The 243,793-nt window shown below is 38.5% G+C and overlaps 5 protein-coding genes across 14 annotated transcripts in view; 2 read left to right on the forward strand and 3 right to left on the reverse strand.

The window, feature by feature from the left end:
- The window catches only part of cacnb4a (calcium voltage-gated channel auxiliary subunit beta 4a), a 48,201-nt gene extending 7,958 nt beyond the window's left edge, over nt 1-40,243 (reverse strand). The window contains exons 1-8 of one of the 5 annotated variants that reach the window (XM_088083647.1): nt 39,981-40,243; nt 37,059-37,142; nt 7,293-7,412; nt 6,759-6,881; nt 5,447-5,574; nt 3,931-3,977; nt 3,731-3,750; nt 2,796-2,876 (exon numbers count right to left, since the gene is read on the reverse strand). In XM_088083647.1, the coding sequence (XP_087939773.1) occupies nt 2,796-2,876; nt 3,731-3,750; nt 3,931-3,977; nt 5,447-5,574; nt 6,759-6,881; nt 7,293-7,412; nt 37,059-37,142; nt 39,981-40,043 (666 nt within the window). In that variant the 5' untranslated portion in view covers nt 40,044-40,243. Of the gene's footprint in view, nt 1-2,795; nt 2,877-3,730; nt 3,751-3,900; nt 3,981-5,446; nt 5,575-6,758; nt 6,882-7,292; nt 7,413-24,363; nt 24,782-37,058; nt 37,143-39,980 lie in introns of those variants that run through there. The other 4 variants (XM_088083646.1, XM_088083645.1, XM_042494874.2 and 1 more) reach the window with 4 other exon arrangements.
- Nucleotides 40,244-42,291: 2,048 nt separating this feature from the next.
- On the reverse strand, nt 42,292-64,788 carry stam2 (signal transducing adaptor molecule (SH3 domain and ITAM motif) 2). 3 transcript variants are annotated; one of them, XM_088083649.1, is made up of 14 exons: nt 64,607-64,788; nt 62,306-62,390; nt 62,003-62,078; nt 60,748-60,843; nt 60,120-60,266; nt 55,797-55,863; nt 54,930-55,128; nt 53,580-53,674; nt 52,971-53,053; nt 52,790-52,877; nt 52,625-52,679; nt 52,213-52,360; nt 49,398-49,564; nt 42,292-47,332 (listed from the first exon to the last, which is right to left on the reverse strand). In XM_088083649.1, exons 1-14 carry the CDS (start codon nt 64,644-64,646, stop codon nt 47,146-47,148), a joined length of 1,533 nt encoding a protein of 510 aa, XP_087939775.1. In that variant the 5' UTR covers nt 64,647-64,788; the 3' UTR covers nt 42,292-47,145. The 3 variants fall into 3 exon arrangements, with proteins under 3 accessions (XP_087939775.1, XP_042350745.2, XP_087939776.1); XM_042494811.2 differs by having other exon boundaries at nt 42,292-47,335; nt 64,607-64,787; XM_088083650.1 differs by lacking the exon at nt 42,292-47,332 and adding an exon at nt 48,482-48,559 and having other exon boundaries at nt 64,607-64,787.
- A 1,394-nt stretch (nt 64,789-66,182) lies between these two features.
- hacd2 (3-hydroxyacyl-CoA dehydratase 2) lies at nt 66,183-79,488 on the forward strand. The gene is made up of 7 exons (XM_042494599.2): nt 66,183-66,400; nt 69,349-69,466; nt 71,239-71,257; nt 72,781-72,869; nt 73,379-73,500; nt 77,249-77,427; nt 78,745-79,488. The coding sequence occupies exons 1-7, from the start codon at nt 66,276-66,278 to the stop codon at nt 78,825-78,827; spliced, it is 735 nt and encodes a 244-aa protein (XP_042350533.1). The 5' UTR covers nt 66,183-66,275; the 3' UTR covers nt 78,828-79,488.
- Nucleotides 79,489-90,843: 11,355 nt separating this feature from the next.
- On the forward strand, nt 90,844-221,780 carry adcy5 (adenylate cyclase 5). Of its 2 annotated transcripts, none has more exons than XM_042494316.2 (21): nt 90,844-92,735; nt 130,776-130,925; nt 132,266-132,387; nt 145,947-146,058; nt 148,938-149,065; nt 150,242-150,400; nt 150,487-150,628; nt 152,388-152,525; nt 156,907-156,929; nt 161,211-161,370; nt 163,678-163,775; nt 165,623-165,710; nt 167,231-167,347; nt 167,472-167,630; nt 169,303-169,487; nt 169,584-169,604; nt 169,900-170,032; nt 171,031-171,294; nt 212,014-212,218; nt 212,603-212,727; nt 213,909-221,780. In XM_042494316.2, exons 1-21 carry the CDS (start codon nt 91,806-91,808, stop codon nt 214,035-214,037), a joined length of 3,588 nt encoding a protein of 1,195 aa, XP_042350250.1. In that variant the 5' UTR covers nt 90,844-91,805; the 3' UTR covers nt 214,038-221,780. The 2 variants fall into 2 exon arrangements, with proteins under 2 accessions (XP_042350250.1, XP_087939777.1); XM_088083651.1 differs by having other exon boundaries at nt 161,226-161,370.
- On the reverse strand, nt 206,506-241,967 carry sec22a (SEC22 homolog A, vesicle trafficking protein). 3 transcript variants are annotated; one of them, XM_088083652.1, is made up of 9 exons: nt 241,839-241,967; nt 239,324-239,534; nt 236,132-236,295; nt 233,542-233,721; nt 231,502-231,620; nt 229,700-229,765; nt 215,332-215,440; nt 211,213-211,269; nt 206,506-206,873 (listed from the first exon to the last, which is right to left on the reverse strand). In XM_088083652.1, exons 2-9 carry the CDS (start codon nt 239,503-239,505, stop codon nt 206,857-206,859), a joined length of 894 nt encoding a protein of 297 aa, XP_087939778.1. In that variant the 5' UTR covers nt 239,506-239,534; nt 241,839-241,967; the 3' UTR covers nt 206,506-206,856. The 3 variants fall into 3 exon arrangements, with proteins under 3 accessions (XP_087939778.1, XP_087939781.1, XP_042350855.2); XM_088083655.1 differs by having other exon boundaries at nt 206,507-206,876; nt 211,249-211,269; XM_042494921.2 differs by lacking the exons at nt 206,506-206,873; nt 211,213-211,269; nt 215,332-215,440 and adding an exon at nt 222,432-229,337.
- Between the last annotated feature and the right edge of the window lie 1,826 nt (nt 241,968-243,793).

Consider the following 243,793-nt stretch of genomic DNA (forward strand, 5'->3'; position numbering starts at 1 on the left):
GATCTATGTGTAAAGCAGCACAGACTGGACTCTTATTCTTCATTCTGATGCCGTCCATACGGACTGCTGCTGAGCTGAGGTCTGTGAATTACACACTTGACCGAGCGATTCGTTTATAGCGTGCACAGTTTCTTTTTTTCCTGGCTCTCTGCAGAACGAATATTGGCCACATTAAATAAAGTGATTAAGAGCTACAATGAGAAGTGTCGCAAAGACCAATGCACAGGTGATGAATTGGGGCAATCACAAAGTGCAGTCTCCAATATAACTTATCCTTTGAATGCCAGTCCGAGGCCTCGAATAGAAACAGAAATTCAAGATGAAGTAGCAGCCTCTTTTTAGAAAGTTAAAGGCAGTCAGTCTTCCTGTTGGTCTGAGGCAGTGAATACATGAATGGATACATGAATATAATCAGGCTGTGCCAGCTGTCACTCTGATTTGTTCAAATGAGTTTGACACTGACGGAGGGGCTGACAGGGGCGGCATGTCCTCCGAGCTAAAACACAGAGCAGTCGTCAGATGGAAATTAGCACTAATAACATGTGACTCATTTCCAACTGTACAGTGGTAAAAAAAGTTGCAGAGTATATTTACTTAAGTAATGTTTCTAAATTCAAAAGAGGTATGTTATGTTTCTTTTATATCTGATTGTATACTTCTACTTATATATTTGTTTTTATTAAATCTATTGCTATCATATGTTATACATCCTTTTAGCCCACTGAATCCAGGGCATTGCTGTAAAAGAGCTTAATGCTCAATCATTTTTTCCTGAACAGACAGTGATTTTAAACTAAATTACGTGTACACTTTGCTGATAATACATCTGTAGTTTTACTTAGGTGACATTTTGAATTCACAGCTTGACTTGTATTTGAGCATTTGTGGTATTGCGCCTTCTGCTTTAACAAAGGATCAGAAAACGTCTTCCGCCGCCGTAACCGTACCTCCACACAACCCTGACACAATGCACTCTCTTATTAAGCGCACAGTAATGAATAAAAGTCCTCCTTCTGTGCCATCGGCAGAAAGAACGGCACTGCTGACACATAATCTTGTACGTCATGAGCTTCATTCTTTGTAAAAATTGATTCGTGTCTGATATTGATTCATCAGACAGCAACAATAAACAGTAAAGGTGTCTGATACGATCAATATCTCTGTTTCTTACAGAAACATTAAACGCCGTTCAGTCCCTCGTCTCCTTCCAAAACCTGCAGTCAGTGCACATTATTCTCTGTTTCTAATTTCAAACCATGCTCCACTTTTTCAGACTGATGCAGTTTACCCAGAAGGTTGTTACCACGGCAACACCAGAATGGGAGGCGAAGACTGTGGTTCCATGACAACTGACTCCCGCCTCCCACCACATCCTTTATTGTTTGCCCTGAGGTTCCAGTGGTAACTGATAATCAATGAGCAGTTTCCGTTTTCATGATACATCTCTGGGAACTTTAGAAGGAAGTAACCTTGGTGGAAATCAAAGACCCTGCCGCATGATGCAACATTAGTCAGCTTGGCCCGCATAAGATACATAGTCACGCCGAAAACATGATGTCAAAGAAGGAACATGGTTGTTTTTTTAACCTAAATCAGTGCTGCAACAATCTTTGTTTTTAGATTTAACAGTAAAAGTGTAATTCTTGGCCTCACAGAGCAATGAAGAAACTGCTTTTATGAATTATATAAGTGCCTAGAATAATAGGCATTGTGGCAACCTCCAAGGCTAAAAAATGAAGCCAAGAGCCAAAAACTGCAGTTCATCGAATTGCCACTTCAGACTGGACCCCAAGAGCAAGTCAACTCCCATAGAGTTGACTATAAAAAAGTATTAATAAATGTTCAAAAGTGATGGATGAATGGTCAAAATTATATGAAAAACTGTTGAAAATATTTGGTGAAAAGTGAAAATTGTGGACAAGAGATTTTACCATGTTACACAACTCTCAGGTCTTAATCTGTGACACTATTTCTTTTAAAATTACGAGTTTAATCTCATAATGTTACATTTTTTTTCTAATAAATGCACAATTTTAATATATTAATACTTTATTTTTTTCTAGTAAATTTATGAGTTTAATCTAGTAATATTATTTCTTTATTCTCGTAATATAACTTTTTTTTTCTTTAACATGGCCCTAAACCTCAGTCATATTATTGAGACTCAAAGTTAGGCATATTTAAGAGCAGATCGCTTTAAATGATATCTGCCGACAGTGTCGGCCGCACAAGAGTCTGGGTTTTCTTCAGAGTGTATCTAATCCACCAACCATCATGAATTTCAGAGGGAAATCCTGAGTTTTGAAACCGTTCACCTGTCAACCCCACAGTGTCCCCTCACTAAAATAGTGCAGCAGCTAACAGAGGCTGAAATGTAAAACTTGTGCGCGAATACAGTTTATATTTATGGATCATTTTGATGCTGAATTGACAAAAATACTTTCAATATATGGTGCCTTTTATCTTGTGTTTTTGCAGACATTTAAGGAATTGTTAATATGTCATATTTCTTAAAGGAAGTTTGGCGTAATATTTTCCACCAGGAGCAGGATGGGAAATAATCTCATTTAGTTGTAGCCTTGAAAACGGTGATGCTGCAAGATCCCCAGTCTTTGCAAAATCTTGAAGTGTGTGACTAAAAGCTCACATAGTCTTTAGATGTGAGAGGGTGTCAGACTTTAGTCTTTTCAAAGTCTTGCAGTGTGTCTTAAGTCATGTAAGGATGAAGACATTTCAGTCTTGGCTGTGAGAAACAGGCTGAGTCAGACGGCTCGAGGAGCAGCAGCGCGTCCTACCTCGTAACCTTTCAGGGACGGTCCCACCAGGACAACCGGCCTCATGGAGGGAACCACGTCATAGGGAGGGATATGCTCAGCCTGGAGGGGTGCACACACACACACACAGTCAAGATTTAACATTGGCAAGCGTCTCTCTAAAGAAAGCATGGACCAAATGGAGTGATGCGTTAAAATAATGTTCCATTTTTGAATATATAAATATGTTCATTATTCGCAATTAATGTAAAACAGGGATGATTTAAACTATACAAAAGTAATTAGGGAACATGATGCTCAGGTGCAAGAGAATTATCTATTTTTGCAACAACAAAAGAATCATGACTCAAATACAGCAACCAGTTAATCTGATGTAACCTGCTGACTTTGGCTGGACAAAAACAAATAGCTCTAAATGATATAACACACTGCATCTATGTCTACAGAGGACTCACATGAAGATAGTCTGATACATTTAAGAAAACTTTTTTTTCATTTAAAGTTTATTAATTGTTTGAAAACAGGTGGTTTTCAAACAATATTAAGATTTATTCTCACAGAAATAGTCGCGATAAGCAGTCCATTTTAGTTTGTTGAGAATTTAATTTTGGTAATATTTAACGGCCACAAGACAAACAAACAATAAAACATGTTTATTAAAGGCACAATCTGTGGTGTAAATATTAAAAAGGTGTAGCCCCTCTAACTTAAAACACTCTTATCACTGTTAATGTAATGGACCTAATAGACCTCTTAAAAAAGTAAATGTTTAACATTAGTAAGGTAAATAATTATCTCAAGAAATAAAGCTCTTTACTTATATATATATCTTTTAGCTCTTTTTTAACCTGTGTTTTATATACTTATTTCATATACTTACTTTTACTTATTTTTACTTATTTTTTCAGCATAGAATGAGCAAACAAATAAATAAAGGTATAACTGGCCACACTCACCACTTTCTGTTTCTGCTTTCCTGAAAAAAGAAAGGAAAGATCCCATGAGGACTTTGATCACACAGTATTAAACATCACAATATGACAGGAACAGAATAAAATACTGTTATATGGAGACAAATTCAAAGCAGCCACCAAAACAAACAGAGACTCGTATCTGTGGGACCAACCTGCAGAGTTTGGGTTTGGCTTGAATGTACCTGACACCATTTCTCCCAGACTGGAGGAGGAATTCCCGCTGGATTTACTGCTACAGCGATGGCAGTGAAAAGAAAAAGAGAAAAGTGTTAATCCAGCAAGATGTCTTCAGTGAAAAAGCACTGACCCCTGGAAAACAGGTGACCACAGAGTGTCTTCAGGGTGACGTGTTATAAAATAACTAACTAAAGATAAGAAACGATGTTCAGAAGTGTGTATTGTTTCTTTGATGTGAATATCATAACATGGAACATAACAATCCTGAGTTATGATGTTGAAGAATGGGCAAAAAAGTGTTTTTGCAGAACATTACGATATCATACAATATTTAAAATGTCATCACTTCATCATTACACCCTATTAGTCATTAATATGTGAAATTTGTCATTATGTGCATGAATTCTTGAGCTGTGACCAAATCCATGTGCTGTGAGGTCAGTATGATCTTCGAACACCAAATTCTGATCAGTTAATTTTTGAGTACAAGACGACATTTGTGCCAAATTTGAGGAAATTCAATAAGAAATGAAACAGATAAAAAGTCACATCGACCTTGACCTCTGGACAACAAATTCTAATCAACTTATCATTGACTGAAAGTAGATGTAGATGCCAAATTCGAAAAAACATCCCCCCAAGGCCACAGTGACCTTTGACCACCAAAATCTAATCAGTTCATTGTTGAGTTCAAATGGATGTTTGTGCCAAATTTGAAGAAATTGCCTCAGGGTGTTCTTGAGATATTGCAATCATGAGAATGACAAAGATGCATGGTTACAGTGACCTTGACCTTTGACCACTAAAAAAACTAATCACTTCATCATCAAATCCAAATGGACATTTGTGCCAAATTTGAAGAAATTACCTAAAAGCAGTCTTGGGATATCGTGTTCACAAAAATGAGACGGACAAGGTTACAGAGACACTGACCTTCCTTATTAGTTCATTCTAAAGCCCAACTGGATGTTTATGTCAAATTTGAAAAAATTACCTTAAGGCATCCTTGAGATACTGTATTTACAAAAAGGGGACAGAAGGAGAGACGGATAACCCAAAACATACCAAAAACAGGCTCCACTGAGCTCCGATTAATCATATGTGTAAACCGACTTCATTGTGCTGAAACATCACCCCCTAAAAATGAAGTTTTCTTCCTCTCACTGTTGTAACTGAGCGAAAATAATGGCACTCAATATCTCTAATCGCCCTCCTGGTGGCTGACACACTTCCCCCCCATCTGATGGAAAATTCTGCTGTGGCTGCGATCCAGGCACACCTCCGAGAGGTTGGACCACACAACACAACTTGGCTTTCATCCACCTCACTTCCTCCCTATCTGCCGGCTCAACTGCCAAGCTTCTACTCATCCCTGCAGTGGCTCTCTCCTCCAACACGTCCCCAAACCCTCCAACTCTCTTTATCCCTTTTGATCCGCGGATCTTCGCTACAATTTCTGCTTTTGCCGATTCCTCCGCCTCCTGAACTCTCACGTCCCGCTCCTCTTCCGCCTCCACTCACCCATGGAAGCGTCCTCTCTTCTGCTCCTGCTGGAGTCGGATGTTTTCCAGCTTCAGAGGGCTCGGGATGAAGCCGATGTCGCAGCCCTCTTTCACCAAACGCCCGATCCACCAGTCATTGTTGTACTTCTGCAGATGTAAAGACAAAACAAAAAACAAAAAAAAAACTCGGGGTTTCACATAACTCTGGGGGATTGATGGTTATATTTATGAAGATGAATTAGTTTGTCATTATTTTGTAGAATGTCGTATCAAAAATGTGTTGAAACAGTGCTGAGCGAGTTATTTGATGAGTGCTGACATGGAGAACAACATCACTGGGACTTTTAACGATGCATGTATTCTCCCATGACAGTTGGCACAGACTATTTGCTGTTCAATCTTATAAACAAGGCTCATTATACACATAAATGCGCCCCAAAAATAAGCAGTACCTACTCAGAACACTGTCCTAGATGTAAAGTTGAGTCTCTTATACAAATGTTTTAAATGTTTTAAACTGTTCATTACATTAACCATTAATTGACCTACATTGATGGTCATTGTAAAAAAAAAATGCAGCACAAAGATGAACATATTTTCAAAAATGATGTTTGGGTTGCATTATTAATTATTTGGGAAGGAAAGAAGCCCAAATACTTCACTGCAAACCTCCAGGTGTGCTAACATAATACTACCAGTACTACTTCTGCTAGAATATAATAGAATATGTCTTTATTGGCATTGCACAAGTACAACGAAACTGAAAAACTACTACTACCACTGATAATAATAATCACACGAAAGACCTCTCATGTCTGAAAAACAACTCAGCAACTCGGAGATAGTTTTATAACAAGAGCTGCCGACTTGACGTCATAAATGCATAATCATGACGGGAAAAGGTTAAAGTTTGGTGAATGGTAAGAAACTTTGAAATTAATTCACATGTGGAAACATATCAGCCTCCTGTTAAAATGCTCTGAGCGTTAAAATGCAACACATCTCCTTTATAGCTTCCATTTCGGTCCCACTTTACGACCTCAAACCACAAGATCACAACGAAATCTGAGGAACAACTTCCCAGCTCGGAAACTACAACCCTCTGACATCACATGAAGGCAGCTTAAAACCCAGCAGAAGAAGTATTGATCATGTTAACTCCGGAGTAAAGTGGGTCCTAGAGGGGACATACACTGCGATGGAGACGCAGAAGCTGATGACAGATAACAAAGTCTGTTGAACTCATGTGATTTATAAACCAACATGGAGTGAATCGGGTCCTCCATGCAGCACCACAGGTCTAACATCTCTGGATAAAGTCTGAATTGTACCTCTTTGATGTGGAGGAAGTCCTTGGCATCAAAGGAGACGGCAGTGCCGGCCACAGGAACGTCCTCATCCAGGGCACCGCAGTAGCTGACATTAGTCCTCACAGCAAATGCCACCGCTTTCGTCTGAAAGACAGCGGAGAGAAAAGAGTCTTCACAGCAGTGAGGTGGCAACATGAATACCGTAAAACTTTAATTAATAGCCCGGGATATTTGCTTAAATCACTGAACTCAACAGGCTTATATTTGGGACAGGTGTGTGTTTTACTGTGGTGTATTGCATCGGTTTTGGATCTGCCTGGCTTTTTTTTTTGTCTCTGTCTTGGGCCCTCGTCGGCCTCACATGGTTTTGGTTCCATAGACCCTATTTCTGACCCTAAATCCACTTGTGGACATTTCGATCACATGAATCGACGTGCATATGTACGTTTTTTCTGTGAGCTGGAAGTTTGTTTTATTTTTCTATACTCTGTCAAGTGTGTTTGTTTTTTCTGTTGTGAAAAAGGGAAAATTTTAGAAAGAAAAAACAACACACACCTTTGCCCTCTCGAGCTGGACAGTGGCCTGTTGCTCCCTCTCCTGCCGGCCGCCCTCCTTCTCCTCCTCCAGGGACACATCCGAGTCAGACGGTCGGCTTGTGTAGGAATCAGCTGAGCCCTAAAGAACAACAGGACACACAAGAAGCAAATAACGTGTCAGCAGGGAGGACAGAAAGTCTCAGTAATGGTGAAACAACCACCATTTTACCACATTACTGGGACTTTAGGACATTTCTAGATTTTAGGACGTTTCTATGATTTCTTGGAAGTGTCTACGATTTTAGGCATTTCTTGGATTTTAGGAGGTTTCCAGGCTTTTAGTACATTTCTAGGATTTTATGACATTTCTAGAATTTTAGGATGTTTTTAAGATTGGAGGAAATTTGGGAGATTTCTAGGATTTTGGGATGTTTCTAGGATGTTAGGACATTTCTGGGATTTCAGGACATTTCCAGAATTTTAGATTATTTCTAGGATTTTAGGAATCACCTGAGCCCTGCAGAACAACAGGACACACCTGATGCAAAAGATATCTCAGCAGGAGGGATGAAAAGTACCAGTAATACTGAAACCCTTGGTAACGACTTTCTTTATGTGATGCAGATTTAATTCGACAATGGAGGAGAAAAACACAACAAAAAACACTGTAATTTAATATGTCCTGTTAAAAACTAAACACACATTCAGATGCAAAACAGTGCAAATATATTCAGGACATAAGAAGAGCCTGTTTCTTAAAACCACAGAGACTGAGCAAATGAATGAGTGGGAGGTTACAGAGACCCAGGTGTGTGTGTGTGTGTGTGTGTGTGCGTGCGTGCGTGTGTGTATGTCACATGACTCGTTGTATCCCCCTCCACACAGGATCAAAGGCTGACTGATTAAAGATGATGAACCGGCTCAGAGAGAAGAGACAGCGACAGAAAGATGCCATTTTTATTTTTAGCGATAAAATTAGAGACATAAAGCTTAGGAAACCCTGCCTCAGTTGTTACCATGGTGACTAGAGTCAACATGAATTTGAATGACATAGAGGGGTATCCCCTTTAGTCTGCAACCTCATGGAAAAAGTCCACCAGCCCTCAAATAAAGGGAACACACTGACCTCTACGGGGTAACAGTCTGACAACACACCTGTCATCTCCCAAAAAGAGCTTCTGACTGTTTTAGTTTATTTTCTCTAGTAGGAACACTCAAACTGTGCATGGCGGGGATTTTTTAAGACATTTCTTGGATTTTAGGACATTTCTCAGATTTTCAGATGTTTCTAGGATTTCTCTGACATGTCTTGGATTTTAGGATGTGACTCATATTTTAGGATGTTTCTAGGATTTTAGGAAATCTCTAGAATTTTCCATCGTTTCTTTTTCCATCGGATTCTTGGACATTTCTAGTATTTTAGGACGTTTCTAGGATTACAGGACTTTCCAGGATTTTAAGACTTTTAAAAAGATTGTATGACATTTCTAGGATTTCAGGACATTTCAAGAATTTCTTAGAGGTTTCTCGGATTTTAGGACGTTTCTAGGAATTTAGGACGTGTCTCAGGTTGCTCGGTGACATATGGGGGCAGCTTCCAGCCCCCCCTGCTGGTCTGGCCCATAATCTTGTCACATGCAAAATGTGTATCCTTCCTGCCTTCCCCTTTCTAATTTGCAAAGTTAGTCATTTTAATTCTGACAACGGTGTGCACCTTGCCTTTTGTTTCCATTCATAATTGCATTATGTTGGATCACTGTCTTCCCCTACCTCTTGATTAATATTATCTGCATACTCCTGATCACTGCTTTGGTTTACTGTATAAAAGGGCTTGCATTTCATTTGTTCGGGGTCAGCTCAGCGACTCAGACCGGCTCTGTGTCTGTAAGTTCACCAGTATGCCGCATAATTCAATAAACGCACACCAACACAGAAAACTCCTGGACTGATTTCGTAAACAGTGTTTTAGTGAGTTGCTGTTTAACCTGCAGCCTCCAGAACAGCTTCAGTGCTGCATGGCATAAAGTATGTAACTTTACTGAAGAGATGAACACCATTCCTCTTTTTGCTGATTTATCAATGAAGGCAAAACGTTACATTTTTTTCAAAATCTCCCACAGGTGTACAGCAGGGTTAAGATCTGGACATACAGTACTGTGTGTACTGTATGTATTCCCCTGGGACTCAGTGGGTGGCTTGACCCCCCACCAGTCTGCCTCAAGCTGAAAATCAGTCTCATACCATCACTATCACCCACTCTCTCACCCCTCGCCCTTATTAGCTACAAGTCACTGACTGCTGCATTAGAGGAGCAGTGAAAACACCCGCCCGCTTATTCAAGTCAGAGAGAGCGAGAGCTAAAGAGACAGAGAGATCATGACCGACTAGCTGAGGAAAATGTGCAACATAAACAGAAGCAACAGAGAGTTTCCCCTCAGCAGAGAGAGTTATTACAGCACCAATGTGCTCATCTAACTCCAGCATCACACGCAGCGAAGCCTGCAGGGAGGGGCGGGCGCCGCTGAGGAGACGGAGACAACATCGGTGATGATCACTTCACATAACAAAGCACGTAGCAGGTGCACGTCTCAGTCTGAGGCCACCACACCTAAAATGATCCTGGACACTGACCTTTTGTAAAGATTTTTGTATTCTGACATAAATCTCTTCCTTATTCTGTATTCTTCTGTGTGTGTGTGTGTGTGTGTGTGTGTGTCTGTGTGCGCATCTGTCTTTCTGGACCAGCAGCCTAATATTGTGTGCACATTTCTAATTGTACACTCAAGCACCTTTCTTGGTTGTGATTTGAAACTGTTGAAAAACCTAACACTGACTGCTGACTCCTCACACCTCTTAACCCTTTGAAAGTTGAAAATTGGCATGATTCCTTCCAAAAACATGGGAGAAAGAGAATGAGCAACTAAACAAGAAAAACAAGATCCTAAAAATTAGCCAGAAATTAGTAAAAAGTTACAAGAAAATTACCTAAAAATCTGTAAGACAAGTAAAGCATGAAAGAAAAGGACAAGAAAATTATGATTATTAGAACTTCCCCTCCAAATATAGGGAAAAATGTCCCCAAAACTATATATATCATCATACTTTTGGGGGGAATTATGTTACAGAAAAAAATATAATAAAAAAATGTCAAATAAACACATTTCAGTACTTTTAAGGATAATGTTTATGTTTAGTTCTGCGGTTTTTTTTTATAAATTAATTTATCATCAGGTGATTTCCTTGTGATGTTTTTAGTAATTTTTTGCAAATTTTTGGGCCATGTCCTTTTAAGTTGCTTGTTGCCTTTTTTTGACAGAAATTAAACCAATTAGCTTCAGTTTTAAAGGGTTAAGAGGAGATCCACACACTGTATTAAAAGCTTCCATTAATTTTAACTGTGCAACTTTTTGATTTAACAGAGATCTTTGTCAGATAAGAATCAGACATTGGCTTAGTTTGATTTTTTTTTTTTTTTTATCCAGCACTTATAAAAGATTTTTGGATGTGCGTACACTCCACCCTGATTGTACTGAAGTTAAAATCTCAATATCGTAAACACTAAATAAATTGGAAGGATCACTAAAGAAACGACAATTGTTTCTGTGTTTCTGAGCTCAGAGGAAACAGTGCTGCACCAGCACAACCACTTCTTTAACTGTACACTATTTTTGACAAATTACAGAAAAACAAATAAGTCACACATATGTGCAGCCATTCACCTGCATATACAGCGACGCTCAGAGCCGTTATTACACGGTGCAGCTGTTAAATTGGACCTAAAGCCAGATCTCCCACATGGGAGCACAAACAGCAGCGGTCAGCCAAAGGTGAAGTCCTCAGAGCCAAGACGGCCTCGTTTAAACATGCATCATCGCTGTGTGTCGACAATACGAGCAAACTGTGAGTTAGCACTGTTTGAAAATGGTAGTAAGTACACACTGGTGGATTTGCAGCACGTTCCAGTCACAGGGCTCGACTCAGGTGTGTGAGGTGAGTATTTTTCATTTCACGCTCAGGAGCAGAACATTACACTTCACCTTGCTTCTGTGTTAGCAGGATGTTGGCAAAAACAAATTTGAAACGAAATGTTTGAAAAATATACAAAAAATACATAATGGTACAATAATTTGAGGATGACGGTTGGTGCTGCTAAAATAAATTTACAAATATACTTTAGTTACTTAAGCTGTAAGTATATGTTTTTCTACTTTCATTGAGTTTTTTTTAACCAACATCAGTCCTAATCATAGATATCAAATATTCATTAATTTTCAGAATTTCAATCCTTTAAATGCCAGTTTGTTTGTTTATTTTTTGTCATGGTGCCACTATGTTTTTAGATGAAAAAAAACACAGAAAATGAAGTTTGAATGGGTTTCAATAGCACATTTTTTTGCACTTAACAGTATAAATGTAACAGTTTTGTTTACACTGTGTATTTTAGACTCATTGTAGGAGCTGAGCTGGAAATTCTAAGATTAAACAAGAATGTATGCCGTATGCATGAACATAGCCAAAATTATCAAACAAAAAAAAGAAAAACAGGAATGGAAAGCACATGAAATGCTGCAAACAGTCCCAAAGATTACTGCTCATCAGTGCTTTCTAGTACAGGTACAGTGGCCGCTGTGTGTACAGTCGCCTGCAGGCTGCCGTACACACCGGCCTCTCCAGGGTCACCGGCCCGTTGTTCCTCCTGTCAACAGCATTAAATGAGAGAAAGACGGAAAGATTCTGCACTTTTCTGCACATTTTCATCCAGGATCAATACACAAAACTGGGGGAAAAAATCTGAAATTTCCTTTTGGTTTGAGACCAAACTGACATCTGTGGATGTCAGTGTTTTGAGCCACAGCGAAGCCCAAAATGTGGATGAACATGGACTACAAACATGTATCATTACTGTTTTGTTGTTATATAATTCAACCAGTGCACAGACTGTCTGGGGTCCACCGGCTAATTACTGCTCATCAGTGCTTTCTAGTACAGGTACAGTGGCCGCTGTGTGTACAGTCGCCTGCAGGCTGCCGTACACACCGGCCTCTCCAGGGTCACCGGCCCGTTGTTCCTCCTGTCAACAGCATTAAATGAGAGAAAGACGGAAAGATTCTGCACTTTTCTGCACATTTTCATCCAGGATCAATACACAAAACTGGGGGAAAAAATCTGAAATTTCCTTTTGGTTTGAGACCAAACTGACATCTGTGGATGTCAGTTTTTTGAGCCACAGCGAAGCCCAAAATGTGGATGAACATGGACTACAAACATGTATCATTACTGTTTTGTTGTTATATAATTCAACGAGTGAAATGAATTCACATCACAGCGGCGTTTTTCACTCTCTCTTTCTGGTCCAGTTAGCTGTTATTCTCCATCTCTGTGATGGAGTGAGATGTTGCAGCTCTGTAACACAGAATCTGTACTTCACGCTACACTACAGCTGAGTAATCACTACATTAGCATAAACACTGGATGCCTGCCCCAGAGGCGAGCAGCAACAAGCTCAGTGCACAGACTGTCTGGGGTCCACCGGCTAATTACTGCTCATCAGTGCTTTCTAGTACAGGTACAGTGGCCGCTGTGTGTACAGTCGCCTGCAGGCTGCCGTACACACCGGCCTCTCCAGGGTCACCAGCCCGTTGTTCCTCCTGTCAACAGCATTAAATGAGAGAAAGACGGAAAGATGAGACAGAGTATGGCTGCTGCTCCTACAGTTACAAACACTGACATCAATATCCCATAAGATCCACTCATCCAACAGTGTCTGTGACCCACCTGTCTGCAGTCATCTGTAACCGGCCTGTCTGTCTTTATTTAGTCCAAACACATCTTTGTGTGTTAGTAACTTTCTATTTATAGAGAGAAAATTACGCTGCCTAAAAGGCTAACACAATACACTGGCCGAAAACATTTCCATTAGGGAAAACTGCTGTAGTTTCAGAAACAATGCCAATAAAAAAAACACACACAAACCCCAAAATACAAATGCAACAAAAAATCTGCATATTCAGTTGTCCAAGCCTCAAGGGTGGAGCTCTAAGTGGAACAGCATCAACCTTTACTATTACCACTTGGTAGGTTTTTCATTAACCCTCAAACTGTGCAAATTGAAATTGCGAATATAAAAATACACCTAATGGAAACATGTCAGTTTAGAAAAAACTTGTAAAAAGCTTTTAGGCTCACATGAGGTTGTAATTTCAGGTGATTTTTAAAAGTATTTCCTTTGTAAAACTGCAAAGGAAACACTTTTTAGGCTTTTATAGGTCACATGATGCTATGTTATGTGCTTGTTGGTAGGAAATGTCTTTTCAAACTTTTTGACCTTATGAAGATCCCAGAAGGATCAAAATGTTGTCTTGAATAAACTTGTTTGGCGTGGAGTAAGTGTGCAGGCATTACCTTTTTCATTATGTGCACGTTTTTTTGATAGCCTTGCAACTCCGTGATGTACGTTTAACTACCCTCTTTCAATGTTTTGAGCTGTGGCACATTAGTTTGGTTGGCGACCGTAGAAAACGGTACCACAATGCAGTAACATGATGTTGTTCTATTAGAGCACTACAGTGCACTGACATGATGTTGTTGTAGTTCACATCAAAGCGTATTTATTGGCTCGAACAGGCAGCTCCTGCATGCAACAATCTGTGCCGTGTTACGTAACGTGTACAAACCTTCTATGATATGGAACCATGTTGCATGATGTAATGCTGTGCACCGTGTAGTGCAACGGCCATGACATGCACCATGACATAATGCATAAATGAGTTCATGAATTTCAATGACTGCTTCACTTTCATGTGCTACAATCAAAGCGGTTCATCCCTCATCGGGTGACACACAGTAAGGACAGACTTCCTGCACTCAGTATTCACCTTCCAACCACTAAAAAACAAACGAGCACACAAATCACTGCATGGCACAAGCTCATATATAACAAGGAAATCTAATTTTTCTGTCCAACTTCAACAGAAAAGGACAGGCAGTCTAGGTCAGTGGTTCCCAACTGGTCCTGTCATGGGATCCAGATTTCTCTTCAGTCATTAGCTCGAGGTCCACACAATAAAAATGACCACATATTCTTTTTTTTCACGAAAAAGAAACAACACATTGGCCTAGATAACAAAGAAATAAAACATAATGCAAGAGTAAACAGAAACTGCACTTAAAAATAAAAAGTGCTGTGCCGAAAATCCACTGTTAAGAGAAAAAAGCGTTTTTTTTTTGGGGTTTTTTTTACAAATTTGACAAGTTCACGAGTCAATTGCTATCCATTCAGAATGGAATCGCGACCCACTTTTAGACCGCAACCCACCAATTGGGAACCCTTTATAAATTTTCCTTCTAAGGGAATTCTGTCATCTTCCAGAAAATAAACAAATAAATAATTAAATAACCACATTCTCAGATTAACAGTGTAAAATAAAGTACAAACACACACATGTACATATATAAATATATATATATTTTTTTACAAGCTCACAAAAAATAGCAGTTGATAGAAAAATGCCTAACCAGTGACTTAAAAATTTAAATTTAAGTTTTAATTTAATTTTGTTTTTGACCACACCTGTCACCACAAAGCCTTATTAGTAAATATGTAGTGACCATTTTTTAACATTTTGATTTGATCAGGATGCGACTGAGATAAAAACTTTCCCTCTATAAACAAATTTATGGTAAAGTTGAGCTTTTCCTGCAGAAAAGACTAAATTTCACATTCATTATTAGTCAAACTATATGATCTAAAGCCTGCCATTTTCCTTTGCACAACAATATTTATACTACTCTCATGATATGAACTCCCCTCACTAATCCATTACACAGTCTGTTATTACAGAGCAGCCCGATGTGCTTAACAAGCTCTCCGCCTCACGCATCACATCATAATAACGTGATGTTGACAGTGGAGCAGGTGATGCAGCATCTCCTCCGTGTCTGACCTCCTGATCGGTGCAGTTCACTGGAGATCACGTTATTGTGTGTTCAACAGATACATTTCTGTGTAAACACTCATACGGGTCTCACACACCCATCTCACATTCGATAATATCATGATAAAGCTCTTTTCTGTCAGACTTTATCTCCATAAAGGCTCTGTGTGACTCCATGAAGGGTAAAACTGACCGCATGACAGCTTAAATTCATTGTGACCATTAAAGAAAGATTTGTGTGTGAGTTTTTTGTGTGTGAGTAGGGCTAAAATAAAAGAGAGATTAAAATGCTATTATCCTTTAAAGTTACACATGCAATGCCAAATGTAAGTTTGGATTTTAATCAGGAAACTGGAATCAGGCTTAAAAAAAAACATATACTGCATGAAGTGGCCACGTTACTGCAGCAATTTATTTTACCAAAATAATATTTTCTTATAATATGGACTAATAATTAAATATTCTCTCTCTCTCTCTCTCTCTCTCTCTCTATATATATATATATATATATATATATATATATATATATATATATATATATATATATATTTCGGATTAAACTGTTACCAGCTAATTTCATTCAAACCGTGTTGCACCGTACTTGAGACTTGCAGGAAAACCAAGTCACACAGAAATGTGTGAACTGGACACGAAATCTCAACAATGGATTCTAGACGACCGGCTGTAGATTAAGAGAGTGTGCCACATATAAGATGAGTCCTGTGCAGGTTTGAATCCGACCTGTGACTTTTTGCTGCATGATTCCCTCTCTTTCCTTTCCTGTCAATACTGGAAAAAATGCCCAAAAATAATCTAAAAAAAACAACTTGAAATAAAACAATGCATTATATGTTGGTGGGCTTGAAATGTGCTAAAATTCACACGCTGGCAACAATGTCAGTGCAAATATACTGCAGATGGTTGCAGTTTTTTTGTGAAATGATCACAGTTAGTTTAGTTTCAGATAAAGAGAAACATTTGAATTGGTTTTTAGAAGAAAAAGTACTTTGTTAAATTTAAAATAAGCAACTACAAATACTGTAACTAGTCTGATGGAGGCACGCAGGCTCAGCATTCAACGCAGGTTTTTTAAAAAAATTTTGTAACCTTATTGTTTGCAGGATGGTCGTGCAGCACAAACCCAGTGATGCTGCTGGTCCTTTGTTCTCATCTACAGTGAAACAGACACTGGAGCAACAGACAGACTGCTTATGCACCTACATTAATCAAAACTTGTGAAATTATTTCACTGTGCAAGTTTTCTTATAAGATATATATTAAGATATAAATAAGGCTAGCAGAATCAGTGATTTTTTTTAAAATCACTTCTTAAAACTTTTATGCGATGTTGTCATTTTCATCTCTTTTAGATTTGCTTTTATTTTCTTTTTTAATTTATACTTTTATTCTGTCTTGATCATGTTTAATTCTATTATTAGCACTATTATTTCCATGTTTACTGTTTATATTCTTTGAATTGTATTTACCTTTATTGGTAAAGGGGTTTTTATTGTCATTATTGTGTTATTGTTTCTCTCTTTTGTCTGGCCTTAATTCAGCATTTTTGTTTTATATATCTAGATCTATATATCTATAAATACACAGGTAGATAGACAGATAGATAAATGCCATTAGAAAGTGTAATGAAACTCTAATGGTTAAATTTAGTCTCTTACAGGACGATTCGTGCGGCTGGTAGCTTCAGACAGACAGCAGTGAGCGTGGAGCTGATGGCTGCTTCTAATCGTTGATGTTCTTTTTGGATTTTCGGAGCAAAGAATCTTTAGCTCCAGACTATTTTTTTATTTTATTCAGTTTTGATTTCCACCAGCCAAAGACTCAAATTTTTTTCCTGAAGTCTTAAATGTTTTGTGCGCCTCCAGCTCGTCGGGTCGGATGGACCAGCTCTCCGCTTTGCCGGACAGCCAGCTGGTGGACGTTTGGCTCCCTGCAGACTCAGCCGAATGGGGTGAAAAAACTTGGCCTCAGCACAAATGTTTACCTAACAGATGACGGCACAGTCTGCTGCCCCCATGGATGCTGCCACTGTTCAACACAAACCATTGACAGCATCCATCCACAGAGCGTCTTGAGGGGGGCTTCAGCACACACTGACAGGACGTGTTAGAGCCTTTTTGATGTTGTCTCAACATTTCATTCATTCCGCTGAAAATGTGAGATGCTGCAAACGTGAGTCTTTATAAAGCCGACAGAATCTTATAAGGACCTGTGAACATTTCTCACATAAATATAAAGGATAAATAAATATTTAAAAACAGATTTTTGAGCAAGAGAGGAGAGACGTTGAAGATGGGGGGGGGGGTGACTGAAATTAAAGAAATACAGCTCCAGATACATTACCTTTTAACTTAGCGCGTGCATCAGAGTTTTTCAAACATGAGTAAACCTGCTCAAAATAGGCTATAGACTGCGTTCCCATTGACCAGTGTACATGGCTCTGCAGTAAACGAGTATCTGTGTGTGGATCATTTTGGTGTGTATGTTTGACATCACAGATGGGCAGAGGAACAGGTAAACATTAGAAAGCACCATGGACAGAGGTCTGTGAAAACTTAGCGGTGGTTACTTCTGTTTATATATTTCTTACTCATTCAGTCTCTCTATCAAACTCTGTGCAACGAATTTGGATCAACGTTTTAGTGCAGCTTAGGAGGAGATGGACAGTAATTAGTGGTGACATGTCACTGCATCTCACCAGATGTCATAAGATGTTGTGGGGAAAAAAAGAAGAAGAAAGTAATAATTAAACAAGGAAATGACCTGAAAATTTGCTTTAAAATTATAATAATTTTAATAATAGTAACATTTTTCTTTTTCCCTATTTTTTTTTTTTTTTTTTGATAAACTAATTTCTTTCCATTTTTGGAACTTTTCTTACCAAGTTGCTCATTGCCTTTTTTTCCCAAAGAAATCACTTAGAGTTCAAATGTTCAAATACCTGTGAAAAGCATCGGAAAGCAGCACAAGAGTGATGTCGCTCCAGGTTTCAAAGGGTTAAAGTAAAAACGAGTATAATCTCAAAACATGTGGATGCAGCTGTAAAAACTGTACATGTGCAAAACTCACACACACACACACACACACACACGCACACACACGTACACACACAATGTGATAAAGCTCATGGGAGCAGGAAACATGCTTACAAAGGGTTGGCTGACATCAGGACTAAGGCATGATGTATTGCTCTGAATTGTGCCCTGTTCATCATTTTTTTCTCCTGCGATAGCGCCTTCTTCTTCCACAACCGTCCCGTCCAATTACTGTCCACAGCCACTCTCACAGCACAACACATGTTTTGCATGATTGCATTCTCTGTTGCGATCAGCCGTTGACATGCCACAGTGAAGGAGACGGAGGTTCAGTATGTTTGTTATAAACTCTGGATTGTCATTATGACGTGCTGAACGGCGGCCTCAGTGTGTAGTCGTGTCCTGTGGGCACGCCAAAATAGTGAGTAAATGACATGTTTGACTAGTGGCAGCGACATACAGTTCATTTTTTATTGTTGGAGTTATCACAGCTGTGTCCATCAAGTGAATAAAGGGAACTATTATCTGTTTGTAGCCCTGAATGTGGGTACACTGTTGAAGATTACTACAAAAAAAATACAATTGCATATCAATAATTTAATGAAAATAAATGGCAAAAAGTGCAACAGAGGATTTGTACCGCAGTACATCGGTAAATCAACCTGTCACGCTGGACGGAAAGGATTAATGCCTTTGTCCTGAGCTTCCAGGCGCCGCTGCTAATGATCCATTCAGAGCCACGGGAGTCGTTCCTTGATACAAATAACAGTTATTTACTGCCTCATTACAAATGAAATCTATAACTGGAGGACTGGAGAGAAAGGACAATAAAAGCCCCACACCACTGTCCACGATGGACAAGCACCTGCATTAAATTTCACTATTTAACCCTTAAACACCTGCATTAATATCACTTTTCTTGTGCTGGGTTCAGATGTCTTTTACAAGTATTTTAGCCATTGGATCCTGAACATATAGTTGATTTTTGATTTGTTGATTTCTTTCAAGAAATAAAAATAAATTTAATTTTTTGGTGACAAAAATGCAATGAGCAACTTGGCAAGAAATGTAGGACAGTGTACTTAAAAAAATAATTCATATTAAAAAACATATTCTAAAAAATGGGAAAACTATATTTATAATTATAGAATTTTATTGTTAAAGAAATCTAATTATTTTTAAAGCACTTTTTTTGAGGCCATTACCTTTGTTTTCCCCTTTTTTGTGCTATTTTTCAGGTAATTTTCTTTTACTAATGTCTTGCTAATTTTTGGGTCATTTCATCTTAAACTATCTATTGCCGTCTTTCCAAATTTTTAGGAGAAATTAAGCCAGTTCGCGCAGAAATGGGTAGAGTAATAACTTAGCTCTCAGGAGACAAAAGATATATTTTTTCATTCTTTTCGACCAATAGTCCAAAACACAAATAAATGGAGTTCACAATGAATATAAAAAGAAAAAAACTGTTAGTAGTAGTAGTTAAATAGTTACTTAGGTAGGAAAATAAAATAAAATAATACTTTAAAAATTTTTAACAGGGTAACCAGGAATCTCTACATTTTTACCGACACATCACTGTTTTCCAGCAGCTTTTTTGGTCACCACATATGTTTTTTTATCGATCCATGGCTGTGTTTTTATCGGGGAACGTGCCACCAAAAAGGGACTTTAAGCAAACATAAAAAGATCTTTTCCTCAATATAACCAAGTGCGTTTTGTGGCTAAACCACATGTTAATGACAGCACTGTTGAAACATAAAGTTTCAACAAATCTTCCACATATCAATTTTCTTTTAGGTGTGGCCTATTTGACATTAACTGCCATTACTCTAAAACAAATAGTGCACACTCAACCAAATTCTCATGACAGGTGCAGATGTACATGTACAAAAAATGTAAACGCATTGTAGTTTCTGTATAATATCGTGGATCGCTTTGCTTTTTCTTGTGCTACAAAAAGACTGAATCTGATTCAGTTGACTTCTCTAAAACCATGCAGTGAAAAGGCGAAAAAAAGTGCAGTTTTGATGTTTGTCACATTATATTCTCTGAAACTGTGAAGGCACGAGTGACAAAGATGATGTCATTCGGCTCATTTCACTGGAAAGGACAGAAAGTATTCGGAGCACGAGGCTCTTTGAAGCATTCCCAAAATTACTATCATGTGCACAGACACAAGCAACAGCTCTGCCAACAAACCTCCCCACCTCCTCTCTGTCTGTCTCTACCCACACACACACACACACACACACACACGCACACACGCACACACGCACACACGCACACACACACACACAGACAATGGGCTGTTTGTGAGGTTATTATCTCAGTGTGTCAAGTGGCCAGTCTCGAGTCCATCGTGCCACACTCAAGCCTTATCTGCTCGGACGCCAAAAGCTCGCTCTGTTCTCCCATCTCCATCCTTCCTCCTCCCCTGACCTCCGCACCTATCAGCCGCGGGCTAAAAGGCTAAAAGCATTCTTCATTATATCCACCGTCAACAAGCACGGAGAAGTGGAAACATACCTCCAGGCTCCTTTAAAACAACCGAGACCTCATAAGAGCCTGCGGCTTGTAATTCACTTACATTAGTTTTGATGTACACGGCGATGACTCACACAAGTCTCCTTCCAGCTTCCTTCAATGGTACAATTACAAATCAGCAAGTGCAGCAGGTTTGCTAAGCATTTTGTTTTGCATAATAGCTTTTATAAAGGTGAGTCATGCATTAAATAATACTGTATATGTGCCGAGCTGGATTAACTGGGTTACATGATTCCTGTAGGGAGGGGAGGCTGTTTCATTAAATGGAAGAATTTAGACTTTTACCTTCATTTTAGCTTCCACATCAATGTTTAATTTCAATGGTCAAGGATCATGTTCTTAAATAATATTGATTAATCAATAAACTGGAAATGAGATTAGCACAAGATGTCACTTAAATTTTGCTGGGCAATATTGGGAAATAAATAAATAAGTCATAACATAGATAAATAAGAAAAATAATAAAAAATATGTAAACGTAATGACTGGTTTGAAGAAAAGTTTCACAGAGAGAGTATCACAGAGAAACTATATTTACATTTATCAACTCTGAGACACTAATACTGTTTAGAGGAATCAGTCCACTCATCTCTACCCTGAACAAGGCTTCACTTCCGAAAACATCCAGACACCCACGAGCTAATGACATGAGCTGATAGCAAACCACAAGGACAGTAAGAGCCCCAAAGATGTCTTCTGTAGTGCTGCCAGTACCGCCCTAAATATGGGACAGAGACGAGCACAGCGGCTCCGACTGTGTACGAACAAACCATTCAGTTTAAACTGAAGTCGTGACAGTGAAACAAAGATGAGCCAAACAAATTAGTGATAGCAGATTAATCCAGTTATTGAGTACCTTAACCCAATGAAGCCTGCATTGACATCGATTTCGATTTCTCTCTCTCAAAATATATATATATATATATATATATATATATATATATATATATATATATGGAAAAGAATATAAGCAACTTGGTAAGAAATATCTTGAAAATTTGGAAGAAATTAATAGATTTAATTTTAAAAAAAAAGCTACGTGAAAATTTCCAGAGAACTATATATATAATTATCGGAATTATATATTCATTATTATTTTCCAGAACTATTACGAATTTAAGCAGTTTTCAGGTAATTTATTTATTTATGTATACTTTCCTCTTTTTTGTGTGCTAGTTTTCAGGTAATATTGTAATTTTTGTGACATACTTTCTTTGCTTGTTCTTTTTTTTAATTTTCAGGTAAATTCCTTGTTGGTTTTTTTCACTCAACGATTTTCAGGATACGTCCTTGTGATTTTCTGACTTTCTTATTATTGTTTATGTTTTGTTTTTATTTTTTTGCTTATTTTAATTAAGTTTTCTTGTTCTTTTTACTAATTTCTGGGTTATTTCTTGAGCAAGTAAAAAGTTGCTCACTGCGATCTTTATATGTTTCTGAAATAAATACAGCCAATAAGCCCATTTCAAAAGGGTTAATAGGCTGGATGAGACAGTCTCTTTGTGATTTTGTGGCTCTACAGAGAATCTATATCCTGCTGAAGGCTCTGCGGTGGAAATAAATAACCTCATCAGTTATTCAGACCCACAATAGCGGGACGCACATGATAACAGCAGCTGAAACAACAGGAAACCAACTGTATTTCTGGGTTGGGCTGAACTATGAGGGACACACACAGAAACAAATGTGCGTTATTTTGGGCGTCCACGGTTCTGTCAGTAAAAGTCCTGTTAACTTCTGTCAGACTGTTCGACTGACAGCACTTTTATATTGTTTTGATGTCTTGCAAAAACATGGGGAGAAGGCAAGACATAGCCCAAAAATGAGCAAGAAATTGGTAAAAATAAAAGAAAAGGAAACAAAACAAAACAAAAAAACCTGCAAATATAAGCAAAAAAGAAAACTAAAATAACAAAGAGTCAAACCAAAAAACTGACCCATGTTACATGTTAATTTTAAGAAAAGCTTTCTGGAAAGTTTTCCCCTTTTTTCCCCCTTTTTTTCTGAACGTATTGTCATGTAATTTTCTTGTCATCTTTTACTAATTTCATGCAATGTGAGAGACATTTAATGCCAAGTTGCTCATTCCCTTTTTCACCATGTTTTTGAAAGAAATCAAACCAATTTGCCCAGGTTTCAAAGGGTTAAAAAGCTTGTAAGAGGCGTCTGAACGCAGCACAGGAAAGCTGATGTTGATCCCAGTTTCAAAGGGTTAAACCTTTAAACCCTGATGGTTTGATATCTTGGAAAAGAGGCAATGAGCAACTTTGTAAGAAATATTCCACAAACTGAAATAGATTATAAGATTTAGAAAATTATTTTATAGCTAGGGAAACATGTCTTGAGAAAAACGTAAAAAAAATTTTATGGAAAAACTATATTTATAATATCATAATTACTATCATCATAATTAGTAATTTCTTTTCTTTTGAGGTTTTACTAATGCCTTGCTATTTGTGGGATATTTATTGGTTGGTTGTCATTGTTGGTCTTCTTTTTTGAAAGAAATCATACCAATATGCTTAATATGCTAATTTTCTTATAACTTTTTTTTGCATTTTTTGGCCAATTTTTGTGCCATGTTTTGTCAAGTTGTTAATTTTCTCCTCCCCATGTTTTTGAAGGTAATCAAACCAATGTGCTCAGGTTTAAAATTGTTAAATACTTGTAAAGAGCATTTAAAAGCAGCACAAGCAAAGTGATTAAAGTTTCAAAGAGTTAAAAATGCATTTTTTATTTATTCTTTTTTTAGGCTAACACATACCGTACACTCCCTTGCTAAAAATGTGGACATCACAGGATGTGTGAAAAAAAAATCCCTCCACCTTTAATCTTCCAGAGGCGGCGAGGACGTCAGGTGGAGTTACAGAGAGCTCTGACAGATTCTGGCTCAGTGGGATTCCCTCCTCCCCTCCACCCAGCAGCACCTCATACATTTATTGCCTTTGTAAGCATTTTCCAACACATTTCTATCCCACAGATGCCCGCTCTGCCTGCCAATAACAACGCCGGCCTCTCTGTATCAATGATCTATCTGAGCGTGCGGTTAAGATGAGAATCTGTACTTAATGACATGGGAATATCATGCGTGCGTCCTTGTCTTGTGTGGAAGGCGTCGCAGTTGGATGCAGCGGCACATCAGTATGATACAGATGGCCACAGTGTGTGATTGTTGCATATCTGTTGGTCTTTGCAGAAAACCTTGATGATGCATAGTGGGATGTGATGAAGGGAGACACGTATAAATACCCACAATGCTCATAAACAGAGCCTCACGGCATGCACGCTCATCCATATGGAGAGGCTGTAAAGAAATCCAGACAGGAGGAGAACCGTCCTCCGGCTGGCAGCTAGAAAACTGGTTGATTGAGAAGACACACGCTCTCTAAAACACGCACACTCCTGCACACCCTTCCCCCAGCCTCTCCTAACTCCCCCGAGAAGAGTGCAGCCCACTCAAGTCTCAGCGCATTCTGTGGGTGTTTATGAAGCAATCAACCAGCCACGACACACACACAAAAAAGCATGGTTTACAAGTGTCAGACGCCCCTCCACTCACCGCCTCCGAGTCTTCAAATCCATGCAGGTACAAGTTATCGTACATGGAGGTGTGAGATTCCAAAAAGCAGTGCCTCGGCGCAAATTAGAAACAAGCGGTGAACCTGCTCCAGAGAGGATGGATGGTGAGGACGGGGGAGTGATAGAGCCCACCAGCAGAGTCTTTCTCCACATGAAGGTAGACCACAGACAAACCCAACCACACCAGAGCAGCAGAAAAAAAAATAAGGTGGAGCCCTGTGGGTTTTTTTTTCCCGGATGCTGAATTGGATATTATTGCCCCCGAGCCGAGCGAGTGTTGGTTCCCATTATCGTAAGGCAGCCTGGTTGTCCCCAGAGGCAGAGCAGACCTGGCATTTCATCTCGCTTCCAAGATCACACAAGCCAATCCCTTCCTCCAGCACTGGCTGATGACAGAGGTGGGATGCAGCTCGCCGATTGGCCGGTGGAGGCTCCAGTCGGCCGGGCCGGCTGTGAATAAGGAAGAGAGGAGGAAGGTGGGGGTCTGCAGCCCGAGAGCAGCAGCAAGCGGTGTGTGTGCTCGCTGCATGGGAGGTGATCTCTTAACCCACACGCTAATCTGCAAAGGCTGACATGTAATTTACACGCGCAGAATCACAGCAAACGTCTGACACTTTAACCCTTTAAACCTGCACCAACATGATGCCTCAGATGCTTCTCACAAGTATTAAAACCTTTGAAACCTTAGAAAAATGGTTTGATGTCTTTCAAAAATATTGGGGGAAAAAGCAATGAGCAACTTGTAAAAAAAAAAAAAAAAGACATGGAAATTAGCTTAAAAAGAGAGAAAGACAATAATTAGAAAGTTTAAACATAACTGGGGAAACATATCAAGAAAACTTTAATAACACCATTATATATCTAAAATAAGAGTTTACTATTAAGTATAATAGGTATTATTTTAGCTATTCTTTATTGTTTTTATTTCATCACTTTGGTCTGGTTATTTCCTGTTTTGGTTCTTTTTTGTGCTAATTTCGGGTAGTTTTCATTTTCTGCTACTTTTGGGGTCATTTCTTGTTAAATTACTCATTGCTTTTTTCCCATGTTTTTGTGAGAAATCAAGCTAGTTTGTTCAGGTATCGAAGGGTTAAACAGGTGGCAGACCTGATGCTGCTGCTCTGTTTTAAGTGTTCATGTCTTTACAGCTTCAGGAACGCACCGGGCCATAAAATCATACATAAATGTCCGTTACAGGCAAAGTGATCATAAAGGAAATCAAAAAGAGAAACGGAGATTAAGTCTGAGTTCCTTTCTCTTTTAACCCTTTGAAACCTGAACAAATTGACTTGATTTCTTTCAAAAACATGGTGAAAAGGCAATGAGCAACTTGAGAAAAAAATACCCAAAAATTAGCAGGAAATTAGTGAAAAAGTTACATGAAATAAGTTTTCAACCTATTTCTTTAAAACAGAAAGTTTTATATTTCTGCATTTCCACAATGTACCGTGTAATACTTGCAGCACAGACACCAGCCACTATGATATTGCTACGTTTTCTGTCGGTATAGTGCCAGAAGAAGCGGCTGTGTTGACCAAAACGTTGCTGCATTTCCTGCCGAAATAACTGCATGCACGGTTGTGCTGCTTGCTCATATACTACAACGAAAGCTTTACAGCTATTGTACTGGGAATACAGGAAGAAATGTCCCTGTTAAATATAACTGAATTAACTGCTAAAGAAACAAAACAATTATGATAATTAGCTTTTTTTTATTTTTATTATCCGGTTTAACCCTAAAACCTATTTAGACATCAGTTTTCTGCTTTTAGACGCCTCTCACAAGCTATTTAACTCTTTAAAATCAAAGCAAATTGGTTTGATGTCTGTCAAAACATTTTTTTAAAAAGGTAACAAACAATTTGGAAAGAAAGTACCTAAATACTGCAAGAAATTAGCAAAAGGTTGAGCAGAAAATTACCTGCAAAACAAATTATATTTATTTATTCATATTTGGTTTATTTGCTCATGTCAATGTATGATTTCTAACAATATAAAAACCCATTATACGCTTTTTTTCTCATTACACTTAAACAAATTCAATGAACAAACAGTGGTCTTATAATACCTGCCCCTTTCTTACTAATCACAGACGCTGCTGTAAATATGGCAACAAATGGCCATCCTTTCTGTATGTACCGTTCATTTTCACAAATCATATTCAGTTTAGCATTAACAACAGAAACAATCAATTAGAGTCCTCTTAACATTACTGTTGCTCAAAAAGATCATAATTATATTCATAATTATTATTATCAGGCACTGAAATTATGTCATAGAAAAAATTATACATTTATATTTTCAATTTTCTGCACTTTTTTCGGGTCCTTCTCTTTTTGTTTTTTTACTTCTCTTTTTTGCCTATTTTTCCAGGTAATTTTCCTGTAACTTTTTACTGATTTTTTTGCTATTTTTTGGGCCATGTGTTGTTAAGTTGCTCATTGCCTTCTCCCCATGTTTTTAAAATTTGAAGGTTTCAAAGGGTTAAGTGAAACTGCGTGAAAAAAGCTTTTTGCAGTTTGAGTCTCAGCGGCTTCTTTGACAAAGTGGAGTAGCGGCGCCCTCTCCTGACTGACTGTGTTACAGCAGATACACCTGCTCCCATCAGACGACACATCTCCATCAGACCTTCACTTCTCTTCTTTCCCACTTCACTTCACCTCTTAAAACACCTGCTGGCCTCATAATCATCTCTCAGAGATTCTAGTGGAGGAACAGAGGCGACACACTGCGTCTGCAGACCTCGACAGCTCTAATCCTCTCCGGCCTGATGAAGCAATCTACAGCAGCTGAAGCAGAAGCTTTTAGGAGCATTTTCATGTTACACCTGATGCAAGAGCCACAGGGCTGCAGGGGCTGAACTCACAAACACCTGTCATCGGGAGAAGCTGATTAACTGAAAAGAAACTAAATTCAATCAAATAATGTACAACTTTTTGCTCAGCCTGCATAATGCAGGTGTTTATGTGTCACCATGGGTTTTGCATGTTAAGCAGATACTGGATGACTGCGGTTTGTTGTACGTCTGAATCACGCAAAAGTGTTGATACAACAGCTGGCTGAAATTAACTTTTGAAAAGAGGCTGAAAGATCAATTCATGTAAAAGGGGCAAAGCGAGCTCGGAAGTACGACATCATGTGATATACTTTATGTCAAATTTAAAAGTAAATAGCTTCGACTTAAAAAACAAAAAAAGTATCTAAGTGCAGACAGACTATTTATGTCCGAATAAACAACAGCAGAATTCACTGAATCACTGGACCAGAGCATCTGAAACCTCTGCAATGACAATCGTGTGGGAGATGAGTATCATATTTTGTTTGAATGTCAGAATTTAAGCTTAATGAACTACAGAGAAAGATATTTGCCAAAATATTACTCAAACCGCCCATCTATATTTAATTCAATTCTATTAGTATCATAGTCAAATAAACCAAAAGTTGTCTGCATATTTTGTATAAAAAGTGCTCTATAAATAGTGTATTATTATTATGATTAGTATTAGTTTATTTATTTAAATGAAGAGGTCCTCCTATGAGGCTTTGGCGACCCCTAGTGGGGGCTGAGACCCACAGGTTGAGAACCAGTGCCATATAGACATACTTCATCCTCCAGTTAATCAAAAAGGCTAATAAATGCAGTCTGACTGTTATATGATTGTTTTTACTTTTTATTTTTCTCAATGAAGCCTAATATTGACAAATTTTAAAAAAATCAATTAATTTATCATGAAAATAATCATTAGTTGCAGCCCAGTTTATATAATGATGAAAATACTACTACTATTATTACTGCTACTGCTATAATAATAATAATAATAATAATAATAATAATAATAATAATAATAATAATAATAATAATAATAATAACAATAATAATAATAATAATAATAATAATAATTTTTATTTATAGAAAACTTTTCATGGTACTCAAAGACACTACATAGGTTATAAAAAATAAAAATTCCAGTATCTTTCTGTTGTTGAATCCCAACACGCGAACACGTAACAGATAGATACATATTTGGATTTGGGACGCAGTGATGATCAACACAGCTGAACATTATAAAAACCCAAATGTGCTGTTTTCTCCTGTAGCGTACTATTCATGAGTAATCTTGTTACGGGGTCTCCGGAGGTTACAGATTTACTCAAGAGGCGGCGGGATGCTGCCAGCCTGAGCTATGAGAGCGGCGGCCGGGCCCCATCAAGTAATTCATGAATTAAAGGCTGCCGAGCTGAGCCATGTGACCTACATAAAAGGGATTAGCCGTGCGAAGAAGCCCCCTCCTTCCTTATCACTTTGCAGGCAGCAAGCTGGAAATTTTGGTTAAAGGGACGTCTGTGTTTCATGTATTGTGATTCAGAAACGAAATTTAATTTCTGGGAGAAACCCGGGGCATCGCTGGCTTTGTCACACCCAAAATGAGACTTCATTAAAATCTGCAGGCCTTTCATTCATACTCTGCATTTCAGACAGAAGGGAATTAAACTTGGTGACCCCGGATGTGAATATGGGCTAAGACTTCAATTCAGACTTTTTAAAAGAGGCGGTGATGAGGTCTTTAGTTCACAGCTGCATTACCGCTACGACCAAAAAGTCATTTTCTGGTCAGACTCAGCCCATTAAAAACATTACAGCTGCAGCAGAATCCATTACTGTACATTTAGTTTTCAATTTACATGGCAAAAAAAAGATGGTTTCTCATGAGAACAGGCAATATTTTGTAGCTCAACCAAAACATACTGAGTGCATTTTCCTCCCTATTATTCAGACCTGGATCATGAACCTTGTTGGGTAAATAAAGGGTCTCAAAATAAAAGCTTTTAAAGTCTGACACCTCCCCTCTCTCCAAACTGTTTGATGTCAACATGAAGGGCTGCATGTGATTGTTGTAACTCTGTTGAACTAGTTCGGACATATATATGCACACGCTTCAAACGGTAACCCAGTGTTTCCATATATTGATCTGTTTAAGCTTATGTCATTGTAGAGTCGCCCGCAGCGCATTCACTTAACCTCTCTTTGTCCTGCTCTCTCTCTGTTTATCAGATCACAAATGAGACAAGAATTAGCGAGCTAGCTACATACAGTAGTCCCTCCGCCTCACGCCCTGCAGTGGTGGACTGATTCCCAGGAAGCACAGTAGCTCGGGCAACAGCTGTGGCTGCCCAAATTCAACCAACGCAAATGTCCCAGTGCCGGTGTAACAGCGGGCTGGTACCCGGCAGCAGTGATGGGTCTAACTTGTATAGAGGCAGCAACAGAAAGTCTCTCAAATCTTCTGTCACATTCAAGTCAGGCAGTCATTTTTTAAATTTTTTTTGCTAGTCAGTGTGCTGTGCAGGGTACTTTTAGGGACGTTTTGTTTCCAAGACTTTGCTGTCGAGTGAGCGCTCTTAACGTCTATGACACTCTTTGATACAAGCTGCAGCTGATGTGATGCAGCAGCACTGAGAGGAAGAGAGACTCTGCATCATAAGACGCTGAGGCAACATTATCCTCTCTCTTCTGCTCAGTAGTGAATTTAAAGCATGCTATTTACAGTCTCTGGCTTTTGAAACAACTGTTTCCAAAAATTTCATCATGCACTTGTGACCCATCGTGAGTGCAGTTAGTTTGTTTACAATTTTAAGTGATGCCCCTTTAGCCCTGTTCAAACTTTACATGGAAAAACATCCTGATTTGTCAATTATTCGTATTGAACAACCACATCTGATTCAACTTGCAAAATTCTGAGTTGCATTCAGAGAAAACTGAGCCGAGAGGAGGTGCAGGAGTCTTACTTTAATATGGCATTTTTGTCCAATGATGCCAAAAATAAACTGCCGGCTCCAGCTTCAAGAGTGAACTAACATACATTTGCACACATAAAACTTGTGTCCATCCATGATTGTAGAAGACTTCCATTTTACATTATTGTAAATATCACTAACCTAAATGTAGCTTTTTTTTCTTTCAAACCAGAAATTTTCCTTGTGTTGCTTTTTGGTCCAACAACAGACAGAAAAACAATAAATGGGCCAGTTTTAACAGATAACGTCCGTTATAGGAATTGTTATGTTTATTCATTTTCTCTTCATGGTATCAGCTGAGATGGCTGTCAACAAGTTCCTGCCAAGCTTCCCCACCTGCCTCTTCTTCTGCTTCAGTACACATTGATTTCATTTTATTATATTTCATCAAATTTTGTGTCAAGTCCAATTTTGTGTCAAGTTGTTTATACGCACATGCTGTCTTTGTTTTCTCTTCTCGATGTGGCTCTTTGCCCATTACCACAAACTGTTACAGCCCTCTGCAGTAGAAATATATGTAAAATCCAGAGACTCATCAAAAATACTATATTGATTTTATATATTTCCTTTGGCTGTATAATTTTGTGGTGTTGTATATTACTGTTTTCATGGCTTTTTAAATGTATGCATGGCTGTATTTTAGCATTTGATTTATGGTGTGTATCGGTACAAAAATATAGGTGTACAGTTTCATATTTGATTTTATATATAGTCTTTTTATTGTGTAAATTTCACATATATAGTTTTACTTATTTTACTGTAACTTCTGCATCTGTCCACGAATATAAATAAATTCAAACTTAAACTATACATTTATATATTATATATGGCATAGTGACTTGAAAATAACTAATTTCAATAACTAATAAGTAATGAATTAAAGCACTAAAATAGGTACTCATTAAAAATGGGAACTGAGGAAACGCTACCATAAGTGAGGAAACATGAAAAGCAGGCTAAAACTTATAGATAAATAAAATAAACTAAAATATTATAAAATAATTAATAATAACAACAACAATAATAATAATACTTTAAATAGTAGATTTAAAAAAATGAAAGGATAACAGCATAAAGTGAAATAATTTATAAAAATGATTAAAACAATAAAATGATATTTTATAAAACTGCAAAACAGACTAAAATGTATAAATAAATAGTCAATATATTGTAAAGTTCACTTAAAAGCCAGAGTAAAAAGGCAGGTCTTGAGTTTGGTTTTAGAAACATCAGTAGTTACTCTTGAAAAACATTCCTCCATTGTGTCTGCTGCTGACCTAGCTTCACATACTGATGGGATTAATTGCATTTTGCTGACACTTAAATCCTGAGAAGACGCACAACCGGCGCTCTGACGCAGGATGTATGAGGAGGCCATCACGTGCACGCAAACGCTGCATATTAGCTCTCAACAAACACGAATATCAAAGACTGTGGAAACAGAGCAAACGTCCTCTGTGCCACTTCAACGCTGCAGCTCTGGATTATTCCTGAGAGCAAACATCTGCCGAGCTTTGGCATCCTCTTATCGTGGAGCTCAGAGGTCGGCCCCCGGAAAGCGTTCAGGCGTCCGCTCACCGGCCGCACAGGCAAACATCTGTGCACGTAGATGTTCGGCACAGACATCATCTGGGAGAATCAGCTACACACCAGCATCTCTCTGATACACAGTGATCAGCGGTGACTCATACTGGTCAAACATATCTGCTCGAATACATTCTGTCCTTCGAAATCAACAGAACATTTCATAACAATCACTCAAAGTCATTTTTTCTTTTAACATTTCTCTCCTCTTCACTTCCTTTCGCCTTATATGGACTGACGTGTATGAGGTCATCGCTCAGACTCAGTTCATCCTCCCTTAACCCTAATACTTAAAGTCAATAGTGCGGTGGATTCAGACTCCACTTAAAGGCCTTGAAAACATATTTCGCCCATCACCTTGTTTCCTGAGTGATGGGCTCCGTTATCTGCCAAAGTAAACAGAGTTTTTTGTATCTGTGCTTTCTGTCCGCGCTGCTTTCAAGTGGGTGCAATGAAATTAGCAATATTTGAGTCACAGTCTGATGACAGTTGCAGGGTTGTTTGCTCATGTTGCCAACACAGTCAATCAAATATCATCAAACCACACCCACACAGTCGTCGTGAAGCCGAGGTCTGGAGTGTTTGACTGTTTCCAAACTCCAACTTTGTTTTTTGTTCATTTAGTCACGAGAAATACTTCGGATCTGAAAAGTTTTCACGGCTTTTGAGTGCAACATATCAGCATGTTTCGCTCTTAAACGGACAGTTCACCCCAAAATCAAAAACACATAGTTTATCTCTAACGTGTAATGTTATTTATCATCATAGATTGTTTTGTGAGTTGCTGAGTGTTGGAGATATTGGTTGAAGAGATGGCACTCAGCTTATAGTGTTCAAAGCACCAACAATGGGTCATTTACACAGCAACCATTCTTGCATGAAACGTTAAACTTCTACTACAGTTTGAGGTTTTGTTCACATGACAAGGGCGTTTAGGGGCCCTAAAAATGAACTTTTTAAACCAGGCTCCAGAGCGCTCAAAAAAACGCAACCCCTTCTGTGCCGTGTGCAAATAGGAGGAAAACAATAACAACAATGGCGGACTACCGAGCTGTGTTTGTGCAAAGTGTAGATTTGTTGCACCACTAGTTATCAGCTGTCGTTCTCGTGTGTGTGATCACCATCGTCTTCTTGTTTGTTTATCCTCACTGCTCTGTAGAAGAACGTCTTTATGAGCAGGCGCATGGTGTTTTTCTACGGTATTATTACAAAGTTACACTGCCAACTACTAACCTGGCATGCATACTAATGTAATCACAGTCTTTAAAAAACAAAGTGATCTTAGCTGATTATAGTTACTTATTTTTGCAGCCTGATTACAAAATCCTGATTACGAAAGTAACTACCCAACCATAAAACTTACACCAAAACATTTAAAATGGAAAAATATCAAAACAGATAAAAGGAAAAGTCTGTATTTTTGATTGTGGGTCAAACTGACCCTTATAAGTCAAATCCTCAGTTCAATGACCATTCCAGGCTTTTCCTCTATGTCATAAAAGCAGGATTTCAAAGCACAGAATTGAGATTAGGATTAAGATAAACTTCCTTTAAATTGCTTTATTTAATCTAAAATGAAGCCGCAGGATATCAAAATCTGATAAGAGGCTGCCTTCTCTCCGCTTTATCTCCTTTCATGTGAGCATTTACTGTAAAAAATGTGCACTTACTCCTCAAAAGGAGGAGGAGGAGGAGGTGCAGCTTCCTGCTAATCAACCTGCTGGGCTTGACCCCTGTTGTTGAAGGGCGGATGTTACTATGGATACACGAGGGAATCAAAGAGAGCCCGCTGCTCCTCTTCTCACCTGATGACGATCACACCGGTGATGACACAAATCACAGCGGGGGTGTTGAAGAAATCTGTGAGCGTGTAATAAGGAGTGAGTAAGATTCTTCATGTGTACATTTCTCTGTACTTACTTATCTTTTGGTTATTTGTATTTGTCTTTTTAATTTTTTTGTGAGTTTGTTTCATTTTCTTCCCCTCATCCATTGCGTCTTGATTTTCCTCCTCCCTGGGAGCAGCATAATTGCTCTGTGCCGATTTCATGCAGTGACTGTTCAATAATTAACGGGGGATGTCAACAGGTAGAACATACAGTACTTTCACTCTTGTGTAATTAAAACACAAAGCTATGAAGAACTCTGAAGGACTGTACTATTCACGAGAATTCGTCATCATCTGGTGTTGGCACCGAACAGGTTTATTTGATATGCAATTAAAAAACTAAAATTATCATCTCCCCACTATGCCTCCGGGCACCGGTCACGTCACACTTACAGTTTACATATATGTGGATGAAAACATGGATGTTTCACACGCGTCTTCCCTCCGACAGCACAGAAGATCTATACAACCAGCACAGTTTCATGGTGGACACCCAAGATTGGTGTCACCAATTCTGTATCCGACCAAACGTTTCTGCTTCTTTTCCTGAGTTATGACGTTAAGTAACGGCCAGAACGGTGTTTTCGCATAACATTACGATGTAGCAGTGACTTTGACCTTTGACCTTTTGGATCTATATTGTCATCATCATTTTTCCCTGTTAGACTTTTTTGTAAAACTAGCCAACGAATTCTTGAGTTATGGATAATAACATGTTTCATGAGGTCACAGTGACCTTGACCTTTAACCTTTCACCATGAAATTCCAAACAGTTCATACTTGAGTCTAAATGGACATTTGTGCCAAATTCAAGGAAATTGCTTAAAGGCCTATTTGAGATAATGCGTTTATGAGAATGAGACAAACGCAGTCACAGTGACCCTTAACCATGACTTTATAATCAATGCATCATTGAGTCCAAGTGGACGTTGGAGCAAAATTTAAAAAATTTGCCCCAAGGTGTCCTTGAGACATCACGTTCATGAGAATGAGACAAACTACATCTCAGTGATACATATCTTTGACCTATGACCACAAAAGTCAAATCAGGTCAGCACTGAGTCCAAGTGGACATTTGTGCCAAATTTGAAAAACATCTCTCAAGCAGTATTAGGATATTGCAATCACAAGAATGAGAAAGATGAGGTCACAGTGACCTTGACCTTTGACCTATCACCACCAAATGCTAATCACTTCATCCTTGAGTCCAGGTGAACATTTGTGACAAATTAGAGTAAGTGAAATGAGTTCATCACCGAGTTCAAGTGGATGCTTTTGCCAAATTTGAAAAATATCCCAAAAGGTGAGATTTCACGCTTATGAGAACGAGACAGACAATATCACGGTGACCTTAACCTTTGAGCACCAAAATCAAAACAGTTCATTGTTAAGTCCTTTGTGGACCTTTTTGCCAAATTTGAATAAATACCCACAAGGGGTTCTTGAGATATCACAAGAGTGAGACGCACCAACGGTTAGACAACCTGAAAAACATAATGCCTTCGGCTTCAACTATCACCAGCTCAGAGGCATAATTAGACTGCATATCGAAAATCAAAAATAATATGTGTGACCTTCAATTCCTCACAAGCTACTCACACAGTACATATGAAGAAAACTGGCCTACATGTGATACAGAATGAAGCAGCCATAGATCTGGGAATGTGAGACTATCATAAATCACATCTGGCTTTTAGATTTGACAAGTTGTCAGGTGCTTTTGTTAGCATGCCCACGAGAAAAAGCCTCCGACCTGATTCATTTTGATTTCAAGTCACTGCATCTCCGGTGCAGATGATGGAGGAGTTGGAGGTCAGGTATAGAGAAGTGTAAGAGGCATTGAAAAAAAAGTGAGAGGGTGTTCGGGACACAAAGGTAGCCAATGACTCACTGTCCTTGAGACGCTGAATGGCCTCTGCAGCCTCAGTTCCCTTGGTAACTTGTTAGCAGGATGTCAAAGTCCAGGGGAACTCCCCTATGTACCATGAACAACAGAAGGGACTCGATACAGGTAACCAATTTGAATTTGTTTTACAGTGGCACATATAAAGGAGGCGGCAGCAAATGCATTCAAACAGCCCTGCCTAACCCGACCTCATCAATTATACAAAGACGCCTCCTATGCAGCTGAGCAGGCTGAATTCCCAGGCTGATACAAATCAAGGTCATCGATTCCTTAAAGAGGCCAAAAGCTCCAGCTTTGGCAACGTGTATATTGATGTCATTGTCCTTTTGTTCACTTTTCACTTGAACCAGACTTGTATGAGTGAAACCAAAACATTTTCAAGTTCCTCATAAAAAGGAAGTTCCCAAAACTGGTAACCAGTCACTAGTACTGGAGTACTTGGATTTGGTATAATGCATTAGACTACCAGATAATTTGCACACACTCACAGACTTTCACGGTAAAAATACACTTTTTAAAAAAGCTACTTCAAATCAAATTTTATGCTCAAATGCATGAAAAAGCTGTGTTGCTCCCAAGCGACAACCTCTGAAGCTGCAAAAGAAAGCCAGCGCATCAAACATCAGATTTCAGCTTATTCTTTCTGCATAACCGAGCTGGAAACTGGCTACACCTGAACTCAAACCGCATCCAGCGTGTCCTCTCATCATGTCCCCGTCACACACACGGAGCAGAAGGAGGGTGGGGGGAGACAGCTGCCACTTATACCAGTCTTCAGTGGGTACTGTCGAAGACACCGTCTGAGACACCAGCGGAGACACCGGTGGAGACACCAGTGGAGACACTGGCAGAGACACCAGCGGAGAATGACAGTGGAGCTGACATTCAGATACACCGACAGAGACACCGATGGAGACACCGACGGAGACACCGGCGGAGACACCGACGGAGAATGAGAGCGGAGCGGACATTCGGAGATACCGGCAGACACCAGCGGAGACACCGATGTACAACGAGAGCGGAGCGAACATGGCTGGAATGCGTTCTATCGACATTCTATGGACTACATCTCATATTTAAATCGAGGAAAAGTTATATCGCGATTGATATTGTTATCGTTTTAAGCCCAGCCCTACTTTCTTTATCATGTTACAAAAGAGTTAGTGGTTTTCAGGTGGGTGGGCTCTGTTTATATGAGATGTAGGTAACGGGAATGGCTCATGGCGTTCGAGGGCGGGGCTTAGCAAAAAGTCAACTGGAGTTGCAAACAGTAAATCTGATTTTTAAAATCCGATCTTCTCAGACTGGCTTTTTCATTATTTCTAAGATGTTTACTATAAAAAAGGATATATCTCAGACAGGTAACGAGCCCTGCTGATGTAGTATGACAATAATAATAATAATAATAATAATAATAATAATAATAACAATAACAGATTAGGTTATATAAAAGGTTATATAGAGCTTTTCTAGGCACTCAAAGACGTGTAAAGAGTCCCACCTGTCGGAGGATGAAGCTGGTGGAGGTGGTGCTGCCGTCGGACCTCTTCAACCGGCTGCGTCTGGAGTAAGTCCCTCGGTTCGCCTGGTGAGGACAAAACACACAAATATCACAGGGCTGGACGAGGGGGGTTGAAAATTATTTTGCGATTTTTTTAGGCTATATCTCGATACTTAAAACTCCTCAAAAGCACTTCATTAATGCAAAAACTGGGTGAGAGAATGCCATTTTGAACCAAATACCCTCTTTGACGTGACAATATTGTACGAATGACTACTGGTACTTTGAAAAAATAAAAATAACACAATTCCATTTTTGATCAATAATCATTCATAATGTAGCTATAATAACTAAGTGGGTAAAGTATTACAGTATTAAAGTATTAAAACAAGTAGAGATGTCTGATAAGTTGATATATCAGTTTACTGTAATGCAACCTTTAAAATCAGGAAAAAACACAATTTACTCCATATCACGATATAACAATATCCAATATCTAAGACGATATATAGTCTCATATCTCGATACGAGAAAATATCTTTATATTGCTAACCCCTAAAACAATATTTTTATTTTCTGCAAATGTGATTCTGTCATTGTTCGACTCTATCTATATCTCTTACTCTCCTCCCCAGTAACTCAAGGTCACCTTCCCTCCAGCAGTCCCATCACAACCAGCATTTCAGCCCCCGGGTGCTGACAGGACTCTGGCTCTTTGCAGCTTCTCCTCTGACAGCTCGAGTCAGCCTTTTACCGATCCTTATATTTAACCAAATCCATAATGCATCTCTTTTGCATGAACGTTGCTAAGCTGCACAGATGCACTCTGTGTGACCCATTTTCACGCTGTAGTCAATGTGTAAAAAATGAGGTAACACTTCACCTGAGATGCATGAGCGTGAATATGATAAACAACTTCTAAGCTTTTCTAGCGCTGCATGGGAGACATCATGTCCTCCTGTGACTTTGGAGAGCGTCGGGGGGGAACGGATGCTTCAAACTTCCAGAAACAAAATGTGCACACAGCTGCTCTTATTTCTGACATTCATCCGTGAAACTAACCGTTATTTTCTTGTTGATTAATCTGCTGATAATTTCTTGTAAAACTGAGACGTGGTTTGCTTGTTTAATCCGATCAAGAGTCCAAAATCTCAAGATATTTAGTCAAAAAACTGCTTATGTTCCACATACTCAGTTTTTCTGGAGCTTTTTTAATTGTATCACAGTCGTCATCAGCAGATTAAATAAACCCAGTTACCATAGAGATGTATGTTCAAAGTTTCTGTGATTTTACCACATTAGATAATAAAACACATGACAAAATCTACAATGTCCTCCGTGTTTATCTCTGTAGTGAGAATGATAGCAATTGATCGATGTTGTTAAGATTTTAATCAAACATGTGAAATTAAAATCGATAGGCTGTGAAATGCTGTCAGAATATATGAAATATGTTGCTGTGAGCTTTGACTCAGGATACAATGAATTTGGTGTTTGAAATGGGCAAAGTTTTTTTTTTCAAATAATTAATCGACTGTTATTTTAACATTTAATTGATTAAAGAAAGAGCTTACGCTTTGCATCCCTACTCTGTAGTATTTCTTAGCTCATGTCTTTTCATTAACACATATGGCTTTTTATTGTATTGTGTTTCTTACCTCATTTGTTTCATGATTTATTGCACGCTGCTGCTTTCAAGCTGTTATCTCCCTTTGGGACTGAAAAATCAATCTGCTCTATCTGCTAGGATTGGGATTAGAGTTGAAACAAGTAGTCAATTAATCAATAAACCGATTAAAATAAAATTATTCTGCAACAATTCTGATTGTAATTGAAACAAAAATGCCAGAAATTGTAAGAATTTGTCATGTGAAATAAATGAAACAGCTTTAGAGAACACTGAAGCTGCAACAAACAATTATTTTCATTATTGATTAATCTGCAGATTATTTTACAGACTAATCGATTAATCGTTGGGTCTAAAATAATTTTTAAAAATTGTGAAAAATGTTTACCACAATTTCCCAAAACCCAAAGCGAAATCTTCACTTTGCTTCTTTTGTCCAGGGCAGGGGATCCTCCACACACACTTTTTTTGATAACCAAGCTTTATTTTGTATTTTCTACATTGTTTTATGCGCTGTACAAAAACAATAGTTGGGGGTCCAGATTTGGCCTGCAGGCCATGAGTTGATATCAATCGATTTATTCACTAATTGCTGCATTTCTACGTTTGTCACTTTTTTCAATCTTTTGACATTACAGAGACTAAACAATTAAGATTAATTGAGAAAATAACAGATAAATAATGAAAATAATGGTTAGCGGCTGCCTTTTATGGTAAAACTGAATAGTCTGTGGGATGATATAAACTTGCAGACCATAAGAGATTTCTTGTTATATCATCCGTCTCTCTATGGAGCAAAAGGGGATTCGTCTGCATTTAACAGCAGAAGTACTGATGCAGTAAATTGTTCAGTATCAGCTCCTAAATTCTGCCACAGTGCTAAAAATCTATTTTCTGCTGTGGAAAAAAAAGTGACTCGGACCTCGTGCATCATGAGTGGAGTCCCATCAGAAAATGCTTAATAATTAACAACCCAATTTCATTTCTTTTTGAATAAATCACATCCTCATCATACTGCAGGAGCCGTGTGATTAATGCCACCTCGGGGGCTCATTAGGACTGATGAAACATGCAGCTTCAGTTTAACACACAGCAGTGATCACTTCAGTGTGTCTGTGGGATCAGTGTTCATTTTTTAAAAATCTATTTTCAATGTTGCTGTTTCAGCAGGAGCGTAGGTATTGATCTATAATATTTCTCTATCAATATTAGTATTTATATTTGTGTTTCTGCTTAAAATTCAGAAACTATAAGAGATGAGAGAGACTCGGTGGTTTCACTTGTTCTCTTCCTACCTGAAACACGGGCTTCTGCGTCCCGTCTCCTATCCCGTGTCGGGTGTAGATGTGTCGGGACATTTCGGCCAGTTCGTCGGTCCAGGGCGGAGGCTGCCGCTCGGTGCCGCTCCACTGGAACTGCTGCGGCTCCGGTGGCGGACAGTGCACCGCCGGCTCCAGCTTGGCTCCGGTTCGGCTTCACGACAACAGAGGAGAGAAAGAGGCAGAGACGCGTCCCGGTCTGCAGCAGGTCGGTGTGCACGGAAGCCCCGTGCACTAGCGCGAGCGCAGATATGAACCCTCCCTCCTCCACTCCCATCACACCGGGCTGCACACGTGATGCGTTCATGGACAACCAGGAGACTCAGAATTTTAGCATTTAAACTTGACGTGAACAAAAATAGAAAAATTAAAGTATTTTCTTTATTTAAAAAATAGCCAGTAATAATCCACCACTTTGTTTAAGTGAATTGCTTTATTTATCTAAACTAATTGTGCAAGTGCTAATATAGCCTATATATATATTGCATATAGAAATTAGACTGAGGAGTCCATGAAGGCAGCGTAAACCCTTATTGTACTAGCATGACCTGGCGTTTGGCTGGAGAGACCAGACAAATCCATGTTCTTCATTGTATTATAGAAAAAACCACACACACACACACTCAGGAAAAAAGATACTGTCCAGGGATATTTATTAATTTATTATTATTATTATTATTATTATTATTATTATTATTATTATTATTATTATTATTATTATTATTATTAATGACAATTGTTGTCAGTATCGACTATGTCACCAAATTGTGAAAAATACTCTTCCAGAACCCAAAGTGACATCCTCAGTTTACTTCTTTTGTCTGACCAACCACCCAATTTACTACTGTAATCACTAAGGATAGCAACATTTCTCACATTTAAGAAGCTCGCACTAAATTTTTGCACATGCATGAAAATGCATTAAAAACTAAGATCTTTGACCTAAACCTGTGAAAATGGGAGCAAAAACAAAAAAGATGTATCTGAACTTTGCTCAGTCTCTACAGAATGTATTTGCAGTGTTTCTCGTGAATTTGTGGCCCAACACAACCACTTTCAATTGATTTTGTGCTGTATTCTTCACTTTAAAATAAAACAGACCAGTTTTATCTCAGCACATGAACAAGACAAACAACAGATGATAAAACATCCTCAGGCATCCTCAGCAGACAGCGCTACCAGCTGTGCTGTTTTCAGTTTCTCTGCAGGTCTGTGCAGAGTCTGTGTTCTGTCCTGGTGTCATGCTGGACAGAAACAGCCTGCAGTGTCCAGCTTAAAACATTTAATTAAAGAGAACAGTTTTTACCTGCACAACAGAATAAAATGGGCATTTACAGGATCCCTTCTGCATCATTTTTGATAAGCAATGAGCAGAAACTATAAAAAGGCAAAAATCAATGAATAAATCATAACTTCTAAAGCAATGGTTCCCAATTGAACCAGTAATGGGGTCCAGATTTCTATTAGTTCGAGGTCCAAATGTTAGAAATGACCATATATTCAATTTTATTTCACAAAATGTGAACACAAAGAATTAAACATAAGGCAAGAATAAACAAAAAACAGCACTTCAAAATCAAAGCTCTGGGTCGGAAATTCACAGTACTTCTGAAAATAATGTGCGTTTTTTACAAACTTGTCACATTTACGAATCACCCACGGTCCATTCAGAACAGACTCATGACCAACTTTTGGACCATGACCCACCAGTTGGGAAACACTGTTTTAAAGGGTAACTGAGTCAGTGGTAGACCAGCAGCTTCTGTGCTCACGGAGCTTAAATTACTGTTTTTTTCAATAGAGTTTGGTGGCTTTAGTGCAGGAAAGGGCTGCCTACACCATGGAAAAGTGGTAAAAATGTATTAAATATATAGTGTACACCCAAACTGATATTTTTAGGTAGCGAAAATATATTTTGTTGTTGCCCCATCCACAGCAGTAAATTAAAAAAATAAAACATAATGCAAGAATAAACATGAACCTGCACTTAAAAGTAATAGTGTGCTTCAAAATAAAGTGTGTTTTTCAAACTCTGCATGTTCAAAGTCATGTGAGATCCTTTCAAAATGGACCTGAGACCCACTTTTGAGTCGCAACCCACCAATGGGAAACCACTGCTCTAAAGAATAATCATATTATGAGCTTCTTCATCAGCTAATGATGTGTGCAGGGAATAGCAGAGGCTAATGAGTTACTATTTTAATCATGTTCCTCTTAATTGTATAAATGTAATTACTTAAAGGCATCCAAAGGGACATATTGTGGGTAAAAAAAAGACCACTTTAAACACAGGTAAATTTCTTTTTATTTCAAAGAATATTATAAGTTTGCTCTGTTAAAAAAGCTGTTTTAAAATCCTGGATAAAGGAACTTTTCTTGGAATATTTTAAATATACAGAATTATACATATCCAGCGGATTCTGAGACTGAAGTTACTCGCCCAAGTCGTGTCACCCTTTGATTTCTACAGAAAAACAAGGCATCCAGTGGTAAATAAATGTTTACAAAGCTAAGGTGCAATGTCACCAACAGAACCAGGTATCTTACATCTAATATACAAAGCCTTTAATACGAGGCGCGTAAAGAAAATATAGACAGATCTGGCTAGAATTAGAAGCTACTGCGACAGGACTGTAGTTTCTAAGCTCCTTAATTTTAACCCCAAAACCTAATAAAAAAAACAGAGGGTTTAAAACATGATCACACTTTTCTTTCTTCATATGCACTGTTTTCAAACTTTCTTATTTTTAAATTTGTTTACATTTTGAAGCAACAGAATAATAATTACACATTCTCCAGCCATGTAAATTATACATGTATAATGTCTCCATATATATAAATCAAAAGCACAGGCAATGTCATTGACGTGTTTGAAATTTAAGTACATAAGACATGAAAAAAAAGTCTTGTGCATTTGCATAAAACATGGACTCCTGACAGCTTTTGCTAAATGGAAGAAACTCAAAATCTAACGAGTTGATTTTACTTAGAAAAATAAAACTTGCCTTAAAAAATGTATGAAAATAGAAAAAAATCGTAATTCATGTTTACTTAACATATAGGTTTTAAGTTTACCTAAAATTTAGAAATATTTACTTAATTTTGTTGTTGCAACTTAAAAATGACAAGTTTAATCAAATCAGTCTTTCTAAGTTTTAGCAACTTCAGTAAACCACTGAGCTATACATCTGTATTCTGCTGGCTGCAAATTAGTCCATCATATTTGTATTTTCTTTAACATGTATTAAAACAAACAAACAAACAAACTTGCAGATCTCCAAATGTCATCATTGGCAAAATCCTCTTTGTGATGATCAAGTTAAGTCAGACGAATTTAGGAATAACAAAGTAATTCCACTTGTCATTTTCAAGTTACAAATTCACAAAATTAAGTAAATAATTTTAAGCAAACTAAACATTTAGTTTTAAAACAAACATGAATTAAGATTTATAATTATATTTAATTCCTGTTTTTCAAGGCTATCAGTTTCCAAGATTATTTTAAGTAAGATCAACTTGTCAGATTTTACAGAGAACGAATGTGTGGATGTAATAATCAAGAACAGATGCAGCATTTTCATCAGATTAATAAACACACAAAGAGATCCGACTAACTATTTCTCAGTTCACCCTAAAATCTGATGATGAAACTCAGTTTTTTTTACAATGATGAAGAACCTCTAAGCCCTCAAACACATACAGACATGTAAAAAACAAATATGTGCATATACACACACACACACACACACACACACACACACACACACACACACACAGACACACAAAATGTCATCTTAAATATTTCAAATGCAACCACAGAATGCATTACAAGGCAGTGACTTTAAGGGAAAGTATTTTCGTTTTAACCGTTTACATAAATATCATGTTAACATAAATGTGATGTGAAAATATAGTTCTGCTGAAAACACACATCAGAGGAGGTGATGGATGCTGGTGAGGAATTAAAGAACGGGGCTCCTGCCTTTTAAAACGACTGCACACTTTGTCCTGACGCGAGCACGAGCGCACCAGTCCAGAGTGTTTCGATCATTCAGTGCGAACGGCACAAAAAGGCAAAGAGACGGTCAGGATGATCTGAACCGGCCTTCTGATGAATTCACTTACAGACTTAAAATCAACAAGACTATTAAAAACTAAAAGAAAAAACTAAATAAGTATGTTATGTTCACATCAAAGGAATGCTTCACCTCCCAAATGACCATTTGTATATCATTTATTCACCTCCTGTTGTGTTGAATTCTTTAAGAAAACTTTTTTTTCTCCAAAGAAAACAAAGAATCCAAAAATATTGGGTGCTTAACCCTTTGAAACCTGGATCAACATCACATTTCTTGTGCTGCATTTGCCTTTTACAAGTATTTAAACCTTTGAACTTGGAGCACGTAGCTTTGATTTCTTACAAAAACATGAGCAACTTGGCAGGAAATGTGCTGTAAATTGCAAGAAATTAGATTTTTTTGTTTTAAATCTAGGGCAAGATTCCCTGACTACTTTATTTAAAATTACCATAAGCATATATTTTAAATTATTTCCTTGTTTTTTGGGTTGTTTTTTTTATGTTCCTTTACTTCTTTTTGTTTGATGGGTTGTTTTGTTTTTTCTTTTTGCCAATTTTGTTTTAGGTTGTCTCTAAACGTATTTTTGGCAACTTAAAAAATTGATTTCAGTTTAAGTGTACACTACATTTAGAATATTTTCACCCCTTTACATTGCCATCAGACATCCTTTTCCAAAGAGGAACCGAAGCCGTTATATCGCTCCCTTCAAAGCCAATTTTACCTCTCTGAACACAGGAGCTGCTGGTCTACCACTGCCTCTATCAGTTACTTTATTGATGGTTTTGTGTGATTTTGGTTTTTAAAACAGTTTGTTTAGATTTACCAAAGTCACACAATAACACAAAAAAATCTTCTCTGATTGAGGCAGTGGTCGACCAGCAGCTCCTGTGTTCAGCGACGTAAAATGACTGTTTCTGTCAATAAAGTCTGGCTTTAAGAGAGCACACGTATGTTTCACTTTTAGTTCAGGTCCCGTCCTAAAGGGCTGTCTGATTGGGAATTCCTGAACATGCAACTGAATAAATAAGAGTTGATTATACTGCATACTATACTTCAATTAATTAAGAAATTTCTCCATTTTTGGATTTTTTTGTTCACTGTGGAGGCATGCCAGAAAAGCTTTCTCTTCACGAATTCAAGGCAACACAGGTGAGAAACCGATATAAAAATGATCATTTGAGAGTTGAACTATTAGTTTAATGCAAACACATTTGAAAATGCCAAGTAGGTGTCGAATGGGGTTCGATCCACATCAACTAGCGCACATTCAAGAGCAATTTGGTTTCCCTGTACTATGCGAGACTGGTGTGTGTAATTTTATGGACTCTGCAGAACGGGCTTTTGATTCCTGCATCTGACTTTTATTCATGTTTTTCAATCATCCATCTCACAAGCGTCTGACAGAACAGATATGCTTCAGTTTTGATCAAAACAGCTGTCTAAACCAGTCGTGCAAAGGCTTACGCTTCACTTGCTTTTTTTCCATGCAAAGCACATGTTTCAGTTTCCCAAGTTTTGCAAGAATTGTCAACTCATTACACTCTGGCCACTTTTACGCTGCCAGTTCAAGGTGGGAATAAAGCTGTTTTGCCGCCTCGCCATTCTGTATATAAGGTGCGATCGCAGAGAGGGGGAGCAGAGTCTGAACAGGATGTAACAGCCCTGAAATGAGGACTGTGTAAAACACAAAGCCGGAAGACGTGACCATAGCGAGGCCAAGTGTGAAGTTTTGACGACGTGTTACACGTGCGACTCACTGAGGGAGATTTAAAATGTATCTGTTAGGGGTTAGCGGCTAATAAAGGAGAACAGCTGCTGAAAATGTCCACATTACCCTCTGAGCAGAGCATGAGATGAGCCGCAGTATAACAGAGGTGGTAAATGATTGTTATTGACACGTTTAGGCTGTTATTAATGTTTAGAAAGAGCTGCGGATGTGTAACATGTCACTGCCAACAAGCCACAACGCAACATGTAATCAAACACCGGAGTGCAATGATGCCAGCGTTGTTTGGTTCAGCTAAGCCATGGATCAGCTCTTTTACGAGGATTTAAGAATGGAGCGGAGATAAGTAAAAACTGCAATACAATATTTAGACGACCATTTGGAGCAGCTTCGATAGCAGCGTCTATCTTGCCTGTAGTGCTTTCTGTTTGTTACTACTCTTCATTGGTTCCGGCACAAACAGCGTTAGTCCTCCCCACGATGCTCACTGGACTCTTCTCTACTTCAACCAAGAATCCGCAGTTTCATGTCACGATGCCAAACGAATCAGTCAACTCCGTGGAGTGGGCGGATTCAAGAATCTGGACCCAGCAACTATTTTAGTCTATTCTACTCTGACTTGTATCCGCACTGCTCCTGTGTTGAGCTATACGGCCTGCCAAAACACTTGGTGCACAACAGATCTGTGCCTGAACACGTCCAGTGTCGACGCTGACAGGAGACAGCAGCTGCTGCGGACAGACAAGGTGGAAAAAGAAGCATTTTTTCTTGTTTATGTACATTAGTGTGGAAACGGCCCGACACGATGTAACCAGCTGAGGAGAGGACACTGGGAATTCTTTGACATGGAGGCAAATCAGAAATAGCATTTTTTGGGGGGGATTGTGTTGAGCTATGAATTGTAAAATGCTAATTTCGCCAGAATCAGGCAACGACTGATCATTATATGGTCCTGTATTTTTTGGGCAAACCCGACTCTTCTTCTGTGTTGACCTGTGACTGAAGACCAGCGTTCACTGTCAGCCGGGAAAAAGCAGTGAAGGACAAAAGAAAAAGTCCTGACGCCGTGTTTGCCTCACGTACAGTAGCTGAGGACATGCGCACAGAGGGTCCAGATAGACCACAGACCCGCCTCACACACACACACACCTCAGTTATTTCAGCTTTTGCAGGGTGTGTTCAATTCAGCTTATCAGGCACAAAAAAGGCTAAAGGAAAGTTCCTCGAGCGATTCACACACACTCACACACCCACACAGGGAACACTGAATGAACAGCTCTGAGAAGTGAAATATCTGAAGTGTGTGTTGATTTCAGGTCTGCGGTCAGTCTGCGTTTTACAGCAGCGGCTGCTGATAATACGCCGCCTGCTGCTGCTGGGGAGCCTGGTGAGCGGGAGCAGCCACGGGATACGACACCGGAGGCATGTTGGAGTTGTGATAGGCTGACATGTCCATGGCCACGCCCGCCTGGTGTGGGTACGGAGCTCCAGCTGCTTGGGTCATGTACTGAGCGTTCATACCGCTGCTGTGAAGAGAATACAGATGTGACACTTTTAGTACAAACAGCAAATAAGGAAACGCAGTTCTCAACATGTTGAGATTATCATCTCTTATTTGCACGTCGCGGATAAAATATCTCTGAATATACACGCTCCCCACACATTTTTAAAAATAAATTCTCAAAACTTTGCCATAATATTTTCCCCCGTTTGCATACATTAATTAAAGCAGTTTGAACTGTGTGGGACTATATAATGATACAGCCATATGGCACAGGTCACGTCCATATTTGGGGGATGGAAAATCAAAGATAATACTGATGTAATGACTAATAATTAGGGGTCGACAAATCATTGGTCTGGCTGATTATCAGGGCCGATATTTGGCATTTTGCTGATTATCGGTATTTTAATGATCCCTGATAAAAATTAATTAATTAAAAATTGCAAATGAAAGTGCCAGAATGGGAGGAACTTTGACTTTGCAAAACATCAGGGAGCTATTTTTATTCATGCATTTTTTATTTAAATTTTCACTAAACTTTATAAGAAAAGTTGCTGTAAATGATGTTAAAAGTCTCATCTTTGATTAGACATTTGCTGAAGGCATTTAGTTTTGTGTCGGAGTTTGTTAATTTCAGACTGTAAACACCAAATTGTAAACACCACTTTTGGGACGTTGCCTAAACCCGAGCGTACACGACGCCTTAATACATTTTTATGAACATATTTTAAGTAGTAGTAAAAAACAACGTAAATCAAAAACTTTTCTGAAACATTCTACAAATTTCCAAAGATTTCCAGGCCTAAAAAACGTTTTTAAAAGTCTATAATTTTTTTCTGGAATGTCATGACTGTGGGAGCCCTGTCTGTATCTCATGTTAAACTAAAGCCCAATCCCATTTTTTATTTTTACCTCTTCCCCTCTTTTTTCAGTGTGAAGTGAAGTTGAAGTTGTTTGGATGAGCAGTTCTTGAGAAAGCTACAAGCAGCAAAGCCACAGAACAAACACTCGGCTCGTTCCCAACAGACACGTTTTGAACGAGCTCTGTACTAGTTGGATTTAAAGCTACATTCAGCTAAAGGATGCAGCGACTTTCTCTGGGACACACTCCAGGGACAAATATGAGGAGGATCAGCCAAAATTATCTGTGTTGACAAGCCAAGGTACTTACACCTTACATCACTCATCCATCCATTTTTCGCTGCTTATACCTTTTTTGGACAAGTGACAGAAAAGCTACTGTTCACTGTGATGGAAAAAAAAGGCAGAGAAGTGGAGAAAACAACAGAACATAAAAAGGCAATCTGTGTTTAGTTTTTGTAGCACTAAAACTATATACTTTACACACACACACACACACACACACACACACACACACACACACACACACACACACACACACACACACACACACAGACAGACACGCACACACACACACACAGCCCCTGGAGCCAAATCTGGTCAGGTGGCCCCCAACCTTTTTCTAATCCACAATAAAAATACAGTGATTCACACTGGGAATTGGTTTTGTACTTATACACGAGGTGCCAGAGATTACAAAATAGCATCAAAATAGAGCTTGTTTATCAAAAAATTGCCAGTGAAGGATCCCCTGCACCCTCTGACAGAGGTCCTAGCTCAGACCTTAACATCCAAAAAATCCTAGAAATGTCTTAAAATCCTATAAAACTACATTAATGAGAAATGTCTGAAATCCTAGATGTGTCCTAAAATCCTAGAAACATCCAAAAATCTCAGAAACAATCTAAAACCCTAGAAAAGTCCCACAATCTGAGAAACAAGCTTAAGTCCTACAAATGTCCTAAAATCCTACAAACATGTATGGGGCTGCTGCGACTGGCCCCTGACCTTCTGCTATTTTGGCCCCCAGGCAAAGCAAGCTGAGTATCTCTGCCATGTAACGTATTACCTGGTGGTGACAGCTGTATTGGCTGCAAACCTCTACCTGTCCTGTTAAGTACCCAACATTCAAAACTAGTATCTTGTTAATGCCAAAGCTCTGAGGCGTTGAGCTGCTGGTATCAGTCACATGACGTGACACCTGACATTGTTTGTTTTCTTACCTCATGTATGGAGGCTGTGCGGCTTGGCTGTTGGGTGGGGCTGAGACGTTGGGGGGCAGGGAGTGCAGCGGCCCGGGCTGGTCACTCGGCATAGAGTAGGCCTGCGCAGGAGGAACCTGTGGCATCACTGGAGGCATGTAGGGATTGCCGGCCGGGCCGAGGTAGCCCTGAGGGGAGCAGAGGGGGGAGAGCAGGTCGGCTAATGCTTAGAGCTTGATTATTATCACGACTCTTCTCCATTAAAAAGACAGAAGAAAGTACAGAAAGACTGTACTGTTACTATTTTACCAGTCCTCTACGCATTTACACCCCTTTTCCAACAATATGGAAAAGATTCTCTTCCAATTAACGCACCCTATTTCAACCATTAAGAGAATTTTTGACTGTATTTACTGACGTACTTTTGGATCTTACTGATATTTAAAATAAAGATTTCTGCAGTGAGAGAGGAAAAAGAGCATTTTAAGATCTTGAATTAGGATCAGGCTGAGATAAGAATATAGAATAGTCAAAAACTCATATAGACATGAACTGAACTCAGTTGTCTCTAGGAGAAATGGGATGTATAAAGAAGAGATGTTATTTTTAATTTTCCTTTCCTTTGGGTACACACATAACGAAAAAAAACAGGCAACATGCACTGCAATTTTTGAGAGAAGCTGCAGTGAAATCAGGCATTTTGGGCTGCATCAGTCCCAAAAAAAGCCCAGTAAATCCTGGAGGAACTAATTAAACTTTTGCAAAAACTCTTATGCCTTAACTCTTATTTATATTCTGAACGTATAAATACAGAGATTTTCTTTCCGTCTTCTCAGAAAATCACTATCATCTGTCTCTGTCCCTGGTTGACCTGAACAACAGTAATAAAAGAAGTCCATCATCGAGTGCTTGGCCTCTCGAAAATGTCTCACGACTGAGAGTTAGATACAGAATGTGGGATATAAAAACAGCTATTGTTGGATAAATAGAGTGCAGACTATTTCAGTAAGTCAGGTCGTGCTGCCGCCTTATTTTTCACACTTTATTCCAACGATTACAAAGAGCACCGGCAACAAAGATGTAACGCAGCTGCCACAGAAGATTATGCAAAATATGAATAGTATAAACAGATTTTTCCATTTTTAATTCAAAGTGCTTATGTAAAACAAAATGCTTGTCACTGCAGGTGCAACAACAAACCTGGTAGGGACTTTCACAGTACGCTGCACAAAAAAGAAGTGATGAAGGGAGAAGACCAGAAGAAAAAAATAGAGCAGCTCTCAAGTGTGGGCCTGCCCAGTGAAGTGGACATTTTTCTAAATCTCGGAGGAGAGACAGTGACATCAATCATTACAGAGAAAACAGCCGCTGCCAAGAAATCGCAGGCAGCCTCCGACTCTCCGGGGAGGAGAAAAGGCAGACTGAATGTCAAGCCATCAGGACGAGTATAGCAGAAAAGTCAACTGCTTTGCTGGCTCAATATAACACGCGAGCGTAGGAAGCGAGAAATAAAATATAATGGCAAGATATAATCATGTAACTGCTATGGATGATTTTGCTCTCTATTAGTCATCTGTTGTATCCATGAAATTAAAAAGCAAACATCTAGAGATCAAAAGAATCCACAGACAGAGGTGACAGTTTGCTGCAGCGTGCTCGTGGGTGGGCACACTGGTAGTTAGCATATAGTTTGTCAGATAAATCTCTTCTTTAACGGAGAAAAATCACCAGCCGTTAGCGTTCTCAACTGTAAGCCAACCTGAACCAACCCGTGAATAATGAATGATTTGGCTTTTCATCGATTTGGCAGCACACATCACAAGAAAAGAGACATGACAGCAACTACAATCTGAAATGATTTGATCTGATCTTGAGCATACATGAACTCAATGTATTCATGTCATAGAAAAAAGAAATCTTCTCATTATTCCAACTTAAATTCACGATCATCTGCGTGAGAGGATTGTCATTTAGCCTGGAGACGTGCTTTATTAACTACAGTTTCCTCGGTTCACTTAAAACTAAAGACACAATACTATTGAAACTGGTGCTACGTGACCGCAGAAAACAAAGAAAAAGGACTGTGGCTTTTGCTCAAAAGGTAAAAAAAACACAACTACCAGAAAGCACTGGATCAATGCACGCTCTCACTGGTGGTTGATGTAATGCAACCTCCTGCGTTTGACTCAATGGCGGCCGGCTGACACACGTGTAAGAGTCAGACAGTAAACAAAAACATGTTTCTGAAAACATTCAGTAGTACACTGCTAAGCTTTAATGCCTGTAGATTTGGTGGCACCACAGTGTTAAGTTATTTATCTTTAAATGTTACTGCTACGACTGAAAATGACAAGAGAAATAAACAAATTTGCCAATTTTACATATCTCCAAAATTCAAATCAATTGCCAGTTTGTCTAGCTGTGAAGACAAACTGGCAATAATGCGTGCTGTTGTTATGGTGATGTCGCAGTGATTTGGCCAGTTTTTTAATTGATGGACTTATTGATTTAAATACACTTGTAGTTTTCAACGTCCCATAATGCAAAGCTACATGAATTAAATGTGCAAGTGTTAATGTTATAGACCTTTTTCTTATAAAATAATTTTTGGGCTTTTTATGCCTTTATTGCATAGGACAGGTGAATGCAGCAAAGAGCCGAGGCAGGAATCAAACCCATGGCCGCTACAGTGAGCTTGGCCTCCATACATGGAGCACCCACTCTATCAACTGTGACACCGGGTGCTCCCAAAATGACCATTTTGACCAAACACAACATTACACAGCCATCAGTAAGGAGAGACTTTGAGCAGCACGAAGGAAAGCTTGTTTCTGACCTGCATGGCTACAGCTGAGCCGGCCGGCGCGTACTGCGTCTGCATCTTGGAGTACGCTGAGTAGAACGGGGCCTCGTTCATGAGCTTGTTGTAAAGCTCCAGGGCCTCCAGAACTTTCACATTGAGTTCAGACAACTCTGAGTGTTTCCTGCAACATAAAAAGAGACATTGACTTTGTGAGAAGTCTCGACCGTTAATCTTTATCCTGAACTTCATAGCAGCTGAAACGGATGTTAAAAAATCTCAGGCACCTAGCTGGATCGGTAATACTAATTAAACGAACAAATAAATAATAATAAATATAATGACATAATAATAAAAAATAATAATAATAAATAAAACAACAAAAAAAAACTAATTAAAGTAATAATAATTCTGATAAATATAGGACCTTCACATTGTAACACACTACCTGTCAATCTCCTGCAGCTTCTCATCAATCAGGGGGTTCATCTGTTCACATGCACCTGTTCAGATATTGACAGTTCGGGAGGGAAATAGAAATAGAGTTAAAACAACACTGTCGCTCAGACAGTCTGCAGAGCGACTAGATTTACACCAGTATTAAGGTTTATACCCTCCAGCTGGATCAGCTCGGGAGCGTCAGGAGCCGGATCTGCAGGATCTGCATTCTGCAGAAGTGCCAGCGTTCTGTCCATCTTCCCCTGCAGAAAGAAGGGAACAATGTTTCGGGTTGGCAGTTTGATTGAGAGGTGATTTAGGTTTGTAAATGCATGTGCACTGATGAAATGTAGGACCTCGTCAATGAAGACAGGCTCAGGCTCGACTTTGGTTTCCAGGCTGGTCTCCTCAGGACTGGATGTCTTTTCAACAAAAGTCACTGCAGAGGGAAAATTCAATTAACAGAACTGAAACTAATTTGCTCCAGTTTAAATTCTTAAAAAAAGAGAGAGAATAGAGGCTGGCGTGCTTTCTAAAAGCACAAAACTTAAGCCAGTGTGCAGCTGAAGCGGCAATAATGTTCAATAGAGAGGCCAGACTTTACATCTTAAACAGTGCAATTATACCCTAAAAAATAAGTTATTTTTATTATTATTTTTATGTTATTTCTGAAAATATGGGAACCTTTTATGGACTTGTGACCACAACCTAGCCAGCTAGACTTTATCCGACTCTATAGAAAACATGTTTTGGGACCATAGCTGATCTATTGATGTATTTTTATTCTATTTATTTTATTTTTTTACTCACTTAATTTGAAATAGTTTACCTATTTAATTGTCCTTATAATCATTTTGTCTAATTATACTCCTATTTTTTCTATATTATCTTTCAAATATCTGTTGATAAATGATGAAAATAATAAAGGCATAATTGGAAATAAAAACGTTCAGTAGAAAACCAACCTATCTCAGGCTCAGCATTCAGATTGGTTGTGACAAAGTTGGAGGGAAAAAGCCCCATTCCTCTGTGGTTCTCTCCTTTCCACCAGTTTGGATCGCTGTAAACAAAATCATGAAACAGGACAGACATCAATGCATGAGCTTCTGACAGTGAGTCATACTGAGCGTTTGACTGAGCTTTCACAACATAAAAAAAAGTTGGCTTGAATACAAATTCATTCTCCCCTTATGGTGTCTGCTGCTGCTGCTGATTTGCAAAAAAACATCTTCAGGTGACTTCATTTGTGGAACAGACTTTGCCTCGATATTCCCAAAATCTACATTATATGGAGCACATTTACAATATAAATCAGAATTGCTTAAAAAGATGCAGCCCCCCTAAACAAACAAAACTATAAATTATTACTTTATATTGTATAAATGAATGGATGTGGGCATACTGATGATCAGTGAGTGGAAATCAGAATTGATGCACCTGTTTTTGCAAGTTATTTTACACAAAAAAGCCTTCACTCTGTGCTCACTATATACAAGTGTCATTTAACTGAATCTCTCAACATTCATGCTCGAATACCAGAAAAAATTAAAGCAAGCATACAGATCAATCCTATATCAAAGAGTGTGTTGCATTTTATTGCGCAGAACTTTGAGATGCATCTCTTACATTAAAAGAGCTCTATAAATAAAGTTGTTTATTATAATAATAATAACAATAATTAATTATTCTTATTATCATTATTATTATTATTATTATTACTACTACTACATCTACTACCACTACTACTATTGTGGATGGGGTAAGCAACAAAATGTATTTTTTCAGCCTAAGAAAACCAATATCAGTTTAAGTAGTATAGTACAGTACAGTACAGTACAGTACAGTATAGTATAGTATAGTATAGTATCGTATGGGACCAAGTTATAAAGTCTGATTTTTAACGGTATTCCTTTACTTAAATTTCCAAATTGCACCAAATTCTTTTTTTTTTTTTTTATTTCTTTTATTTGTGACTTTCGGAACCACAACAAAATAAAAAAAAAATTAAAAAGTTTCAAATTCAGTAACTTTAAAAACTTCAAATAACTTGGATGTAAGAGATCCAAGCTATCCCTTTAAATATTTTGAAGCATCATTCTGGGAGCATCTTCGACACACAGTCAACAATCGTATTTATTGCTTTGGTGCTGTTTGAGCGCATGCAGCTGAAAAACGTGTAATTTCTTATGATGTTTATCTGTATTTTATATCACGGCCCATTAGGACTCCTGCAGCACAGACGGTGGTAACACTAAAACTGGTTTCTGAGGATAAAGCAGAGCTGCTTCATGACTGGACGTGATTTGAAACGTTACCTGTCATCTAGAACCAGAATGAGCTCTCCAGCTTTGAAGGTCAGCTCGTTATCTTCAGCCGCTTCGAAGTCGTACAGCGCTCGCACCTTCCGGGCTTCCTGCCCTCCACCGCCGTTGGTGTAGGTTGGGGGGTCAGAGATGGCGGTCAGGGGTCGTGTTTCTGCCTGCTGCTTCTGCTCCTGCAAGGACAGCTCAATGGCTGAGGGGAGGAGGAGGTTCGGATGGAAAGAAGAGAGAACAGGAGTGAATCAAAAAGGAGAAGAGGATGTTTGTCAGACGTCCAACTCGTGGGTTCGGAGCAGATTCACGATTAAACTTTATTTTATTTTCAGAGTACAAAAAGCTCTCAGAAGGCTGCAAAATGTGAGATGAAAAACATCAAAAACACAGGCAACAAAACAACCTATTGATGCATTGTTACATAAAATCAATTTAATCAATTTAAGCTGCTCTACTTCTCATACAAATAAGGATTTCTTTTGGAGAATATTGGTTCAAATTGGGCATGTTTATGTATGGATCACAATATATCATTAATGATCAAAATAAAAATGCCTCATGTAACCATCAGTAGAGGAGACATAATAATAATATATATATTTTTATATAGGATTTAAATTGTGCCTTTCTAAGTACTCAAAGATGCTTTAACATGAAATGCAAAAAAAAAAAAAAAAAAACAAAATAAAGAATACAAAACACTGAAAGACACATAAAAGAACAAATACAAAGAGCAGAACACAAATAAAAAATACTGAGGTTATGTTAGTTATTATAAGCTTTAATCATACAGCACAGTAGTTATGAATGATGCATCTGCTGATGATAAATGTGTGTGTAGAGCTGAATGACGGCGCCTCACTTTACCTTTCGCCAGGTTGTCATCATCGGAGGCTTTACTCACAGCGGGAGTGCTGCCCTTTGAGTTGGACCCCTGTGGTTGATATAGAAAGATAAGGTCACATCTGTGTGTCTGTCTGTGTGTGTGTGTGTGTGTGTGTGTGTGTGTATATGTGTGTACATATTTGTGTAGCACAACAGAATAGATTAAAAAAATGTATTTGTAGTGACTATAATGCCCCCTGCAGTTCGTTTTGGGTACTACACGCTGGTCAGTGACGATGCTCAGCCTTCAGACAGACACCCTCCACACAGCTGTCTCATTATCTTTTGTCTGCGGTGACCTGAGGCAGCGCTCCGACATGGCAATGAGGTCAGAGCGAGCAAAACAGGTCAACTGGATGCTGTCAGTGCTAAACAACAAATCTTCACACCCATATTCACAGTGGGTGAGCAAACACTTAAAGAAACAGTTCACCTAAAATTAAAAACACAGATTTTTGCTCTTACATGTATTGCTATTTATTCATCTTGATTGTTTGATTGTGAGTTGCTGAGTGTTGTCTCTCTATGTCTCTCTAAAATAATGGAACTATATGGTACTCGAGCTCAAAGTGCCAAAAAACAATACATTTGAAAGACTCGTGAGCAATGTCCAGCCACGTGCTTTCGTTACATTACTGGGGGGGGGGTCTAATTATTTTAAGCTCTAAAATGAAACTTGTGAAAAAAACAATAAACAAAATCCTATTAACCCATGTGTGAGCAATTTTAAGACTTCTAAAAGACAGATTTAAAACATTTTAATTCTAGTGGCCTTATTTTGTGACAAATAAATTCAATGCCTTTTAAGACTTTTTTTAATTTCGGGACCTCTGGTTAGAGAGAAAATAGTTCCTACGTGAAACTGATCAAAACAAGGTCTGTGGATTATCTTGAGTAACCGAGTCATGATTTCTGGAAAGAGATGTTGATGTTTAATTTTTTAAATGTATTTTTAACACCATCTACTTCCATTTTATTGGAGAGAAGGCGGACATCTCTACGGCTGATATCTCCAACACTCGACAATTCACACTAAAACAATCAAGACTGATAAAAGCACTACAGGTAAGAGTATTGTTGACTTTAGGGTGATTTGTCCCTTTCACACTGGCTGCTGGACAAACACAAAGTATTACAGAGGCAGGTCCAGCGTCTCTTTTCTCACCGACAGTGGAGGAGCAGACAAGCTGTTATTAACTGAGAATTCCCTCCACATATTTCATCTCCTAAAATGTGATATACTATGATACAATATGACACAGAAATCAATGTTAGATCAAATATTTATGGTATTGCAGCTGGAAGATAACCAAGGGAACAAAAGAGTGTTATTCAGATTAATAACGTACATAATAATGGAAACAACAGATGTAAGTTTAATAAATGTGGAACTTTTCATTCACTTGTTTATCCTTGGAGACAGATGGCTATTTTTATTTCCAAACAGATCTCAGTGTGTAAACTTTCTGAACTACTCAAAAAGGAAAAGAGAAGCTAACTACAAAGCACCGGCGCCTGATGGGAGTTCTCATTTAATCCAGAACTGGCACATAAAACTGTTCATGCTGTTTGTGCCGACCTTAACAGGCTGCACAGCGAGAAAACAAAAATGTGACCAACAGAGCGGGAAAACGACAGGGACTGGACAGCTCGTTTGTTTTACACGGCTCGATAGTGTGCGGCTCAACACCCAAATAAAACATACCTGCATGCTGTCTGGAAGTGACAGCTGAAGGTAAATACTGGGAAGCGGAGCCTCATCTTGAGTCACACTACCTGCTGCTGTTTGCTCGTCAGCTGATCGAGACTGAATGTCATAGAGTGGCCTCATGTGCCACCTGCGCACCATTAAAACAGGTTTTCCCACCCGTCACACAACATTATCACAGCACATGACGGACAGCGAGTGGAAACAAACAAAATCCACGATATTTATTAATCCACATTCATCCACATTTTATACAATTAACAGATGAAAATGAATAGAATTGGTACTTCGTAAAGTGCAGCCGTAAATTCTCCCTTCATAAACATAATGTTCGGTTTTCAGCCACACTGTCAGAGAGATATAATCTGTCTGTTTTCTAACCACCTAAAGCGCTTTTGTTCTTCTTAACACATTCAGGCTTCTGTACAAAGTGCCTTCTTTCCAAACAACAGTTCGACACGCGAACTGGATCGAGCTGTGAATCTTCCAGTTATTGGACAACCTGCTCGTCCTCCTGAGCTACAGCCACCGCTGTATCTGTCTGTCCACAGCTAATCTCCCAAAAAGTAAAATGACAAATTAGCCTAATATTTTGTTTGCACATTTATGACTGTATGCTCAAGGATCTCCTGTGTTTATGGTGATTCACAATTGTTGACAAACCTGCCTAATTGACAGTGTTGTATCGTCACTGACAGCTGACTCCTCATTCCTTCTAACAGGCTGGTAGGAAAATAAGGAGTGTCAGTGGTCATTTCAGAGAACAGCCCTGAAAATTTGTCACAAAGTCATGGAAATTCAGTGGTAAGAGTGAGTATGGACTCCAAAATTTGTTTCCCGCTGCCATGGCCCTGACACAGTTTTGTTTAATTGTGTTTGATGTTATTTCCTGTTTTGTTGTACTGTAACCTACAGACAAAGTCACAAATGGATCAGAGATTTGCGGCTGTCTTTTAGTTGATAAAGATACATTCATTATCATAATTACATGTTAACTGTATTTCACATACAGTAGCACTGCTTTCAGGAGAAATTGCAATATGCTGCAGCTGCATCAAAAATAGATGAGGCGCGTGTTTTTCTTGAGTTTTTAAACACTTCTGCTGAAATTGTCTGTGGCCATAATCAGGTGGAGCGGCGCCCGGCGGAGATCTGCACGCTACTGATGGCACTTTTCTAGTCTCTTTAACTTAAAATGTCTTAAAATGTAATTATACACCATTCAACATTTAACTAAGTTAAGCCCTCAACACACAACAAACCTGTCAGCTGCAGAGAGACTCTGACCACAGATGATGTATTTGTAGGTCAGCTGCTTCACGACAACCTGAGTGCAAAGTCCACTTCAACCCCTGACACACATATAAGGTCGTTTCATAACAAAACCTACAGTTGACCTAAGGACAGAGCAGAAACCAGGAAAAAAGCTCCGTCCACAACAATCATAAACACCGTCCTGATCCTTGGACAGACACACACACACACACACACACACACACACACACACACACACACACACACACGCACACAAATATCCACAGAATTATGGGAAATATGTGAAGAGGAAATACCACTGTAATCACTTGCCATACAAACACAGACGGCTCCACCCAACCTGAACCTTCCCGCTGGCAACACGCTGGTCTGCAGTGAAACCACAGCAGTAACTACAGCCTCAGGCTGGACGAGAAGCATCTGCACTCACTCATGTTGTTATTGTGTTCTACAGACTGAAACTGTCATTCAGGAAAGAAAACCAGCAAAAATGATAAGTGTGAAGGAGAACTGCTAACACATTACATCTACTGAATGACACTCAGCGTGAAATGAGCACTTTGCAACATATGACAAAGTGTTAGGATGCAACTGAGTGCAGCTGAATGCTGCTAAATTTGGTCATGGCTATAAAGTTTGCCAACAGACACTGTGGAAAGTTTCTTTTTGTACAAACAAACGCCAGCTGGTATCGCAGTGAGAGAGACAGAATAAGTTTTCCTCCTTCGACGAGAGCGTGGACTCATCCTGATGAAGACAGCATTAACATTGTACCTTGCTTTGCGTGTTAGAGATCTACAGATTATCGGCCTTTCCGATTATCAGGGCCGATACTTGGCATTTTGCCGTCTGTATCTGCATTATATTTTAATTTGCACAGATACATATTAATAAAATAGTGTCTGTTTTACACTCAACTAGCACCAGGGAAGGCAGTCTGCAATAAGTGCAAAGAAAGTGTCAGCATGGGAGGAACTTTTACTTAGTAAAACCTCAGGGGCCTTTTTTATTTGTCAAATTTTTTTTTTCATTTTCACAGAATTACAATGTTGAAAGTTTCTATTTTGATTAAACAATTACTAAAGGCATTTAAACAAAGTTTTGTGTTGGAGTTTGTTATATTCCAAATTCTAAATTTTGAATATCATATATAATATGAAAAATTTTCACTTTTATTGTAAATGCATATTGGTTCCAGATATCACTTATTGCTCTCATTAGTACTAATAATCGGTATCTCCACTCAAAAACCCATATCGGCTGACCCCTATTGTGTACGCTCTCAAAACCAGAGATTCACATACTGTATGATGGAAACAAACCTGTGAGGATGCAGAGGGGAAGCTGATGCCCTCCTCTTTCAGAGACTTGATGGTGGCGCCGATGAGGCTGAGCTGTGGATCCTTCTGGAATTCTTCTGCCCACTCGACCATCAGAGCCTTCAGCTTTTCACACACTTTAGGATGAGCCTACAGAGGACATGTAAACACACAGCTGTGTTACCGTAAGAAAATTAACTAAAAAGTCATGAATATGACCAATACACATACACTATAAATTCTATATATACATATATATAGTTTTATGGATACTTTTCTTTTCTCAAAATATTTTCTAATAATTGTCCCATTTTTTAAACTTTTTTTTTATTTTCTTGTCACATTTCACTAAATTCTTGCAATTTGAGGGACATTTCTTGCCAAGTTGGTCACTGCCTCTCCCCCCAATGTTTTTGAAACCAATGTGCTCAGGTTTGAAAGCGTCAAATACTTGTGAAAGGCAAAGACAAAAACATAGTCATCAATCCATTTGTGAAATTTCGGTTTGCCCTCTTCAGGGTGTGAGGGAGTACATGTGTGAGAATGACGCTGATCATGAGTGTGCAAAGAGATGACAGACAAATAAAAAATAAGAATATAGTCGTGATAAAAAACAAACAAGCCTACATACCCTGCTCAGCACACTCCGCACCTCACTGGCAAACTCCCGTGAGCAGATTTCCAGGTGGAATATTTTGCCGCAATTCGACACACAAGCACCCAGCAACTGCAAGACAAGAAGCCAAAACCATAAAAAATGAGATCAAACTGCTGTTTTTTATTGTATTTTAGGGGGGAAAGGAGGATTTTTCAAACAAGGTAGATGAATTCTTTCTTCCGCTCATATGGCTGAATTATTTAAAGTAAGTATTAATAGCAGGTGAAGCGTTTGTAGTTATAAATGATTTTAATGACAATAGGGCTTTAATTATCTGAATGAGTGAACACAGAGGGCTAAATATAGAGCAGGCCATGTGACAGTATTTGCTCATGATGACTCAGACAGAGACAGAGACGCAGCTCTCATATTTCTCAGCCTCCCAGAACGAAATCATCCACTTTCCTGTATGGCTTAAACAACGGGAACACTGGATCAGTTACAGCTCAACTGCAGCTGATTTATGATGGTGATAATTAATATCTCACTGTGGGAGCCATGAATTAATTTGGAAAGAAGAGAATTTTTTAACATTATTATGGGTTGGGGATGGTTTATATTTTGGTATTGTTACTTTTTGGGATATTTTTACATATTAGTTTCATGATAACATTTAGTTGTATTTTTGTATTATCATTAATATTCTTTAAATTTGCTTAGTCATTTATTTATTTTATAGATTACTACTATTATTAATAATCATTTTTATTACTGTTTCTATTGTAATGTGATGTTATGTTGTCATTGACCCCAGGAAGACCCCCTCGGTGTCAGCTAATGGAGATCCTTATAATAAACAGTTATTGGGAGAGCTGGGTCACACGGATATGGGCAGTGACCTATATGACTGTATCTGCCTTTCACCAGTGTTGATAGGCGAGAGGGTGAAGTGAACACCATATTTTTTTGTTGACCACACCTTTGACCCAACTCTCCCAATAACTGTAATCATGAAACAAATAACAAACAAATAATAATAATAATAACAAACATTATCATAAAAAAAGATTAAAACAACCAAAATAAAAGCAGATTTAAAAGTCGTAAGTTCTGCTAAAAAAGGAATGTTTTAAGTCCTTTTTTTAAAACAAAAAATATGTAACAATACCAATTTATATTTCATTTTTTTTGCTTTGAAAGGAAATGTTTTCTCATTTAGTTACTTTTAAATGAATAAGTAAAAGATGTGTGTAAACTTGGTGGTATGTAAGTGTAGTAACAAACTCACATTGAGGGCCTGCATGGCGACATGAGGCACTTTGTGGTTAACTCTCTTCATGATGGATCTCAAGCTGTCCTTTGGTCTGAAACACGAGAACAGAAGTCAGTGCGATCATTTACAAACAAACACAGTGTCCTTACACTGGAGATGCTCTTGTTCACATCCTGATGATACTCAAAATATTTCAAATTTAGTCATGCACAAACATAGTGCACTTAAATAAGGTGCTAGATGGACCACAGTGCTGCTCAAATGTCATATGTCAATAAGCTCCTTTTATTCAAAGCAACATGCCTTTTTTAAGCTTACCCATTGGCTGTCGTTCCAATCTTGTCGCAGATGTCCATAATGAGCCCCCAGTCATCTGTTGTGTTGTTTTCGTTGGTTGATTTCTCTGGAAACATGGCAAAAAAAAGGGACACAGTGCATATGGTCCAGTGAGAAAATATCCTCACTGGCATCTCAATTGCTTGTCTACAGCCATAATGTATTCATTGGCAGACAGTCGCAGTGGGCAAGTTTTATAGTGATAAATAGCAAGTGTTGAGCTGCGGTTAATGTTGTGCTAAAACCTGTAAGGTCAGCCTCAAGTCGAAATAAATCCCCTTTAAGAGTTTCACTGTGTGAACTGCTCAGTGCAGATGGCAATCAGCACCAGTCTTGAAGCATCTTTACTTGTTAGAAGGTGACAGTTTAAACAAAAGTCACACTCATTCAACTCAAGTGACACAAGTATGTGTGTATGCATGTATAAGGCACATTATGAGCAGCTATATGAATATGAAAAATGACTATTTATTTGTTTATTAATGATTTAAAGTCTATCAAAAAATTCATAGTGTAAATATTTTGTGAAAGCATCAATATCAACCCTATAATATTGTTGCCATACTGATGTTGAGGTATTTGTTAAAAAATATTGAGATAATTGATTTTTTTTTTTTAAATCGCCCTGCCCTTATGAATGATTGACTGTGTGTGCTTTCAAAAATTATTTACACAATGAGATTTTTGACAAATAATCTTTGTTAATGTGAGTATAATGACAAAGTAGGTGAATGCAAATAGAAAAAGCAACTAAAACAGTCTAGTAAGTTCATAAAAACCACATCACTTCCCTGTAATACAGCCCTTAAAACCAGAGGGAAAAACCAACACTTTCAGTATGTGGTGGTGACACACTGTTGCTTTGCAACACAGCAGCAGCAGGAAATCACACAAATGCACATTTCTTACCCACAACCCTAACCCCCGACATGACACTCATCATCCTGACTATATAACACTGTGAGACCCAGTTACGTGTAACAGTGCACCATTGTGTGGTCATACAAGAACGGTGGTGTTGCAGGGGCAGATAAGGGTGATGGCCTTGGACGTTTGCATGAAATTTTTACATAATAAAATTAAAAGAGTGACATACCTACGACACAAATAACCAAGACATTATAATAAAACTGATTCAAAGTAGTAAAGAGTCTTTACAAGAGCTGAAGAGATTAACTGACTGAAAATTAATAGCCAAAATTTCTGATCAGGCCAGCAGACTGAAGATTATAACAATCATCCATTGATATTCAGATTATTTTCTCAAGAAAATACTAGAAAAATGCTCATTTACAAATACTTAAAGCCAAAGAAGACATTTTCAAATTACCTGTTTTGATCGACTAATAGCTCAAAAACTGAAAATATTCACACAGCTATGACATAGGAAAGAAATTAGCTGCTGGTTGATGTTGCATCACCTGCCAAATCCATATATTAACAAGAAATGTCATCTTTCTCACATATGAGAATTAGATATTATGGTAAACTGAAAATCTTTGGATCCTGAACTGATCAAAGAGACCACAATGACAATTTTTCACTATTTACATTGGTTGTCCGAGGGGAGGGACACAATAAATAATTTTGTGTGTGTGTGTGTGTGTGTGTGTGTGTGTGTGTGTGTTATCACAATTCTCAGCATTTAAAAAAAAACTAAAATCGCATTAATTTTGCAAGTGTCATTAAAAAATTGTAACATGGAGCTTCTGATGATTCTCTGGTGAGTCTTTATCAGCACAAATAAATAAATAAAAATAAACACAATAAAGAGAAAAAAGAAAAAAATAAAGAAAGAAAGAAAACATTAAAAAAGAAAAAAACGAAGGAAAACTACAGTAAATAAATAAACAAAAATGTACGGATAAATTGAGATGTAAAGTATCGTTACTCGTTACCCGTATTCTATTGGTATATGACACATGTATAAATAATAAGTCTTTTTAACCAAAATCACCTGATTTGGGATCAGATGATGATGACAGACGCTGCTCAGTTTACATGACTCAGACTATAAGTTAGTTATCAATCGTTCGCTTATCAAAGCAAATTCATTGATCGATAGACCTCATTTAAGCTGTTGACAACCTGTCGAATACACACTGATAAAATGTGTGAGACTTAGGGAAGTTGTTTTCACAAAAACTGTCTTTAAAGAATAAACTTAGGGCGAAGTAAAGAAGTGAAGCTAAGCTAACGTTAGCCTCGAGTGTTGTTGGCCCAACCGTTAGCCCGTTAGCTCGGACACACTGAAAACACCGACAAAAACAGCGTTTCACTCACCGACATCTTGGTCAAAGGGATTTTGGGCGAACAAAGGCATGCTGACGATTTATAAAGAGCCAGAATATGAGACGAAAAACAAAGTAAACGCGGTCTCCAGACTAAACCTAAACAAATATCTCTTCCTTGTCCATTAAGCACCAGTTGCTCTTCCGGAAACTTGGCTGCCCTCAGTAATGCCTGAACAAAAGTAATTAAACGCCGGAGCGCAGTGGGTAAAATGTGTGTTTTAATGCATTAATTGCGTTTGATTAGTGTTTCTTTGAATTTTTGAAGATGCAGCACTTTGGCTTTAAATTCTATTTTTTTTCCCACACAATACCTGGCATTTAACGCTTTGAAATTATTTTGATTTCTTGCATAAACATGAGGGAAGGCACAGACAAAGTTAATGAGACAAGGCCCCCCAAAACGCAAAAAAAATATCTGAAAATAAGACAAAAATGGAAAAAAAAAAAAAAAAAAGAAAAAAAAAAAAAAAAAAAAAACAAGAAATTACCCCCCAAAGTGCTGGGGAACACACACACATATATATATATACATATATATATCTTGCCAAATTGCTCCCCATGTTTTTTGGAAGAAGTCAAACCAGTTTAAAGGCGTCTGAATGCAGCACAAGAAAACTGACGTCGACCCAGGTTTCAAAGGGTTAATTTAACACCTCTATTCACACACTGGGGAGACTGGCGTCAAACCATCAATATATTATGTGTCAAACACTGACATCTAGTGGGGAAAAGAGGAACGTGAGCGCATAAAGACATCTAAATGTCTTTACATTAAATGTAATGTTCAATTAGAAAAAAGGCATAATATTTTTGTATGACAAAGATGTACGCCATAGTCGGAAAAACAAATTGAATTAATTATTTTTTTATGGGAAATATTGCATTCACAAATGTAAAAGGACTCACCAGAAACCCAAAATACAAGCATTCAAAATAAAATTAGAATATTACATCCAAACATTACACAGACTGAAAGATGACTGGGCCAAAAAAAAAAAAAAACTGTAGACATTTGAAAAACCTTTTAAAAAATTGTCTGATAATTTAGTACGATACCCCTTATGTAAACATGTTTAATAGTTGTATATGGTTTACCCTGCATTGTTTTTGTCTTTTTTGTTTTTCTTATGCCTTTTTTTCAATGCTATGTATCTGGTTTGTTTGTTTTATTACCCGATTGAATTTTCAAATATGCTTGAGCTATGTATGAAATTACTGAATAAAACCGAAAAAAAGAAACTAAAAAACATGTATGTAGTCAGGTACGCGCAGTAGGGGGCGCGCCTATGAAAGAGCGTCTCATACAATCTGATGATCCGACAAAGAGTCTAACGTTAGCTCAAGATAATTAATCTTCTATTATAGCTCTAGTCAAGTCTGCGGAAGCCCAAGAAAACGATTAGCTGAATAAAATTCACACGAAAACATTTTTTTCTAAATTAAAACTTTATTAAAACAATTAAAAGGAAGGAGGGATCGATTTTTAAGGTGATTTTCGTTTCAGAGCGTCTCGAAGCGAAGACGGAAATGAAGAGAAGTGAATTCTCTCGCTCCAGGACGACACTTCCGGGTCTCCTCCGTTGGTCCGTTGGTTTCCCGACTCCGTGAACCCGACAGTCGCCGTCGTCCAGGACCAAAGACCGCTGAGGGTTGCAGTCATGTCGGCAGCTGCTCCGGGGACCAGCAAGGCGGCACACAGCGATGTGGCCGCCAAGAAAAAGAAGGGACCCGGCGCCCTGGCCACGGCCTACCTGGTCATTTACAACGTTGTTATGACAGCGGGGTATGTAGCGTGTTTCCTCGTGCTAACGCTGCTGTTGTGGTGGTGTGTGAATGTGTGTGTGCTGCAGAGCAAGACAATAAATAATGGGAGCATTGTAATGTTATCGGGCTATTTTTTGGGATTTTAAATCTGCAAATTGTGTGGGTTTATTGTTAAAAATATGCTAGCCTGCTGTTTGGTGAAATAACTTTGAGTTTGCCTCCTTAACGGCTAATACAGATTAACGTGCAACAGACAAACCACCTGGCGTGTACAGTAATTGTGACTGACGGGACGCCACTGCACACAATACAGAAATATTAGGACAGATGGTTCATTGTCTGCAGCCATTGCTTTTTTTAACACCGAAAAGTGTGGGTTTTCTTCCTGGATTGTCATATTTTTGCTACAATGCTGCAGTATTTAACAAAACATTTAATTTAATTTAATTAAAACAGAAAAATATAAGGAGAGATTTTTTAAATAAATATGTACAAATATGTGCACAAGAGATCTATGAAACATATACAAATATGTATATCAAACTACAATTGTGCAAAATATAAATGCAAATAAAAAGTAAATAGATTATTTAGTATTTAAAATGACTTATTCAAACTCAACAGGGAGTGTCTTGATTTCTTTCAAAAACATGGGAAGGAGATGAGTCAAGAAAGATGGAAAGACCCTTAAAATTAGCATAAAGTAGTGAACAGTTCAAAAAATGCAAGAAGATGAGTAAAAATAAATATATAAAAGGTTTAAAAAGGATCTGAAGACGTTTCCATCTTGAATTGTCATATTGTTTTAGCAGTTTAACAACTGAATTAGACTTTTAATCATCACAAAAGTTAAAATAAATCAAATCAAACCAAAAAAACAACGAAAAATAATATGTAGAAGGAAGAAAAGAGAGGTACATGTTTAAGCCATTTAAAAAAAAAAACAACCCAGGAAGGGTAGAGGAAAAATCTATATAGCATGGTATTGAGATATTTTTGTGCAGCAATATATTATGGATACACAAAAGCCAAATATCTATTTTTTAATTATATAAATGATTAATATTACAAATACATATTGAACTTTTGGTGGCCTAATAGAATAATAATAAAAACATTTACTTTTTTGTGGGTCGTGATGCAAGAGGACTTAGGCATGTCATCAATATGGAAAGATGTTGGCTTTACAATGAAATGTCAGAGTCGACGAACATGCAGATTTTTGCAGATATCACAATATATCATCATAATACATACATATCTTGCCTCCATCTGCTGGTGTGTCATCTTAATAAGAATATGCATAATATGTCAATTCCACTACATAAAAAACTTAATCACTAAAACTAGGTGAGGAAAAAAAAGTGAATATATCTATATTGGTGTCAGTTATCGGTCAACTGAGTAGTTAAAAGTCGGCATATCGGTAACAGCAAAAAATCCAATATTGTGGACCCCTATTATTTACCAATTATTTCATAAATTACGAAGAAAAGCCGGGACTTCTTACATTTAAAAAGCTGGAACCAGCAAATATTTGACATTTCCACTTTAAAAATGATGAAAATGATTCAGCAAATATCAAAATGTTCTTTCAATCAACTAATTCAGTAATCGACTAATTGTTGCAGTATACAGAGATTTTTTATGATGGATTTTTTGCATTGTGTCTTGTGTTTCGAATGATTACAATCAGATTTCAATCAAACCAGACTTGATAAACATTAGTAGACGCCTATTTTGTAACCTCTGTCGCTCTGCCCAGATTTATGCTGTACAGTTAAAAAGTCATTACCTTGAACCCTGGATTGACAATCTCTGTGCTTGACTTTTATTGCACTTTTTTCAGACTGTTGCACAATTGAATAGTGGGAGTTGTGTGCTCACTGTTCCAACCAGTTTGGTCACATTGTGGACGCCTCAGTATTGACGGGCCACACAGTGCCTGCTTTGTATTGAGCGCATGTTAGGGTACAAGCTCGTCTTTGCTGTTCAAATGCAGCGTCTGCATTCAGACGCAGGCGTGCTCAGTTTCTGCCCAACTGGCTCTGATATTGATATTCATCATCACTGCTGCAGACTGAGATTAGGACAAGATACAAATCACATTCTTCACTCTGTGAAACCAAAATGTGAAATGAAACTTTCACCCTGCTCAGGTTTTCTCCAGCAACTCTGTGACACCTCCTACCTCCACGTGCTCTGCAGCTCAGCTACTTTTGAATGATCTAATGCATTACATCACATTTTTGTAATAAATTTTGGATTGTATGGGCTGAAACTGGTATCAGTTAACAGCTGTCCCTACGTTAAAAAACTACACAGCAGGCGCAGTATGAACTTTACACAAACTTTTTAATTTTTACACAAAAGTATAACGATATTCTTCTTAATTATATGACTTCAAGTCTAGTTAGTAGATTAATGTTTAGAGAAATTAAATCAAGATATATCAGAACAGCAGAAAACATTTTCCTTCATTTTTCTAAACCCTTAGGGCCCACTTATTACTCACACTCATACCACTCTGTGCACAAAATGCGCTTTTCAGAATAAGGCTATAAAAAATATTATACATTAATAGGATTTTCTACTTTTATTGACTTATTTTTTAACCAACAAACCATCAGTACTAATCACAAATACCAACTAATTTTCAAAATTTTAAATGCCATTTTTTTGTCATGATGCCACTATGATTTTAGATGAAAAAAAGGCATAAAAAATGTACTATTTTCAATATACGACATGCAAATTAGATTTTTTTTTTGACTGTCACTGTCTGGAATACTTCAGTGATTTGCAGCCGCATTGACTGTGACAGTACACCTCGTGGAAATATCACATCACATCAACAGAAATTGCACAAGTCTAACACAGATTTGTGGCCATGATAAGATCATCTGGTAATTCTTGTTTTAAATGCTTGTAATAACTAAAACTGTGATGTGTTTTTCTGCTCTCCAGGTGGCTGGTGATCGCTGTGGGTCTGGTCAGAGCTTACCTGGCCAGAGGAAGCTACCACGGGCTGTACTACTCCATAGAGAAGCCTCTCAAGTTCTTTCAGACTGGAGCTATTCTGGAGGTGAGAGGAGCACGAAGCTCTGGGCAGTGATGACAACATCAAATATGTACAAACAGTGTGGCAACATTTCAAATGCGAGTCTATTATTACTCTTATCAGCACTCAAAATCCAGTTTGTATATGCGGATATTAGGCATGCAACATTTATTTTCATTAAGATAAAACCACCAATAATGTTTTTAGCATCCAAATAACCCTTGAAGTGATTTTAAGGAACTCTGTTGATGTTACTCAACCCCTCCAGGATTTCTTAGGTTTTTTCCCCTTTGAAATGGCTTATTTCACAGCAGTTTTTCTAAAATATTGCAATGCATGTTGCAATGTTTTTAGGCGTTTTTTTTTTTTGCAATGAATATGCAGGGACAAGTAAAAATTGTGAAAGCAGTTGTAATGCTGTTCCAAACTTGTAACCTATTTCTATGAGCATTTGTTGTTTCACACAGAATGACAAATGTAGCTGCTCCCCTCCTGATGTTTCTGTTCGGTTAGCTCGAGCTAACACAGCAGCATCTCTAAGATCTGATTCTGAGCCTTTAAATAGTCCCAAATGGCTCAGCTCATTTAACCTGACAAGAACGGTTTTGTTAAATTAGCAGTGTGATATTCTGATGTCACTCTGTGTGTGTGTGTGTGTGTGTGTGTGTGTGTGTGTGTGTGTGTGTGTGTGTGTGGGGGGGGGGGGTGTGTGAGATGGCCCCAGGTGCTGAAGCTCACACTCCCACAGCAGTGGTCTCATGATGATCAGTGGAGAGAGGAGGTCCTGAGCAACTCAATGTGTGCTAAAGCTCTAATAGGAAATGAGATTTCACCAGTTTTTAAATAGTCAAATTTGCAGAAAGTTCTGGTAATTTGACAAAATTGCAAGATCATGCAGGATTCTCCGGGACTGGCTGAATTTGCATTAATTGCTGCGATAGCAACATCCTGGAGGGTTAGGTAACAGACATAAATCTGTTGTTGAAGCAGTACGCTGGAGTGAATTAAATGCTTTGTGGAGAATCAGAGGATTTTAGTCGCTAAATGGATAAATAATTTGCAAATGTCTTTCTGTTAATCCCAGCCTGTTTAAACTAACAAAAATCATCACGTCAGTAAAAGCTGTTGGATTCAGGTCTGAATGTCTCACAGGCCTGTTATCTGCAGTGTGTGGTATGTCCTCTATAACATACCCGCATGGTAACCTTTCTGGCTGAGCTGTTAAAGGCACAGTACCAAAGTATTTTATGACTTTTTGTTAGATTTCAGACTTTCAGACAGAAAAAAATTTAGTGGCTGAAAATGACGGAGATAAATGAAATCCACTTCTGTTTTTAAAAAAGGAGTTTCAAAAACAGTTCAGAAGATTGTCTGATTCCCTCACATGTCAAAGAGTGATCATACACACATACGGACACAGTGCAGGGGCGAAGCACGAGGTGTTTCAGCGATCCTGTCCAGACTCGCTGGAGCTCAGTGAACTTATCTTCCATTCATGAAATAATCTGCGCAGACTGAACGCTAACGCCTGAAGATTTTTGTTGCTCTTAGGAGTTTCAGTCGTTATGTTGAAATACTTAAACAGGTTTTACATCCTGAAGTTTTGCATGTTACAAAAACATTTTACACAATGCAAAAGAAAACAACATTTTCAAGTATGCAAGGAAAAAAAGGTCACAATAAACGGCACTCAAGCCGTACAAACAGGGAATGTGCTGTATACGAGTTAAAATAAGCGTTTGTGTTTTGCTCCCAGGAGCATGTTGAGTAATTTTCTGTTATCTCCTCCTTTACAGATACTGCACTGTGCTGTAGGTGAGTCTCTCTCCACCCTCACCTCCACTGCTCCCTGTTATCAGTCAAACTTCGGTCCTGCACAAGTCACCGTTTTACCATTTATTAGTCCACCATTTTATCGCTTATCACAGCTTGACTTTTCAATGTGATTTAAAAGAATACTTTAAGTGCAAGATGACCTTTTTTATTTTTATCAATGACTCACTGTGTTTCACCTTGAATTTGTAAAGAAAACCTTTTTCTCGCACACCTTCATGGTGAAAGGAGAATCCAAAAAGGCGAATATTCTTCATGAATTGAAGTAATAAATATAATAAACTTTATTTGTATAGCACTTATCTAAACAAAGTTACAAAGTGCTTCACAAAGTGGTACGTTTGGGGAGTTCAGTGAAACCATCGCTTCTGGTTGAAATGTGTTCACAGATAGCTGAGCTCACTGTGTTAAATCGGATAGCAGCGGCTTATATCCTGAACTCTGATTTACGACTGGTCTCATTGTAATAATCGTAGCTCGTCAGATTGCATGTGTGTCTCAGGTGTAAATGTGTGCGGACAAACAGAAGCTTTTCATATCTGAAGTGTTTGCCAAAGAGAGAGAGAGAGAGCGGAGAAGCTGCTGGCTCTCGTGGTGTTAATGTGTGAGGAGAGAGCGGGCCCCAGCCTGGCGGCCTCGCCGCCGTCCACAGTCCACTCTCTTCATTATCTCAGATTAATCTCGGATTATCCAGACTCCCTGCAGCTGCTGTCCACTCAGCAAACACACACACAGCTCTAGGTCCCTCTCTGCTGGTCAGTTTAAAGCACTGCGTCAACGTTCACTTCTAGCTCGGGTAGAAATTAAACCTTTGATATCAATATTTTTTTTTTTTTTTACATTTTCTTTCCCCAGTCAAGCACCTCTGTTTTATTTTTTTCTGTTGACTATTTTGTAACATTTGATTGCAGAGGTCCATGCGGGATTTTTTCATAATGCAATAGAAAAACAACAAAACAGCAACCAAAAAAAAAAGAAAGGAAATTGTGCCCAGAATATCAACACCTCTAAAAAATGGCAACATCATAAACCTAAATAGGCAGAGATGTGGAAAAGGCAAAAAAGCTGCAGCTCTGTCCTCTAAGCCCCTCCCAATAGACGACCACAGGTACATGCCCATGCTTCATATAATAACCAAGTGATTTCCGGTCTTAATCTTATTTTATTGTACAGTTGCATTCAGTGATTCACGTCTGTCCTTTCCAGACTTTTTTTTTTTATAGGATTTAAGAACGGCTTCCTCCTCTTGCACTGTTTTGTTTTTTTTTTTTTTTTTTTTTTTTTTTAAAAAGCTCTATTTTGATGCTTTTTTTAATGCACTCAGACTCCATATTTACCTTTAAAGTACAAAAAAAAAACCCAGTGTAAATCAGTTTATTTTCGCTGTGAATTAGAAAATGGTTTGAGGCCCGCACGCTGAAATTGAGTATCGCTGGTTTAGCGTGTGCAGCAGCCAACAGTGCTCCGGCATCCTTAATATCTTTGTATTTTGTCTCATATCTCAGGAATCGTACCGTCCTCTGTGGTCCTGACCGGGTTCCAGGTCATGTCCCGGGTCTTCCTTACCTGGGCTGTCACACACAGCGTCAGGGAGGTACAATGGGTTTATTTTCTAACTTACACACATAAATCAGTCTTTAAAAACAGTCTGTGTGACCTGCTGATGTACTGTTTGCCCTGTTAATAGATCGGACAGCAGTGAATGTGTAAGTAACGTCAGACGGTCGTGCTGTAGGGTTGAAGGATTGAATTTGCTGAATTTTATTGTAGTGAATAACGTATGTATGTCATGTTTTCTTTGTGTGTCTATTGTCTGATGCTGTACTGACATGTATCTGAGGCTGTTTACTCTCTCTCTTTGACATCAGTGTGCGTAGATATTATATTTATTTTGTGAAGGTGTGAAAAGATGTTTTTGCATTTGTTTTAACCTAATTTCTGAAGACCGTCTGCCTGCGGTGTGATCTGATATTTGAGCATCTGAAACAAACAGCATGGTTCTGCAATATAAAGTCGAGATTATTCTACAGCAGAGTGACTCCTGCAGCATGACGCGAGCCCGCCTGTTCCTCCTCCCATCATGCTTTGTGTGCATTTGTGCAGGTGCAGAGTGAGGACAGCGTGCTGCTGTTTGTCACAGCGTGGACCATCACAGAGATCATCCGCTACTCTTTCTACACATTCAGCCTACTCAATCACCTGCCATACCTCATCAAATGGGCAAGGTAGGAAAATAAACCTGAAAGTCAGAAAAAAAGACATTTATAATTATAGAATATAATAACAAGGGTCATCATATAAAACTAGGACGTCTCTGCAGGAGAAAGACACAAATGCTTTTTTATTTATTTAATATTTAAAAAAGGTTGTTTTTATCATTTTTTAACAGATAGCATATACATCTCGTATCACACTGAAACAGTAAGCTTTGACAAAATTCTGAAACCATTTTAGGCGAGAAATAAGTAACTCAGTATCAGAATCTTGGTTTATATTTTATCAGTAGACAGTAGACATTATGGTGCCCGCTTCCTGTTGACAAACTCTCGCTAAACAGGTCATTAAAATATGTTTCTAAAAACATTGTTAGTAGAGAAATAGGCAGTGCAGCAACACAGTCTTGATTTATATTTAATCAGCACTGCCGAGTTTTACAGTTTGATCGGATTTCAGTCCGAGGTTTGAGAGAGAGAGGGGAACAGCTAAGTTTCTGTCCACGGTGGCAGCATGGGGTGGCGGACAATACGAAAATGCTGAAGTACCACCTGTAGTTCGAGCAACAGCCAGCGATACTCCGCCAGATGACGTTTTTATTTTTTAGTTTTGCCATGGGGGATATCTAGGCACTGGTTAAATTAAGGGGGGTTGACCCACAGTTCATCTACACAAACTACCCACATTGTTTTGATCCAAAGCTGGTTGAAAATCAGCAAAGTACCCCTCTAAGCCTAAAAAACATGGATGGGCAATCATCGCAAAAAGAGATGATTAGAGCCTCAATAGCTGTTACCAGCCTTGATAGCAAAGCTGTTATTGTTTTCTCCAAGTGAGGCTGTGTGTGTCATCATGGCAGAATGTGGCCCTAGAGACACGTACTGTAGCTGGAACTACCACAGAAACCATTTTGAATACTTTGCCAAGTGTTTATATGTCCGTCTGTGGACAAATTTTGTCAACATGAAGGCGTCACGACCGTGCAAGATGCAGTCAGGAAACTTTACAGATGTGTAATAGAGATCAGAATAAACACCGGGTTTGAAGATGGGTGTGGTTCATGCAATCCTCATGGTGGAAAACATGAAATAAAACACAGAAAATAATAGTAAAAAGGAATATTATTGTGGATTTTTAATAATTTCTTTCTAAAAATTACGAAATCCCTCTATGAATCCGTTTTTGCAAAATGTTTTTTATTCTACTTTTTGTATTTCCTCATTCAAAAAATAAAGATATGTGATTTTTTTAGGTAGATACTAGAGAAATGAAAAGGCTCAAGAGGTTTATGACAGGGTTACATGAAAACGTAACATATCACTCTAAAAATGCATAACTCCCAACACTGATTACTTATTTAAAAATCATCTTTTTACAGAACACTGTGCTATTTCCACCATAAACATCGACATCTTTCTATCTGCCTAATGAGATTCATTTGCATCTTCAACCAAGGCAACAGTTGTTAAGTGGCTCCCTCCCCGTGGCTTTTGTTGCTAGGTAGCAAATGAATGGTATTGGTATTCGACTTTCAGTTTGCACCCTGAGAGGCAGAAAAATTGGTTGTGCATCCATGAAAAAATCCAATGAAGGATCTGAAAAGACCGTCTGTGGGTTTTGAGTCGAGGAAGAGACTGAACATTTTTATTTTCTCTCTTTGATTTTTTTTTTTCTGCAGAAGAAAAGGAGTTCAGTGCATCTCTCATATTGAATTGCGAGCTTTCTCTTCTTTCTCCTCAAAAGGCCTGATGCCTCAACAGTTCTGTGATTAAAAATTTAGAAGTATGCAGAGGCAGTGGTATTACTTTTTTATTTGTGTGTGAACATTTCTTATAAAGCAGCACATGAGATGACCTGATGTTAATGTTACAGTATATTATGAGGATTTTATTGTGGTTTGGGATTTGATGCTGTGATTGCAGCCTTATAACTTTAAAGCATAACTTTGGTATTTTTCAATATGGACCCTGTTTTCACATGTTTTTGTGTCTAAATGATTAGTGGGAATGACACTTTCCAGCCAGTAGCAGCAAAACAGGCTGCAGCGTAATCACGTGGGGCAATTATGCACCATCAATTTGCATCCCCTGAAAGTGCTTATTTTTGTCACCAGGAGGTTTAGTCTGTTATTATAAGTGTCTGACAACATTATTAAAAGGATCCCTACAGATAGACCTTTTTGTAAAGGAGTTGATCCTGGACCACGCCGTCTATGTGAGCAGCTGCTGCTCTGTTGCTGCTTAAATGCAGCACATAGAGAAACAGAGTCTTGCTAGTTTTTTTCTGTGTGACATGCAAGGTTTTCAGCAAAAATAGACAATGAAAATGGTCCTTTGATAATTATATTGACATTATTCAAGCTTTTACTACAGTGTTTAAGATTTCATCTGTCACCGACATGAAGAAATGTAAGTATATCTGTTTTTTTCCTGTTTCTGTTTCAAAATAAAAGCCCTTTGTCAATGTTCCTGTAGACATTCCTTGTTAACTGCAGACCTTTTATTTTGAAATACTTGCAGGACCATTTTGTTGACAAGGCAGTGGCTACACAGCTTTATTGAGTGGAGAATCTGTTTTTTAATTGTGAAAATACAGTAGTTATAGCAGCCGGCAGCTCTGCAGCAAGAGCGCTGTCAGTGTGAACACCACAAGCGTTTTTTTGGCGAGGTTGCCGTCATGAGCTGCTCATGCTTGTAGCATGGCCCGGTGCATGAAATCCTTTTTGTTAAACCAGAAACAGTCCAGAAATCGCTGTTGCCAGAACAGGAATCAAGTTGACAGAATTGAAATAAACTCTTTAAAAAGAAAACGTGCATGCTAAAATGACTAATAATAATAAAGGTTCTGGTTGGTTCGGCATTAGTAATTTTGGGTCTGTTTCTAGTTGAAATGTCTTTTAGTGGACTTACATTGAAGATGCATAGTAGCCCCAGGTGTTTATATTGCAGCCTGTTTCACCGCTGCAGCGCTCTCCCACAACACTGTAAAATTTTTAAAAATTGTTGTTCCCTTTAGTCACTCAGATAAAAAAATCATGGGAAAAAAGGATCTGGGTTGAAAAATACCAAAGTTACCCTTTAAATCTATTAACTAGTATCTCTGCTAGTTGGACAGAAACTCTGTAAGAGTCTCAACAGTTAGAACAGGCACCCTGTTTTTACTTAAATGCATAGTGATAATGCATAGCTCTCTTTTCGCCAGCCATTTGTCAGGGTTATAGTTAATGATTTACTTGGATCGTTGCCTGCTTGAATTACTTGTGTCGGAGCCTGAGCACATTCTCAAACATTCCTCATACTCCTCCACATTTATTTATATATTTTTAAAAAAGATAAAAAGTGTCTCAGGTATTGCTGCCTTTGGCAACTGTTTGTTATTATCTTGTGCTCCACGTACATTTTTTAAAAAAGAAAACTTAGCCATGCCCAAACTGTGGACTTTTATAGACCCCTTTCTTGTTTGGTTGAGCCTCTGCAGCACCGTGTTCTCCACCCACACCTTCTTATCAGAAAAATGTGTTTGTTTTGGTGAAAAGCAGAAGTGTGTGTTCAAGTTTTTATGATGTTCTCTAAGTTTCGAGCTGGACTGGTTAACATGCAGTAAGCTGCACCGATGCTTGTGGTGCACAAAGTAAAAAGATAAATCCACATCATGCACCTCTCGCTCAGTGTTTATATCAGCTATACCGCCCACCCTTAACATTGCAGAAACAGCAAATAATGTTATATTATGACTCTCTCATAAACCCCTCTGCTGCAGGTACACCTTTTTCATTGTGCTGTATCCCATGGGTGTGACTGGGGAACTGCTGACCATCTATGCAGCGCTGCCGTACGTGCAGAAGACAGGCCTGTACTCCGTCACTCTCCCCAACAAGTACAACTTCTCGTTCGACTACTACACCTTTCTTATCCTCGTCATGATCTCTTACATTCCCCGTAAGTCAACAAGCAGATTTTTCCTCTTTTGTAGTGAGAATAAGTTAATTGCATTTACCTAAGAAAATAAATATTGTAGATTTTTTTTCTTGTAATTTCTTGAAACCTCCCAGAGTGATAGTTTTTGTTTTTCTTTATTACACATGCAATTTACCATTTATGACATAAATGTTACGTTATGAATCCCTTTGATGAGGGCGGCTTCAAACAGGTGCTTTAAACGTGCATATTCATTTTCTGTCTCTATCACAAGCAGCCATGACTGTTTCTTGTTGTTTGATTAGACAACAGAACTTAGCCTGAGGAAACCAAGTCAAGCTGCTGCATCTCAGGTTCCCGTGAGGCAAAGTATCATGGAAGTAAAGCAAAAGAAAAAATATAATTACCATAGTTTTAAAATGTTTTTCCATGCGTTTTCACATGTTGTTGTTGTATAAAAAGCCCCAAAATGAGCACTGTAAGCTGACTACTTGGTTATTACAAACAAATTATTTTAAACTGCTTACAAACAGCAAGCAGTTGATCATTGTATCTGTGATCAGTATAAGAGCTTTTCTTTGGAGTGTTTTAAGGGTCGAAACTAAACATATAAATGCATAAGACATTATATTATTAATTTCTCAAATAATTACATATGTTTTTTATAATATTAATAAGAATGATATATTTTTAAGATAACATTTTTAAACCAATGAATTATCATTTATTAATTTATTATTAATAAATAAGACAATTATATTCATGTTCAATGTATTTGTATTTTAATATTTCTATATAGAAATGTATAAATATATACATTTTTAAAAATGTATTTTATCTATTTAACATTTGATTTCATAATATTTTTCTTCATTTGTCGTTTTTTATTTTTATTTTCATTTTCATTTAATTAACCTTTTTTTTAATAAAATAATCATTTTAAGCATGAAATGATATAACTATTACGTTTTCCATTTATTTAAGCATTATGTTATATATTTAGTTATCCATCTATATAAACATAAGCATTTTATTTTATAACTCTATATTAACCATTCAATTATATAGTAATTTATTTAGCAATTTATTTAAGCCTTTAATTGCATAATTATTCCTATTTATATATTTAGTTTAGTCCCTAAAAACCTCTATAATTTCCACTATATAACTTGTAATCATGACTTTGTATCATTTGCTTTTTAATATTTCCAAGAGGCAATAATTGCAAGTATTGTCTTGTACAGGTGTACCTGATTAGTGACCACTGGGTTAAAAAAATGATGTTAAATAACTCCATCTGTAGATAACATACTGATGTCCCTCTGCCTCTCCTCGCAGTCTTCCCCCAGCTTTACTTCCACATGATCCGGCAGAGGAAGAAGGTGCTGGGCCACGCAGAGGACTACAGCAAAGTGGAGTGAGCTGAGCAGCTCTCAGACAGATCTGATGAAAAGAAACCAAAACAAACAGAAGAGGAACAAAATCATGTCTGCTTAAAGAAACCAGTTTTCAAACTGCCAGAGCTGACCTGGCAGGAGATCCAAATTATCAAGCAACTTTATTTTTTCCAGCTGTTGTCCGGGTTGTGTAGACGCTCACAAATCATGAACGAACTGTTTTTTGTTTTTTTTTTGTTATTTTTCTGTTTTCGTTTTTATTTATGAACAAACTGCAGTTACTTTTGTTTAGTCAGGGAGCTTTTGCAGCTGTAAAGAAACTGTATCTCGACTCTGATAGAGTTGAGCTGCCGTCTGAGCACTGAGCAGAACTCGGTCACAGCGTTGAACTGAAAGATGCACTGATAGAATCGATAACCTCCTTTTAAATGTCACCGTAGAAAAATCCCGAGTAGATTTTTTCACCTCCCGACCTTTTGGTCTCTTTTAAAAAGCAGTCCTGCTTCACTACGATGTAGAAAGAATAATGTGAAGACTAGTGCTGAAACTAGGTTGTAGGTTTTGCATCCACAGTGTTTGTTGGTGCAAACTGTGGTCCAGACTTGTATTCTGTTTTCTTTCATTTATTTCAGTCAAAAATTTTATTACATTCCTAATTAAGTTCAATAAACCTTTTTTCATTCTTTGCTTGCATGGTTTTCTATCTGTTTTTCTCTTGTTTGGTGTTTGCTTGGATGTAGTTTTGACTTGGGTTGCGTTCTCAGTGGTCTGATTATGTTGACTCTTTAAAAGCTTACGTTTCCCCACTTTTATCAGTGATGACTGTAAGTTGTGTCCTTTTTTTTCCCTCATTGTTTTATGTTTAGGTGGTCGATACGTTAATAACCTGAAAAACTATGTGTTTTTCCACCGTGCATTCATCAGAGTGAGCAAACATCCCTCTTTGCTTCATGTGATTGTGTTTTCTTTTAATCTATTGAAAGTAACTAATTTTAGCTCCTTTAAATTAGACTTTTTATACAATTTAAATTAGGATTATCACTTTAATTTATACTTTATTAATAGACAACTCCAATTTTTTATCCTGGACTCTAAGTTCAAATTAGAATGACCACCACAGCCAGGAGCAGCAAAACAGGCTGCACAACCACTTGGGCCAATTGAGCATTGTCGATGTATGTCCGCTAAAAATGCTTTTTTGCCACTAACAGGCTCAGACTGTAATTCTAAGCGTCTGACAAAATTATTGAAAGGATCCCTACAGAGATGGACCTTTTTGTTAAAGAGTAAGATCCTTTTTGTTTAACCAGAAGCAGTCCCTGAAATCTTTATAGCCAAACCCACCAGACTCCATTTAAACAAATGGTAATTTTATCATCCTCAAACACGTTTCATTCAAAGTCAACAGATACAAAATGAAACTCATAAAACATGTCTTGGTTTGTCTTTCCATTGTTCAACAATGTCCAACTCTGCTTTTGTGGAAATAAGCCCTTGATTCCACCAGTTAGATGTGAAAATATGCTGGCTCTGTACACGCTTAAATCACTGTTTATTTAAATGGACTTTGGGGAGTTTACAATGGTGATTTTAGGGCTGTTTCTGGTTTTTAAAAAGGTATCTTAACAATCTGAGCCTGTCAGTGGCAAAAACAAACACTTTTAACTTTTAAAAAGGCTTTGCTGAGATTGCAGTTTAAATTATCATGCTATATAGCTACAGCATTCATGCTTTTTGCAGAAGAAAGCTATGTCATCTGTCTTTCCTTTCATCATTACGTTACCTTATCTTACGTGCAAACATATTATTTTGCCTTAATTACACTGGCATTTCACGGTTTGATCTCTGGGAGATAACTGTTTGCATAAACCCTGATAAATCAATCTAAAATAGAAACCTTAATAGCTAGAACATTCATTCTTTTTGCAGCAGAAAGTTAAGGCTTCTATCATCCATGTCATCACGTGTTACACATGTAACGTGGTGCAAACAATTAGAAAACGTGCGATGGTGCCAGAGGAATGGTTATCATAGAGCATAATATTAAAAAATGAGCATATCTCAAAAACTAAATCATTTTCATAGTTCAAATAATTAATTAAGTGTTAAGAAATTTATGTTTATACATTTAAAAATCTTTTGCATAATTTTTGCATAATTTTTTATGACACAATTTCAATACTTTAATAAGTTATTACACTTAATTGACTCACAGAACCATTTAGCTCACATTGTACAGATTTTATGGATATGAAGCATGTTAAGATACTCCAAGAAATCACACTAAACAAAAATACCAATTTAGGTACTGACAGACCATCTGTATTGCAGAGGTCGAAGGGTTAATGGACATAAAAGGTGCACAGTTGCCTGAAGGGCTTACATTGCAGCCTGTTTTTCCACTGCGGCTGCAGCGGTGGTTACTTATTGCCTACAGGACCAATTTAAAAAAACTGTTCCTGAGATTCATTTGGACACAAAAACACAGAGAAACAGGTTGAAAATAAGGAAGATTCCCTTTAAGCTCTCAGTCTTTAGTTTTTAATCTTTAATAACTTAAAGAGGTCAGTGCGTCTTAAAAATGGGAACTTAAAAACCTTTTATTACAAAAGCACGATTAAGACATAATGACATAAGTTATGGGACACTTAATAAAACTAGAACAGATAGCACAACATACAGTAGCAACTGTTTTCTGATTAAATAGAATTTGATACATAATGTAAAGAGGTTGCAGCCCAAATATACAATAGATGTTCAACTTTAAAGACTTTTATTTTGAAATACAGAGTGCTGTTGCTATATGTTGGTAGGTATAAATGGTGGTCATGTATTTAAATAGCTAAAGTGTCCCTGTCAGTGTGGGAATATTGCTGAAGAAGGAAGCAAATAGACTGACTTTGATTGGAAAGCTTGTAGTCATGCCTTTTTTAATGAAGTGAACAAAATAAAGTACGAGGAGTGAAATGTGAATAAAACTAGTTCCACCATAGAAGTAAAGTTAAGAATTATTTACTTTCTATTATTCCCACCTTGTTTTGTTTGTAATGGCCAGATTTGATGCACATTTCATAATGTTAGCTCATTGTTTTGGATGGTGTTGAGTTGTAATCCTGAATGCTCGATATTCTGTATTTTCTTGGGCTCAGCTGTTCTGTCAGAGGGTTACTTCACTCCAGGCTGAAAACTTTCTTTTATTGACCTCTTGTGGTTGAAACTTTAACTCTGCTGCTCCTCTGAGTACATTTCACTGCAGCAGAGTGAGAGCTTCAACCACTTGAAGCCAGCAAAAATAAGATTTTCAGCTAAAGTCTCTCTTTAAAGGGTCTGTTCACCCAAATTACGTTTTGCACACCTCTTCCCATGCAGGAAGTTTATTTTATTTGACCTGATTTTGAGATATCTAATCTGATCTCTGAGATTGCTGCCTCTATTATAGTATACTGAAGGTGAATGAAATTTAGTTATGGTGTTCACAGCGTTAAAATGGTACATATAAAAAGCATCTCTCTGTCTGTTAGTCTGGATTAGTTTTTGCCAGACTCCCCTTTAAAAGCCAAGAAAAATGTTTTGCAATTCTGCAATTAATAATGCAACTCAGCCACCAGGAATACATTTTGGCATATTTCTGCAAACATAGAATACATTACTTTGTACATTATGTAGCAGATATGTTGAAACGTTGCATTTCTTTTGTTTCAGCAATGCTGCGGTTAACGTGCGATTAGGTTTAGATATAAAAAAACACTTGGTTATGGTCAGAAAAAGATCATGTTTTGGCTTAAAATACCTGCTGTTGGTGGCACATTCCTGGTAATGCAACAAAGTTTTGTTTTGATTTTTTTTGGTGGTAGTATCCAGCTGGGAAATACCACTTCTAGTGGCACTATCACAGATTGAAATGCAGCAATGTCATAGCAAAAAATAGTAATAAAAAAAGAAAAGGCTGCAATGTCTCGTCAAAAACTAAAAGCTTTTCATGGCACTGTCCTAGCTGGAAATACAGCAATATCTCAGTTTCATGGCACAATCCCGGAAAGGAACATTGCAATGTCTCGCTATAAAAACAATTGCTCTTCGTGGCACTATCATTGGAAACACAGCGAGAGGTCGTCCATGTTTAATGGCTAAAAAGCTGTTAGAAACACAAAAAGGACTTGCTAAAACACAGTGGTCTGCAGTTTGACAGGCGTCTTGCCTTGATTTTACGCCATCTACCGTCCCCTCCAACCCGCAGTGACAAAGTCAGCTCAAACACGATGTCACTTTAGAAATGTTGGTATAATATTTATAAAACTTACAAATGTAAAATATCCAAAGTCACAATGCCAAAAAAATTTCTGGTGACTGCTAAATAATGTAGACTGATGGTTACACCTGTGTTTGACAGGTCATGTGATAGAGGCCCTTAGATGCCCCTCATTTAAAGGCTCTGTGTCCCCTTAGGGGTCCTGCCCCACAGTTTTGAAACCACTGATCTGGAAAATATACCCAACAACCTGTTGAAAGTTTTCAAGTGAGGTGTGTAAATTATCCAGAGTGACTGAAATGCTGGTTTCTGGTATAAGAGGCTGCTTTTTTTTTTAGTGTTTTGAGCACCACAATCTAAATCATATTCATGGTAGAAATCTGCATATAGCTCCTTTACATGTCTAAATACCATCTAGTAGAGGTGAGTTTTTTTCTAAATTGGGTGAACTGTCCCTTTAATGTTTTAAAGCCCAGCCGCTTCTGTCACGTGTTCTCTAAAATCTGCTCTACCATCCCTCAGCGCATCCTTCCTTATCCCCTAAAACACATACAAGTTATGCTGCTGAAATGCTGCCTGCGGTGATGATCATTAACCTGTCTCCTTCACCCTGTAGCAAAGTGAGCAGATAGTGGCTGTAATTTCCAATCTAGCCTTTGTGCTCCTTTTCTCCTCCCATAAACGGTTGAGCATGATTCGGGATACTTGTTGGGAATGTCTTGCAGGAGCAGAAGTGCAGCTCGTTGTCAAACTGCATGAAAGAGGAAATCTGGATGCCTGGAATGATGAAAAAAATACAAACAGCATGGCATATGTTACTCCAGAACTGGTTCTACTTAATAAAGTTTTGATACAAATGTTTTGCATGGGGCCAGCAGACTTTGTACAGGTATGAATAATGAGTATATATTTACAATAAACCTATAATATGGGAAGCTTATTCACTATTTTTCATTGTAACTGACATGCACTGATATATTCTGGAGGATTGGTGGTCTCCAGAGACATTTGTAGGATATTATAGCCAGACATTTTCAAAACAGAAATTATTGTTTGATTTTAACATTTCCAAAAGTGCTTGGACACGTCATGTGTAATGAACAATTAATGCATTTTCTCTGAGTCACTCAGGGGGCTTAAGGAAAAAATATTGCAGTTTAGGGAGATTCAAAACCAACAAAAAGCCCCAAAAAACACAGCAACACCCCTTTTCTGATAAATAATAGCCTGGGACACTCACTGGTGGTCTCTGTGATTTATAGTGCAAAAAATAATTGGTTTCTACAATATTTGTGCATAAAATGTACTGGGGTGTCTGGTGGCTCAGTGGATAGAGCGGCGCCCCACATACAGAGGTTGTATCCTCGCCGCAGTGGCCGCAGGTTTGATTCCGGCCTCAGACCTTTGCTGCATGTTACCCCCCACCTCTCCCCCTTTCATGCTCAAACTGTCCTGTCCATTAAAGGCAATAAAATCCCCAAAAAATAATATTTAAAAAAAACTAAAAGTACATGTACTGGTGACTCATGCATCCTTGCATTACGTAGGTGGGAATATTGTGGTATTTGGTAGCACTGGAAGGCTTCACCACCAAAAATACAAACCAACTCCAAAGTATCTTAAAACCCATTAGCCCCCCTGCTGTGCATCCACACTAATGAAAATGGATTTGATGCATGTAGCAGGTTAGAATTTGCACTTCACAGAGAGAGCGCGCCTTTCATCAGATCATACCGCCGGCTCTCGATGTAAATCGTCTATATGTCCAGAGTGCTAATACACAGCAGGCTCAGGTGCATTGAGGAGCAGCTGAAACCAATCAGCTGACAACAACAATTCAATCAGCTCAGTCCTGATGGTGTTATCATGCAATGATATATATGTAGTGTACTCTAATATATGTTGTATATACAGATAAACAAAATAAGAAATCCAAAAACTACATCAGATAACAAGCAACACATTCGCATCCCATGTTGTCACATATTGCTGCTTTGTCAGTGGACTTTCACGTCGACATAAAACGCTATAGGTATCCTTTTGCATCTGCTGGTGACTTTCTAGATTTCAGAGCCAACGCTGAAACGTCAGCAAAAAACACATAGTTAGAAAAAGGTAAGAAAAGCATATAGCAACCATCAACAGGACGTCAATAAAAGCACACTGTTTGGGTAAGGCAACAAAGGCACAGGTGGTTTGGCTCCTGATGAAAGATTTTTTAACCGGGATTTTCAGTTATCACTATAATAGGCTCTCTGATGAACACAAGTTTATGAGACTTACACGATTTGTTCAGTGTGATAATTTTCACAGGTGAATGCCACTTTTGTGTATTTTGAAGCGCAAATGAAATCGCCAGAAGCAAAAACCTAATGTTAGGCTATACACGATCTACATCGTGGTCGCATGTATTAAACGTCACAACTACAAACACGCAAAAACACGTTAAAACACAATCAAAAAATATTATAAACTGATAAATCTACAAGTTCAAGTGTGACTGTTAAGCTGTAAAGGTGGACGAGTGGATTTAATGAGTTTTTGTGTTCATGCATTGATTGGCTATCACAGCTGTAAATCATGGTGGAAATCTGCCTTTTTGTAGAGTTTAATAACTGAACAAACATCAGAGTGATGAAAACTACCTTCAGTGACAGAAACCATCTTTGGGAAAAATGTATTGGCGTGTACTTTGAGGGGGTTTTTTTGGCCGATGACCATTTACTAACACAGAGGGGCGAGCTTTATGACCTATCCTGCTGACAGACACCAGGGGGCGATCCAGATTGAAAAGTTACACTTTCAGGAAGCTGTCATGTGGTCCATCTTTATAAACAGTCTATGGTTCAGCTGCATTTTCACCTGACACCATACAGTAGCATATCATGTGGACACTTAAGGAGGCTTTGGTGTCAGGATCTTGTACTGAAAGCATTTCAGAGGCAATGATATTTGATGACTTGAGAATGAGAACAGGTTGTTTTTTCAATACTCATATCACAGTATACCTTAAAAATTGGTATACTTCTGCAACCTTAGACACAAGTCCATAAAAAAAGTGCTTTTACTTGTACTGCTGCCCTGCACATTACATAGGAGAGACCAATATGACCCTTTCTGACAAAACCATTTCCAAAGAGTGATACTGTCCAGTTAAGACTATTTAAATCTGAACACCTCAAATACCAAATTCAAACAAAAATATCTCGCATGCGTGGGTGGCTGAATGTGACTTCCACTTATTTCATTTACAGCGTGCACAATGGCTGATTACATACATGACTGCGTGTGCTCATGAGTGTGTGTGCTTTGATTGCACAATCCCCAGAGTTACTGTAAAGGTCGCTTTCCTCGCGGATGAGTCACACAGCACCGCAGCGCTCGTCATTTTCTCCTCTTTTATGAATAAAATCACACTGATATGGGCTTGAATCCTCCTGTGTCTCATGACGTGTTAACATGCTGCTGTGGCTTTGGGGGGATTCGTCTATATTATTCTGCGTCACACGACGAATGTCAGGAACGCCTGTTCTGTTTTGGATGTAGTTGTTATGATGTTCATTGCCAACACATACGGGTCATAATAAACAATTGAATGGAACATTGAAAAGGTTTATTTGAGCAAGATGTTAATAATATTCCCAATTCCCCAGATGTGATATTTGTCAATGGACTGCAAACACATCTCGTTCTTGATTGGATGCTGCAGTCAGAGCGACTGACTGAATCTGTGTTGCCTGCTAATGTAACTGAATTGCCATTTCATTTCATTCATTGTGCTTATTCCTTTTCTGGAGCGCTGAACAAGATGTGGGCAGTGATTGTGAGGTCTGAAAGCTGCGTATATCCGGAGTGTATTTCTGGGTTCTGATGAGGTGATCATTGTTGCCATGGTGTGAGGCAGCAAAGTCACCGCAGGGAAATGTTGTACATTTCTACAAACCACAGATATGTAACATTTCTATCATGTCAATGTTTCAAAATTGACGTAGTATATGAGCTGACTTTATTATCATGGCGGGGATGTTGGCAGCATGTCACCAAGGAGATGCCTGATATCCTGCAGACAACTTTTGAGACCAACAAACAACAAAACATGATATTGTTGATTTTTTTGTTGATTTCTAATGAAACAGCTTGAGTTTTTTTGCTGGGATGGTGCTATGAAAAATGGTTGTTGGAATAGTGCTAACAGAGTGTTTTTTTTCAATGGTATTTTTTTGTGATTTCTACCTTTATTATGTTAGGACAGCTGAAATGTGAGAGGGGAGGAGAAAGAGGGGATGACATGCAGAAAAGGACTGCAGGTGGGAATCAAACCTGCAGCCGCTGCAGTTCCTACAGCTTCTCTGCATGGGACGCCTGCTCTGCCAGGTGAGCTACTGAGCAGCCCCCCAACATGGTTGTTTTTCACTGAGGCATTGCTCTGTTAACTATCAGGATAGTGACACAAAAGTGGTGTTAATTTTTATTTCCTGCTGTGATAGTGCCGACATTTCGGTCTAGCAGACCTTCATCAAGGACCTGATGAAAGTCTGCTAGACTGAGACATTGTTTTGTTCATTCAATAAATGTGTCAACAACATGGGACAATATGCAGAAGTTTTTCTCTTTGTTTCTAATGAACAGTCGACCTTCCTCAGGCCTGCTGGTTGTTACATAAACTCTGATAGAAAGTCGTTTTAAAACCACAGACACCCTGTGCCACAAAAAAAGCATTGACCTATCCCTGTGTGTGTTGATCCTGCTAAAGGTCAGCACCTTCTGCATGAGGTCCCATATTTTCCCACTCATCCTGATGATATTTAGGGCCAACTATCTTCAGTTGACAAACAGTCCTACTGTCCCGATTAATCCACCAATCAGATTACATATGAAAAGTTTCATTTTTCAAATGTCTCTCTTCAGTGCCTTCAAGCACCACAAACAGTTTTATCCATTTCATTAGATCGGGGTGGCAGCAAACCCGAAACATCTGCAAGTAAAACTGGAACTAACTGATGATATTTAGGTGAAATAACTATTTGAATAGCTACAGTTTACGCAGCCCAAAGCAAATTCCAGTGGAAATTGAAATAGCGGGCGATAATGAGATCAGATGTGTGTGACTGTGTGTGTGTGTGTGTGTATATGTGTGTGTGTGTGTGTGTGTGTGTGTGTGTGTGTGTGTGTGTGTGTGTGTGTGTGTGTGTGTGTGTGTGTGTGTGTGTCTGCGGTGTGAAGATAAACTGCGGCATAACAAGTTCATTTAACATTCAGATGATGGCAGTAGTGCTCTGTGTCACATCAACAGGGGACGTGATCTTTAGAAGTTTTCACATCACCGGTGAAAGCACTGCACCATGATACAAATACCACACTGGTGAGGTTTGAATTATGAGAAGTCAGATGAGAGCAAGAAAGCACACACTGAATGCAAACAGACTGTGAAGATATTTAAATTAGATTTATTTAGATTCGAGCTCAGCATGACCTTCAGAGTTCAAAAACCAAAACATATTCTTTTAGAGGGGTGTGAAAAGTGAAGATTTCACACTGAGTGCTTGCTCTCAGACGCTTTGTGCTCCTGGTGAGACATGTGAGGTAGGTTTGGTTAAAGAAGCATTATTTATAGTCAGTATTTAATTGAATTACGACACATTCAGTGAATTTCTCTGCTGCACCACTTTAAAACTGGCAGTGGAGGAAGAGATATTTAGGTTAATTCTTCAAGTAAAAGTAACAATTTGCTCAGGTTTCAAAGGGTTAACCTGATACTCCACATTAACTTTCTTTGTGTGTGTGTGAGTTTAACTTTGTTAGATCTCTGTTTTCTTGTATTATTCAACCTATGTTAGGTGTACGAGAGCAAAGAGCAAAAGAGAACAAGCAAACAAGCAGTCATGAGACCAGCAGAGAAAATAAGTTGCACAACTTGAATTAAGATAATTTTTTATCTGATTTATATCTGAGTGGCCCTTTTTATTTGTTCGGGACAGCTGCTGAATGGAAGCTCCTGTTCTCTTCCCTTAACAGAGTTTCACCCTCGATAAAAGCCAAAAGGAGGCAGAGGGAATTCAGCTGGAGGTGAGACGGTCCTGGCAAACACACGAGGCTCCACGTCACATGCCTCCAATTTACATTCATTAGCACACAGTGTGAACTTAAATGGGACAAATGCTCTTTTCTCAAATGTAAATGGCTGCTGACTGCCGCCCAGGAAGGTGGAGGGCCTCAACAATCAGGAGTTACATCACATTTTCTGTAATGACAGAGTCTGATGAGTTAAGTCGGTTTTATTTCATATGTTGTAAAACTTTAATTAATAGCCCAGGCTATTATTTGCTTAAACCACTGATCTCTCTTATATGGGACCGGCTTTAATTCCTTTCACACAACAAAAATGTCTCACAACTGTCTCATTTAACCTCTTTTTTTGCATCTTTCTTGTTTACTGTGCTGGTAGTTCCTCCTCTTCGGTGTTCACAGTTCCATAAAAATCACAAAATGATTGAATTGTAGAGAATCTAAGATTTTTGGTGTAGAATTTTTGGATCTGAAACATTATCAGAATTGTACAATGCAACCAATGCAATGTTTTAATAATGTTTTCAGTGGCAGGTTTTCTTTTAGTTCCCAAAATGTTCTTCTTAAAGTTAGGGTAGCATTCTCTATAAACATAAAAAAATGTTATTCTTTTTTTTTTTTGCTAACATATCACATTACATTACATTTGCATTAAAAAAGGTGCTGTAATCTCAGGCCTCAATTACATTTTCTGAATGTTGCTTTGAAAATGTTTTTCCTTTGAACGTTACATTAAAATGTTTTCGATGTTGTGGAAACATTCACTGCTTGCTGGGATGTCCATGCGGACAAAAAGTTTAAACATTTGTATTTGTCTGCGTAATCTAAGCAGCTTACTAACAAAAGAAGCATAATATCGCTCCAGGTTAAGGGTTGCTTAATTTCTGAACTTCATCTCTAACATACATACACTTACATATTTACACACACATGCAAACACATGAATTAAAACTAGACTTTATTATTAAGTACAGCACAAAAAAATAGGTGTACTCATTAAAACCAGGCTGAGAAAACGCCACCATAGATAAAATAGAAAAAAAACACCAGACAGAATAAAACCTATAAATATAAAGATAAAAATAAATAAATGAGTAAATAAATAAATAAATAAATAAATATAATGACAGTGGTAGTAATAAAAGATAAATAAGTAAAATACTCAAACTGTAAGTAAGATGTAAATAATGAGATAGCACCACAAAGTTAAATAATAAATAAATATGTTAGAAATAATAAAATTATATATGAAGTAGTAAAACTGTGACTAAAGTCAACAGATAAATAGATAAAGGTAAATTAGAAGCCAAACTAAAAAGAAAGGTCTTGAATTTGCTTTTTAAAAAAATCATCCTGCTCAAAAATATTAGTAACCATACAAGTATATATTTATGTTGAGAAAATATTGTGACATCAAATTATTCTGTAATTTTTCCACAGTCCTGGGACCCCAAATTGAGAATGGAAACCACTGGAGAGGTCCACAGGGAAAAGATTCAACCCCCAACGTGTGTGTGTGTGGGGGGGCAGCCATCCAGCTGTGAGGAGAACAGACCCGCCCATTCATCGAAAGCGGCCGGGGGTCGCGCGCAGCCCTCGTGTCTTGATTGACAGGAGCGTCCGTCCAATGAAAGCGCGCTAACGCGTGACTCACCTTCCTCTCCGGTCCAATGGCAGCGCGGCGGAGAGGCGGACCGCAGGAAGCACACTTGGTTGAATGGCCATTAAAGCAACAATCAGCGGTAAATGTGTTATGATGCCACGCTCCAAACACACACCGAGCGGATTGTCCGAAGCTGCGGGAGCACACTTTGGCACCGGGTGATCGGACACTTTTGTGAAATGCCGCTCCTGCTCGGATCTGCTTGGTGCGCTGATCAAATCTGGAGTCGCTCTCTGGGGATTTGAGCAGTGATGGACAGCTGTTGGGACATTGATTCGGGGCAGAGGTTGACGGTACATTGACAGTGCGGCAACAGAAGCTTACAACCATGGACCAAGGAGGTGTTTTCTGCCCGAGGAGGAGGAGGAGGAGGAGCGGCTGAGTTTTCTCCTCCGCTCCGATCAGCGCCAAGTGTGCTGTGTGGATCGTGATGATGCTTTTTGGTGAGGCTCCCACCGCCGTCCAGGCTGCAATGTTTGGTCAGTACAGGTGCATCGAGCCAACATGGGAATCACCTTTTTTTATTTCTCTCCAACTGCGTCCTTTTTCTTCTTTCTTGCCCACGGGAATACAGGAAACATGTCTGCAGATTTAACGGATTCACAGCATAATTGATTGCGTTATGATCTCTGGGGACCATCTGAGTTGTGTAATGGTTTTATTTCATCCACAGCGCGCGCTGCCGTGCAACCTCTCCATGGATGGGAGTTAATTGGGCCCAATGATGTAGAGCCAAATCCACCTGGATCTAATGTTCCCTCCTCTCTTGGCGAAACTGGCTCCCTTGTGACTTCTGCGCATGTTCAATTGTTTATGTTCCCACTCCTGGTTATTGCTTTGGATAATCATTGTTTTCTTTAGGAATTAATTTTGGCTTTAAAGTGGGAGTGGCAGTTTAAAGGGCTGTTTCAAAATGGAAAATCCAACTTATGACAGACATTTATTGCGCGTCATTTTTGAGACAAATTAGGTTCCTGAAGTATTTCAGTGGATCAAAACTGTTTATTTGCAGATTTGTGTCGTTATGTCCAGATCAAATAGTGTCAGCCCACCCGGAGTTGGTGCGCCCGGGCTGAGGGGAGGGACCGAGCACAGATCAGCTTGGGGAGAGTCTGAGTCCGTGGCCAACGGGTGCCCATACTCGGCCAGATCCCCGCGCAAGAAGCTCGCCCGCACCAACAGTCGGTGGAGGGAAGAGGATGACCCGGAGCACCGGCAGCCCGGGCGAGCCACCACCACCGTCAGCAGGGTCAGCTTCAGGTCCAGGTCGGCGTGGCAGGACCATGGCGAGGAGAGCAAACACCGCGCATCCCCGAAGCGTCCAGACGGCGAGGTGAGACCCAAGTCAGTGGAGCTGGGTCTGGAGGAGCGCAGAGCCAAACCGAGGAGCGACGAGGAGGAGGTCATGCCCGAAGTTAACTTTTCTTTCGTGGCGTGCTGCACCAGCGTCATGCACATTTTCAAATCCAAGAAATTCCAGTCGGAGAAGTTGGAGCGGCTCTACCAGCGCTACTTTTTCCGCCTCAACCAGAGCAGCCTGACCATGCTGATGGCGGTGCTGGTGCTGGTCTTCACGGTCATGCTGGGCTTCCACTGCGCCGGTGGGTCGGAGCGGCCGAGCGTGACCTACGTGGTGGTGTTTTCCGTGGCCATCTTCCTCACACTCATCCTCATGGTGGTCTGCAACCGGAACGGCTTTCACCAGGACCACATGTGGATCGTGTGCTATGTGGTCATCCTGGTGGTGCTGGTGATCCAGGTGATCGGCGTGCTGCTCGTGCAGCCCAGAAGTGCCTCAGAGGGGATCTGGTGGACCGTGTTCTTCATCCATGTCATCTACACTCTGCTGCCCGTCAGGATGCGCGCAGCTGTCATCACTGGAGTTATTCTTTCTGCCATCCACGTGGCTGTTTCTTGGATGTTAAACGGCGTGGACAGCTTTCTCTGGAAACAGGTATGTGGACCTTTGCTTATAAAGTTGTTTTATGATCTGCGCAAAGAGATCCACACCGTGCGCAATAACGCACAGCAGAGCATGGCCATTTACTTAAACCGCCTGAAACCTGAGCGAATCAGTTTGATTTCTTTGAACATGCAAAATAGAAAAAAACATGAAGAAAAAGGAAATGGTCAACTTGGCAAGAAATGTCACAAGAAAATGACCTCATATTAGTTAAAGAAGAACTAAGAAAAATACCACCCACAAAAATAACAACTATTGTATTTGTCCATATCCATATTTAGAATTACTATCATTTTATATTCAATATTATGTTACAGAAAAATATGCATATTTTTTGAAAATAATTTTCAGCACTTTTTGGGGGGCTCTTTTGATTTTTATTACTTTTTAGCGTATTTTCAGACATTTTTAAAAATTCTTTTTTTACACATTTTATGTTAATTTTTGGGCTATATCTTACGATGCTGGATGCCTTCTCTCTATGTCTTTAAAAGAAATCAAGCCAATTTACCCAGGTTCAAAAGGGTGATAGAGCAAACAAGGATCCAGTGTGTTGGAAATCTAAATGTACCATGACAGTCCAACATTTTGGAAAATGCACTTTTTCACTTTCTGGTAGTGAGTTCCAAAAGTTTTTAAGTAGAAGAGTAAGTAGATCATCATGCTGGCAGGTGCTTAGCTTATCAAAAGACTGGGAATAGGAAAATCCTGTAGAATAACCCCTTGAAACCTGCGCAAATTGGTTTGATTTCTGTCAAAAAACATTTATTGTCACTATAAATACAGTCTCCAGGACATTTTACTTTTTTTCTTTCTTTGTGTCCACTAGTTTTGTGGTCATTTTGTTGGCACTTTTTAACAACTTGTTGATATTTGTGAGACATTTCCTGCCAAGTTGGTCATTGCCTTTTTCCCAAGTTTTTTTTATTCCCGAATAAATCAAACCAATATCTCAGGTTTCAAAGGGTTTTAATGCTAAAAGGCGTCTGAATGTAACACAAGAAAACGTGTCAGGTATAAAGCCTCCTTTTGAACAGGGGATCAAATATTTTAATTTAGTTACTGCATCAGTTACTTAGAAATAAAAAAAATGAAAACAAAACAAAACTTTTCATTCCAGTATTTTCAAAGGGACCCTCCTCCCATTGGGGCTTTTGAGCAGGGCTGTACTTAAACGTCCTTCTGAGCATAGCACTGGAGCTGCAGAGGTTGATAGTTTTTTAGCACAGGCCAAAAACTTGTAGCATGAGTATTAGACATCTCTCAAGTCTCTTTAAACCACCAGAAGTAGAGCATTTAATCACAAAAATGGACATGTGACTGGCAAAGGACATGAATGATGCATGCAGTGCACAAAAAAATCCAACAAAGTTGGCAATGTTTTATTTTGTATAATCAGTCCCAATTTTCCCCACTATGATGCCTCTGTTAAAGAGGCAAGAGTGAAAATGAAAAAGGGGCTCCACTACCATGACTTTATGCAAAATCAATTCTTCACACAACTATTAAGGTCACTTTTTGTGCATAAAAGAACTGAAAACGATGATTGCTATTGGAGAAAGACTGCTCGGAAGTCTATGAGTCATCATATTAAAACTATAACGATGCACAAAAGAGACATAGTTCTTGCAGAGAAATCATTAAGGAGACAGTGTCGACAAACTTTTCGAGTGAAGCCATTCAGAAGAAACACTTATGCCTTCATGGGTGGTCCAACCTAGATTATTTATAGCATGCTGGAGCCTTATAGAGTGGTATTGGGTATTTTCTTAACCTGGACCCTTTTTTCCCCATGATTTTGTAAATAAGTGACGTAAAGGAATATTAGTTTCTGAAACTGGTCCAGTATTGAGCAAGAGTGCTGCAGCTGGAAGTCACGAAACAGGCTTCAATGTAAGAACTCGGGGCATTTGTGCATGATCTGTTACTAAAAGTGCTTGTTTTTACCACTGACAGGCTCATATTGTTATTCAAAGTGTCAGAAAACATTATGTAACGCAGTGTTTCCAGTTTGGTCCAGCCATGGGGGTCCAGATTTCTCCTTACTCATTAGTTCAAAGTCCACACATAAGTTAAATTCCCATATATTCAGTTTTACTTTACAAAATGTAAACACCACATTGGCTTAGAACACAAGAAAATAAAACATTGCAAGAATTAACAGAAATGACACTTCAAAATCACTGTTACTTCAAAATCATTTTTACAAACTTGACACGTTCACATGTGACTTGTGGACCTTTCAGAGTGGACCTGTGTCCCACTATTGGACCATGACCCACCAGTTGGAAACCACAGATGGAAAGGATCTATACAGAGATAAACCTTTTTGTTAAAGAGTAAGATAAAACAAATAGTTTAACTTTACAGTGCAACCTGAGGTTAGGTGCACTTTGGAGGTATTTGGGGGGTTATTGGGGTAAAAATGATGCTTGGAAGAGCCTCATTCGGTGTGAAGAAGCAGCTTTAAAGGGCACAAACACAAATGAATTATATACTTTTTTTCTGTACAGTAACTTCCCCTCAATATGGCTGCAGGCTGCCTTTTCAACAGGCATGACACAACTTAATCAACAAATTATATCAGTGGTTGGTGGATAAAGACTTTGCTGTGGGATATAGCTCCGGGTTGCCATGGAAACTTGATCAGCTGGTTTGTTGCTCCTCAGGCGTGCAGACAACAGCATGAACTACAGTCAGATTTTTCTTTGCAGTCGGAGTTAGAAGAGTGTCCCATTTAGCTGATTAGACACATGATAAGAAAACAAATGTCACAGAGGCTGTGACCTCCTTATATTGGACTGTGATCTGGAAGCTTTTGTTAATTACATATTAGGAAAAAAAGGATAGTGTGAATTTTGTTTATCACCAGCAGAAATCTGAATAATGTGATCTTTTAATTACATGCCTGTCATTAATTCTATTATATTTTACTCTGCTTTAAAGGGACAGTTCATCCTAAATAAAAAAAATACATTGTTCCTCTTTCTTGTAGTGCTGTTTATCAGTTTAGATAGTTTTGGTGTGAGTGTTGGCGGTATCGGTCGTAGAGATGTCTGCCTTTTTGCTGATGTTCTGCCCTTTTTTCAATATAATGGTACTAGATTGCACTTGGCTTTTGGTGCTCAGAGCACCAAAAAATGTATAAAAAAATCTCAACAGCAATGCCTCTTTCCAGCCCGTTCTCATTATGAAGTCATCAAATACCGCCGCTTTTGCAGTGCTTTCGGCAATCCCAACACCAAGCCACCTTTTTGTGGCTGCACGATACAGCACTGGGTGACATCAGCTGAGAACGCGTCCGGACAGAACTGCTCGCGGTATTACGATATGCTACCGGACGGCCCTTGCTGTGGCAGTATGATACGCAATCTTGTGGCATCAGTTGTGATTGACAGAAATCAGAAAGACATTGCTGTTGAGTTTTTCAAATGTATTTTATTTTATTTTATTTATTTTTTGGCGCTTTGAGCACCACAAGCAGAGTGCCATGTAGTTTATATTGGAGAGAAGGCAGACATCTCTACAGCCGATATTTCCAACACTTGGCAACTCACCAAAATAATCTAGATTGATAAATAGCACTACAGGTAAGAGGAGAAATATGTCTTTTTATTTGTGTGTGAACTGTCACGACACGCATGATGTTTCAGCGTACAGCCACACACTTTAGCCCTTAGTTCATTTGGGGGGGGGGTAATTCTTACACAGTGGTTTCCTGTCAGGATGGATTGTGTGACTGTTTATTGTTTATTGTAGTATTCCTGCTCCGGACTCTTCCACGTAATGACTTTTTTTGAGAGCACGTTCGAATGCAGAGGATGTTTATGTGACATTTAGGGTTTTATGTTTGTCTTTAAGCAACAGCTTAGATATGAAGCTCACATAAATCCTGCTCTCAGCCTCTTAATGTTGGCCCTAAAGCATGTTTCTAAGCAAAGATATGAATCATAGGTAGAACTAATTGTTTATTAAAAAGTAAAGGGCAAAGTACTGGTTAAAATACCTGAAATCTAAATAGTTTTTAAAGAGGAATTAGGTGTTTGCCCTCGGCTTTGGAGAGAATGATTTCAAGTTGTTTGTTTTACTTCATGTGGACTTGTAACGAGCTTACAGTCGATAGTTTCGGGGGATATTGTTTTAATGTGCTGCTGAGCCTACATGTTCCTCATAAACTCCAAATGCCTCTGGTAGTATTTTAACAACATCAATATTACTTTCAAAACATTTCTGCGGGGCTGCTGGACTCAGTCTGCAATAAAGGTGCTTACACAAATGGGTTTAATTTTCCACCATTATTTAAAGGTACACTAGTAATTGCATGAGGTCCAAAATGGAGTGTTATTAACCCCAAACTGGAGCTCCTCTCTCCCACCTCACTGTTCTGGCTGTTTGCTCTGTTAACCGTTTTTATCAGGCCTTGTACTGCCTATAAACATTTCCTAAAACAACGTGGCTCTTTGACCATTTTTATAAAGACATCAGAATTACTGAGGAGATAAAGTAGTTGCCTGTGAGTGTGTTTTACACGAGGACCTCCCTGAACTCAGTGTTCAACTCAAAACATGTTTATCCTTGAATTTTGCCAGAAGTATTTGTAGATGCCCGTCCACGTATTTTGTTGCACTGTTGCTCTGGGACTGTTTTTCATCAAAAAGAGCAATGTTTTTTGTTTATTTTTTAAAGATTTTTTTGGGTGCTTTGCTTTTTGCTGACAGATATGAGAGGTGTGTGTGAGAGAGAGAGAAGGCCCAATAAGGGCGTCTTAATGCTGCAGTCCACGCAGGGTTTCCCATGCATTCATTTATTTGTGAGAGGCTGCCACAATTAAAACATCTGCTGCCACAAATAGATTATCTAGCGCTATTGAAATATTAATACCATTCTTTTATTCATCGCGACACACTCTCAAACCGCAGAGCACGCTGCTTTCACAGAGGGAGCAGCAGAACACCAGGCGCAGTGAAAGTCCACTATGCTCCTCCTCTCATCCATCAGCCTGATCAGCTCTGACCAAATCAACTGAGCAGTTATTTATGCCATGACTTTAACTGCTGCTGAGTGTCAAAAATAACTCATGATGAGTTTTACCTGCAAAAATGCCCATATTTGGGAGGGGTCACAGAATGAACAAAAAAGGAACATGCACAAGATAAGATAATAAAAATCCTAATAAAAAACAGGACCCACTGAGCCACTTTTACAAAATGACAGTTTTTTGGTAAACAAGCTCTATTCTGATGGAGGGGGGGCACCAGATTTGGTCCATGGGCCGTAAGTTGAGTATCACTGGTGTAAAGGTATGAAAAAATAGATACCACCCAAGCCTAAATGTGAGGCAAAACACCAAGGGGAAAAAGCTTGTTCCAAAACGAGAGTGAATCTGGAGTCGGCTTTCACTTTCGGCTTTCGCTGCTGATGGTGTTTACAAACTGTTAACAGACAGTTCCTGTGTACCTTTAAAGAGGCTCACAGATGAGCTGTCTAAAAAGAGACAATGTGCTCCAGAAATTAGAGAAAGAACATGTCCCACACTATATCTGGGCCATCAGTAGTGTATCCAACTTTAGAAAGAGAACATTTAGTTGCACACAGTCAAAAAACCCTGTGACAGTGCATGAAACAAGTCACTTACTCAGTCATCATCAACGTGCAAAGAATGTGTCAAACACCGGAGAGGATGTAGGATCTGACATCCTTTTTTGGAGTCTAATGTTTGGTTATGTAAGCAAAAAGCAGGCTGATGGTTTGGTTTTTCTGTGTGAATGGCATGTGACCCTGCATCTGTTTGTATTTTCTGCGAGAGCTGCATTGTCATTTGATGTGTTGATGTGAGTGTGTGGGAACGAGCCGCTGTATTTGTTGTTCTTTCCTCACCATGCTGTTGTTTTTAGCATATCTCCTCTCTCCTGTTTACATAGGACCCGGCTCGTTTCTTAGTCAAATCACTCCTGTTTATGTGAGATCCCGAGATTATGCCGTTTCTTATATGTGTGTGCGTGTATGCTGAGTTACCCCCAAAATCAACCTAACCTCTCCTAATGCTCTATTTCGTGTTGGCTGGAACAGTTGTACCATAAAGCACATCCGTGCAAAGAGCGAGTTTTCACTCTTTTCTCGGCCACATATTAGCCTCACTGTAAGAAGATGATGTGTCACACACAGTGCCCCAGTATAAAACAGTCCTGTCACATATTTGGCACAGATAAAAATACATCAAGATTCACTTTTGAGGTGTGTTTACACACAGATTAGTGTGGAGTACATTAGTGTGGTGTGGTTTGTTTGGTCAGCTGAAAACAATGCTATCCAAACTCTGGTGGCACCAGATAAGAGCGCTGAGTGGACTTAAAATGTGAGTGGTTGTCAATATGTACGGTGCATTTGCCAGAAGTAGCTGTGGTTCATTACAGGAGAAATCTGAACGTTGTGGCGTAGCTGCTTTTATGAGGACAGCAGGCTGGTTTCCATAACAGATTTGTGAAAAACTTAAGTGATATATCGAGATGCGAGATGACTGCGTTTCCACTGAGTGATGTTGTGCAACTTCTCCTCAGGCGATAACATTCCAAGAAACACGGTGATGGATGTTCAAAACATTAGCAGCTTTATTTCTATTTTAGCCGTTGGATTTCTAATCCAAGGCGACATAGGTGTGTTATGAGAGTGATAATGGAAAGGCAAGCCCCTCATACGTGGGAGCGGCCACGTATGAGGGATTTCTGGGAGGTGATAGTCCAATTGTGGATTCAAAACTTCTGCATGATCTGCTCTACTTCTGAAGAGTTATGTGATGCAATAATACCTCCTGTAGGACTTGCTGCATCATGAGGGAGCCAGTTCATACACAGCCCTTATTGGAGCCAAAAAAGGCTTAATACACCTTTCCCCCATAATGCAGTAGTACTTCCCAGGACTGTAAACACAGTTTGATGTGTAAAATCAGCACCCTTAATGTAGCTGACATCCAATTTTTGTAAAAAAAAAAAAAAATAATAAAAAATAGCAAAGGCAATACAAATAGCAGATAGCAGCAGTTTTTAATAAATGTGAAAGAAAAAAAACAAAGTTCCTCTGTATACTGTCTCTGCACATCTTCTTTCCTGCATCCATCACAGCAGAAAGCCAAGAACAACACTGCTATTCTATTAGGTGCAAATGTGCGAACTGTTGCTAGTTTAATTTGCCGAGACTTAACGATTCTTATGATACCGTGAAAATGCAAACATGAGCGTGTTGGAGGAGCCTTAAGCTCCTGAGTTACTTCCTGAGTGTGTTTCTCTTGTTTCCATTCCTCTCTGCCCTCTCTCCAAACTCACAGAGCGGCATGTGAGCTGACCAGCCTCCGTTGGCAGGACTCCAGTGGTAACAGCGTTTTCTGCCTGTCTAATTGAATTGCTTGTTGCTTGTAATGTGTGGAAACTCAAAACAGATGTCCGCATCATCTCTCCGTCCTTTACCTTCCTTCTTTAACTCATCCCTCCTGGTACTGACCTGCTTGTAGACGTGCTTTTAATTTCCCAGTGAGACTCTGCCCCTGTGGACGGATGTTTAACCACTTTGCTCCCTCACAGGACGAGCTGCGTACGCACCAGAGCGATGACATTTAAGAGCCCCTCGGGAAAAGTGTCTTTATCAGAATCTAAACATCACATTTCACATCCCCAGGTTCATGGCGTCTTCCCTGTCCCCTGTGGCAGAGTGAAAATAAATTGTCTCAACTGCTGTTTGCGTAGTTCAATCGTGTATTAGAATGCAGATAACCCGGAGGCCGCGGACTGAGACAGAGGACGCTGCTGTTTTGGAGATCAGATTTGAATCAAACATGGATCCAGGGCAAACCAGAGAACCTTTCAGAAACCACTGCTGACGCATTCCCCGTGAGTCCAGAAAACGGAGCTCCCGTAACTTAGCAACAGATTCTATTCCACAAACACCGTGCGGCTCGTCTCAGTGCTTCCCCGGGAGCACCTGTGTGTTTTTTACCTCCAGCCATGGACTGCCGGCACATCACTTTATGTTCTGGGTCAAACTGAGGCACGTAACTTCTGCAGAATATTTATCACTGCCTCTCCTCACTGTGTTGTTTTTCTGCTCCGCAGCGTGTACCGTGCAGAGAAAAATACAAGATCAAGTAGGAAGATGATGCTCTGATCGTTTAAATGTAAATAGACTGATTTTTTTATGCCTCTGTGCTGGTGATTATGTTTTTGGGTCATCTATCTATTCACTCCTTGGGTGAATTTTTTTTTTTATTTAGCAAAAACATTCACTTGGACTCAAGGTTGAAGTGATTAGATTTTGGTGGTCATAGGTCAAAGGTCAAGATCAGTGTGACCTTGTCTGTCTCATTCTTGTGAATGTGATATGTCAAGAGCACCTTGAGGGAATTTCTTCAAATCTGACACAAACATTCACTTAGGGGTCCGTTTACACGGCAACGGTTCTTGCATGAAACGTTAAACTTTTGTTGCATTTTTGGCCTTTCGTTCTCACAACAATAGTGTTTTGGGGGCATGAAAATGCAAACTTTTGAAACCAGCTTCAAGAGTATAATTTTTTTGAAAACGCCACCCCTTCTGTCACCGTGTAATCTGACTAGGTGGATCCTGTCATGGCTGCACTTCACACTTATGCGTTAAAGTGTCAAACAAATAGCCGTTTACGAGTAGGAGGACAACAATAACAACAACAGAGTACTGTGGCCCGGGCTGTGTTCGTGCTGCTGACTCTATTGAGTTTATTAACGTTCCTCCAGCAGTGTAGATTTGTTGCATCACTGAAGTGATCAGCTGTCGGTTCTCGTGTGTGCGTTCGCCATCATATCTTGTGTGTTCATACTCTCTGCATCAGTCTGGACTTGCAGTCGCCCCTAATAGCCAAATAATGTGTAGCTACTGCTTTTCTTAATGTTAGCAGTAAAATCTTGTAACGTTAGATAGTAACGACAGATCCAGAAAAATACAGATTATTTATATTTACTATTTGTAAGATATAGTCAAAGATGGCCAAACCCTCGGTATTTGTGTGGATGGATTAAATCCGAGACCACAATCAAACCGTCAGAATATGATTGGTATTTCTGTTTTTATTATTGTTACTTTGTACAATGAGATTTGCATTTTAAAAACAAATCACTTGTAGAGTCTAAAGCTTTGTTTTTAATTACAGAGACAGATTGACAAGAACGTGTGTCGAAAAACAGGCTCTATTTGAGGGTGAGGTCGAAAACTTTGGAAAGTGGAACTTAAAAACTAACTTGTTGCACGCTTAATAAAGAGAACACGTCCGCTCTTTGTGAAGTCGGCATGTTGCTGTAATTACCAGCAGATTCTCTGACGGTGAAATTTAAAACTGATGGATCGTTTCCACTTTGTCGTGTTTCCGCTGTGGTGTGCGCAGCAACACTTGGCTGTTGGGCTTCATTGCTTCATTCTGCTCGTCTGACATTCATTAACTTTAATTAGTTTGTTTGCTGTGTAGGAATTCAGACTCATGGTGATGGTATTGGCAGGGGGAATTATGAATAATTACAGTACACATCTCTAATATGGAATTATTTGTGCAGCGAGGTTGTTCCTCTGAGAGCTTGTATCATAATAATGTGATCCTGTTTCTTGCTGACCAGCCCAGTTTTGTGACGACTATTGTTGTTATTGCTTGCGTGTTATGTGAGTAAATAATCTCACTAATCTTCATGAGCAAAAACAGGTTTCTGGCCTGATATTTAAACAGAATCGCCATTTTGTTATCACTTCATTTTTCAGTCATACAAGGGCTTCTTGTCAGCTGTTTTTCTCAGAGGCTCTGTTAGCGGTCTCTAGGAGTAGTTAGCTCGGCACTTATTGTCTTTTGAAGTCGATATTTTCTTTTTCTGCTCACTGTCTTTATCATTGAGAGTGAATGAGATGCTGCGCATGTGCATCGTGCACTCCATATTGTGTGCACTTGTCATGCTGACCTGAATGCAGGCCGTGAAGTGGATCAGGTTCAAGGAAGCCGGGGTCAAGTGTCCTGTATGATCAAGCTGTCCTTAATGCTGAGCCGCTGTGAATAAGAAGGGAGCGTGTAGAGCTGGGTATTATTAGGTTTGTCAAAAAAAAAAAAATGTGTGTTAGGAAAAAAAAATTGGGTGAGATTTTTTAGAGATTATTTTACTAAGTTGCTTATTGCCCTTTCCCCCATGTTTTTAAAAGAAATTATAAGAAATATATTTCTTATCATAAAGAAATATAATTTGCAACAAAGTTTTTAAATGAAAAGCATCTGAAAGCAGCAAGAGAAAAGTAATCCAGGTTTCAAAGGGTTAATATATCACTACATGCTGTATATACTGAAATAATGCATTCACACTTTAATCATCCAGCATTTCTGTCCGTGTACTACTTGCTTAGTTAACAACTCACCTGATCCATTTATTGACACACAAATATTGATGTTAAGTGTATTTAAGAAAGTGATATTTCATCCAAAATCCGTCTCTTAACATCACACTTGTGTGTTTGCTCGGTAACAGCAACATCACATGTAGTTTTGTTCTTCATGTTGCAGCTTGTTTGTAGCAGCAGACACCTTTGAAGCTTGACGTGAGTGCAGTCTCATGACCTCAGTATTGACTGGGTTTATTTGCTGTAGTGAGAGATCTATGACCTGCAGGTCTTTTCCCATGGTCAGCCCTCTGCTGCTGCTGTATTGCCTGCTGTTGACAGCTCTTTGATATGAGGAAGACAAGTGAACGTTTCCCTGCGGTTTCTCCTTTATGAATGACTCGCTGGTTTAATAAGAGCTGTTTCCTCTAAAAACTAAAAATGCGCTAACAGATGAAACGTATATATGTAACAGCCGTGAACGAGCGCGCTGATTATTTCCTCTTGATGCTGCCCTCGGCAGGGTGAAGGTGAATTTCAGATGCATGAAAGTCTGAGACTCAAAGCTACGAGTGAATGATTTAATCCTTTTTATTAATTTTCTCAGCTCGTAAAGCTATATTTTTGTAGCAAAATAAAGGTAAAACTCTGCACAGAGTTGTCCTGGAGAAGGTGAAGTCATGGGACGTTTGTTTTGGTTTTTTATTTTTCAGTTTACAGTCTTATTCCAAGAAGCACAATTCTAGTCAAACCAATCAAGACGCAGAAACCGTTGGGAAAACTGTTATGTCATACTACATACTTTAAGTTAGTCATGTTTTAATTAGTTGGTGCTGTGTAACACACACCATACGATAAACTCTTCTTAGAATCCTCTGCAGCCTTTCTTAAGTGTCATAAATTGTCTTTTTGTTGTTTAAAAAAAAAATAAAATAAATTTTATAAATTGTACATGAGCATTAACAAATGACCAAAGAATAATATTCCCTCAACACTGGCAGAAAAATTAAAAAAGCACACACAAAAAGTACCTACATACAGTAAATAAATAAATAAAATGACCGTTATTATAAAATCAGATCTGAGCAGTGCACAATGAATCCTCCAAGAAAACCATATACGGACCTCATAAAGATGCAAAGTTCTTGTCCCTTTTTTTTTTTTTTTTTTACAATATATGTTAGTCTTTCCAAAGCAAGACTGGCAGCCAACACAGATAGTCTTTCGTGTTTTAGACTCTGTTGTAGCACGGTTTTGGCCGTCTCTTCCTCTTGTTGGTTTCCATCTGGATGCTGCTGTTAATTTTATGTTTTGCTCTTACATTTCTTTATGCCACCATCACCAGGAGCCCGCGGCCTGACGGTCTGTGTGTGTAAAAGGGGGTCGCTCTCTGTGGATTATGACAGATTTTCAGACACTTTTACACAGAGGTCGCGCTATAGTCTCTCCTTTGTACCACTGTTGCACCTTTACACAGAACATCATTCAGCTCCTGTGTTTGATTATACACTGCATCGCAGCATCCCGCAATCAAAACTGTGATTTCTGTCACAACTATTGCTGACACACATCACTTGTAACAGTGTTTCATAACAGTGAAGATTCCCTGATTTATCATCAGCATCATCACCGTTCGTCCTGTTGCTTTTGTCTTGTTGTGGCTGTGCGACCAGATAGCAAAATATTTTGAGGACATATTAAGGACTAGAACAGTTGTTTCTTAGAGGACGTGCCCTGTTCTTAGAAGAGACCTTGTGTAAGAGGCACTTAGTGTGAGTGCACAGATCTACCAGCCTGGGCACCAAGCTGTGAATTTTTTGGTTCTAAAAACGTTCTTAGAATGTTGCTATGCAGTGTTTTAGTATTGTTTTCAGCAAAAAGTTTTCTTTTAGTTCCCAGAATGTTCTCTAAAAAAATCACAACCATGTTGAATTTTTTTTTTTATATTATATAAATTTTTCATAAAAAAACATTCTGACATGTTATATTAAAAACGTTATTTTTTTTTGTTCTCATGTAACATTATGGGAACGTTTTGTAACATTCTATAGTTCTGTCACTTTTCAAAATTACCAAAACATCAACAATGTTGCTGTTAAAACATTACATTTTAGTCAGCTTTAACTTTTTAGGGACATTATTTGCAACCATAAACACCCTGAAAAGGTTCTTTGAACGTTAGATTAAAATGTTTTCTTTTAAACATTATTACAACTTGTAGGTAATGTTGGCAAATGTTGTGGGAACGTTCCCTGCTAGCTGGGCAACCAGGACCTTTTTTCTGTTATTTTTCTCTACAGTTGGATGCTGGAGTGACCTCATAGAAAAGGACTTGAGTCCAGAGTGAAACAGTTGACCTGTAACATTTAGCTGGAGAGAAGTTCGTCGTGAGCACGGAGAAAGAGTGGCGGTTTAAAAATAGAATCAACTGAGTAATGTGTTTTAATGTAACCCGGCTTGAAATGGGGACATGATGTATTGTTTTTCTGCGTGACTGTGTATGTGTGTGTGCTGTGCCACATCCATTTTTATTAGGTGAGTCCCCCTGTCTGCCGGCTGCACAGGGGATGTTTTCCTCTCCCGTCTCGCAGGCTTACCTCATAATCAATGAATCAGAGGCACTCAGTGAACGGAGACGGCAAATCTCTGCGTCGCTCGTAGCCGCAGCTGGAACAGGAATTAGATCCCAGGTTAAAAACTCATGAATACAGCTTATATTCTGATGTGTACGTCTGCGGGCTCATGTGTAAAACCATCAGGGTCCATGATATCCAGGGAAACAGTTAGTTCCTGTTTCCCGGCTGGATTTACTGTGTTGTTCACCTCCCACCTGGCCATATGCTTCTTAATTCAACCAGAGAGGGGAAGATATGTTTTCTGCCATGTGCCGTGTTCAGCATTCACATTTGTGGTTAGTTTGGTGATTTATGGCTTGTCGGTGCCATAAAGTGCAGTTGTAAATACCCAGTGTGAAAGCTCCACCGCTGAATGTCTTTGTAATGTTAAAGAGGTTGCTCTGCAGTGTTTTGCTCAGTTGCCAGAATAAATGTTAACACTGTATGCTTCTGCAAAACACCAGTATGTAACATTTGAAGGTTTCATATGGATCATATCAACATTCAAAACGTTATTTATTATAGACAGAGACATCACTGCGTTTACTGCTGAGATAGTGCCATGAAAAGCTTTTGTTTTTATATAGACATTGCTATGTTCTCTGCTGAGATAGTGCCTCAAATATTTGTTGTTTTTTACCGAGACATGGCTGTGAATTCAGCCAGGATAGTATCAAGCAAAGTGGAGTGCACACATATTCAAAAAACTCAGAGGTACCTGGATAAAAAAAGTATAACTAAGGCAAGAATAAAAAAGAGGATCCGCACACAAACACATGGTGTTTGTGTCTTTATGTTGATTGCTCTGCTTTGTAATGTTAATTTAAAAAAAGGCCTGACGGAGATCTCCGTTATAACGAAATGTTGCCATTTAATGATTACTGGGAGCTTTTAATACACTGTGCAGATCTTCCTTTTGATTCTTGCACAGAGACATTGCTGTGTTTCTTGCTGGGATAGTGCCACCAAGAGCGGTTATGTTTTGCCACAACATCGCTACATTTCCTGCCATGATATTGCTAAATGATCTTTTCCTAACCATAATCAACTGGTTTTATGACTAAACTTAACCACATATTACCCACAATGTTGCTGAGATGTATCCACTAATAAATAATCTGCTACTGGAATGTATTCATGGTTTGTGGAAACATACAATGTCAACATTTATTGTGGTGATTAGGTTGAAGCATAAGGCGTCCTGTGAACTTGCAGTGCAAATCCTCAGCATGTTAACATGACAACACAATCTGCACAACTTTGTTTTAAATAACAGGACAGCAGGTGTATTATTACAGATTCTTTTGGCAAAAAATGACCCAAAAAAGTTAGTTTTCAAATATCAAACCATTTTGTGATAGAGTGCAAATTCAGATAGTATTGTTAAAAGGACTCTGATCAAGCAGCAGAAACGGTTGTGTTTTACATTTTCAGCGTTTTTTATTGACGAGATGTGGTTTCCATCTGGGATTGTGCAGGAGAGCTGTTGTCTTTTTACGGAGAAATCTCTGCCCAGCCCAGATATTGCCATGGAAAAGGGTTCCTTTAAACCAAGACATTACTGCATTTCCAGCAGAGATTGTGCCCCAGTGTATATTTTAGGCCAAAACACAATCTTTTCTTGACTATAACCAGCTCTTTCTCTCTTCAGACAGTGTTGGTAAGAGAACTGGGATCTGACTGAACCATGTATGCAGCGCACAAAGTCTGCTTGCATGCACAGTGACATAGCGCGCATCACAGGCTGCCTTTGTCAAGGTGGCACGAAGAGTCCACTGAGCCCATTATGTGCCATTATGCTAATTGTGGAGAGTAATTCCATTATCATCAGTAATGAATGCAAATCCACTGTCCTGTCGTCAGGTCGCTGATGGGCAGAGGAGGGGAAATATGGTGTTTTTCTGTTACTCATACATTTACAGATGACTCACCGATGAAATGGCCGTGTGGAATGGTCCTTGACATGATAATTACAGAACCGATCATGCCGCCTATTTACAGATCTGCACTGTGATTTTTTTTTAAATGTGTGCACACAAATATATTTTATTGTAATTTCTCTTTAAATCTTACTGATGTTCTGAAAGAGACATTTGGTTCTACAGAGCAGACAGATTTGGTCTACTTGGCATCGAGCATCACTCCAGCTCCCGCAGACCCCTTCATAGTTTTATAGAGGCGCCATTGTGAGTGAGACATAAAAGCAGCGTGCTCTGGAGGGAGAGTGCATGACAGAGGAGGGCTGTGGGGCAGCATGCCCATCGCCAATTACCCCTCCTGCTCCTGTATGGGGAGCACAACCGTTTGGACAAATGTCCCAATGAAGAGCAGCCATATAGCAGACCGACAAAATTAGGGCTAGAATTTCATTATATAGCAGTGATGCTCAACTTACAGCCAAATCCGGCCCCCAATAAGGTGGCCTCTCAACCATTTTCTAATTCACAGTAAAAATAATTCAACCTGGGAATAGTTTTTGTACTTTTAGTATACATAAGGTGTGCACAAGTGCATAAAACTGCATCAAAATAGAGGTTGTTTATTAAAAAAAGTGCCAGTGGAGGATCCCCCCATCCCCCAAACAGAGGTCCTAGGTAAGCCCCTAATATCCTAAAATCCTAGAAATGTCCTGAAATCCTAAAAATGTCCAAAAATCGTACAAACATCCTTAAAACCTAAAAAAGTGTGGGTGCTGCAGTGACTGGCCCCTGGAGACTTTTGGTAAAACAAGTTGAGTGTCCCTGGTCCATAGTATATTTTGGAAAACAGACAAACTATATTTTTGAACCCAAAGTAACATATCCCAAATTTAATTCTGACAGAAAGTATGAGTGTCTCACTTTTTAGGAGCAGCAGGTTTTTCCCACACATTCATTTATTTGTGACGGACAGTTTAGATATTTGCTGCCACAAATAGATTTTTGGAGCTTGACTGTTCATTAGGAATATAATATAGAGACGGCGCAGCAGAAAGTCAGGCTGGTGAACTGGCTCCGGTGAGATTTTCTCTCTATCTCCAAAACACTTTGCTGATATCGACACATGTTCTGTTTCATTTATTGTCAGATTCTCTTTTTGACTCTTTTTGATAAGTCCGCCTTTTTTTTTGGGTTGCTCTTTAGTGTTGTTGCCACGGCTGGAACTTTGTTTGCAGGACCCTCGTCACTGCATCAGGCTTTAACCATTTGAAGTGACGTACATGCAGATCTGCATTTGTTGAACAGCCAATAGGAGCGCCCTCTGGGGCGGCAGTAGCTCAGTCTATAGGGATTTAACGTGGGAACCAAAGCTTCGCTGGTTCAAGTCCCAGTAAGGACCACATAAGGAGTGTGGACTAGTAGCTGAAGAGGTGCCAGTTCACCTTTTGGACACTGCCGAGGTGCCCCTGAGCAAGGCACCAAAACCCCTACTGCTCGGGTCGGCTGTACATAGGCGGTCCCCCTCGCTCTGACGTCTCTCCGTGTGTAAAACGTTGTTTGTGCACACGTGTCTGTTTTGGGCCTCCGTATGTAACACGTAAATGACAAGTGAAAAAATTGAGTTTCCTCTCGGTGATAAATGAAGTATGTCTTCTTCTTCCTCTTCCTCACCTTAATCTTCTTCATCTTTGTCTTCATCTTCTTCTTCATATTTTTCCTTTTCTTCCTTGTTTTCTTTGTTTCTGTCTTCTTTGTCCTTTTCCTCATCATCTTTGTCTTCTCCCTTTTCTTCCTTATCTTCATAATCTTCTTCTTCTTCTTCTTCATCTTCTTCATCTTCTTCTCCTGTCACTGAAATGACCAGTGATTGGCCAAAGTCTCCCGTCACAGGCTCGACTTTATACAGCCTGAAAACAGAGCCAAGAGTCCACTCTTTCTCTCACTCCAATGAATTCCAACATGCTCAGTTTATTTTGGGATTTTTGCCAACATTAAACTGCCTACTGCAGCTTTAAATGATTGATTATTAGTTTGTTGTAAACAGTGGGTCTTCAAGCAGTGAACAGTGTTCTAAAAATAGACTTTTTTTTGATGAGTTTACAAAATCATCTGCTCTGTAGCCGTCAGCATTATCCATATGCTAATAGCTGATGTGTATTATATATTCTCACTGCAGGGAATCATGTTGTTTTATGTAGCACGTTTACAGAGACTGTGCTACTCACACTGTAGCATCCTGACGTTATACAAAGGGAATGGTTTCCCTCAGAGAAACAAACTGTTGTGAGTGTATTTATTCTCACCAGAGAGAGAGAAGTGTGTCTTCACATATGTTTATTCTTGTTATATTTAGAAAGCGCTGGTTAGATTGAGCTAAAACCGGCTCTGAAATTACAGATGGTCCATATTGGGTGGGAAGAGCCGTCTTTCGGCTCTGAGGTTATCATTATTCTGTGGTTGGTTGTCAAGGAAAAGCCTCAGTCCTCAGATCCGTCTCCAGCGATGCTTGCCACATATTATGACTGCGGGGCGGACACTTTAGGGTGTGATAAGGCTCAGAGTCTTCACCACCTGGCCTTATATGGACGGAGTTTGAACCTCGACTGCTTCTGAAAGCTGAGAGGGATACTGCTACTCACGAGCCACGGGTCAGGGATTAGTGAGGGCTGTCATCCTCACGGAGCTTCCCTGATCCGTGTCTCTGCTCGTAAATTCAGTCATATTCAGTGAATTTCTAGTGAATGTAGCAACAGAAGCAGAGCTGCAGGCAGTGTGTCTGCAGGGATCTATTTTCTGTGTAGTTTTGCAGCCCCAAAATTTTTAGGTCTTTAAGAAGTTGCAGGTGCAAGTGAAAATTTAAAAAGTAGTTGCATTAAAAAATCAAAGGCAGCTTGTTCCAGTGAGGATAAAACCATTTACAAAACCATCATCGGTTGTTTATTTATGTTCCAACCTTCACTTATGATAATGAGCTTTGGGTAGTGACCGAAATAATGAGGTTACAGATACAAGCAGCTTGTGGCTGGAGGGCATTGCTGGGATGAGGTACTACTTTGCTCAGCCTGCTGGGATGAATTTTTTAAATACATATTCATCCCTTTGGAATAAAAACAAAAATCAGATTCTTACGGATTGGTATTACATTTCATGGTTAATATGCAACAGCAATATTATAGAGGTATTTAAACAAGAGTATACAAGTGCAAATTTGTGTGACTAACTGTAATAACTTTCACTGATACATTCAATTTAATTTCCTGTGCCAAATTTCCACCCTTAAAGGAGCAAACTACCCACAGAAGGCTTGCAAATACGCACAGGGATGTGTGATTATGGGGCAAGAAAAGATATTATGCTTTGGAAATCATTCTTTGCAGAGGACAGTTTAACCCTTTGAATCCTGAGCAATTTAGTTCAATCGCTATTTTTATTGGGAAAAGGTAATGTGCAATGAAAGAAGAAATGACTCAAAAAATAGCAAGAAATTAGTAAAAGCACAAATAAATTACCTGAAAATTAGGTTAAAAAATAAAAATAAATTGAAAAATTGTAACTATGCTGCAACATATTTTTAATCAGGAAATTATATGAATTGTTATAATTATATAATTTAAAAAATATAATAAAACAAATTTTCCCTAGCTTTTTTTCCCTATAAATATTTCTGTAGACTTTTTTTTTTGTTCAAATTAATTTCTTGCGACCCATAGAACATTTTTTACCAAATTGCTCATTGACGTCTTTTCCCTGTGTTCATGAAAGAAATCAGACCACCTATTTTCTCAAGTTTCTAAGATTTAAATGCTTAAAAGGCATCTGAAAGCATGACAAAAGTGATGTTTTCCAGGTTTCAAAGGCTTAAGTAAAGCATACCTTTATTACAAAGCTTTAAATCTAGACGTTATCCCTGCTACACGTACCGGAGAGAATTTTCCTGCATTCGGACATGAAGCTTTTCTTCTTTGTTGAGTTTAACAAAAACAGATTTGTGAAAGCTCGCTAATGGGAGCTTTGAACAATAAAGCACAACATCCTCGCCCTCATTTACGCTGCAAAGCTAATCCACTCACCATCAAACCTTCAAAAGGTGCGAGATGCGTATTACGAGAGGAAATTCAGCAATTACTTCCTCTAAAAATAGTCAACACCTCTTTTTTCACTCCCAACCATCCATCCAGCAGCTACGTCCTCAGAAAGCTGCTGAAGCTGTTGACATGAAAACACCAAGCTGTGTTTAGTATGGTGTCCCTCTCCTCCTCGTCCTTGTGCCTCGCTAATGGCATCTCAGCTTAACTTGTCACAAGTAACACAACAGAACAACAGCAGATAGCTGGAAGAGAGTGTTCTTGTTACAACAAAAGCACTATTGTGAGTTATTTATTTTATATGCGTGTCGGGAAGGACTCTATAGATGAATCCAGGGAAGCACTGGAAGTAAAGAAGTCGTTATAACTGCAGTGAAATCTTTCTACAATGGGCATTTTTGGCTTCATATGAGTAGAGGAAAAGTCCACTCGCCTCAACGGGCGAGTGTGTTTTTATTTTTGTCTTCGGAAACTTGAGAGTAATAGGCTAATGGAGCTGAATTTTGTCAAAGTTACTTTGTTAAATGTTTTTCCTTTTTTCCCATGAGTAGAGAAAAATCTGCTAGTGCAATGTGAAATGTCTTGGGCTAGTTGTGTGGAGAAAATGTGGTTGTTATAAGAACATTGTTTTGTTGGTAAACCTTGTGAGTTTTACTTAAATAATTTGCTGTTTTTGGCTTTATATGGGAAGAGGAAAAGTCTGTTTAGGCTAATTTATGCAATGTAAAATGCCATAGGCTTATGCTAATAATGTTAGCGTGCTGTATTTGTGGGGAAAATGTGTTTAGTATGGGACAATCTTTATGTCTGTAAACCTTGTGAGTTCAAATGGAGCCGAATTTTTGTACTTTTGTATTTGATCGTTTTAGGTGTGTTAGTTGAATCAATCAAACTTCACAACCCTTTACAGAAACGTAACACAGCTGCATAGCAGAGTGACACAGACACGTCGCTGTACAGCTTCGCTCGCTGCTCATTTGAAGAGAGTTTACAGGACAGATTGCATGAAATGCATGAAAATAAAAGCTTTTTAGCCTATTTGCTCTTGTGATTTTGACTTATAATTTCCCTCATAATTTTAAACCTCAGCTACAATAATTTAACATTTCCCTCGCTCAAATATGATTAACACATAGCCTGTGTTTCAGGCTTTCGTGCTTGTTTTATTTCACGCTTATTTCTGAAGAAATATGGGATTTCATTTCAAATGCTTCAACAACATAAAGGACAGATGTGCACGCAGTTGAAAAAAAAAGCTTTTGCAGGTGCTGCATCAAAGACAGAAAACAGACAGAGGATCCACACACTGCATTAAAAACTCCAAAAGCTCAGACACTTGCTCTGGCTTTTTGAAAATACAAACAATTTTTATGATGATGTGTGTTGATAAGAGTCTATTCACTGCTAAAGTCTCTTTTGTATTTTGTTAAAAAAAAATGTCAAGACATTTAGCTTTCTAGATAAAAAATACTTGATAAGGGGATCAAGGGCGAAGGTTTCGCTTTAACATTGAGGAGGACACATGAAACGGAGGGTTTGGAGGTCCTCTTCCAGAAAATTTTGTTTTTGATTTTAGTGCTTTTATGCACCACTTTGTGCATTTTCTGTGTTAATTAATGGTGAAGGTGTCTTTTATTTTTTCAAAGTTAAAGTCCTCTGCTACTTGGACAAATGCATATGTTCTAGGACAGATTGTTGTGTTTGGATGACCAGACCTATTAGATGACTGCTGTTTTTTTGGCCCTGCAGCATCACGCAGTGGACCTTTTTTTTGACATTCAACAAGTTTAACTGTCAAAACAAACTTTTTTTCAATGTACTTTTAGCAAAGGTTAAGGTCTAGATCTCGAGTTATTCATGCTTTTATTACCTCTTGGCTAAATTATTGTAATTCTTTGTATGTGGGTGTAGATCAGTCGACACTTAATCATCTGCAGTTAGTATGAAACACGATCATAGAACATCAGTTTTAGCCTCACTTCACGCTTCCTGTCCATTTTTAAATCGATTTTAAGATTTTATTGTTGGTTTTTTAGGTTTTAAATGGTCCAGAGCCATCTTATCTAGAAGAATTACTGTATCTTCACACTCCAGTGTGAGCATTAAGGTCGACTGATCAGATGCTACTGGATGTTTCCTGAAGTCGGCACAAAGCCAGCAGCGACTCTGACCCTAAACTCTGGAACAGCTCAACTACACAAATCAAAACAGCTCTGACACTAGAAACCTTTAAACTGCTACTTCAGAACCACCTGTGTTTGGTGATGTACGATTGAGCATAATAACTTAATCGTTGTTGTCCTGCAGTTTTATTATGTTTATTTTCTCCTGTCTCTATTGTTTCTTCTGTATTTTATTTTATGATTGTTTAGCACTCCGGTCAATAAAATTTGACTTGACATAACTGAATATTATTGTCCCCTTAGACCCCTCTCCCACAAAATCTATGCCTATGAATGGGATTTAGCTGTCTAAAGTGCATTAATAAAACTACAATAAAGTGCTTAATTAAAAAAAAAAACTTTCTACAGACCAAAGTAAAACAATTTGAAACCAGTTGTGCCTGTTCGTATTGCAATGCTGAGATATATTTAAGATGATATGTCGTAAAGTTTATTCAGATGATGACTTAAAAAAACAATATCTTCTGAGCCCAAAAGGTCACCATGAAGCTGCTCTTCTGCACCACAGACACGGATTATTCTGGAGATCTGGTGCTGTAGATATGTCGAGATGTGTTTTTTCGGGAATGTTGACACTACCAGACGACAGTCTGAAGGGTTTTGGCAGGCTCAGCAGTGCAGTTGGCATATTTTGAAAGGTGTTATAGTGTAAACTGTCACTGAACGGGCCAGTTGTAACTGAGACTCGGTCCAACAGCCTCCGAGGGCCTCCAGTCTGTTTTGGCTCGCTGTTGTGGAAATCACAGCGTGGGTGTGTTTGATCACTCAGACAGAACTGTCATGGCCGCTGGCCGCCGGACGGCTCCCAGACACCCAAACACAACAGACGGGCAGACAGAGAACATCACGAGCTGTGTGGATAAAACTGTGGAACGAGTGGAGGCAGGGCAGGGGAGACGGGGAGATCTCACTGACGCACGTATGTGTCCTCGTGTTAAAACCCCTGCTGGACATTTATCAGTAAGGAACCAAAGATAAAGCTGGAACTTTATTTATTAGCACTTTCTTCTTTTCCCAGTCCTCCTGCTCCCTCTTTCTTCATCAGATTGTCTTTGACCCATGAAGCAACAAATTCCTAAGTAACCCCAGTGATGGATGAAGTACCTGAAAGTCACACTGAAGTAAAACTACAGTTCCTTATTACTAAAAGTCTTAAACTATCTGATATTTATTTAACTTGAGTTTCAAAAGTAATTTAATGATCTTGAGAAGATACTTTGCTTATTTTGAACCAACTAAAAAAAACAGTGTGGGTAGTATGTAGAGATGAACTGTGGTAAACTGTCCTCCATCTAACCTTTCACAGAACGATTCACCCGTGCACGCACGTTCATGCAGTGGCCGCAGAGGCTGCCGCACAAGGTGCCACCTGCTGCCCAGGTTTTGAAACATTCACACGTGCTTGCACACCAGTGAAACATCAGGAGCAAATTGGGGTTCAGTGTCTTGCTCAAGGATGCTGTGATGTGTTGACTGGAGGAGCCGGGGATCGAACCACCAAACTTCCTTAGTTAACGAACTCCTTAGCCACAGTCGCCCCGTGAATTTGTGAATGTGACTTTTCTTATGATGCATGTGTTTGTAAAGCTCTGATGATGATCCACAGTGGTGGAAACATGTCGGCTTTTTCAATGGTTTAGCAACAACAGTAAAAACTTTTGAATGTCCATTTTAATCCTCGTTTTCCACATTTTAGGAATGTCTGGATTTCCTTCCTGACTATCCCGTGAATTTTTATACTTGATAACTTTTCATATATTTAATAAATTGCACCTCAGTCACTGTCACTGTGTTCAGTCTGAGGGGCTGTTTACACGGCAACGGTTCTTGCGTGAAACATTTGGTTCTTCGCACATGCACGTGGTGTTCTTCTATGGTGTGTCATTACAAAGTTAAACCACCAGCTACTGGCCTGACATGCATACTACAGCGTTTTCAGTTGTTTTTACTGATCCGTGTGCACGAGTATCATTCTCACAGTGTTATCCTATGAATGCAATTTTTAAAAATTTTTTTAAAAGGAAAGACTTTGATTTTTGTTAGGGCCAATCCGTCTAAATGTAGCCGTAGTGTGGCAGCTGTGTTTATGCTCATGTGCATTAACATCTAAGAATAGCTTAATGCCTCTCACTCCATCTCTATTGCATACTTACAAACATTGTTTTAAAATCGTCTTAATACAAATGCCAAGTATCACCGTTGTGTTTTGCTAAATATTTTTCTTTTTGTGGCCTTTAAAGTAATCATTAATCACTTTTATATTGATCATGGAGCCTTTAAAATGATTACTTTTGGCTATCTGGCCTCATCCTTCATATAATGGTGTGAAGTAAATTTTCAGAAGAGGGTAGAGTTGCACATATACTGAGGCTGAACATTAATATTTATCCCCTGCTGGGTCAGAGAGGTATGCATGGTATGTTGGAGGCTTGGTACTTTCTCTCACTAAGCTCTCTCTCTCTTTCAAACACTCACACACACACACACACATTTATTTTCCCTAAACAGGAATTATTGGATCATTCGCTCTGTTACTGCTCCTTAGACGACCATGATTCACTCATATAATGTCATACTGTGTTTGCAGTATCCGCTTGAGCGTCCTTTGATCATGTCGGACATACAGATTTTATCAGACGCCGCTTTAACTTGACATAACTTTATATGTTAAGCACCGCTGTTGTCAGGGGATCTTTCCCTCTTTTATTATTTTCTGCTAACAGAAAGCTCAGATCAGGTTCCATGGGTCCATTTCAAGCCTTGTGATTTGTTGTATGTTGTCAGTTTTATGAAAAATTCATTTTTCCTCTGAGAAGTAGGAGTATTTCGATTTGGGCTGTTTTCTGCTTATTCAGTTGCTTTGGGAGTTTGCAGTTGGCTCTAATTTTGGAGGAGATATTGCGGGCTGAGATAATAGACAGCCAGCTGGCACAGAGACACAAATATTGCTTACTCCATGGGAGTACTAAAAGTAGGCATCCAAACTAGATATAAAACAGCAGTTCTCAATGTGCAGCCAACTCCGTGTCCGTCTCATTGGACTGCTCTTGAATGAGTTTGTGCCGCTGCTTTAAATTAACAGGATTCTTTCTTAATCGCGATCATAAAATTCGGAGAATCACATACTTTTTCATGTAATTATTTATTGGAATAATGTTTTAACAACTAAATCTGGTATTTTCTGGTTAGGCTCTCTCATCTCTTTACTGTGGAACACCCAACCTCTGGAGACTTCAACATTGGCTTTTGAAAAGTTTACTTTTTAACAAACAAGGCCGTAGGCTTTGGTTCGCACTTAAAGCCTTTTAACGCCCTGACACACCAGGCGGACTGTCACCCGTCAGTCAGAGTCAAGCCATCGGTGGGCGTCTCGCACCATCCTGACAGGAAATGCATCGATGTTTTGGTAAAAAAAAACAACACTTTTTGAAGCACTGTCAACCACTGCTTGCGTGGCACTATCATGACTGGAAACACAGTAATGGTTAGAATAAGAAAAAACATTTTGTGGAACTGTCCAGGGCAGAAACACAGTTTCTGACGCTATCCCCGGTGAAAACACGGTTACAGGTCACTGAAAACATCCAGTTTGATGGATAAAATGTGTCGTGCTAAACAAATAACCACTTTTTCGAGGAACTATCTCAGCTGAACAACAACAATTTATGGTTAAAAGAAGGAGCTGACAAAAAACCCATTGGAAGTGCAGGGATGTCACGGTCACGGTCTTTTGTGGAACTAAGCTGGCTGAACACAGCAAAAAAAAAAAAAAAAAAACACTGTTTGTGGCACTGTACCTGGTGAAAACGCAGCTACTGGTTGCTGAAAAACATCCACATTTGTGGACTTAAAGGCCTCTTGAAAATGCAGAAATGTTGCGGTAATATACATCTGCTTTTCATGGCTCTATCCTTGGTTGAAAAAGAGCAACAAGTTGTTGAAAAACCCACTTGGTAGCTTAGAAGCTGCTGGAAACACAGTGATGACTTCCTGAGAAACAACTGTTTTTATGTTTGTTGGTCTCAAACACTGGTCTGCAGCTTAGCAGGTGTTTCACCTATCTGTCACGCCATCCACCATCCTCACCACCTCTAATGACAAACTCAGCTCATACACTACGTCACTCAGGAAACGTTATATGATTCATATGAAACATACAAATGTAACGTATCCATGGTTTGCAGAGTCAAATGTTGGCGACCGAGCTGTGTTATGTTTTAGTGGATAAGAGAAAACTCTGCTTTGTTGGTGGTGCTGAATGAAAAGTCAGGAGGGTTGCAGCAGTAATTATGATTATTCCTCATGAGACCATGGATTTCTGTATCAAATTTCATTATAACCTATTTTAATCAACACATTTCACCCAAAACCAAAAAAGTGAACCTCATTGTAGCATTAAATGGTCAGGCGAAAACAAAATCATCCTCAGGTGACCATGAACGCCTGAACCAAATACTTGTTGAGATATTTCAGTCACACTTCCATCCACAGAGCTGCACGACTGGTGAGAATATCTACTTTAAGCTGTGAATCATATACATGTAACCACTCACTCACTCACTTATGGACCCAGTAATTCCCTGTAAGACTGACTGCTCTGTAGCTTTTTCTTTTCCCACTCACACATAATGAAGTACTCAATATTTTACATTGCGACTGCTGATCTGTCTTTACTAGAGCTATTTGTGGACCTGAGTGGAACATACACTCTAAACAGAGACAATAAAAACCACTTACAACAGTGTGAGTGAGCGCAGAATAACTGAACGCTGCTCAGTTGTAAATTCATCAGAGAAACACACGCCCCTTCACTGCTGTAAGTGCTCACATGACGCCATGTTGTGAATATATTTTGAATAATAAGCCCATTCGCCGGCAAAAGGGCTTGTCTGTGGCCTTTATCTTGCAGTTTGCATCTATGAGTGCCATTGTGCTTCTGTGTTTATGTATTATTAAATTTTGTATGAAAAGCAGGCTCAGTAGAATAGTTGCACAAAAACTGCTCTTCATTACAGCTTCCTATCTAAAGCAGTGATGGTGTTCTTACAGTAAACGCTGTCATTGTGCACTTTTCGTGGTTAATTAACATTACATTAGGTCACGTAACAAATGCATTTACCAAAACATGATCTTGTTTTTCTCAACATTATTCACATGATATGTGTGTGTGAGCTGTGTGTCACATAGAAATGCTAAAGTGTGCCGAGTGTGTCCTGTGCGATGAAATGAGATGCCAACGAGGGGCATGACATAGCGTTCGTTTTTGACAACCTTGGAATGAGAGCAGCTTTATATTATCCAATTTTAAAACTTGCAAATGGCACAGGGGCACCAATACCAAATTTTCTTGGCAGCACAGTTAGGGGTACACTTAACTCATTGCAGTTACTTTGAGAAATTCACAGTTTTTTTGTTGTCTTGTTTGTGCAGGTTTAACAGAGAACCGCAAAAAGCCACCCAGTCTTTCTTGTGTTTTCATGAGTGTATGTGTTATAGTTCACTGAGTTGACTGATAATCACAATCCCATAATTACCTCTATTCCCATTTGTCCTCCACCTACAGATCTTCCTCATTGTCTTTCAGACCAGGTGTCAGTGCTTCTCTTAATTTAGCTGCAGTTTGATCAAAATGTGCAGTTTGCTTGATCACATTTTAGAAGAACTGATTGTCTTTAAAGGAATAGTCTGAAATATGAGTAAATACAAAATAGTCAGTGCAACTGGAAAGGAGTAGTTCAGTATGGAAATCATGCCTTTTCTTATTCTGAGTTTGTTAAATACTGCAGCTTTGTCAGTGATTTCAGAGTAAGATACCAATGCCAAAAGCCACCTTTTGCAGCAGTATGATACGCTGCTGGTTGCCAAGACTGCACCGCCATACACCGCTGGAGGGTCAAAGCAAATTCGGACATTCACCCAGGCCTGCTGTTTCCTACCCGTATAAATGTGGAGCCAAACCATGATGTTTTTCTCTGAACCTAACCATGTTTTTTTCATTGCATTAACCTAACCCCCTGTGCGTTTTTTGTCTAAACCCAACCATGTGATTTTATTGACATTTGGCGTTGGTTGCAGAGTGCTTTTGTCGTCTAATCCTAAACATGCTTTTGTTTACATCCCAGTAGTGGTTGCTGCAGTGTCAACAACAAATGCAGGAGGATACCTAGAGCAAACTATGTAGACATGAAAGTCCACTGACAAAGTGGCGATATGTGATGACTTAAGGTGAGAGCTTTTTGGTAAAGTAAAACAGTAAAAACAACCCTTTTTCATTTCAAAGTCATCAAATTCTGTCGTTTTGTTTGGTATAAAACCCTGATGCCAAAGTCACCTTTTGCATCTGCATGAATTGCCGCTGTTCGGCGTCACCTGAATATGTGGCCGGATTTAACCTGTTGCGTGTGCATGATACACGGCAAGACAGCGTCACGTTAAAACACTGCCGGTAACAATGTTACAAAGCTCGTACTGTCATGCGGGAGCCTGGTGTTCACTTTCCGTCTGATTAGGTTGTTTTTATTTCTGTTTTGGGTGCCATGTGGTTCCACATGCAGCGTAATCTCACCATGTGCTTGTGCTGACATCAAGGTAGCGGCATCCCGGAACATGAACAGGAGACACAGCAGAACCTAGATACACCAGTTTGTTGTATTTACACTTCTGTTTGTGTACAGATTGAAGAAACAAGGTAAAAACGTGTTAATTAGTGAGCTCTAGAGGTGGTGGTTGGTGGGTTTTGCAGCTTTGGACAGTGCTCGACTATCTGTTTTCCTCTGCTTCCAGTTTGATTGCTAATTGCTTTTACTCTTTTGTCTTTTTCTGCCAGTTTAGTTGTGTAAATGATGCCACTAAACATGTTGAGATTTATCTGTCTGAAAACAATTCAAAAGGCACCAGCCAAGGGAATGCATGACGGGTATTACCGCAGGACGAGTCGTCCCAGGAGACACATTAGTGTTTCTCATCGTGCTCCATCATTCGGGCAGACTAGGGGACGCCGTCTCAGTCCGCTTCTTTTCTCTCTGTGAGCTCGGGGCTTCTCCTGTAACATGGTGAGTGTGTCACAGGATATTTGTGGCATTGTTTTAGACCTTTTCATAAGGCTGTGTTGGTTCTGAGGCCTTAGAGGAGATGGAGACTGAATCCTTTAACCTCCCGGCTTTGAATAAATCTGTGCAGGCAGAGAGAATTCCTACAAGTTGTCATTTCTTCCTTTTGTCAGGGTGGATCGAGGCACACTGGATGCTCAGACCTACCTGGCTATTAAAATATGGATTTGTTTCCTCACCGAGTTTTCAGCGCTTTGGAGGAAAAAAGATTTGAGTGCTAGGTGTTGACATCAAAGTATAGCACGCAGCCGTGTGTCCCGTATGGCCGGCGTTGAAATGCAGGGTCTATATTTGGAAGAATCTCCAGTTTGGTGTCCCCTCTCTGTCTCTTCTCTTTTGAAGCATGAGATGAAAAATTAAACATGCTTTTTCTTCTGTTTGTCGTTGGGCTTGTCTTTCTTCTTCAAAGGCATGACTCACAGAATGACCTTTTGGTTCCCAGGAGTTCAGCGTCTCCTGTGAGGCATCAGCGCTGCTTGAAAGCATTGTTGTGCCCCCATGTTGAAGAACGATTCCAGACATGTTCCCAGTCACAACCAAGCTCTGCTGAATTGCTTCCTGTTCACATTTTGTTTCTCAACAGTAAATGTATTTTGGTGCTCTGTGCTCTTGAGATGTCGGCGAAGGGTGACTTTCGAAGTCACGAAATGCAGAGGCATGGTTGAGAACATGTTCACACTTGGTCCAGGTAGGGCTGCAAATAAAGATTATTTTGATCCTCTTTTTTCTCAGTTATTAAAATGTTCTGTATATAAAATGTCAAAATAATTGTGAAAAATGTTCATTGTTTCCCACCGCCAAAGATGAAATCCTCAAAAGTCTTTTTTTTGTCCACGACCTGAAGAAATTCAGTTTACTTTCAGAGAGGAGAAGAGAATCCAGGGAATATTTGCTTTTTAGTAGCTGAAATCAGAGAATTTGACCCTTTAAAACCTCAAGAAATTCATCAGATTCAACGATTGTCAAGATAGTTGGCCAGGGTTTTCCCCTCCATTATAAGGCTTGGGCTCAGCACTCTTTTTGCGCCGCATCTATGCTGTTCGACATCCCGCCGCCTAAATTAACAACACCCAGGTTTGGCTGCACAAATGCAGCTAGGAAACGCTATGATGTGTTATTGTGAAAAACAATAACGTTTGGTGGCTCAAATGCTGCTGGGAAATGCTGCAGTGTGTCAGTCGTGCACATCCAGGTTCAGTGGCTCAAAAACTGTTGGAAAAAGTCACAGTGTGCCGGTGAAAAACAAGCAAGTTCAGCGCTCAAAGGTTTCTGGGAAACATTGCAATGTGTCTGTGAAAAACACCCAGGTTTGGTGGCTCATGTGCTGCTGGGGAACGCCACAATGTGTCAGCCGTACACACCCAGGGTCAGTGGCTCAAAATCTGCAGGGAAAAGTCACGATGTGTCGTTGAAAAACAACAGAATTCAGTGCTTAAACGCTGCTGGGAAATGTTGCAAAAACACTGGTGGAAATGCTGTGAAGCATCGCCAAAAAAACAACCAGTGTTGTTGTTTGTTGGTCTTGAACAGTGGTCTGCAGCTTGGCAGGCTGCTCACCAAGGGGACTCAACACCCACCATCCCCTCCAACTTTGAGCAACTTTGGATATTTACTTTGTACTTTGTAAGTAGACACTTTGTTTTATCTGCAGACTGGGCCTTTTCCCTGCCTGGGGCTTTGATTGTATGTACTGATGGACATCAGGTTGTTCAAATACCACCATAAGGCACAGAGGCTTTCACATCTGATGCAGAGTCTGTGGGGCCGCATTAAAGCTCGCTGCCTTGAACTGAACCCTTGGCGACAGTTTTGTGGCGTACCCAAGTTTTAAATTAGTTTTCACACCTCACCAAAAGCACCAAACTCTCAGGACCGGAAAAATGCTTTTCGTGGCCCAGGCTGAAAATGTCTTCAAAGTGTTCCTGGAGGAGATTACATAAACGGAAAAACTGACTTTAATAAAGTGCGCTCATAGTTATTTGTTGTATGTGTGTTGTAGCGTTTCTCTACTCTCTTAGTCCGTCTTCCTTTTTGTGGGTTGCTTTGTAGTGTGTGCTGTTGTTGTCAATGCTGGAATATCAACTTTCTCTGCAGGATTCTCCTCCATCGAATCAGGCTTTTACCATCTGAAGAGATGTGCACGCACATCTGCATTTGCAGAGCAGGAACGTCCTCTCTCTGAAATGACCTGTGACTGGTCAAAGTCTCCCATCACAGGCCGGATTTTCTAAAGCCTGAAAACAACCAAGAGGAGGTGCAGAAGTCTAGTTTTCTCTCAGACCACTTGAATTCAAATATATATATATCACAATTTCTTTAAAATAGAAGCAACACTGGCTTTCACCTGTGCGTTTGTTCACTGCTACTTTTTTATGGCTAAAGGATGAATGAATAAGTCCAGGCTGTACACTGTTAGAATATAGTAATGCACAATGTAAGTACATGTAAGTAATGCGGTAGACTTCACATGATTATTTTCCAATAAAAAGCTTTCAGTTTTCATTAAGATACCTTTAATTTAATGAACAGTATAGAGTGCACTTTGCCTTCCCAAAGCAGAAATAACACAGGAGTCTAATAATAGAAGCCTTATAGGATCGTCATAGTGATACGAAACATATTGCATCCACAGAACTTATGAAACAAAAACCTATGTTTGGTGTGCGCTGTGTGATCCTCAGGTTTGGTCACGGTTACAAAGGCATTCATTCAGCAGCTGACAGCTTTCGAAGGTAAAATCTGGCAACAAATAACTGCAGGCGCTCACGTGAAAGACTTATTTCACCTTGTTGTACATTGCCCTGCAGAATGAGGCTGCTCGCTGTAATCGTCATGAAGCACATGATCCTTAAAGAGCACAATGTGCCTCAGTGTGCTACCTAAGGGGGGGAACCCTTGAAATCAATAATAATCTAATTAAAAGTAAAAGAAAAAGTGATACTGACACAGTGCTGAAGTACTCACTGACTTTTGCTCAAAATAGAGTTTATAGTTTTGCCTCACTCTGGGAATTTCTGATCTTGCAGTCGCAGTAATTTTAATTTCAAAGTTCAACAATCAGGTGTTAGAGATATAGAGAGAGGCAGAGGACTCATAAGGAGAGCTAAGCAGTGCATTACCATATGTTTCTGAGAAATAACATAATCTGATTGTTTGACAGTTTCAGTAGCTATGACAAATTGATTCTTTTAAAAGTTACCAACTACACTTTTAAAGCATCTGTGAAACCTATGTCACATTTGCATTACTGCCTTTTGCAGGCTGCAAAAATGTGTCTCGCCATGCGTCCATGTGAGCCAGCTGGTAGAGAAAGTGATACAAACACCACTGAGAAATGCTCATCAAAACATCACCCTACAGCTGCACTAGTTGCTGGTGTGTCGTCGTATTAAAAATGTGTTATCAGAAACACTGAATCTTACATTACCGCAGAACAGTGTGGTCTGGTTTGCTTGCTGTCATCACTCGTGTGGGCTGGATGTTGGCCGCCAGTCCTCCGCAGACATCATGTTGGGCATCTTTGAAAGATAGTTGAGTATAAAAGAAAAGTCTGTTGGAAGCGTGGCGAGAGCTCAGGAGTAGAGACGAAGCCCAACGCCTCAGGGTGGATGCTAGAAACACTGAAAAAGAAAGGTGTGGGAGAGACGTAGGAGGGTAGAAACTCTGGGTAAATATTGACACCTGTGATGTCTTTCTCTGTTGTTTTTATGGCCTCTGCTGGCAATTATTAATCATCCACTAAAATAATGTACACACACGAGGACACAGGCACAGAGGCAAGCTGGACCAACACCTTTCATGGTTACTATTATTGCTCCTTAATCAGCAGGTTTGTTGTAGAATAGGATTTCATGAGCACTTCTTGTTTTGGATGTGAAATAAAACCTCAAAGTGAGATCTAAGTTTGTTACACTGTAAATCTGGGCGGTTATCATTGTGAAATTGCCAAATAACGCCACTTTTGCAGTGCTTTCAGCATCAGATCCCGACACCCAAAGCCACCTTTAGCGTCTGGATGATATACCGCTAGATGGCGTCAGCAGAGAACACAAAGAACAGATACGCATCAGGTTTAAATGCTGCTGGTAATAATGTCATATAAGGAGCTTGAAGGTCCTAGACTTTTTTGGGTAGCCTAAGTGGGGCACTGACGTATGCAGGGGGGCATGAAGACCAAGTGCTGTTGCAGGCACGCGCGTCGGCATAGCTTTAATTTACCATTTTTGTCTCCACTACCCATACCTATTTTAATTACCACCATTGCAGTGTCTTAGTTCAAAATATAAGTAGACCTGCCAATCACAACACAATAGAGTGACGCCACACAAATGTAAAATAAAGCTTCCATACTTTATGAAAGACATTGTTCCTACGAAAGTAAATAATACAATGGCAAGTGTAAAATTAAAAAAGCTGACAAATTTAAATAATGAAGCCTGTGTGAACAAACGTTTTAATAGTTGTATCAGTTTATTTGTAAAATTAGTGAGACTAGACACTACTGGCACATTACTGCCTCTGAGGTTTAAAACTGAATTGCACTTATAAACGAAAATTCAGTTTACTGATCAAACATTTCAAACTGACTGGGCATATAATCATAATGGAGTGGCATCAGGAGTGGCTTATCAGATTTTAGACATGCCTCTTCGTATAGGACAGAGGGAAGGAATGGTGGATTGATCAAACAAACCCTGGACTTTCATGCAGGAGTCCGGTGTTAACCTTCTGTCCAGATTTGATGTTTTTTTTCTACACCTTACCATGTGCCGTAAATCTAATCACCTGTGCCAGCTTCAGTTGTCAGCCCGGCGCTGGTTAAAAACCAGTATTTTGTTTTGTTTTTTTTTTCCTTTATAAACCACATATTTCTCAGCACAGACACATAATGATGCAGATGTGTCAGTGGTGTTGAGTGCTGTAAACCTGCAGGTGTTTATTTGCTGGTGCTGATTGCTGCAGTGGCCTCCATTGATCCGATGATAACAGAAACAAGGACGTGCAGAAAGAGTGAAACACCTGTGGGAGTCCTATGAGCATTTTTTTTGCTGTGTGTGTTATATCACGTTTTTTTTTTTTTTGTGCATCAACAGCTTGTTTGGAGCATCCTGGCCGTCATGGCTGCTTGGTCATTTGGGGACATTGAGCAGAATTTAGTTTGCTTGTATTTAAACAGTTTTTTTAAATGGAAATGACGTGCCTGAGTGCTCTTGACCGACTTTGCTTCAGCAGGCTTTGAATAGTATGAAAATGAGTCAGCGTGAGCGAGTGGAGCAAAACAATATGCATGAATCACAGAGGAAAAATTACTGAAAATGATCTTTCCTGATTTATGTGCGTGAAGTTTGAGAAGACATTGATTGATTTGCATCCATTGACCCTTTGACACTTGGAGCGACACCACTTTTCTTGTGCCGCTTTCAGACGCCTTTCACAAATTTTTAACCTTTTGAACCCGGAGCAAATTGGTGCAATTTCTTTCAGAAACATAGGCAAAAAAGGCAATGAGCAACTTGGTAAGAAATGATCCACAAATTGCAGGAAATTAGTGGATTTAGAAAGTTATTTTTTAATCGCAAGGGAAAAATGTCTATCGAAAAAAGATAAAATGATCATAATTACATGTTTTAAATTATGTTACAGAATGATTATAGATTTTAAGCACCTTTCCAGGTCATTAAACGGGAGCTGTGTTTTTCTGCTCTCACTTTCCCTCTGTGACGTGGAAAAGCCCGTAGGTTTCCAAATAAGGCCTGAGTGAGCGCTGGCAGTATTAATAGAAGAAGACTGCTGCTGGGGAATATTTGTATTGACCTGCTGAAAGACTTTATCTGATGCATGCCGTTTCCATGGCAGTGTGTGGGCGGGATGCTTCGAGGCTGCGGTGGAGCTCCGTGTGCAGCTGCAGCAGGCTGGCTACCTAGGTAGCAGGAGGCCCACCTTTAAATGTCACATTTGGACATTTTGCAGCAGGAATATGTTTTCTTCACTTTTATTTTCATGCTCTTAACTGAAACACACAGACCTTTACACTGTAGCAGTCAAGCTCCTGCCCCCTCCTCTGGGGTTTTGTACCAGGGAACAATTCCCTCCGGAGCCTAATAGTACATCCTTCTCTGCTGATTACATGCCTCAAACACATTTGTTATGCTAATAAGCCTCTCGTGGACAGGAAAAAACATAATGCTTTCTCTGTAATGCTTTAGCCGAGTTTCAGCCGTCAGATTTCACCTGAAACACATTTTTGTTCACTGAGTTGTGCAAAATCGGGGTTTAAAATGAACAACAATCCCAGTCATGAGAGGAAAATGTTCTTATTGTACTTTCTGCAGACAGATAAGTTAGTTTTGTACATTTCACACATATTATATCAATGACTAAGCTTTTGGCTGAGTTGAGTCAAACTGCAGCCCTGAGCCACACTAAACCACATCCAAGGTGGACCTTCCAGAGTAGGTCCAAAAGTGCGCCCATCCGCCTCCAATCAGGTAGCAGTGATTTCCCACCAACTGTATCCGACCCCCGATGACCCTCCTTCTCCACTTAAAACAAGGGTGGTTGTTGCGAGACGTCACTCATGCCTGTCTGTGCAGGAAAGCAGAGAGAAAAGGTGTTTTTACAGTCTCAGTCAGAACGTTTACGTGTTTAGACGAGCTACAGTTAAAGCTCGATTAGGTCTGTCCTTGTCCCAGTATACAAGCACTGTGAGAGAATTGAGTTATTGACGGAAGTGTGTCCAACTTCACCAGGGCAGGTGGAGATATGCCAATAAACCTATATTATTTATACCATCTATGATATAGACAGAATCACAATCATGACTGTTTTTTTGCAGTACTTTGGGGTAGAAAACTACTACGTCACGTACATGTAATCAAATGGCGCTGAGCAAACTCTGCCCTCATTGATTAGCTTTCAGCCACCTTAAAAAACCAATATCTGTTTTATTATATGCTTTATTGTGAATATTTTCAATGCTTTACCTTGCCATTAGACAGCCCTTACTGACGGGGATTTGAAGCTGTTACTCCACTGACTCATTTTACTCCACTGCAGAGTTTCTGCTCTTCCGCTGTTGTGTAAGGTAAAGAGGAGCAAATATTCAAATTATGTGTACACTTACAGTGATATTGATTATTTTTTTTTTTAGCTTTGACTGCGTCAACAGCAGTACATCACTGAGCTTTTGTGTTGGTGTTGTGGGACCGTACTTCATTTATCAGAGGAGGAGGGTAGCTGGGGGTTACTTATTTATTTAAGATAAAAAAGCCAAAATAAGAAACACAAGTCCCCCCTCAGTGCTTACATGTTTTAATGCCTGACCTGATTTGCAGCACCCCTTTCTACCTCATTAGTAACAAATGGTCCCGATGTGTAAACACCGAGGGAGGCATCAGCGATCACACGCAGAGCGCTGAGTCCAGTTAAAATTCGTCTGAGGTGTTTATATGACGGAATAACTCGACTTCCCATCGAATTATCCGGGCATGTTAGTCCAACTCTACAGTTAAGTCTGATTTCAGTCGGACTGACATGTTAACATACATTTTAAAAATCCAGTTTTAGTCAAGCTGATTTGACTTTTTTTAACATCAGTGGTTGTAAATGTACTAAGTGTGCTCAGCTCAGCTATAGAGTTTAGTTTCTGTCCGGCATCCTGTTTGTACTTGTACTCACTGTCAAAGATGCCGTCATGTGAACGGTGGATTCTGCTGCATGTTTTCCACGAAAATCTCCTTCTTTATGTGCTTAAACCTTAAATATTGGATCAATGTTGTGAAATGTGCTGAAAGATGTTACAAACTTCTGTATAACACAGTGCAGTTTTTTCCGCTTTTTGCAATAATTGCCGAGTTTCTTGACAAAAGTTTCTCTGAATGAAATATTAGGTAAGAACAGTTAAAGTAAATGTTTGAGCTGCCAAAATAAAGAATATAAAGCTTTGTTTCTGCACACTTGGCCAACACCGCTTTTCATGGCTTGACTTTTATTTATCCAAAGGAATCATTTGTCTTCTGTCAGTCCGCTTCAGTTCCACAATGTTTCACTTAGATAAGAAAGACAGAAATAGCGAAGAGTAACCTTTTCTAAATTCACCACCCTCTCTCCGTCTCACACCTCATTTCTTTATTTTCCTCGGTCGTGTCTCACTTCCTCAGTCTTCCGCCAGTCACTCCTCCCTCCGAGTGTGCTTGGTTTTGAGCACGGAGACCTGCTGAGGGGATTTTGACTTGATAAAGACGTGCTGTGTTTGTTCAGTTTGTTCCGGCAACAGAAAGGCCTGTGGTGTGAATGTGATTCAGCTGGCTGATTCAGCCCATTAAATGGCTCTATGAAAAGAATGGGCTGCTGGCTTCAGCTTGCTGCTGGCTGCCAGTCCCAGAGCCCACTGTATGCCTGGCACTGAATGGAAACAATGCCTTTTTAGCGCCGGTGCCTTGGACAAATGACAGATTGCAAGCTGTTTGATAGGTGGAAACTTGGACGAGGTCTGTGAATCCTGAAGGCACTGATTTGCTGCAAATTAAAGTTTTAGTGGGGCACACACATGGAAGTGTGCACCAGCAGAGGGTTTTCCCACAGACGTCCAGCTCCTCCCATATGTAGCTTTTGTTTTACTAGCTTCTGTTTCTCAGTTGCATGCACAGAAACATTTTAACAATAGTTAAATATTTAACCCAAAAGCAGATTTATTTAGATTTCTAGAGGTTGTGTGGCAGTCTGAGTCAAAACTTGGATGGATTTCAATATGAACATGCATCATTTAACTACAGCTAAACTTTCCTTTTCCGTATATATATTTTACGACCTACCTGAGAGGCAAGTTGATCAGACAAGTTGATCTTGGCAACATAAGTTAAGTAAATGCAACTATAAATCTTTATTTATGTTAACTTAATATCTAAGTATTGAGTTTACATGAAATGTTGCTGTATTTACTTAATTTTGTGTTAGTAACTTCAGTAAACTGAGTTAGTCTGACTTAACTTAACTTGATCATCACAAAGAGGATTTTGCCAGTGATGAAGTTAGGAGATTTGCAAGTTCTGTTTTCTTAACATGTTTAAGAATATACAAATATAACTGACTAGTTTGCAACCAGCAGAATACAGATATATAGCAAATAATACTTGGTTTACTGAAGTTGCTAAAACTTAGAGAGATTGATTTAAGTAAACTTTTTTTTTTATTTTTAAGCTGCAACAACTACACAAAATCAAGTAAATATAACTTTATCTGAAGTATACTTAAGAATTATGTTTAAAAAACTGATGCAATAGTTGGTTTGCACAACCCCAAAAAATCTTTAAAAACTGTAAGAAATCATCTCAGGGACGCTCTTCTCAGTAGCTGGTCTCAGATGATTTTTCAGGAATTGGAAGAGGTCCTGAGGTCCTGAGCTGGCTCACTAGACCGGTCGGATGTACTGCCAAATTCTCTGGTGGACATTCTCACAATCAGCACGCCAATGGCACGTTCCCTCAAAACTTGCGACATCTGTGTTCCTCGAAATGTGTTTTGTTATCAAATCACTCATTTTAGATTACAAAAAGTCTTAAATATTCAATTTCAACCAATAAAAAAATGGGAGCAAAAATAGTGTTTCAGCAGGGCGTGAAATCTGTCAGCTGGATGAGCACAATTAAACGGACTGATTGTGTTCAAAAACCAGTTGTAGTTTATGTTCAGAAATGACAGTAATCCCCTGCAGTATTTGCAGTCCTACTCACTTTTCCTCACCTTCTCCCACAGATAGTGTCCAACGTGCTGATCTTCTCCTGCACCAACATCGTGGGAGTCTGCACCCACTACCCCGCTGAGGGATCCCAGAGGCAGGCCTTCCAGGAGACCAGAGAGTGCATCCAGGCCCGCCTCCACTCCCAGAGGGAGAACCAGCAGCAGGTGAGAGACACATTAGTGGTGACAGGAGACGAGGATGTAAGATCAGAGGGAAGGCAGGCAGGGTCCTAACGGCACCAAGTTACACTGGTGATTGACCCTTTGAAACCTGTGGCTTTAAAAAGTTACAAGAAAATTACCTGAAATTAACAAAAGAAAAAGAAAGGAAAGTAAAAGAACAAAAACCTTAAAAATGCTGAAATAAAATTTTAAAAAAGATCCTAAACATTGATAACAATAAATGTAAATTTTATTCTGTAACGTAATTTTAAACATATAACTTTTTAATAATTCCAAATATAGTTGTTTTCCCCTTGTTTTTTGATAATTTTGTAATGATTTTCCCTCTCTCCTTTTTCTCAGCTCATGTTCTTGTCATCTTTGAATTTTCTTTGTAATTTTTGAGGTTTTTTTTGTAATTTTTTAGGACCATTTCATGCAAGTTGCTGATTTCTTCTCTCTCTCTCTCTCTCTCTCTCTTTTAAAATCAAAACCTTCACATTTCATGTTTCAGAAGAAAACTGATGTCAGTCTAGGTTTCAAAAGGTTAAATCTAATTTCTTTTAACGGAATACTTCACTGAAAAGCTAGGAATTTTAAACATTCACCACTTACGGTCATAAAAGTTGGCTCTGAAAAGTGTGTTCAGTGGCTTCTTCCTCTGTAGAGGATGTCAGCTGTAAGATGCTTTTTTTTAAACACAGTATCAGATTCTCAGGGTTCATGCGGTCATGGAATTTCCAGACCTGGAAAAGTTTTGTTAAACAAAATATACCCTGAAAGTTTTGGAAAAGTCAAAAAGGTTTGCAAATTGTAAGAACTTTCCTTAATTGATTTGTTGGTCAAATCACGATCGATTAATAGTTATTTTAAAAAAACAACAACATAGAAACTTTATTCATTTCAAACAACACCGAATGCGTTTTATCCTCAGTCAAAGCTCACTGCAACATATTGCATTTATTTCGGCAGCATCAATTTTATCACTCAAAAAAGCATATACACACATACTAACAAAACCAAACAACCCACAGATTCACAAAACAGGTGAAATTCTTAAGGACCGATTGATTAATCATCGATTAATTGTTCAGGACAAATGTTTTCCGTCAACAGTCAATCTAAACACATATTAAAAAGTTGTTATGCAGAGAATCAATTTATAGCCCGCTTTTGACATCATTTTGAGACTTGCAGTCGGTAATTGCTAATTATTAAATCACTATGTTCTCTGTGCCATTGGAGGGAGTTCATCACGCCGCCTCCTCTCAGACAGACGAAGCCTCCACCTCTTAACCTACCTTGCACTTATTAACTTACTTTCCTCCCACGCTCTCCTGCAGGAACGTCTTCTGCTCTCAGTGCTTCCCCGCCATGTTGCCATGGAGATGAAAGCTGACATAAACGCCAAGCAGGAGGACATGATGTTTCACAAGATCTACATTCAGAAGCACGACAACGTCAGGTAACACCGAGGGAGAGGAGGTGGGATGATGACCAGATTTGACATCTCAAGGAATAATTTTAGTCTTTTATTTAACGTGCAAACAAATCAAGATTTCCACTTTACAGCTCATGAGGACCTCGGTTTTTTTTTAATTCAGTGCAAACACCTTTTTGTTTAAGGCTGTTTAAGGCAAGGCAGCTTTAGCTGTATAGCACATTTCATACAACAGGGCAATTCAAAGTGCTTTACAGAGTAATAAAATATAAAAACATAATAACATATACAGATTTACAATGAAAGAGAAAAGAGCTAAGATATACAGGGTAAAATCAATTACTTAATGATTAAAAAAGAAAAGTGCAGACCCTTTGAACCCTTTGAAACCTGAGCAAGATGGCTTGATTTCTTTCAAAAGCACAGAAAGAAGGCAATGACCCAAAAATTAGCATGAAATGTGTCAAAAGTTACCTGAAGAAAACTACCTGAAATTAGCAAAAAAGGACAGAAAAGTACTAGGACAAAACAGAAAATGACCTGAAAAAAAGTGCTTAAATAAAATCAAAAAAATAAATATCAATACTTATAATAATATTTTTTTTCTGTTTTTTTTTCTTTACTCTCTCTCTTTAATTTTTTTCAAGTTTTAGGTCATTTTCTTTTGATATTTTTTGCAAACAATGGGAAAGTTGCTGTTTTCCTTTTTTCCTTGTTTTTGGAAGAAAACATGTTTCAAAGGTGTAAATAACTGCAACATTTGATCATATATGTATATAACAAAAATGCTGAGGAAATAATTAATTTAATTGAATACTTTTTTCATTGTGTATTTTTAGTTTTTGTAAGCAAATATTTTAGAACACATTTTGTTTTTAATTGCCAATGACTATTTTTTATCACATTTTTTTTAATCATATTTTGCAAGTTTATCTTGAACACAGGCATATTTCATATTTCTCAGCCAAACATATTGTTAGGGGGCCCACTCTCTCAATGGGCCCCTTCACCCCATGGGCCACTGTCTATAATTACGCCCCTGAGCAAAACTCAAGACTAATAATCACATCAGTATGTACAGACAGAGTTTCAGGTTTACCTTCAAAACTTTTGTAGGTAGATTTGTTTTCAACAGTTAATACAGAGCACATATGGTACACAGTGTAAAATAAATGTTTAGAGTCCTGTTGAGTTCAAAACAACGTTTATCATTTTGGTGCAACAGTACTGTAAAATACACCATGATTTAATCCAGGTTAATCCTGAATGGTGCAGCCCACCCACGAGCACAGGCGGAGGAGGGAGACGTGCAGCCGTTGCCATGACAATAGGCTGCATGGTATTTTCCCTGAGTGTTTTTTTGACCTGTCGCTTCACACAGTATCAGAGTGTAACATAATATCGTCATCTGAAAATCAGAATAAAATCTCACCTTTAGTTTCTAATCACCATCAAGCAAACATGCAACAAAGTACATTTTTAGAGGTTTTAGTTTTAGAACAAGTTACAATAATGTAAACAGTGGAGTATCGTCTCCAAGGTCTATTTCAGCTTTTTCTACAAAACTTATGGCATATTACACAAAAAAGCAAGATTTGTGCTTATATAAAAAATATATAAAAGTAATACACAACTGCAGATGCATGTTTATTATATCTCAGCTTTTATCAGTATTTATTGTTTTATTTATTTATTGTTTTATTTATTTATTGTTTGGTGGTAGGGGGCATATTAAGCATTTTTCCCTCCAGTGTATATGATAATTAGTGCCTTAGCTGCCTGGAAGCTTCAAGAAAAACTGAAGCAGTTCACATATACACTGATAGATGAGTGTTATTGAGTGTTCAGCTAGTCGACATTATCTGTTAACAACATGTCTGTTCACTCCTGATGATAGTTTTAGGGAAGAAAGGTATAAGCTTGAGGCATAAAACGTTCCTATAATCTCACACTGTTGTGCAGTTTTAAACATCGAAAATGATTAATCAAGACCGCCAGGTTTACCAAGTGCTGTCTGGTTTTACCACATTGTGTCAGAAAAAACATATCTGTGAATCAGTAATTAAAATCAGTGCAGTTTTCTTCTTTTATACTCCTTTAATGGAGCCAAAGAGAAATACTATTTTTAGCTCAGTAAATTTCTGGTGTGACTCAGCCTGGCGACGTTTTTCTTAGTTTATTCTGAGGACAGCGACACTCGGATGAATGAATGGATGCAACGATAGTGTTGTATTATAACATGCATTTAATTCCCTATTGTCATGCATGCAGGAGTGCATGCTGTAAAAGCTACATTATGCAACTTTTAGTTGATTGCTGAGTCTTATTCCCAGGTCGTCAAATACATACGTGTTTTGTTGATGGTCCGACTGAAGCACGACCCGAAACCTTGATATTTGACGACTTGGAAATAAGACTCAGTAATCAACTAAAAGTTGCTTATTGTTTCAATTTTAGTTTAGTTTAGTTTTTTTTTTTTTTACAAGATCCAATTAGTGCAAACAGTATATTTTTGTTGCAATTTAAATAAAAGGCGGGTAGACTAAAGTGATTCTGATGAAATATCATTATTTTCATCTTACATTTAGTTATTTTTTCTGATGAAAGCATTTATCGCACACGTTGGACCATCTGATATTTGTAAAAAATCTGGTGCTAATTTCAGTTTTACAGTTTCTGGTTAGGATAAATGATTTTGCGAAACATGCATTGTAGTTGTGTATAACTAATATAAGCACATATCCTGTTTTTTTTTTTAATATGCCTTGAGTGGGAAGGAGATCATAAACTTTTTTTCTGCTTGACGCTAGTCTTTTGTGTCAGAGGTAAATAGCCTTGATCTTTCTTTGGTCGTCCACTGACTCTGGATTGATGACCCTGGCCTCTTGATTTGATTGATTGAGTTGATTATTTTATATATTTTTTTCTGTTTGATGTTCACAGACAGTGCATGTTGTTTTTTACTTCCAGTGTCTGGTCTGTAGTCCAGGGTCCTTGCAGAGTCCCTGGACAAACGTGGTCAGGTTTGGCACCACCGTGTGGAGTTACACAACACTACATGATGGAGACTGTGTGTGTGTGTGTGTGTGTGTGTGTGTGTGTGTGTGTGTTTGTGTGTGTGTGTGTGTGTGTGTGTGTGTGTGTGTGAGCAACAGCAGCCCAAATATCAAACTGTGCAGTGAGAGTTTTATGGCCTGTAGCTGTCGCAGTCAGGTGGAGGCCCAAACCCCGACGCATAATAGTTGCTATTGAAGCCCTTGATCACTTTGATGTGTCCCTGCCGAATCCTCAGGGGTTAGAACATCTGTTCACGTAATTTGGAGGCCTTGCACACAAAGGTCTTTTCATCACTGTGATTAATATCAGAAATTATCCTTTTGGTATGGACTAAGTTTAAGAGTTCAGTTCAAAGTGCAGCTTGTTTATGAGGGGTGGAAAAGGGTGAAAAATTAGGAATATTTCCAGGACATGTGACAGACCCTCACTGAAACCAGTGTGCACGGAGCCACATGAGAGCTTATGAAGGAGCGTACATGCACAGACGTTTAGCCATCATAACAGTACAGTTTATTATTATTTACCATACACTAGAAGACTCTGAAAAGGCTTTTAACCCTTTGAATCCTGTACTGACATCAATTTTCTTGTGCTATAATCAGATGCCTTTCACAAGCATTTAAACCTGTAAAACCGGAACAAATTGGTTTGATTTCTTTCGCAAAAAATCAGCAAGAAACTGATAAAACATGAAAAAAAACCTGAATAGTAGTCTTTCAAAGAGAGACACAGAGAGAAAGAAATACAATTATTTAAACCAAACAGGGAAAAATTTCCAGAAAATTTGATTCATGATTATTATAATTTCACATTTAGAAATATTTAAAGAATATATGTAAATCTTTTAATTTTAAGCAGTTTTTTTTCATGTAATTTCCTTGTTTATTGTTGTTGTTTTCTTTTGTATTTTTTTTTTAACTTTTCTTGTTGATTTTCAGGTAATTTTCTTGTAACTTTTTACTTTTTTTTGGCCAATTTTTGGTTCACTTCTTGTCTTCTTACTAAAATAGTTGTTTGTTGGTGGATCAGGAACATGCCAAAATTTACACCTCATCTCTTTTTACGTCCTTTATCGTAGGCAACAGAGAGACGTTTCACCTAAATATAAAACGCTTTTGATGAATTGATCATAAAGTTAGGACAAAAAAGACTGACTTAAGACAGCTTGGACTGAGTTTTATGACAAACGCCAAATGATCAAGATCATGGGAGAGCACCACAGCTATTGCAAAACCTTCAGAATTTTATTCCAGTATTGGAAATTTGTCTGTAACAGTGAAATTGCCTAAAAGTCCTTTGGTTTAAGGCCAGCGTAAGAGGCCAAGAAGGTCATGTTGGTTCACAGCGGGATATTTTAGTTACTGCAGATGTCAAAATTCTGCATCTGTAACTCATTCCTACCCATGAAGTTCCTCTTCTCATAATTTGAAGAGACAGACAGAAATCAGCATTTCAGTCTGGAGCAAACAAAACCAACAGACAATAAAACAGAAAAAGAAGCGTTGGTTTGGTGCTGTAGAGCGTCCCGCTGTAGGTTTTTGTGTGACTCACAGGGGAGTAGGCAGCACATTAGCTGCATCCGCTAAGCTTGGCTGATTTCTGTCTGTGGTCATAAGCGTGAGGTTAATGGGGAGCTAACCAGGTGTGACCGGGCCTGTCGGGGAGCGGGCAGTGGCTTTTGGTAATTGGGGCTCTGCTGAGAGGTCGAGTAACAACAGGAAGAGAAGTGACAGCTCCCACTGCTGCAGCTAAAGAGTAAGAGGGGAAACAGAGGGAGGTGGAGAGGTGCAGAAGGAGTCACTCAGGGTCTGGAGCTCGTTGCTACAGTAGATGTGCATTAGAGTCTGTATGTTTCCACTCGTCTGCCGGTCCTCAGCTATTCAGCTCCTGAACACTCAGAAACAGCAGCACCAGGGTTCATTTTTCACAGTTTGACCATAAAAGGCACATAATCACACTCCTTGTTCCGTATAAAGGTGTAAGAGTTGAATACTTTCTCTTCAGTGAGTCAAGTCTCAAGTATATCGAGTCAAGTATTTATGGGATTATATTAGCAGTCATTGAATACAATAATAATATAACTATGTTTTTTATCAGTCACACCCTCCAGGATTTCACAATTATTGGTTTCATTGAACAGCTGCGCACAGCGCATTGATCCGCTCGACCCCTCTCCTTCTCTGTGTTTATCGTGAGACTGCTGCTTCATCTATCATACACACAGTGACAGGGTTACTATGTGCAGTACAACGTTACCCAGCGTCTATTAATGGATTTAATGACTGAATCGAAACATTTCCGTTTCAGTGTGAGATGAACACAAACACATGAGTGTCTATAATAATAACGTCTATAAGCAAAAAAAAAAACAAAACAAAACAAACTGATGATATAAAGAAAAACAGCTAGAAATAATGCAACTTCCATTGCAATTTTTTTTAGAAAAGCAGCAACGAAGTACGGCATTTCAGGCCGCAGCAATCACAAAATCACTGTTTTGTCCTAGTAGCAGAGGACTTTTATTTTGACAAAATTAATGACATTTTCACCATTTACTGACACAGAAAATGCACAAATTGGTGCATATAAGTTCCCTAAAATGCAGGTAATTAAGGGTTTTGCATTTAAAAATTTGAATTTTTTAGTTTACACAAACAAAAGTGTTGTGTTTAAATTTTTGTTGAGTTGTTTAAAGGTAAATCAGTGTCACGTGGGGCACATAAGTTTTGTTTTGAAATCATATTTGCTACCACTGAAGGTAGTATGACTTTCAAATGATATTTTGAAAAAGGAGTTCATGCTCGTTGCCTGGAGACAGAGTTTTGCCCCCAAAAGGTAAAATTCTGTGTTACCTGTTCCTGAGATTGCAGCATCCAGCCTGTGTTTGTCCTCTGGAGTAAATCGATGTGCTGTGGCTTCAGCAGCGAGGCCAAAATGTGTGCTGACTAAGGTATTATGCAAGAGGGCTGTGGGGCGGATGTTTTGATGCTGCCAGGCCGCCCTGTGAGCGTTTGGGAAATATTCTCAGACAAACCGCTGCGACTGTAGCTGCTGCTGCAGCTGCTGTTATGTAGGCCAGCAGCACCCTGAAGAGAAAGACATGGAGAGAACATTGCATAAATCAGAGGAACTGACCTTACCTTTGTTCTCCACTAATTGAGGTAAGGACAAGAGTTGAGGCTGCACAGCAAACGGTTGTAGTGTGTGTGTGATGCAGTTAATTATGCACATGTGTGTGTTACATAAGATCGCGCTGCTGATGCTGTTCGCCTGACCCCAAGAATATGTCCTTGATGTGCAGACGGCAAGACACATGCATATAGCAAACATAAATAAGTTATGTTCATGAGTAAAGATTTCAAATACACAAAGAGTTTGCCACTGTAATGTTTAACCCCTTGAAACCTGGAGTGGCTTCACTTTTCTTGTGCTGCTTTCACACCCTTTTACAAGTATTTTAACCTTTGAACTCTGAGCAAATGTCTTCAAAAAATATGGGAAAAGAAGGTAATGAGCAACTGGCAAGAAATTAGTAGATTTAGAAAATTATTTTTAAAAAATTAGGGGAAAAAAAGCTTAGGAAAACTTTATGTCTCATTATTATACTTAAATATTTAAAAAATTATGTAACAAAATTATTATATTTTTAAACATTTTTTCGATAGTAATATCTTTTTTTAACTATGATTTTTGTGTTTTTTTTTATTAATTAATTTACTAATTTTCTTGTGCTTTTTACAAATGTATTATTTATCTTCCTTCATTGCTCATTGCTTTCTTCCCATGTTTTTGAAACCGAGCCAATTCACTCTTCAAGGGGTGAAATAAGTGAATATTAAGCCTATTAACTGTTGCACTTTCTTATAGGATGATTTCAAATCCACTTTGAAGGGACTGAGTCCATCTTAAACAGATGTCCAGACGCTGATATTATGTATTCTGTTTTGCAAGATTAGGCAAATGAGAGGGGATGCTGCAAGGTCCGCCAAGAATCTAAAAGAGACAGGAAGGAAAGGCAGAGGGTGCAAAGAAAGAAGAAAAGAACAGGAAATGAAGACAGTGATGGATAGGATGAGTAGTAGAAAGGAGTGAATGGATTGACGGAGAAAAAGAGTTAGCCAGGCGCTGATGAAAAGGACTAAAGGGTCTGTGTGAGATTCTTTCCGGGCCAAGGTTAGCGAGCCACCAGCAGAGCAGCGGAGTTAAGCAGCCGGGGACGGGCAGGGATGGCGGGGCGGGGGGACGGCATGAAAGGCAGAGCTGGTGCCAGACGAGAGGAGATCACAGGGTCAGGCAGTGCCAGTGCAGCACAGCTTTGGTTCAGCTGAGATTTGACCCAGAACAGATTTTGCGGCGGTGGCTCTGCAAGCAGGAGAGGAGGGCTGCCTGTATGCTGTGATATTTGTCCTCAGCTTTCCAGCTCGTCTTGTCCTTGTCTCAACTCTTTCTCTTTACCTCCTGCAAAAAGGTGTCAAAGCAGTTTAAACATCTACATAGCCCATGTGTTTGCTTACTGTGATGAAGACATGCTTTTAACACCCACCAACGTAATAAACCACAAATTTTATACAAATCTGCAGCTTTTGATAGAGTAGAATAGAAAAGAATAGAAATTATTAATCCTGTGAGGAATTAATAGATTGTTTCGGTACTGCTGCAAATAAGAGAGCAGCAACTGAATAACATAGGCACTTAACATAGAATAGAATAAAATAAAATAACAATAATAATAATAATAATAATAATAACAATAAAGATATGTATAGTATGAAAAAACAAAAAGATTAAAAAGAGCAATAAAAAAAATGTGCAAATAAGTGTGCAAAAAGTGAAGATGGATGTGCAAACATAGTAATGTGCAGAATTGAGTGTAATTTAATAATCCAACAAATGTAATAAATTTCCCACAAACGTAACAACAGTTGCTCACTACAAACGTAATAAGCAATTTTCTGCAAATGTAAGCTTTGTAGGATTTTTAATGTTTTTTAGGAAGGTGAAAATCTTCAGCTTTCAAAATTGTAATAACTTTCCACAAATGTAATATTAAAATGAAAAAGGATCTTTGTGGTAATTGTTGTTTGTTCATTTGCTTATATGCCAGCCTATAGGTCATTCATTTTTTCAAAAATTCAAATTTTTGAAAGCGGAAGATTTTTCCCCTCCCACAAACGTAACAAATCCCTGCAGATGTAATAGCTATTACATTTGAAGGAAATTACTGAATTATTAGAAGTAAAAACCTTATTTTAGGCAAACTACACCACAGTCGCATTATTAAAGCATGTAGCGCTGTAGTCGGCGTGACGACGTTCTGTCTCATTTATCCATTTGTTAGCAACCGTATTTTTTGAGTCACAAAAAAGCTTCAAAGCCCACAGTGACATATTTACTGTCTCACTCTGTGTCGTAGAGCAAAATGGGAAAGTTTCTTCAGCTTGTGTTAAACACAGATCGTATCTCAGACATCTGAACAAAAACCCATTTAATAACCCACTGACTTCGGCTGAGGAATTTTTCTAACATACCTTAAGATGCAGCACTGTACAGCCTGTTTCTGTAGTTTTAAGGAATAAAGCAAAGAGGTGAGTAATACAGCTGTCTGGACCATGCAGTCATACTGGTTTCGGGGTTTTGTGCTTTTAGATTTCCTTCTTGAAATATTTCTTTTTGACCCTGAAACATAAAATAAGTGATCTGAAACCAAACAGGGAATCACAGATTTATCTCCACAGCTTTCACATTTTCGAAACTTACCATGTGGTTGGTATTTTAAACACTTTCATCATTATTGCGTTCAGTCCTTGCGGGTTTCAAAATTGGACGCAACATCAAATAATTTGAAAGTTAACCCTTACACTGCAGATCAGAATCAGAAAATGTCCAACATCTTTGCCCTGTGATACTCGAAAGCGAAAATCCCCAGGATTTAATGTTGCGTACTAACAGGTGAACCATCACCAAGGTAACGCTAAAATGGGACTTAAAGACTTAAAGACCCCGGGTCCTTTTCTCATAACCTCTCACCTCTCGTCTAATTGGGACACAAAAAGAGTTTAGTAGACATATGTGTTAAACAAAGTGAATTAAAGCACTTGCTGCCAAACTTCCCTTCAATTTCTCAACAGCATGTCCTCCTTCCCTCCTTCTCCTCCCTCCTCCCTCCTTCTTCTTGTAACATCTCAGCTTCTACCCAGCAGCGCAGACCCGTCTCTGAGCTCACACTCACTGGTCAAGTTTCTGGTTTCACTCGACCTCCCATGCAACAGTTCACAGAAAACAATCAATTACTCTTGGAAACGCGTACCCCAGAGTGGGGACTCTTAATCCTTTTGAGCCTGAGACCCAAATTGAAGAAATTTAGGCATCTTAGTTGAAACCCAAGTTCATTAAGTCATGTTAGTGCTCTTGACATGTGGGCAGCCAAGAGAAAAAGTCTGTGAACCCTGAAAAAACCCTGCCGAAACACTCAGGCGAAATGAACGTCACAAACTCACACTTTTTTACATGCGTATAGGAACATAAACACCAGCAGCTCCTGCCCACACACACACACACACACACACACACACACACACACATGTTTGAATCTACCCTGTGAGATTCATGTGAGCTTGTTTGGTTTGAAACTTTTGTTTATTTATAGCCGTCTTGTCCTTGCTGGGGGTCTAACTCAGAGAGCCGCTTTTACACAGAAACTGTTTCAGTATCTGGCGTCACAAAATCAAACGATGACGATGCTGCCTACCTTATTATTACGTGCTGATATCAGTTGGCTGTACTAACTTCAGACTTTATAATCCAGCTGTGAACATGCTCACATTAATTGGGACGCAGACTGTAACATACGGAGTGAATGCATCTTTGTGGTTAATTTAAGTTTCTATTCAGTCGTTTTGAATATCTTTCTCTAAATAGTCATTTTGTGTCTCATTGTAGTTGTTTCACATCTCTTTGTTTTGCATTGTTGTGTGTGTGTCTTGTTCATTTTCTTTGTGGTCATTCTGAGTCTCTCTCTGGTCGGTGTTGGAAACTTGAGTGACATTTTGCAGACCCTTACACTGTGGGCCCCTGGGCCTGTGCTCAGCAGGCCTGTTCGTTAATCCATTTATGGCTTTACATGCTGCAGGTGGACAGGAGTGTACACCTACTGTTGTTTAAGACAAGACTTTATTAATCCCACACCGGGGAAATTCACACTTTCAAAAAAAAGTGATTTGAGTGCTAAAAGGATAAAATCTTACAAAAAATACAAATGCTATAAAATAAAAAATAAAACAACATAAAAAAACATAGCCTTTTATGTTAATTGTGCAAACTTTGGTGCACAGAGGGTACTTTTTTGCTCACATGCTCGCCCGCGTGGATGTCCCTGATTAGGAGCCAGTCGAATTAATACGATTAAAGTGGAAGATGGATTCTTCGTAAAAAGGTTATTTTAAGTTTATTTGATCATTGGGGATCCCACATGAAGCTAAGTCAAGCTTTGATGAGTCAAAATTGCTCCAAGGAAGACAGTGGTAAGCAATATTACATAGCAAAAGACACATGGCGGGGTCATCTTGCCATCTGACTAATAAAGTTTGTCACATGTTTTACCTCAGGAGGAAATTGCTGACCAGAGAATAAATATGCTCATTGAGGAAAGAAATGTCGAGCGAGATGTGACTGTGTGAGGTGGAGGGTTGTGATGCTTTACAGAACAACTTGAGCCATTGAGGCCAAGCTCGTGGGTTTTTATTCGCGAGTGTACGAGAGGCCGACCTGGCTGGCTCCCGCAGCTGAATGCTGAGGCGTATTACTTTCTTTACCTGCCAGCCTGGTCCCTTTGTCCGTCTTTCTTTTTATTTTTCCTGAGAGAAATGATTCAGCCGGCTGAGATCATCTGTCCTGCTGTTGCGCAGGCCAGGGTTAGCGGAGTAATGAAAATGCCTCGATCACAAAAAGACCTTTGCTGTATCAGTTTACAGCGTTCTCAGGGAAGGGAAGCTAATTTTTTACAAGTGCAAAAGCCACTCGCAAATGTATTAGGTCTCTTTCTCAGTCTCACATATTCACACTCCTCGCCATTTTTCCAGGGCACGACCTCATTAGCACCGAAATCCTGTATCAAGTACTTTAAACACCAGATTAGAGACTTGCATTAAATACCTTTCACCTCCAGCAGTGGCCTCAGTGGTTCATCTTGACCCAAGTCTTTTAATAAGCTGATCCTAACTCTTTCTATCTGTTCCTGCCTGACAGTTTCCTGTTTTTAAGATTTTGTCTGGTGTATTAAGCTGAAAGGACAGAATTAGGGGTGCAAATTATGAGCAATTTCCTTAATCGATCAATTGTTAAAATTAATGATCGATTAATTATTATTTGGGAAAAAAAACAAACATAGAAACTATACTTATTTCAGACAATACCAAATGTGTTTTATCCTCAGTCAGCGCTCACAGCAACATGTTGCATTTATTTTGACAGCGATTCATAGGCTGTCAGTTAATTGATTAAATTGAACATGTGTTAACAATTCTTAACAACCGATTGATCGATTAATTGTTCTCACCCCTTCACAGAATCATTTCTTTTTGTAGAAGTTATGACCAGAGTTATCATGGTCATGGAAAACCTGGAAAAGTCATGAAATATCACATTCACAATGTACAGGCCTGGAAAAAGTCATGGAATTTGCAAAAATAACTAAAAGCTTTGGAAAAGTTATGGAGTTTTTTTTGTGTCATGATTATGTTACCATCTTCTGTGGGTAATAAGGTGTAATCTATAAATCTATTCAATAAGCAACGGTGATGTATCATCGATGCAAAGTCCATACATTTATCCATATCATCCTCTTTCAGATGCATCTTTATTTTGCAATTCTGTGTCCTATCACACAGCGTCAGGCAGATGATGACGCAGAGAGACGACACTTTAATTGCTCTGTCCCACCATCATGTTCCCAATGGATGAGAGGTTATGTGTTGTTCATCTAGAAAAAATCAGATACACGATTAGAGGGCTCACCAGAATATTCTGTGCTACTTGGCAACCATTTATTTCCTTTTGCAGCTACCAACATAACTGTCTGACACTTATTTTTTCTTTTTGTAAAATTGTATCATTATTTTTATTATTATATTACTACTACTAGTAGTAGTATTATTTATCTTTTGTTGTTTATTAGTTATACTTTAAAACTTAAAATTTGTTTCATTGTTGTTATTTTTAAAATTTTCTTTAACTTTGATTTTTTTTTTACAATTATTATTTACCTTCCTTTTTTTTATTTAACGTTTTTGTGTGTGGCTGTAAAGTTATTATGGATTCAGTAGGTGGGGTTGGGTAGGAACTCGGATGCATCATGTTCAAGCTGTTTATTCATTTTTTTTGATATATATATATATATATATATATATATATATATATATAATAAAAAAAGATCAAAAATATAATTAACTAATAAGACAGAGATGATGAGGATAATAAAGGGAATAAAGAGGGAATAAATCATCAGTGTGGATTTTTTATGTTGTCGGACTGCCAGTCAACAGATGGAGCACGTTTCAGACGTAAACAAACGCCTTACGTCAGAAAACGTCACGTCCCTGTCAGGAAACTGAGCAAACACCCTGCAGCCACATTAGCTGCTCTGTTTCCACAATATTTGACATTAAATAAAACATGAGCGCAGGCTGAAATTCATCCACGCTGTTCTGTCGTGAGATGCAGCGACTTAAAGCAGCGGTGAGTGAGAGAAAACGTAAATTATAAATGTAAATTAGTCGAGTTATGAGCGGAGAAAAAGTCCGCTAGCCGACAAGCTAATATACGCAATGAAAAATGCCATAGGCTTATGCTAATAATATTAGCATGTCGTGTATGTGGGGCAAACGTCACAGATGACAGTTGTTTTGAGCAGCTTTTCAAAAGAAAAAATCTTTTTATCTCTATGTCTTTTGAGATGTGAAATTGCTTAGAGAGGTGAACACTGCAGTGGGAAAGGGTCTGTGGCAGGGGTTGATATTTTTAAAAACAAACTCAAGACCTTCCCTTTTAGTTTGGCTTTCAGCTGATGTATACATTTCTAATCTCTTTTTAAAAATTATTTTTAGGTAATTTTGTTGTCACCTTTTGCTTATTTCTTGCAATTTGAGGGGCATTGTTAAGTGTCCCTAATAGCCTGTTTATGTGCTCTGTTTTTATTAACTCATTGTTTGCAGTTTGTTGTGCGTTTCTTTGTTTGGTGGGCCAAAGACAAATTTCTACCCTGATGGACAAAAAAAGATCTATTCTAATTTATTCTATTTCTTGCCAAGTTTGTCATTGACATTTCCCCCCATGTTTTTCTGCTCAGGTTTCAAATAGCTTGTGAAAGACACAGATAGTTGATGCTAAAGATGTTCGTGCTTATGTGTGTCTGCAGCCTCAGCAGGCAAACAGGACAGTTACCAGAGACGAGGACAGCGCAGAGGGAGCTGGTTATTCCGAACTGCGACAAAATGTTGAATCCTGTTTCTCTTGTCTTTGTGTTTCTGCAGCATCTTGTTTGCAGACATCGAGGGTTTCACCAGCCTGGCGTCCCAGTGCACAGCGCAGGAGCTGGTGATGACTCTTAATGAACTCTTCGCTCGTTTCGACAAGCTGGCGGCGGTAAGAATGCAATCACACGCAGATACTTTGAAAAATTTGAAAATAATAGAAATTTGTCCAAATTTTTATCATAAATGATCAGCCCAGTAGCCAAAAGAAAGTGTTGGCATTTTATATTTCTGCAAACAGCTGATATTTTTCATTTACATGTTGCTTATCATGTCAACATTTAGTATATGAGCAGATTTTGTCCTCTAGAGTTGGAGGAGATGGTTGATGGCATGTTAAACGCCTGCCAAGTTGCATACCACTGTTCTAAACCAACAACAAACAAATGCGAGTTTTTTGAGTTATTGCTGTGTTTCCAACAGCTTTTTAGGCACAAAATGTGGGTGTTTTTGTGACCCGCTGCTGGTTTTCCAGGAGTGATAGTGCTGCAAAAAGCAGATACATCACTGCTTTTTCAGCAGGGTTTGTGTCCTCCAAACAGGGTCTTTTAAGCTAAAACATGATCTTTTTTTAATCTTAACAAAGTTTTTTTGTACCTAAACCTAACCACGTTAATCACAGCATTATTGAAACGTAGTTTCAGCAAATCTGCTACAAAACAATGTGCAAATGTAACATATAGTTTATTTAAGAAACATACAATCCCAACCTTTCCTCTGGCAGTGAGGTTAAAAATGATGTATTAAAGTCAGTGGGTAGAAAATATTACAGTACATGCATTCATTCCCCAATTCCCAGCACATATGTAGAAAGGTGTTATTCAATTTCCAGACGATGAGACGTGGCTTGTTCAGGAAAGATGCTGTGGTAAATTGGGTGTTACTTATGAAAGCATCTGCAGCTGTGCTTAATGTGTGACGTTAAGTTAGAGAACAGACAGGCCTGATCACATCAAACCGAGCCACGTTATTGATGTTATTGACACTTAAAGAAACATTACATTTCCACATATCCACTACATAATGACAAATGTAACGTATCAGTGGTTTGCAGAAACATACAGTGCCAACTCTAGGGACTTCACACTAAGCTAGCTAAATCCTGAATTTCCAAAAAGCTCAGTTTTCATGTTAGAAGGTGGACAGAAGGCTGAAATTAGGAGTGACAGATGCATGTTCACCTTAAGATGGCTTTGCATGTTGAACACAGGCTTTGACTTCATCAGGTAACTATTTCAATGTCTTTTTTAAGTAAAAAAAAAAAAACCCCAAAGCTTAGCCTCACCTTTAGTATTTGGGGGAATCTTTAAAGAGAGCACATTCACAGAGCTCAAGGGCAGCTCCAAAATATCTGCCATCAATACCCTGCAGCCAGACATGTGTTTTTAGCACATTTCTAATAACCTGAGCTGCTGCTTCATGAATATTGATATAGTTTTTCTTATCCAGAAGCTTCTTCGTTTGTCCAGCGAACGCTCGATGTGTGTCGTTAGTTTATGAAAGGTGAAATAACGTGCTCATCAATATTTATGAGTGAAATGGGCATAATGGCGTTATAAACCGAGTCGATGCTGTTGACACATTTATGTCCATGCCAGATGTACCTTGTAGCTGTGTATACACACACATGCGTATGCAAACACACACACACACACGCACACACACATTCTTCTTCTGTGCTCTTTACACAGAGTCTTTTTGTATTTTCTCAGGGCCATGTGCTCGAGAGATACTCAGGTGGCTATCATGAGACACAGTGTTCTCCAAAACCCTGCAGATACACACGCACACGCACACGCGCACAGACACACACACACACACACACACACACACACACACACACACACACACACACAATATTGCAGTCGTCTGACATGTTGCATCGAGGTTTTTAGGATCTAATGAGTGAATCGGTGCTGACATGCGACTTTTGCAGAAATCTTGTTTTACATATCCATTCAACAGTGTTCAGTAGCTCATCTTTCTCTGTCAGCAGTTTGAAGGTGCAAACATTTACAATAATAATAACAAATCCCACATGATTTAACTGTTAATATGAAAACACTGAAGAGAAAAGCTGTAAGCTGTTGAGTCTGAGAAACAAGCATGTTTACGTACCTGTTTGTTTATAAGATTGTCTGTTTTACTTGCAAAGTTGGGACCATAAATTTCTTTATTGGCAGAACTTTTCTTTCTGTACAATCCAGTTAAATTCAGCTTTAGTTTAAGAAGTGAGGTTTGTCTGTGCTGAGCTGACTCATTTCAGAGTACAGTCAGGGAAAACCTGGAATAGGATTGGGAACATTTTGCAAATAGCAATTTCCAGGCCCGAAAAAGTTTTTGGAAAACTAAATATACTGTTAACATTTTGGAACTTTTTTCCATAAACCTGTATAATAACGCATGATGTGTTCAAAGACTGTCAGAAATTTGAAAATACAATAATAATTTCTGTTTTTACATTTTCTGGCTGGTATTAATGGTTTGAAGGATTTTTTCTTTTAAAAGTCACTCAAAATGGTTAAAGAATAAAATCGGCAATTTATTTTTATTTAAAAAAGCACACATTTTTGAAGAAAAAAAATCACTTTTTTTTTTTAAATGCCATACATTTTTATAGAAAATGAATGACCAAAATTTCAGAATTTGAAATTTTATAAGTCAGGACTCTAATTTAAGTCACTGCTAAACATTTGTTAAAGATTGCACTTGGCTAATCCTCTTGTGCTTATGTGGTTTGTATTTTAGTATTTTTGTATTTTTCTACCTTCTACCTTCTTTAGTACATACAGTAGTCTTCAGTATACAAAGACATGCGGCCGCACAATCATCACAACATATTATCAAAGGATGAATGAACCACTGATGTTTGAATAGAGCAAGCTGCAAAGTTTACTGTATCTGAGGGAAGAAATAAAGTTATGTAACCCACCACAGTGAACTCTCCTTCAGTTTATGAGTTGATTTACTGACCAGTTTGTTTCCTGACAGGAGAACCACTGTCTGCGCATCAAGATCCTGGGAGACTGCTACTACTGCGTGTCTGGGCTGCCGGAGGCGAGGGCCGACCACGCCCACTGCTGCGTGGAGATGGGGATGGACATGATCGAGGCCATCTCGTAAGTCTTTGGGGTTAACTGGGCATCACTGGTGAGCGTGTGACGGCAGTAAAAATGGCTGAATGTGTAAAATGGTAATGGGGGCTCTGGTCTCCAGCCTGCGGGTTAGTCAGTGGGAAAACAGCCGGATGGATGATTTCCAGATGGTTTCAGTTATGTTTCGTGGGAATCATTTATTAGCCATGGGAGCGGTATTAAAAAAATTGCTTTTCCTTATACATCCAAAAACTGTTGGTGTTTCCACTTTTTTTTTTAATATCTCAGACAGTCCCAGTAAATATATTCTAGGCATCTTTTGAGTGCCTGTATGTCCCTTTGTATCATTCTGTGTCTTCACTTTAAAATCTGAGTTTTTTCCTTGAGTCCTTGAATGCAGCGCATGTGTTTGTTTTGTTTTTTCCCTCTGCAGCAGTTTGTCACTTGCAGGATGGACAATTGATCTGTTGATTTGTTCACAGCTGATCAGATCACAGAGCAGTTTGCAGATGTTTCTAAGTGAAAGCAGCGAAGTTTTAGACCCGACAAAGTTTCACTTTCAATGTGTCCGACGTCCTGCAGCACCGTCTCTGCCCCAAATGCGCAATAGATAGCCAAGCATGTATATATATATCTTTGTCACAACATTTTGAACCATATTTGGGGGATAAAAAAAAGGTTTTTATTTTATTTTTTTGGAAAACGTTAAAATTGAATCTTTTCAGCCCAGCTCTCCAGCTCCACCTTTTGCGCCTGCATGATCAGCTGAGAACGCAGCCGGACAGAACCGACCACGGTGTTGTTATACGCCAGCAGATGGCCAGATGGCACCTGCTGAGGAAGCATAATACGTAGATGGTCGGTGTCAGGTTGAAATGCTGCAGGTCATGCAGCTTTTAGATAACGGAGGTTCTTATACGGCAGGCAGGATCGAACAAACCCTGCGTGCTGGAGTGTGGTGTTTGCTTTCTGTCTGAATCTGATGTTTTTTTCTACATCTTACCATGTGCCTCCTTCCTCTAATCCTAACCATCCGTGACCGACGTGCTTTTGTTGGCATTATTTGTTGACATCATGGTAGCGCCATCCCAGAAGGTCAACAGCAGACACAGAAGGTTACCCCGTGTCGAGGCTCCGTAGATGAAACTGTGCAGATTATTATGTCACTTCATCATGATTTTGACTTCATGTTTCCTGTAGGTTGGTGCGTGAGGTGACCGGGGTGAACGTGAACATGCGTGTGGGCATCCACAGCGGCAGGGTGCACTGTGGGGTTCTGGGACTCAGGAAGTGGCAGTTTGACGTCTGGTCCAATGACGTCACACTGGCCAATCAGATGGAGGCTGGGGGCCAAGCTGGGTACGTGTCTACAAACCAATCAGATTTGCTGAAAGTGTATGTACTGTGTTAATTTTGTGTGTTTGTGTGTGTTGTTTCCATTTTAGGCGCATCCATATCACAAAGGCCACTCTGAATTATCTGAACGGGGACTACGATGTGGAGCACGGAGCAGGAGGAGAAAGAAACGCCTACCTGAAGAAGCACAGCATAGAAACCTACCTCATTGTGGGCTGCAGTCAAAAAAGGGTACACTCATAATCGAACATAATGTCTAACTGAGACAAGACTTTAAAGACATCTTTCATTCTGCAGTATTTAGTGCTGATGGTACATGTGCAATCAATCTGGAGACAACACAATGTAACTTTCCAAAAATCCACAGAGGCCATCTATGTGTGGGTGTTGATTTATCTGAAGCAGAGAACAGGACATTTTTGGTACACCATCATAACCGAAACTGGAGTGCTGTTCCTGACGGAGCTATCTTTTTTAAAAACACACACAGCCCGTCCATACCGCACATATCGTTGTTTATAAACTGGGATCCAGTCCCATGTGAACTGTGTTTCAGAGAGGAATGAGTTCATCTCCGCTTCACTGCCTGAGCTCCGGCTTGTTTATGACTGGACTGCTGTTATCGGCCGTCTTTGTCCTCCAGCAGCATCACAAGCTGAGTCTATAGATAGCACGTCATGTGAAGTGATATCTTCCTCTCATTTTTGCTGCTCATGCTCTGAGACAGAAGCGATATTGTGCAGTCGAATGATTTTGGTTCCTTTTTCTATTTTTTTTTTATTTTTGAAAAATACCTCCTGGAGGCAGAACGTGGTTTCAGTATCTGATCTGTAAGAACTAAAATAGTTATAGATGGCATCTCCGGAAAACATCTTTTAACAAAACACCAGAGGCAGAAATTGATTTTTCCCTCCGAGCACATAAATATACATCAGATTTTACAGCTGGTGGATTTTTTTTACTTGCTGCCACTCACAGCTCGACGAGTGAATAAAACGATCACTAGAGTAGATGTTTTCATTGTAAGTTTCTGCAAACCACAGATATGTTACATTTGTATGTTATTTGAGAATGTCTTTCTGCTTTAACAATACTATAGTTAACATGATTATGTTTAGGCATGAAAACCACTTGGTTATGGTTAAAAAATGTAGTGTTTTGGCTTTTAATACCCGTTTTTGGTGGCACAAATGCAGCAATGTCTCTTAAAGACAAGCTTTTTGTGACATTATGTCGGGAGAAACTCCGTGATGTTTTGGTAAAAAGCAACAGCTTTTAGCAGAATGGCAACAGGTAACTAAAAAACACCCACATTCGATGGCCAAAAGCCTCTGGAAACCCAGAATTAACTCTGGAAACCACAACCTCTCAAATATTGATCTGCACCTTGTCAGGCGTCTTGCCGAGTTATTCCAACATCCACCACCCGCTGCACCTCCAGATGTCAAAGTCAGAGTCACTTTAGAAACGCTGTAATACATATGAAAGTGTCCAAATGTAACGTATCTGTGGGTTAAAGAAACGTACAGTCCCCACCTGTTAAAAATCTCAGAGCCCTGTAATATAAATAAAAAACAGTGAATAAAACTTGGAGGTGGAGAGTGGTGAAAGAAGTATTCAAATCTTTCACATTTTCAAGTAAAATTTAATGGTATTTAAAAAAAACTCTATAAAACCTGCTTTGAAAGAACTAGAATCAGAATCAGAAAAGGATTTATTGGCAAGTAGGTTCTCACTTATGAGGAGTTTGCTTTGGTTTTTGGAACAAACATTAAACATGCAATAAACATATTAAGAGGAAAGAGAGGAAACAGGTAGAGATGCTGAGACAATACCATAATGTAGTAAATATGTACAATGTAGCTAATTTAAAGTAAGAAAGCTGTACAGTTTTGATTGCTGTACCCAGAATGGTTGTGAGTTAGCAGTGCTGTTTGGGTTTAAATGTCATAAATATATTGTAACATTTCTGTGTCTTTATTTTCTGCAGAAAGAGGAGAAGGCGATGATTGCCAAAATGAACCGACAGAGGACCAATTCTGTCACCCACAACAGCGGCCACTGGACGGACCGGCCGTTCTACAATCACCTGGGCGGCAACCAGGTCTCCAAGGAGATGAAGAGGATGGTGAGGAAAATTTAAAAACTGGGCACTGAAATGTTTACTGACCCTCCGCTGTGAAAAGCTGCTATTACGCTTTTTGGTGTTATTAGAGTGCCGCAGCCTGGTGGCTCCCCCAGTAATATCTTATCTTAGTCCCCATTTGGTGATGGAGCCAAGACATTGATAATACCCATAATCCTTTGATCTGCAGTCCTGATAAGCAGCGGTGATGGCCCTTCATGGCACACGCCGCCTCTCACACCTCACCGCGGCTCTGAGAGGCTCTCAGGAGCACTCAGGGAGACAACAGCAGCACTGCGTGCTCCAGGGTAGCACAACAAATTGTTGGTCCTCTGCTGGCTGTAGAGCGACAAGGAGGGGATGGAGGGGACGGAGGGGACGGAGGGGGAAGACTCCCATCCTCTAAACTCCAACCTTTCGATGGAGGAAAAGCTTGAAATGCAGCAGAGTGATGTGACCATATTGAGATTCATTTTTATTCATGTGCTGTAGCTCTCGCTGCTGAGCCGACCCTGCAAACAGTGACTCACTCAGTGAATGGATGCACCCACACACACACACACACACACTCACAGTCACACACACACAATTGTTTTTTGTTTATTCTCACCTACCTCTCTCACTGAATCTATAACGGGGAAGAATGTGAGGAAGCTCGGGCCTCGTGCACAGCTCTGTACAAGTTATACTCACTTTACATCATCGTTTATCAAAAAATGATCTCTGAATCAAAAATTCAGATGTCTCATGATACAAAAAAATTACTGGAATACAAATTTGTGTGTGATTTAACACTTTTAAAGGGATGTGATCTAATTATTTAACCGTTTCAAACCTGAGCAAATGTCTTTCAGAAACATGGGAAGAAGGAAATGAGCAACTGAACATGAAAAGGCCCAAAAATAAGCATGAAATTAGGAAAAAGTCACAAGAAAGCAAGCTGAAAAACAAGCAAAAAAAGATTTGAAAAACATTTTTTAAAAAAGACAAGAAAATTACAAAAATACATACATATTTTTTTCTGAAACATAATTTTAGATATAGAATTATGAGAATTATTAATATAGTTTTAAGTACATTTCTTTCCTTTTTTGGACTATATCTAATAATGTCCCCATAACAAATTTGAACGTTTTTTTGTGTGTAATTTTCCAGACATTTCTTGCCAAGCTGCTTGTTGCCTTTTTCCCCATGTTTTTGAAAGAAATCAAAAAAAAAAATTCCATTTCTTTTTTCATTTAAGCAGCAAGAGATTCTACATGAATACCGTGAAAGTGTCAAAATGCTGAATCCACAGAGAAATGCACAAAGCTCATATTAGGAAACTTTTGCTGTAAAATGACTGAATATAAAGGTAGAAACTCAATTCTTACACTTAAAACGTGAAGATGTGAACAAAAAATATGGAGCTTATTATTAAAAAATGCATTGGAATGCAAACCCCATCAAAATACATTGAATAAATATGCATTTTTTAAAAAAATATTTTTTATTTTTTCAGTGACATTTTTGTCAGTGTAAGCATTTCCTCTTTCATTGTCAAACTTTATTTTCTTACTTTCACTGTTATAGCTACATTGTTGGTTTGCAACATCCAATAAAAGTGTCCAAACAAAAGACTCCAACCACAGTCAGCCAAAATCAAAGATGCCAAACTGATTTATGGTTGACATTTCTGACGGTAAACGCAGGAACACCACAGCTGAATCTGCTCGGCATAAAAACACACAAAAAACGGGCTTATCTCGTGTTGTCCTGGATGAGTACATTCAATTACTGCTCCTGACATCACGTCAGCGGCCGTGATGTTTTCTCTCTGTTTGCTTTATATCAGACAAGTGTGTCACCCGAGCGTCTGCATGTTCTTTACGCTCTGACTCACAGAGCCCTTTCAAAGTTTGCAGAAACATTAATGTTTCTGACATCAACTTTATTTTGCCACAGTTGAGCCTTTCTTCATCCTCCACTCTGCCCATCACTCTCTCTCTCTCTCCCTCTCTATCTCTGCGCTGCTCATTAATCACCCGGCCGGCGAGCTGTGATGATAAAGCAACTTGCAGAGCGGGAGTCAAAGACGCTCAGAGGACGTGAGAGAAAACGTCTATATAAATGGGAGGGAGGGGGCATCATGGATGGAGATTCTCTGTTGTTCTGTCAGTTCAGACACAGACGGAGCTGAGCGGTGGACTGTAAATGACCTACGAGGCGTCCACGAGTTTACACACGTTTTACGTCTGTTAATTCAGCTGTTCACATGTCAAAAAGATGAGAGGAAAGAGAGGATGCAAACTGTTTGAGTCAAGCAAAAATACTAAATATTTGATAGTTCTAGTGTCTTACTAATAATAATAAGAACTTTATTTATAGCACCTTTAAAAATATAGTTTACAAAGTGCTTTGACAGTACAACAACAGACAGTCCTGTTGATCACAAGCGACACAAAACTAGGGTAAAATTTCAAAGTGCCAGAAGTAAAAAGTTGGTATAAAATAATAAAAAGAATAAAACCAAAAACAACAACAGAAGCAATAAAAGCAATAGAAAATATTAATAAATTAATAAAATAATAAATTGAAATAAAAATAAAACTAAATAAATTAAAAATTATATGTAGAAATAAATAAATACATTTGAACTAAATAAATAAAACAAATTAAAAAAGGTAAAATAATTATAGAACTAAATGTTTTTACTTGTCATACATGGCAGCAAACTTTTGGAGTTATTTTTATTTATTTTTTGCACTGACGGTAAGACAAAAAAGACACTTTGAAACTTTGAAACAGACATTTCTCAGTATTGTCTGACATTTTTATTCATACACAATTCATTCATAAACTGGGGAAAATAAAATAAATATGAATAAATAATGATAATATATTATTATATAATATAATATAATAATAATAATAATAATAATAATAATAATAATAATAATAATAATAATAAAACATTACTGCAGGAGTCTGCTGCTGTCTTTGGTGTGTTTATCCAGAAGAGGGAGCTGGAGAGACGTGTTAGCACCTTCACTCATTGTAATTCTGTTTGGTGTGAATGGATGGATTATTGAAGAGGCAGTGGGTCCGGAGGCCGAAGGTCACTTTATATGATGGAAAGTCACAGAGCAGGATGAATGAATGTATATATATATATATTAATCCACTGAAGCAAGTTTAATTATTCTTTTAATGAATACACATGAATTTGTGAATGAGGTATGATTTTTTAATGGTAGTAACCTGCACTCACCTTTTCTAACTAATTTGGGCAATAATGTGCTTGATTAGATTTCAATATCTGTGCAGGAAAACTCAACTAATTTGTCCTTTTCTCATCTGTCCCGAACATTGAGCAGATTATGAGACAATGGGCCTCTTTGTGTCTTTTTAATTGTTTTATTTGTCTTTGCGTTCATTTTAGTATCTTTTTCGTCAGCATGTGTTCATTTCAGTGACTGCTTTGTAGAGGTAAGACTGGGTGAAATAAGAACAGATCAGCAGCAATCTTCAGCCCAGTTTGACGCAAATATCTTTCATTTTTTAGCAGACACCTGCTTGATTGTTTTTCCTGCTCACTTGCTTCTAGCCACAAGGAACCCTTCCCTTCATACCTCCTTTTTTAATTTCATTTTCTCATACTAGTTGTTATATCATCAGACCTCCAAGAACAATTATTTTCTAAATTATATATTGAATTTGACCATTATTGAACAAGCTAAAGTGCATTCAGAGGGATGATTGGATGGTTGAAGACAAAATTACAAAAATGATAACTAGGAGATTAAAATGGTTTGCAGCAGTCACTCTATAAAAGTTATTGCACCATCAAAATGAAATGTTATCATATAGATTATATTATAATTTCTGAAAATAAAATGAATGTATGTACTGTAGCTGTATCATTTATATAAAAGCTGTGTGGCCATTACGGCAGAAGTTAATGTTGAGCAGCTTTTTATCAGCTGAACTAATAGATTTCCCTCTGTTTTCAATAAACGAGTCGAGTTGCAGCTAACAATTCGTTTTCAGGTCAATTAATCTGTTTATTACTCATGATTTAGTAATTCATGTCAGAAAAATATCAGAAGTGAAATTTAAAATGCTCATCACAAGTTTCCAGAGCTCAAAGTGATATGGTTAAAACAAATAGTTTATTCTTACAAAGCAGGAAGAAAACTGTTTAGATCAGACCTAAAAATGGGTCAACAGAATTGTTTTCCTCGTTTGTGTCTCCGGGCCTTTATAGATTCCTAAACATTAGCCAGTTTTGTAATTTGGATAATAAGGGTTGTAGTAAAAAAAGAGGTTGGAAATGCTGTCAGATTGTTCTCTGCTGTTTATTCGGCTAATTATTTTCCTCTTTTTTCTCTTCTCTGTCTTGCAGGGATTTGAAGACCCCAAAGACAAGTGAGTAATAACTGTATCTCTTCATTATTATGCTCCCTGTCCTCCTCATCATCTCTATGATGTGTCTTTTTGTCTGTTTGCATTGACTCGCTCTTACTGTCGGCAGAGATCTTGCAAAAATAACAGAGCAAGAAGAATCAATGGGAGCACTTTGAGATCAATAACAAACATGAGCCCTGAGAGGAAAAGTAATTGACACTATTAATGAGCGCTGGAGAGTCAGAATTAATGACGTGAGTCGCAGTTTGAGTCACAGTAACTGAGTCAGGTGTCAGTTTAGACATCGATTTTAGATTTCACTGTAGGAATATAGAAGTTGTGTGAAGTCCACGAGATCTGAAGACGCCCGATTTCTTTCTGCTGTGAGCTCACATACATTAATGCTGCTTAAAAATCAACAATGGAAAACACAACAACATCAGCGGTCATGAAATGTAACGAGAAACTTAATTTTGTCTCTGCGTATAACAGATGCAAACACCCAATTTACTTACAAGCCTAAACAAAGCACAGATAGTAACATTAAGTCGGTATGCTCCTGGAGCACCTATGGAAGGCTGTAAGGTACAAAAATACCTGCACTTTGTTACTTTAAAATTCTTGCAGATGAATTTGAATACAAATACGAAGAAAAACATGTCTGTCTTTGGTGATAAAAGTTCAGCAGAGTCAGTAAAGCTGCAGGGTTGTATAGGCTCCCCTGATATACATCTATACATTAAACACTTCAGGTGAACACAGAGGGTAGACAAAATAATGTAAACAGCTGATTAAAAGGTATTAACTTTATATTGCAAAGGCCTGAAAATAACCTAAAGGGCCTGAAAACTATTCGTCAGTAAGCTTGTTGCTAAGTGTAACATGGGCCACAATTTGGGACAGTGTGGGATGTTTCACATAAGCGATTTCTGTCTGTGCGGCTTCATTGTGCTCCTTGATCTGGTTTAAAGTGACATCGCCTTAGCAATATTTAAAAAAAAGAAATCTGAGTTTCTGCAAACCAAAAAGTCTCAGAATTAACAAGTTCAAAAGTCAAAAGAGGCTCTTATATTATAAAAAAGTCATTTTTTGTTATTTTCCCAAACACCTTTTTTTCAGTTTTGGTTATTGCAAAGTTTGTGATAATTTGATTCAGAATGGAAAATATTAGTGGTCCTGGAAAAGTCTTGGAAAAGTTTTTAGATTTTGTCAACGTGGGGACCTCATTTGTTGTCATGATGTCTCGACACACAAAGTAATGATGCAGATTTTGTGAGCGATGCAGCCACGAGTGATATAGCCCCTGTGAAATGCTTTAAGTCGTCTCACGTTGCTATGGAAACCCTGATATAAAGTCATTACTGCCAGGACGGTTTTACAGCTGGTACCTGCTCTGATTATGCATTCAGCTTCATATGACCCTCCTGTCCAGCAGTGTTTGTACTTGTCGTAAAGTAAATTTGAGTCCTCCTTCAGACAGTGTTTATGTCATTTCGTCTAAATTCCGAGATGATATCGTTCGAGTCTAACGCTGTCAGCTGGAGATGTCCATAAAGTGGTGCAGAGACTGTCTTCAGAATATAGAAAAGACAGAGGAGGGGAAGTTTAGCCCGAAGGCTGTCAGCGATCAAAGAGCTGCAGTCATTTATGAAGAAGTTGTTCTCCTCTTCTCCTCCCAAACTGCTCTGTATCTGTGAGTTTGTTGTGACATCACAGTGAGCCGGAGCGTCCACGCTGACAGCCTCTGCTCCGGGCTACAGCACAGATCCTGCTTCTCATGCACGCTGACAGCTTTTTGAGTTTGAGAGGAAGTACACGCTGCGTTGGTATCGCGCTCTGGTGGAAAGCGTCTCTGGACACAGAATCACAGTTTAGTTTGAGCGGTCTGGTGCGGTCAGACACTTGTTGATGTCAGCAGTCACTTATTAAGTCCATTTATGAGGCGATTGACTCAGAAGATTATCTCTGAAAAGTATCACACCCTGAATGTTAACCCTTAAAAACCTGGCTTTAAAACACATGGGAAGAAGGCAGTGAGCAACTTAACAAGTAATGGCCTAAAAATTAGCAAGAAAATAGTAGAAAGTAACAAAAAATGGGGGCGCCTGGTGGCTCAGTGGATAGGGCGGCACCCCATATGCGGAGGCCGTGTCCTCGCCGCTTTGCTGCATGTCTCCCCCTTTCATGCTCACACTGTCCTGTCAATTAAAGGCAATAAAAGTAAAAAAAAATAGCAACGTTCATATGTTGCACATATAATATCGTATAGAAATTTCTTTTTTGTATAAAATGGAACAGCGGCATTTTATTTTTCAATAACCGATGGAGAAGGGGCGGGATTTAATATGTTTTACTTCCTCCCACTCCTTTTCGGATATGTTTGTATGTTTGTCTATAACTATATGATATCCTATTTTTATTTCATTCAACTCAAATACTGGAAACAAGAAAATAACTTTAGGATAATGCTAAACATAACCAGCCTGGTAAATGAAATAAATAAATAAATAAATAGATAGAGAGAGAAATAAATAAATAAACATGCTTTGGCTTGTCAGTGTTAAAAAAAGTGAGCTTGTTTGCAGTGGTGTTCAGCCTGCAGAGTCCCACAGAGCCAGACAACATCCATCTGTGGTAGAGAAGGCGGCTCATGTGCCATTTATACATTTTTAAGTTATTTAAATGTGGCTGTAAACGCTCAGGATACGGTCTAATAACGATTCTCCAGCTCGGTCACATTTTCCACACAGACTCAAGCGTGCGTACACGAGCTGAGACGTGACGTGAGTTTGCATCGCAGCCTCGGCTCATTTCCACGGTGATTAATGTTGAGCTGCGCGTACCGTACACCCGGTATTCTGTCGTATGTTCGTACTGTGAATGAGGGCCCGTAGGTTTTTTTCTTTTTATCGATGGTGTCATTTTTGGCTGCAGCAGGGAACTATTTTTATTGAAAAAAAACTATAAAAACTTCCTGCTGAGCACCAAACAGCAGACAGACAGCAAGAGAGAAACTGTTGAACACAGCGGAGCATTTAGCAGCTAAAAAGTCGAATATTTCCCTTTGGAGTCGAGTCGATTCAGTTCAGTTCAATTCAGTTCAAAACTTTTATTAGGGACTCAGCCCATAGAGGGTCTGTAGACAATAATTTGAAAAAATAATTTTGAAAAAAATAAAATGAAAAGGGGAAATAGAAAAAATACATACAAATATATACAGTATATTTTTAAAAATTCCACACTGAATCAGGCATTTACTTACAGATATAAACGCCAGTGGCTCCAATAGCTAGAGACAAAATTACGCCATTTTCAGATTTTACCACTCACACATATACCCAAAAATCAGATTTCTTATTACAGCAGAACAAACGGGAACACCAACACTGGCAAACGTTTGGTTTGCATTAGTACTCCGAGAGGCTTTGAGCAGCAGCCTCGTGCTGTCGTTACAGGCTTCAGTCAGTCTCCGAAAGCCGCCTTTTTTGTAGCAACGCCACAGATGGGCAGTTAACAGAGGCGTACAGGAAACTTTTAACAGAGAGGTCTTCACAGTCTGCGCACACAAACTACATTTACGAGCCAACATTTACCTGGTGCTTAACTTACAACACTGACAACACAGGAGGAAGTCATGAAATACCAATTTTCTGTCTTCTGACAATCACGATGTTACATTAAATTTATCCATACCATACTGTGAACAGACTCAGTGGAGACCAAGAGCTCAAAGAGAGCGATTATTTGTATGATATAAAATGATTTAATATTCTGATAATATACATCAAGTATAAATCTTAAGTTCTCATTACATCCTGTGCATTTTCTCAATCTGCTGTTGCATTCATTCGTTTTCTTCCCATCAAGAATATGATTTTTTTTATTCTTTATTTTTTTGAGAAAATAAAACAAGTGTCCGTCACTAATCACTGTGAGCTCAGAAGCACGACGTCTCTATCTGATTAGCTCTTGTCAACGAGGCCGGAGTAGCACTTTGCAGATTTGGTGATTAGTCCTAAACTGAGCGGCTCATCAGCGTCTTTTGAGATTGAGGGGAGTGCTGCTGTTTTTAGGTCAATTGCTCCTTTTTCACTTTGCATATGATTAGCCAAATGTTACTGCACCTCAGGGTGGGTTGTTAGGGTGACCATAAAACAATTACACATGATTTCTGATTGTTCCTGAAAGGGGAAAATAGCTGCTCACTTGTGGGGTTTTTTTTCTAAGAAGAAAAAAAAGTTGAGTTGTGATCTGAAGAGCCTGAGATGTAAATGTCACCTGCTCTCATCTTGTGTCATCCAGACATTTCATTTTCAGAAACACGCAGGAAAACCTAAACCCAGAGGACGAGGTGGACGAGTTCCTGGGCCGCGCCATCGACGCACGCAGCATCGACCGTCTGCGGTCCGAACACGTCAAGAAGTTCCTGCTCACCTTCAGAGAGCCTGACCTGGAGAAAAAGGTTAGCACGTACACACACCCTCACACAGTGACACACACTGCCAATATAGCAGCAAATAATTGGCCGTGACAAGCAATCTTCCCCGTGCAAAAAGCTCTCCTCCCACTTGCTTTTTTCTGTCCCTTGAGGAAGTCAGTCAAAGCAAAGTCAAACAGAGAAAGGCAGGAACTGGTTTAAAGGGGGAAGAGACAGCAGCTAAAGGAAAGAGGAAATGAACTGCTTCAGACAGTGAAGGACGGGCCGAGAGGAGAGGTTAGAGCTCGGGTCGCTGCAGAAGAGTTTTGGGAAAACGAGAAAAAGAACTGAGTCCTGTTTTCAAGTTTCACTTTCTTCCTGATACGGGAAGAGAGTTACAAAGTGAAGACTTTGAGCACACCTGAAGCACTTTCAGTTTTTTGGTTTTGGTTTAAAAAAAAAAAAAGAAAAACATAAACAAACACACAAGAAAATAAATAGATGAATAAATATAATAATCAAATAAATTAAATTTTTTTTTTTAAAAAGCAAGGAAACAAAACACAATATATAACAAGAAAAATAAACATGTACTTTCTGTTTTTTTTTTAAATAAACATAAAGAAATTAGAAAATAAATAGGTAAAGAAATAAATAAAAAGCAAGCAAACAAAGCAAAATACATAATGAGAAAAATAAACAGATGTGCTTTCTGTCTTTTTAATAAACAAAAATAAAGAAATGACAAAATAAATAGGTAAATGAATAAATAAAAAGCGAGAAAAGAAACAAAACACAATAAATAAAAAAAAAATACAGAGACAAAATAAATAATAAATAAATAAATACAAAGCAAAAAAAACAAAACAAAATATATAACAAGACAAAGACAAATACACAGCACATTCAGTCAGAGGATTGGGGAAAGAAGGTAACATCATTTTCCAAAAGCTTGACACTTTTATTGTTATTAATTAAGCTGACAGACCTAAGAGGAGCTTTCAGGTTCAAGAGGAAAAATACAAAACTTCGGAGTTGACTTTGAGAATTTCTGTTTGTGGATGAAAAATTTGACTGCTACTCATTTAGAGATATGAACGTCCCGCATATATTTTCTGTGTGAAGCAGCAAAAGAAACAGACAGTGAAAATGATTGTTGAGGGTCGTATTGACCTACCAGCAACATTACACCTTTCACTATGTCAATATGTCGATGTACAATATGCCACAGACAAAACATATATATGGATATTTATTTTTAACTTGGTTTCAAATTAAAAGCCCTCTAGCATTTCTGTCGACACAATCCCTTCATTTGTTAACAAAAGACTTGTATTTTAAATATTGATGGCTGTTATCAAAGGCAAACTAGTAGAAAGACAGAAAGACTGACAGGCAGCAGCAGCGCTATTTGTGTTAACAACACACTCGAGCGAGCTGCAGCAGATCAGCGAGATAGCTGTCACACACAGACGGAGGGAGGCTGCGTGTCCACAGGCAGTACCTGGACTCATAAAAGGTCTCATCATTTCTGTAGATCTTCAGTTTGATCACAGACAGCGATAATAATGCACAGCTACCAGCAGCCGTCTGAGCCTCACGTTTTTATGGGTCGAGAAGAGTATCGAGTCCATCATGTGTCAAAGTAGAATTCTAATGAAGTAAGAAAAAATAACCTTGTTTCAAGTTGAGTGACGTTTTTTATTGTTATATATTTTTTTTTTAGATAATTTAGTGTTTTTTTAGCCAAAGGCTGAAAAATTTTCCTAACCATCTCTTGATATTTTAGTCAATCTGATCTGAAACTAAATAAAAAGAAGCATTGTCAGTGTAGTATATCAGTATCTGCGGCGTATATTCTGGCCAGTTTGTGAGAAGAAGTTAAACCACAGAGATATCAAATGTATATATGATTTGTAAGGATTGGAGCTGTCACGTTTGTCCCCCAGAGAATAATGTCAAGTTTTCTTCACTCCACAAAGCAAATTTAAGCAGACATTATTTATTGCATGTATAATCGTCTTCAAAAATCATGTATTGTTCAGGTTTTACTCTTAAGTACAAGTCAAGTTTGAAGTCTCAGCAAGCAGTTTGTTAGTCGTTCAGGTCAAAGTGCTGACCACTAAAATGACAACAAGAACACAGGGATTTAAGAACACAGTCAAAGCCAAAAGCCAAAAGTCTCACAGCAGTCAAGACAATGTCAAGTTCTCATTTTTCCATGTCCAAGTTGCAAGCGTCAAGAGTGCAATGCATTTTTGCACATTTCGAGGAAAATTTATTTTTGCATCTGTCTGACCTTTTTTCAAATATTAAAAAGCTGTTTCCTTCTCCTCTTGTTCCCTCCTGCAGTACTCCAAACAGGTGGACTCCAGGTTCGGTGCTTACGTGGCTTGCGCCTCCCTCGTCTTTCTCTTCATCTGCTTCATCCAGATCGTCATTGTGCCATCGTGAGTCAACACTTATAAAATACTGCACTGTAGATTTTTATGCCTCAGCACCAGCTACAGGGAAGGATGGAGATATTATGTTTTCAGGTTGTCTGTTGATCCCATTCTTGTGAATGCGATAGCTGAAGAATGCCTAAACTTAGCACAAACATCCACTTGGACTTGGATGAAGTGATTTGATTTTTGTGGTATTAGGTCAAAGGTCAATGTCACTGTGACCTCATAAAACATGTTTTTTTTTTGTGAATGCAATATCTCAAGAGTACCTTGAGAGAATGTCTTATGATTTGGCACAAACATTCAACTCCGGTATCTCTTAACCGAGAAAAGAAAAAATTGTCGTTGTGATGTTATAGCCGTCTTATATTATCTTTTTATAAAGAAAATAATGTCAGTTTTCACCATGTTATGGAAAATTATGCAAAATATTAATACATTTCAGGGTGTTGTGTTGAAGACAGACAAACATTGGAAGAAGGCAATAAGCAACTTAACATTAAATTACCCCAAAATTAGCAAGAAGTTAGTAAAAAGTATTTTCTTTAAATTACCTGGAAAAAGACATTTTTTTTAAAAAAATATAAGAAGGAGAAGAAAATTACACCCAAGAAATAGTTAAAAAATTAACAATGCAGGGGTGAGGGCTCAGTGGATAGTGCAGCGCCCCATGTACGGAGGCTGCGTCCTCGCTGCAGTGGTCGCGGGTTCAAATCCGGCCTTGGCCCATTGCTGCATATCTCCCTCTCTCTCTCTCTCCCCCTTTCACTCTCACACTGTCCTGTCAATTAAAGGCAATAAAAGCCCAAAAAATAGTCTTAAAAAAATGCATACATATTTTTCTCTGTAACATAATTTTAAATATGTAGTTATAAGCATTAGATTTTTTTCGAGACATTTTTCCCTTGCTTTTTGATAATATGTAATCCCCCTCAGCTAATTTATAGATCATTTCCTGTCACCTGTTACTTTTTTTTTTAATTTGCAGGACATTTCTTTCCTTTCCCCTCTGTTTCTTAAAGAAATCCAACCAGTTTTGTCAGATTTCAGAGGCTGAAATGTGTGTGAAAGGCATCTGAATGCAACAAAACTGATGACCATCCAGGTGTTAAAGTGCTAAAAATGAATAAGATTCTCTGTAACACGTCAGCTGTGGCCAATCTTTGCAAACATTCAGCATACACCTGTCATCTTTGTAATTTCACAAATCTTGCACATTGCTTCGGTCCTTGAGTCCTCACATTATCTATTCCAAGTTCCTCAATCTTTACCCTGAAAACCACAATCATAAAAGTGTAAAAAATCATAACAGAAAAAACTGAATGGATGAGTTATAAAAGAGAATATAAAATCAAAATCAGTGTAATTGCAGCCGAGCAGCCGCCAGATTCAAAGAGCTTTTGCAGATTTTGTCTCCAGGCGAGCCCTCCTCTCTTTTTTTATCTCTGCTGCACTCAGACTTTCCTCCCTGTCCATCTCTCAGTATTGATCTTCTTTAGCCCATCTCTTTATTAACCTTTCTCCTTGATCCTTTCATCTCACCACCCCCTTCTCCTCTTTTATTCTTGCCTTTACCTCTCAGAGTCCCTCCTTCGCTGTCTCCTCACTGCCTCTTCCCTCTCATTGTTGAATCTGTTCTCCTTAATCATTTTCACCGTGATCACACTTTCTCTCCTGCGTTTTCTGGGCCCACACACACATAATGCCTATACTTCTGTAATATTTACATCGACACAAGGTCAGAGACAATGAAGGGAAGCAGATGCTGCAGCCCACAGAGAAACAAACAGTGAAAAATAAAGTGCAGAAATAATATGAACATAATGACATCCTCTCTGTGTCGTCTGCAGCTCCAGTCTGATGATCGGCTTCTTCATCTCCTGTCTTATTATCCTGGCGGCTGTCATGTTCGTCTCAACCGTCTACTGCTGTTTTGGGGTGAGTATAGTCTGCTTGTGATGAATGAAATTGCCCCCTGCACATCTAAAACATTTTTTCCAGTGATAAGAAATGGGAGCAATTTTAGGATTCTTTTACAAGGAAGCAGTTTTGTAGAATATATATCTCAGATGTCAGCAGAAACACAGAGGAGGCCGGTTCCTGTTTCCTGATATAGAAATTTACTATCAGACATCACAGAGACAAATGTGTTAAATCTTTTATCAGCGTGTGGTTTGATGCTGAACTCGCTGTTGATTCCAGATAATGTCAGTGACGCAGAAATTTAAACGTAATCTGCTCTTGACCTCGAAGCAAGTTCCTTTAAATGGTTTATTTGCACCCGGGTAAGAACAGTCGCACTGCAGCTATTCAGCTGCTCGTATTATTATGGATCCCACTGCGTGCTGTGATTGGCTAGTACTCGTCACGTTGATGCGTGGAGGATGAAAGCAGGTAGGGCGAAGTGGTCATGGTTGGGGCAAGGACCATAGTTTATAGAAATAATGGACGTAGCTACCGCTAGTCACCCCATTGATTTGTGTTTTGAAGCCTTGAGTTCCAACATTTTTACATCTCAGATCGTCACATATTGCTGCTTTAGAGTTAACTTCTATGTCTACATATTATGCTCGAGGCATCATTTTGTGTCTCCTATTGACGTTTTTTTTTTTACGCTCTTTTTGCCTTTATTGATAGGACAGCTTAAGCGTGAAAGGGGGAGATACAGGGGATGACATGCAGCAAAGGGCTGAGGCTGGAATTAAACCTGCAGCCGCTGCGGCGAGGACGCAGCCTCTGTACATGGGACGTTGAGTGAACTGTTAAAACCCATAGTTCTTGCTTTTTTATAGACACAGTGAACGTGACTGTTTTTGGATGTGTTAAACACGGGTGAGTGATAGAAACTGAGCACACTTAAAGGCGACAGGAAGGGGGATGATGTCAAAGAGCAGATCTCACCTGAGAAATCTCCTTTAATCCGTCCATTTCCTGCTCTGTCCGCGGGCTGAAATGTCAGGAGGGACAAGAGAGATTTTAGGAAAGTGGAGCTGCTGCTGCTGGTTTTCACTGATGAGTCATGGTTCTGTTTAATTAAAAAATTAAAAAAAAATCTCCTCATTGAACGAAACATTGCATCAGATGCACCGAGCACTTTAAAAATGTTTTACCTTCACCTTTCTATTGCACTGCTGTGGGCTTGGATGCAGCATTTCTTCCCTTTTATGCATGCAGATACATAAAAAATGACAAACTGAAACTTGAGACCTTCTATTTCTGCATCTACTAAACGTACAGAGAAGACTTTTGGGCTCAGCCTTCTTATCAGATTTTAGATGAAGTAGCTGTAACTTCGAAACTTACCTGCACACCTCTGCTGTATGTATTAAAGGATTATTTTGTGGCTTCAGATAAAAATGAGCAAGATTAGCTTAAATGAATGAAATATAGATAAATATTCACTGACTGAATTCCTCTCCCCCCTTCGCTTTGTCTGTTTTTTTTCTCCATGCTCGCAGCTCTTCCCAGTCCCTCTGCAGACTCTTTCTAAGAGAATAGTCCAGTCCAGACTAAACAGCACCCTGGTGGGCGTCTTCACCATCATCATCGTCTTTCTCTCCGCTTTCATCAATATTGTAAGTTCTAGCTCAGCAGCATGCAGAAGATCTTCAAAGCACTGAGCGTTTTGTAATTACACCCACAATTCATAAAAACCAATTCCCCTCTGCCGTGTCCTCACTGACCTTTGACCTTGTTCAGTTCACCTGCAGCAGCCTCGACCTGCGGAACTGCATCAGGACAGAGCTCAACATCACTCTGACCGCTGTGAACGCGTGCCACGCCCACCTCCTCAACTACAGCCTGGACACACAGCACAGCCCCTGTGGAGACGACGCCCTCGTCTGCAGCTTACCTGAGGTACAACTGTGCCTTGTTTTCATAGTGTGTGTGTGCACGTGTGTATGTGTTTTTTTATTTTACATAGTGTGATTTCTGCCTCAAAATATCTCGTTTTAAAGCAGAAAAAGCATAGTTTGTTCTCTGATTTATTTCAACAACAAGCTAATTTATGCTGTGAATATATGCAAGTAAGAGCGAGGAGGAAAATGAACCATATCAGATTACTGCAGTTGGTGGAAATTGAAGCTTTAAAAAAAAAGAAAAGAAAAATCAACTCGGATGAGCATCCAATTTGTCTGCAGCAATAAAGCCAATTAATTTCAAGTATTTCTGCAAGAAAAATCCCCATGGTTTGTTAGTGACTTATTATGTTGATCAATTATATCTGCTACAAATATTTAGGCCGCCTCGTTAACGAAAGAAGATTTCAGGCAGGAACAGAATCATCAGAAAAAAGTGACTGAAGTCGCCTTTATTACCTTTCCCCCAAAATTATGAAACACACAACCACTGCGTATTATACGTTCAGATTCTTTGAGCGTCTTTAAGAAACAGTTCAAATCGACATTTTTATTTTGGCCTTCTCTTAGATGAAAACCTTAATACGCCACTGTTCTCTTTAATTATGATCACTGATTGTTTATCAACCAATGTTAATTCATTGGTCTTATATTGATGCTGTTCTGTTGTCTCTGATATTGAATCTTTTATTTTTATAGCATTTTTTTTTATCTTTGACCTTCTGATTCTTGTAATTTCTCTATATTGTATCACTATGTCTCTCTTTATTCCTTTATTTATTTCTTCTCTCTCTGTGAAGCACTTTGAGCTGCATTCTATGTATGAAAGGTGCTATATAAATCAATATTATTATTTTTTTTATTGGTAGCATAATTATTATTTTATTATTATTATTATTATTATTATTATAGAGACACAGACCTTGAGAGGGTCTGTGTCTCCATAGTTCAAGAAAATGTTGAATAAGACTTTTTTTAGGTGACGAAAATGTTACATTTAACTTTCTTGAACTACAAAAAAAAACATGAAATGGCGCCGGCAACGCCTGAATCTTGGGAAACGCCATGGTCAAATAGGGAAATTAGCTTTAGAGACCAAAGCCGTTTTTTTGTACCAGGTTATAAACATGTTTATTTGTGGGTAAGTTGGGTTCAGGGGGTCTGTGGGGATTGACTCACTTTTTGAGCCAGCCTTATGTGGCCATTAGAGCAACTGTTTTTGGCACTTTGGTGTTGGCTTCATTTTTCAGCCCCGGAGGTTGCTGCCTGCTGATATCAGTCAAAATGTTCTTTTTTGTCTGCCTGAGCAGCACTGTTGTTGTTAAACACAGAACAACGAGTCATTGCAATAAAAGGCCACAAATGTTCAGCCTGTTACAGTGAAGCACTTGGAATTAGATACTTTTCGATGCTTCAGACGTGTGATATGATTTCAAACAGCAGCAGAACAAATGGATGCTAAGTGAGGGTAATTGCAGGTATGAATTATAACATTTGGCTAGCACAGTGATGTGTAAATGACCAGTTAAGGAGTGAAAATAGTGGGTTTATCGCGTGTTTTATAATACCTCTGGATGTGATTCATTCAGTCAAACTGTGTGTTACAGAATATAAAGCATGACAACCGAACATAAAAGCAAATGTTCCTTTCCTCTCTTTATCTCCCTCAGTACTTCTCGTCGTGCGTGCTGCTGAGCCTGCTGGCCTGCTCCGTCTTCCTGCAGATCAGCAGCATCGGTAAACTCTTCCTCATGCTCTTCATCGAGCTGCTCTACCTCCTCATCATGGAGGTGCCCAAAGTGAACCTCTTCGACAACCAGGACCTGCTGGTGATGGCAAACGCCGTCACATTTGTGTGAGTCATCACTGTGTGTGTTTGTTGTCATGGCTGTGATGTTGAAATCTTGATGTTCTGACTTCTTATTGGCTCTTTTCGTGTCTTCCCTCACAGCGAGAGCGTGAACGGAACAAGGTGAGGCTGATGGCGATTTGTGTTACTGCAGAGGCCCAAAGCATCATCTCTGTCATCAGCTAACAGCATCATTATCACTGTGCAGGCACAAATGTGATTATAATGACCTGCTGGCAACAGATGCTAACGCTAATGAGCCAAAATTCAGAGGGTAGCTTGTTTTTGTGCCACAAAGTCAGTCTTTACACTCCAACACCTGCATGTTTGATGAGTTTAGTGCTTAGCGTTACACACAAGAATTCCTAATGTGTGTGTGTGTGTGTGTGTGTGTGTGTGTGTGTGTGTTGACCTTCAGCTGTGAGGTGGACACAAAGGTTCCTCTGAAGATCATGACCCCAGTGGTCATTACTGTCTTCGTCCTCGCTCTGTACCTTCACGCCCAGCAGGTGGAGTCCACGGCCAGGCTCGACTTCCTCTGGAAGCTGCAGGTCAGTGTGTGTGGGCACATTACTCAATATTTGGGACAAAAAGCAAGCCCCCTCAGAGTAAAGCACTACATCCCACCAAGGTTTCAAGTTTCCCTATGTCAAAGATGATTGACAAGGCTAAATCACCTCCTTAACTCATAAAATACACGTCATTCAAACTCGACTCAACGGTCTTGGTTACTCTTGCTAGTAACTTAGTAAGTAAGTCCACTCTTCCAACAATCACCAGCTGTGGTTTTGGTAAAAATAAATGCTTAATTCACCAAGTTAGAACAAACATGACTTTATTATTCCCCATAGCCTCTCTGCAGGCTGCCGACTGTTTACAGTCCTGTAGCTTCTTCCTTCACCTCTAGATGTCACTGTGTCTTTCAAGAATGCAGAAATGACATAGAAAAAGTGTTGTATTGTGACCTAGTTTTGAATATGTGATTATATAAATTATAAATGTATTTTTTTCCTAGACATTTTTCTTTTGCTTTATAAAAATTATTTTGCAAATCTACTATTTACTAAAATTACTACTATTTTCTTGCAATTTTTTAAACATTTATTTCTGAGTTGCTCATTGCCTTTTTTCCCCATGATTATGAAAGAAATTGCATCAATTTGTTCCAGGTTCAAAGGTTAAAATACTTCCTCAAGGCAAGAAAAGTGATGTCACTCCAGGTTTCATAGAGTTAAACTAATTTTTTATTTTAATTTTTAAAAATTTTTTAAACATAGCAGTATGTTGCTTAGTTTCAGTGTCAGTATTCCTGCCTGTTTCTTTAAACTGGGGGCCTGCCAAATGATATCTACTGTATGTAATAATACTGACTCTAGATACATATGTAATTAAACCCACTTTAACAGATCAAACTATCCCATTAAGTCGAAAGGGTTTTTTTTTATTCTTAGGAGCTGTGGTGAAGTAAATGAAAAAACTGGGCAGAAAAACAGATAGTAAGTATCAGTAGTAGTAAGTAGTAGTATTTTCTGTGGTAAACTTCTGACAGGCCACAGAGGAGAAGGAGGAGATGGAGGAGCTGCAGGCCTACAACCGCCGTCTGCTCCACAACATCCTGCCTAAAGATGTGGCCGCCCACTTCCTACAGCGCGAACGGCGTAACGATGAGCTCTACTACCAGTCGTGCGAGTGCGTGGCTGTCATGTTTGCCTCCATCAGCAACTTCTCTGAATTCTATGTGGAACTGGAGGCCAACAACGAGGGAGTGGAGTGTCTGCGGCTGCTCAACGAGATCATCGCTGACTTTGACGAGGTGAGATGAGCTGAGTCTGCCTGAGTGAGTATGTATATCTGTGGCTTTAAATGTTGGATCGACTGGTGTCGACTGTCGAAAAAAGTCATCGTATGTTGTCAAAAATCATTAAAAAAATTAAAATGTAGTCATAGTATGAAGTCCAAAATCATTGAAAAAAGTCATAGTATTTTATGTTGTCCAAAAGGAACTGAAAATAAGTCATAGTATAGTATGTCCTAAAAAATCATTGAAAGAATGATTTAGTATAGTATGTTGCCAAAAATCATGAGAAACATCATGCTATAGTACGTCTTCAAAAATAATTTTGAAAAAAATGTGTATAATATGTCATCACAAATCATGAAAAAACATGCTACTATAGTATGTCATCACAAATCTTGAAAAAATGTAATTCTATAATGTCTTCAAAAATCATGGACGAACATTATACTACAAAAAACTTCACATTGCATGTCATATTCTGCCTCTAAGACCACAAAGATATGAAGGAATGAATGAATGAAGAAAATCAAGTTTTGGAAAGGAATTTTGTTTGACAATTTTTTTTAATTTTTTTTTTATTTCAAATCTCACAAATGAGGCTGACTGAAAACAGACCCTCAATGAAAGGAAAAAAGATAAAAACACTGACCAGCTGCCTCTATTCTCTCAATGACCCTTAAGCCCCGATCCAAAATGTGGGGAAAAAAAGGGAAAACACAGTATGAAATGAAAAGACACAAGCTGTGGAGGAGGCCCTTGGGCTTAAACAAGTATTTCATTAAGAAAGCCTTAGCATGCCACATCCTTACAAATCTAATAAAAACTTAATGTTATATGTCATTTAAAAATCATTCGAATCGCACAAAAAGTCATACAATAGCATCTGGTACAAAATGACACAAGAATACTTAAACATATCATCCAAAGTCGCATCAAAAAGTCAAAATATAATATGTGGTCCAAAATCGCACCAAAAAGCCATACTATAATTAAACGACATATGATGGCTAATAGATTCGCTTCATAACATAAAAAGTCGATGACAAGGCCAAAAACATCATTATTTGGCATGTCAAAAAATGGCCAAAAATCACAAAGTACAGTATGGTGGAAAATGTCCCAAATATGGCTGAAAATGACAAAGAATAACTTCTTTAGTCGTGTCATAGCATACAAACTTGATAAAAAGGTCAAAAACTTCACAATTTAGCATATCAAAAAAATGGCCAAAAATGTCAAATTTTGACATCCCAAAAATGGCTGAAAATGACATAGAATTTCTTGCTTAGACGCGTTATAGCATGCAAAGTTGATAAAAGGTCAAAATCATATAGTATGACGAAAAATGTCAAATTCTGACATGTCCCAAAATGGCTGAAAAAGACATAGAATAGCTTGTTTAGTCGTGTCGAAGCATACATAGTTGATAAAAAATCCAAAAATGTCATAATTTAGCATGTCAAAAAAATTGCTAAAAACTGCATTGTATAGCTTGGCTAAAAACGTCAAATTTTGACATGTCCCAAAAATGGCTGAAAATGACAGAATAGTTTATTTAGTCGCGTCATAGCATACAAACTTGATATAAACTTCAAAAGCATCATGATTTAGCATGTCGACAAAATGGTCAAAAACCGCATAGTATAGTATGGCGAAAGAACTCAAATTTTGACCTCTCCTAAAAATGACTGAAAACCTGATAGAATAGCTTGTAGAGACGCATAATAGCATACAAAGTGGGAATAAAGTCCAAAAAAAGGCTAAAAACCTCATATTTTAGAGTGTCAAAAAAATGGCCGCAAAGGCAATAGTATAGTATTATGGCGAAAAAAGTCAAATTTTGGCCCGTCCTAAAAATGGCTGAAAACCACATAGAATAGTTTGTAGAGATGCATTTCAATATATAAAGTGGGAATAAAGTCCAAAAAAGGCCAAAAACCTCATATTTTAGCGTGTCAAAAAAATGGCCGCAAAGGCAATAGTATAGTATGGCGAAAAAAGTCAAATTTTGGCCCGTCCTAAAAATGGCTGAAAACCCCATTGAATAGTTTGTAGAGATGCATTTCAGTATATAAAGTGGGAATAAAGTCCAAAAAAGACCAAAAACCTCATATTTTAGCGTGTCAAAAAATGGCTGAAAAGGCAATAGTACAGTATGGCGAAAAGGTCAAATTTTTACCCCTCCTGAAAATGGCTGAAAACCACATAGAATAGCTTGTAGAGACGCATAATAGCATACAAAGTGGGAATAAAGTCCAAAAAAAGGCTAAAAACCTCATATTTTAGAGTGTCAAAAAAATGGCCGCAAAGGCAATAGTATAGTATTATGGCGAAAAAAGTCAAATTTTGGCCCGTCCTTAAAATGGCTGAAAACCACATAGAATAGCTTGTGGAGACGCATAATAGCATACAAAGTGGGAATAAAGTCCAAAAAAGACCAAAAACCTCATATCTTAGCATGTCAAAAAAAATGGCTGCAAAGGCAATAGTATAGTATGGCGAAAAAAGTCAAATTTTGGCCCGTCCTAAAAATGGCTGAAAACCACATAGAATAGTTTGTAGAGATGCATTTCAGTATATAAAATGGGAATCAATTCCAAAAAAGACCAAAAACCTCATATTTTAGCGTGTCAAAAAAAATGGCCAACAACGGCAATAGTATAGTATGGCGAAAAAGTCAAATTTTGAACCCTCCTAAAAATGGCTGAAAACCACACAGAATAGCTTGTAGAGACGCATAATAGCATACAAAGTGGGAATAAAGTCCAAAAAAAAGCCAAAAACCTCATATTTTAGCATGTCAAAAAAAATGGCCACAAAGGCAATAGTATAGTATGGCGAAAAAAGTCAAATTTTGGCCCGTCCTAAAAATGGTTGAAAACCACATAGAATTGTTTGTAGAGACGCATAATAGCATACAAAGTGGGAATAAAGTCCAAAAAAGACCGAAAACCTCATATTTTAGCATGTCAAAAAAATGGCCAAGAAGGCAATAGTATAGTATGGCGAAAAAGTCAAATTTTGACCCCTCCTAAAAATGGCTGAAAACCACATAGAATAGTTTGTAGAGATGCATTTCAGTATATAAAATGGGAATAAAGTCCAAAAAAGACCAAAAACCTCATATTTTAGCGTGTCAAAAAAATGGCCAACAAAGGCAATAGTATAGTATGGCGAAAAAAGTCAAATTTTGGCCCGTCCTAAAAATGGTTGAAAACCACATAGAATTGTTTGTAGAGACGCATTTCAGTATATAAAATGGGAATAAAGTCCAAAAAAGACCAAAAACCTCATATTTTAGCGTGTCAAAAAAATGGCCAACAAAGGCAATAGTATAGTATGGCGAAAAAAGTCAAATTTTGGCCTGTCCTTAAAATGGCTGAAAACCACATAGAATAGCTTGTGGAGACGCATAATAGCATACAAAGTGGGAATAAAGTCCAAAAAAGACCAAAAACCTCATATTTTAGCATGTCAAAAAAAATGGCTGCAAAGGCAATAGTATAGTATGGCGAAAAAAGTCAAATTTTGGCCCGTCCTAAAAATGGCTGAAAACCACATAGAATAGTTTGTAGAGATGCATTTCAGTATATAAAATGGGAATCAATTCCAAAAAAGACCAAAAACCTCATATTTTAGCGTGTCAAAAAAAATGGCCAACAACGGCAATAGTATAGTATGGCGAAAAAGTCAAATTTTGAACCCTCCTAAAAATGGCTGAAAACCACACAGAATAGCTTGTAGAGACGCATAATAGCATACAAAGTGGGAATAAAGTCCAAAAAAAAGCCAAAAACCTCATATTTCAGCGTGTCAAAAAAAATGGCCGCAAAGGCAATAGAATAGTATGGCGAAAAAGTCAAATTTTACCCCCGTCTACAAATGTCTGAAAACCGCATAGAATAGCTTGTAGAGATGCATAATAGCATACAAAGAGGGAATAAAGTCCAAAAAAGGCCAAAAACTTCATATTTTAGCATGTCAAAAAAATGGCCATAAAGGCAATAGTATAGTATGGCGAAAAAGTCAAATTTTGGCCCGTCCTAAAAATGGCTGAAAACCACATAGAATTGTTTGTAGAGACGCATAATAGCATACAAAGTGGGAATAAAGTCCAAAAAAGGCCAAAAACTTCATATTTTAGCGTGTCAAAAAAATGGTCGAAAAGGCAATAGTATAGTATGGCGAAAAAAGTCAAATTTTGGCCCCTCCTAAAAATGTCTGAAAACCACATAGAATAGTTTGTAGAGATGCATTTCAGTATATAAAGTGGGAATAAAGTCCAAAAAAGACCAAAAACTTCATATTTTAGCGTGTCAAAAAAATGGCCGCAAAGGCAATAGTATAGTATGGTTAAAAATTTAAATTTTGCCCCCTCCTAAAAATGGCTGAAAACCACATAGAATAGCTGGTAGAGACGCAAAATAGCATACATAGTGGGAATAAAGTCCAAAAAAGACCAAAAACCTCATATTTTAGCATGTCAAAAAAAATGGCCACAAAGGCAATAGTATAGTATGGCGAAAAAAGTCAAATTTTGGCCCGTCCTAAAAATGGTTGAAAACCACATAGAATTGTTTGTAGAGACGCATAATAGCATACAAAGTGGGAATAAAGTCCAAAAAAGACCAAAAACCTCATATTTTAGCATGTCAAAAAAAATGGCCGCAAAGGCAATAGTATAGTATGGCGAAAAAGTCAAATTTTGACCCCTCCTGAAAATGGCTGAAAACCACATAGAATAGTTTGTAGAGATGCATTTCAGTATATAAAATGGGAATAAAGTCCAAAAAAGACCAAAAACCTCATATTTTAGCATGTCAAAAAAATGGCCAACAAAGGCAATAGTATAGTATGGCGAAAAAAGTCAAATTTTGGCCCGTCCTTAAAATGGCTGAAAACCACATAGAATAGCTTGTGGAGACGCATAATAGCATACAAAGTGGGAATAAAGTCCAAAAAAGACCAAAAACCTCATATCTTAGCATGTCAAAAAAAATGGCTGCAAAGGCAATAGTATAGTATGGCGAAAAAGTCAAATTTTGGCCTGTCCTAAAAATGGCTGAAAACCACATAGAATAGTTTGTAGAGATGCATTTCAGTATATAAAATGGGAATCAATTCCAAAAAAGACCAAAAACCTCATATTTTAGCGTGTCAAAAAAAATGGCCAACAACGGCAATAGTATAGTATGGCGAAAAAGTCAAATTTTGAACCCTCCTAAAAATGGCTGAAAACCACACAGAATAGCTTGTAGAGACGCATAATAGCATACAAAGTGGGAATAAAGTCCAAAAAAAAGCCAAAAACCTCATATTTTAGCATGTCAAAAAAAATGGCCACAAAGGCAATAGTATAGTATGGCGAAAAAAGTCAAATTTTGGCCCGTCCTAAAAATGGTTGAAAACCACATAGAATTGTTTGTAGAGACGCATAATAGCATACAAAGTGGGAATAAAGTCCAAAAAAGACCGAAAACCTCATATTTTAGCATGTCAAAAAAAATGGCCGCAAAGGCAATAGTATAGTATGGCGAAAAATTCAAATTTTGACCCCTCCTAAAAATGGCTGAAAACCACATAGAATAGTTTGTAGAGATGCATTTCAGTATATAAAATGGGAATAAAGTCCAAAAAGACCAAAAACCTCATATTTTAGCGTGTCAAAAAAATGGCCAACAAAGGCAATAGTATAGTATGGCGAAAAAAGTCAAATTTTGGCCCGTCCTAAAAATGGTTGAAAACCACATAGAATTGTTTGTAGAGACGCATTTCAGTATATAAAATGGGAATAAAGTCCAAAAAAGACCAAAAACCTCATATTTTAGCGTGTCAAAAAAATGGCCAACAAAGGCAATAGTATAGTATGGCGAAAAAAGTCAAATTTTGGCCCGTCCTTAAAATGGCTGAAAACCACATAGAATAGCTTGTGGAGACGCATAATAGCATACAAAGTGGGAATAAAGTCCAAAAAAGACCAAAAACCTCATATCTTAGCATGTCAAAAAAAATGGCTGCAAAGGCAATAGTATAGTATGGCGAAAAAAGTCAAATTTTGGCCCGTCCTAAAAATGGCTGAAAACCACATAGAATAGTTTGTAGAGATGCATTTCAGTATATAAAATGGGAATCAATTCCAAAAAAGACCAAAAACCTCATATTTTAGCGTGTCAAAAAAAATGGCCAACAACGGCAATAGTATAGTATGGCGAAAAAGTCAAATTTTGAACCCTCCTAAAAATGGCTGAAAACCACACAGAATAGCTTGTAGAGACGCATAATAGCATACAAAGTGGGAATAAAGTCCAAAAAAAAGCCAAAAACCTCATATTTCAGCGTGTCAAAAAAAATGGCCGCAAAGGCAATAGAATAGTATGGCGAAAAAGTCAAATTTTACCCCCGTCTACAAATGTCTGAAAACCGCATAGAATAGCTTGTAGAGATGCATAATAGCATACAAAGAGGGAATAAAGTCCAAAAAAGGCCAAAAACTTCATATTTTAGCATGTCAAAAAAAATGGCCGCAAAGGCAATAGTATAGTATGGCGAAAAAAGTCAAATTTTGGCCCGTCCTAAAAATGGCTGAAAACCACATAGAATTGTTTGTAGAGACGCATAATAGCATACAAAGTGGGAATAAAGTCCAAAAAAGACCAAAAACCTCATATTTTAGCATGTCAAAAAAATGGCCGCAAAGGCAATAGTATAGTATGGTGAAAAAAGTCAAATTTTGGCCCGTCCTAAAAATGGCTGAAAACCACATAGAATTGTTTGTAGAGACGCATAATAGCATACAAAATGGGAATAAAGTCCAAAAAAGACCAAAAACCTCATATTTTAGCCCGTCAAAAAAAATGGCCAACAAAGGCAATAGTATAGTATGGTTAAAAATTTAAATTTTGCCCCCTCCTAAAAATGGCTGAAAACCACACAGAATAGCTTGTAGAGACGTATAATAGCATACAAAGTGGGAATAAAGTCCAAAAAAAAGCCAAAAACCTCATATTTCAGCGTGTCAAAAAAAATGGCCGCAAAGGCAATAGAATAGTATGGCGAAAAAGTCAAATTTTGAACCCTCCTAAAAATGGCTGAAAACCACACAGAATAGCTTGTAGAGATGCATAATAGCATACAAAGTGGGAATAAAGTCCCAAAAAGGCCGAAAAGCTCATATTTTAGCATGTCAAAAAATGGCCATAAAGGCAATAGTATAGTATGGCTAAAAAAGTCAAATTTTGGCCTCCTAAAAATGGCTGAAAACCACATAGAATTGTTTGTAGAGACGCATAATAGCATACAAAGTGGGAATAAAGTCCAAAAAGACCAAAAACCTCATATTTTAGCATGTCAAAAAATGGCCATAAAAGGCAATAGTATAGTATGGCGAAAAAAGTCAAATTTTGGCCCGTCCTAAAAATGGCTGAAAACCACATAGAATTGTTTTTAGAGACGCATAATAGCATACAAAATGGGAATAAAGTCCAAAAAAGACCAAAAACCTCATATTTTAGCCCGTCAAATAAAATGGCCAACAAAGGCAATAGTATAGTATGGTTAAAAATTTAAATTTTGCCCCCTCCTAAAAATGGCTGAAAACCACATAGAATAGCTGGTAGAGACGCAAAATAGCATACATAGTGGGAATAAAGTCCAAAAAAGACCAAAAACCTCATATTTTAGCATGTCAAAAAAAATGGCCACAAAGGCAAAAGTATAGTATGGCGAAAAAGTCAAATTTTGGCCCGTCCTAAAATGGTTGAAAACCACATAGAATTGTTTGTAGAGACGCATAATAGCATACAAAGTGGGAATAAAGTCCAAAAAAGACCAAAAACCTCATATTTTAGCATGTCAAAAAATGGCCATAAAGGCAATAGTATAGTATGGCGAAAAAGTCAAATTTTGACCCCTCCTGAAAATGGCTGAAAACCACATAGAATAGTTTGTAGAGATGCATTTCAGTATATAAAATGGGAATAAAGTCCAAAAAAGACCAAAAACCTCATATTTTAGCATGTCAAAAAAATGGCCAACAAAGGCAATAGTATAGTATGGCGAAAAAAGTCAAATTTTGCCCCCTCCTTAAAATGGCTGAAAACCACATAGAATAGCTTGTGGAGACGCATAATAGCATACAAAGTGGGAATAAAGTCCAAAAAAGACCAAAAACCTCATATCTTAGCATGTCAAAAAAAATGGCTGCAAAGGCAATAGTATAGTATGGCGAAAAAAGTCAAATTTTGGCCCGTCCTAAAAATGGCTGAAAACCACATAGAATAGTTTGTAGAGATGCATTTCAGTATATAAAATGGGAATCAATTCCAAAAAAGACCAAAAACCTCATATTTTAGCGTGTCAAAAAAAATGGCCAACAACGGCAATAGTATAGTATGGCGAAAAAGTCAAATTTTGAACCCTCCTAAAAATGGCTGAAAACCACACAGAATAGCTTGTAAAGACGCATAATAGCATACAAAGTGGGAATAAAGTCCAAAAAAAAGCCAAAAACCTCATATTTTAGCATGTCAAAAAAAATGGCCACAAAGGCAATAGTATAGTATGGCGAAAAAAGTCAAATTTTGGCCCGTCCTAAAAATGGTTGAAAACCACATAGAATTGTTTGTAGAGACGCATAATAGCATACAAAGTGGGAATAAAGTCCAAAAAAGACCGAAAACCTCATATTTTAGCATGTCAAAAAAAATGGCCGCAAAGGCAATAGTATAGTATGGCGAAAAAGTCAAATTTTGACCCCTCCTAAAAATGGCTGAAAACCACATAGAATAGTTTGTAGAGATGCATTTCAGTATATAAAATGGGAATAAAGTCCAAAAAAGACCAAAAACCTCATATTTTAGCGTGTCAAAAAAATGCCAGAAAAAGGCAATAGTATAGTATGGCGAAAAAAGTCAAATTTTGGCCCGTCCTAAAAATGGTTGAAAACCACATAGAATTGTTTGTAGAGACGCATAATAGCATACAAAGTGGGAATAAAGTCCAAAAAAGACCAAAAACCTCATATTTTAGCATGTCAAAAAAATGGCTGCAAAGGCAATAGTATAGTATGGCGAAAAAAGTCAAATTTTGGCCCGTCCTAAAAATGGCTGAAAACCACATAGAATTGTTTGTAGAGACGCATAATAGCATACAAAGTGGGAATAAAGTCCAAAAAAGACCAAAAACCTCATATTTTAGCGTGTCAAAAAAAATGGCCAACAAAGGCAATAGTATAGTATGGCGAAAAGGTCAAATTTTGACCCCTCCTGAAAATGGCTGAAAACCACATAGAATAGCTTGTAGAGACGCATAATAGCATACAAAGTGGGAATAAAGTCCCAAAAAGGCCGAAAAGCTCATATTTTAGCATGTCAAAAAAATGGCCGCAAAGGCAATAGTATAGTATGGCGAAAAAAGTCAAATTTTGGCTCGTCCTAAAAATGGCTGAAAACCACATAGAATTGTTTGTAGAGACGCATAATAGCATACAAAATGGGAATAAAGTCCAAAAAAGACCAAAAACCTCATATTTTAGCCTGTCAAAAAAAATGGCCAACAAAGGCAATAGTATAGTATGGTTAAAAATTTAAATTTTGACCCCTCCTGAAAATGGCTGAAAACCACATAGAATAGCTGGTAGAGACGCAAAATAGCATACATAGTGGGAATAAAGTCCAAAAAAGACCAAAAACCTCATATTTTAGCATGTCAAAAAAAAATGGCCACAAAGGCAATAGTATAGTATGGCGAAAAAAGTCAAATTTTGGCCCGTCCTAAAAATGGTTGAAAACCACATAGAATTGTTTGTAGAGATGCATAATAGCATACAAAGTGGGAATAAAGTCCAAAAAAGACCGAAAACCTCATATTTTAGCATGTCAAAAAAAATGGCCGCAAAGGCAATAGTATAGTATGGCGAAAAAGTCAAATTTTGACCCCTCCTAAAAATGGCTGAAAACCACATAGAATAGTTTGTAGAGATGCATTTCAGTATATAAAATGGGAATAAAGTCCAAAAAAGACCAAAAACCTCATATTTTAGCGTGTCAAAAAAATGGCCAACAAAGGCAATAGTATAGTATGGCGAAAAAAGTCAAATTTTGGCCCGTCCTAAAAATGGCTGAAAACCACATAGAATAGTTTGTAGAGATGCATTTCAGTATATAAAATGGGAATAAAGTCCAAAAAAGACCAAAAACCTCATATTTTAGCGTGTCAAAAAAAATGGCCAACAATGGCAATAGTATAGTATGGCGAAAAAGTCAAATTTTGACCCCTCCTGAAAATGGCTGAAAACCACATAGAATAGTTTGTAGAGATGCATTTCAGTATATAAAATGGGAATCAATTCCAAAAAAGACCAAAAACCTCATATTTTAGCGTGTCAAAAAAATGGCCAACAAAGGCAATAGTATAGTATGGCGAAAAAAGTCAAATTTTGGCCCGTCCTAAAAATGGCTGAAAACCACATAGAATAGCTGGTAGAGACGCAAAATAGCATACATAGTGGGAATAAAGTCCAAAAAGACCAAAAACCTCATATTTTAGCATGTCAAAAAATGGCCACAAAGGCAATAGTATAGTATGGCGAAAAAGTCAAATTTTGGCCCGTCCTAAAAATGGTTGAAAACCACATAGAATTGTTTGTAGAGATGCATAATAGCATACAAAGTGGGAATAAAGTCCAAAAAAGACCAAAAACCTCATATTTTAGCATGTCAAAAAAATGGCTGCAAAGGCAATAGTATAGTATGGCGAAAAAAGTCAAAATTTTGACCTGGCCCTAAAATGGCTGAAAACCACATAGAATTGTTTGTAGAGACGCATAATAGCATACAAAGTGGGAATAAAGTCCAAAAAAGACCAAAAACCTCATATTTTAGCGTGTCAAAAAAAATGGCCAACAAAGGCAATAGTATAGTATGGCGAAAAGGTCAAATTTTGACCCCTCCTGAAAATGGCTGAAAACCACATAGAATAGCTTGTAGAGACGCATAATAGCATACAAAGTGGGAATGAAGTCCAAAAAAGGCCAAAAACTTCATATTTTAGCGTGTCAAAAAAATGGCCATAAAGGCAATAGTATAGTATGGCGAAAAAAAGTCAAATTTTGGCCCGTCCTAAAAATGGCTGAAAACCACATAGAATAGCTGGTAGAGACGCATAATAGCATACAAAGTGGGAATAAAGTCCAAAAAAGACCAAAAACCTCATATTTTAGCATGTCAAAAAAAATGGCTGCAAAGGCAATAGTATAGTATGGCGAAAAAAGTCAAATTTTGGCCCGTCCTAAAAATGGCTGAAAACCACATAGAATAGTTTGTAGAGATGCATTTCAGTATATAAAATGGGAATCAATTCCAAAAAAGACCAAAAACCTCATATTTTAGCGTGTCAAAAAAATGGCCAACAACGGCAATAGTATAGTATGGCGAAAAAGTCAAATTTTACCCCCGTCTACAAATGTCTGAAAACCGCATAGAATAGCTTGTAGAGATGCATAATAGCATACAAAGTGGGAATAAAGTCCAAAAAAGACCAAAAACCTCATATTTTAGCATGTCAAAAAAAATGGCCACAAAGGCAATAGTATAGTATGGCGAAAAAAGTCAAATTTTGGCCCGTCCTAAAAATGGTTGAAAACCACATAGAATTGTTTGTAGAGACGCATAATAGCATACAAAGTGGGAATAAAGTCCAAAAAAGACCGAAAACCTCATATTTTAGCATGTCAAAAAATGGCCGCAAAGGCAATAGTATAGTATGGCGAAAAATTCAAATTTTGACCCCTCCTAAAAATGGCTGAAAACCACATAGAATAGTTTGTAGAGATGCATTTCAGTATATAAAATGGGAATAAAGTCCAAAAAAGACCAAAAACCTCATATTTTAGCGTGTCAAAAAAATGGCCAACAAAGGCAATAGTATAGTATGGCGAAAAAAGTCAAATTTTGGCCCGTCCTAAAAATGGCTGAAAACCACATAGAATAGCTGGTAGAGACGCAAAATAGCATACATAGTGGGAATAAAGTCCAAAAAAGACCAAAAACCTCATATTTTAGCATGTCAAAAAAATGGCCGCAAAGGCAATAGTATAGTATGGCGAAAAAAGTCAAATTTTGGCCCGTCCTAAAAATGGTTGAAAACCACATAGAATTGTTTGTAGAGATGCATAATAGCATTCAAAGTGGGAATAAAGTCCAAAAAAGACCAAAAACCTCATATTTTAGCATGTCAAAAAAATGGCTGCAAAGGCAATAGTATAGTATGGCGAAAAAAGTCAAATTTTGGCCCGTCCTAAAAATGGCTGAAAACCACATAGAATTGTTTGTAGAGACGCATAATAGCATACAAAGTGGGAATAAAGTCCAAAAAAGACCAAAAACCTCATATTTTAGCGTGTCAAAAAAAATGGCCAACAAAGGCAATAGTATAGTATGGCGAAAAGGTCAAATTTTGACCCCTCCTGAAAATGGCTGAAAACCACATAGAATAGCTTGTAGAGACGCATAATAGCATACAAAGTGGGAATGAAGTCCAAAAAAGGCCCAAAACTTCATATTTTAGCGTGTCAAAAAAAATGGCCGCAAAGGCAATAGTATAGTATGGCGAAAAAAGTCAAATTTTGGCCCGTCCTAAAAATGGCTGAAAACCACATCGAATAGCTGGTAGAGACGCATAATAGCATACAAAGTGGGAATAAAGTCCAAAAAAGACCAAAAACCTCATATTTTAGCATGTCAAAAAAAATGGCTGCAAAGGCAATAGTATAGTATGGCAAAAAAAGTCAAATTTTGGCCCGTCCAAAAATGGCTGAAAACCACATAGAATAGTTTGTAGAGATGCATATCAGTATATAAAATGGGAATCAATTCCAAAAAAGACCAAAAACCTCATATTTTAGCGTGTCAAAAAAAATGGCCAACAACGGCAATAGTATAGTATGGCGAAAAAGTCAAATTTTACCCCCGTCTACAAATGTCTGAAAACCGCATAGAATAGCTTGTAGAGATGCATAATAGCATACAAAGTGGGAATAAAGTCCCAAAAAGGCCGAAAAGCTCATATTTTAGCATGTCAAAAAAATGGCCGCAAAGGCAATAGTATAGTATGGCAAAAAAAGTCAAATTTTGGCCCGTCCAAAAATGGCTGAAAACCACATAGAATTGTTTGTAGAGACGCATAATAGCATACAAAGTGAAAGTAATAGCATACAAAGTTGGAATCAATTCCAAAAAAGACCAAAAACCTCATATTTTAGCGTGTCAAAAAAATGGCCAACAAAGGCAATAGTATAGTATGGCGAAAAAAGTCAAATTTTGGCCCGTCCTAAAAATGGCTGAAAACCACATAGAATAGCTGGTAGAGACGCAAAATAGCATACATAGTGGGAATAAAGTCCAAAAAAGACCAAAAACCTCATATTTTAGCGTGTCAAAAAAAATGGCCAACAACGGCAATAGTATAGTATGGCGAAAAAGTCAAATTTTGAACCCTCCTAAAAATGGCTGAAAACCACACAGAATAGCTTGTAGAGACGCATAATAGCATACAAAGTGGGAATAAAGTCCAAAAAAAAGCCAAAAACCTCATATTTTAGCATGTCAAAAAAAATGGCCACAAAGGCAATAGTATAGTATGGCGAAAAAAGTCAAATTTTGGCTCGTCCTAAAAATGGTTGAAAACCACATAGAATTGTTTGTAGAGACGCATAATAGCATACAAAGTGGGAATAAAGTCCAAAAAAGACCGAAAACCTCATATTTTAGCATGTCAAAAAAAATGGCTGCAAAGGCAATAGTATAGTATGGCGAAAAAAGTCAAATTTTGGCCCATCCTAAAAATGGCTGAAAACCACATAGAATAGTTTGTAGAGATGCATATCAGTATATAAAATGGGAATCAATTCCAAAAAGACCAAAAACCTCATATTTTAGCGTGTCAAAAAAATGGCCAACAACGGCAATAGTATAGTATGGCGAAAAAAGTCAAATTTACCCCGATCTACAAATGTCTGAAAACCGCATAGAATAGCTTGTAGAGATGCATAATAGCATACAAAGTGGGAATAAAGTCCCAAAAGGCCGAAAAGCTCATATTTTAGCATGTCAAAAAAATGGCCATAAAAGGCAATAGTATAGTATGGCAAAAAAAGTCAAATTTTGGCCCGTCCAAAAATGGCTGAAAACCACATAGAATTGTTTGTAGAGACGCATAATAGCATACAAAGTGAAAGTAATAGCATACAAAGTTGGAATCAATTCCAAAAAAGACCAAAAACCTCATATTTTAGCGTGTCAAAAAAATGGCCAACAAAGGCAATAGTATAGTATGGCGAAAAAAGTCAAATTTTGGCCCGTCCTAAAAATGGCTGAAAACCACATAGAATAGCTGGTAGAGACGCAAAATAGCATACATAGTGGGAATAAAGTCCAAAAAAGACCAAAAACCTCATATTTTAGCGTGTCAAAAAAAATGGCCAACAACGGCAATAGTATAGTATGGCGAAAAAGTCAAATTTTGAACCCTCCTAAAATGGCTGAAAACCACACAGAATAGCTTGTAGAGACAGCATAATAGCATACAAAGTGGGAATAAAGTCCAAAAAAGCCAAAACCTCATATTTTAGCATGTCAAAAAAAATGGCCACAAAGGCAATAGTATAGTATGGCGAAAAAAGTCAAATTTTGGCCCGTCCTAAAAATGGTTGAAAACCACATAGAATTGTTTGTAGAGATGCATTTTAGTATATAAAGTGGGAATAAAGTCCAAAAAAGGCCAAAAACCTCATATTTTAGCGTGTCAAAAAAATGGCCAACAAAGGCAATAGTATAGTATGGCGAAAAAAGTCAAATTTTGGCCCGTCCTAAAATGGCTGAAAACCACATAGAATAGCTGGTAGAGACGCAAAATAGCATACATAGTGGGAATAAAGTCCAAAAAGACCAAAACCTCATATTTTAGCATGTCAAAAAATGGCCACAAAGGCAATAGTATAGTATGGCGAAAAAAGTCAAATTTTGACCCCTCCTAAAAATGGCTGAAAACCACATAGAATAGTTTGTAGAGATGCATTTCAGTATATAAAATGGGAATAAAGTCCAAAAAAGACCAAAAACCTCATATTTTAGCGTGTCAAAAAAATGGCCAACAACGGCAATAGTATAGTATGGCGAAAAAGTCAAATTTACCCCAAATCCTACAAATGTCTGAAAACCGCATAGAGTAGCTTGTAGAGATGCATAATAGCATACAAAGTGGGAATAAAGTCCCAAAAAGGCCGAAAAGCTCATATTTTAGCATGTCAAAAAAATGGCCGCAAAGGCAATAGTATAGTATGGCGAAAAAAGTCAAATTTTGGCCCGTCCTAAAAATGGCTGAAAACCACATAGAATTGTTTGTAGAGACGCATAATAGCATACAAAATGGGAATAAAGTCCAAAAAAGACCAAAAACCTCATATTTTAGCCAAATCAAAAAATGGCCAACAAAGGCAATAGTATAGAATGGTTAAAAATTTAAATTTTGAACCCTCCTGAAAATGGCTGAAAACCACATAGAATAGCTGGTAGAGACACAAAATAGCATACATAGTGGGAATAAAGTCCAAAAAAGACCAAAAACCTCATATTTTAGCATGTCAAAAAAAATGGCCACAAAGGCAATAGTATAGTATGGCGAAAAAAGTCAAATTTTGGCCCGTCCTAAAAATGGTTGAAAACCACATAGAATTGTTTGTAGAGACGCATAATAGCATACAAAGTGGGAATAAAGTCCAAAAAAGACTGAAAACCTCATATTTTAGCATGTCAAAAAAAATGGCCGCAAAGGCAATAGTATAGTATGGCGAAAAAAGTCAAATTTTGGCCCGTCCTAAAAATGGCTGAAAACCACATAGAATTGTTTGTAGAGACGCATAATAGCATACAAAGTGGGAATAAAGTCCAAAAAAGACCAAAAACCTCATATTTTAGCGTGTCAAAAAAAATGGCCAACAAATGAAATAGTATAGTATGGCTTAAAAGGTCAAATTTTGACCCTCCTGAAAATGGCTGAAAACCACATAGAATAGCTTGTAGAGACGCATAATAGCATACAAAGTGGGAATAAAGTCCCAAAAGTCCAAAAACTTCATATTTTAGCGTGTCAAAAAAAATGGCCGCAAAGGCAATAGTATAGTATGGCGAAAAAAGTCTAATTTTACCCCCGTCTACAAATGTCTGAAAACCGCATAGAATAGCTTGTAGAGATGCATAATAGCATACAAAGCGGGAATAAAGTCCAAAAAGGCCAAAAAACTTCATATTTTAGCGTGTCAAAAAAATGGCCATAAAGGCAATAGTATAGTATGGCGAAAAAAGTCAAATTTTGGCCCGTCCTAAAAATGGCTGAAAACCACATAGAATTGTTTGTAGAGACGCATAATAGCATACAAAGTGGGAATAAAGTCCAAAAAAGACCAAAAACCTCATATTTTAGCATGTCAAAAAAATGGCCGCAAAGGCAATAGTATAGTATGGCGAAAAAAGTCAAATTTTGACCCCTCCTAAAAATGGCTGAAAACCACATAGAATAGTTTGTAGAGATGCATTTCAGTATATAAAATGGGAATAAAGTCCAAAAAGACCAAAAACCTCATATTTTAGCGTGTCAAAAAATGGCCAACAAAGGCAATAGTATAGTATGGCGAAAAAAAAGTCAAATTTTGGCCCGTCCTAAAAATGGCTGAAAACCACATAGAATTGTTTGTAGAGACGCATAATAGCATACAAAGTGGGAATAAAGTCCAAAAAAGACCAAAAACCTCATATTTTAGCATGTCAAAAAAATGGCCGCAAAGGCAATAGTATAGTAAGGCGAAAAAGTCAAATTTTGAACCCTCCTAAAAATGGCTGAAAACCACACAGAATAGCTTGTAGAGACGCATAATAGCATACAAAGTGGGAATAAAGTCCAAAAAAAAGCCAAAAACCCCATATTTTAGCATGTCAAAAAAAATGGCCACAAAGGCAATAGTATTGTATGGGGAAAAAAAGTCAAATTTTGGCTCGTCCTAAAAATGGTTGAAAACCACATAGAATTGTTTGTAGAGACGCATAATAGCATACAAAGTGGGAATAAAGTCCAAAAAAGACCGAAAACCTCAAATTTTAGCATGTCAAAAAAAATGGCCGCAAAGGCAATAGTATAGTATGGCGAAAAAGTCAAATTTTGACCCTCCTAAAAATGGCTGAAAACCACATAGAATAGTTTGTAGAGATGCATTTCAGTATATAAAATGGGAATAAAGTCCAAAAAGACCAAAAACCTCATATTTTAGCGTGTCAAAAAAATGGCCAACAAAGGCAATAGTATAGTATGGCGAAAAAAGTCAAATTTTGGCCCGTCCTAAAAATGGCTGAAAACCACATAGAATAGCTGGTAGAGACGCAAAATAGCATACATAGTGGGAATAAAGTCCAAAAAAGACCAAAAACCTCATATTTTAGCATGTCAAAAAAAATGGCCACAAAGGCAATAGTATAGTATGGCGAAAAAAGTCAAATTTTGGCCCGTCCTAAAAATGGTTGAAAACCACATAGAATTGTTTGTAGAGACGCATAATAGCATACAAAGTGGGAATAAAGTCCAAAAAAGACCAAAAACCTCATATTTTAGCATGTCAAAAAAATGGCTGCAAAGGCAATAGAATAGTATGGCGAAAACAGTCAAATTTTGGCCCGTCCTAAAATGGCTGAAAACCACATAGAATTGTTTGTAGAGACGCATAATAGCATACAAAGTGGGAATAAAGTCCAAAAAGACCAAAACCTCATATTTTAGCGTGTCAAAAAAATGGCCAACAAAGGCAATAGTATAGTATGGCGAAAAAGTCAAATTTTGGCCCGTCCTAAAAATGGCTGAAAACCACATAGAATAGCTGGTAGAGACGCATAATAGCATACAAAGTGGGAATAAAGTCCAAAAAAGACCAAAAACCTCATATTTTAGCATGTCAAAAAAAATGGCTGCAAAGGCAATAGTATAGTATGGCGAAAAAAGTCAAATTTTGGCCCGTCCTAAAAATGGCTGAAAACCACATAGAATAGTTTGTAGAGATGCATTTCAGTATATAAAATGGGAATAAAGTCCAAAAAAGACCAAAAACCTCATATTTTAGCGTGTCAAAAAAAATGGCCAACAACGGCAATAGTATAGTATGGCGAAAAAGTCAAATTTTACCCTGTCTACAAATGTCTGAAAACCGCATAGAATAGCTTGTAGAGATGCATAATAGCATACAAAGTGGGAATAAAGTCCCAAAAAGGCCGAAAAGCTCATATTTTAGCATGTCAAAAAAATGGCCGCAAAGGCAATAGTATAGTATGGCGAAAAAAGTCAAATTTTGGCCCGTCCTAAAAATGGCTGAAAACCACATAGAATTGTTTGTAGAGACAGCATAATAGCATACAAAATGGGAATAAAGTCCAAAAAAGACCAAAAACCTCATATTTTAGCGTGTCAAAAAAAAATGGCCAACAAAGGCAATAGTATAGTATGGTTAAAAATTTAAATTTTGACCCCTCCTGAAAATGGCTGAAAACCACATAGAATAGCTGGTAGAGACACAAAATAGCATACATAGTGGGAATAAAGTCCAAAAAAGACCAAAAACCTCATATTTTAGCATGTCAAAAAAAATGGCCACAAAGGCAATAGTATAGTATGGCGAAAAAAGTCAAATTTTGGCCCGTCCTAAAAATGGTTGAAAACCACATAGAATTGTTTGTAGAGACGCATAATAGCATACAAAGTGGGAATAAAGTCCAAAAAGACTGAAAACCTCATATTTTAGCATGTCAAAAAAATGGCCAACAAAGGCAATAGTATAGTATGGAAAAAAAGTCAAATTTTGGCCCGTCCTAAAATGGCTGAAAACCACATAGAATTGTTTGTAGAGACGCATAATAGCATACAAAGTGGGAATAAAGTCCAAAAAAGACCAAAAACCTCATATTTTAGCGTGTCAAAAAAAATGGCCAACAAATGCAATAGTATAGTATGGCGAAAAGGTCAAATTTTGACCCCTCCTGAAAATGGCTGAAAACCACATAGAATAGCTTGTAGAGACGCATAATAGCATACAAAGTGGGAATAAAGTCCCAAAAGTCCAAAAACTTCATATTTTAGCGTGTCAAAAAAAATGGCCGCAAAGGCAATAGTATAGTATGGCGAAAAAAGTCTAATTTTACCCCCGTCTACAAATGTCTGAAAACCGCATAGAATAGCTTGTAGAGATGCATAATAGCATACAAAGCGGAATAAAGTCCAAAAAGGCCAAAAACTTCATATTTTAGCATGTCAAAAAATGGCTGCAAAGGCAATAGTATAGTATGGCGAAAAAAGTCAAATTTTGGCCCGTCCTAAAATGGCTGAAAACCACATAGAATTGTTTGTAGAGACGCATAATAGCATACAAAGTGGGAATAAAGTCCAAAAAGACCAAAAACTCATATTTTAGCATGTCAAAAAATGGCCGCAAAGGCAATAGTATAGTAAGGCGAAAAAGTCAAATTTTGAACCCTCCTAAAAATGGCTGAAAACCACACAGAATAGCTTGTAGAGACGCATAATAGCATACAAAGTGGGAATAAAGTCCAAAAAAAAGCCAAAAACCTCATATTTTAGCATGTCAAAAAAAATGGCCACAAAGGCAATAGTATTGTATGGCGAAAAAGTCAAATTTTGGCTCGTCCTAAAATGGTTGAAAACCACATAGAATTGTTTGTAGAGACGCATAATAGCATACAAAGTGGGAATAAAGTCCAAAAAGACCAAAACCTCATATTTTAGCATGTCAAAAAAATGGCCAAAGGCAATAGTATAGTATGGCGAAAAAGTCAAATTTTGACCCCTCCTAAAATGGCTGAAAACCACATAGAATAGCTTGTAGAGATGCATTTCAGTATATAAAATGGGAATAAAGTCCAAAAAAGACCAAAAACCTCATATTTTAGCGTGTCAAAAAATGGCCAACAAAGGCAATAGTATAGTATGGCGAAAAAAGTCAAATTTTGGCCCGTCCTAAAAATGGCTGAAAACCACATAGAATAGTTTGTAGAGACGCATAATAGCATACATAGTGGGAATAAAGTCCAAAAAGACCAAAACCTCATATTTTAGCATGTCAAAAAATGGCTGCAAAGGCAATAGTATAGTATGGCGAAAAAGTCAAATTTACCCCGTCCTAAAAATGTCTGAAAACCACATAGAATTGTTTGTAGAGATGCATAATAGCATACAAAGTGGGAATAAAGTCCAAAAAGACCAAAAACCTCATATTTTAGCATGTCAAAAAAAATGGCCACAAAGGCAATAGTATAGTATGGCGAAAAAAGTCAAATTTTGGCCCGTCCTAAAAATGGCTGAAAACCACATAGAATTGTTTGTAGAGACAGCATAATAGCATACAAAGTGGGAATAAAGTCCAAAAAGACCAAAAACCTCATATTTTAGCATGTCAAAAAAAATGGCCGCAAAGGCAATAGTATAGTATGGCGAAAAAGTCAAATTTTGACCCCTCCTAAAAATGGCTGAAAACCACATAGAATAGTTTGTAGAGATGCATTCAAGTACATAAAATGGGAATAAGGTACCAAAAAGACCAACAACATCATATCTTACCGTGTAAAAAAAATGGCCAACAAAGCCAATAGCATAGTATGGCGAAAAAGTCAAATTTTGGCCCGTCCTAAAAATGGCTGAAAACCACATAGAATAGCTGGTAGAGATGCAAAATAGCATACAAAGTGGGAATAAAGTCCAAAAAGACCAAAAACCTCATATTTTAGCATGTCAAAAAATGGCCGCAAAGGCAATAGTATAGTATGGCGAAAAAAGTCAAATTTTGGCCCGTCCTAAAAATGGCTGAAAACCACATAGAATTGTTTGTAGAGATGCATAATAGCATACAAAGTGGGAATAAAGTCCAAAAAAGACCAAAACCTCATATTTTAGCATGTCAAAAAAATGGCTGCAAAGGCAATAGTATAGTATGGCGAAAAAGTCAAATTTTGGCCGTCCTAAAAATGGCTGAAAACCACATAGAATTGTTTGTAGAGATGCATAATAGCATACAAAGTGGGAATAAAGTCCAAAAAAGACCAAAACCTCATATTTTAGCGTGTCAAAAAAATGGCCAACAAAGGCAATAGTATAGTATGGCGAAAAAGTCAAATTTTGACCCTCCTGAAAATGGCTGAAAACCACATAGAATAGCTTGTAGAGACGCATAATAGCATACAAAGTGGGAATAAAGTCCAAAAAGGCCCAAAACTTCATATTTTAGCGTGTCAAAAAATGGCCATAAAGGCAATAGTATAGTATGGCGAAAAAAGTCAAATTTTGGCCCGTCCTAAAATGGCTGAAAACCACATAGAATAGCTGGTAGAGATGCATAATAGCATACAAAGTGGGAATAAAGTCCAAAAAAGACCAAAACCTCATATTTTAGCATGTCAAAAAATGGCTGCAAAGGCAATAGTATAGTATGGCGAAAAAGTCAAATTTTGGCCCATCCTAAAAATGGCTGAAAACCACATAGAATAGTTTGTAGAGATGCATATCAGTATATAAAGTGGGAATAAATTCCAAAAAAGACCAAAAACTTCATATTTTAGCGTGTCAAAAAAATGGCCAACAAGGCAATAGTATAGTATGGCGAAAAAGTCAAATTTTACCCCCGTCTACAAATGTCTGAAAACCGCATAGAATAGCTTGTAGAGATGCATAATAGCATACAAAGTGGGAATAAAGTCCCAAAAAGGCCGAAAAGCTCATATTTTAGCGTGTCAAAAAATGGCCATAAAGGCAATAGTATAGTATGGCAAAAAAGTCAAATTTTGGCCCGTCCAAAAATGGCTGAAAACCACATAGAATAGCTTTGTAGAGATGCATAATAGCATACAAAGTGGGAATAAAGTCCAAAAAAGGCCAAAACTTCATATTTTAGCATCTCAAAAAAATGGCAAAAAGGCAATAGTATAGTATGGCGAAAAAAGTCAAATTTTGGCCGCTCCTAAAAATGAATGAAAACAACATAGAATAGCTTGTAGAGATGCATAATAGCATACAAAGTGGGAATAAAGTCCAAAAAGGCCAAAAACTTCATATTTTAGCGTGTCAAAAAATGGCCAACAAAGGCAATAGTATAGTATGGCGAAAAAAGTCAAATTTTGGGTCTGGCCCTAAAATGGCTGAAAACCACATAGAATAGCTGGTAGAGACGCAAAATAGCATACATAGTGGGAATAAAGTCCAAAAAAGACCAAAAACCTCATATTTTAGCGTGTCAAAAAAAATGGCCAACAACGGCAATAGTATAGTATGGCGAAAAAGTCAAATTTTGAACCCTCCTAAAAATGGCTGAAAACCACACAGAATAGCTTGTAGAGACGCATAATAGCATACAAAGTGGGAATAAAGTCCAAAAAAAAGCCAAAAACCTCATATTTTAGCATGTCAAAAAAAAGGCCGCAAAAGCCATAGTATAGTATGGCGAAAAAAGTCAAATTTTGGCTCGTCCTAAAAATGGTTGAAAACCACATAGAATTGTTTGTAGAGACGCATAATAGCATACAAAGTGGGAATAAAGTCCAAAAAAGACCGAAAACCTCATATTTTAGCATGTCAAAAAAATGGCCGCAAAGGCAATAGTATAGTATGGCGAAAAAGTCAAATTTTGACCCCTCCTAAAAATGGCTGAAAACCACATAGAATAGTTTGTAGAGATGCATTTCAGTATATAAAATGGGAATAAAGTCCAAAAAAGACCAAAAACCTCATATTTTAGCGTGTCAAAAAAATGGCCAACAAAGGCAATAGTATAGTATGGCGAAAAAAGTCAAATTTTGGCCCGTCCTAAAAATGGCTGAAAACCACATAGAATAGCTGGTAGAGACGCAAAATAGCATACATAGTGGGAATAAAGTCCAAAAAAGACCAAAAACCTCATATTTTAGCATGTCAAAAAAAATGGCTGCAAAGGCAATAGTATAGTATGGCGAAAAAAGTCAAATTTTGGCCCATCCTAAAAATGGCTGAAAACCACATAGAATAGTTTGTAGAGATGCATATCAGTATATAAAATGGGAATCAATTCCAAAAAAGACAAAAAACCTCATATTTTAGCGTGTCAAAAAAAATGGCCAACAACGGCAATAGTATAGTATGGCGAAAAAGTCAAATTTTACCCCCGTCTACAAATGTCTGAAAACCACATAGAATAGCTTGTAGAGATGCATAATAGCATACAAAGTGGGAATAAAGTCCCAAAAAGGCCGAAAAGCTCATATTTTAGCGTGTCAAAAAAATGGCCGCAAAGGCAATAGTATAGTATGGCAAAAAAAGTCAAATTTTGGCCCGTCCAAAAATGGCTGAAAACCACATAGAATTGTTTGTAGAGACGCATAATAGCATACAAAGTGAAAGTAATAGCATACAAAGTTGGAATCAATTCCAAAAAAGACCAAAAACCTCATATTTTAGCGTGTCAAAAAAATGGCCAACAAAGGCAATAGTATAGTATGGCGAAAAAAGTCAAATTTTGGCCCGTCCTAAAAATGGCTGAAAACCACATAGAATAGCTGGTAGAGACGCAAAATAGCATACATAGTGGGAATAAAGTCCAAAAAAGACCAAAAACCTCATATTTTAGCGTGTCAAAAAAAATGGCCAACAACGGCAATAGTATAGTATGGCGAAAAAGTCAAATTTTGAACCCTCCTAAAAATGGCTGAAAACCACACAGAATAGCTTGTAGAGACGCATAATAGCATACAAAGTGGGAATAAAGTCCAAAAAAGCCAAAAAACCTCATATTTTAGCAGGTCAAAAAAATGGCCACAAAGGCAATAGTATAGTATGGCGAAAAAAAGTCAAATTTTGGCCCGTCCTAAAAATGGTTGAAAACCACATAGAATTGTTTGTAGAGACGCATAATAGCATACAAAGTGGGAATAAAGTCCAAAAAAGACCGAAAACCTCATATTTTAGCATGTCAAAAAAAATGGCCGCAAAGGCAATAGTATAGTATGGCGAAAAAGTCAAATTTTGACCCCTCCTAAAAATGGCTGAAAACCACATAGAATAGTTTGTAGAGATGCATTTTAGTATATAAAGAGGGAATAAAGTCCAAAAAAGGCCAAAAACCTCATATTTTAGCGTGTCAAAAAAATGGCCAACAAAGGCAATAGTATAGTATGGCGAAAAAAGTCAAATTTTGGCCCGTCCTAAAAATGGCTGAAAACCACATAGAATAGCTGGTAGAGACGCAAAATAGCATACATAGTGGGAATAAAGTCCAAAAAAGACCAAAAACCTCATATTTTAGCATGTCAAAAAAAATGGCCACAAAGGCAATAGTATAGTATGGCGAAAAAAGTCAAATTTTGACCCCTCCTAAAAATGGCTGAAAACCACATAGAATAGTTTGTAGAGATGCATTTCAGTATATAAAATGGGAATAAAGTCCAAAAAAGACCAAAAACCTCATATTTTAGCGTGTCAAAAAATGGCCAACAACGGCAATAGTATAGTATGGCGAAAAGTCAAATTTACCCCTCTACAAATGTCTGAAAACCATAGAGAATAGCTTGTAGAGATGCATAATAGCATACAAAGTGGGAATAAAGTCCCAAAAAAGGCCAAAAGCTTCATATTTTAGCATGTCAAAAAATGGCATAAAGGCAATAGTATAGTATGGCGAAAAAAGTCAAATTTTGGCCCGTCCTAAAAATGGCTGAAAACCACATAGAATTGTTTGTAGAGACGCATAATAGCATACAAAATGGGAATAAAGTCCAAAAAAGACCAAAAACCTCATATTTTAGCCCGTCAAAAAAAATGGCCAACAAAGGCAATAGTATAGTATGGTTAAAAATTTAAATTTTGAACCCTCCTGAAAATGGCTGAAAACCACATAGAATAGCTGGTAGAGACACAAAATAGCATACATAGTGGGAATAAAGTCCAAAAAAGACCAAAAACCTCATATTTTAGCATGTCAAAAAAAATGGCCACAAAGGCAATAGTATAGTATGGCGAAAAAAGTCAAATTTTGGCCCGTCCTAAAAATGGTTGAAAACCACATAGAATTGTTTGTAGAGACGCATAATAGCATACAAAGTGGGAATAAAGTCCAAAAAAGACTGAAAACCTCATATTTTAGCATGTCAAAAAAAATGGCCGCAAAGGCAATAGTATAGTATGGTGAAAAAGTCAAATTTTGGCCCGTCCTAAAAATGGCTGAAAACCACATAGAATTGTTTGTAGAGACGCATAATAGCATACAAAGTGGGAATAAAGTCCAAAAAAGACCAAAAACCTCATATTTTAGCGTGTCAAAAAAAATGGCCAACAAATGCAATAGTATAGTATGGCGAAAAGGTCAAATTTTGACCCCTCCTGAAAATGGCTGAAAACCACATAGAATAGCTTGTAGAGACGCATAATAGCATACAAAGTGGGAATAAAGTCCCAAAAAGTCCAAAAACTTCATATTTTAGCGTGTCAAAAAAAATGGCCGCAAAGGCAATAGTATAGTATGGCGAAAAAAGTCTAATTTTACCCCCGTCTACAAATGTCTGAAAACCGCATAGAATAGCTTGTAGAGATGCATAATAGCATACAAAGCGGGAATAAAGTCCAAAAAAGGCCAAAAACTTCATATTTTAGCGTGTCAAAAAAATGGCCGCAAAGGCAATAGTATAGTATGGCGAAAAAAGTCAAATTTTGGCCCGTCCTAAAAATGGCTGAAAACCACATAGAATTGTTTGTAGAGACGCATAATAGCATACAAAGTGGGAATAAAGTCCAAAAAAGACCAAAAACCTCATATTTTAGCATGTCAAAAAAATGGCCGCAAAGGCAATAGTATAGTATGGCGAAAAAAGTCAAATTTTGACCCCTCCTAAAAATGGCTGAAAACCACATAGAATAGTTTGTAGAGATGCATTTCAGTATATAAAATGGGAATAAAGTCCAAAAAAGACCAAAAACCTCATATTTTAGCGTGTCAAAAAAATGGCCAACAAAGGCAATAGTATAGTATGGCGAAAAAAGTCAAATTTTGGCCCGTCCTAAAAATGGCTGAAAACCACATAGAATAGCTGGTAGAGACGCAAAATAGCATACATAGTGGGAATAAAGTCCAAAAAAGACCAAAAACCTCATATTTTAGCATGTCAAAAAAAATGGCCACAAAGGCAATAGTATAGTAAGGCGAAAAAGTCAAATTTTGAACCCTCCTAAAAATGGCTGAAAACCACACAGAATAGCTTGTAGAGACGCATAATAGCATACAAAGTGGGAATAAAGTCCAAAAAAAAGCCAAAAACCTCATATTTTAGCATGTCAAAAAAAATGGCCACAAAGGCAATAGTATTGTATGGCGAAAAAAGTCAAATTTTGGCTCGTCCTAAAAATGGTTGAAAACCACATAGAATTGTTTGTAGAGACGCATAATAGCATACAAAGTGGGAATAAAGTCCAAAAAAGACCGAAAACCTCATATTTTAGCATGTCAAAAAAAATGGCCGCAAAGGCAATAGTATAGTATGGCGAAAAAGTCAAATTTTGACCCCTCCTAAAAATGGCTGAAAACCACATAGAATAGCTTGTAGAGATGCATTTCAGTATATAAAATGGGAATAAAGTCCAAAAAAGACCAAAAACCTCATATTTTAGCGTGTCAAAAAAATGGCCAACAAAGGCAATAGTATAGTATGGCGAAAAAAGTCAAATTTTGGCCCGTCCTAAAAATGGCTGAAAACCACATAGAATAGCTGGTAGAGACGCAAAATAGCATACATAGTGGGAATAAAGTCCAAAAAAGACCAAAAACCTCATATTTTAGCATGTCAAAAAAAATGGCCACAAAGGCAATAGTATAGTATGGCGAAAAAAGTCAAATTTTGGCCCGTCCTAAAAATGGTTGAAAACCACATAGAATTGTTTGTAGAGACGCATAATAGCATACAAAGTGGGAATAAAGTCCAAAAAAGACCAAAAACCTCATATTTTAGCATGTCAAAAAAATGGCTGCAAAGGCAATAGTATAGTATGGCGAAAAAAGTCAAATTTTGGCCCGTCCTAAAAATGGCTGAAAACCACATAGAATTGTTTGTAGAGACGCATAATAGCATACAAAGTGGGAATAAAGTCCAAAAAAGACCAAAAACCTCATATTTTAGCGTGTCAAAAAAAATGGCCAACAAAGGCAATAGTATAGTATGGCGAAAAAAGTCAAATTTTGGCCCGTCCTAAAAATGGCTGAAAACCACATAGAATAGCTGGTAGAGACGCATAATAGCATACAAAGTGGGAATAAAGTCCAAAAAAGACCAAAAACCTCATATTTTAGCATGTCAAAAAAAATGGCTGCAAAGGCAATAGTATAGTATGGCGAAAAAAGTCAAATTTTGGCCCGTCCTAAAAATGGCTGAAAAGCACATAGAATAGTTTGTAGAGATGCATTTCAGTATATAAAATGGGAATAAAGTCCAAAAAAGACCAAAAACCTCATATTTTAGCGTGTCAAAAAAAATGGCCAACAACGGCAATAGTATAGTATGGCGAAAAAGTCAAATTTTACCCCCGTCTACAAATGTCTGAAAACCGCATAGAATAGCTTGTAGAGATGCATAATAGCATACAAAGTGGGAATAAAGTCCCAAAAAGGCCGAAAAGCTCATATTTTAGCATGTCAAAAAAATGGCCGCAAAGGCAATAGTATAGTATGGCGAAAAAAGTCAAATTTTGGCCCGTCCTAAAAATGGCTGAAAACCACATAGAATTGTTTGTAGAGACGCATAATAGCATACAAAATGGGAATAAAGTCCAAAAAAGACCAAAAACCTCATATTTTAGCGTGTCAAAAAAAAATGGCCAACAAAGGCAATAGTATAGTATGGTTAAAAATTTAAATTTTGACCCCTCCTGAAAATGGCTGAAAACCACATAGAATAGCTGGTAGAGACACAAAATAGCATACATAGTGGGAATAAAGTCCAAAAAAGACCGAAAACCTCATATTTTAGCATGTCAAAAAAAATGGCCGCAAAGGCAATAGTATAGTATGGCGAAAAAAGTCAAATTTTACCCCCGTCTACAAATGTCTGAAAACCGCATAGAATAGCTTGTAGAGATGCATAATAGCATACAAAGCGGGAATAAAGTCCAAAAAAGGCCAAAAACTTCATATTTTAGCGTGTCAAAAAAATGGCCGCAAAGGCAATAGTATAGTATGGCGAAAAAAGTCAAATTTTGGCCCGTCCTAAAAATGGCTGAAAACCACATAGAATAGCTTGTAGAGATGCATAATAGCATACAAAGTGGGAATAAAGTCCAAAAAAGGCCAAAAACTTCATATTTTAGCATGTCAAAAAAATGGCCGCAAAGGCAATAGTATAGTATGGCGAAAAAGTCAAATTTTGGCCCGTCCTAAAAATGGCTGAAAACCACATAGAATAGCTTGTAGAGACGCAAAATAGCATACAAAGTGGGAATAAAGTCCAAAAAAGGCCAAAAACTTCATATTTTAGCGTGTCAAAAAAATGGCCGCAATGGCAATAGTATAGTATGGCGAAAAAGTCAAATTTTGCCCCCGTCTACAAATGTCTGAAAACCGCATAGAATAGGTTGTAGAGATGCATAGTAGCATACAAAGTGGGAATAAAGTCCCAAAAAGGCCGAAAACCTCATATTTTAGCATGTCAAAAAAATGGCCGCAAAGGCAATAGTATAGTATGGTGAAAAAGCCAAATTTTGGCCCGTCCTTAAAATGGCTGAAAACCACATAGAATAGCTTGTAGAGACGCATAATAGCATACAAAGTGGGAATAAAGTGCCAAAAAAGACCAAAAACTTCATATTTTAGCCCGTCAAAAAAATGGCCGCAAAGGCAATAGTATAGTATGGCGAAAAAAGTCAAATTTTGGCCCGTCCTAAAAATGGCTGAAAACCACGTAGAATTGTTTGTAGAGACGCATAATAGCATACAAAGTGGGAATAAAGTCCAAAAAAGGCCCAAAACTTCATATTTTAGCATGTCAAAAAAATGGTCGAAAAGGCAATAGAATAGTATGGCGAAAAAGTCAAATTTTGACCCCTCCTAAAAATGGCTGAAAACCACATAGAATAGTTTGTAGAGATGCATTTCAGTATATAAAGTGGGAATAAAGTGCCAAAAAAGACCAAAAACTTCATATTTTAGCCCGTCAAAAAAATGGCCGCAAAGGCAATAGTATAGTATGGCGAAAAAGTCAAATTTTGCCCCCTCCTAAAAATGGCTGAAAACCACATAGAATAGCTTGTAGAGACGCATAATAGCATACAAAGAGGGAATAAAGTCCAAAAAAGGCCAAAAACTTCATATTTTAGCATGTCAAAAAAAATGGCCGCAAAGGCAATAGTATAGTATGGCGAAAAAAGTCAAATTTTGGCCCGTCCTAAAAATGGCTGAAAACCACATAGAATTGTTTGTAGAGAAGCAAAATAGCATACATAGTGGGAATAAAGTCCAAAAAAGACCGAAAACCTCATATTTTAGCGTGTCAAAAAAAATGGCCAACAAATGCAATAGTATAGTATGGCGAAAAGGTCAAATTTTCACCCCTCCTGAAAATGGCTGAAAACCACATAGAATAGCTTGTAGAGACGCATAATAGCATACAAAGTGGGAATAAAGTCCCAAAAAGGCCAAAAACTTCATATTTTAGCATGTCAAAAAAATGGCCGCAAAGGCAATAGTATAGTATGGCGAAAAAGTCAAATTTTGGCCCGTCCTAAAAATGGCTGAAAACCACATAGAATAGCTTGTAGAGACGCAAAATAGCATACAAAGTGAGAATAAAGTCCAAAAAAGGCCAAAAACTTCATATTTTAGCGTGTCAAAAAAATGGCCGCAATGGCAATAGTATAGTATGGCGAAAAAGTCAAATTTTGCCCCCGTCTACAAATGTCTGAAAACCGCATAGAATAGGTTGTAGAGATGCATAGTAGCATACAAAGTGGGAATAAAGTCCCAAAAAGGCCGAAAACCTCATATTTTAGCATGTCAAAAAAATGGCCGCAAAGGCAATAGTATAGTATGGTGAAAAAGCCAAATTTTGGCCCGTCCTTAAAATGGCTGAAAACCACATAGAATAGCTTGTAGAGACGCATAATAGCATACAAAGTGGGAATAAAGTGCCAAAAAAGACCAAAAACTTCATATTTTAGCCCGTCAAAAAAATGGCCGCAAAGGCAATAGTATAGTATGGCGAAAAAAGTCAAATTTTGGCCCGTCCTAAAAATGGCTGAAAACCACGTAGAATTGTTTGTAGAGACGCATAATAGCATACAAAGCGGGAATAAAGTCCAAAAAAGGCCAAAAACTTCATATTTTAGCGTGTCAAAAAAATGGCCGCAAAGGCAATAGTATAGTATGGCGAAAAAAGTCAAATTTTGGCCCGTCCTAAAAATGGCTGAAAACCACATAGAATAGCTTGTAGAGATGCATAATAGCATACAAAGTGGGAATAAAGTCCAAAAAAGGCCAAAAACTTCATATTTTAGCATGTCAAAAAAATGGCCGCAAAGGCAATAGTATAGTATGGCGAAAAAGTCAAATTTTGGCCCGTCCTAAAAATGGCTGAAAACCACATAGAATAGCTTGTAGAGACGCAAAATAGCATACAAAGTGGGAATAAAGTCCAAAAAAGGCCAAAAACTTCATATTTTAGCGTGTCAAAAAAATGGCCGCAATGGCAATAGTATAGTATGGCGAAAAAGTCAAATTTTGGCCCGTCCTACAAATGTCTGAAAACCGCATAGAATAGGTTGTAGAGATGCATAGTAGCATACAAAGTGGGAATAAAGTCCCAAAAAGGCCGAAAACCTCATATTTTAGCATGTCAAAAAAATGGCCGCAAAGGCAATAGTATAGTATGGTGAAAAAGCCAAATTTTGGCCCGTCCTTAAAATGGCTGAAAACCACATAGAATAGCTTGTAGAGACGCATAATAGCATACAAAGTGGGAATAAAGTGCCAAAAAAGACCAAAAACTTCATATTTTAGCATGTCAAAAAAATGGTCGAAAAGGCAATAGAATAGTATGGCGAAAAAGTCAAATTTTGACCCCTCCTAAAAATGGCTGAAAACCACATAGAATAGTTTGTAGAGATGCATTTCAGTATATAAAGTGGGAATAAAGTGCCAAAAAAGACCAAAAACTTCATATTTTAGCCCGTCAAAAAAATGGCCGCAAAGGCAATAGTATAGTATGGCGAAAAAAGTCAAATTTTGGCCCGTCCTAAAAATGGCTGAAAACCACATAGAATTGTTTGTAGAGACGCATAATAGCATACAAAGTGGGAATAAAGTCCAAAAAAGACCGAAAACCTCATATTTTAGCGTGTCAAAAAAAATGGCCAACAAATGCAATAGTATAGTATGGCGAAAAGGTCAAATTTTGACCCCTCCTGAAAATGGCTGAAAACCACATAGAATAGCTTGTAGAGACGCATAATAGCATACAAAGTGGGAATAAAGTCCCAAAAAGTCCAAAAACTTCATATTTTAGCGTGTCAAAAAAAATGGCCGCAAAGGCAATAGTATAGTATGGCGAAAAAAGTCAAATTTTACCCCCGTCTACAAATGTCTGAAAACCGCATAGAATAGCTTGTAGAGATGCATAATAGCATACAAAGCGGGAATAAAGTCCAAAAAAGGCCAAAAACTTCATATTTTAGCGTGTCAAAAAAATGGCCGCAAAGGCAATAGTATAGTATGGCGAAAAAAGTCAAATTTTGGCCCGTCCTAAAAATGGCTGAAAACCACATAGAATAGCTTGTAGAGATGCATAATAGCATACAAAGTGGGAATAAAGTCCAAAAAAGGCCAAAAACTTCATATTTTAGCATGTCAAAAAAATGGCCGCAAAGGCAATAGTATAGTATGGCGAAAAAGTCAAATTTTGGCCCGTCCTAAAAATGGCTGAAAACCACATAGAATAGCTTGTAGAGACGCAAAATAGCATACAAAGTGGGAATAAAGTCCAAAAAAGGCCAAAAACTTCATATTTTAGCGTGTCAAAAAAATGGCCGCAATGGCAATAGTATAGTATGGCGAAAAAGTCAAATTTTGCCCCCGTCTACAAATGTCTGAAAACCGCATAGAATAGGTTGTAGAGATGCATAGTAGCATACAAAGTGGGAATAAAGTCCCAAAAAGGCCGAAAACCTCATATTTTAGCATGTCAAAAAATGGCATAAAGGCAATAGTATAGTATGGTGAAAAAGCCAAATTTTGGCCCGTCCTTAAAATGGCTGAAAACCACATAGAATAGCTTGTAGAGACGCATAATAGCATACAAAGTGGGAATAAAGTGCCAAAAAAGACCAAAAACTTCATATTTTAGCCAAATCAAAAAAATGGCCGCAAAGGCAATAGTATAGTATGGCGAAAAAAGTCAAATTTTGGCCCGTCCTAAAAATGGCTGAAAACCACGTAGAATTGTTTGTAGAGACGCATAATAGCATACAAAGTGGGAATAAAGTCCAAAAAAGGCCAAAAACTTCATATTTTAGCATGTCAAAAAAATGGTCGAAAAGGCAATAGTATAGTATGGCGAAAAAGTCAAATTTGTGACCCCTCCTAAAAATGGCTGAAAACCACATAGAATAGTTTGTAGAGATGCATTTCAGTATATAAAGTGGGAATTAAGTGCCAAAAAAGACCAAAAACTTCATATTTTAGCCCGTCAAAAAAATGGCCGCAAAGGCAATAGTATAGTATGGCGAAAAAGTCAAATTTTGCCCCCTCCTAAAAATGGCTGAAAACCACATAGAATAGCTTGTAGAGACGCATAATAGCATACAAAGAGGGAATAAAGTCCAAAAAAGGCCAAAAACTTCATATTTTAGCATGTCAAAAAAAATGGCCGCAAAGGCAATAGTATAGTATGGCGAAAAAGTCAAATTTTGGCCCGTCCTAAAAATGGCTGAAAACCACATAGAATTGTTTGTAGAGACGCATAATAGCATACAAAATGGGAATAAAGTCCAAAAAAGACCAAAAACCTCATATTTTAGCCCGTCAAAAAAAATGGCCAACAAAGGCAATAGTATAGTATGGCGAAAAGGTCAAATTTTGACCCCTCCTGAAAATGGCTGAAAACCACATAGAATAGCTTGTAGAGACGCATAATAGCATACAAAGTGGGAATAAAGTCCAAAAAAGGCCAAAAACTTCATATTTTAGCGTGTCAAAAAAAATGGCTGCAAAGGCAATAGTATAGTATGGCGAAAAAAGTCAAATTTTGGCCCGTCCTAAAAATGGTTGAAAACCACATAGAATTGTTTGTAGAGACGCATAATAGCATACAAAGTGGGAATAAAGTCCAAAAAAGACCAAAAACCTCATATTTTAGCATGTCAAAAAAAATGGCCGCATAGGCAATAGTATAGTATGGCGAAAAGGTCAAATTTTGACCCCTCCTTAAAATAGCTGAAAACCTCATAGAATAGTTTGTAGAGATGCATTTCAGTATATAAAATGGGAATAAAGTCCAAAAAAGACCAAAAACCTCATATTTTGCGTGTCAAAAAAATGCCAGAAAAAGGCAATAGTATAGTATGGCGAAAAAGTCAAATTTTGGCCCGTCCTAAAAATGGTTGAAAACCACATAGAATAGCTTGTAGAGACGCATAATAGCATACAAAGTGGAAATAAAGTACCAAAAAGGCCAAAAACTTCATATTTTAGCCCGTCAAAAAATGGCCGCAAAGGCAATAGTATAGTATGGCGAAAAAAGTCAAATTTTGGCCTGTCCTTAAAATAGCTGAAAACCTCATAGAATAGTTTGTAGAGATGCATTTTAGTATATAAAGTGGGAATAAAGTCCAAAAAAGGCCAAAAACTTCATATTTTAGCGTGTCAAAAAAAATGGCCAACAAAGGCAATAGTATAGTATGGCTAAAAACGTCAAATTTTGGCCTGTCCTAAAAATGGCTGAAAACCACATAGAATAGCTTGTAGAGATGCATAATAGCATAGAAAGTGGGAATAAAGTCCAAAAAAGGCCAAAAACTTCATATTTTAGCATGTCAAAAAAATGGCCGCAAAGGCAATAGTATAGTATGGCGAAAAAAGTCAAATTTTGGCCCGTCCTAAAAATGGCTGAAAACCACATAGAATAGCTTGTAGAGACGCATAATAGCATACAAAGTGGGAATAAAGTCCAAAAAAGGCCAGAAACCTCATAATTTAGCATGTCAAAATTTGGCTAAAACCCACATAGTATAGTATGGCGAAACCTGTCAAATTTTGACATGTCCCGAAAATGGCTGAAAACCACATAGAATAACTCGCTTAGTCGCGTCATAGCATACAAAGTCGATAAAAAGTGCAAAAATGTCATAATTTTTTCATCAGGAAAAAATGGCCAGTATTATAGTATGGCGAAAAATGTCGAATTTCGACATGTCCCAAAAATGGCTGAAAACCACATCGAATAGCTTGTAGATTTGCATCATAGCATACAATGTTGAAACAAATGCCAAAAATCATTCTATGCCATGACGTGACTCAATGATATGTTGTTTTCAACCATTTTTGGGTCATGTCAACATTTGATGTTTTAAAACGTCATATTTTAGCATGTTGTATGGTATGGCATAGAATGGCAAAACCATCAAATATTGACATGCCCCAAAAATGGCTGGAAAAATCGTTAATGCTCATAGAGACATGTCACAATTTACAATGTCGAAATGTTACCATAGTGTTGTTTTAAGGAGCGGCAGCTCTTTAAGAGTCTGTGTTCCCCAGTTACTGAGACACACTAAATAATTGACAGCCAACTCAGACCTGCAAGAGAGTGGTTTATTAGACCGTCAGCCTGTATCTTTTACTTTTTCTCTTTTTTGAGTGATGTTTACCCCACGGTGTTTACTGTCTTGGTTGGCTAGACCGGGAGAGGCAGCCCTCTACCACGCGGGCTGACGAAATGTCCCCTGTCCCTCCCCTCTTTGGGGATCCAGGGCAGATCTGGGAGTTCCCCCAGTACTGCCATCCCCTGGGCTTTGTTTGAGTTTTTTTATTCACTCAGGGTCAGCCAAAGCCAAGCAGCAAACAGGTCGTTTGTCTTTTTTAGCTATTGACCGGTTTTTCAGAAAGATGAAAAGACAAACACCTAGGGTTGTTAGAAAAAGGTTAAAACTGCTCAAGGCAGGCTTTATTCAAGTATAACAATATCAAATACATAAATCAAAAATAACAGTTACCTCACTCCTTGTTAAAGGAGCTACAAATACCGTCTAACAGAGAATCTAAGCCAGATAATAAAAAAACACACAGGCATATAATGAATCAAAAGCGTCAAGAGCGAAAAAAAATCTCACAATAATCCTTTGTTCCTCTTTTATCAGGAGGTCCATCATCACTCTCTCCACTCTCTGTCTCTTCTCATTGGCTGGCCCAGGGATTTTGTAGAAACTTCCTTTTCTTTGGGGTGTCATGTTCAGGGTGTCATGTTCAGGTGGTTCCTGGTCAACGGTTGCTCAAATAGCTGCTGCTGCTGCTGATGACGATTCATAAACACGCCAAAAAGTCATTCTATAGCACAGGGTCGGAAATTTCAACAAAAGTTCATACTATAGCAAAGGATCATGTGAAAAAGTCTATACCACTATACTACTATACTATACTTAATCTCCAAAGAACTTTGATTTACTTCTTAAAGGTTGAATGAGCTCTGTTGTCAAGGAAGGTTCAATTGTATGTATTGTACATTGCATAAAAATGTAATACTAAAGCAAAAGGGCCACAATCTCGTCAAAAAGACGTACTGCAACACAGGGTCCAAAATTGCATCAGGAAGTCATACTGTAGCACAAGGTCCAAAAATTGCACCATAGAGTCATTCTTTAACACAGTGTTCAAAAACATTCCAAAAAGTCATATAATAGTTCAGGATCCAAAAGACATACTGTAGCACAGGGTCCAAAATCACGTCATAAAGACATACTGTAGCACAGAGTCCAAAATCATGTCAAAATGTCATACTCCAGCAAAAAGTCCAAACCTGCGTCAAAACGTCATACTAAAGTAAAGGATCAAAAATCACGCCAAAAAAACACTCTAAAGAGTCATACAATAGCACAGTGTCCAAACCTTAATTCCCTATTGCACGGTCCAAAATCATGTCAAAATGTCATACTCCAGCAAAAGGTCCAAAATTGTGTCAAAAAGTCATACTAAAGCGAAGGGTTCAAAATTGCACCAAAAATTCAAACTACAAACTGTAAAAGTCACACCATAGCATGCAGTCCAAAATTGCACTAAAAGGTCATACACAGGGTCCAAAATCATGTCAAAATGTCATACTAAAGCAAAGGGTCCAAATCTTGTCAAAATGTCATAATTAAGCAAAAGGTCCAAAATTGCATCAAAAAGTCATACTAAAGCAAAAGGTCTAAAATTGCGCCAAAAAGTCATACTAAAGCAAAGGGTCCAAAATCGCGCCAAAAGGTCATACCAGAGCACAGGGTCCAAAATCGCTCCTAAATGCGTTTCCTATTACAGGGTCCAAACTCACATCAGAAAGTCATACTATTGCAATAGGTCCAAAATAGCATCAAAAAGTCATAATAAAGCAAAGGGTCCAAAATCCCGCCAAAAAGTCATACTATAGGACAGGGTCCAAAATCTTGTCAAAATGTCATATTCAAGCAAAAGGTCCAACATTGCGTCAAAAAGTCATACTGCGGGTAAGAGTTTAAAAAAGCTCCAAAATGTCATTTAATAGTACAGGGTCCAAAATTGCGCCAAAAAGTCATACTAAAGCAAAAGGTCCACAATTGCGTCAAAAAGTCATACTAAAGCAAAGGGTCCAAAATTGTGCCAAAAAGTCATACTATAGCAAAGGGTCCAAATCATGTCAAAATGTCATAATTAAGCAAAAGGTCCAAAATTGCGTCAAAAAGTCATACTAAAGCAAAGGGTCCAAAATTGCATCAAAAAGCCATATTGTAGCACAGGGTCTGAAATTGCGCCAAAAAGTCATACTATAGCACAGGGATCTCAAATCGCCCCAAAAAGTCACTATAGGACAGGGTCCAAAGTCTTGTCAAAATGTCATACTCAAGCAAAAGGTCCAACATTGTGTCAAAAAGTCATACTGCGGCACAGGGTCCAAAATCGCACAAAAAGTATTTCTATAGCACAGGTTTCAAAAATGCTCTAAATAGTCAAGCATTAGCACAGGGTCCAAACTCGATCCCAGGACAGCTGAGAGACATAGTCTCTCCAGCATGTCCTGGGACTACCCCGGGGCCTCCTAGCGGTAGTAGCAGCAGCTACTCCGAGCTCCTCCCGGATGACCGAGCCTCTTACCCTATCTCTAAGGGAGAGCCCAGCCACCCTACAGAGGAAGCTCATTTCGGCCGCTTGTACCCGCGCTCTTGTTCTTTCGGTCACTATCCAAAGCTTGTGACCATAGGTGAGGGTAGGAACGAAGATTGACCAGTAAATCGAGAGCTTCGTCTTTCGGCTCAGCTCCCTCTTCACCACGACAGATCGGTGCAGAGTCCGCATTACTGCAGACGCTGCTCCGATCCGCCTGTCGATCTCTCACTCCATCCTTCCCTCACTTGTGAACAAGACCCCGAGGTACTTAAAGTCCTCCACTTGGGGCTGGATCTCATCCTCAATCTGGAGAGGGCACTCCACCCTTTTCCGGCTGAGAACATTGGCCTTGGATTTGGAGGTGCTGATTTTCATCCCGGCCGCTTCACGCTCGGCTACGAACCGATCCAGTGAGAGCTGGAGGTCATGGCCTGATGAAGCCAACAGGACCACATCATCTGCAAAAAGCAGGGACACAATCCTGAGGTCACCAAACCGGACCCCCTCAACACCCTGGCTGCGCCTAGAAATTCTGTCCATGGAAGTTATGAACAGAATCAGTGACAAAGGGAAGCCCTGGCAGAGTCCAACCCTCACCGGAAATGAGTCCAACTCACTGCCGGCAATGTGGACCAAGCTCTGGCACCAGTCATACAGTGAATGGACGGCCCGTATCAGGGGGTCCGAAACCCCATATTCCCGGAGACCCCCCCACAGGACTCCCCGAGGGACACGATCGAATGCCTTCTCCAAGTCTACAAAGCACATGTGGACTGGTTGGGCAAACCCCCATGCACCCTCAAGGACCCTGCCAAGGGTCCAGAGCTGGTCCACAGTTCCACAACCGGGGCGAAAACCGCATTGCTCCTCCTGAATCTGGGGTTCGACTGTCCGGTGGAACCTCCTCTCTAGCACCCCTGAATAGACTTTTCCAGGGAGGCTGAGGAGTGTGATCCCCCTGTAGTTGGAACACACCCCCTGGTCCTCCTTTAAAAGAGGGACCACCACCCCGGTCTGCCAGTCCAGAGGTACTGCCCCCGATGTCCACGCAATGTTGCAGAGTTGTGTCAACCACGACAGCCCCACAACATTCAGGGCCGAAAAGAACTCCGGGCGGATCTCATCCACCACCGGGGCCGTGCTACCGAGGAGCTTTTTGACCACCTTAGCAACCTCAGCCCCAGAGATAGAAGAGCCCACCCCCGAGTCCCCAGGCCCTTCTTCCTCACTGGAAGGCATATCGGTGGGATTGAGGAGGTCTTCGAAGTATTCCTTCCACCGATCCACAACATGCCGAGTCGAGGTCAGCAGCGCCCCGTCCCCACCATACACAGTGTTGAAAGAGCACCGCTTCCCCCTCCTGAGATGCCGGATGGTGGTCCAGAACTTCTTCGAAGCTGTCCGGAAGTCGTTCTCATGGCCTCGCTGAACTCCTCCCAGGCCCGGGTTTTCGCCTCGGCTACCGCCACAGCTGCACTCAGCTTGGCCTGCTGGTACCTGTCTGCTGCCTCCAGAGTCCCACAGGCCAAGAAGGCCCGATAGGACTCCTTCTTCAGCTTGACGGCATCCCTTACCACCGGTGTCCACCAACAGGTTCGGGTGTTGCTGCCCTGACAGGCACCGACCACCCTACGGCCACAACACCGGTCGGCCGCCTCAGCAATGGAGGCACGGAACATGGCCCACTCGGACTCATTGTCCCCCGCCCCCCCCGGGACATGGTCGAAGCTCTTCCGGAGGAGGATTTGAAGCTCCTTCTGAGGGGGAGACTCTGCCAGACATTCCCAGCAGACCCTCACAATGCGTTTGGGTCTGCCAGGTCTGACCGGCATCCTCCCCCACCATCGGAGCCAACTCACCACCAGATGGTGATCGGTTGACAGCTCCGCCTCTCTCTTCACCTGAGTGTCCAAGGCATGCGGCCGCAAGTCTGACGATGCAACTACAAAGTCGATCATCGAACTGTGGCTTAGGGTGTCCTGATGCCAAGTGTGCATATGGAGACCCTTATGCTTGAACATGGTGTTTGTTATGGACAATCTGTGGCAAGCACAGAAGTCCAATAACAAAACACCACTCGGGTTCAGATCGGGGTGGCCATTCCCCCAGATCACGCCCTTCCAGGTCTCACTGTCGTTGCCAACGTGAGTGTTGAAGTCCCCCAGCAGAACGAGGAAGTGCCCAGAAGGAGCACTCTCCAGCACCCCCTCTAAATACTCCAAAAAGGGTGGATACTCTGAACTGCTGCTTGGACCGTAGGCACAAACAACAGTCAGGATCCGAACCCCCACCCAAAGGCGGAGGGAGGCTACCCTCTCGTTCACGGGGGTAAACTCCAACATACAGGCACCAAGCCGGGGGGCAATAAGTAAGTCGCAGTTTAGCATCTTGATAAAATGTCAATGTCATAGTAAAGTGGTATGCTGAAAAAGTAATCGTGTAGTATGTTCAATAAAAGTCGTACACCAGTGAGGAAGTAGGTCATCTATTGCCCTTGACTGTGACCATACCTGTGTATTCCAGTGTGTAGTTTAGGAGCTCAGTACCTGGTACAGGTCTGCAGTCCCCTGAAAACACAAAGAGAAAGAGACAGTTAGTGGACAGGTACGTTTCAGTCATATAGGGCGTCTACGGGTATCAGACACTGAAGTTAGAGAAAATAGTCCATGTTACAAATGTTAAAAAAGTCAATATTTTAAATGTAAAAAAACCCAAAAATTCATAGTACAGTGTGTCTCTAAATTTCATAGTACACCATAATGAAAAAACTGTTAGAAGGGTCAATATTTTCAATGTCCAAAAAAGTCATAGTATATTATGTTGAAATAAAGTTGCTTCTATTTGAACTCGTGTTCACGAAAAGCTTCATTTCATTGAGCTGTGGCACAGCTTGACTCAAAACTAAAGTGTTTTCACAGACGTGGATGTTAACGGTACATGCAACCTGACTGGTCAGTGGAGAAATACAACCTCGAGGCTGCACTTTTAGTTTTGCCAGAAACAGCCCCAAAATCGCTATAACCAAACTCACAAGGTTCCATTTCAACGCTGTAAAACACACGTCAGTCAAAGTCGGCAGGAACCAGATTGGTTCGTTTTTCCACATTGTTAAGTCACTTACTGGTTGAAATAAGCCTTAAATTCATCCAGTAAGATGTGAAAATATGCCAGCTCTAAATAGAAGTAAAATTCTACAACTGTTTTAATGTTTTGTACAAGAAAAAATATGAATGACATTTATTTAGACTTAATAACTTGACACCTAATAAATCTATAACTGCATGAAACCCTCTCTCTCCCGCCGCCCTCAGATCATCAGTGAGGATCAGTTCCGTCAGCTGGAGAAGATCAAGACCATCGGCTCCACCTACATGGCGGCCTCCGGCCTCAATGACTCTACATACGACAAGACAGGGCGCTCGCACATCCGCGCCCTGGCTGACTACGCCATGAGGCTGATGGACCAAATGAAATACATCAATGAGCACTCCTTTAACAATTTCAAGATGAAAATAGGTGAGTTTCAGAGAACGCTGCTACTGTTGCTCAGTTAATATGATATACATATATATATATATATATATATATATATATATATATATATATATATATATATATATATATATATATATATATATATATATATAATATTTAATCAGTTTTCAAAAAATAAAGTATCATTTTGTCAACCAAATTTTTTTTGGTTTACAAGCCAACTAACAAATACTTAATATAGTATATAAAATGTTGTGATTATAGCATTAATAAAAACTAGTAAACATTGATACGATTATTTATCTGTCAACAGAAGAATAACTATTGAATTTGATATTAATTTGCCATGTATTAATGATGGTTATTACAAAGTGTTATTATTTGGTCATTTGTTTTCTTTCTTAGGTCTTAATATTGGCCCTGTGGTTGCCGGGGTGATCGGAGCCAGGAAGCCTCAGTATGACATTTGGGGGAACACGGTGAACGTGGCGAGCCGCATGGACAGTACAGGAGTACCCGAGAGGATCCAGGTGAAGTGAAACACTGCACTGACAAAATACTCTCTTACAGGGATAGTTCTGATCTTTTTAGGTGGGGTTGTATTTAGTACTTGGGTATCCATAGTCAAAATGTGAGTATTATAAGTAATAAGTCAAAAATATAAATATGCAGTAGATATTGGTCAGTACGCTCCTAGTTTGGAGAAACAGACTGGAGTTACTGCGTGAAACCTAAGACATGCACTGCTGTGAGCGGAGGCAGCAGGGACGAGTCACCTAAAAAAATTAGTTTAAATTTAAATTATTTTTTTGTTTGTTTGTTTTTTCTCTCTGTTGACATTGTTATTGTCTTTTTTGTTATTGCTTGAGCCATGATGGGGGGGGGGTTAGGGGAGGGCAGTTTGGGGGGACTGTTGTAAATTGAATATGTACAGCTTTTTGTGTATATTGATAAGTCATTAAAAAGAGGTTTGAAAAAGAAAATTAAGGTATTTTCAGTTTAAAGGTGTGATATATTTGGAATACTTTCACTCCTATAATTTGCCATCAGTGTTTTCTGATATGCTATACTATGGCATTTTTCATCAATTTGACATCCATTACTATTGCGATTTTTATCATACCATATTCTAACTTTTTTAGACATTTTAAACAGTGGTTTTTTAAACATTTTTTTCCGACATCCATTACTATTGCTATTTTTTGACCTACTATACTATGACTTTTTACACACATACAGCGAGCAGCAGCAGCAACAAACAGTCTGATACTAGCACACTGAAAACGGCGACGGAGGGTTGTTGTCAGAGAACGCCGCAGTAAGCAAACACATAGTGGACGGTCGTTTTGGTTTGGCCAGTGGAGTTCGCAACAAGCCGATTTCCTGCCTGAACACTCAACGTGCCTTTCGCTCTTAAACCAGCCACTGTAGATTAAACATGCTGAGTCGCATGTGATTTAGTCGAGCCGAGGTCGGCCAATTCACACCGCAACGTTAAAAAACTGTTTAGTTTCGTTGACAATCTTTGGTCTGAAGTGGGTTTAACTTAACTCTGATGATCGGATTGAAAACCTAACTCTGCACAGGACTACACATATACTGTTTACCTGCAATGCCTGCAGTCTTGAAAAGTGTCTGATACCTGTAGACACCCTAAATGAACCTGAAATAAACCTGTCCACTAACTGTCTCCTCATCTCTGTGTCCACAGGTGACTGCAGACCTGTACCAGGTACTGAGCTCCTATAACTACACACTAGAATACAGAGGTTTGGTCACAGTTAAAGGCAAAGGAGAGATGATGACCTACTTCCTCACTGGCGGACCATCTAGCAGTTAACCCCTCCACTGAACTCCGCCTCTGACATAACGAGCAGGCTCATGGACCTCCGATAGCTTATGGCGGACTGAGACGGACCGAAGCGTCCCCTCTCACAGCGCCGATCTTTTCTTAACTGAGGCCACAGTGGGGGACGGATGAGAGTATTCATCCCAAAGCTCAGCCTGCAGAGGACGCTATGAGCGGGAGAGGCCTAGCTAGCCTGAATCTGCCATTGAGACCAAAGATGTCCAATCAGTGCATAAAGACAGATGTCGCCAGCTGTGTGAGTTAAGGTCCTAACGGAAGAATGTTCTCGAAGAAATTTAATTTGCTTCAATCTGCCAGAGTTTCAAAGGGTTTTGGGACAAACCTGCGGCAGGACATGAACTATGCCACTTCCTGTCTTTCTCTCTGCCTTTCTCCTGCTGAAGTATATATGTACATGTAAAACACTGACAGTTTTATGTGTATGTATATGATTTTCTGTACTGTATGTTAAACACATTGTGTCCATGTTGTCGTGGTCCAGGTACGAATCTCTCAAGTGTGGACACTCAGCCAGCACCGCAGCACTATCCGTCCTTTTATCGATATCTGATCAGTAATTAACAGAATGACGGAGGAGTAATGGTACGAGTCCACAGGGGCGTTCTTGGACGTGAAAGGTCACGCTGCTTCCCAGCATTGGACGCTTGACAGCTGTGTTACTGAGTACATGGTCTGTGTGCTCCTAGATTTGAATCTAGATGGCGTTCGGAAGCGTTCTCTGACGTTACAAAAAAAGTTTACCACAGTGTGCTTCTGAGAACATTTAAAGTGAGAAATAAGCCATGCAGCTGCAGAATTTGTCTTCATTTTAGATAAAAATCATTTATTTTTTTCAAGTTTTTTGGGAGTATCCAGAGGTGGCGAGTCACGCTGGACACAACTAATTTGTATGAAATAGCCTAAATTGATACATTTATGCTCTTTTAAAAGGCAATGCAGCGCTACCAGAATGCATTGCACGGCTGCTTACACAGACACTGAGTGGGAGGCGTAGAAATGACGGATCCTGTGGATGCGTACCACAAGGCTGAATTCACATCAAATCCATTGCTGCAGAAAAATGAAAAAATAAATAAAAAACATGGCGGCATGAAACAAATTAAAGTTTTAGAAGAACGAAACTCAACTAAAAGCTGCCAGTCACATGACCTTCAATCAGACCAAGAGACGCCCACAATCCACAGAAACAAGTGATTCAGTCTCTTCCTATCTTTGACGCTAGTAAGCTACAAAAGTATAGTGATAAAAGAAGCACAACACTCACCGGTAACATCCAGCGTCCGCCGGCCGATCTTCTCCCGCACATGGACTTTTCTCTCTCTGTTGTGACGGTAGTCTCGCTGAAAAGCGGCAATAACATCACCAGCGCCTTTCTAAAAAAAACAGAAAATAAAAAGAGAGATTTTTGACTTGAAGTGCTGAGCGGCCGTCAAAAAAGGCAGAGTGCTCTGGAAAGACACCGAGCTCAGCGCTTTTTCTTTAGGCGGCACATGCAGCTGCATGCTGCCAACCTCAAAAGGAACAATTGAATAAAAAGACACCGGTGCTGCGAAAAACGTGAGAGACAGCGGGATGAGAGCAGCCCACAGACGGTCCCGCTGCAGCTCTACCAGCACAGACCGATCCTAGTTCTATGGGAAACACTAAATGCTCATAAGAAAAAGCCCCAAATCTCAGACAGCATCGCAAATATTTTGCAGTTTCAATTTCAATTTAATTTATTTTAAATCTTTAAATACTGTAACTTGTATGGCAATTTTTTTGGAAAAGCTGCAGTAAAATGAGGCATTTCAGGCCACAATAATCCCAAAAGAGCCCTCAGAGGAGAGCACTCGCTTTGTGTGCACGCACGTCTTTTGTGGCGGTAAAAATACAGCGATGATAGTCTAAAGGAATTCTACTGAGTCAACACAAACAAATGTACTGAAGACCAATAATCAGCTGCTGAGTTGGGGAAACTGGCTTTCTCTCCACCCTCCAGTCCCCCGAAAATGAGCCATTAAGGGACACTCCCACTGCCAAAAACCTTGCAACTATTTGACGCAGATTTGATGTGAATTCAGCCTAACGATCGACAAAGAGGTTGAGAATGTCCCTCAGAGACAGTTCAAACTGCTTTATTGTACGCACAGAGAGAAACGCTCTGCAGTGTTTACAGGAAGCTTCTCGTAAAAATCCACAAACTTACACAACAGTATCGACAACATATACACACACGAAACACAAAGAGGATGTCAATGAAGAGCTTTTCTAATCTTCGGCATTTTGTATTTTGACTTCAGAACACCAAACCCTATCAGATATTTTAAGATTCTATATTTTGTACATTAATATATTAGAGAGCTATCTATAAACACCGACGTGTATTCAGATGTACATACTGTATGACTCATGTCGGGATTTTCACGAGTCCTCGCTGGTCCTAGCAAAACGCCGCAGCTGACGTCCTGTTTGGCTTCAGCAGATCGACGCACCTGAATGCTGAAGTTTTTCTTTTGTGCAGGAAGTAAGCAATTAAGCTGATCAGATGTTTCTGATCATTTCTGTCAAACCCGGAGAGCGCGCACTTTGAATGACAGACTAGAGGACGCGAATGCATCTGTCTTTTTGCACTCCAGTGCTTTCAGCCGTCCACCCCTCCCTGCATCGCTCCACACCCCCCTTCTTGCTTGCTCAATCAGATGGTACGACCCAATGAATGTCCAACGATCTCCGATGAGGCCTTTAATATGAACTCTATACTGACGACGGTGATGATGCTCATCCTGTGGACGGGGACAGACGAGCCCGTGTGGAAATGTGCCCTTTTATCTACTGTTGTTTTTTTTTTCTTTCTGCAGTATTACTCAGCATGTCATCAGACAAACTGTCTTTCACCCGCCACTTTCACAGATTTTAATGAGGTTTTTTTTGTTAAGATATTTCCAAACACTACAGCTGGTTCTGTTTGTCTTGGCTGAGTCACAGAGAACAGTAATCAGCGAATGTCTGGACAGAGTGTCAAGGTTTTACCCAAGAATATTACTGTATAAAGTACATTTGTGCAAGGGGCTGCAAAGAACATTTTAACTGCAAAGTGACCTTTTGTATTAATTACTCATCAAGTGTTACCTTGAATCCATGAATAAAACTTTGTTTTTCTCACCTCCTCCACAATGAAAAGAGAATCCAAAAAAGGTTTACATTCTTTATGAATCGTAGTCGTAGGAGTCTGTGTTTAAAAAGCCACATGATATCAAATATTAAACTCTCACACAACTCGTTTAGTATAATCCAAGTCTCATTTATCCAGTGGTATTCTCAGTACTTCCCAAAAACACGCATTTTAATTAAAGCATTACAATTTAAAACACTTCCCCCTTCAGGCAGCACACTACATGACCCTGCACGAGACTGTACTGTTTTAAATCAGAGTGTTTAAGTAAAAATGCATGTGTTTAGGTACTGAGCATAAGCTACTACAGCTGAGGGTTAATTTAGATTTAAGACTTTTTTAATACCACTCTGAATAAAAAACAACCAAAGTGACAGGGAAAAAAAAAGTCAAGCAAAAATCATGACTTTCTTGTTTCGTGGCACGGATAGAGACGAGCTGGGAAATAGCTGCCGTTTGTGGTGGGAGGTTTTGACAAATTTGCGTTTCTCACTCACATCTCACATTTCACTGCCTCAATTTGTGTTTGAAAAATGTTTTTGCATAAAATATGCAAAAGCTTCATATGAATTGCACTGTACCGATTTCAGGCATGCTTATAAAGCTTGGTTTCTTAAAAAAAGCCAATTTTTCACTTCTTTTCACCTTTCACTACCATATGCAGAGTACAGTGACAGCGAGCTAAGTGTTATCAATGCAAGAGGTATTAGGTAACGCATTTTAAAATTATAGATGTCACCAATTATTTTTGGACCTCACAGTGTAACAGCAAAAAAAAAAAGCGTAAAATTATACTTCCCATCACGCCTTTTTAGGACGTTTGAACGACTGATATCAGACTTAAGATCTTTACATGAATAAATTCAATGCTTTTAATACTTTTTAAGGGACCACTGGAGACTTCGATAATACTGCAAGAGTTGTGTGAGAGTTTGTAAACGGATGTTTTTATATAGTTTTAATTTCGTTAAATGCAGACCCTGAACATTTACCTTTTTTGGATTCTCTGTTCACTGTGGAGGACAAAAACATTTTCTCAACAAATTCAAGGTTACACGCAGTGAGGTTATATACAAATGGTGTTTCTTTTAACACTAGCATTATTTGATATTTTGTGGTTCTCATGAAAAGAACAAAATCATCAAATTGTCAGAAAATCTTGAGCGATTATCTGACTTTTCTATTTCTGCTCCACACTGCGCCCTCAGGGTCGAGCGTTCCCGTGAAGACATAAATCTTTGAAACACTGGAACAACTGTTGTTTTTAGCAAACGCTACTCAAACACAAGCAAATAAATCATTTATTGGGACTATTTGTGTATTGAATACACATTTATTGCTCTAAGGTATTGTGTATTAACTGGGATTGACACAAAATGAAAAACAGCGTTTGGAGCCTTTATGGTGCCACTGAAACATTAACAGACTTCAGTGTTTAAAAAGAATTCATTAATAAATTGGTACACTTCAAATAGTTGTTACAATTAATTTTGGTAATTGGTGACTCTAGACTAAATAGAAAATCAAAAAAATAATAAAACATTCATATATAATTAAATATTAAATTATGTCATTAAAACCCACAGAGCAGCAGCAGGAGCTCTGATTGGTCAGCTGTAATGTTTTCAGTCTGGCCAATCAGAGCTCTGCAGCTGCTCTGTAGGTGGGACCTTAATTTGATTTTTTAATAAAAACTAATCTTGAAATGGAAACTGTGAATGTGAAGTGGGGAATTAACACACTGCTGGAAGGAATATATTAGGCAGACACATCTGTAAATGAAATAACAAAAAGCAAAATATTTTTTCTGTTTGATTTGAACATTTTATTCATTAAAGGTTTGAAAGATCTAAAGGTAATTTAAAGTCACATTAGGTAGAAGAATTATTAAATTATTTATAAATATGCTGAACACTTGGTGGCATGATCAGTTCATTGATGATTTTGGTCTTGTCATGGGAAAATATATATATTTGCACCTGCATTATCCTTTAATTTAGTTTGTTTTGCTTTTAGTTTCCTGATTGAAAACAAAAAGAGAAACTCGGCATTCTTTCCAAACATTTGCTGCTTTGGGTCTGTAGAATGAGATAAACTTTGCACTGGTCCACTCTGATGGTTTCGGTTTCATTTATGTACTATACAGCTGCAACCATTATCTTCACACACTACTACTAAAACTTTAAGAGACAGTTCAACCCAAAAAATTAAAAAATACATACGTTTCCTCTTCTCTGTAGTGCTGTTTATCGTTCTCGACTGGCTGTAGAGACGTCTGCCTTCTCTCCAGTACATTGGATCTAGATTGCAATCAGCCTGTGGAGCTCAAAGTTTCAAAAAATGTATTTAAAAAAACTTTAAACTTCAACATCAATGTCTCTTTCCAGAAAATCAGGACCTGGTTACTCAAGATAATCCACAGATCTCTCATGGGGAAGCGTGCATCTACTATTTGCTCAACTTGCACCAGTGTTACTGTAGTTCCCTTACGTTTAGTACATGTTTAGTTACTGCCCTACGGCAGTAACTAAACATGGAACTAATTACTTTTTACATTAAATAACACAATTACAATTACCAAAATTTAAATGGGCTTGTTACTTGAAACTTGTGTCTTGACATTGTCTTGTCATAGCAGACAAATGCAGCATATAGACCGTATTTTTTTTCCCATTTATTCTCTAACGTAACTCAAAAAGCTCCGACAGTCCTACATGTTTGTTTTTTTCTTCGAGTAAAGATTAAATTCCATCTTAAAACTTGCCAGCAGTTGGTCCTCTGACTTAAGTTTTTTTTTCTTAGCCTACATCTGCTGCTAGAGGCTACAAACATCCTTTCATTTTATAGTAATAGTTTCCTAATATAAGAAAATCTTGTGTTGATTCTCTACTGACCAATCAACTGACTACAGTGTTTTTAACTCCACCTGTTAGTATCAGATCTGTATGCCGGGTTCCCCAAGTAGAGCGCTGACCAAAAACAAGCCAAAGGTACTACAGGTACCAATGGCTATATCAGTCAAGTTTTCGACAGATGTCACTGAAGAAAAGTTGACTGATATTCCTTGATTTCAACAGACGTCACTGCCGATACTGGTTTTACCTGTTTTTGGACCACTTCACCTGATTTCTTGGCAAAAATGTTATTTCACTCAACTTTACGTGCTTAATTATTAATCTACAGCCAAATGATAGTTTATGGCATAAATAAAATAAAACATTGGCTGATATATTCATCTGCTGAAGTAATTAAATGTCACCTGTTCTGGGTGAGACTTGAACCAGCAACCTCTGGCACACTAACCCCCTGACTTATCCACTAAGCCAAACATCCAGACACTTGACATATTTTCGATGTTCTATTTACGTCTGTATTGGCAGTAAACTCTGTCAAAAACATCACCGATAGATGAGTCAAGCCAATAATGACTTCTATCAGCAGAGCAGACATATATTAACCGATATTTTATACCATAAAAGTCAAATGTTCCAAACAAGACTTGAACCAGCAACTTCTGATACACTGACCCCTCGACTTATCCACTAAGCCAAACACCCAGACACTAGATCCCTTTTTGATGTTCTATTTACCTCTGTATCAGCAGCGAACTCTTGAAAACACTACCAATATATGAGTCAAACTGATAATCAACTAAGTCCTTGGCAGGGAAAGTCAGTATTCAGTACATGAGAATGCAGGAGACAAGGAAGCGTTTTTTAACTGTTTTAAATGTTTGTTGCAAGGTACGCCATCGGTGACTTCTTTCAGCAGTGCAGACATATATCAGCTGATATTTTTTTTTATTTATACCATAAAAGTCACTGTTACTAACCAGGTCCTGATTTCTGGAAAGAGACATTGCTCTAAAGTTTTTCAAATGCTTTTTTTGGCACTTTGTCTTCTCTCTGGTATAATGTTACTAACTACATGTGCTCAGCTCAGACATCACTACAGCTGATATCTCCAACACTCGGCAACTCACAGAAAAAATCTAAACAGATAAACTACGCTGCAGGTAAGAAAAAAATATGTATTTTTGATTTTGAGGTGAACTGTCCCTTTAAAGGTACACCATGCAGGAATTGTTGCTTACGGTTTGTAAACAGAGATAAATACTCAACCACACTGTTGTAGTGGGTCATAATGATGGAGAGCAGTCACTAATGTATGAGTCAGTCTATATGTTGTTTTGTTTTTTAGGACAATCCTGCAGAGTATACCTTTAAGTGTCATCCCATGTGACTCATTGAATGCCCTCAACACCCATGTGACCGTTTTTTTTCTGTTGATTGTGCGGAAATGTGCCATTAGAAAACATACAAGGTTGGAGAGAAGGATCAGAGAGGAGGGGTGAGGATACGAGAGGACTGAGGTTTAAGGATGAAGAGAAACTCGCCTCTTTTCACATTTACAGCTGAGGATCCTCATGATGATAAAGGTGAGGCAGCGTCTGTGACAAAAAACATCTGGGGTTGTTTCTGTTGTCATGCCAAACACTATGCTCTTCTTCTTCTTCTTTTTTTTACAGTCAAATAAACTGCTGAGATGTTTCACAGGTACATGATTTAATCTGGTTTCTTTTCTGCATAATCTGCTCGTGTTGTCAGGTCACTGACTGGATTTAGATGAATGTCTGTTTGCTTTGTGCGAGCTGTTGTCTCAGCGCTCTGCAGAATACTTACAGGATGTCCACAGGTCCGTTTCTTTAGTAATGGCAATGCACCTTAACCCTTTGAAAACTGAGCACATTGGTTTGATTTCTTTAACAAACATGGAAAAAAGGCAATGAGCAACTCAACAAGAAATGACAACAAAAGTTAGAACAAAAAAGCAAAAAGATCAAAGAAAGTCACCTGACAATTAACAAGAATTAACAAGAAAAGACAAGTAAAAAAAAACACAAATAAACAAGGAAATGACCTAAAAAAATGTTAAAAATTAAGATTCATACATTATATATATACATTCTGCAACAAAATTTTAAATATATAATTAAGAGAATCATAAATAGTATTTTCATTCAGATTGATTAAATGTAATTTAAATTTTCTGCATTGAGTAGTTTTACTTTAAATATTGAACTGCGTTTTCCTTAATATACTTAATTTACATACAATTTTCAATACAGAACAGTTACAAGTAACAGTGTTTTTTCAGTGTGGTATTAGTTCTTCTACTAAAGTAAAAGATCTGAATACTTCCCCCACCACTGAATTCAAGACATTTTAATACTTTTTAAGGACCTGCAGACTCATTGTATGTACAATACCAAAGCTTAATACAGGCCTGCTACATACAAATCTCATCTTTTATCAGTCGCAAAACTCCTTGGCCAAAAGTTTGTGGACACCCTATGGCTTGGATCCAATTCAGGGAAGTGTTAATGCTGCAGAATAAAAGTATGTCTTATGAAGTAGTTTTCCTGTTTGCCTCCATGCATAAAAAATGACCTGTAAAGATTATGTTTTTTAACGACATGCTCCACAGTCACAGATGTCCACATACTTTTGGCCATATACCACTTACAGTGGAAGTAAGATGTTTTAAGTGAGAAACTTTTCCTCCTTTAAAGGTGTCGTATACAACAGTGTTTGACAGAGCTGGCATTGTGCTGAAATTTGGGATTCTTCCACGTGTTCACGCAGCTCACCAACAGGTGGCAGCAGCACTACATCACTCGGTTCAGACGGGAGTCCTTTGTCTTCCCTCCATCATTATTACTGTTTATGTATGATGGAAGGGAGCAGCAGCAAAATGCTAATCTGCTGATTAGCACCCCGAGTGTTGCTTCATCCATTACAGCTTTAATATCTATATTTATACAGAAGTCAAATCACAGGCCATTACATTAAGAATTCAGAATGAATAAGGCTCTTGGTTAATTCAATAACTTGTGATGTGCATTTAAGTAGCTGTGCTGGACAGTAATTTAAATTAAAGTCTCTCCATTTAAATTGCGCATCTCATCAGATAAGATTTAAGGGATGATCAGTGATGGGATAAAAGCTCACTGATTGAAGGAAGGAAGCACAGTTCAGGCTTTTGTCAGGGGAACTCCAGCATGTGATGGAGCAAACCAAATCCCCAGAATTAAAGGGGACATTTGTTTTTTCATCTTGACCCTATTCTCTCCAATGGTAACAAGTTTTTAAATTATTCCAGTATTGAGTGACAGGGCTGCAACCAGCAGAGGCAGAGCAGGCTGTAATGTAATGTAATCTCTGTGGGCAATTGTGCATCGTCAATTTACATCAACTAAAAGTGCTTGTTTTTGCTACAGGCTCAGATTGTTATTCTAATGGTAATCCATCCGACCTTTACATACAAAAAAAAATTGGTTCTTTTCAAACATTGTAAACGTCACTTTTCTATCTTGCTTAAACTACACTACACCACCCCCACAATCTCCTGCAGGACTGTCCTGTTTCCTCCATATCTGTAAGCTTTCAGAAAATGTGCACAAATACGGACAAAATGAACACAAAGTCCAGACAAAAGGCTCCATCTGTGTCTGAATACAAAGCTAAAAGGGTTCCCACAGTCATGGTAAACGGGAAGAGTTATAGAATTTCATTTTCACATTTTCCAGGCCTGGAAAAGTCCTGGCATTAGTGACAATCATTGAAAATTTTGAAAAAGTCTTAAAATGTTGTTGTGTGTGATGAAATTATTATAGTAATCTTCCATGAATAACAACCTGCTCGCTGAAATTATGTCTAAATAGAGTTTGAAACACTGGGCATGCAAGGCGAAGGAAAAAACTATCATGGATCCTTGAAAAGTCACTGAAAAGGTATGAAATGTTGATGAAAATGTGTGGGAACCCTGATCTAACACTGAAAATAAATGAGCTCTAACTGTGACATTGAGGAAAAGATCCCCACAGAGATACACCTTTGTGTTATCACGTTTGTTTAACCAGAAACAACCGAATTCCCCATCGACAAACCCGCCAGACTTCATTTAAATAAACAGTCGTTTTACCATCGAAAACATCCTTCATTCTAAGTCGACAGAAGGGAAATATAAATAAAAACCGTATTGGTTGGCCTTTTTTTTCACTGCTCCAACTATCAACTCTGGTTTGGTTTAAATTAACCCTTAAGTCACCCAGTCAAAGGTGATAATATGCTGACTGTATACACACTAAAATTACAGCTTTTTATAAATGGAGTCTGGTGGGTTTGGCGATAATGATTTTGGGGCTGCTTCTGGTTAAAAAGGATCTCACTCTAGACATCCAATCCATTCATTGTCAGACATTTAGAATATAAATCTGAGCCCCTCAGAGGCTAAAACAAGCACTGTTATGGACATACACAAACAGTGCATAATTGCTCTTTGTGGTTTCATCCCAGGTGGTTTAGCAGCCGCCGGCTGCAGCGTTCTTGCTCAATACTGGACCAGTATCAACAACTGTTGTTCCCATTAGTCACTCAGACAAAGAAACGTGGGAAAACAGGCTCCAGGTGGGAAAATACTTCAGTTACCCTTTGATAATTGTGACTTTTTTTCAATAGCCAACCTGCGAGCCCTTGATTGCGTAAGCTCGGCCACGAGAACATTATCATCATTGACATTCACTTATAGCACCCTGAGCTGAAATTGTTCTTTAAGTAGTCGGCAATTTAAACCCACAGCACCCATTTCTCATTAAAATACACATCTTTTCTGCACAGGAACTAAATATATTCCTGCTACATTAATCTAAAGCTGGAGAAAACTGCTGTTCCTTATAATGAGCCCCCAACAAATAACATATATTACAATCATAATTATAAATGCCTCCTGTGCCATTACTGGTGAACAAAAAAGACGGGTTTTTTTTGGAAAAGTGTTTCAGTTACATCTGAATCATGAGGCAATCTGTTGCTTGTTGCTCCAAAGAGGAAAAAAATGACTTGGGGGGAGGGGATTAAACTAAACTCAGCAGTTTTCCTACATTTAGCAGCTGAAACTGCACTGCTCATTTACTAGATGCTGGAGGCTCCAGTCTCCCAAGGTTAGGTAAATGTTTTCTTTAAATTATAAAGGACTTGGATCTGATATCCCTCTTATTACAGGATGCTTTGAATCATCTTTTTCATATTTCATTTTTTTTTCCATCACAGCAACAGGCATCAGATTTCATTGCCTCTTTAAAGCTCGCAGCAGCGCTACGATAAAGAGCCCACATTCAATGTCAAAGAAAGGATATCTTTGTAATTAATGTCCCAGATTTTCTTTAATGTTCAAAGTTTCGTAGTTGAGCTCAGACACCTTAATCCTAATACAAGAGAAGTTATGTTCCTGAAAACCAGATCACATCATGAGGAATCGATGCGTCTGCATGTGCACCAGGAAATGGACAAAATTCAAGCATTTCTGGTCTCACAGCCCAGTCGCCAGAAGAAAATGTTTCAAATGTATCGTATGAATATTTCTAAAGTGACGCAGAATATCGGCTGACTATCGGCGACGGTGAATGAAATGTCAGAGTTTGAGATATTTCCAGCTGCTTTTTAACCACCAAACGTGGACATCTTTTCACGACCTTTCACTGTTTCCTTTTTTGGATAGTGCTGTGAAAAGCACTTGTTTCTTCCCAAAGACTGTCCTGTCAGAAGCTGCTCAAAGTGTTTTTTTTTTTTTTTTAACAGATGTGGGATAGTGTCATGGAAACATGAAATCAGTGCATTTCCTGCTGAGATAGTGCCTCAAAAGGTGTTTTTTTTTCACAAAACACTGCTGCATTTCTTAGCAGGACAGCAGCATGAAAAGCTGTTGTCATATCGAGAGCGACGCTGCATTTTTTGCCGCCAGGATACGGCCATGAAAAGCAGTTGTTGTTTACTAAGATGCTGCTGCGTTTCCAGCTGGGACGGTGCAGTGAAAAGTGGTTGCTTTTAGTCAAGTCATCGCTACGTTTTCTAGCTGAATAGCGGTTGTCATTTCCAGAGCGACGCTGCGTTTCTTGCTGGGATAGGGCCATGAAAAGTCAAACATATCGGTGATTTGCAGAAAGGTATAATATTTATGTGTATTCTGGCGATTAGGTTGTGTCTCACATATGCTTTAAATTCACTGTTCCAACACGTTTTCCATTTCACATCAAACCCATCCTTTCCTAGATCTTAATTTGCTGAATTTGACATTAGATCTAATCGTTTGTAACATGTTTGCACTCTAATCATGACTGGGGAACTTTTACAGGCTTGATATTACAGTCTAATATCAAATAAAACAAATTAAAATGTGAAAACTACAACACACACAATTAGTTAGCAATTCATTCCCAAATTTCAGAATCAAGAAAATGATCACATTCATTTTCCATACTTGGATAAACCAGTATAAAAGCTTTGAATTTCACTGTTTCCTTCTTTACACAACACGCCCACACTCCACATTTACTGTAACTGCTGTGCAAAAGGAGAATGTGAACACAAACAATCTGCACCAGTGAGGCTCAATCCAGATCCAGTCGAGTCCCAGCCATATTGAGAAAAGAGCGATTAGGTCATGTAGGTGTGGTTCCGCTGCTGGAAAGCTAAAGAACATTGAGCGAGCGCGATGATGAATCATAACGAGGCTGAAGTGTTGCAGCGCTCCCCCGACAGATCTGTAGTGCAGATGCCAGATGGATGTGGAGTGGAGCTGCGCAGCTATACTCCTTTTTATTTTCTCTTCTTCCAGCGTGAGAGAGATTTAAAATAAAAAGACGTTACGACGATCCTGGCTGAGCTCCTCGTGAACAATGAACAATAAAGGCATGACTCAATCCTCTACCCCGCTCCAGTTGTTTGCCAGTATTTGTTGGGAAAGTGCAGGAAGCCAGGAAATCTTCCCATAATTCTCTGAACAAATCTCACACTGCCTGATAATGATGAATGTGACATCTCCTGACTGAAATGATGTCAAATGTGAACGCTGTGCTGATACTCAACGCGCAGGCAGAGGGGGAGAGTTTGTGTCTTTGTCGGTGGCAGATGCAGCCATGTCTGAGCCGAGGGGCTCCGAGGAGGGAAAAGCACACCACAGGCTGCTCAGATGATTCGTGCCGCCTCTGGCCTCGACAACACAGCTACGCATCTTTACTGCTGCCAACACAGACCTGTTTATTAACATAGTCACTTGACACTGGCATATGCTTGCGGCTGTGTGGGCGAGGAAGTAGGATATGAATGTTAACAGACTGTTTGTGTCTACTGGCGTGAAAAAAAACAAAAAAACGGAGCAATTGTAAAACAACAAATTTAACTAATAAAATCCATCTAAATTTTCATTAAACGATCAGTAAATAAATAGCAAAATTAACTGTATATAAAATGACAAATATTTGCAAAATAAAGTATGGTCATTGGCTCCCAGATGCACCAAAAACGGAAATGAGAGCCACACACACACAAGGCAGCATTGCATAGTTTTAACTCAACACCTAAACCAGAGTCCTGCAAAAAGTGCATGTAACAGATACAAAAAGCACGCAAAATAAACTGGATGTGGGTGAGACGTGGGCCGTGTTACCAACTTGGTGATTTTCTCGCTAGATTTTGCAACTTTTCAGAATCTCTAAGCCACTTTAGTTTTTTTTTTTTTAAAGTGACGACAAATTCAGGGACTTATTCGGACCATCAGGGAAAGGCGTGCATGGTGCAGCAGGTGTTGGACAGGCAGGAGGTGAGGAAACGTCTCTCTTTGTCTGAGTTTAAATTGTGACGCTGACACGCTTCCTTACAGGACTGAAAGTGAGAAATCGGTGCACTAAAGTGCTGTGTGAGCGCCACAGCTCTCATGCAATTGTTTTGTTGACAATTTTTTAATATGCAAATGAGCATATGAAGTTATCTGGTGACTTCTGGAGCCAGTGCTACTTTCATTAGAAAAGATGGCAACGCTAGGATTATTCACCTTTCAGAAACGAGTTATTTAAGTTTACACTTTCATTCAACATAAACCAGAGATCACTACATGTTCAGTTTCCGCTGTTAAATATCTATGTAGCCTTTCTTTATCTTACATAAGTTGACAACCAAGCTCAAGGAAATATTGGAGCTGGATATAATGTTTGGGTGCAACCAGAAATGTTTCTGTTGCTTGAGTATCAAAAGCTTTTATCAAATATTTGTCTTGTTCGTATTTGTAAGATAGTAACTATTTCTTTAGCAAATTCTACAGAGGTTACATACACACCAATACATTTTCATTTTAGAGCACTATTTTAAAAATGCAATAAAATGAAACCAGTTTTGAAAACTTAAATGTCAGACAAAGGTCAGTGGGAAAATGACCGTATTTATTTTTAGACGTGTGTCAATTTTGAAGAAAAAAAAACTAAAAACGGACTCAGTGTGTGAAGTCGTACTTTTCGAAGTCTCACTTTTTTGAGGCCCAGCAATTTCTGTGGGCGGGGATGAGTGAAGTTAATTTTTGGGGAGTCCTGTAGGTCTACCTTTAAGTAGTTTTCAAATGTATTAGTGTATACGCAGCCCGAGTGTACAGCCTGGGTTTTTGGTTATACGTGGGATTGCGTGTCACATATAACAAGTCGGTTCTTAGGTTCGGGGGTGCAGGGAGAGCGTGGGTTTGCAAAACTGGACATACGCAGGACTCTGACCTTAACTATGGCTGCACTGAAAGGAAGTAAAAGCAAATGCGTTAATCAGACAACAGTGAGAAGTAGCAAACTTCACAAACCCAATCCAATAATAAAACCAAGCAGTGGTGTCCTCCGAGTCCACGCTGAGATGTGTCCACTGGTGCTGTGAACAGCCCGACTGTGGTGCTGCAACAGTTTTTGGTTTTCCTTCCTGAAATTGCGAGGATTGTTTTGTTTGTTTCCACTTTGTCCTCAGTGCCGTCTCCACTCTATTTCCGGGACATGTGCGCGACAATGTGACCGAAGGCCCATTTGTTCTTTGTGTTTAAGGTCTTTGTCAGACATTATAGTCTGGCGCTTTGCCCAGCGGCTGCCTCAGTCTGATCTGCAGGGTCATGAAGGCCCCGACCGCAACATGGAAGAGGATCTGCCACATGTTCCTCAGTTCATACAGATACATGTTGGACAGACAGATGAGTGCAAACGCCAAGAAGGACTTACTGTTCCTCCACACAGAGAAGTAGGCAAACAGGTAGCACTGAAAGAAGAACGGCAGAGAGAGATTTGAATGCTGCACGCTTTGTGTGACTGACATTGACCAGTGGCATGTTTTCATCATTAATGTCCTTCACGGGACAATAAGTCTGCTCAGTAAGTAAGAAATCCCTTCTGATAACTCTGTTCCCCACATCAGTCTACCAATTTGTGGTGCTCCATTTAGTATCAGGAGCTGCACAAAAGGAGCTGATGAAAATGTTTTAGAGACGGCAGTGGGGGTGAAAGGCATTGAGCTTTTGCTAATGTTAGTCTCGCTGACAAGCTGCTGAGCTGTAAAGTGCAGGGCTGTTAGTCAGCCAGTCAGCCGGTGACGGGCTGCTCTTACCGCAGACTATCACTTACCTGATACAGACAGGCTGCTGTGCCGAGGAAGAAGGCAATCACATAATTAAAGTCTTCATCGTCGTTCTGCAGGCAGAGAGAAAAAGGATTTTTTTTTTAGCACCAGCAGTCCACGTCTAGAGAAGGCATCATAAAACCAATATGACACAGAAAATTAATTTCAGGTTTTTAATTTAGTCTCGTCTTGTTTAATGGAATTTGATGTGATATCAAGGAATAGAACAGACGGCATCCGGTAAAATGTAGATTAAGGTTAATGAAAATTTGGACCTTGTTTTGGTAGTTTCTGCCATCAGATATAATAACTATTACATTGTTTCATGATGGCGCAACAACGTCAGATGAGGCAAAAAACACAAGCTGATTTAGATTAAAGGGACACGTCGCTGATTTTTCAACCAGCTTTCTTTTAAAAGAAATGTGAGTAGAAGACGTACATGAACAATGGTAAACTTCCGGATGACGTATTTTACATGATCGGGCATTTTGAGTCATAATTCAACAGACTGCTTGAGTATATTTCTGATTTTGGACCAGTCTGCCAGTGGAGCTGAGGACGCCCCAAACACCACACACCTTTAAAAGAAATCTTAAGCCCGACCTCTTCAGCCTAGCATTTTCAGAATTTCATGAACTCTTTTCCTCTGCTCGTTTCGTCCTTTGTTATATTATGTCCGTATTCGTTGCATTGTTAATTATATTGTATTTGCATTGTTTGTCTTTAAAGGTGTTTAGATTTCTCTTTTTATTGTCAAGCCCCTTGTACTGTATATATTTTTTTGTCATCATCACAATATCAACTTGTGTGATCAACACATGGCAAACGACTGCAATCTTTTTGGAGTAAGCTGAGAAAGTAGCAGTAAAAAACGGCATTTTATTGGTGCGTTTGGTGCTCAGTTCAACTTTGAATTTTGCAATAGAAATGGTCTACCAGCTCCTACATTGGTATTTTGGCTTACTGTAGTGTCAGTTCTTTGAGTTTCTTCAAATACTAATCTACTTATGTAAATAAACCATAATAATTTATAAATTACTAAAACCGGTCATAAAAACAATTTTTAAATTGAGGTTTTTTCATTACATTTTACAAAATAAAAAAATACATACTGATCCAAAAGATTTTTAAATGTAGAAATATAAAATATTTCTTGATATTTCATGATTTATTTGACCTACTGTATGCACAGCCTTAGCTCTCTGCCTAATAAAGAATTAATGCTCCTGCCATCATGATTTTTATCAATATTTGTATACAAGATTATGGAAACTAGAATTAGCTTTCTTCTGCAAGAAGAATGAATGCTCTAGCGATTATGGTTCTTATTTTAGATCTATTTAAACAGGATCATGCAAACAACGACCAACCGCAGCCGGCGGCGAGAGGTCCGCTGTCAAAGAAAGTTAGAAATGATTTTGTTACATATTTTTAAATTCAACAAGCAATTTGTTGTATTTAGCAGTAAACTGGAGGCAGCAGGAAGGCAGAACTGAGTTCACTCTAATATCTGTTTATTTATTGTAAGCAGAATAATTATCGCAGTATTAACGTCATCGCTGACTGCATATTTTCCACATATCCTGTAACACTGCTGGAAGTTTGTTTATGATCTGTCTGATCATATGACTGCTCGAGTTTCTCGCCCCTCTAACTTTGTTTTAGTAATTCCACCACATTCCTCTCAGGAATTAAGTTACGTTTATTATTACCAATATCACTGACAGCTTAAACTAAGAAGACTCAGTTTGTATGCAACCAGAAACCGTTGTGTCCTCAGTTACGTCCTGCGTTATGTCCTCACCTGCAGTATGCTCTCTATAGCGTGGACTCCTCGCAGCAGGTTCAGGCCTCCACAGAGGATACTGAGCACACAGGACACGATGCCTGAGAGAGTCACCGGCTCCAACATCTGTGTGGGAGCTGGAAGAGAGAAAGGACGTGGAATTACAGGCTCAGCAAAATCTGCCTTGACAAATGAACTACTAAAACATGAAGAAGAAATCTGCTTCCCGAAGGACAAAACATAATCATTTTCTGAAATGTAATTATTTATAAAGACTTTTATATGCAGGATAAAAGAATAAATCCATGAATAGCAATGAAAAGCCAAGCAGACATTGCTTTTAGATCGTCTGACTTCCAAAGTATTCTGGCTCGGTAAAAGGAGTGATGCGTCACTATTATCAGATTAGCATACTTCAACCCTCGGGACAAAATGATTTATGTTCTCAGAAAACGGAGACTGACAAGGGCAACCAACAGAGAGGGAGCAAAGCGTGGAGAGCTGCCCTGAAGAGGATGTCAGAGGGAACACAACCGCTCCGAGTGACCCGAGGTGGCATCGCTTAGCTGGGGGCAGCTGAGGTGTGACGGTGCGTACAAGAGGGCTGTTGTCGTCTGGGGGAGTCGAGGGGTATGAAGGCTGAGCCTCAGAGCAGCCGTGGAGCTGTTAGACCGAGTGAAAGAGCATCTGACCACCGCAGTGTTACTACAGCCCTAAGATTTTTAAAATGCCGAAAACACAAATGGTGACTGTAAAGGAGCTCTTCCTTTGGTGAATAAAGAAACAATCAAAGTGCAATATTGTATTACTAGGAGTGTGCCACATCATGTTGCTCACAATAGCACTGGTGCAATCCTCCTACAATAAGTCTAAAAAACACAGTGTAAAGGAAATGAAAAAAATGTTTCATGGAGATCATCAGGCCTGACAGTATCCAAAAAGATCATTATTTTTCTTTTTGTTTATTAAGATTTTTACTGAAAAACACCTCAAGTGAACTGGCTTCTGGGAACACAAGTCACTAAAAAATTTCTAAATATGTAATTTAGGGTCAAAGCAGCAAGAATTAGCTTCAATCCAAATTTGAAATATTGCTATTTTAGTTTTTTCAGTTTCCTGAAGATGGGTCGATTTGGGCGTGGTTATCCCCGATCCATATCACGTAATATGGATAAAGCCTAAAAAAGTCAAAGTCAGGTGTCAGTTGATACTAATTTCACACGCCAAACTGAAATCCCTCACTACTCCTTTTTTTCAATAGGGTGAGTTCAGAAACACTCAAGCTGAATGCCGGAGGCACAAACTGGACCCTTCATCAATTCAGAGCGGTGTACGAATGCACCGTTCGGTTATCCTGAGCCGCAAAGCACCAAACAAAGTAAATGTGTGAGGAACTAAACTGTTAATGAATGAATGGAGAGACAGAACACTCTGTGGCTTCAAACAACAGCTCGCTCATTTTAGTGTAGAGCGACAGATTGGATTTATAAACGCAGCCAGAGACAGAGAGCTGGAACAGATAGAGCCGTACCACGTCGACTCTGCTTTGCTCCATGGCTGTTGTCACGGAAACAAGACACAGTTGACAAAGGTGGGATTCAAGGAGGTGTCAATCAAAACGCGATCTGCCACGGCTTCACAGTCTGGAGAAGTGCTGTTATCCTCAAAATGAGCTGTTTTCAACTTAGTTTTCTAATAGTTGGAAACATTTGTTTTTGTAGATACTTAATGAGACACTCAACTTTGATATAATATGTGCATTCTTTCTATTTCAAGCCACGTTTCCAGAGGCTTCAAGCAGCGATATGAACGATGACAGGTGCAACGGCACATGCAGTTTTGTTTCTTGGTGTATTAAAGGCTCCAGTATTTTAAGGAAACATCAGCGACCTTTATATGTCATTCTATAACAAAGATCAGTGCCAACTGTGCCAAGAAAAGATAACACTTTATTGATCCCACAAAGAGAAGTTGAGTAGTTAGCATTACAATAGAAAACCTCTATCAGATGAGGTGTGTGGAGCTTGAATGTGTTTGTGGCAGAGGCTCATGTCCTACCTATGCCTTTGTATTTCGAGGGTGCGTGCACCGAGAATCCATTGATAGCCCGCAGGTCCTCAGGGGAGAGCTGGTAGGGAGGTCGCAGCTTGATCTCTGTCTGCATGTCAGCCAGGTTGATCTTGGTGGACAGCGAACGCGGGCTGTTGTAGCGCTGTTTGGTCTTCTGGATGAAGGTGTCTGACGGATGAAAGTCAGCAAAACAAGGCGGTTAATGACCCAGGCAGCAAACTAGGGAGAAAAACACATTATTTGTATGGAAGAGACAGACCTTCTGCCAGTGTTGGAGCAAGATTTAAGTCTCTGATACTCTAGATTCTCTCCAACGTGATTCAATACAACATCCTATAAACACTGATTTACTGTTAAAGACATTTATAAAGCTTATATGCAAAACATTCTCTCGTTTTAAGTATTTAAACTTTACTATTTGGGGCATTGGTGGCTGAGTGGATAAAGCAGGCACCCCCATGAATGAAGACAGTGTTCTTGCTGCAGCAGCCTTGGGTTCAACTCCCACTCAAGGCCCTTTGTTGCATGTCGTCCCCGCTCTCTCTCCCCCTTCACACTACTGATCTGTCCTGTCTAATAAAGGCTAAAATGCCAAAAAAAATTATCTTTATAAAATGTTACTATTTGCTGTTTCTCCCTGCTTTTACACCATTTTAAAATTATATCTTTGGATTGTTCATGTGTTGGATTGTAAATTGGATGAGACATGTACCACAGGGGAGACATTGGCTGAGTGGATAAAGCAGGAGCCCCATGAGTGAAAGAAGTGCACTTGCTGGTTCGACTCCCGTTTGAGGCTCTTGTTGCTGCATGTTGTCCCCTCTCTCTCTCTCTCTCTCTCTCCCCCTTTCCCCCACTATTAATCTCTCCTAACTTATAAAGGCTAAAATGCCAAAAAAAAACAAGAAATGGAAACTCTTCTTCTTCTTCTTCTCTTCTGATGGATATTTATCCAGATTCTCAGACACTTTGTGCAATCACAAAATTGTTAAACAGATTAATCAAAAAAGGCATTAACCTTGAAGCCCTACTCAGGATACACTGTAGTGTTTGGTTGTGATTTTTGCAGGAGTTTTTTGTGATTAAATGCCATTTTATGGTGTAACCACTTTCACTAAACACGCTTCTTTCCTCATCTTCTACTGTTGTACTTCCTACATTTCCCAGAATACCTTTTATTGAGCTCTACAGGACATACCCTGGTCCCTTCAGTTTTCTAAATACATAAAGATTGACCCTTTTTTGTCTTTTTGGGAGGGACAGCGGGTGTTTATCGGGAGATAGCAGGTCAGCAGTATGTGCCACATAGAAGTGTCAAATATCGTCTGAAAGCAGGGACCTGCAGATTCATTTTAGATGCAGCTCAGAACTGTGTGTCAAGTTTTTCATGTCATATATATGTAATGAACATTTTGTTTTGGTTAGGCTTTTATATCTACAGCATAGGGGCTTAGAACATTATGTATGTGATGTCTATTCCCTTGATCAATTATGTCTCACAAGCTGTTGCAGCATTTTTTTATTTAATATCATTTTTAACACAGAGAAGGTGCAAAATTTAATCATTTTTTTTACCTCTTGAGAAAATAGAGGCACTTGGATGGCAAGTACTTTTGTTCTGGAAACTACTGAGAAACCCATTTATCACCAACACAACTGTGAGAGCCAAACACCCTCTGAATGCCTGAGGGATCTGGTTCGTGGTTGTAAAGTTTCATGAGGTTGTGATTATCTTAGAGGTCACCGCAGGTCATTTTATACAGTGAGGTAAAAAATATATAGTCTCACTACTATGAAATGGCTACTTTGGGGACTGACACTGTCACAGTCATACCAAATGGATACATTTGAAGACTGTTCAGGGGCTCCAGTACGCAGAGATATTCAAATACAATAGGTGACAATAACACATTTATGCTGCATAAAGCTGAACAAAAAAAAAACTCCCTGGGTCATGGATAAAGTGGGCATGTCTGTAAACCAACCAGGAAACTAGCACAAGCCAAATGCTGGTAAAATATGCAATTGTCTGCTAGATTTGCTTCAGTCACCAGCCAAAAAAACAACAATGGTTATCTATCGAGTGGCTGGTAGATTTTGGACTCCACCAGCCAAAGTGACACGTGGCCAAAAAAAGGGAATTTGCAATCCTGTGGGTAACCATAAATCCCATTTTCATTTAGATATTTTGAAATGAGAGGTCAAGGGACCAGTTGCCATTTTTTTTCTCACCAAAATTTAGCAAACTTTGAAGCATTATTAATTTGACCCTTAGGGACTGTTTGCCACATTTTTCATTCTTCATTTTTTTTATATTTTTGGCTGTGTTCATGCATACGGCTTAAATCTTAGAGTATCCATCTCAGCTCCTTCATTCATACCGTGAAAACAATTCAAAATGCAATTCCTGATCCTACAGCCATCAAAGCATAAAAACGTGCGTTTTATTTCTGGGTGTCAATCTGGGCATATGGGCATATTTTGGATCATTTCCGCATATTACTGATGAGCAGTTGACATAATAAAATTAACTATGGGGTAGTTAGCTTAAACTTGATATAAACACCATGGAGCTCACCGAATTCAATAAAGGAGTACGGCCGCACGGCGCTGCTGATTCGTTTGGGTTCATAGGTGATGATAAACTCCTTCTGCAGCTCGTCCAGAAAGCAGAAGGCGAGCACGTTGGGGTAGTTCGCAGTGCACACCATCAGGTATCCAACACCCAGCGCGCTTGTAAAACTGAAACAAACACACACACACACACACACACACACACACACACACACACACACACACACACACACACACACAATTATTCCTTTTCATGCACTGCACTTCCTCTTGACAGAAACCCTGGGAAACTGTAATTAGGACACCAAGCTAAATACAATGCAGAATATTAAAAAAAAACAACACAATGGCATTTCTGATTCTGCTGGTTGCTGCTCTGCACACAGTACAAACACTATTTCAGCACATTTGTGCCTAAATGAATTCACACGTTCACAGCCAATTAAACACAATCCCACATTCACGTTCGTATCCACCTCGGCACACGCTCTATCTTTTGGCCCCGCAGTGTTAATTGATACACTGAGCACAAATTAAATTCCCCAGATACAAAGACTTCTACATTATCTGAAGAGCTCAGAGCACAATCGAGGTGAATGTCTGTTATCGCAAACATCTAAATTGATGTGGAACATTAATGTCAACAAACACTACAGACGGATCAGACACGGCGAGGAAAAAAAAGGCATAAATACTGAATACATCTGAAGAATGAGGGTGAATCTGATAACAATGTGTCACAGTGGAGCTGTAGCACTTCAGAAATTAAGCAAATAACTAATACACAGATGAAGGTTAATACTGTTGCCTTTAATGCCTACAGTGAGTGCGTAAAGTTAATTTATATACTGCCTTTCAAGAACTGACATCTCAAAGTGTTTCGCAATAAAAGACAGAAGAAACAGAAGAATCAAAGGGTCCAAAGGGAATGAATTTTAAAATTTAGGAGCCACAACTTCAAAAGGCGCCTTCTTTATTTTTATACCCAGAGGGGGGAACAACCACCGACAGGCCCTGATCAGAAGACCTCAGACACTTACTGGTGATATAGGGCAGCAGCAGCTCAGTGATGCAGGCAGGTGCCTGACCCTGCAGCTCTTAAAGTGATTACATAAATCTTGAATCAGTTTCTTTGTTAGATGGGGAGCAGCCTGTTTCATCAGCTGTACACGAGTTGGCACTTAAGTTAGAGTACAAAGATAACATTTATGTAACCTAAACAAACAAGAAATGTCTCTCACACTGACAGCAGATCCGCTTCAGTCGCAGCTTACCAAAACTCTGTTTTTGTTTTTTTAAATTACTCAGTAAAGGGGTCTGTTTAAAGGTGCATTATGAAAGATCAGGACATAATTTTAGTTTAAAACATTTTAAAAGTGGACCTAACCCTGTCAACAGAGTGTATTGCAGAGATATCCACTATCCAATAGTGTTTCCCCCCCTGTTAATGTTCAGCGCCCTGTTGGTGGTTATGGTTAGGGCTGCGGGTTTGGGTCCAGTTTAGGTGGAGAAGAAACACATTATCGTATAGTCATTTAGTCTCAGTAACTTATTTAGTGTGTAAGAAACACAGCAACAGCAGAAGCTCCAAAAAAAACAACCGTTATCGCCATCACAAGCAGCTCCCGGTAAGAGGCAACGCTCCGCAGCAAAGAAAAGAAGTGATGTAAGAAAAGCAAAACCACAGCAAATATTGGTGTGGCTTTCCAACGGCCAAGAAAGCTCTTAGAGAGTAAAAAGATGCAGTTTGATGCTGATCGCACGTTTCTTTTAGACCAGTAACATCTAACCTTGACCATTTACCGAAACATATCTTTGGTGTAACTAATGACAACACGAACTGAAGGCTTACAGTTTGCGATACACTTTTTAAATGGCGTGATGTGACTGTGGCGTTGCTAAAACTGAGCTCAGTAAGCTTTAAAGCAAACTATAAAAAAACACCACACGTGAAAATCATGACCAGCTGTATTGTTGCTCTGCTGTCAGTTATTATGAGTGGCCTTATTTATGCCTGGTAAACTGCAGTAGACGGAAATTTAAAGGGTTAAATACTGTTCCTTACTGGGTTGGACTCGGTGGATGGAAATTACAGATAGACTTTAACAAGTCACTTGCTGTCCACGAAGAATGGACCCACGACCTATTTATGGGCCACAACCTACCAGTTGGGAACCACAGCCCTTTAATATTTTACTGATACTATATCAGAAAACATATCATAAACTCACTGCTGAGTAAAAATGAAGTTTGATCAAATCCAACAGTATAACTGGTGTAAGTGATGATGCATAAATAAGAGTAAAAGCATGAATATCATAGAATGTAAAGTAGTCTACGCTAAGGTTACTGCAAAGCTCCTAAATCCTTTTAGATAAAAGATTTATTATAAATCCCTCATAAGATATACAAGGATTGAAACAAAGTGAACTTGTGTTCTAGAGGTGTCTAAATTAAGTCAGTTATTTATGTTACAGTTTGCTGATGAGTCATTTTCACACAGAACGAGGCGAGGAATCTCCTCCTGCCTTCATGACGCAGATATATAACAGACAGAACAACAGCCTCTAAAGAACCCGAAACATCACAGAAGAGATTAACCTGCGACTTTAAACACCTTCCGCTTTATTCTGACCTTCACTGTCTCCTGACCCTCTCTTCTGCACGTGCTTCAGGCCCCCATTGATTAAAGAGACTCGTATCAAAAGAGACGCCGGTTGTTGAAAGCTATGGCTGACTCATTGATGATTCTGAGTTTCTTTTGAGTTCATGTTCTCTGTCTTAATAAGACTAATTAGCTCTTAACAAACAGTGCTTGAGAGAGTTTCAAAGCATTTCCCCGAGCACCAGCAGAGCTTTTAGAAACAGTTTGACACCTCAAATGAAGGCTTCGCTGTCAAATCACTCAAATTAAAAAGCATTTTTCCATCAAAGTTGTGTGAGAGGGTCAAGAAGAGAGCAGAAAATCTGCCAGCAGTAGACTGTTTAATCTCCAGTGGGTGTCAAATCTCTCACGTTAAATCTCTAAACTGTTTTTTTATTGAAAATATGTTAAGTGAATCATCTCACAGTCATACAAATACAGCTCTTCAAGTACTGACAGTTATCCACATTAAACAGGGTATCATACAACAACTGTTTGATTAAAATGAGCAAAAGATTGGGAACTCAAAATCTTCCCTCCATAATGACCTACTTGACATTGTACGGTCCAGTCTTGAGTGTGCAGCGGTCGGGGAACTGGCCGAGCTTCTTGGAGAGACCCTTGAGATGTCTCTTGGTTTCCTGAAGCTCTCTGTCCTGCTCATAATCAGTAGATGCAGAGAGAGGCAGGCCGTCTCCGACCCGCACCACTGAGGCGAACAGCACCATCGACATCTTACAGCTGTGGCAATCTCACTGCAGCCCTGCACACAGACGAAAGAAAAGGGAGGAAGCTTGTTGAAAGTGCAGCAATGCTGAGTGTTAAGCCTGAATCATCACAAACATCATGATTTCAGCCTTTCACAAGTATGTACGCCTCTGAAACCTGAGAAAATTGGTTTGATGTATTTTGATTAATTGCAACTTGGAAAGAAACATCCCGCAACTTAAAATATAAAATAAAAGGTATAAGGTGTGAAGAAAATCATTAGAAAATTAGCACGGGGGGTGTTATATGATATTATCAAAAAATAATTTATAAATCTAGTCCTTATATATTTAGAGTTATTCTACAAAATAAAACATTTTTAACATATTTTTCTTTTTGAAGCACTTTTTAAAGTCATTTTTGTGGTGGAGGGGGGTTCTGTTGCTTATTTTCAGGTAATTTACATTCTGGTCTTTGACCTTCCTGCCTGGTTGTGACAAGTGAGCCTCCTTGTTTGTTTGCTTTTTGGTTGTCTTTTTTTGGTTTGGTTTTATTGTTTGTCTTTTTTCCAGTTGTTTACTTTATTTTTCAGTCATTTTCATCAAAAATATTTGTTCATTATTTTTTATCTTATTTGTGTAAGGTATTGGCAAGTTTGGTGCCACTGCAACTCACTGCAACTACATCTTCCATATATGTATATATATATATATATATATATATATATATATATATTTTTTTTTTTTTTTTTTTTTAAAAAATTTCTGCAATGATGTTGTTTTTCCAATTGAGGTAACTGGTCAGGGCTGAAGTAACTGACAAAACTAAATAAATAAAACTAATTCTCATAATTTCCTGATCTTTTACAGACTAAATGGCATATCAATAATTGATGAAGAAGGGGAGGCAGCCCTCTGTTGGCAGGTTTGTTGTGGGTCTGTATTTCTAATATTCTGTAATAATGGATTCAATTATGCTCAGTGGGTTGTTCAAAGTTTCAGATATATTTTTTTGGACCTAGCCTGATCTCTACTGACCCCTGACCCGTCTGAAGAGCTCCTCTATATGAAGGTCTACATGGTGCCCCTTGGTTGGTGGAAAAACTTGCACAGTAGTGCTGCAGACTCTGAGGCCTTTCAGAACAGATGTATACAAACTTAGATTACACACAGGTGGACCTTATTTAACACATTATGTGACTTTTAAAGGTGATCTGTAGCTCCAGGTCTTATTTAGGGGCATCATGGCAAAGTGGGTGCACATATACGCACGCACCATTTTTCATTATTTTATTTTTCAGAATATTTTAGAATTTTTTTTTAAATTCATTCACTTCATCAATTTTGACAATTCTGTGTAGGTCCATTACAAAAAATCCCAATAAAAATCCATTGAAATTACAGGTTACAATGCAACACAATAAAAAAAACACCAAGGGGGGTGAATACTTTAGCAAGGCACTATGGTTTATATTTTTACTTCTTTTCTTATACATTTTTTAACCTCTCATTTATTTACTCTTACTTTTATCACTTTTTTCACTTCCTTTTTATCTGTAGTGTGTAACATGTTTCAGTCTTTAAGCTACTACAACACCTGAGTTTCTCCCTCTGGGAATCAATAAAGGCTCATCACAACAGACTAACAAACATACTGAGATGTTAGTGAGGCCTGCATGATCTCGAGTCTCTGGGACACACACTGAATCACAGTTTCTGGGTACAGCATGTATGTTTTGAGCCTGAGCTGCTCTGAACGATGATCAGATCGGTTATGTGAGAACCATGGAGAGCTCCACACAGTCAATGAAGGGGCGTTAGCAGGAAACGCAATCACGACGAGCATTTAACGCACCTGTGACAAAAACTGAACAGCCTCAAAGCAGACACCAGAGCTCAACATTACCACCTGGGTTAAGTACCCCAAAAACACAGAAGCGGTAAGAAATTACGACGACAGTTAGACAGAGTAAAGGCGTTAAAGCGAGCTAGCTCAGCTGGTTAGCAGTTGGTCCGAAGCTAAAAAAAAGTAGGTTTATTTATCCACATACAACTCCCGTTAACGTTTGTAGCATTAGCTAACTACAAACGTCGTGCTTAACCGTTTCTCTATTTTGCAAGCGACATGTTTTACGTTTAATAAAAAGTCACCAACTGGCTACACCAGAGCAGGCTAGCCTCCATTAGCAGCTAATTAGCATCTAATAACCATCAACAGTTCACATTTCCTTCCAGCTAACGTTAGCATGCTAGGAAGCTAACAGCTAGCTACTTAGCATACCGACAAAGCTGTGAGCGAACCCGGACAAAACACACTTTTCTGACGGTTTCCGGTGGTAATTCGGGTCTTTATCACGCACCTGGACGACTGTAGCATCATGTGTACATCTGTGATGTGCAGTGGTTGGAGCTGAGCAGAAGGAAGCTCAGGAAGCTAACAGACACCCGTGACGGTTCCCTGCGTTTACGTGGCCGCTTCGCGGTGCATTATGGGTAACCTCTCATCAGCACCAAAAAAACAAAATAAATTTTTTTAAAAAAGCACTGTTAAAATAAAACATCGATAAAATATTTTTTTAAAATGGAATTCGGCGTATTTTAATTCATAGTAAAATTGAGAAATTATTTCAAAAAATTTAAAAAATATTTTTAAAAAAATATAAATGCGATCTCTATCACTGCTTCTGCAAAAACGGATCATTTTATTTTTATTTTTATCTAAACTTTATGGTTGCTCCCATTGAGATTAAGAATCTCTTTTTCAAGAGACACCTGGCCAAGACAATCAACAGTGAAAAACACAAAGTTGCAGACAGAGACACAAAAGGATACAAAAAACAATTCACAAGCACTAAAATAAGCATTAAGGTTAATTTTATTTATTCATTATTTGTCATTTAAAAAGTGCAATTATCCTCAATGTGCAATTGAGTACATATTTATCCGTAAACACACACACACACACACACACACACACACACATACACACATATATAGAGAGACTATTGAGTAGTTGTGAGCACCTTGTAAATTTATGTTACTTTTTTTGCACCTTGTTTTTTATTATTCAATATTTGTTATATTTGTAATTATCTTTTTACTATTGTATTGTTCTTTTGCTTCTTATCCTGTACCTCATAGCTGCTGTATTGCTGCAAATTCCCCCACTGTGGGACTAATAAAGGATTATCTTATCGTATTTATTTTTGTTCTGACTCACATCGCCTTATGTATTCAGCAGTCTTATAATGTTTTTGTCACTTTTTAAGACAGTTTCGGGGTTTTGGGAAAAAAAAACTTTAAAATTCATCTTTAAAGCCATACACTGAGTGTTTTGTGTCTCTCTCTCTCTCTCACACACACACACACACACACACACACACACACACACACACACAAATGAGGTGCAATTTTATATATTACTGTGCAACATTGTACAGAAAAACCCATTTTGACTTAATGGATAGTAAAAAGGAGACAAAGCAGGAGCTGAGTGAAACAGAAATTATTCAAGAGGTGCTGGTTTATTTACATAATATTCTCCAATGTGGATTATTAACATGATATCGATATTTTATTTCTAAATCTCAAGGTTATCATCGATACAGGCTCATTGCAACACCCCTAGTCAATATTTATCAGTTTTTCCTCATTCATTTTTGTCTGATTTTCCGTGTACTCAGGACTTTCTCTCTTAATGTTATTGTTCTTATCGTTAAAACTAGTTTTGAAAGACACACCTTATTAAATTACATATGATTTCTTTGAAATATAAATTTAACAAATAACTCATTTTAATCCAATACTGCATTTAAATGAATAAATTCATGAATTCTTGACTCAAAAACAATTTCAAGCATTTCTCCTGGAGTTTTTCACATGGAGACATTAAGCCCCTCAGCAACTAGGACACCATGAATCATGTAAAAATGAGAGTAACAGTGCTGGATGGTACAATAGAAAATATAATGTAAATAATAAATTATAGCAAAAAAGAACTTCTAAACTACTAAAATGCTTCTGCAGTATATTTCTCTTCACCTGAGGTTGTTATTATTCATGAAGGTATTAACTTTATAATAGACACACCATGTTTCATAATTTAAATCTCCATCACATTTTGTATCTTTAAAATTCTCTCTTCTCTACTTGCTCCAGTTGCAACTTTCTCACTGAAAGCCGGAAACAAATTAGCCTTTCTCCTGAGCATCTGAAGCTGAGAATTTTTTTCTTTTTTCAATCTTAAAATTAAAATAACATGAAAGATGAATAATGCGTACCCGGAGTCTGCCAAGCGTTTGTGCTCCACTCAGAG

The sequence above is a fragment of the Plectropomus leopardus genome, chromosome 10, assembly GCF_026936395.1.
Source record: "Plectropomus leopardus strain MGB_pleo_1.0 chromosome 10, ASM2693639v1, whole genome shotgun sequence".
NCBI classification, from domain to species: Eukaryota; Metazoa; Chordata; class Actinopteri; order Perciformes; family Serranidae; genus Plectropomus; species Plectropomus leopardus.

What these genes read in the sequence shown, in the direction of transcription:
- adcy5 (XM_042494316.2), top strand. Translation starts at nt 91,806, where the DNA reads ATGTCCAGATCAAATAGTGTCAGCCCACCCGGAGTTGGTGCGCCCGGG. An exon ending in GAGAGCGTGAACGGAACAAG is followed by an intron (nt 169,605 to 169,899) that starts GTGAGGCTGATG and finishes GTTGACCTTCAG; the next exon opens with CTGTGAGGTGGACACAAAGG. An exon ending in CAATTTCAAGATGAAAATAG is followed by an intron (nt 212,219 to 212,602) that starts GTGAGTTTCAGA and finishes TTTCTTTCTTAG; the next exon opens with GTCTTAATATTGGCCCTGTG.
- stam2 (XM_042494811.2), bottom strand. Translation starts at nt 64,646, where the DNA reads ATGCCTTTGTTCGCCCAAAATCCCTTTGACCAAGATGTCG. An exon ending in TGATGACAACCTGGCGAAAG is followed by an intron (nt 55,129 to 55,796) that starts GTAAAGTGAGGC and finishes TCCTCCCCTCAG; the next exon opens with CCATTGAGCTGTCCTTGCAG. An exon ending in GCTCAGCTGTAGCCATGCAG is followed by an intron (nt 49,565 to 52,212) that starts GTCAGAAACAAG and finishes TGCTCCCCTCAG; the next exon opens with GGCTACCTCGGCCCGGCCGG.
- hacd2 (XM_042494599.2), top strand. Translation starts at nt 66,276, where the DNA reads ATGTCGGCAGCTGCTCCGGGGACCAGCAAGGCGGCACACAGCGATGTG. An exon ending in TCACACACAGCGTCAGGGAG is followed by an intron (nt 72,870 to 73,378) that starts GTACAATGGGTT and finishes GCATTTGTGCAG; the next exon opens with GTGCAGAGTGAGGACAGCGT. An exon ending in CATGATCTCTTACATTCCCC is followed by an intron (nt 77,428 to 78,744) that starts GTAAGTCAACAA and finishes CTCTCCTCGCAG; the next exon opens with TCTTCCCCCAGCTTTACTTC.
- sec22a (XM_042494921.2), bottom strand. Translation starts at nt 239,505, where the DNA reads ATGTCGATGGTGCTGTTCGCCTCAGTGGTGCGGGTCGGAGACGGCCTG. An exon ending in CTCGAAATACAAAGGCATAG is followed by an intron (nt 231,621 to 233,541) that starts GTAGGACATGAG and finishes TCTCTCTTCCAG; the next exon opens with CTCCCACACAGATGTTGGAG. An exon ending in CAGCAGCCTGTCTGTATCAG is followed by an intron (nt 229,338 to 229,699) that starts GTAAGTGATAGT and finishes TTCTTCTTTCAG; the next exon opens with TGCTACCTGTTTGCCTACTT.